The 211,166-nt window shown below is 38.8% G+C and overlaps 5 protein-coding genes, 1 non-coding gene and 1 pseudogene across 6 annotated transcripts; 4 read left to right on the forward strand and 3 right to left on the reverse strand.

The window, feature by feature from the left end:
• Positions 1-10,126: 10,126 nt before the first annotated feature.
• Positions 10,127-10,233, reverse strand: LOC139718109 (U6 spliceosomal RNA). Its single transcript, XR_011710023.1, has one exon. It is a non-coding gene; the product is annotated as a U6 spliceosomal RNA (small nuclear RNA).
• A 2,153-nt stretch (positions 10,234-12,386) lies between these two features.
• LOC139718088 (dual specificity protein phosphatase 23-like) lies at positions 12,387-13,592 on the forward strand. Its single transcript, XM_071629580.1, has 2 exons — positions 12,387-12,656; positions 13,395-13,592. Exons 1-2 carry the CDS (start codon positions 12,387-12,389, stop codon positions 13,590-13,592), a joined length of 468 nt encoding a protein of 155 aa, XP_071485681.1.
• A 13,270-nt stretch (positions 13,593-26,862) lies between these two features.
• Positions 26,863-86,928, reverse strand: LOC139718102 (protein FAM135A-like). Its single transcript, XM_071629593.1, has 18 exons — positions 86,723-86,928; positions 85,705-85,930; positions 70,363-70,442; positions 53,154-53,296; positions 49,160-49,230; positions 48,133-48,306; positions 47,447-47,579; positions 46,035-46,188; positions 44,852-44,901; positions 43,576-43,731; positions 40,365-40,599; positions 34,082-35,747; positions 33,276-33,549; positions 32,782-32,879; positions 32,057-32,208; positions 29,927-30,037; positions 29,062-29,178; positions 26,863-27,592 (listed from the first exon to the last, which is right to left on the reverse strand). The coding sequence occupies exons 2-18, from the start codon at positions 85,779-85,781 to the stop codon at positions 27,387-27,389; spliced, it is 3,897 nt and encodes a 1,298-aa protein (XP_071485694.1). The 5' UTR covers positions 85,782-85,930; positions 86,723-86,928; the 3' UTR covers positions 26,863-27,386.
• A 5,448-nt stretch (positions 86,929-92,376) lies between these two features.
• On the forward strand, positions 92,377-107,489 carry LOC139718089 (uncharacterized). The gene is made up of 12 exons (XM_071629581.1): positions 92,377-92,536; positions 93,026-93,214; positions 97,155-97,204; positions 98,324-98,462; positions 99,030-99,804; positions 100,698-100,841; positions 101,626-101,839; positions 102,858-103,044; positions 104,155-104,237; positions 104,943-105,144; positions 105,780-105,946; positions 106,455-107,489. Exons 1-12 carry the CDS (start codon positions 92,377-92,379, stop codon positions 107,487-107,489), a joined length of 3,345 nt encoding a protein of 1,114 aa, XP_071485682.1.
• A 3,615-nt stretch (positions 107,490-111,104) lies between these two features.
• Positions 111,105-129,836, reverse strand: LOC139718090 (uncharacterized). The gene is made up of 20 exons (XM_071629582.1): positions 129,587-129,836; positions 126,718-126,917; positions 125,496-125,646; positions 124,922-125,083; positions 123,812-123,921; positions 123,132-123,254; positions 122,393-122,484; positions 121,054-121,180; positions 120,385-120,462; positions 119,407-119,546; positions 118,451-118,626; positions 117,490-117,573; positions 116,726-116,853; positions 116,052-116,167; positions 115,012-115,213; positions 114,249-114,546; positions 113,368-113,512; positions 113,116-113,196; positions 112,414-112,531; positions 111,105-111,158 (listed from the first exon to the last, which is right to left on the reverse strand). The coding sequence occupies exons 1-20, from the start codon at positions 129,834-129,836 to the stop codon at positions 111,105-111,107; spliced, it is 2,835 nt and encodes a 944-aa protein (XP_071485683.1).
• Positions 129,837-135,415: 5,579 nt separating this feature from the next.
• LOC139718091 (regulator of G-protein signaling 22-like) lies at positions 135,416-178,479 on the forward strand (annotated as a pseudogene).
• A 26,965-nt stretch (positions 178,480-205,444) lies between these two features.
• LOC139718092 (sialate:O-sulfotransferase 2-like) lies at positions 205,445-210,093 on the forward strand. Its single transcript, XM_071629583.1, has 2 exons — positions 205,445-205,526; positions 209,795-210,093. The coding sequence occupies exons 1-2, from the start codon at positions 205,445-205,447 to the stop codon at positions 210,091-210,093; spliced, it is 381 nt and encodes a 126-aa protein (XP_071485684.1).
• Positions 210,094-211,166: the final 1,073 nt, after the last annotated feature.

Here is a 211,166-nt window from a genome sequence, read left to right on the forward strand (position 1 = left end):
AAGGCAGTTTATTGGGACCTATTTTGTTTATAATGTATATAAATGATATGATAAATGTTTCTCATGTTTTATCCTTTCTGTTGTTCGCAGACGATTCAAATGTATTTTTTTTTTTCACATCCGGATCCTCACATTTTGGTGGATACCTTAAATTCAGAACTTAAAGAGTTGCTTTATTGGATAAAATCCAACAAATTGTCTTTGAACCTTCTCAAAAACGAATGTATGTTGTTTAGCAATTCTTTGGATAGTCTTCCTAATAAAATTGTATTAGATGATACTGTTATAGATTTAGTTCAATCAATGAAGTGTCTAGGATTGACAATTGCTAATAAACTTTCATGGAAGACACATATTAATAATATTTGTCATTATATACAATTTCTTGTAGTATTAGTGTTATAAACAAAGTAAAGTTTTATTTTCCCATTCCCACCCTCCTTATGTTATACTCAACTTTGATTCTGCCCTATCTTAATTACGGTATTTTAGCTTGTGGAATCACTCTTTTAATGCATCTTGATCTAGGCTGCTACGTCTCCAGAAAACAAACAAACAAACAAACAAACCTTCGTATAATTTGCAATGTATCTTGGAGATCCCATCCTAACGTTTTATTTTTTTTTGAAAATAAGATTTTAAAAGTTATCACCATGGGCAATTTATGTATAAATTTAGTAATACTTACCTCCCATCTTTACTGGGACGTTTGTGAAGAATAGTTCTTTCCACAGATACCCAACTCGTCATTCTAATGAATCTCATTTGCCTTTAACGAGGACTATATTCACTCAATCCACATTTACTTTTGTTGAACCAAAATTTTGGAATAACCTTAAAAACGGCCACAAGTTTTAATTGTTTTAAAGTTAAGTTTAAGAATATATTTCTAGACAATTATAAGAATTCATTCGAAGGGCATCATTAAATATATATATATATATATATATATATATATATATATATATATATATATACTTTGTGATTCTATCCTTCTATGAAGAGTGCTCGATATCTTCAAAGGAAGAGCTTTAGACAGAAGTATTGGAACAAGTTCACGCGGTTGACTGTAGGTTCATACGTATTTATTGCTACTCGGAGTTTCATGCAACCTCCATGAGGCGCAATCATCCGACCTGATGATTGCGCCTCATGGAGGTTGCATGAAACTCTGAGTAGCAATAAATACGGATGAACCTACAGTCAACCGTGTGAACTTGTTCCAATACTTCTTCTATATGTATGTATATATATATATATATATATTTATATATATACTGAAATTCTATAGTATAGGATAACATTTTCTTGATTTCTTATTGAATGTAAAAGTACAGTAATACAGTATTTATTTTCACTTTATGCGTATGAGTTAGCGGCTCCGTTCACTCGTCACTTTTCGTCTTCTCAATGTTCTCAATCGACATTGTTTTTTTTTCTTTCTATTTTCCAACCATGTTATCAGTTCTTCTTCATCTTTCTGTCTTACATTTTATGTTCTATTTTCTGCATGACAGCGACTTGGTTTGTGGATTTGTCTGAGTGTTTGTCTCATAGGGCTAGTTAGGTTTTTATCTGTAGTTTGTGTAATTCTTTTTGTAAATTTAGTCTCATGTGCTAAGTAGAAGATCAATGATATAAGATGTTACTATATGTTTGGGGGGAATGCACCCTACAAGCTTTGCTTCTTCAGTATTCCTCCCCATCTCCTGCATTTTTTTTGTGCTTTTTCTTTTTCACCTTATCATTTGTATATCTATAAATTTCATTTATCATGTTTTGTAATATTCACATATATGTATATATGTATCTATATTTTATGTGGAAGGAAAAATGTATTTACAAGTTCTGATGGAGATGGAAAAAACTAAATGAAGTGGAAAAAAAATATAACGATTTTTGCTAAAAACAGACTTATTTATGTAGGCCCATATTATTGGAATTCTTTGAATCATGACATAAAAAAACGCTCCATCCATATACTCTTTCAAGAGAAGACTGAAGTCCTTTCTATTGCAATCGTATGACTCTACAGTACTGAACTAGCCATTTGGCCTTCTTTCTTGTACATACTGACCTGCTCACTTTGTCCCCTCTTCGAAGAATTAATGGTATTTTTTCCTGGATGTTTGTTGTCATCAATGCCATTTTGCCCAAAGCGTCTAGGAGTTGAATTTCCGTATGTTACTCCTGTTCATACGTCCCTCTATTTTCTTGTCGGGGTCATCCCACGAGACCGACACCCACGAGTCATACGGTCCACGAGACCGACATCAATAAAAGGTCCATGAGTCATACAGCCCATGAGTTATACGGCTCAGGAGTCATACAGCCCATGAGTTCGACACTAAGTACAAAAGGCTCATGAGACCGACACTAAGCAAACACAGCCCACGAGACCGACACTAAGCAAAGAAAGCCCACGAGGGAAAAGAAGGCCCACGAGACCGACACTAAGCAAAAAAGGCTAACGAGACCGACACTAAGCAAAGAAAGCCCACGAGACCGACAGGAGGCAAAGGAGGCCCACGAGACCGACAAGATAAACAGCGCCATCTACATGTCAATTACCTGTACAGGGTGTTACATGAACGGAAAAATAACATACTGGCGGGTGCAATTTCGTCACGCTATCAAGTGAAAGATGGTAACCATCTACATTATGAACGACATCAAATATGTATTTGCACATACTTCCAGGGGGCAGGTCTGTCAGGGAGCGACATTGTTATCAATCAGAAAAATAGAATTGCATTCTTCATGCCCTTCCCCCTCCCCCCCCCAAAAAAAAAAAATGGAGAAGACAAAAAAAACACACGGTCAAATGAATTGATAAAAGAGGACAAGAACGATGTATGGATTCATTTTAGAGCTTTGATAATGCCACCGTGCTACTTTTAATAGGCTTTCCTAGTTTTTAGCTAGAAGATGGACAGGATGTACTTTTTACCTCCTCTCTTTCTCTATTCACTATTTTCTTAGGCTATATTAGATATCCCACCCCCGTGCTTAGACGTTTTGGAGAAAGATCTATTTGTAATTTTCTCTGTAACTATAATGTATGTAATTCAACTGATTAAAACGTTTTATATCGCAGGGAGTCACCTCGATTTGTGGCTTGTGTTATTCTCCTCCAAAACAGTACATTTTTCGTGAAATACAATAGCTGTTTTCATGGATGCATCTTTTTATTTCCGAATCCGAATCGAATATGTATATATGATATAGGACCTATATGAGAAATTGTCATGTTTTAATCATTTACTGCCATCACATTTTGTGATATTTTTTTCCTTGATAATCTGATTCGTCGAGCCAATGCAGATTAACATCATAGTACAACAGTATCTCATAAGATCCCAAAATTCGTGAAGTATAGCTAAAACCACTTATCTCTCATCAATTCAATGTATTGTATTTGCATTAAAAAAAATGTATATGCTTTATTTTCTTACTAATTCGTTGACTTGTATTAAATTCTTGTCTGCAGCTCCACCTCTCATCATGTAATTTAAGTGATGTTAATTTGCCAGTTCTGTGACGAGTTTTCCACAAGCAACCACCTACAAGAATAAAAACGTAATGATTTTGGTAGCCACTTTGTTTATACAGATTACATTGAATTGCACTAACAATTTTTCTTGCAAGCCGTTTTTTCTCTATTCAACCCATACGCATACTCGAATCATGCCGATTTTTACTCTATAAAATGCCTCCCACTAGAATATAATAACTTAAAATCACCAAAGGCAGATCTCTTTCTCTCTCTCTCTCTCTCTTTATTTGGGGGGGGGGGGGGGGTGCCGGGAGTAGGAATATATAAAAGAGGTCAAAGGGTTAACATGCAAACAAGGGTGTCTTGGCATCTTTAGTTAATGTGGAAAGATCTGTTGCACACTTTTACTGAATTTTGTTCACTTTTTTTTTCACAAACACACACCCACGCAAACACAACTAAAGATCCTGATCATTTCGGGGGGGGGGGGGGGCAACTGATGGGGTAACACCCCGGCAACTCTTCTTTTCTATCTCTCAGATCTTCCTTATGCCATTATCAGGACACCCTATACAATGTATTGGTCTATAGGTGGCGCTGTTCATCCTGTCGGTCTCGTGGGCCTTCTTTGCTTAGTGTCGGTCTCGTGAACCTCTTTTGCGTAATGTCGGTCTCGTGAGCCTTGTAAGCGTAGCGTCGGTCTCGTGGGCCTTTTAAGTGTAGCGTCGGTCTCGTGGGCTTTGTTTGCCTATATAGTGTCGGTCTCATGAGCCTTTTGTGCGTAGTGTCGGTCTCGTGAGCCGTATAACTCCTGGGCTTATTTCATTCATTCATTCATTTATTTTTCATTTCCAACAAAAACATATAAACATATTACAAAAATTGAATACAGTGCATAAATTTCATCATACAAAGTAAAGGATAAATTTACAGAAAACTTGTAGGTATAGGAAAATGTTGGAAATGGGGAGGAATGCTAAAAAGCTGAGCTTGTAGGCTGCATTCCCCCACACGTAATACAAGAAATTATATGATCGATAGACTGATAAGCATTGAAAATGAATGAAACAAAGAAACTAAGACAAAAAGACCTATAACCTAACTTATCCGAAACAAAAACCCTGAACAAATCCCTACACTAAGTCGCTGTCATGCCGGAAAAGAGAGGAGAGAAACAAAGTAGTATGTGTGTGTGTGTGTGTGTGTGTGTGTGTGTGTGTGTGAGTGTGTGTGTGTGTGTGTGTGTGTGTATGAGAGAGAGGGGGGGGGGGGAGAAAGCAGCTTAATGCGTGGAGTGAAGATAAAAGACAAAAAAAAAATAGAAGGACACGAGTGGAAGTGGATGGATGGAGCCGCTTAGCTGTAATTTCAATAGAATACAGGGTTGGATTTTACACTTCTTTGCAACCAATAAAGAATCAACAATTCTTATAACTATTCAAAATATTTTTCTTCAGATTACTCTTAAAAGAACTTAAACTTGGAGATGTCCTCAAACTGTTAGAAAGGTTGTTCCAATATTTAGGTCCAGCAAATGTAAATATAGATTGTGTAAACATTGTTCTAGTTAAAGGCAGATGGAATTCATCTGAGTGACGAGTTGGATATTATTATGGAACGAGCGGTTTCTCGCAAACATGCTTGTGAAGACAGACGGCAACAAATTATTAGAAAGTTTATACATAAATTGGCCAAGACAATAATAATAAATATCAGTTATCTTTAAAATTTTGTTTTCAGAAAATAAAACATCGGTGTGGGCTCTCCAAGAAACATGACAAATTATTTTACTTGATGACAAATTATTTTACTTGATGTCGAACTCGCGGGCTTTATTTACTCAGTGTCGAACTCGTGGGCTGTATAACTGGTGGGCTGTATGACTTGTGGGCTGTATGACTCGTGGGCTGTATAACTTGTGGGCTGTATGACTCGTGGGTGTCGGTCTCGTGACGTGCACCCTTTCTTGTCTTTTTTTTCAGGCGTAATAAAATATTATTTTCCCCCACAACTATCATCTGTTTCTCTTGGCATGCTACTGCCTAACATCGCTGTCTCCGTTGTGCGTTTTTGTCTGCTATTTTGTCTTCTGTTTTTCAGCCTTGTAGATCCCATTTATCCCGTACAGTATTTTCTTCAGTAGTTGTTTTGTTGTCTAGACCTTGAGTGAGTTGGCTCAGTCGGTAGCGCGTCTGTCTCACGATCACGCGGCCCGGGTTCGAACCCGAGTCTGGACTGAGCAATGTTATGTGTAAACATACCGTCCCCTCTAGCAAGAGGCAAAACACTCTGTCCCTCGGATAGGACATAAAATGGAGGTCCCGTGTATGAGAGAGTCACAGCTCATGCATGTAAAAGATCCCGCTTCATTCATTCATCGCAAAGAGCAGGGTGTCTAACCCGGTGAAGTGGTCCCACCCCACATCCAACTGGACCCCATGGAAGACCAGCTTATTGTAGCTGAATATGGGCTATCCAGCCATCTTCACAGATGGAAAATGAGCAGCAGCAGCAGCAACAACAACAACAACAACAACAACAACAACAACAACAACAACAACAACAACAACAACAACAACAACAACAACAACAACAACAACAACAACAACAACAACAACAACAACAACAACAACAACAACAACAACCTTGTTTCATGGTTTGTTTGTTTTTATTTCGCGTCTATGAAAGTGTATTTATCTGTGAATCTTTCCATCGATGTTCTTTTCCAGAGAAGCCCACATTCTATACAAGCTCTGTCTTTTTAGTGGGTCCCTCCATTTTTCCCACTTTAAACAACGACATACATGCACTTCATTTCGATCACTTCAGTTTCTTTTTTTAATATACAAAGTATAATTACTATAGGTCCTCAATTGTTGTACAGTCTTTTCATTTCACAATGTTCTGTTTACATTTTTCTCTGTTATCAAAGGAAGTGAAACATATATGTTTTGTCGAAAAATGAAATAAACTTTGAAATTGAAATTGAAAAATTGTTGTTCAGAAGGTTCATTTTTTCCAAAGTTTCGTCAATCCGATATTGAAAAAGGGTACATTATTCCGAAGATTACATCAGTTATACAAACAATTGGGGTTCTAATTTAAAGGGTTTGTATACGCACCTTCTTGTAATTTTCGGATTAACGAACCTTCGAAATTAACTAACCAAATTTTCCTATTACAGGGAATTTGTGTATTTCAAAACAACGGACCTTATACTTCATTTCGAATTATGAGCAATAACGAACACCACCACCGCATTTAGGGCCTACAGGTTATGATATTAGCATGAATAATCATGACTGGGTATACATGACCTGAGCACTAACGAAAAAATTGTGTTGAGCCTGTTGAAAGTACTCTTTGCTAAAATACTTTAGTAGACCTGTATATCGCAAATTTTGGTTCGAACTTGAGGGATGATAATAATGAAGTAATTATTGCCCATTGTGATGGATATTTCTGAATTTCTGCGGCGAAATGCATGTTTTCCAGTGCTAAGAAAGTTTAAATGTCATTAAATTTTTACCACATATACGTTTAGATAATGATTTCTGTATGAAATAATAGTACAGTGTATAATTATCAATAAGCAAAGTTATCAGAGGAGAGTTCTCATTTCACACTTAGCACGTATATACTAGTATTGTAGAAACTTGTATTTGTTCCCTTTCTTTTTTCTTTTTTTCATTAGTATAATTCACGTCAACTTGTATGTTCTGGAGTGAAAGAGACAGCATCCATTGAGGGGGTTAAAGAAAGAGTTTAAGGGGTTATCGCCGGTGGACTCGCGGGGGTGATGGGGGAAATTTTACTGGAAAAGCTTGGAGTTGATCCACGGTAAGAGGGACGCCCACATCATACAAGCTTATATTCTTTTCAGCGGGTACCTCCACTTTTTTATTTCGCAGAGTGTATGAATACGAGTGTAGTCTCTTTTTGTTGTTACTAAACTTAATGATCAAGTAGACATCATTAGAACATCCGCTATCTCTTGCCATGCAGGTTATGTATATTTCTAACGATACGCATGTCAAATTTCATATATTTCTTATAAGGCCTACACTATGTTAAAAAGTGAAAATAGCAAAAGTTTGAAAAGGCGTATAGACAGTGCTCTCAAAGTGATCTCTGTTATACTGTGCATGAAATTTGCTGATAACACTTCACTATCACACACAATAGGCCCAGTAGACATCATAATGTGCACATATTATTCAGGAAAGGATTTTAAGAGAGCGACGAAAAAAAGACACACGTCACAATTGAGTATATGAATATATTGTAAGAACGACCCAAGTCCATGGAAGACCATGTCGAGTAAACTGAAAGAAAAACTTCATATCTTTTTTATTTGTCCAATAATATTCTATTTAACTGTGATGGGAAGGCAACATTGTATATGCAAATTAGAACATATATCATTATGACAATTCGGATTAATTGTGGACAGGCCATTTTGTGTGGTGGACTTGGGTCGTTCTTTGATGCATATGGACTTGGGTCGTTCTTTGATTCATATACATAATATAGAGATGAGAGAACGATGAGAGAGGGCGCTATAATATGAATGTAAGAATGGCCCAAGTCCTTCATTCTTACATTAATATAAGATTTAACTCATTCATTTCAGGCACTTCCGGGGGTACCCAACACAAGATGAGTCCATGCATAAGCTACAATTTCCCATTTCAAACTGAATTTGGCCAAAAATTGGACTTGGGTCGTTCTTATATTCAGGTCTTCAATTCTCCGAGACAATGACGAGAGAGGAAAATCAAAACAGTTTTGTTTTGTGACATGCTGTTATACGCTCCAGCTAGCATTGCGTATTATCCTTTCCCGCTTTATTTGATGAATGAACTTTGCCTTTGTTCACAAGCAATTAAAAACAGCGTGAGGAACACTGTCACGTATGCATGTGTATACATGACCATGAAAGCGAGTGATCATTTAAAGACGTTGAAGGAGTAAAACTTTCCTGGTTTGTTTCTGTATTCGCTTTCCGATTTAATTTGTTTTTTTTTTATAGGCCTTTTAATCCTTTCTATACCAATGAGCCTAATGTGCACAAATTTCACAAATTATCATATGGAGAGGAATTAAGGTGGCACGTACACAAAGATTGAAAGAGTTGATGTTCTGTATCTTGATTAACAGTGTATAGTCATTACAGAAACAGAATGTAGAGAGGGAGACTAGTGTCGGTCGTACTAATTAAAAGTGGCAAAGAAAGTGAAAGTTAGTTATTTTAGGACAATAAGAGATTACTTCATTGGCAGGGGACCGATCGATGGACAGGCCCTGTCCTATACGTAACGTAATCTCACCATCGTTCTGGATCCTGAAAATTAAGGAAAGTAACGATTTTACTTGGAAGCAAAGTGAAACAGTGCCAATCGACTTCTCGCCTGAGTGCAATATCTTGTAACTTATAAGAAACAAGCAGCCCCACCCCCAAAGAAAAAAACAAAACAAAAAGAAACAAACCAACTGCGTGTACGTGACCCCCCCCCCCCCCCCCCCCTTTCCTAGAGCTGTGACCCTGCTTGAATGCACTAACAGGTCAAAGGTGATAATTGAGCAAAGTGGGTCAAGGTTATAAACCACGGATATTATTGTCAACGTGTGTGTTATGTGATGCCCCCATGACCCACTCTGGACTTCACACAAAACTTCAGTGGCCCAAGCCACTACTAGTATGTACCAATCTAAGCGCGCGAGACGTCGACGTGCATCTGCATCCCTCTTGTGCAGTGTATCATTTATGACGCAATTTGGGATCTAGAGCATACAAGTATCCATAACGAGACAAGAGCTCAGAGGCGTACGTCAAGGCCAGATGTGAAAGTGAGAACTTGGTGAAGAGAAAGGCGACTTTTCAACTTAATTGCATCATTCCATAGATGGGAAAACGATCAGCCAAGTTCGTCGTCATCGATCTCCTATCGTTACGTGAAGGGACTACGTTACGATGTCAAAGTTATTGAACTTCGTCAGAGATGCGAAGTTTTTATCGAGCCCTGCTATCCATATCCAGCAAGTGCCAGTTCAACGCACGGATGATCATTGACACGTACGTGTACGTGATCAGTACCACAGTGCTGATACTCCAGGCAGGCCCAGCCCAGCTGCTTTTGTTGGGGGTTTCCCCGATTCAGGTACCGTATGTGGCTTGCTATGCTGTGCCCCTGTGGTATAGATTGTACGAAATTAGAGTAGATCTACTTGTTATGATAGGTAGTTCCAAAACATTTTTGTAGTTATTTAGCTCTATCAGTAGTAATAGTGCGCCCCTCTTTTGTCTGAACCATGTTTTGTTCTGCACTGGTGGAGAGTAGCCAAAATTATAACTGTAAATTGTGATACATCACTGAGCTGTGAGCATTGTGTGACTGCGAGTACCCATGTATGGCCATTTGGGCCTCAAAAGTTTTGGCTATAAGCTAGCTGTGGTCCTTGGACGTAATTACTTGTGTGCATTTTTATTGTAATAATCATTTCTTTCAAAGCTTTTTGACTAAAACTTGAGTTTGGAAAATGCAATTTTAAACTACTTTTGTGTAGTCAGTTAATGTGGTTGCAAGATGTGCGCAACAATCAAATTTTGAGTTCATGTGTAAAAAACGTAAAAATATGGAACGCTTCACGATTTTGCGTGTCATCCTTGCGCAGGGGCCATGCTAATCTTCTCTGTATCGTTCCAATTTTAATAGATGTGCTGCCGGAGCGAGCACGACTGAGCACTGAAATCATACCATTATATACCCCAGAGCAGACATCAACACTCTAGGTCAGGTTGCTGCGCACAGAAGACCAGGGAAGTATCGTTTGCCATGAATAGTCATTAAATCATTGTTGAAGTGCGCACTAGCGGATCGGATAAAAGAACTCACGTAAATTATGCCCCGTCCCGTGCCTGGTGCTGTGTGTGTGTGTCCCTGTGTGTGTGTGGTATTCAAATGCAAACTTCCTTTGTCCGTGTGCGTTGAGAGCTATGCTGTTATACTGCAGCAGGAAACCAGCATGTGTTCAGGTTTGCCGGAGGCTTTGTATGTGAGAGACAGGTCAAAATGGGAAGTTATTCTGTAGTCTGCATATTCAGCCTGTCCGCTGCTTTCATTCACATGGCAACAGCAAAGAGTGCCGTAACTAACATCGTCTGTGTTACGAAAACCTTTGCAATCAGTATTCAGACAAGATGTAACGCTGAAAACAAAGTGTAATTGCAGATTTCATTATCTATGTGGGGCAAGAAACTTCATGAGGGTCTAGATTACTTACATGCAAAGGTCACCTGCACTTTGTAGTCTGGTAGAGGGAACACTTTTATGCTATAATTCTTGTCCCACAAGGGTAGCTTTCATGCACCAAAGAACTCCTCTTTTTTAGTTAAACAGAAAATGGAATACATAGTCCGCTGTTCTATTGGGAATATATGAGTTGCGAGGAGAGTATAAAAGTACATGTAAGTCAATGAATTATACCACTCGGAAGCTCTATGGATATCAGTGAGCTGTACCACGTCACTTGTCTACCTTGAAGGTTTGCGAGGCAGTAACAAAAATTAAAGGGTTAGATGTTCAACAGGTGAAACGTTCATAGACAGGGGCGTGTGAGCTATGCAGTAGTATGCATAATAGTTTTTTGTGTGTGGTGCTATCCTTCATGTTTTATAGCTCAAAAGCAACCAGTGGTGCTCTAGTGTCTGTTATGATAAGCTGATATCAGTGTGGAGTGCCTAGCTGTTGGTGAGTTAACATATAATGTGTAACTGTGTGTTAGATGACTATATTCATCGGTCAGTTAAGTGGCAGTGCATTATACAGAACACTGATATCACTAATATGGGCAATCAGTTTGATATAAGGTGCTTGGGTGGTATATCTTCCAAAGGTAAATTCCAACCAATTTGATGGTGTTTTCTGTATTGCGTGTTTTGTAATTAATGTGTCCAGTATGCAGTACCTACTGTACTGATGTGAACCTACAATGTATGTGATTGTGATTGGTAGTTTGAAGTCGTGCTGAATACAAGCTATCTTGTCAATCTCATTCATTTTACTTTGCATTGCTCCTGGCCATATAGTCATATTTATAGAAAGGGTTGTACGTGTATGTTGGTACATGTTTATCAGAGGGAATTGTTATTTCATATTATAAGAAGCTGTGTACACAGAACTTCAATTCACTTCCCTGTGAAAGAGAGTGTTACCGTTTGCAGTTGAAGTGTATCACCTACATTGTCTACAACAAACTGCAGTTTGACGTACCAATTTCTCTTCGTATTCAGCTTCTTACTCTTATTGTACAATGTATGTAACACAAATTCATAATTGTTTTCTCTTCTGGACTTTGCATTTTAAATGTACCACATGATGCTACAGCTGTATTCATGTTTAACTTTCTCTCTGTGAGTGACAACCCAGACTGGAATCAGATATTTATTCCCACCAAACCTACTCTGGATTTGTTTTCACAGCCCCAACCATATTAATAGCATCCCCAACCATATTAATAGACTGCATGTCAAATTTAGGGGCAAATTTTCAAGTTCCTCTGAAAGGCACTCATGACATTTTCAGGAATGATTTCCCTTCTCCAAATTGAATTGCAATTTTAGTCGGTGGGCATACATTTTGAACAAAATGGTGTACAATGAAATTGCCACATAAATGACATTATATATAGCAGTCATATCAAAAATACATGATGAATTGCTGTGTGATACCAGGAAAATTATTCCCTGATTTTCTGTTCCATGGCAAAGATGAAGATACAAATGGCAGTGTTTTAAAAGCTGTTCTTATGTGTGGGATTTATTGCATGCTATGAGTTCAGTGTATTAAATGCTATGTTATACTTTCTCTTACAGCCTGTGCGTGTTGTAATGAGTTCGGTCACGCCTCCGCCTTTCTTCACCTGGGTGACTGACTTTCTTGCTGCCCATGGCATGCCCTCTGAAGTGGGCCACCTGCAGTTTCTGCGGGAGAACAACATCCGGTATCTGGTCTCCCTGACGACGGAGAGCCGCCCGCCCGTGGAAGCCATGCAAGACATCACCTGGGTGCCCATCGGCATCGACGACTTCCATCCGCCCACTCTGGAGCAGGTGGCAGAGTTCGTTCGGGTCGTTGAAGAGGCGGAGAGCAAGAAAGAGGTGGGGTAATGATGGATTTAAGATGTGTACAAGTGCATTTGAATTGTAAGTCAGAGAATATTTGTAGTGGTGCAGTGAAAATTTACTTGTAGTTTGAAAAAGATCTTCGAGACAATGAAGATACATAGATGAAGGAAGTGAGGAGAAAAATTGGTTTATTGCCACTTGGTCTAATATCAGATTAACTACTTTCCAGTTCATCTAACACCACTATGGCTAAACTCATTTCGTCTACTATCAATTTCATCTAATGTCTGTTTGGTCTAATCCACACTTGGTCTAATGGCCAGTTTGGCTAAAGTTTATCATTTCATCTAATGAGCAGATGGTCTCATTGCAATTTTGACTCCTTGGATTATTTCCCATTTTGTCTAGTAAACTGTGGGTATTAGACAAAATGAGCATAGCCCATCTAGAAGTAGACCAACTGGTAATAAGGCTAAGTGGCAATTGGAATAAATGGCATTAGTTGAATTAGTTGTAGATGAATGGGATTCGACCATGTGGGTTGAGACTAAATGGCCATAAGATGAAGTGGGAGTAGACCAAGTGATAGATCACCAAAAAATCATCAAATATCTCAGACTAGGATGTTCCCTGGTTTAAGAAGTGTAAACTAGATTTTGTTGCTTGTTAGAAAAATAGACTCTCCGTTTAAATCTTGTACAGTAATTAGTTTCAGGTTGTAGTCATTGAAAATGAAAATAACATAAGGGCTCTTGTCTCATGATTCAAAAGGCTGTCTCGGTGCACTGTATGCGCGGACGAGGGAGGACGGGAACCATGGTGGCGTGCTATCTTGTCAAGCACCTCAAGATATCGGCAGCCGAGGCCATTGCGGAGGTGCGGCACAAACGGCCAGGCTCTGTCGAGACAGCCGAGCAGGAGAGTCTGGTGCACGACTACTTCGCCCTCCTCCAGATGCAGTCCACATGAATTATTTGTGAGATTTGATTCTTGCCATAGCTTTTTCTCTTTTTTTTTTCAGACTCTTGGAGGTATGATGTAAGTAGCCATCCTTCATAAAGTCATTTTGAAATCTGCCTTGTGCTTCTCTTTAATCTCTGGTAATTGGTGTTCTACAATTGTACCAGTATGTTGAATTTCAGATTGTTTTAGACAATGTTGCAGACTGAGTAGCTTTCATATGTATAGATTTGGCTTTGGTAGTTTGACTGCCACTCAGAATTTGTCTCTTGATTGTAACATCGGATGTGAAATGACTTCAGTGTTTTTAGAATAAAAATCTTAATTGTCTCCTTTTTATTTTGTACAGAAAGCTATCTGAGAAACTTACTATAACTTTATCATTTTCTTTAAATGTATGGATGTAGAACTAACAGCTGTTATTTTCTTTCCTCTTGTTAACAGCAATAAAACTGTTCTGTCAGTGGTTATATGGTTTACACATAGATCAATGTCACTCATCCATGTCATCAGGTGATAGTTTCATATGTGTTGATAGCCTGACTTCTGACGAAAAAGCGTAGCAACTTTCCTATGTGTACGTTGGAAAAAAGTGTGTGATTTATAACCCGAGAAAGATGAAAAATATCTTATAATTGCTTGACACATCACTTCTATCATTATCACTGTTACTACTTTCAGCATATGTCATTGTCTGTTAACAACCCTGTACAAGAATATCCTGTTAAAAGGAGATCATCAGGTCTGGCTAATTCACTTTCTTACTGTATTACCGGACTCTCGTATCCAAACACATGGAACATACCCACAAATGTACACTGTATGAACATGTTCTGCTACCCAATGATAGAAGTAATACATAATATGACACAATAGGTACGATGGGCAAATGCTAGGAGTATTCTCACGAAAAGTCTGATTTTTGTTAGATGTCTTAGATTTGACAACTATGGCGCAGACAGGACCTGCCTTTTCATCACATCCTTGTCCAGTAAGCCAGTAGGAGCTCATTTGATATGGATCATACATTTACAATTGTAAGTGGTGCTGGTCATTGGGGTAGTCACTGTTAGCACGCAGCGATAATGAAGACCTGTTTTCCTTGTTATCATATTCACACAAAGTTAATTGCCTTTGTTTTTTGCTTGCTTGTTTGTTTGTTTAGTTTTGTTTTGCCTGAATTTTATTTTGCAAGAAAAGAAACTTTGAATTTAGGTCAAAATGTAATGTTCTAAAAGTTGAGAATCAATGATTTACCTCAGTAAAAATGGATTTTGGTTGTACAGTATGTGACGTCACCATACCAGGACTCTGTGGTACTTTGATTTTTGAACGGAAAAATCTTACCCGAAGCCACAAGGCCACTTGCTGCATTCTGCAGTCAAAAATTGGATGTATTCACAGTTGTGATTCTATTAAAAAGGCAGCGGTTTGGTTTGAAGTGCAAATCAACAAGGAACCTTGGAATATACAGCATACATGTACTGTATGTTTTGACAAATGGAATGTAAATATGATGACAAACAGACAAGATGACAAACGGGTACTTACAAACTCCTCTATCGCTGTGATTGCAGAAAGGCATGACAATGAATATGTGTACACAGAGTGGAATCAGTGTGATTTCAAGGGTGAAGGTACTCTACAAAGCTGTCGTCATGGAGCACAAAAAAAAAGAAGAAGAGAAAGATGCAATGAACTCATTCCATCATTTGCCAAGTATGAAACATTTCTTCTGTCATGCGCACAACTCGGTGTTTATACCTCTATTCTCCTCACAAAATGTGTGTGTTATGATATCATTTTATCATTTTGAGTTGTATATAAATACATGTAGTATACTGGTATTTTTGGATGGCTGAAAGTCATTTTTTTAAAATGTCTTGGGTTGATTTTGAAAACTTGATAAACTACATAAGTTTAATACATGTAAAAATTGTAGTTGGCACCTGGCTTGTTGTTGAGATGATAGTGTACCAAAAGGAGAAGTGTATGATGCTGGAGAGATTTGAGAACAGAAGATTTAAAAAGTTGTATTTTCATGGTTTAAAAGATGTGTACTTTCTCATGAAATCCTTTTCATACACAAAATTGGGTCAAAATGTTGATTCTTTAACTGTGCTATAGGACATTATACAGTAAAAACAACCTTTTTTGGGACACCATAAGTGTGACATGCATTTGGTGTTCATATATAGCAAGAAAGAAGCTTGTAAACTTTCTTCAAATGCAAGTGTACATACTGAATAAATATAATAGGTTATTTTAGATTTGATTTTCGCAAAGTGAATGCAACTTGCAATCTTGCAGTGAATATCAAAAAAATCCCACAGAAAATGTTTGTTTGAGTTCCTCATCTAGCTAGTTTCCCATGAGTGTGACGCGCATTACCCTTGGCATCCAAAACATTCTGTATTTCGATCCTTACAGATGAGATGAATGTGGGGATTGAAATTTCTGGTTTGAAGAGCTGAATGCAGAATAACAACACACCAAAATGTAACCAGAACAGCAGTGTCATTAACTTAGTTAAGCTGCAGGGTACTAAGATTGAAATACTGTGCATGCATGTGGTTGGTGACCAAAATAATGCACTTTTCAGCTGGATTGATTTATTGCCTTCACCAAGCATTTCTATCATCTTTAGGAGAACTTGATGCTTCAGAACTCTGGCACACTTCATTCACCAATAGGTCTACATGTACTGTAAAAGTAATGGGTACTTATATATTTTGAATGAACATGGAGAAGTAGAATAAACAAATTAGAAAACGTGGGCAAAGTTGCACAAATACTAATTTGATGCAGTTATGGCTAAGCGAATATCATTCATCAATTATTGTACCTCTGAGTTGCCACTTTAGCCCTGTCACTTCAACAGTGCTTGTACATTCCGAAATACTTAAGTTATGCTTATTATTAATAAGGATTGTGATCCTGTTATTTAACTCTCATGATTTCATAGTCCAAGTTTTTAGACTTTTCTTGTGATTTGACTAATATGATATACTCAAAACTATGTCTCCTTCATTCACATTCTTCTGGAATGACACACATTAAAGGGATGTCTCGCTTCCTTAAGTACACCATTCACATCAATAACTCCCCATTTAAAGTGCAATGAGAGACACACTTTTGAGGGAGAGAAGGTTGTATTTGTATTTCCTGTAAACTATCAAAGTCATTTCCCTTGCTAGCACTCAGCAGAAGAATCAAAAGATCATTCACATCACCAATCTATGATTTCATATTTGTATGTTATTGTGTCTTGAGAGTTGTTTAGGTGTAATCTTTTGACCTTGTCATGAGTTGATTTGCTGAGTAATAAGATTATTTACAGGATGTGCTTTGCCAAAAGAAACCATCAAGTTTTATGTATTCCATTTTTTTTTTTGTTGTTTTTTAACTGCAGAAATTATCATCTCATTAATTTGGCAACTCTGAATTTTGCTGTATAATACTTTATCAGAGAATGTTTTGGTTGAACTGGTCAAAGTCTGTGTGAGTGCATAAAATCTGAAAATTTGTGAGAAATATACTTACAATACTGTATATAAGCTGCTGTTTTCACAAGGGTTTAATTTTTGTGGATTTCGCAAATCATATTTGGATTGCCAATTTAACACCATGCAAAAATATCTTGAACTGACAGGCATTAGTGCACTTATTTCTGGTAGCTTGCCTTGTCAAAATTGTGAAAATGTCCGTAACCTCATTTGTGACAATATCAGCATTCTGTATACAAGAGTAACAGCTTATTCAGTTCTGAATGGATGAATGTTTCCTCTTAATCGAAGCTTGAACTCTAGGGTGATGGTCATTGGATTTGAAAACTGGCAAAGTTTGGGTGAAAATTGCCCAGGAACTGTACCAAATTCCCCCAGAAACTTAGCACCAAATCTTACAAGTCAGAGTGCAGAATTTTTAACATCACATAAAACTTTGCAAGTTGTTTTGTAATGACAATTATGCATACAGTGGGAAAGTCATTAATTTAGTTATATATGTATATTCTGCAGCCACAAGGCATGTTATCATCATGAGTAAACTGGGCATTTGCAGTTCTTCCAGAAACTTTGCACATTTTTCATCAGAGCCAACACTGAGAGTTTTCGGAGTAATGAGGACACACGGTGTAAAATGTGGCAAGTTTTCACGTCACTTTTAAAAAAAAAATGAGAATGGCCCTTCTGTATAACTTTGCTATAGTGAAGGAGAAACAGTGTATACATGTATCAAGGATAATTATGTATGATTCTAGTGCTGTCTGTAAAACCTAATATCTCGATGCCTCTATGTCTTCGTATGGACCATCCATCTCAGACTTGCCAATTGAAAAGTTGAGATTCTTTGCCTGATGCACACTTTGTGATAGAGTTTAAATGTATTGAGACAATCTTTGCAAAGTAAATCAATTTGAATGAATCGAGTGAAATCTATCCATCTGTAAGTGGCAAGTGATTTTCCCATGATGTTTTCAAAATCACTTTTTCTTGAGTATTTGCAATGTAATAAGAAAATGCCTCTTTTACATGGATCTTTATATTGATTTTCAACAACATGTATCTAATTGTTTGATGGTACATATTATGTAAGCTGGTACCATATACAAAGTAGACAGGTTGACTCCATTTATTTTGTCACCTCTTTTGACCAGGTATGAGTTATAGAGTGTACAGCAATACTAATCGCACAAAGTACATGTACTGTAACTTGTAGTCACACTGCCCTATGAGGTAGTACATGTAAAAATAATACATTATTCATTTTCAATACTCCTATGACTTACCAGTCATAATGTACATGTTGGTGTGTGATGATGTTGAAAAAGGAATGGAACATGGTATATATTGCATTCCCATTGTCTTTCAGAAAAAGTACATCTTCCTAGACATATGTGACTGTGCAGCACAAAATCAACAAAAAGTCGCACCCCTTGATTTTATGTGAGGACTCGAAAAAGGTAAAACGCGTCAACCAATCAATCTTGAGTTTTTCATGTTTTATGAAAGAACTATTCTTCTTCTACATGATTTGTAAGTTTAGGATCATAAAATGGAGCGGGAATTCAGTATGTTTTCAGCAGTTTTTCTAAAACCCCTTTTTTGTAGATATGTGTGATCAGGTAATGTAAGTCTTAGAGGCCCCTTTTCATTTAATGAAAATCCTTTGCACTCTTCACTTTCAACTCTGATAACTTGAAAGCAAAATGCTACTGCCTTGAAAGCTGGCATAATCATGGAGAGAATGTGTTGATAGAGCCTGCTCAATTTCTGCTTAATCTGGTAATCCCTTCATTGTTGTTGCTCTGGTGGTTTACATCCTCCTTTTGTCCAATTCAACACACAGCTTGCACGGCTTGGTAAAGATTATAGTGCTTTAAATAGACCTTGTACTTTAGAGCCTCTTTTCTCAGTTCTAACTAAAAATCTGTGTCTGGCAACAATTTGTTGGTTTTGTGATGCAGGGTCATATATTGTATAGATGAGTTAGCAATTTGTACTTCACAGTGCAGTTGTACATCATTTCAGGGACCAGGGCAAGAAAATTTGCAGACCGTTTATACTCACTAGAACTTGGTCCTCATTTCGATCAAGTGTTTTGATGTTTGGGTGATGATATCGTGGGTTTCTACGTAGGAAAACAGTTGTATTATAACCTTGCCTTGTAACCAACTCTGCTTTCATCTGATGTCTTCTTGCCATCACAGTGCACAAAACTTCTTTGCTTGTAGGAAAATGGTACTAATGAATTTATATATATTACAATAAAATGGTATATTGTCCTAACAAAATGATGTCTCCAGTCAGAATGTATTATTGTGTGAAAATGAGCTGATGGTGCTGACTTTGTATGAGGAGATTTACCTGTTTGTGTGTTCCTTTTGCTACGCTGAAAATTAGATTTCTTCTCTATTCAAAGCTGGTACAGTTCTACTAGCATTATAATGAACACTGATAATGAAATTCTCGTTCCAATGAACTGAAAATTCAGATCCCCAAATTATCATCCGTATGCTCTACTACTCGGCCATGAAAAAATAAAAAAAAAGTTCCATGTCTCCCACCTTCAGTCTCTGCTTTCATACACTGATTATGTATCACACACATACCACATAGTACGCTCACAGACAGAATTATGATGTGTTTCTGTCAAGATTTCCTCACTTCTCTTTTCAACACACACTTACACTTCTCACCTGTGTACAGTAAAGAAAATAACAGTGTACAGCCCCACAAATTATTCAACCACAAACTTGCAAATTGAGTGTCAATTTTTTTTTTCTTTCTTTTTAATTCTGAATTCAAGATTCCATCATCTGATATAAAACAAGTACAGTGTATCTGAATTTGTATCTTCACAATCATTCACACAATTATACATATCATATCAATTATGAACATGCCCAAAAGGTTTGGAGCACTCGTCCTAATATTAATTGAACTCTATATACATATTAAGTATACCATCAAAACATGTAGTACATAGACCTGAATATATTACTCTCAATAGGTTTTAAAAATACACCTGCCACAGGAATGAGACGTAAGTGCTTCCAGTCGATGAGGAAGTTTGCGAGAATCCCAATGGAACACGATACTTGGTACTGAGCTATCATCATGGGTGGTAGGAGGAGTAGGTCCCTCACAAAAGACACACAAAATACTGATGTATTCTGAGGGGGATGCATTTCAGAGTTTTAGAACATTTCTGGTAGCATTTCATGAACCGCCTAGCCCCACGGTGCCTCTTTTTCGTCATCACCAATTACCAGTAAACTGAATGTCTTGCACAATGATATTTCGATTTTTTTTTCCAGAACAAAAAAAGTGTGTCTTATCCATGAGTATTTACTGTGTATAGTAATAGCCTGCAAATCCAATCATAACGAAAAGGGGTAATACACAATTTCATTAGAACAAGAGGATTTGTGCAGTAAAACTTTTATTTCCCCCATTTACTCTGTCTGTTCCAGCAAGATTTTTTTTTCCCCCAAGAAAAATTTTTGCGGTCCTACCACAATATAACAGGATTTGCCAGTATTCACACCCAAAAGAAAACCAAAACTACCCCCCCCCCAAAAAAAAAAGTTGATCTAGGACACTGAAGAACAGAGTTTCTATTTTGTTGCTTTGCTATCCCTTCATTCCTAATCTACAGCATTAACAAAATTTAGACTGGCTTATGCAAAACAATCCTATGATGTCCTTAAATTCCAAGAAACTGAACCAACATCACAGAAGTGAATACTCTCTTTTTTCTTGCCATCAAGACATGCACCTTGAATTGAGATTGATCAGTACATCTACTTCTACAAGATGCTACATTACAAATGGCATTCCATCTCTCATTCAAAAAGAGCTACGTATATGAAAATTATTCTCAAATAGAGGAGTATTTATATGCACTTAATATGACATACACCACTGCATAGTTGTAATTCAATGTTGCACCTGTGACAAAAGTGCATACCATGGTAGTGCCTTTATTTGATATGCAATAATATCATCCAAATCAATCCATACAAGTCAGCCTGTTTTCTGGAAATCAATGTAATGTTCTGGTCAGCATCCATCTGCTGTTCTAATGAAATACATGTGCATAGCTCTTGGGGCAGTGCTCTGGCGGACATCATAATGAATCGTGACAGATGGGCAGCGAAAATGAAGAAGGATCAAGCTCGGCCAACCTTCTAATAAACGTTGCTCTTTAACTCTCTGGTGATGTCACATTTGAAATCAATTTCCCCCCCAATATTACAAATTCTTTCAAATACAAAAATTACTACAAATCAATGTAATACAAACTATATAAACATACATTTGATAAGTAAGTACAGTGATTATTTTCCACTTTTTTTCCAATTTTCAAATTCTATGTGTGTATGATTTGTTATGACTGTTGTATTTGGAAGAATTTGTGATATTGGAAATAAAATCAAATTTGATTTGATTTGCTTCTATAGAAGCTGATTGTCACCTACAGATAAATGACTTTTGGCCTAGCAGAGTTTTTTAGCTCATATCATGTCAGTTTAATTCTATTCTATTCTGCATAATTATGATATAAGTTCTGAACCATATCTAACACGGTGAATAAACTAAATTGTATGGCCTGCCAACCTCTGGATACTAAAAAAAAATTGACTGGTGTTAAAAAAAAATCAAACACCAAAATATACTTATGTTAAAAATGGGAAAATATCACATTAACTACATACTCTAAATCAAAATTTTGGGATTTTCTTTCATAGCTGCACAGTCATATTTGAAATGACAAAAAACTATATATATATTTCTGCCTATACAGGTTGACTCTGGCACATTGCTGCATATAGAGAATGACTCATATAGGATGAGGGCAACGCCATAATACACTGGATACATAATGAATGAATATTCTGTTAAGCCTCTGTTTTCACCTGGTGCAATAAACATGTGCACACATCCTTTTAACTGGCAGTTGGCAGGTTACTGAAGAATACAGGGAAATGTTCCCAAAGGAAAAATGCTTCAGGCAAATGCAATGAAAGGAATGGAACTGATAAATATTGAGCAAAGAATTACCAGTGTGAGTAAAGGAAATATTGGAAAAGAAGTTACCATGGTGAAATATCAAAACCCATGTCCTGAAGATCAAAGCACAGATGCCCACTCAAATCACCATATATTGTATTATTGCTTCTTTAACCCCTACTCTGTCTTGTTTGCCAATTGGCAAGCATACTGGAGAACTTTCTTCGCCAATTGGCACCAATGCCCATAAACAAAATGTCAATGAATACTGTATACACCATATATTAGGGATTCTGGTGCAATTCGCAAATTTAACAATGCGGGAAAATACCAACTCTGATCCCGACCATAATGCGACATGCATGCATACATTTCTCTGTTCATACACTGTAGCTGAACTCCCCGTTTGCGAAATTTGACTAACTCGCATAATTGTCGGAAAGTCCCGATTCATGAAAAATTAGACTTGCTATCTAAAATATATGGCGTACTATACAGTTGGTATCACCTAGTTCCCCTAATCCCAATTGTCTCAACGCCGCCATTCTGCTGGACTGAGGCACACTGCTACACCTTAGTGGGCTTACTAATCTGCAAATGTGACTGTGCATCACAAAACGAACAAAAAGTCGCACGCACTGAATTTGTGTGACGACTGAAAATAGGTGAACTGGGTCAACCTAGCCAATCTTGACTTTTTCATATTTTCTGAAAGAGCATGTCTTTTTCTACATTATACTAAAATTTGGGTTCATAAAACAAATGGGAAAGCGTGTTTTTGGCAGATTATCTCGAACACTTTTTAAAGAATAGTGTGATTAGGTGTGTCCTGAGAGTCCCCTTTTCATTTCTTAAAAAAACCCTGTACACACTCTTCACTTTCAACTCCCAATAACATTAGAAAGGATGATGCTACTGCTTTGAAAGTTGACATCATGGACAGAATGGGTTAATGGAGCGTGCTAAATTTCAGCTTCATCTGATAATCCCTTCATTGTTGTTACTCTGGTGGTTTACATCCTGTTTTTTGTCCCATTCATCGCACAGCTAGCACAGCTTGGTAAAGATTAAGCGCCTGAATAAACCCCATGCTTCAGAGCCTCTTTTCTCATTCCGGAATGTGTGCCTTCTTTCCAATATTATTATTTTTATATTAATAATATTATATGATAATATATAATAATATTATATTAATATTATTTGAGTTATGCATCAATCTCAAACTGTGTTTCATAAACAACTTTGTGATTGATCGCAAGTAACACTCAATCTACTGAAAGTTACGCTTGATTTTTCTTGAATTGAAGCATAAGTGTCTTTATGAAATGGGACTTACGCTCAATGTTAAACTTATGCTCATTTCAAAGAGTTACGTTCAATAAATTGAGTGCAAGATCAATCGCAACTCTTTATGAAACAGGCCCTAGGATGGATTACTGAGAAAACTGATCAAAGAGCTTGACAAGTTGAGCTAATTAGTGTCTGGGCACATGAAAGGTTGAAAAGAGCCTCTTATGTCATGTTCATTTATTGTGACCAAGTCTGAGCTTTTTTCGAGACAAAGTCAGCTTCTTCCGCGCTATAAAATCCTACCCACAGCCTGTGGAAGAAAATCACATTCTCACACATCAATCAAAATATGGGACATTGAGCTCTCTGTGACGAATGGAGAGAAATCAAATTCTAATGTCACTGTTTACAAAGCAAATATATATTTGTAGTACTATGCATACAGTGTCACAGTCAGCAAACCAAGACAGCAATTGTTTTTATGTGGTCATACTAAGGTAGTGTATGATCGGTCACTTTGGTACGTGTCACGACCCGTTCACAAAATTACAATCTCCCTTGAGGTAATTTTTCTAGCCACTCTAAAATTCTCCTTCAATAACTTTTAGATTAATTTCCACATATTCCACATCTGTTTCTAATTGCACCAATTACTTTTCGTACAGTTGGCAGCAGAGACAAAAGAATGCCCACCAAGTTTCCCATAGATGCATACTATATGAATGTATCTTCTGTAGGCAGCATGGCTTTTGGCAGGTGCTGATGTTGAATTACCAGTATGCCCACTGCTCCACTACGTACATAACCTTCCCCATCAACCCTTGGCTTATTTTCTAGTCATTTCAAACTTCTTGAAGGTCAAATGTGATCCGCTGCTTTTTCCTTAACATCATTCACCCTTCCACTCTATTTTCAGCATCTAAACTTCATAGATAAGACCAGCTTTGACAAATGCTTTTGCTCAGTCCCACACAATCAATATGATGTTTGCTTAACTCAAAGAGGATGCATAGGCTACTGTGCTGGCAGTGCATATTCCTCACCAGAATACTTTTTGGCAATGCTCAATCTTCTGTATAGGTCTCGACTTCACACACTGGATAAACAAAAGGCCTTATCAGCACTAAATTTATGAATCTGCTCTAATCTTTGCATGTCCGCACCATTTCTTTTTGTTGCTCTACAAACCAACCTAGCACACACTATGAGTGAAGCTATACGGGCATAAGGACGTTGCAATGCTGTACAGATAAAAACATGGTGATAGTCTCACTGTGGCGATAAAAGGTGTTTAGTGCTGTTACGTATGTGTAATACTATAAATATATCAGCCATTAGTAATTCATAGTACATAACATCTTTGCAGAATGATGCCTTAAAGTGAAAAAATAAAATGGAGAAATAAATAAATAAACCAGCCTCCCAACATTCTGTCAGCACCACAGGTATTCATGCTTTACATGCTATCAATGGTACTTCCTAGCACTTAGTCTGCGGAGGGTAACGGAGTGGGGCAAATAAACACCCATGACATATTTGACTGTGAGCGCAAATGTTGAAGAGCTACCAATGATGAGAAGATTTAACACAAGTATGATGGCAGCGGTGCAGAGACGATGATAAATATGCAAGTTGTGGAGCGAAACACGTGAGAGAACATTAAAAAAAATAATAATGATCACACCGATGCTCAAGACTGCAACACCAGACTGACAAAGGCACTATAAACCAACAGGGTGGATCCTCATCCACATTGGACCTTCTACAACATGTAGGCCCAGTGAAAGTATCGTAATACTGTAATAGTAAGCAAATGAGTGCTGACACAAATCCTTACACACAATAATTACATTTCGTGATCAGAATGTAGTTATATAAAAAAATAAATAAATAAAAGCGAAAGTTGGGCCAATGGTCTCCATGCAAATGCCTGAATTAGGGTATGTACCTCTTGCAGTGAATTACCAATAAATTTTAGGAATGGCCAGAAACTCAGAAAAGAAACTACTGTAAAAGTGGATATTTTCACGCGAGTAATTTTTCGCGCTTGGCCCGTTGAGAAGTGTTTCGCGTGTTTTTAATTCCGCGGAATCAAGACACCAAGTGCAGTAACATACGGCAAGCAAAAATATTTGCGTGCTTTTATTTTCGCGCTAGTTTCTGGTTGCACAAAATGGCACGAAAATTTCCACTTTTACAGTATTTCACTGGTATGTTTTGCAGAGTTTATTTCTTTCCATCATTTCATTTTCCTTTTCTCGGTTGTCTTCTTTATAGTTGCACAGGATGGTGAGAGTTCTTATTATAAAGGCAAATTTCACCCACTGTCAAATCTGCAGACCTCCCACTCTTTCTGACTGAAAAATAGGAATGATTTGACGCAAAAGCAGGAAAGAAAGAGCAGTTCCCATCGGAGTGTGTAGCAAAATTATCCAGAAAGAAATAGGAAACTCCAGTTGAAACAAGAGCTGGGAATGGTCAAAATTCAGATTCTTTCCTTCAAATTCAGAATGGTTTGGAGGTCTGACTTTGTCTTACTCGTCCACATTAGTCAAACATTAGAGCACTTGTGAAATATATGCCGCATGAAGCAAAGGGGAAAAGATATCTCACACCCATGTTCCACCCGACCTCAAGCTTTCCAGTCAATTCATACTCTTTCACCCATGCAACATATTGCACTGTGCGCTTGCATGACCTGAGGTCCGTTTCATGAAGGTCTTACAAGAGACTTTTCACTCATAAGACACACTAGTATGAGGGACTTAATGAAATGGATTTTGTTCCTCTTTGAAAGTCTCTCATAGCTACATATCAGCGACTTTAGCCATTCTGAGACTTACTGTATATGCCATATATTTAGCGAGTCTAAACTTTCGTGAATCGGGAATTCCCGATGATTTTGCGAGTGGTTGAATTCGCGATCATGGAGTACTGCACTGAACGGAGAAATGTATACATATGCGTCTCATTGAATATCGGGATCAGAGTCATTATTTTCACGAGTCTATAATTTTGTGAATAGCATCCAACTCACAAAATTCGTGCAAATAAAAACCTTGCGAAATATTTGGCGTATACAGTACGTAAAGACTGTTTGATGATTTCATGACACGGACCCCTATGTTGTTGCATTTCCATCCATGCATGTTTTGCATAATTCTGCGTAAGATTCTGTCTCTGTCATGGCACCATTAGGCTTTAGTTGGGTGGCCAAGGAGTTTTAATGCTGGGTGTACACTTTTTCAGAACCAGAAGTGAATATTTCCAATTTATCATTCATAACAGATGTACATTAATATTGATTGTCTTTAACGTGGAATGAACATCCCATGTCTTAACCCTTTCTGCCTAAGAGACTTTGGACAGAGTTTAGATGCTATGAGGTTTTTTGATGCCAATTGACACTTGAGGCAGACAAAAGGGAAAATGAACAAGAATATAATTTCAGCAAAAATAAGTTTTGTCTAGCAATAAATAAACGCAAGAGAGAAACAATGTTGAAATGCAGGTCGGTAAGGTAAAGTATGTATTATAAGAATGATGAGTGAAGAGGGTGTCCCATTACAACGAACAATGCTGTAACAAAATTTCAGTTCAACAGAGTAAAAATTCAGGTCCCAAAATCACTATTATGAAAGTCTACAGTACAGTGCAAAAATTCCCTTTGGTTATAACAAAATTTTGCTATAATGAAAGAAAACTGCTGGTTCCCAAAGCTTTGTTATAACAGGAGTTGTCCTCACTTAGTTTGATATTCCTTGTGACATCCTTGGAAGGTTTACAGCAACAGAGGAAAAAAACCCACTCCCTTTAATGTACAGACTGGTCCCAATACCAAAATGTAGTTCCATAATAGTAAGACCTCCACCTCAGAGTCAAGAATATAAATACCCCATAGAGTAATTTCAAAAATTGTGTATTCGTTTTTCACGGTACTTCCACAGTAACATAGGGAGTACCATTTCAGAAAAGGATGTAGAAAGTGTCTGTCTATCTATTTGAAGAAGGTCAGTCCTGCAACCATCATGAACTTCTCGATGAAGAGCTCGGAGTCGAGCACGGCTATGTGGGCGGCGCGACCGATGATGGAGTTTGCCGACGTCTGGAGGGTGTGGTGGACGTCATAGCGTACGACGGAAACGTCCGGGTTGATGACCAGGGGATGTAGGATGTTGTGCAGCATCTCTGTGTAAACGGAACCTGCCACAGGAGAAAAGCGTAAAAGACAAGAGTAATAACCTCCCCCCTGAAATAATAGGAAATTTGATCATATAACTCCCATTCTTCGTAGTCTTCATTGGTTGCCCATAAGAGCTCGTATCAGGTTTAACATTTTGACCCGTGTATTCAAATGTTTTCATGGAAATGCCCCTGTATATCTCAGTGAACTCATCAAGCCATATCATCCTGGTCGTAATCTGCGCTCAAAATCAAAAAATCTCCTCTCTGAAATAAGTGTCAAATCGAAGACATAATTATGGTGATAGGTCTTTTGGAAAAATGGCACCCTCATTATGGAATAATCTCCCTCTCAGTGTTAGATGCATTACAGATTTTGATAAATTCAAATCTGTGTTAAAAACTCAGTACCTTTTTGACAATTGTTGATTATATGTTTGAATAGAGAAATATGTGATAGATTTTGTTTCATTAATTTTGTACACGCATAGAGACTATCTTTTGGTATTATGCGTTTCTAAGAACTGACTATTATTATTATTATTATTATATGGTCAATCGCATCCAATTTCAAATCATTGAAGGGGAAGAGGTGAGATACACCTGTATCCACTGGTACATTTGTCATATCTTTTCCTTTTTTTCTGTATCTACCATATTGCTCTCTCTCTCTCTCTCTATTTTGACCGTTTATCAGCTGAAGTTTCAATAATATAGCACGTTATTATGAGGTTAGGAAATTAGCCCGATGTCAAATTAACTCGCTCTTTGTGCTATGGAGATGAAAATAGTGCGCTAATTGACTGGGAAAACTTCCCCTAAAATCTTACTCTAGTTTGTGGAAGAGCAAAGCATGCTAATCTGTGAATTAGCGCATGATTTGGGTTGCATCTTCATCTGTCCAAAATTTTCTTGATCCCATCATACTGGGGAAACCACTTTCGAACCTTGGGCTGCGCTGAGCAGAGTAATGATACCAAGTACGCATGCATCAATTTCAGGCTAATTTCCAAAGCTGGCTGTTTTCGAGCTTAATGAAGACGCACATCCATAATATCAGGTTATCATCCTAAACTGCAAAATAGCTCCCTAGTTAAAACTTCGGTCTGACGAAGACACACTTATTCTCTTCATTAATCTTTCATTGATCATTCTTCAGAGGGTGACAAGCCCCTATTAAAGAGCAGTTTTAAGCTGTAAGAAGAACTGCATTTGAGCGTAACCACTTGACTAGACTGGATGGACTAATGTTTGCTCTTTTGTTACGGAGCTCAACAATCTTGGCCAATTCATCAAACATTTAAGGGCACAAAATGAGTCTGACATGACAAAACACACACACATACGCACACAAAAAAATCTCTCTCACTATCTATCTCTGTCATTCCCTCTCTCCCTAAAAAAAAAAAAACCATGAGAGTCAGATCCTATATATTATGATATCAACACCCCTACATTTGACCAGGATGATGCCCTGAGGATGAACTCACCATAGAGTGACCGGTCCTTCAGGGCTGCCCGACAGAGTTCTATTCGTGCAGAGTGGATGGGAACGTATCGGTCCTGAAGTGACCCTACTAAAACCACATGCTTAAAGTTGGTGAGGCCTGCAGAGAAAGATAAAAAATACTGTGTAAATCCTAAATAGCTCTTGTAACAGATGTGTACAATATTCTTCGCCAAAATTGCAATACATTAAATCCATCAAGGTATTTGGTATATTGGCAACAAGTAAACAAACAAAAACAAATTTCCACTAATTAAAACGTTTCAAAGAAGTTGAAATCACACTAGAATAACAGAGATGAAGAATTCATTCCATATCAAACTTTGCCATATACATGCTGTACCTACATGAAAAATATGTTACACAATGACTTCTAAAACCATCATGGCAGTTCAACAGGTGAACTTTCTGATGTCGCCTTTCACACAGAAATTGGTAAAAATGTATTCTTCCTCTGGTTTTATGCAAATGGCATTCATTAATTCATTCAAACATATAGCACAATGTGTCTGGTTGATACCATTTGCTGACTATAATTGCTAGTCACCTGGGGAAAACCACATGAGGTCGGCATCTAAGTTTTGGACATCATCACTTTCCTGAGCTGAAAGGAGATCTATGCTTTGGACATTGTCACTTTTGTGAGCAGTCTTGCAAATGGGTGTTTAGAGGACATCTATGTTCTGGACATTGCTACTTTCATGAGCGGTCTCGCAAACAGGTGTTGAGAGGACTTTTAAGTTTCGGACATTGTCACTTTTAAGAGCGGTAACACAAACAGTCGTGAGCAGGTGCAGCTTTTCGGATGTGAGGGAGAAGAGGAAGAGGGAAGAGGGTGTGGTACTCACCGGGGGCCTTGCTGAGTTTGTAGAGGAATGTTTGTCGGAGGTCAGTGTGGTCCCTCAGTGCCAGCTGGAGGAGAGAGTTCGACTTCTTCCACTTCTGCATCAGCCACATGCCTGGAAACAAAACAAATCAACAAACAAAATACAGGTGACTCCTGTTATAAAGAAACCCTTGGGACCGGCAGTTTTCTTTCATTTTACTAACATTTTGTTATAACCAAAGAGAATTTGGCACCATAAACTTGGTGTAACGATGTTGGGAACTGGAATTTTACTTCTTTGTTACTAACTTTTGTTATAACAGTGTTTGTTGTTTACAACAAGAGCATTCTATTATCCACACAAATTTCTGCAACCCAACTGGCCGCTTAAGAGACTGGTATCAAAAATTGTTTTTCATATGTTAAGCTTTTGTTGGTGTTATCCTCACACATTACTGCTGGTTGCATGGTAAAGAAACTACAGCTGGATGACAATCTGTTGGGATATACTATAATATGCCATACACATGTGGCACTAAATAATAACATGCCACAATGTTCTTTGCCATTACACGGAATAAAGTGCATAATTTATGTGACCGTGCACCTCAAAACTTTCATAAAGTCGCACACACTGATTCTGCGTGAGGACTGAAAATGAGTGAAATAGGTAAACCTAGCCGAACTTGACTTTTTCATATTTTCTGAAAGAGCGGGTTTTCTTTCACATAATGCTAAAATTTGGTATCATAAAACGGGCAGGAAAGTGTGTTTTTTAGCAGTTTATCTCGAACATTTTTGGTAGAATAGTGTGATTAGGTGTGTCTTTAGAATCCCTTTTTCATTTCTGAAAAACCTTGTCCACACTCTTCACTTTCAACTCTAATAACTTTTGAAAGGATAGTGCTACTGCTTTGAAGGTTGGCATTAATTATGGACAGAATATGTTAATGAGGCATGCTTAATTTCAGTTTAATCTGATAATCCCTTCATTGTTGTTACTCTGGTGGTTTACTTCCTGTTTTTTGTCCCATTCATCGCACAGCCAGCACGGTTTGGTAAAGATTAAGCGCTTGAATAGACACTGTACTTCAGAGCCTCTTCTCTCAGTTCACACTTTTCCTGAGTTTGTGCTTTCTTTCCAATATTTAGATAGGTTAGGAGAGTCCATTTGATTTGAGTTATACATCATTTTAAAGCTTAAAGTCTGCTCTTTCAGAATATGGTCTTAACTAAAAAATTCATGTCTGGCGACTTTTTGTTTGTTTTGAGGTGCAGGGTCACATTATCGTCCCTGATGTGGGAAATAGTAACTTTGCTGCTTGAAAGGGGATGACGGATACATATTTGTCATTCCTTGACAATGGATCCCGACTGTGAATTCAACCACTCATGAAATTGTCTGACAAGGCCAGACTCCTGTAAACATGCTCATGAAATAAACAGGGATGCCAGTTAGAATGAAGAGAGGGCCCGAAATACACCTACATGAAGCTACTTTGTAAACAAAAGGGTTTGAATTGTGATACTACCACGGCCTAATTTCAGGCTTCTACCTGGGAACTGGCATCCCTGAATAAATGCTGCATGGACTTCCATACAATTTGGCGAGTGGTTAGAAGGGAGAAATGTCCGTGTGCTTATCGCATTCATGTAATGATCAGAGCTGATATTTTTGCATGTTGTTAAAGGGATGGTATAGTTTTGTTTGAGACCTGGCTTTGGGTTTCTAACTTTTTTGATGACATAATGAGAAATCTCTTATGAAATATGAAAGAGCACATAATTCCAAGAGGAATTCATGGTTTATGTGATGAAAATTGGTTTTGAAATGGCTGAGATATCCCAAATGAAGTCATCCCAATAACAGGTGGGACAAACCTTTTATTAGGATCACTTTGTTTTACTTTGTGTTTTGGATATCTCAGTCATTTCACAACCAACTTTCATCAAATGAAATTTGAATTCCTCACAGAACTGTATGCTCTTTAATATTTCATTTCATAGTGGTTTCTAAGTATTTCGCAAAAAATTCAAAGCAGAATTCCTCATCGCAATAAAAAATATACCACCCTGTTGACCTCCTCCTTCCTTGGCGGAGGTAATTATGCCGCGTATACGACATGGAATTTACTGGAGCAAGCCGTCTCACCTGTATTCACGATGGTACTACTGTTGTAGAGCTGACCGAGATGGGGGCCAGAAAGGGAGAGAAATGTATGCAGCTTGTCCTGGAATGGCTGCAGCTCTGGCCTGGTCAGGGCTGACCGGATGATGATGTTACCCAGAGAGTGACCGATGAAGCTACCGGAGACAAAAGAAACTAGACTCTAATCGTTTGCTAGATCATGTGGTTGGATTTATTAAACTAGCCACCAAGGAAGTATGGGGAAAACTCTTTATGAGCTTGCTTACAATGAGGTACCCCTTTTGATAAGGCAAATTCAGCTGTTCTTGATTTTCCATCAGTGTATCTAGCTGGTCTCATTATCTATTGTGTCTGCAACGAGGGATGGATTATAACAAGGTAAAGTCTGCAGTCACAGCAACGAAAGTTTAATGGGGGGATGTTTATGGGCAATCGACGATGGGACCTTTTGTATGGTCTACTCTGACGGACTACGCAATGAGAATAAAGTGCCTTGGATGGGGCCACAACTATTGCTGTCAGGACTTGAACTAGGGACCTCACAATTGAGAGTCCCTTGCCTAATCCACTGAGCCATGATGTCTTCAAACATTCCCACATTCTGAATACATAGAGCTAAAACCACAAATGTAGGCATTCTATACATTTATTCATTTCGTTCATTGGCCTTTGCTTTGGACATGGCAGAGAAAATGTAAAGGCATTAGGCACAGGAGGGGAAAACTTACCTGACTCTGTTGGGTTTGATGCGAAAGACTTCAGTGTAGTACACAATCTCACGGACCAGTCGGTCTGTCATTGTCTCAAAGTTAGCGAATGTGTCGCCCTGGATCGGACCAAAAATATCAGTTTAAGATTTGTAAGAACAACTCCTTTTCTTCTCTTTGCACTGACAAATCTCAAACTTCCTGGGAAAGAAACTCTAAAGTTGTTTTCTCCATAATACAATCTATGATGCCCCAACTGCCTAAATCCTCCCACTTTCCACTCCTGACCTCTAACCACAGATTCGATTGGTAAGGACAGCAGAAATGGAAAAATATCTACATTGTGTAATTATTCATTTATTTCATTTCATTTCAATCATTTATTGTCCATATCATAGATATTTGTTTTGTCTGCATTCAGCAACTCTTTCACAGTGACACATATAACCCATTTGACCTTAACCCATAGAAGACTAGTCCCAAGTATAATTGGGTTAAGGTCAAGGGTGACTGACCTGGTTGCTCTCCGACATGAGGAAGTCCAGTTTCTCTCCCGGCAGGCCGAGTTCCAGGTACGTCCTAAGCAGCCGGAGATCGGCCCGGTTACCGTCCAGGCCGTGGACACATATGACCAGGTGGACCTCGATGCCCTGCTCCTCATCCTCAGGGTGAGGGGTCAAAGGTGCGACGCTGAAGTAAGGTACCTGGGACGCCCTCTGTGGCAGGTCACAGTACATGCGGCCGGGATAGTGCAGCTTCTGCTTGAACACGTTTCTGGCATGCACATAGCTGTTGTTCGTTGACAACAATCGAGAAGATGGAGAGACAGTAGTAAAATGAACACCATTCGGGCAAGATAGGCACTTGATCTCAGAGCTTCTGTAATATTTCTTTCAGGGATGGTATTGTTTTGGTTGAGACGGGGATTAAGATTTGAACTTTTTGTGAGATAATAATAGAAACCACTTATATGAAGTATCCAACAGCATACAATTCTAAGAGGAATCAAACATATTTCATGAAAATCAGTTTTCAAATGGCTGAGATATCCATTTGGTTCTAAAAAAAGGTGGGTCCCATCTTTTATCAGGACCCATTCAAATTCTCCAACATGCTATCTTGTGGGAGACTGCCTCCTTCCAAAGAAAAACAAAGAATTGGTAGGTTGGGAGAAGGCAACTGATCCACACTGAAGACACATGCAATTCCTAAAACCAAACAATACGTGCAGTCTGTGGAGGGAGATACACTTCATACGCTACATACGCTACAATCAACTAAAATGAAAGTGATCAATAGTGTGAGGGGTTAATGAAGTTACCTCTGCCCATCGGTCGGTTTGGGGTTGTCGCCTTCCGTGCCACCGTCTTGGGAGCCTGAACTGGACGCACCGTTGCTCTGGCCTATGGCATTGACGCTGGAGGATGAGGTACTGGTGGAGGACTCCAGGGGCAGGACCGGTTTCACCAGGCACGGCTCGGTGAAGGAGTTTGATGGCGAAGCCGAGGAATGGATGAAGGAGAAGCAGCCGGCGCAGTTGCCGACCCCGCCCGAGGGCTTGTGCTCGTGTTTCTTGCTCTTCTGGCCCTTTGGCTTCTTGGACTTGGCGCTGGGCTCGATGTCCGTGATGACCGCGGGGGCTTCCACGCTTTCTCGGCTCGGCTGCCTGACTACGAGTTCGCCCTCGGAAGTGGTGTCTGCGGGCGCATCAGTACGGATCACATCGATATCCAAAGTCAGTTCCGCAGCTCCCTCCATTGATGAGGTGGGTGCAGGCCAAGAGCCAACGACCTCCTCTAATCGATCTTTAGTTCTGTCATCGCTATCATCATTACCTTGCTCACCCACACCTCCTATATGCATGTTATTCCTGTTTGAATGCACCCCATTTGTGATTGCATTTGTCAATTGCACATTTCCACTTGTACCTATTGCAGCATTTTCCTCTTCCTCACTGTCAAGCGTCATGCCGTTCACCGCTAAGTCATCAAACTCCTCATCCTCCTTCTCTGGCGTTTCAATACCATTTTCCATTTCACCATGGTTACGAGACACACCTTGTTCCTCTTGCTGATGCTGGGAGGAGTCGGCATTCTCGTTCTCCCTCTGCCGCGCAGCTGCATCAGCCTGTTGCAGGTTCGCCTCCGACATGGTCATCTGCTTCTGGAGATACTTGGAGAGGCTGTTCAGGATCTGGTCCTCGCTGGGATCACCGCTCTGCAGGAAGCTCAGACGGACGCTCCTCCGCTGATCACTGCCGTCCGAGAGCCCCGTGTGGTCCAGAAGACTGATGTCGATGTCGTCAGCCTCGAGCATGGCGATGCTCTCGCTGGTCAGCACGTCCAGTGGGCCATCGGGATTCAGGACAGCATCCAGGAGAGGATTGCCTTCCTCCTGAACATCGCCCGTAATACTGCTCAAACTGGTTCCATTGCTCTGCTCGCCCAACTTCCCATTGAGGATGTCCTCGGCGGACATGGCATTCCGTACTGGTCTCACTGAGCACCCGTTTCCCACAGTGTCATAGAGACTGCCCTCAGCCAAGAGATCAAGATCTGCAGCAGCAGATCCCACGCTTGGAGACAGGATTGGCATTGATATGGAGTTGGGGACGGCTCCAGACAGCATAGGAGACGTCGCTTTACCACCCTCCTTCAAGGAGGATCGCTTCTGCAGACCAGAACAAGTCCCCTCGTTGATCTCATAGCACTTCACATCCCGAGGTATGGCACCTCCGCGCGATGACGGTGAACCCAGAGTCTTGCGCAAGAACTCGGGCTTTATGTGTCTGATGGATTTCACCATCCCTCTCTTGGCTTTACTCTTCACCGTTGGACTCTTCTCTCCGCCTCTGCCATCGGCCACTAAATCTCTGTGAGTCCTTCTCTCCGCAAATGGAGATCTACTCTTGATGCTCTTGAAAGGAGATGAGGGCTTGGTCAGATTCTTGAGGCTTAGCGTAACCTCCTCCAAGTTTAGCCTCCGTCCTGGGGAGAAAAAGTACAAATGATTTGTGTCTGCACTTTTCAAGCTCCCAACACCAATGAAACACATACACATACAAACACTCTACTATCTCACATTCCATCATTTAACTGTATTTTACAGGTTGCTATATTTCATGGAATAATGGCATAATCATGATCACCAGTAGCATTTGAAATTTTCATGACACTTTGCTGCATTTTGAGACAGTCAAAACAGGGTAGTATTTTGCAGGTTACATTTAACAAATTTGGGCACTTATAGGCTTGCTAAAATAAGCACTAACTTTCACAAGGAACTGCTTCTGTCAACTACAACCTTCCCATAGATGGAACTCCGCAGAAGTGAAATCATTTCTGAGAGAGAAACTGGCATCAAGAAGTCCATTAAAATGATAAAAAACTAGAAATATGCCTCCGCCATAATGCATTCATTCTCCCAACAGGTGTATAGTACAATGTCTTCACAATGTGTGACGACAGTTTGACATAACTGGCAACATATTGAAAGGACAGGTTTGTCAGAAATGTCTTCAATGTTCACTTTCCTTGAACTAGGTTTGCTATATTTGTCTAAGAGTGCAGGTACATGTACATATGTATTTGGGGAATTGAGGAGTTTTACTTTCAATCGACTTTTGACCAACTCTTTCATAAGTTTATGCATTGAGTAATTTTCAAGGTATAAAGAAAAACTGTAATTACAGTATAAAATAGATTTTTTTTTGCACTTTAGCCTGGCCTTTGACCCTTAACCTTTGACCTTTGAAGTTCTGGCAGGAAATCTCCTAGAGAATCTCCATTAGGTAATATATACATGTATAAGTTTTAAAAATAATCCTGCAAGCATTGCATATACTAGTATATGAGGAAAATAGTGAAATCTTGAGGAGTTGACCTTGACCTCTGACCCCCCTGACTATTGACCCATGACCCCTAAATTCCCTAGATAATTCCTGCCAGTCAGTACATGCGTATGTACCAAGTTCCAGGAAGATACATCGAACCATTTGTGAGCAAAATTAAATTGTATCATTTTCACCTGACCTTTGACCTTGTGACATAAAACTCTCTCTGAAGAATCTTTACGCAGTAGTACATGTCTACACTAAGTTTCAAGAAAATACCTTTGTGCATTGCATAGATATGGGGGAAATAGCAACTTTTTAGCATTTGACCTTGACCTTTTGACCTTTGACCTCTTTCCGATTTCACTTAAAAACTACTCAAGTAATTGCCCCATCATACGTCATCCTTGGACCAAGTTTGGTGAAAGTAGCTTCATCTAGTTTTGAGTTATCACGTAAACAGATAAATTTTAGAATTTGACCTTGATCTTTGACCTTTGACCTCTGTCCAATTTCACTCAAAAACTAATCAAGTTATTGTCCTATCATACATCATCCTCGGACAAAGTTTAGTGAAATTTGCTTGATCCAGTCTTGAGTTATCGCGTAAACGGATACAATTTCATGATTTGACCTTGACCTTTGACCTTTGGCCTTTAGCCGATTTCACCCAAAATCTGATCAAGTAACTGCCTCATCATACTTTATACCTGGACCAAGTTTGGTAAAATTCCAGTCAATATTACTCAAGTTATTGCGTGAACGAATGCGGACGGACGTACGGATGGACGGACAACCCGAAAACATATCGGCCGTAATCTGGCAGAACTCCCTAAGTCGATTTTGGTCGATTTTCAGGTTTTGAGTGTTTTGTGTGTTTTTTCTCATGCTCTTTCAAGTGGGCCAAAAAATAAGTTGTGAATCGGTACAGAAAGTTATTTTTAGAAAGTGATTTTGGCAAAATTCCTGAGGAGAGAGGGCGATTAATCTGGCAGAACTGCGTAAGTCGAGATTCGAAATGAATTTTCCGATGTTAATCAGGCAGAACTGCGTAAGTCGACTTACGACAACGCTTGGACCAAGGTGTTCCTGCATCCCGCACGGATATGGTATATCTTAACACGCGCGTGCGCGACCTTGGTAGTGACGAACGCGCTGCGCGTTCAGGTTAGCAGTGCCTAGCTAGCTAGCTAGCTAGCTAGACACGTCGTGCGGCTACGTGTATTGTACACGACGACAGTCACGCTAAAGCAATAACCCTCGTTACTCTTGGGGGAAATTGCCACTTTCTTTCCCTTCATAGACTGGCAGGCTTCAAAACAGGTCAATATGCGGTATGCCTTACTATTAAGTTTTGCTACAATCTAGTGTTTTTTAAGCCTAGAGCATTTCTAGATCTAACAAACGTTATAGTTTGCATCTTGTCTGACATCACGCTCCAGTCAACTTTAGGCCTACTTGGTACTGCTGCAGCACTTGTCCATTGTTAGTGTACGTGAAATCAATGTACTGTGCGGTAGCGTAGGTCACGCGAACAACAATATCTGTAATCCATTGACCATAGCTTCTTATTTTATTTTTCATTGTAATAAGCGGTTAGTGGGCTTGGATCTATGGGATTGATCTCGAGAAGTTTAATGAATATCTAGGATACCGTCTATAACGATGGCATTTTCGATCCAATCCTACAGACGTCCGAAATTGACCAATACTAACACTTTTACAGTTTACTTTTTAATACCGGTACCGTACCGGTACTCCCAGTAAATTGTGCAGTAGGGGCCTACTACTAGTAGACTACTGGGGCCTACCGTTACTTAACTTAGGCTGAATCGCCGGTTATTCTGTCTTTACTCAGTTTTCTATTTTTCTAGATTTGATTCGGCCAGACATTCTTGAAGTCTGTAATATGAAGAATCTAGAATCTACAGGTTAAACGCTAAATTATAAACATTTAGCCCTAGAAATAGATCTGAAACTTAGATTTAGATCTGTGTTCTATACATTACTACTAGTACTAGGGGCCTACTACTAGACATTATAGGCTATAGACTTTATAGACTTACCGTTAGTCATTATAGATAGGCATGTTAGGCTTTATGTTGTTCTTAGATCTACAACATTAGTACCTTCTAGGCCTAGATCCCCAATAAACAGTCTAGCTGTAACGCTAGATTTAGCCCCTACCTGGATATAGAGTCTAGCGTTAGATCTAGAGTCTAGACTAGAAAATCTAGAAACTAATTTTCATTGATCTACTAGTCTGTTATAATGACGCCCCAAAATAGACGTCTGGATGTTACATAGACCTAGACAATCGAGTAGACAGAGTTCGAGAGTTCTCGTACGTTTTTAATAGGCCTGCGTAGAAATAGATAGTAACGGTTAGAACACTACTACCCTAACGTTAGTACTGTAAGTAGTTAGTGACAATAAGGCCTACAGTAGGACTAGGAGTCGACACAAACGAGAACTAGGGTCTATTTTTTTATTTTCTAATAAAGCTGTGAATAAACTTTTAGTCAGGCCTAGCTCCTCGTATTCTTTAGTTTAAATAGAGTTTAGGCCTTCAGCCAAAAGGGTCTAGGCTTACTCTTACTTTGGGCATAGAGTAGGAATACTAGGATAATGATGAGATCAGTAGGCCTATCGTATGCAGATTCCTACGTACCGCTCTACTAGTACTAGTCTCTAGATGTCTAGTGTATCGTTAGGCCTGAATAGACTACGGTCTAGACGGTCTACAGTGTAGTACCTGTAGTCTTGATGAACAATATAGCTTAACATCTAGAACCTAGTCTAATATTATTCTTAGTCCAAATGTAATGCTTCATGAGATCGACAATAACCCAAGCAGCAGCCAGGCTTTTGATGTAGCAGTACTTCTTGTGCCGCTAAATAATACTGAAACATGAACACAGACTGACAACATTTGGGGAAAGCAAGTTATTTTCCATATACAAATGAATGGATAAAATGAAATTAAATGTGAATCAATAATGATGACTTTATACAATACAAATATTTCAAAAAAATTGTATTCGATCTAAAATATTCATTGTTTTGACACTGCATCCGCTGAATAGTAAGAGGGTGGATGGTAAAATACGATAGACAACCCGCAGAAAATAGACCGAGATACGTAGTTCTGGTTGATAAACCACGTGTTTATCAGCCAGAACTGCGTATCTCTAGGAGATACGCAGTTCTGGCTGATAAGCACGTGGTTGACGACAAAAAGAGATACGTAGTTCTGCCTGATGAAACACGTGCTTATCAGGCAGAACTGCGTATCTCCTAGAGATACGCAGTTCTGCCTGAAAAACCCCCCGCATGGCCAAAAACTTACGCAGTTCTGGCTGATCAACCCGGGCACGTGACCAGAGATACGCAGTTATGCCAGATTACGATCGCAAAAATTTGGCGACGATTAATCTGGCAGAACTGCGTAAGTTTTTTAAATTGGTAATTTTTACTACTTAAAAAGGTCAAATTGTCATTTTTTTGCTGGAAATAAATTCTTTAGACCAATTATGACCGAGAAAAGAGGAAAAATGCAACTCATCGTATCTCAGTTTAGAAAGGTGTAACATTGAATCTTTAAACCCGATTTCTGGCGTAATGTGTTAAAGGAGATACGCAGTTCTGCCAGATTACGGCCGATATTTGCCTCTGGCACCACTTCGTGGTGGAGGCATAAAAAAAACTATTCTGATACAGAAGGAAAATCTGATATTCATTGGTCCTGAAGGGAAGTGGAGATTTAGTTTACCAGGACTCTTTGTGACCTCTGCCAGATAGCGATCTTCAAACACCACTGGCACTGAGTTGGCATCGCCATCCAGCTCCGAACATTCGATGGCCAGCGGGGGTAGGGTGGAACCGTATGCTGACCCACGCAGGGTCTGGACGATGGACGGATAGCCCGAGCAGCTGAGCTCAGAGAAGGCCAGGCAGTCAGACTTGGGGTGATCCAGGGTGAAGAATGACTCAGAGAATCGCTGGACCTGCACCAAAAATGATGGGACGGGACTATGGTGATAAAATGGAATAAAAACAATGACGACAAAGAAACTACAAGACTCAAATGTTTTCTCACAGTCTTCATAAATATCTTTCTTCTCAGTGCACTCATCAACACTCATCAACAATCACTCTGGTACTATCCTTTGTGTTCTGAAGCCCAAAGGCAAATTGCTTCAGGCTCTCTTTCATTCCCAACGCAATTCATCTCATCAATAACAATGTCACAGGATAACTAGTTTTCTCTTACCCAGAGCAATCTTCCTCAGTCCATGTACACACACATACCTTGAATACCATGAATGGCTTTACCTGCAATAAGGGAGTTCACGGTTGTGATTTGCGCACGTGCAGAACAAAAGTCAAATGAGAATGTCTTTGTATTTGCTACTGACTTTAAAACGTAAAGAAGTCTCAAGCAACTATGAGAATCTGAATTATGTTAGTACAATATGTGTTTAAGACTAAATTAGAACGTACAGGTGTAAGGTCATTCATCAACACTGTTTAGCAAAATCTCTCCATGCATTTTCTCAACATTGATAATACAAGATGACATGCTTCAAGAAGGAATTCTTGATCACAACACATGTCCATGTTATTTCAAAGTCTGTGGTGTAGGGGTCAAATGAGACATGCACTAACCATGAACTCCCTTATTGTCTCATTTGGTTTCCGAGTTCCCTCTCTTGAATTTCCTCTATTACACACCCTATTCTTTTCTAGTTTCCTACTTCCTAATTTATTCGTGATTCTAGCTTCTCATATTGACTGCGAATTAGTTCAAGAAGTTGGAAATTTGTTCTCTTAACTTTTTTTTTTTAAATTTTTAATGTATGAAACATGTATTTGTGTAACACATGCACAGTTTCTCTTCTTCAATATGCCTCATTATTTGACATGTTCTTGCATGAAATTTATCATGAATTTATTATTTTTCTGAACTTTTATTTAGCCAGTGGAAGTTAATTTTCTATGTATTTCTTATTATGGATGAATGAATGTAATAAATGAGTGAAATGAACCATTTATAACAGGTTGACTCTCTCTAACCTTCTAGTCCTAGAATCCAGGTTTCTGTGGTTTAGTGCTGCATGTTCTCTAATTCTGATCTTTTCTGATCTTTTCTGTTTATTGTTGATCTTTTATAGAACAAAACATAACTTCTACCTCCTTTGAGCCCTATTTCACTCTGGCACCATTGTTCATCTTTGTTTCAGAATTATCAAAAGCCTCTAAATCTCTCAATTCATAAATGATGCTTACTTTGGCAATGCATTTTCGATGATCAAAGTTTCTATTTCAAATCAGCATTCCCCCCCCCCCCCCAAATGTTGTGCATACTTACTGAATTAGAATAGTTCCATCTAATCTTTCTAATATGTCTGAAAACAAAAAAAAATCTGAGTTAATAATTCCATAAGGGCAAGATGATAATTCTGCAGCAAAAGTACTCCCGGGGATTGAAGGGTTAAATAAAGTCATTCTGTAGCAGGAAGTCCATTGTCAATCTGCCTTCTACCACGGATTAGTGGCCCACTGGGAGTGCTACGGGGACTGTGGTGGTTTTGCGTCTCCAGCACTAATCCCTGTTTGCGGTTGCCATGGCGACACACAGGAACAAAGGGATGACATGATGGCTGTAGGTAAATCTCTCTCTCACTCTCACTATCCCTCTCCCTTTCTAGATGAGAATTAGATGTGTATTTCTCTTCCATGTGTGAATGTTTACACGTGCACGTACAATAGCTTTCGTCCTTTCTAAGAGTGTCTCTCTCTCTTCTTTTTGTTTTTTTTTTCTCTTTTGCTCGACAATCATTTCGTTTCACTGTCAATGATGTGCAACATGAGGGAAAACTGGCCCATCAGACAGTCTCACAACAAATCTGCTCAATGACATGTGTCTGAACTACGGTGCAGGACAAACTAGCATTATAGAAGTGTGGAGACGCTATAGGAAAATCACATTACTTCTCATCTTCTTGTCTAATAATCATGGTCACTGGGAAAGTCAACAGCTACCTTGTCCATTATGTTTTCAACAAAGAGTTTCTCTCCTTGCGCAAATAAGTTCGCTAAGTTTGCATGGAGAAACAAACTTTTCCTCTTTTTTTTGTCATCATATGAAAAAACAGTAAGCCTGCATATATATCATAACAATAAGCAGAGTCAACATCTACATACAACAGTGTTACTTCAATGACATTCCATGCACAAAGAAATGGAGAGCTCTGTGCAAAGGAGAGTTTCACTACAGAGTTCTATGTGCTAACAAGATGTCATGGTTGTTGAATGATCGACATTTAGGTGGTCTGCAGTCTTTTTCAGTACTTGGCTTACCATTGCAGATATCTCATTTTCTTCTCCATCGTTTTTCAGACTTTCATCGATAATTGCTCTTTCCCAGGGTTAATTCTTCTAGTAGATGTTCACACAATCACATGATATCCCATAAATAGATCATGAAATTCCCAAAGAAATCCAGATAATCATTCTTAACAACCAAAATCTCTGCTTCCAGTCTGAGCAATTCACTGTGGAACCTGTGAGTAATGGCCCCCTGTCAATAAAGGTCAATTAACAAGATATACATACTGCATGTAAACACACACATATACAGTATATTTCCATTACACTGCAGAACTAAAGAAGTGGAGAAATTTATATGGCAGGATTGCTATTTTATAGGACAATATCAATACCCAGCATCCAACTTCTTACGAGGTACCTATTCATTTCTACACTTGAGTAAAGAGAGGCATTGCACATTATCATATCAAGTGATTTGCTCATGACCCAAAGTATTATTGCAGGGTTTGAACCCTGACTTCTCACTCAAAGCACACTGCATAATCCACAGGGCCTTAAAACAGGACATCACCCAGTAAGGAGGGGGAGGGGGAGGGGGAGTAAGGTTTATGAGAAGCCAGGCCAGCTTGGGATGAGGTACACCTACTCACCCTTGCTTGGTGGTACTTGTCTCGGAGGTGCGTCCTCACCCTCTCCTGGCCCACGATGACCTCCATGTATTGGGTCCAGACCAGACAGATCTCCCCGGAGAGCTGGGCGAGGGAGGTATTCACCGCCTCCACGATCTCCTCTTCGCTGTTCAGGTTCTGTCCCCATTCAGACCCAGACACATAAAATTTACACATGAACGACAAGGCCCCTTTCAAAACCTTTTGCACTGAAATACAAGTACAACCCAATTCACAGGTTCTTCATTATGAAAAAAACTGCCATTCATGCATAGGTCACAGAAAAAGAGTTAGCTTACATTGTAACTTAAAAGTTAGCGTCTCAAGATGAATTGCCCATTTTTGACTCATCTCTTTTCCCAAATAAACAAACTTTGTCTGGAGGCTATTCAAAAACACAATTTTACTCTAAACAAGCCATTGTTTACACAGTTCCAAACTTGATCCATTGCTGTTGTATGCCATCTATGAGACTAAGAACAGTCACAGTGATCTTTTGAGACATGTGAGCTGATATTTCCCAACCTTTTATCTTTAAAAAGCTATGTAATACCAAAGACAACAAGTGAATTTATCTTAAACAACACTTTGCAAAAAATAGCAAAAGAAAAAAATCAGGAATACACATACTGTTCCACATTTAGCACCTGATTTATCTATGATAAGGTTTTTACTTTCATACTCACCAAAAAATTAGCATATGACAGAACACTTATGATCAAGAAACAGGTATCCAGGCAGCAATTCATATCCCCTGTGTAAAGACTGCACCATTGTCACAGAGGGAGTGCTATTGAATTCTGTCATATTTACATTAAAATATCTTTGATCCCATTAACTGTAGGCGGAAACTTTCGGTAGGAGTTTTCCAAACTCAGTCAGGTAAAATGAGTTTCACATGGTTTTCATTCCATAATATATTCCCACTCTTATTTTTGTGCTACTTTCATGTTGCGCAACATGTGTGACAATTTCCTCGCCGCAACCATTTCTACTTTTGCAGTAGTTTCAGGTATAAAGTTTGATTGCCTACACTAACAAACCAATGCAGCATTTAAAATGTGACTACAGGTCATTTCTGACTCTATAATGACCTTTGACCGAATGACCTCTGTCTTAGTGGCAGTGCAACAAACAAAACTGTCTCCCATGGTTACTTCTGCTTTCTTTCTTTTTTAATATTCATACATTATTTCCCCATGAAAAACAACAACAATAAACAAGCTGTATTTGAAAAGAGCACTGAAGTGGAACTTACCCTTATGACCTCACACATGACCTCTAACCTCTCCTTGTCGTTGAAGGGCTCTGAAACCAAAAAAAAAAAAAGAAATGAAAACTTACATCAGTATTCCAAGGCAGATCAACTACTGCTCATGCTATAAGATTTAAACAAAACCTGAAATGCACAGAAGGAAAACCTGATTTCTTATCTTACATCGTTGTCACATCTGAAGAGTGGAGTTTAATGGCCAAAGGATGTCTATCACTATAAAAGCTCTGATGTAAAATGCATTATTACATTAACAAGATAGTTTACTGAGCTCTTTTTATCATTTCTCTCTTTCAATAATCTGACGAGACGGAAGACACTTTGGTTTTGACAACAAATCTATATCACAATATAAAATCTACTTTGGTCAACAGGCTGACACCCAAAATGGCTGAAAGTGGTATGACATGAGTGCAAGGAAAGAAACCACTGGTACGTCTCACTAGATGCCAAAAATTGTTTTACAAGGAACAATGATGGTGGTCCTTGTGAGGGCTGGAGCCATGAAGCTCCCCCCCCCCCCCTCAAAAAAAAGAAGAAGAAGAAAAAAAAAAGCCGACGATGAAATTCCTAAATACTAACCCTAAGAAAAGACACTTTAAAAGCTTGGCACGGAAGAAGACTGGATGATAAAGAAAAGTAGGGTAAAGAGAGAGATGCGAAGGTTGAAGATGATCAAGGGGATGAGGAAGAAGATAAGGAGGAATAGCATGAGGACTGAAAGAAGAGATGGGGAAATATGAGAGGGTGACAACAGGAAACAAGAAGGTAAGGACAAAGACAGGGGGTAAAAGAAGGATTTAGAAAAGGCAGAGGAGGAGGAGATAAAAAAACAACTTGGAGATAGATGACAGGGGGGAGGGGAAAGGAGGGAGAAGGGGGAAGGAAGGAAGGGGGAAGAGGAGAAGGGGGAGGGGGAGGAGAACATGAAAAAAAAAAACACTTGGAGGTAGAGGGCAGGGATGAGGAGTAAAAGACTTGTGAGTGATGTAAGAAGAGGAAGAAGAGGAAAAAGAGATGAGGGAAGAAAACACGTTGGTTAACCCATTGAAGATGAGCTGATTTCACTATAACAAGCATTTCCCATTGACACCTTCCCGGGTAATAGTCTTCAATAGGTTAAGATGAGAAAGACAGGAGCGCAAAAGGTCCTTGATGCCATACTCACCCATACAGAATTGTTGATTCGGTGGCAGTAGCACGATGAACTCATTGAAGCTGTTACAGAGGCCTGTCCGAAGTCGCAGCAACGTTGTGCAGATGCTGCGGTATATGTGGTAGGCATGCGCAAGTATGCTGGCTGCCACAGTATACTTTTCAACCTGGGCATCAGGAGAGAAAAGGCTTGGAAGTGTGTTCCTGCTTCAAAATATGAATATGGTGCATGCCATATTTTTTTTTATTTTTTTATTTTTTTAATTTTATTTATTTATTTATTTATTTATTTATTTATTTATTTATTTTTTTTTTTGGGGGGGGGGGGAATTTTGCACGTTGACTGTTCTTTGCAAAATGACCAATTTGCAAAGATATGGCCTAAAGTTTTGGTGTTGAATTGCACTGTGGCTTCTCCATGGAAGTGTTGGAAAGTTGTTGAAATAAAATAAATGTTTGTTGCATCATCGAACAATCATCTTGGGGCTTCTGTACGGTTGGCTTAGTGGGTTTGAAGGGGGACAAGTGAAAAAGGTGGCTCTAAAACTATTTGGTTGCTTAATTCAGGAAAAGATTTGTTTCTCATTGTTCCAAAACGCTTACCCAACTTTGATTTCCACTTGCCAAGGGCAATCGGGCAAGCACTACAATATGTAGCACCTTGCTTACATACAGAGGATACAGTATGATAGGCATAAGTTCACTCACTGTCTGAAACAAGCTGGTGGGCAAGCAGAAAAAAATTAGAATTTCAGAATCTTGTGAGGAAAGCGTTGATTATACCAGTCCATCTACAGACTACTGGTATAAGACATGAACAGGTGGATGAATAACCATGCGGCAATTTTCCCTGGTGATAGCAATGCAAATATTTGTACAAGGATCAGTGTGTGCAGGTGCTTGTGGTGTGTGATCCAAAGCCTGCAAACTGAAGGTAGGTTCACACGCTGTTCCTAAACTTTAAGTTTAGGTAGAAAATTAACTCTCGATGATTAGCTTGTAGTTTAGCGCCGTGTGGACGCACTCAAAAGTTAGCAATCTTAACGTTTAGTCAATGGTTAGAACCACAAGATACTTTACGGTTTACACTCTATCTGTGAGCCACGGAGGGTCCCCACTCGTAGTTTCATTCCGTGTGGACACAATAATCAACAAGCTTGTGAGTTAGCGCGCCCCTCGCTTCTCGTTCACTTCTGGGTCAACCTCCAGCTGTGCTTTTGTTTGTATGGGCATAAGGTCATAGCGAAGACTCTGCACTTACGGTATAATCATCGAGCGGGATTCGCTCGTAAGTTGTATCTTAAAGCTTAGGTGTGCATGTGGACCCACATCATGAATTCACGAGTGGAGCTAATCATTGACAGTTAAGTTTTCGACCTAAACTTCAAGTTTGGCAACTGCGTGTGAATGTAACTTGAGACTCACATTGGCGCTGACAGGTGGGCGTGTCTGGTTTCCGAACAGCACACATTCCAGGGTTGGAATGGGGGCCTGGCGGGCTGGAGAGTTGCTCCCTGAAATTTTGTTTAACCATCCAGCTTTGGGCGCTCTTGGTACACTGCATGAAAAATAAAAAATTGCATCTTGGATCTTTTTAACAAACTCTTTTCAAACTGAATGTAATAGACAGAAAGATAGATGGCTAGATAGATAAAATATAAATAGGGAAACAGATTCTGAAAGGAAGAAGAAAGAGAGCTTAATTAAAATGTCTTCAGTTTGACAGATGTACGGACAAGTACATGTTTGTAAGTTAATAGACGGATGAAATAAGAGACAAATATAAAGTAAATTGGCACACAGGAGAAGACAGATAGATGTAGAAAGATAGATAGATCATAGATAGATAAAGAGATAGATAGATAGATACGACAGATAGATAAAAGGTAGTACATTGTAGATGCTGAACTCTACAATGATAATTACACGTAAGTTGTTTTAGTCACAATGTCACTGAATATGGCCACATATTAAATTAATTATATGTAGAGCAGTACTAATTAGCAAAGTGTCCCATATCACTTCTACTATGTAATGAGTTACAGGCATTACTAGACAAAACAAAGACAAGCAAAAAAAAAAATTACACAAAGACTGGCTTTGAGCATCACCTAAATGTGGCTTGATGTAGACTCGTGATGGTGCCATGTATCGTCATGGAAACAGCGGACAGATGGAAGTAGTCGAAGAGGACCGGGATGTGGCTGTGCAGACCGGTGGGCAGGCCCAGATGCAGCTGCAGCGTCCGGCTACTGACAAGTTCCAAGGCTGCAGGAACCACGGGCCTAGGCAATGAAGAAATGATAATTTCAGACTTCTTGCCTTTTACAAGTACTTGCATACTATGCATTTGTAGAAAATGCAAGTCGCAACTACAACAATGTATCTGGAACACAAAACAGCTTGAACACAGGACATATGATAGCTTGTACATGTACTGTATCATCACCATTAACATGTTTGGAGTCATGTTTTTTTTTGGGGGGGGGGGGGCGATTGAGAAGTGGTCTGCTATTCAACATGGATCTTAAAATGTCCTTGGACAAAGACTGGTCTGTAGATACTTCCTATGAAATGTAAATAGAATTGTACTACTGCATATAAACAATTGTACTATTTAAATGCATATGAAATCAAATAGGGTATGGAAAAAACTTCTATGGCTTATAAGCTGCCTACAGTATCAACACTATTTGTACTGCACATCCACAGTGACTGAAGTACCTTGCTTTAATGGGAAATTGGGCACTTGGTTTGGTACAACTGTAGATTTCTTGCATTTTGGTTGCACAGTCTGGAGTGAAAAATGTGAACTATATCTTGTGTGTTTCAAAGCCATGTTAAATTGTGCTTTTAAATGTGAGTGTGCAAGTGTTTCTAACATATAGGGAGTTCGCAAGTTTGCATGTGATTGTACAGTGAATACACTTGGCATACAGTTGTATGTGTGTGTTTGTATTTCAAAGTGTGTGTGTGTGTGGGGGGGGGGGATAGTGTACATACTCTCATTGGAAAGAGATTTCTTGAAGACCCATTCTCTGGGAAATCAAGTCAGTTTCTTGCACAAACTGATTCCCTTTTCGGCTCCAATCCACAACACACATCCACACAAACACTTTGTGCAGTGGCTATACTCACGGCTGTTCGCTGGTCCCATAGTGGAGTTCTATGCCCAGCTGTATGTTGGCATTTCTTATGCAGTCCTCGATCTGAAACAGCCAAAAGATGGCCAAAGGTAAAGAGAATACAAATCGATCGTGTCTTCTACAACTGTATTTAAACCAGCACTATATCATAGACCATCTTCTAAGACACTATTTATAAACACTTCTGCTTTATCACACTATTCATTTCCAGTCTTATTCCATCACTCTTTATGAACAAACCAATCTGGTTTATACATTCTCTTTCAACAATTTCAACAATCAGTATAATTGCATTACAGGTGCAGATATTCTAGCGGACACAATTATCTATTATACAATATTATTTGGTTTTGGATCTATATGTCATTGGATACATATGATTTTATGGGAGGAGCTTATAAGACCCTTGGTAGCATTTCATATTATTTGGACTGATTAGTATTTCTATATGTTCCCTGCCATGCCTAAAATCCTAATAATGTAATTCGTAACCAAAAATATTCTCAGTGTGAAATTTGTGAGAACTTGACCCAATGGCTTTGTTTTTGTTTGTTTTTGTTTTTGTTTTTTCGCGGCATGAAATTTTAGCGAGTTGACACTGCCATTCAATACATAAATGTACAGATAAGAACTTTTGTGTGCAATTTTAATTTCGTGAATCTTGGCTCCTTGCCTGAATTCATGTAACTTCCATGTTCTATGCTCAGCCAATAATTGGGTATGGCTACAACGGAAGCATTGCTTTAACCAGGGAGGTGGACTTCCCACCTCCCTGCTTCAACCCTAACTACATTGTAGGCTGGGCTATTTAGGTAGATGGTAGAGCCGGGGGGGGGGGATCTCGGCCGTCGACCACGTGATCGCGATGAAAATTGGTACACACATTGCCAATGACGTAACCAAAAGTACAATTGTACCATGAGGTTAAATTTTTCAAAAAAGTATCATTTATGCTATTAGAAACTTAAGCTAATTCATGCATAATGATGCAAGAAATCAGACAATTTGGTATACATCACTAGATAAAGCTCAAAACAAGCACATTTTTTGTGTAAATATTCTTTTTAGTGTTCTTACAAAATGTAAGAGAAAAAAAAATTGTGGCATCAGAAAAATTTCTTAAAGTATTTCATTGTTCTTTGAATTTCTTATGTATTTCTGTTTTTCGACTTTGTTTTTCATTGTTTTTTCGATGAAATTTGTCCATGACATTGTTCTGAACAAGAAAATATGTTATTAATTGATTTTAATCAATAAAACCCAAACATAACTGCTTCTACGAAATTTGCCTGTAAGCACAGTTTGCGTTGAAATTGTACACAAATTCACGTTTTTGAGCAATTTTTGGTCTGACGTGCATGTACATATTCATGCGCAACTTCGGAACCGCACGCCCGGGCATTGCAAATTTGTTGTCAAAAGGTGCAGGAGACTCGAAAGAAAAAAGTCATGAAACGTCGCGGCGATAGCTTTTCGCGATAGCGGCCTAGATAGGGTTAAGTGCAACAAAATTCACTGTCATAAAGTTTTTATGAGTTATTTCCCTACTTAGTCTTAACCAAAACCCATTCAAGTGGGAGATATTGTGGCCGAAACACTTCTAATTTAATGTCCCTCAGTAATGTCTGCAAGCATGCTGACTGAAAATCCAGAGGAATAATTACAGGGATTTCCTTTCCTTGCAATAAATGTTCTTTTCTAACCAATCCCTGATAGACTCTGCCGATTACCAGTAATTTGTTGGACTACACAACAGACAGGGTGACGTTGTGCTGGCGGTCACACGTTCCCAACATCCGATCATTTGCACCATTCCAGCAGGAGCCTTGCTTAAATGGGAGGGAAAAAAAGTTTGCTTCCCAACCCCTCCAAATGAAGCTGGGGGCCACCGTACCCCAATACCAGAAATAGAGAAAATGAGCAATGGTGAAGATCGAATAAATTGGGGGTGGGGCCACAGATGGGACATTGAGGACCACAGCCTATCAAGATCAAGGCAATGAGCTTTGGATGATGAGCATGTACTAGTCTGTGAATACAGACCCCCAATCTCATACTCTATACCAAATCACTGCATAGAAAATATTGACTGATGGATGAAAGTACCCACAACATCAACTGCCCCATCAGAAGAGATCCCCGGCGAGGTCAAGTCACAAACGGGGACAACCAAGTATCGTTCACAGCCAGTGGAAATGATCACTCTGCTCACATCATACAGGGAAAGCCTGAATAAAGACTAAACCTTTGAGTTACACAACTTTCCCTACGGGAGCAAAGACTGCTATGGCTTTAGGCATATAATAAAGAAAACATGAGTCATATCCTCACACACACACCCATCACCCAGGAGTACACATGGCCTCCAGTCGTTGATGGTAATTACTCTCTTGTTGTTGTTGTTGTTTTCCTTTCTTCTCTATCTTCAACACTGGCTTCATCTCTCATCAATACGAGAAGAGGCCAAGAACGATGTGTTCTCATCACAAATTGCACCTCCGACCGAAAAGCATTTAATGGTAATTAAACTTGCCCGTACACAGGCCATGTCAAGCCGAGCTTTACTATCGGACGTTGCATGATGCCAGTGCCGTGTAAAAGTGGATGCTGAAGGAGACCCTGGCATAAATTATAATTTGACTGATTTACCTGTGGAAATGACTGGATTAAAGATTGATCATGCAGAATAAATCTCCGTCCTTGTTTAAGAACTTGGGCACCTGGACATACAATTGTAATATCTAAAACAACTATTCATTTTTTATTTCACTTTGTAGCACAAATTACCATGTAACCTCTCTCTCCCTGAAAACAAACGGAATGGAGAATGACTAAAGAAACTAAACCTCAAGAGGGACACAACTGACTGAGCTTTTCTTTAATAGAAATACTGATCTCCACAAAAAAAAGTAAGCGAATTTTCATGTGGGACTCGAGTTGCTCAAGATTGGGACACACTGCTGAGCTTGGTCTAGTAATCCATCTGAAAAATTATGCAAAACACATCATTCTTTCACAACCTCCAGAGGTTGTGCTGTGTTTATCACAGACACCTGGGACTCCAAACGGACATGGCACAAAAGGAAAAGCACGAGTCTGAGGTAAATGTCATGCTAGACGGTCTCCAGAGCACAAGCCTGAGGTAACCTCTGGAGGCTACCTCAGACAAGGGAACTCATGGGCCCGAATTCACGATGGTTAGTACAAATGAAACCATGGTTTAAACCATGGAGCGCCAAGTGTCACATGGAATGTTTCGTTACGAAATCAGTCATTTCGTCGATGAAATGTTTATTTTGTAACAAAATGACAACATTTTGTAACTTATAATGAACATTTCGTCCACGAAATGATAATTTCATTAACGAAAGGTAATTTTGTCGACGAAATGACCAATTTCGCAACGAAATATTCCGTGCGACACTTGGCGCTCCATGGTTTTTGTCCATGGTTTAAACCATGGTTTCATTTGTACCACCTTCGTGCATTCGGGCCATACAGTCATGGGGTAGACACGATACACACTTACAGTGACCTGCATTGTCCACTGCACTAGTATGCATTGTACATGTGTGCACTAAACCTGCCCACCTCTCTCAAGGAGACATGCATGGCCACTGATTTCCATAGAAAAATATTGCCATACTCTGACTTCATGCTAGATGACCAAGAACTATAGAAGGGGGTCGCTCTTAACCCCCTGCTGGGTTACCCCAGTTCTACTGCCCGTTGACATCTGGCATGCCCTCTAGAGGTCCTCTGGGTAAAGGGGATTCAAAACAGGGTACAAGAGACCTACTTGATTCTTTCCAAGGGAGACAGTATTTTTTACCTTTTGGGATAGGGGACAGCATGATGTGAGACACAACACCTCCCCTCCCCCCCCCCCAAAAAAAAAAATACACGTCACTACCGACCCCCAAAATTCACCCACTACCACCCCATAAAATTCACCCACTAAGAGCCCTAAAAATTCACCCACGTACCTTGGTGCTGTCGACCAGGAGGGACACCTTGAAGAGAATGAGGTCGTCAAGCTGAACCTCTTCCTTCTTGTACAGGATCTGGAAGGTGGTGGAGACAGCCGTGTTGTCCTGGGCGATGCAGGGCGGAGCCACCAGCTCCACGGCTAAAGAAGGGAGGAGGAGGAGAAACAAGAGGATGGGGAGAGAAGGTAATGAACAAACTTTTTGGTGGATATTATCACATAATTATGATATAGAAAAATTTCGCACAGCCTCTACATGTGCTGTGTGCACGTATCACGATTATTGTGCAGTTATAGCAAAATTATTGTTTAAATATTCAGATTACCCTGTCTAAGTTAATCTCACACATGTCATAACTGTGGCTATGATGATGCTGTTAAAAAGACAGTGTAAATTCCTCAATGAATAATTATCATTAATTGAAAAAAAGTCATATAAATATACTGTACTGAGATACAGTCTCCAGTACAACATATCATATAGTCTAATGCCCTACTTCTCAACCAGTGGGCTGCAAAGCTCTTGAAGGTGCCCACACTGTCAATTAAAAAAAATGAACTACAAAAAATTCACATTTGATAGATCTATTATACTGTGGGCCTCCAAATAATTTGTAGAAGCCAATGTGGGCCTTGGGCTGAAAAAAAAAGGTTGAGAAACATGGGTTTAATCCATGAAATAGACCGGCTTTACTAGTGGTTGAAAACACACATACAAACAAACAAACACATTATACACAGATTAAAAAGTGAAGAAGAGAAGGATAAACACATCAATGAAACCCATTCTATTGCGTAATACTCGTTAGATATTACGTCAGGAGAGAGCCCGCCATGTGTGCATGCGCAGTAGAACCAATACGTCATCGTGCATGCTGAGATTCGGACGTAGGATTTTATCCCTCCGTTTTTCTGGCTTTTTTCTTTCGGATTTTGCCTATCTAGTGAATGTGTTTTGGGGTAAAATTGCTTCAAGACACTAGAACTGTACCCTGCAATCGGGCAGACAAACAGTTTCGAGTATCAAATCATGGATTCATCGGTTCCGCCGATCTCGATGAAAGAAAAATTTCGCGCTGCCGCTCCACGTGAGCCCACGGCAGCTTCACACGCCGCCACGGGCGGACAACCAGCCGCCGTACAGGGGAAGCTCACAGAGCTGTGTGCCCCTATGGCTACACAAGATGGCGGGAAATCGAAACCTGCTCAGCGCACAGCACAAGTAAAGAAGAGCAAACCTACAAATCCCGCAAAAACCCAGTCATCGACAAGCTCCGATGTGAACACTAGACTGAGTAAATTGGAAGACTTGCTGGAGTCGGTTATTCAGCGATTACCGGCCGAAAATCGTACTGCAAACTCTACAGGAGTATTGCATCCGTCTGCAGTTACACCGCAGCCACGGGCTGCACACACTACCGATGATATGTATACACATACGAGTACACAGCAGCCATACAGTGGCGAACATTGTGAATACACGGGCGGCGGTATGGGGCAAACGCATTCAATCGCGGATGACGAGGAACGCTACCCAATCATGCCAGACGAAGTGCCACATATTGCGGCGAAGTTCGCAGTGAACGCAGATATCGGGGAACCGATAGAAGAAGAAATTGCTCAGTCAGCTACATATTTGCTCACACATCAACTGGAAAACAAAGCACTAGAGGAGACAGCAGCTAAATATGCTCTGCCCAGTAACTGCCAAGCTATGGATTCCCCAAAAGTGAATCCCTTCATTTGGGACAATCTTCCGACACATACAAAGTCAAGAGACTTGAAACTACAAAAAATTCAGAAATCGATGACAAAGGGCATTAATGCCTTTGTCCGTTCGCTTCCATCGGGCAACATCACGGACCCACAACAAGATGCGCTGGCCCTACTTTGCAGTTCTTCTTTTGAGTTGAATTGCTTACGACGTGAGCTAATCAAACCAGACCTAGACTCGAGATGTGCCAGGCTGTGCAAGCCAGAGAATATGGTTGGTACTACCAACAAACTACTGTTTGGCGACAACCTCAGCAAGAAGGTTAAGGACCTTATGGAAGAACAGAAAGTTACGGCAGGGGTGATGAAGGGACAAAGAAAGAGCTACTCAAGCCCACATCCCTACAGGGGATTCAGGCCCTCGCCGGGGTTCGCTAGTGCTACCCACCGAAGCTACAAGGAAGCAGGCTGGTCCAGATCTCGTGCCCCTGCCACTGCGACTCGGCCTTTTTCTGGTACTGGTGACCGGCCTTTTTTAGAGCGGAACCCGAGGCAGTACCGCCAGAGCCAACCACAAGGCAACAAGAAGCCACTGCCTCCAGCGCCTCACACACAACGGAAACGCTAAGCCTTACAGAGGTGAGAGATGAAATAACTCTAGAAACCCCTCATGATTCTCCCAAAGTTGGAGGTCGACTGTATGCCTTTCAGGATAATTGGCGAGCTGTTACATCTGACCCATCTATTTTAGAGGTCATAAATGGTTACAAACTAGAATTTGCGGCCACGTTGCCACCATCCAGAAACAAACCCCCAAGAAGCTACAGGCTTTCTGAAACTGATAGAAGAGCTCTATCCATTGAGATTAATAAACTGTCTGAAAAAGGGGTCATTGAAAAATGCTCCAGAGAAACAGGAGACTTTGTCTCTAATATTTTCTCTAGACCTAAGAAAAATGGAGGTACACGCCTCATACTAGATTTAACAGATCTGAATAAGTATTTACCTTACCAACATTTCAAAATGGAAAATATCCATACTGCCTCACAGCTCTTGTCAAGAAATGCCTACATGGCATCAGTCGACCTCCAGGATGCATATTATGCAGTCCCCATCCACCCATCTCACAGAAAATTCTTCAAATTTGTTTGGGAAGGCCAGTATTGGCAATATAAGGCCCTGCCTAATGGCTTGAGCACTGCTCCTCGATTATTCACGAAATTGTTGAAACCTCTCTTGGCAATGTTAAGGCAGCAAGGCCACACTGTGGTTTGTTATCTAGATGATACACTCATTATTGGGGACACAGTAGAACAGACAAAGAACTCTGTTAAAGCAGTCACTCAGGGCTTAGAAAGCCTAGGATTTCTAGTACACCCAGACAAGTCTGTACTACAGCCACAAAAAGTGATCCAATTTTTGGGCTTTATCTTGAACTCGGAAGACATGACTCTTCGATTGCCAGAGGCAAAAATGCATGAAATTAAGACGCTCTGCTCAGAGCTCAGATTGTCCCCAAGCACTACAATTAGGCAAGTTGCCAAAGTGATCGGAAAGCTGGTGGCAGCCACGCCAGCAGTCCAGTATGGGCCTTTGTTTTATAGGGCCACAGAGAAAGAGAAAGTTGTTGCCTTAAGATTGCACAGAGGTCACTTTGACAGGAGAATGTCATTATCACATGAATCTAAACAAGAACTCATTTGGTGGGTTTCCAATGTCCAGTCGGCATTCATGCCACTAAGAAGACCCAATCCGTCTGTTGAAATTCGTACAGACGCAAGTGGTAGTGGTTGGGGTGCCACTAACCTACACAATTCCACAGGGGTTAGGTGGAATGAAGAGGAGTTAAGATATGTCAAAGACAGTAAGATAAATTATCTTGAACTGCTAGCCGTAAAATTTGGGCTGCAATCACTATGTAGTAGAGCTTACGATGAGCACATTCTCATCCGCACAGATAACACCACTGCAGTTTCCTACATAAACAATATGGGAGGAATGAAATCAGTGGAATGTAATAACATTGCGAGAGACATTTGGATGTGGTGTATTGATCACAATGTGTGGGTAACGGCATCACATTTGCCAGGCAAACTAAACGAAGAAGCAGATCGCTTGTCTAGAAAGTTTGATGACCGGACAGAATGGATGCTTGACAGGGACATTTTTCAATCCATCACTGCTAGATTTGGAGAACCTGAAATAATTGATTTATTCGCATCTAGACTGAATAAGCAAGTACAGAATTATGTTTCATGGTTGCCTGACCCAGAAGCAGTGTCAGTCGATGCATTCACTCTCAATTGGAATGGATTGAAATTCTATGCATTTCCCCCATTTTGTCTGATTGCAAAATGCCTGCAAAAAATAAGGGAGGATAATGCAGATGGATTAATCATTGTACCCAACTGGCCCAGTCAAGCATGGTTTCCCCTCTTGCGAGAAATGACAATTGGGAAACCTATGTTGCTTCATAGGAGCAAGACACTCCTAACACTCCCAAATTCGAACACACCTCATCCCTTACATGCAACTCTTGATCTTCTTTGTTGCAGGCTTTGTGCACACCACTAGAGCACCAAGGAATTTCGAGGGACATCATTAACATCATGGCCGCTTCTTGGAGAGATTCCACCAAGGCGCAATACAATATCTACATTAAAAAATGGTACCAGTTTTGCCGTGAGAACAATATCAACTGCTACTATGCGGATGTTACGGATGTCCTCAAATTCCTCAGTAAACTCTATCATGTGGAAAATGCAGCTTACAGCACCATAAACCAAGCTCGCAGTGCTTTATCATCTTTCTTGACACTAAATGACGCTTCGTGTACAGTTGGTACACATCCCTTAGTCTGTCGGTTCCTGAAAGGAGTTTTTCACCTACGGACTCCCTTGCCCAGATACAAAGAAATCTGGGATGTTGGTCCTGTTTTTAGATTGTTGCGTATTATGTCACCAGCAAAGTCGCTGTCTATGAAGAAATTAACATTAAAACTGTGCATGATCATTGCTTTGACTTCAGCGCAAAGGATTCAGTCTCTGAAATTCATGGATCTTGATCATTTGCAATTGAGAAACAATTCAATTACCTTTCACTTTGAAAAACTGATCAAGCAGAACCGACCAGGGAATGTTGGGTTTTCGGTTACCCTGGAATCTTATCCTCCAGACAGACGCCTATGCGTAGTAAGGTACCTCAGAGAGTATATTGAGAGAACAAGTATGCTCAGGGGGGATGAACGACAGCTATTCATCAGCTACAAGAAACCCCACAAAAGGGTATCATCACAAACTATTGCTCGTTGGCTGAAGGAAGTGCTTACATCAGCAGGTATCAACACTGATAAGTACAAAGCGCATAGCACTCGAGCAGCATCAACTTCAGCCGCAACCAGGGGTGATGTACCAGTGACTGCAGTACTTGAACAGGCTGGATGGTCAAACGAACGAACGTTTCGACGTTTCTACAATAAACCAAAAGACGCCAAAATGAGCTTTTCGCAGGCTGTCACTCGTGTAGCAGAAAACTAATGACCTCTTGGTAGGTGCTTCAATTATTCACATAACATTTATGTTACGTCTGGGGGAAAAATGTATCGTCACAGGCTTTAAAGTCTCCTGACGTAATATCTAACGAGTATTACGCAATAGAATAGAAAGATTAAACGAGAACTTACCTGTTCGAAGCTTTAATCTCGATTCTATTAAGCTATAGGAGGGTGATATTACGTCCCCTCCACACCCACCCTGCTGTTCTAACAGGAGTGTAAGTCGGCTTTGTTTCGAACAGGATTGCAAGTTCCCGTTATCTTTCATCTAGTGACAATCCATTTTTCACTCTTCGAAAATTGGTTCTACTGCGCATGCACACATGGCGGGCTCTCTCCTGACGTAATATCACCCTCCTATTACTTAATAGAATCGAGATTAAAGCTTCGAACAGGTAAGTTCTCGTTTAATCTTTCTATTATAGAGATTATCAATCCATTGATTCTTCCTGACTCAGACACTATGCAGTGTATTGGTGGCAATTCTATACTACAATCGGTCATTCACTGCTGCATGAGTATAGCATGAATGCTTGATGGGTTATCATGATACTTGCGCCATTCAACCTGAATTTTTTATGAACTTATTAGAGCTAACTGCAAAAAAGCTTTTATACTCTGATTGCTTTTGTCAGTAGAAGACCCAAACATAGAGTCGGACACAATTTAAACACCAATGAAAAAAAAAAAACCCACACATTTCCCTTCCCAGTAGGAAAAAATAACAGACTTGCAAAATCCTGGCCTCGGGCAGTTTCAAAAACATCTTGTCAACATTCAAGAGTTTGTAATCAAAGTCGCAGTGAAAAAAATCCCCCATGAATTCACAGTATTGAATTTCCCACGAGAGATGGAGCAGAAAAAGAATGAGAGACCGGAAAGGAATAAGACACAAACAGATATTTTAAGCCACTGAAAACTAGTCTTGTGTATACTCGGCAAATATGTCCATGGGAAATGCCTGTTATAGCAAAATCAGCTTGTCCTCATACTGACATAGGGAACAGAACAGGTATGTGAAGAGGTATGAGAACATAATATGTTCTCTATAGTACTCAAAAGTACTTTATCAAATGGCGCGTCTAATTTTTCACGAATCGGGAATTCGCAATAATTTTGCGAGTGGTTAGATTTGCACTTGTGGGGCACAGCACTGAATGCAGAAAAGTATACAGGCATGTCACATGTCCAGATGAGAAGTTCAATATTTTTGTGTTTTTAAATTTGCGAATATCATCTGACTCGCGAAAGTCACACAAATATAAACCTCGCGAAATATTTGGCGTATACAGTACTAAAAGGAGGTAGATATACATGTTTATCTCTGAGATGACTTCGGAGAGGGGGGGGGGGGGGGTTCAAACAGGGAAAGGAGAAATTTCTTTGAATACCAGAGGTGGATGAAAAAGGAATAGAAATAAGCATAGACTGCCCATGAGCAGAGATGAAAATGGAAAGACTTGGAATTTTTTATATGAAAGGGGAAGGAAAGAAAGAAAGAAAGAAAGAAAGAAAGTGTGAGAGAGAGAGAGAGAGAGAGAGAGAGAAAGACAGAGAATGCATAGAAAGAGCATGCAACATATTGATATACACGTATTTTCTGTGTTATATAAAGTCAGCACCATTTTTTTTTTTTCAGTCGAAATTTGTACCGTAATGTGCAAGAGAAGGATTACAATAGGAGGTGGACCAAAAGGGAGAGGGAGAGAGAGAAGATAGAAAGGTCTATTTTATCTGTGAGTGAGCCAAATATAGTCCATCCGGGGGAGAAGAGCTTGTCGAAGCGGTAGCACAAATTCTCTGAGAGCTCTCTCCCAGAATCCTTGATGCATTTACACTTTTTTTTTTTCTCTCTTTTTTTTTGAATACCGAGTATATTACATCAAGAGTAAATGAGATTCACTGCGCTGGGTCAGGAAAAAGAGACCAGTGCGTACTTGACAGAGACACAATGCAACCCATAACAGCCAGAGTGATAGTGCAATTTGCAAAGAATGGCATCCTATACATATACAGTCAAACCTGCCTTAGCGGCCACCTCTCTATAGCGGCCACCTGTCTATAGCGGCCACTGAAAAATCCCCCCGAGAGAAAAGCCATGTTAAAGACCCTGTGTATAGCGGCCACCTGTCTAACGCGGCCAGCGGCCACAAATTTTGTTTCCCGCGGTAGATTTTAACCTGTCTATAGCGGCCAAAAACCCGATGGAGCCGTAGCCGAGCTGATAATTCAGCGTGTTTTTCTGCTTTTTAGCCGTGCCAGTCATTTCTGGGCAACATTCAGTGATCGCCACCGTTGCATTCATCACTTATTCAGTCACAATAATGCACTAATTCATGACTGTGCACATGCTACATCTAGTGTACTGTGCAACAATTTCATAAACACCGGCATTGTTCTACGCATGATACACACGTGTGCATACGTACACACATAAATACAACAATGATACATGTACATGTAGGCAATGCACACAAAGTTGGATTACCTGTCTATAGCGGCCACCTGTCTATAACGGCCACTTTTTCCGTATCCCTTGGGTGGCCGCTATAGACAGGTTTGACTGTAAATGAAAATTCACTTCAACAGAGGGTGGGAAGATATCCCTTTGGACATTTTATAATTTCCATACCATATCACTTCTGTATATATACAGCGTATGCTGGCAATATTACCCTCAGTCTGGTGAAATAACCTGACGAAATGAAATGCTTTGACATGAGTACCACTTTTATGAGGGACAACCGGCTCTAGAGTTGACCCTTTTTCTTACCGTAAATAAATTTAAAACATATGCCCTAATACGGAAATCATTAGTTAATCCTTTTTACTTCTTGTACATTGTTATATCTTCTTTCATTTACTTGTGATAATATGTGTTAAGACTTCTGTTGATCACATCCTAAAACTTACTGTAAAATGAGGAATGTTCACGTGCATTTTTATTTCGCAAATTTTGTGAGAGCCAAGATTTACAAAATTAAAATATGATGTGAAAGTTCTTGTCTACACTATACGCATTGAATGTTAGTGGTAACTCAAGAAAATTTCATGCCGCAAAAAAGGCAGTCGGCTCCAATTCGCGAAAATATTGTATTAAACAATATATTTGGTAATTACACTTTCAAGGACAATACACATGTTGTGTATTGTTCACATCATTTCCAAAATTGAAAGTGCTAGCAGAATATCTACATGACCAAACAATAGACTATACGAGCATTTGCTTAAGAATTTAAATAAACTAAAATGAATAAACAAATGAAAGAAAGGAAATGCTTCTTTGAATGTGGAGTGGAGGAAAGATACAGCTGTACATCTGGAATAAATAGACTAAAATAAAGAGATGCATACTAGATAGAGAGAAAGAAACTTACATGGACCAATGCAGACCTCCCAACCTTTATGAATGAAAAAACAGTGGATGATTTGGTTCAAAAAATAGGAAAGAAAGGGCAGTCCCCATTCATAGAGTATGTTAGTAAATTTAACAAGAAAACTTGGGAAGTCCTATTGAAACAAGAAGTGGGAACCGTGAAAATTAAAATTCTTTCCTCCAGTTTCAGAATGGTTGAGAGGTCTGCCAATGGAAAGATACAGTTGGATGGAGTGAAAGAAATTTTAAAGGACAAGTTGACCTTCATTTACATGTGGATTGAGTGAATGCAGCAATTATAGTAGAACACTTCAGTGAAAGTTTGGGGAAAATCGGACAATCCGTTCAAAAGTTACGAATTTTTTGAAGTATCTGCACAGTCACTGCTGGAAGAGAAGACTACAGTACTACAGCGTACGATGTCACATGCGTACAACACTATAAGGAAAATATAAAGAGAATTTCACAAAATCTTACTTTTTGAAAAAAGTGCACATTTCCTCGACTCGTCACTGACATAGTATGTATTACATATGTTAAGGGTAATATTATTACCCCTTACCTTCTGAAAGAGGGAAGTCAAGTGTTCTTTTTTTACGTGAGAAAAGTGAAAATTAATGTAGAATTTTCTTCATATTTTCTTTATATCATTGTACACATGTGACATCACAAGCTGTAGTAGTCTTCTCATCCAGCAGTTACTGAGCAGAAACTTCAAAAATTCATAACTTTTAAACGGATTGTCCGATTTTCCTCAAACTCTTGCCGATGTGTTCTATTAATATTGCTGCATTCTTTCCATCCACATGTCTATGAAGGTGAACTTGTCCTTTAAATACGGAAGACTGACTGAAGGGAAGTTCTAATGGATGGACAGATGGAAAGATACAAAGCAGATTGATTAAAGGAAAGATACAAAGTCGATGGACTGGTATTAAAGAAGATATCAAGTAGATGGATTAAACAAAAAAGTAGATGGACCGACGGAGAGCTACAAAGTAACATGGAACAAAGGAAGATACCATAGTAGATGGACTGAAAGAAAGTAAGACACGAAGGCTACATTCTAACCAGGGCCCCATTTTATCAAAAGATAAAATCGATTTTAAATTTCCTTACTACACAGGCTGCCATAGACTTACTGTTGAAATCAACTATACAATTAATTTTAACTCTTTATAAAACAGGGCCCAGGGAGGATAGAAGGAAAGTTTTCTTCTCATCCCCTTTTCCAACTTTCAGTTTATATCATAGACTATACTGATTATGCTTCAATAGAGAGATATAGGTGTTGGGAACTTTACAATTTAATATGAATATCTTTATAGCCAACTTCAGGCATTGGCACATTTGAAAATTATATCAAATTACTTTCATCTGTACTGCCCCAGTAAAAGCTGATTGGTTTGACCTATTTACTGAGATGAATGAAATACTGATTTCTTGGTAGTCATGAATAGATATTGGCAGCAGGGTGGTACTGTGTACCACACAATACCAACTGGGAAAATAGAATATCAATGATTCTGATGTATTTGGGTCATCAAATTTTCTGTGACAGAAAGACAGATAATTATATGACAATCAACTCTGGCAATTTCAGAAATTGCTCAATCAACTGACCTGTGACTGTGTTTAATACAATATGCAAAAGAGGATTTTCTGATATTGTTACGCTACATTGTAGTCTGATCTAGAAAGGAACAGTTTTTAAAGAAAATGTACCTTGATATGTAATACATTGTATGTGCATGTAGCAGTATCTTAATATTACTTTGCATGGGGATATACGTACACACGGTATGTACGCAATGAAAGGGTTGATGAAAACTTTAATAGTTGCATGGATTTTAGCTTTGATTGCTGTATGTTCATCAGGTTGGGTGAGGCTTTTGTGTTGCTTCAGGCCCCTTGGGCAACTCCCTCCTAATGTGGAGTACTGTAAAACATGATATATATTCGCGGCATGAAATTTTTGCGAATTGGAGCCGACGGCCTTTTTAGCGGCATGAAATTTTCACGAATTGCCACTGGCATTCAATGCATGTTATAGTGTAGACAAGAACTTTCGCGTTCATTTTAATTTCGCGAATTTTGGCGCTCGCGAAATTCGCGAAATTAAAATGCAAACGAACATTCCTCATTTTACAGTATGTGGGCTAGTCCTCAACCCCCTCCCCCAACCCCAGCCAGCCCCAGTGGCAATCAACACTACTTGTTCAAACTATAATTCCCTTCCTCCTGTGATGATTTCTGCTATTTAAAGTTTGGTCAAAATTCATTCCCCCCTTTTTTGTCAAGAAATTATGAATTTGTTTTGGGTGGTGTTTTGACCTAGCCCTAACAGCCCCCGAGGGAAGCATCACCATCATTTGCTCAAACTATGATCTTCTCCCCCATGGATAATTCCTGCTAAGTTTGCTCAAATTTGAGAAGCTTGTTTTCAAAAAGAAGATGACGCACACTGCATGATAGACGCCAGACGCCAGCTAGCAAATGACTGCAATACATACTACATTGTATAGGCCTATAGCTCACTTGAGTCATTTGGCTCAGGTGAGCTTAAAAAGAAATTAAACGAGATCAGCGGGTCTCGTGCTCACCTGAGTAATGCAAGTTCACCTTCTACACATGTTTACAGACTTTTAAATTACAGTGTATAGCAACTTTACTCTATCGCTTCTATTTCTGTAGAAGATTTTTAAAGATTCCATAATTTTGAGGGGTTTGGGTCCCCATGGGGAGCATGATGCCCATTTGAACAAATTGAGATCCTATCCCCCTAGGGATGCTACATCTGTCAAGTTTGGTGAAAATCCGTCATGGGGTTTTCAAGAAGATAAAAAAATGTAAAATTTAGGGTCCAACTTGGACCCCCCCCCCTTCATATCTGCCATGAAACTTGAAACTACAGACATCAATATGTACTTACCCATAGTATTTAAACTTTGATCTAGTTCTGGTTCTAGAGAAGAAGATAACTAGAAATGTCGCTACAGCGACTGGTTATACCCCCGCCAAACAACATTTCATAAGCTTTGGTCAAAACAACATTTCATAAGCTTTGGTCAAAAAACTGAGGAAGTAGTTGAATCCGCAAGATCTTTCCTTGATCTTCTGCCATTAATATGCCGTTACCATGGCAACGTACTTTCGGGTACTGTCAAAAAATGCGTCTTGCACATCTACAACCAAAGGCACACATCTGTACCAAGTTTCATGGAAATTGGGCAAAAACTGAGGAAGTAGTTTGCAACACAAAATTTTCCATCATTTTGGCTCATAATATGTGAGCTGTTACCATGGCAACATACTTTTTGTCACTGTCAAGAAATGTGTCATGCTGACCTATATTCGAAGACAAACATTCAATATGAATTCCATGAGAATTGGAAGAACACTGATGAAGCAGTTTTGCCATGAAGCATTTTGCCCTATATTTTACCAATAACATGCCGTTACCATGGCAACGCACTTTTTGCCACTGCGGAAATATGTGTCTTGCACATTAACATATTCAGATGAACATCTGTACCTAATTTCATAAAAATTGATCAACAAGGAAAAGTAGAAATTACGCGGTGCGTAACATATGTCCCCGCCGGAAGTAGCATTTTGTAACAAAATGTGCAATATAGGTAAAAAATCAAGGTCAAAGGTCAAAGAAGTCAAAGGTCAAAATTCTGTGTAGAAGTTTTGAAGCCCTCACCTAGTGCCATCACATAAAGCAAATGGAATCGAAATTGGGTTAGAAATGGCGAAGGAGTAGCATTTTGTAGCCAATGTACAATATAGGTCAAAAATCAAGGTCAAAGGTCAAAGAAGACAAAGGTCAAAATTCTGTGTACAAGTTTTGAAGCCCTCACCTAGTGCTATCACATAAAGCAAACGGAATCGAAATCGGGTTAGAAATGGCGAAGGAGTAGCATTCTGTAGCAAAATGCACAATATAGGTCAAAAATCAAGGTCAAAGGTCAAAGAAGTCAAAGGTCAAAATTCTGTGTAGAAGTTTTGAAGCCCTCACCTAGTGCCATCATATAAAGCAAACGGAATCGAAATCGGGTTAAAAATGGCGAAGGAGTAGCATTTCGTAGCAAAATGTACAATATAGGTCAAAAATCAAGGTCAAAGGTCAAAGAAGTCAAAGGTCAAAATTCTGTGTAGAAGTTTTGAAGCCCTCACCTAGTGCCATCACATAAAGCAAACGGAATCGAAATCGGGTTAGAAATGGCGGAGTAGCATTTTGTAGCAAAATGTACAATATAGGTCAAAAAATCAAGGTCAAAGGTCAAAGAAGTCAAAGGTCAAAATTCTGTGTAGAAGTTTTGAAGCCCTCACCTAGTGCCATCACATAAAGCAAACGGAATCGAAATCGGGTTAGAAATGGCGAAGGAGTAGCATTTTGTAGCAAAATGTACAATACAGGTCAAAAATCAAGGTCAAAGGTCAAAGAAGTCAAAGGTCAAAATTCTGTGTACAAGTTTTGAAGCCCTCACCTAGTGCCATCACATAAAGCAAACGGAATCGAAATCGGGTTAGAAATGGCGAAGGAGTAGCATTTTGTAGCAAAATGTACAATATAGGTCAAAGGTCAAGGTCAAAGGTCACTACTGAAATTCTGTGTAGAAGTTTCAAAGCTCCCATGTAGTGCTATCATATAAAGCAAACAGAATCAAAATTGGCTCATAAATGACAGAGAAGTAGCAAATTGAAGATTTTGATCACACACGGACGCACACACGGACACACGGACACACGGACGGACGGACACACGGACACACACACGTACGGAGCCTGTTTCATAGTCCCCTGCTCGAACTCGTTCGGCGGGGACAAAAAACTGTGGGAGGAGTTCGCGACGCAAGATTTGTACCCATTTTTGCCCATAATATGCCGTTACCATGGCAACGTACTTTTGGGTACTGTCAAAAAATACGTCTTGCACATCTACAACCCAAGGCACACATCTGTGCCAAGTTTTATGGGAATCGGTTGAAAACTGAGGAAGTAGTTCGCGACGCAAGATTTGCAACGGACCGACCGCCCGACCGACCGCCCGCCCGACCGACCGCCCGACCGACCGTCCGCCCGACCGTCCGCTGATTCCTATATACCCCCTTCAAACTTCGTTTGGCGGGGGTATAAATATTCCTCAATGTGGGCGGGGGGGGGGGGGGGGCATGGTGCCCACTTGACCAAATCAAGATCCTATCTCCCTCGGAGGGATACTAAAAGTTGTACCTGTCAAGTTTGGTGAAAATCCGTCTGGGGTTTTTAAGAAGAAGATGAAAATGTAAAAAGCAAATTAAAATAGCAATAGTTACAAAGGCGCTCACTCTGCTATGTTGACAGTACTGACAGTTGTGAGTAGAAAGCTAGAGAGCCGAGCGCACATTGGTGCAAGGGCCTTTTGAGAGCTGTGATTGTGATTATTAATATTATTCATGATATGGACAGACTGTATGCACCACTCCTACTGAATAATTCACTTAGTCACTTTGACTAATGAAATTACTTGGTGTGACCATTGACCCTGAGTGCAAAATATGTACATGTATGAATGAAAGAGCTTCTTCAGATGGCACTCTGTTGACTGGTTGTGGTTTTTGTTTTGTCACAAATGTACACACTAGTAGTTATGTACACGTACATGTATGATGTACTGTATGCCTGGCTGTTTTAATGTGTATGTACACAGGTGGACCAGATTAATGGAGAACATTCTATGTGGTATAGATATAGTACATACAGGCTGACCAGATCAGTGGAGAATTTTCTAGGTGGTATACAATGTAACTACACAGTACATGCATGTAAGAGGAAATACATTATAACTCACTCAATCTAGAATGATTTCACCCTTTCCAGAATTTTCTGGGAAGTGCTTACATATTTGGCTGAGTGAGGCACTGTCCCTGTAGCCCAATGTGATTGGTAGTTATTCTTGGTAATGATGTTTTGTACATAGTTAGGCAGTGAGTCATCCAGGTTTCCTGGAACTTGGACTGGCTAGTAGGTTGGAGAGAGTTATAGAATGTGCTAGAAGGGGGTGAATGGATAGTATATAAGCCAGAGGAATTCTGCAGTAGGCAGAGTACCCAACACCTCTGCTCTGAGAGTTACGTCACTTCTGGCTCTGAAGCGACTTGTTATAGTCAGTCCTGTGTTACCTGCTGACCTGTTATGTTTGTGAAGATACTTGGCCTGGGAGACATTTTGCCTGCAGATGATTAATTTGCCTTCATTGGGGATAGACACCATTTTTGTGTCAACGGACATTACTACGGAAAAGCTGTGACGGGCTGGATTCCTAGCTGGACAATATTAAGTGAATCATTATTCAACGCATCAACTGGACGTGGTCGTCACATCGTTTGGAATCTGCACGTTTCGCCGTGGACATATATCGTGGATTTTACCCCGGATCTATACCGTGGACTATCGTAACCTGCGCCTCTGGAGTTACGTCGGAGGAATCATTCATCAGTGCGTCAAGGATCATTCGTCTGTGCATCGAACATCGTATTTGGACACTTTCAAAGGATTATTTAATACGTGTAAGTGATTCCACTACCGATTTATAACTGTTTCTTTTGATCATTGTTGTACTGATGTGATGCTGATTACCAGTCTGTACCCACAATATCACTGTTAATAAACCGCCTGAACATCAGTTGATTGTTTCTTTTGTGCGATCATTCTCAGAGTGATTTTGGTCGTAACAGTTTAATCCAATGCCGTAGGCAAGTTTGGTAATAATTTAAATTCAGTAGTGTAGAAATTTGGACGTACAGTTATCTCTGGCCGGTGGCTTGACTAGTTTTGCGTAACGACCTTCTCCTTACTCCACTTGCGCTCACTGTAGCGGGACAACCTTTGACAAAGGCTGACAGGGATCTTGCCCTAATTACCATCAGGGCAAGTCTATGGAAGTGTTTGGTATTACAGGGCTGCCAACTCTGGAAACTAGTTGAGAGTGAGACTCCCATAGGCCAATGCTATAATTTAGGAGTCAAAATGGGTGAGATCAATAGAATCAAAAAATGTGTGAGTCTCACGCTCAATGCGTGAGTCTCACGCTCAATGCGTGAGAGTTGGCAGCCTTGTATTACCGGTAACCCAGCAAACTGTGCAATCAGTTGTTGCTACATATTTGTAAGTCTGACAAGGCTAATACTACAACAGATGGTTCCTTGCTTTGAAAAATGTGCACAGAATGATTATGCACTGACTGAACCCCCCCCCCCACAAAAAAAAAAAAAACCAGCCCTTTTTACAGCACTTCCGGTTTTCAATCAATTACACAATAGATTTGACATGCACTATGAGGGCAGTGTAACATACATGTACACCTGTGTACAATGCAGCAAATGGGGGAAGTCCCCAAGTCAGACAAACTCTGAGGATTACGTAATTATCAACACACTGTATAAGTTTGGAAGTCAGCTTTTAAAACTCATGCGCAGACATCTCAAAGTACACACTGGTCACATGACCATAATCTCTTTTGATCGCTGCAAGTATACAATTGTACCTTACTCTCAAGAAGGTGTACAATAAGTTTGTATTCACAGTCACAGTGAAATACGCACTGTATTTTGCAATGTGAATGCAAATACAACCATAAAATAAAGGCAACTCCTGTTTTTATCAAAGTCCTCGGGACGGGCGGTTTTCTGTTGATGTATTGAAATTTCATCAAACCTAAATAGCAAACCCTAATTTCAGGATATGAATCTTACTTCATCGTAACAAAAATTCTGCTGTAACCATGTTTGTTGTTTCAACAGGAGTGCACTGTACAGTACCAGAGGGTGTTAATTCACACTTCGAATGAAATAAATGCTCATGAGATTTGAATGTGAATTATGTCATGAAAGAGCAATTACAGCATCTTGTTGTTCTCACGTGACCAGCAAATCTGATGACAAATTTCTTGTGATGATATGTGCGTGAACGATGCTTTATACCAGAAATATCATGGCATTACATAAATGAGTTTAAATTACCACAGTATCTGTTACGTACTGTAAAACACGATATATTCGCGGCATGAAAATTTCGCGAATTGGAGCCGACAGCCTTTCTCGCAGCACGACATTTTCACGAATTGCCACTGGCATCCAATGCATATTGTGTAGGGAAAAACTTTCACGTGTATTTTAATTTCGCGAATGTTGGCGCTCGCGAAATTCGTGATATTAAAATGCATGTTAACATTTCTCGTTTTACAGTACCCTGGTATTTTTGCCAATAAAAACGATGTCCAAAAATTACTGTCATGGTATTTACAACGTAATACTCCTACCTTAATTTTAATGCGAATGCACCTTCTGTCTATAGATACTACAGTTGTAGATACAGAAATGCCAAACTAAGTCTTTTTTTTGTTGTTGTGAAAGTCTCATTTGACATTTCATATTCTATTCCATTGCCACCAATTACTGCATCGCTTCATTTCATGCTCATAAATACTAGATGAGCTTTCAGACAAGACTAGGTCTGTACAACAAACACCTCCCCACATCTTTATTCACACTCTCATCTTCATTTTGATAGCCTCACCTGGTTGCCGCGGCAGCGAGACCTCACATCTTAGCGGTGCTTTTGGCGGTACCTTGATGTACGTCTGCAAGTTGTAGAATCTGCACGAGAGACACAACCAGAGACAAGAAAGGTCAAAAGTGAAAATGGTATTAACAGTGAATGCACTTAGTGATTCTGGATCTTGAATGCGCTTGTGGAGTAAAATCAACATTTATCATCTTGCATTTTCTACTCTGGCTGGCAGAAAAATCTTTTACAATAATTCCCATTTTAGAAATGGTCTCACAGGGAAGAAATGCATTTCTTTTCATCACAATTCTCTCGAGTTGAAATGAATGAAGGAGCTACAGTCTGCAAAAACCACTGAACACAAAAATGATTGCTGAAATATTTTTACCAAAAGAGACAGAAATGATGCATGAGTTGTAAGGCAACGATGCTATTACATGTATAACCTGATCTGTAAAAACACACTGTGACACATACATTGTAGGCCTATATATGGAAAGTGATTGCAAAGTTTGATTATTGCTTTGAAAAAACAAAATGATATTATACAAAACTTTATATTCCCTGTACTGTACTTTTATTCAAACGTGATTTGCTATTAGAGTGGACTTTCTCTTGTATAGGAATAATTTGATTACCATCGGCACATAAATGTACCGGTACGACGTCAAAGCTGAATTAGGCACAAATTATTCCAACTGATGTAATAGCCTGGAATTTACTCTCAGCAATCTCAGTCATGCCGGTTAGGTGGCCTAGAATTTTAATTAGTCTAACAGATTTTATCTTATAAATGCTTTCACGTCAGTTGTATGTGTACCAGTACTTGCTCAGTGCATAATACCCCTGGGTCTGATCCAAAAATCAAGGGAGCGTGACGGGACGGAAATTGAATGGGTTTTTTATTTAAAACAAAAAAAGTTTAAGTGTTAGCAGCCATTTATTACTACAAATGTGTTAAGCTTACATGAAGACATCACACTGCACGATGGACAAGATCAGCATCTGTTTTGTTTCCATGGCAACAACAAATTTTAGTAGCGCGACGGGACGGACAGAAAAAATCACTGGTTTTTGTGAAGAAAATTCAAAGGAGAATTAATTCAAAGTTCATGAGCAATACAGACCATGTCATGTGGTGTTTGTTTGTCAATGTTCCAAACTTTACTTGCACAAATAGAGAAACATCTAGATCTAATAGATTTTATTTTTCAGTAATTTTCTCAAAAGCTGTTGAAGTCCGTCCCGTCGCGCGACGGGACGGACAAAAATGAACTATGTACAAAACGAATGGGAAATTCTAGAGAATCAGCTAATTTTCATCAAAATGTATCTAAACTTTGGAAAACACAGTTTTATAACATCCTAGTGTAGATTAAGCACACCAAGATTCAAACTACTAATGAGTGCTGAAAAATTTGATCAACAATTATTATAAGGCCAAAAATTCTCATTTTACAAGAATTCTTACACTTTTGGTACGGAAATCCTTGATTTTCTTTCTGGAGGAAAATTACTTTTAATGAATGATAATGTTGCAATGGCATTTCATTTGCCCAAAGATTGAATCTTTCCACCAAGATTTGATTACCAATGCAAAGGCTGTCTTTAATGACGATCTTGGCAACTGTGGATACTCTTCTTATTCTCTGCCATTTTTTGTTTCCAATTTCCAGCGAGAAAAACGAAAATGTGCCTCTGAGTCTGATCCAAAAAATCAAGGGACAGCGATGAGATGGAATTTAAGAGAATTTTTTTGCTCACAAAAAAAAAAAAAATGTTAGCATGATAGCAGCCATATGTATCAAGCTTACGTGAATGCATGAAAGTGCACTATAAACAAGGCAGACATTTGTTTTGTTTACATGGAAACAAATTTTACTGGCGTGATGGGACAGAATTGAAAAAATCACTGTTTTTTTAAAACAAAATTCAAAGGAGAATTGTATCAACGTTGATGAGCAAGACTTGCCATGCTATGTGGCATTGTTTGCTACCATTCCATACATTACTTCAATAAAAGAGCATTATAGTTTTTAAGTAATTTCCTCGAAAGGTGTTGAATTCCATCCTATAGAGCAACGGGACAAAACTATATGCCCTATGTACAAAACGAATGGGAAATTTTCAACACTGACTAATTTTCATCAAAATGCGTTCAAGCCTGTGGTTAACACAGTTTTACATGTATAACATTTTAGTGTAGAGTACCAAGATTTAAACTACTGAGAAATGATGGAAAACTTCAGTAACATTTATCACTATTATAGTTAAAGATTTTCATTACACAAAAATCCTTGCACTTATGGTATAGTGATCCTTGATTATATTTTTCCCAGGATCATACAGTATTTATTATCATTTTTTTTTCATGAGAGAAAATGAGACTCATTACGTTGCACGTCATTTGCACAAGCTTTGATTCTACCTCCACGATTTGACTGACTGTGCTATAAAGTCTATACAAGTTTTCAGCAGCAACAACGCCACTCAGAGTAGTGGCATATCATTTTGGGGAAGTAATTTTGTGATAATCTTAGTATCCAGATGCTGTGTTTTTTTTTTCAATTTCCATCCACAAGGGGTTGAGCATCATGATTAGGATCACAGTTTTTGACAACCATGCTGTAGTTTTTCAGTTTTAAAACTTCACCTCTTTTTTGAGTTGCAGTAATATTGTTGACATTTCTTTTGTTTATATAAATTGCATTTTTAAACTTGTATGCCAGAAGTGTCTAAGAATTGAAACAGGTTTATGTATTTTTAGATGAAGAATTTTGAATTGTCAATTCCCCATGTGCATCCCAACATGGGGATGCTCAAAATCAGTGTTTCAGTATTGAAATTCAAACAACTGTCTAAGAATGCTTTTTTCCCCCATTTTTCTCATAAACTTTTTGTGGCAATTTTTCTTCCCTATTTCTCAGACAGGGTAGGAATCTGCATGTTGATAAATATCAATCTCAATTTAAAAAAAGAATACAGTTCGAACACATGGACAAGAGAATCAGGTTTATCTAATGCAGTATTGACTACCAGAGTAGACTGTGCATTTGTAATTTACAATTAATTTTTTTTTTAATAAGATGTCTAATTGGGAATTGCCTTGCTAAAAATAAGTTGGTGAATTACATCATGGACAAACTGAAACAAAAAGTAAGCATAGATCTTAGTACAGCTGTACATTACTCCAAACAGTAAAAGGCTATTCATGTACATGTAAAATGAATGCAACTACAAATCAGCAGAACATCAAACTTTAAGGGAGAGTACAGTATTGGTTGAGCTTTTACATTGATACCTTCTTTTCTTTTTTTCAAGATACTAAGAAACCACTATATGAAATAATACAGAGCATACAATTCTAAGAGGAATTTAAAGTTTATTAAACGAAAATCAGTTTTGAAATGGCTGACATATCTCAAACAAAGTAAAACAAATAGTATCCATTGCCGAAAAAGGTGGAACCCACCTGGCTTTGTTTTACTTTGTTTTGCATATATCAGCCATTTCAAAACCAATTTTCATCAAATAAACTTTAAATCCCTCCAAGAGTTACATGCTGTTTTATATTTCATAAAAGGTTTCTCATTACCTCACAAAAATAGATGAAAACGATGTCCCATCTTGACCAAAACTATACCATCTCTTTAACTTCAATCAACCTCACTAGTCAATCAGATCATGGGATGGGGGTAGAGATACATATAATAATTTAAGAACTGAAGGGAAGATGAAGGATCCATAAAACCCCTTGACCACATACAATGGTTACTCTTTTCACAAGTTTGCCAATTACATTGTAGTCTTTTTATTCTGTTCAAGTTAGGGACACTCTTTTACTAGCCCATTGTGGTAAAAAAATTCCGTCCCGTCGCACCTACCATTGTTTACATGTGCAGTCCGTCCCGTCGCGCCTACCATTATGTACAGTCCGTCCCGTCACGCGACGGGACGGACATTATGTTGGACAATTATAATTTTCTTATGAATAGAGAATTATTTAATTTAGTGTCATGGATATAGAGCCTCACTAATTCATTGATACATTATGGAATATGAGTGACCAAACTCAAGTCTATCATACAGAAAAAATAATAATTTTGTGTCAAAGTACTGAAAAACATGTTTTTTTCAAGAAAAAATGAAGATTTTGACCCAAAATTCAACTATAATGAGAAAAATGAATACCAGATATGAATTGCTCCTAGGAAGGGTACTCTATGATAAGAATTGATGTTTCCCCTACTTTTGTAGTTTTTGTGCAAATTACTTAAAAACGTAAAGTCCGTCCCGTCGCGCAAAGAGGGCGCTTTTCACGTTTTATCGGTAATTTACGGAAAAGTCTGACGTCAAATATATTAGACACGTACTTTTCTGAAAACTGCAGATTCTCAGCTTTTATATGATATATAACATGAAATACAAGTATCAATATGAAAATTTAGTCCAAGTGAACACTATTTTTGGATCAGACCCCCCCTGTACTTTATCACACTCGACCAGGCATGTGTGACACACACAGGATATTTTGTGGACGCATTTGAAGTGTATGCACAAACACATGCATATCACATTTGTACACATTTACACATAAAACAGGAACACAGACAACCACACACACACACACACACACACACACACATTTGGATTTGCTTCACTATGTACATTGTACACAATAATTATACACTTGTGTGGCGGACTAAAGAAGGTCAAGTTCCATACTGTATGTTCTTGATATAATCAAATAGGTCAGAGTATTAATACCCTGGTATCAGAGTGGATATTACATTTGGGAAACTAGTTTGGAGAAACATTGTGAAGCTAAGCTTTAATCCTATAAAAGCATACGGCTTTCAAGAATGTAGTTTACTGAGATTAAGATGCTTACTTTCATAAGCCGTCTATAGTTCAAGGTCAAGCTCATCAAACTGGAAATGCAGAATCGGTCTGATGAATCATATGATGGAAATGCAATATTTGCATCAATCATTTTAGCATATTACCCTGCTCTCATTAAAGTATGGAACCTTCCATGGCGATATGGCTGTAGCATCTGAGATGTTACCTCAAGGCCAATTGCTACCAATATGCAGGTGGCTACATTGTACATAGAGTGGATTGAAACATATTGAATTTTTTGAGATTTAATACTCATTCCAAAAAGGCATCCTTAATTCTCTCACAGGAGAATTCATCTCGAGTACAAGTCTTTTAAATCAGATAAAAGTAAAAGTGCAGCAATAGATCTACAGTTTGAGCAAATAAATTCATAAGACTATTATGATGTAAGGAGTCAACTATGGTACAGTGTATCTCAAAGAAACTATAAAAGCATCCTGTTGAAAACAAAACTTGTACTGTTTTTCGTAAAGATTACTTCAATATCCAATTTATTTTGTAGGCATTTAGCAGCAGCAAAATAAAGCGACGTTTTGAATTTTGAGAACAAACTGGATCAAATTCTAAGTGGTGTGCGCATTTAAAATTAAAGCAATGACAAAAAGTCCTTGAATAATTCAAAGGTCTTTAATAGGATAAAGGCATTAAACTTTTTTAGAAGTTGTACAACCTAAGTACTGTACATGTATGTAAGACCCTGAGCTCTAAAACAGCAAAATTGTGCACATCAGTCCGGCTACTACAATGCATATTTATGAAATGAAATGAAAGGACTGAAATTGTTGTATTTTGCACTGAAAATGTACAGATAATCGAGAGCCAATCCATGTCTGGATAACAGAGTGATCCAGAAAAGAGATGGCCTGATAACCAAGGTCGGAATGTATACATGCAAGTGTTTGGAGAAACTTTCCCTTTAAAGGAGCACACTAGCTCCTGCAAACTGGGAATGACACTGGGCAGGGTAATACGATCCCTGAGTCATGCCCAGAATATATTTGCTTCTTTGGGGGATGGGATGGGAGGGGAGGGGAATTGGGGTGTCCCATCACATGAAATCATATGGTGTCTTAAATGCCACGCACTACTGGGGCCACATCAACAGATACAGTCATAGAACAACAGTACGACTTTGATACACCATGTGTATGGGATATCATATGCGACACACAAGCTGGTGCGTGTATGGGCTGAATGAGTCACTGGGTATCACTGATAATGCTGTATAGCCCCCTCCCCACCCCCAACCCTGAATTCTTTTCACGTCCAAGGTTCGTCCACTCCATCTACATAGAACCCATTCTAGACAGATCAACAGTATGATCAGGCTGCTGGTTTATATCATAAATTTGCTTTGCCTATGATGGAACCACTGGGAGGAATGCCGTCCAAACATACATCTAGTAGCAGTTGCAGCCCTCATTGGAACTTGAAACCATACATACAAATGTACAAATGTACAATGTAATTTAGTCTTAAATTGTGGACTAAATGTAGCCAAACTTGTATACATATGTACATTGTATATGAAGTGGTGAACAAATAAACATGAGCTACTACATTGTAATTGTAAACAGACAATCAAAGATTATGATACGAATGTCTAAATGCTTGGAATACTGATACACAGTAAAGATGAAGTGATGCCCGTTGTCAAAACCGTACATTTGTACAGTACATGCTACTTCATTGCGAGTAAATATCTAGAGCACAAAAATAGTTTGTAAGATGACAAATGACTACCGTGGCAGTCCACAGATAATGACCTTGAAAAATACAATTTATCCTATCAGGGGTATCTTGCTACTTGTATGCCTGGATTGACAGTCTCAGCCAATTTTCAATAGTCCATTTGATGCAACGGACCAAAATATGATTTCTTTGAATATGCCTGTAAAGGCATCAACTTCCCTTTCTACAGTGAAGGATGAGCATACAATGTGCATTTATATCAGGGATGCCAACTTTAACACCAATGCAGTATTTTGTAGGCCTGAAAAGGCATGTTTGGTGGAAAACCAGAGATTTTACCATTCCAGAATTAAACATGCATAGTAATACAATTTTGGGAAAATGGTACTCCCAACTAAACCTGCAGTATTTTTGGCACCCCCTCCCCCCAAACCAGTACAAAATGCTGCAAAAAGAAAAGTAACATTTATCAAAGCATCTCTGCATGTTGTAAATGATATAAAAAATCAGTTGGTCAAACCTGCAAACAGTGACCACTCAAGGGAAACAAAATGCACTTTGTGTAAAGTGGAAAAAGGCACTGTACATGAATATTACTGAACTTGTTTTATTATCAATGTGACCTTTAACAGTGGCGGATCCAGAGGGGGTGCACTGGGGGCGCGCGCCCCCTCTTTATTTTTTATTAAGCAAAAGAAAGAAAAGGCAAAAATGGGGGCGTGTGCACCCCACGCCCCCTTTTAATTTTGTAAAGGCGCCTCCCCTTTACAGAATACCTGGATCCACCCCTATTTAAGGACATGTGACCACTTGAACAGTTGATAGTTTCTGTAATCTAATTCCATCAAGTCATAAAATACACACCACATGCACATAATCCCATTCAAACATTGGGTACAGCAGAAGGTTAGAATTTTACTATGCAAAGCTACAGAAGTTGTAATTGTTGTGCTCAGAAATGAATGAGCGCAGAAAAGTCCCCTGTTGTTAGTTTCTTTTACTCTCAGGAAACAAATTGGTTATCCCCCCCAAAAAATAAAAAAATAAAAAAATAAAAAAAGACAAGCTGTTGTGTGAGACATAGAAAGTATAGTGCACATGTATGTAGCTTTTGAATAAGCATACAAACAGAATTTTAGCTCACCCTGAAGTTTGTAACTGTTGTACAATCACAGCAAATTATTGTCCACCTACAAGTAAGTATTGTATTAGAACTGCATGATACACGTACACTGTAAATCAAAGTGGCTACAACAGGCAAAGGGTCACTACAACTGTATCTGGGGATTAAAGTATATTCACAGTAGACTAAAGAAGAAAACAGAAATACAAAAACTCCCACCATTCCATACATATCTACAAAACACACAAAGAGATACATGTACAATTTTGTACATCCTGTAGAACTACAGTGTACCCATACTACAATGTGTATGCCAGCAGCAGTCTTTTTTTTCTCTCCCTCTCTCTCAAAAGGATAAACTGATGCACTTTTTCAATACCAGATTTGATGAATTTTCTGCATGTATTCAAATAGTTGTAAGTTTTGTTGGTTTGTCGATGTCGATTTGTTGATGTCACTGAAATGCTCTGATTTTTATGAGTGGCTTTAAAAGTTGAATGCAAAAGTACTTCCTGGAACTGTGTATTTACACTGTACTGCCTAATAGGCTGGACAGAATGGTCTGTTTCAGATGCCTAATGATGCTGATCAAATGGAGAACATGGTGGCAACTGTCAATGCCTACATGTGTACTTTGACAGGTAATGCTCATTACACAGGGGAATAATGAATACACTGCAATTGCAGCAGTGTAATCATAATTATTAAAGGTTCATTGTTCTGTGTGATAGTGAACACAGCATGCACAATACAATTTGTACACGTTGAGTACTGCTGTATGATATGTATGTACAATGTATGTAATCATGGTGAGCAAACATATTACTGAAGGTCGAATTTTTCTGTGCCATCATGAGAAAAGTATCTGCAAAAGAGGCTGAAGTTCAATTAATCATTCAACTTGATCAAAGACATTTCAGCTGACAGAAATCCATGTTTAAAAAGATACAACTTAAAAATTGTTAACTTTGCTCACTGAGCTACTGTACATCCTATAGATGTATGTGAAGTGTTCAAATCTTCAGATCAGAAGTTTGTCATTTATGCTGTCAATATACACTGTAGTATGATGTTATGAACAACTTGTACACTGTATCACTGTGCTCATAAATGCCGAACTGAATGATTTAAAAAATAAGGGCCTGCCCAGTGGGATGTACATTCCAGCACTACTGTTTATGAGCAATACTGAAGATGTATTGTACATTTCTTACATCTGGGCATCAAAACATTTAGGGCTTTTTTGATACATTTAATATCAGCATCAATTTTCAACAACAATTTGACATAGCTTCAAATAAAGGAAACTTAGGTAGCAGGTACGACCAAACTTCAGTTTGTTTACATACAATGTATGTACAGTATTTAGAACTTTTTTCTTTTCTACTGGCTACAGCGCCAAACAATTACAGCAATAAAGAAAGGTGAACTCTAAACTGAACACAAAGTACATTGTAGTTTTGTACAATCTGTATGCACTGCAGTTTCCTCTACCAAGAAGTCTTTAATACTGAAATGAATTTCAGAAAAAAAAGGCTGTCCCTTAGGATCACCTCTTCAACAAATAAGTTGCTTCCCCCCTAAAATCTCTCCTTCTCCCCACCACAACAGAATATTTCGGTCGTTTCAGGGTTACCGTGGCAATAGAGGAAATCCAATTCCCACTCAGTGGGTAGCATATATCCAAATCAATCTACAGAGCAATCAATCATTCTATCCATCCTTCTATCTATGTGGATCCATCTACATTGTACACTGTATTTCATCTCACAGTCTACTACAAACATATAGACAACATATCAGCAGGATATACAGTACAATTTGTCCCTGGTACACATTGATTTCTTACTCAAATGTAGTTCTAGAGGACTTCACACCTCAAATCTGATAGAATACATTATATGGCTAATTTATCATTTGACTTTTTTTTTTTTGTCTTTTTTTTTTCTCCAGGAGCAAGAACTTAACACTTTGTTAGCATCTGGAATTCATCTACAGTGTAGTGCCGGACACCATACAGGTTTGTACTTTTATAACAGCTGTACATTTTTAATTACATGTGATGGTACTCAGTACCAAGGTTATGTATCACACTTCGTGACTTTCACTGTGTAGTGTTGCATATGGGTGTCTTCAATTACAATTGTAACTTAAAGGAGACCTCCAGATGACTTTTAGATTTTTTAACTTGAATATGGGTCTACACACTGTACACATTGGTTATCCCTGGCATGTACTTTGTAAAGACATTCAGAATTTTAAAGGGCTCGGGATGACGAATAAGAATGTTTTCCAAATTGATAACAAATCACAATGAACGAGGATGATGACATGCAGCAGCTTTACAAATTACATAAAAAATGCATAACTGGGTGCTCAAGGAAGCAGAACAAAAGGAGAAAGCATGCATACCGTACAAACTCTAAACAATGTTCCAACTTGTTAAAGCAAGTAGAATTTCTACTTGTAGAAAATCTCGTAGTGGGTTACAGTGAGCACTACAATACAGTACGGTACTGTGAGCCTTTCAAGTGTACACAAATGCGTACAATATTTTATGTCACCATCCTTCTTCAGTGCAACTGGGGTTTTTCAGAGTACTGGTTTGTAAATTCACTATTGCTTATAGGGGCCACAATGAATCCCACAAATCTATAGTACCAGATAGCACTACTAAACAATTTCTAATGTACTTTCTGATACATGATGTAAAAAATTGTCTGGAATGCCCAGAAAATGGCCCATCTTGATGTCACAATGCGATGTGTATTACTCCTCCTCATACAAATAGGCAACACAATACAATGCACTCCTGTTACACAAATTCAGGTCCCCAAATTATTTTCCCTGATGTCTATGGTACAAAATTTGCTTTAACAAACAAGGTCAGAGCAAAATTTTCGTTATCACGAAGTCATTTCTGAGCGCCATTGACAAAGAAAAACATGCACAAGACATGGTACTCTATTGCTGTCCTGCATTATAATGAAATGCAGATGCTTGCAAAAAAAAAAAAAAAAAAAAAAATAGAACACATTGATAGTGGTCTGCATCTACAATGTAGGCAAATGCTTCACATTTTAGTGACACAGCTTTATATCGCTTTACAGTATATTCCACTTCTTGTAAAAAAATGCACTGTTACCACGAACTTTTGTCGATACAATCTAATGAAATGAGGTTCGTTTGTGTATACGAACATTCATGGCATCATTCCGAAAGTTCATTAATCCAATAATGATAAGAATCATCATTATTCTGTTCAGTTTTAATAGTCGGAATATGATACACCATAATGGTTTCGTAATCCAAACAATAAAAAAAAAGGTGAGTGTACACTAACAGAACTAACTAGATATATCGCTACGGCGACTGATATGCCTCCGCCATAATGCATGGTTCTCCTAATAGGTCTATAGTACAATGTCTTGACAATGTGTGATGACAGTTTCAAACAACTGGCAAAACATTAAAATGACAGGTTTGACACAAATGTGCTGAATGTTCACTTTCCTAGATAACTAGGTTCAATTGGATGAATGATTTGTCAGAGTGCAGGTATTTGGGGAACTGATGATTTTTACTTGACTTTTGACCCTTTTATAAGTTTATGCATTGAGTAATTTTTCAAGGTATTGAGAAAAAGTATAATTTCATTATCAAATGGGAAAATAGCATTTAACCTGGCCTTTGACCTTTGACCTCACAGTTCCAAAGAGAATCACTGTTAGGTTGAACATGCATAATGTAAGTTTCATGATGATACCTTGAGTTACTTTTGAGATATGGAGGAAAAAGTGCAATTCAGCACTTTCACTTGACCTTTGACCTTTTGACCTTTTGGCAAGAAACCTCCCACAGAATATATATTGGGTAATCAAGTTAAAAAAAACTTCATTCATTGCATAAATATAAGGAAAGTAGTGATATTTTGAGAAGTTGACCTTGACCTTTGACCCCCTGACCTTTGACCCATGACCCCCAACTTCCCTAGATAATCACTGCCCATCGGTACAAGCATATATACTAAGTTCCATGAAGATACCTCGAACCATTTGCGAGATATGGAGAAAAACATGAAATTTCAAATTTTTTTTTCACAAAATAATGTGTGACCCTAAAATCCACACAAAGTATTATCCCCCAAGGATTTACCCTCATACCAAGTTTGATGTAAAACCACCACACGGTTCTTGAGATATCGACAAAAACAAAACGGGACGGATGGACGGACGGACGACCCGAAAACATAATGCCTCCGGCCACTTCGTTGCGGAGGCATAAAAATTACACTCCTTATCGTCTTCAGATTAAATGAACCTTCGGGATAGCAAACTTTTTTATTATTAGATTACGAAACCTTCAGAATACTGAAACTTTTTTCATTTTCGAATTTACAAACCTTTGGGACAATGACATTTCTAACTTAAATTGGAATTATGAACTTTTGAAATAATGAATTTTTGGAAGAACAAAGGGCAAGTCCAAGATAACATGCGCGTTACGTATGGGACATTCAGAGACTTTTATGACCTGAAAAATAGTGTTAATGGCTTTTGATGATATTAAACTTTATCATGGTGATTGATATCTAGGAGAAGTATAATCATGCAAAAAATGGAGAAAAATGACCTTCACAATTATACTCTAGAAGAGAAAATATGTGCCGTTACGTATGGGACCAGAAAAATTTTGTTTTTTTGAACATTTTTTTCAACCTCAAAACTCTCTGAAAGTATTTCATTCTACAACTTGTAACTCACTGTGATGAAAGTCACAACACTCAAGATTATCACAGGTAAGTTTCGTGTCATTAGGTAAAAAGCTCTAATTACAGGTTCTAATTAAAGACAGACATGACATATTACGTATGGGACAGTTACGTATGGGACAGTTTGTCCCCCATTCATTTAGTGTGTGAAGAACCATGTTTATGGGTATTTTGCATACAATTGAAGTAAAATCAGTTGAAACTACTCAAATACTGATCCAGATTGTCAAGGAAACAATATTCCCCAAATATTCACCATCCTAATCATATTCAATCATATTTTTATATTTTTATGACCAACCTGAGTGTGCATGCCCTTTATCCCCCATTCGTTTAGTGTGTGGAGAGACATGTTTATGGGTATTTTGCAAAATAATTTTGAAAAATACCCATAAACAAATTTTTCCATAATATTGAAATGGAATCAGTTGAAACTACTCAAATACTGATCCAGATTGACAAGGGAACAATATTCCCCAAATATTTACCATCATAATCATATTTAATCATACATGTATTCTATATTTTTATGACCAACCTGAGTATGTATGCCCTATTTTTATCAGGATAGTTACTACGGAAAAATTGAATAGTTTAAAGTGTTAACTTCCATTGATGAAGGGCAGTTTGCCATTTCGTTTCAATAAAAAACAACTTGACACAAGAGATATTAATTTTTATAAATTTTAATAAGCAATACCTGCTGCGTGGAACCCAAGTGATCGCGTAGATATATGTCTGTCTAGCAGTCAGGTCATTGATTCGAGTCACACCTCAGTATGTATACCCATGAATTTTGTCGTGGCTATCATTGAAACCTGAATAAGGACAATTACTGTATCACTTGCAATGAAAAAAAAATTCATTTTTCTATATTTTTTTTTTAATATTTATATCACAACCATTTCAAATTGGATCTCAATCACTAAACTTTGAATTCCTCTAGTCTTAAGATTGTATGCTCTTTAGTAATTCATATAATTGGTTTCCAATCATCTCATTAAATGTTGAAAACTGAATCCCCATTTCTACAAAAAACTATACCATCCCTTTAATGCTGATTTTTCATTGTGTACTTTGCCATTTTCCCCTCCCCCTTTCTGAAAATTGTTCAGTCAAGTACATGTATTGTTTAAAGTGTCTATAACTCAAAAAGTAGCTACAATGTTGGGATGCTTTCTTCAGGATGATTGACCATTTGTGTACTGAGAGACCTTCCCAGCTAGCTACATGCATTCACATGCATTATGTATGAGGATGTCCCATACGTAACGCATTTGTCCCATACGTAACATTATTTCAATGCCTAATAAAAAATATTCCTTTTACTGTTTTTTCTTTTTTCTATGGTATTTAATTTCTCTAAACAATAAATTAGAACTTTCCAAAAGGGCATTAATATAACCTTAGCAATTTCAGAATAAACCTAAAAAAATGACCTCAATTTGTTATGTACAAATTATGGGACATCTCATGATAGGACACGAGCTAATTTGCATAATCATTTACATAATCCCTAAATTTTCAGACCAAGTTAAACTATTTGATGAACTTCTTATGTCCACATATTAATCAAATATCATTTGCTTTCCTTTGAATTAATATGAATTTTTATAAATGTCCCATACGTAACGCTGTGTTTCACATTTATGCAAATGAAGCCCTTGAAATTTGCATAAATTTACGTAATATAATTTTTTTGTCCATGGAAATCAAAACTTCAACTCATAAGCTTCAAAATGATACCAAACATGTCAATATTGAGCAAAGATGAAATTTTGCCTTCTGAGGGGACCTTATCTTGGACTTGCCCCAAAGCTTCGGAATAATGATGCCTATTTCATGGACAATTAAAAAACCTTAGAATAGTGAATCCTAGGTTTAACATAACTTTGTACATTGAGTGAGCCTTTTTAGAATAGAGTAACCAGCCTTCACGATAATGAAACTAAACCTTTGGAATGACAAACTATACAAATAGTCAAATCCTAAATTATGACTTTTTATACCTAGAGTATAGCATGTGTTTTCAAACTAAAGCGTGAAAATGGAAACAAGTACAGTATACACTGTATGTTCTCCATGATTTCGATGAAAATCATGAGATACAATGTTCTAGCATCCCATTTGGCATTGCTTTTTAGCATTATAGACTTCTATGTGTATTCAAAATACATATGCATGGTTTCTGTGTTTCCTTTATTTGCATGTATTTTACTTGTATTTGTTACGATGAAAGACAACTGCTGTTCCTGAGGACTTCACCATAATCCTGGGAGTGCGTTGTAGTTGGCCACACGAAGACAAAGTACAACTACAACAAGGTATGTTGTGTAGAATTTACTTGTACACTGTACAAGTTGCAGCTAAATTTTAGTAAAGACTAAACAACAAAGCATACAACCAGTCATCATGACATTCACACACACAAAAAGATTGAGAACCATTAAAATAGGTGTTGAATTATGTGCACTCCATTGTTCACAATGAAAACAAAGTGGGAAAGATAAATTACCAGTAAATGCTACATGTAGTCCAACATGTCCACATTACTAATATTACTGCTTTTGAAAACAGAGCATGGCTTTATGCACATATGTACAATGTACATGATGTAGCTTTTGCTTCTTTTGTCACGGAATATTTTCATGAGATACATGTAGCCAATTTATGCTTCCTGGCTGAATCTCATGCTTTATTTTATTTAATTTTTTTTTTTTTCATAGCAAGAGTTTAATATTTAAGAGCGGGTTTCAAACGGTCAGCACAAGTATATATCGTCTACAACCAGTGGCAGTACAAGAATGTGGATATGTGGAACTGATAAGGTTATTATTTGTTTATCATACTGTGTATAGCTCACCCTCTCTGGAACAGGTCTATGTTGTGAAAGCGTTCCAATTCCACAGAGAACTCTATGGTTGCCTGTAAATCCAACATTCTGCTGTTCTTGCCGTTTCACTGCTACAGAAGAAGTCCTCCTAGGGGATTGTTATTCCATGTTTGCGTTGCAAATTTTCACTAGGATTAGCCAAACATATTTCTGCAGATACTCAGCATGCCATCACTGCCAACTGAAGACCATGTTCCTGAATGAGAAAGTGTACAATTTGTAAAAGGATACAGAGCCACTAATACCGGTAAATAAATCAGAATACAGTACTATACCTAACTAGTTAATGTAGTAAGGCTACAACAACTTCATTTGATTAGACCTTACAACAAAGGAAAAATATGACTAACAGTTAGATTTCTAACGTTAGACCTCTTAGTCTATTAAATCAAGGTTAGGACCTAGACCAGCTAGCTATGAACTACTTAACATGGCCTGGCTACATGTACCAAGAAAAGGGGTTTTCTATAGATCTATAGGCCTAGATTCTAGATTTAGTTCTACTTTGTTTAATGGAGGAAGAAGAAGAGGAGGAGAAGGATCGAGGTAGACGAGGAGGAGGATTGAGGAAGTAAAGGAGGAGGATGATGGAGGAGGAGGATCGAGGATCGAGGATCGAAGATCAAGCCCAAGCCAAGGGCAAGGAGGAGGAAGAGGAGGAAGAGGATGGAGGAAGAGGAGGATCGAGGAGGAGGAGGAGGAGGAGGAGAAGGAGGAGGATGTAGACTAGGAGTAGGAGGAAGAGGAGGATCGAGGAGGAGGAGGAGGAGGAGGAAGAAGAAGAAGACACCTCCTCCTCACCTTGTATCAAAGTTGTAAGTTGTAAGGCACGGACTGGACTATGATGGACTACCCTGCCGTGTGAGGAGGCAGTTTTAGCGGTACGACAGGCTAGGCGATGTCCCGAGCTAAGCAGGGTCTCGAAGACGCTCCAGTGCATAAAACCAGGCAGGTACGAGTGCAAGAGTGAACGTAAACACTGACTTACCGATAGCAATATGGCAATACAAGGCTGTATGTAATCGGGAAGGCTTCCCCCAAAAGTGTGAAACCATCGGTTGAATCAATACTGATCACCGACGAACGAACAACAACAGAATTTTGCACACACGTTTACTCCCTAAATATCGGCGGATTGTTCATGTGTGTTGGTCATATTCAAGACCAACACCGTATGTATCCGAAGTTTGATCAATCAGTAGTCCAACGAGCAGTATTTAGAAAATTGGTAGCAGCTCACAATTCTCGTGATATACGTACCGCGGATACCGGTACCGGTACGTGTGTACTTGTGTATGCGATCGACGATCACTAGTCGAGTATTGGTATCATATCGTGTACGTTGTATTGAATGCACGCACTTACTACGTACATGTACAGTCGTATGGCAGGCATGCAGTTTACAGCAATCATCAATCCATTGAAGTTCGCTCGCTCTCATCTAGCTCGCCGCCGGTAAAGCGGACGTGCGGCCAAGAGAGCCCAATAGATTTTAGCTCGTCCAATGCTAGTTTCGCCCAAAGATTGGCCAGTTCAACTCGGCGGCTCCGTCAAATTCCCACGCATTTTGTTTTCCATGCAAATGAAGAGTTTGTTTGCTAAAACCGATAAGTCCATTTTTGAGGATTTTGAAGTATGGTTTCTGTCATAAAGTACAAAATAATGCCTTTTAAATGATACATTGCTCACTACATAAAGAGGTAAATTTTTGAAGCTATGGTCAAAAGAAGCAAAAATTTCCTTATTATTCTCTTTATTTTTCTTGACCTTTAATCGCAAATATCTCCATTTGGCAAATATGGACTTATCGGTTTTTGCGAACAAACTCTTCAAATATCGTTTTCTTTTGTTTTTTATATATTCTGATGTGTGTTTAATTTTCTTAAAATAAAAAAAAAACGTATCAAAAGAAAAGAAAATGATAGGAGGTGCTTGCGCTTGTCAGCAAATGAAACCCGGAAGTGGCCGAGGAGCCCTTTTTCTTTTTTTTTTTCTTTTTTTTTCTTTTTTTTTTTGCTTATCAGGTGATCGGGGACTGTACAGTGCTGGTTGAGGTGGTAATTCATGTTTTGAACGTTCCTAAGTGAGATAATGAGAAACCCTCTTATGAAATATGAAAGAGCATGTAATTTTAAGAAGGATTCAACGTTTATTTGATGAAAATTGGTTTTCAAATGGCTGAGATATCCAAAGAGTGATAATAATAAAAGGCAACAGGCCACGCCTTTTATTAGGGTCTCTTTGTTTCACCTTGTTTTGGGATATCTCAGAAATTTCAAAACTGATTTTCATCAAAGAATTGCAGGCTCTTTGACATCTCATAGAGTGGTCTCTGAATATTTCGCAAAATGTTAAATGCTAAATCCTCACCTCAACCAGAACTGTGACACACCCTTTAAACCGGTTAACTTTTGTAGCACAGAAATTATTGTCCCCTCCCCTTTACAAATTTCTGGATCCGCCCCTGAATTAATCATGTGAACTAGTGTGCATTTTCCCATACTTCAGTGATTATCAAAGTTCATTCCAACCATTATTTTGTTGTTGTTAACTTTGCTGTGTATACACTGTATCTTGTTTGTCTGTACTCTCCTTTCGTTGCATCTGTCAAAACCTCTGGCATTGGTTTGCTTTCAGCATTGCCTTCAGTTAAAGGGATGGTATAGTATTGGTGGAGATAAGGATTTGGCTTTAGTGCGAGATACCAAGTAACCCCTTACGAAATATACAGAGCATATCATTCTACGAGGAATTCAAATTTTATTTGATGAAATTTGGAATGGCCGAGACATCCAGAAACAAACTAAAACAAAGCATAAACTGATAAAATGTGGGTCCCACCTTTTATTATAGGATCACGATGTATCTCTCAGGTGCCAGGTAAAACTTTATCAGAGGTAAAAATGTCAGAGGTAAAAATTTCAGAGGTAAAAATGTCAGAGGTAAAAATGTCAGACGTATAATGAGGTAAAATGACAGAAGTAAAACATTTTTACTTCTGACTTTTTACTTCTGACGTTTCACTTCTGACGTTTTTACCTCTGACATTTTTACCTCTGAAATTTTCACCTCTAACATTTTACCTGTGACATTATTACCTCTGATATTTTTACTTCTGACATTTTTACCTCTGATATTTTTTTTTTACCTCTGACATTATTAAACCCAACCATATCTCAGCCATTTCAAAACCAATTTACCTCAAATAAAATGTTGAATCCATTCTTGGAATTACATGTTCTTTCATATTTCATATAGGTTTCTCATTACCTCACCAAAAATGTTAGTAACCTTCTAGGTCCCGGCCAAAACCATACGACTCCCTTTAAGTTAAATTAAGTTGTCACCCCATCACTATTGCTTTAGATACTTTTCCTCTTATTCAGTTTTGTCACCTTCACTCTTTATTTCATCTAAAGATATCAACAGAGCTCATCGCCAACCTGATTCGTATTTGTGGCCCTGAGACTGCTCCTATGATGATTCTACTCCATCTCGATCTATACACTGAATGACCTTCTTCACTTATGCATTTGGTCTATTTACTATAAACAACTCCACCTTTAGATGCCCTCCATTCCTTATTTCTCTTGGTTATTGAAAATGATTTGAATACTTTGTGTATTTCTTGTATAGTCATTTTTTTCATTTGTTGTTGTTTTTCTACTACTCTCCCCTACTGAATGTTTTGTGTGTTGTTATGTTGTTTTTACTTTGGTTGGACCCCTTCGAAAAACCGCAATTTGCTGAAAGGGCTATCCATCCTTCAAGTGGTAAATAAAGAAATACAAAATACTATTGTTTATAATGTAGATTACGGTCATTTGTAAATTTGTTGAGGGCGAGTACTTTAGAAGCCTCAGAAAAAAAAAAATCTGCACACCACCAAACTTCTTCCAGATTAGCATATTCATTTGCGTTTTCTGCACTGTTAGATATCAGTGGTCTTCAGTAAAAGGTCGCACTATATATCAAGTTATCTCCCTTTTTAAATACACAATGAGTTCGAAGTTTTATTCAACTCTATCACAACATTTACTTTGACACGCTATACACGGTCAGCATTACCAAGGGAGTAGCCTATCATTTACAGGGGGAGTACCCCATGCGGGCGCCCCTTCCTTTTATGTTTTTGTTAAAACAAAAGAAATAAAGAGAAAAAAAAATGCTCCCTCCTTTAGGTTATAAAGGCGCCCCGCCCCCTTTATGGATTTCCTGGATGCGTCCCTGATTCATATTATGAGATAAATTAGGTTTTAATAGGTCCTGCGAGTAGTATTAAATTGGTGGGTATCAGGAGCCTTTTTTAGTGGTAAGTAGTATGTGGGGGGTTTTTTTTATAACCCCCCCCCCCCAAAAAAAAAAAGGAAGAAGAAGAAGAAGAAATAATAATAATAAATAAATAGATAAATAAATAAAAAAGAAATAAGGGCCGATTGGGCTGTGTTTGGTTCGAGTGAGATACAGTGGTCGTGCGCCAATACCGAATTTTCATTGGACGAGTTGGTCAGTGCCCTTCGAAAGAAAGTCTGCTCCGGTCTCACTCTCTGTGTGTTTGATTGTTAAATAAGAGGTAAAATTTCTTCAATTTCTCTTATACTTCTTATGTCACAATCTGTGAATGAATATGACTGTCTTTGTGTTACAGGATCCTGAGTTTGTAGATCATAGAAACGTTGGTTGCTAAAAATTTGATAAAATGATGGATTACGCGCAGTTTGATGTAGTCCCATACGTGATGAAATGTGTATCTGTTTGTGCTTGGTAAACTGTAGATAAATTGTAACTGCGATCATCAGCAGCCCCAAACGCATAGCGTTATAATACGCTACGCGCTGGATGGGGCTGGTGGCAGCTAGATAAATTGTGACCGTGCATCACAAAACAAACAAAAAGTTGCACACAGTCATTTTGTGTGAGGACTGAAAATAATTGAAATGGGTTAACCTAACCAATCTTGAGTTTTTCATATTTTCTGAAAAACAAATCTTTTTGAAGTTTTTCTAGACCTAGTGTAGTACACAGTCAGTAGAGTCTAGTCTATCAATGGTTATTATCAGTCCGGGAAACCCGCTCATGAGGACTGCTCCCCCGTACGAGGACTGCCCCGCCTCATGAGGACCCCCCGTACACCTCATGAGGCCCCCGGGGGAGGTCCTCAAGAGGACCCCTATTCACTTCTTATTAATCTCACATCTGACGTATAAATTGTCGCAACTTTGTACGGTGATTTTTTGTTACACACACATGTCCACTATCCATGAGGAAAAGAAGAAAAATCCTGTCTGTTTTTTTCTTTAAAAATCGAGTTTTAATCAACCGATGCAGAGCGCCCATCAAAACATGGGCGCCAGCGTGTTCGCACAATGCAAGACTGCCGCACCTAGCGGCCTGATCCGACTGAATATTTTCGGTGCTTTTTTCTGCGGTTCTCACCTCTCCGCGCGTGAATCAGCCTCGTGAAGCTGAAGTCTGACATCTTTTGACACAAATTCGTAACGAGAAAAATAAAATCAGTACTAACCTGATCTTGTGCATATATTCCAAATTACTATTCCACACTGATAGAGTAAGTGGGTACCTGGTACTCCGGTTTGTTAGCAAACTAATCACTTTGTAGGTATGATGGGTTCACATTCTTCGTCAATTCCGCCGTCCGCTAAACTTTGGGCGCTTTTTCTGGAATCCCGCGACGAGACGTCACATCACATCACGCATCCCCATACCCATTAGCATATACAGACAGCGCGCAAGCTGAGATATTTTCAGAGCGAGGATGCAGTACCAGGTATCCTTCGGTGCGTGCGCAAGCTCGCTCTGAAAATCTTACAGCTTGCGCGCTGTCTGTGCTAATAGGTAGGGGATGCTTGATGTGATGTGACGTCTCGTCGCGAGATTCCAGAAAAAGCGCCCAAACTAAAAATCCATGTCTGGCGACTTTTTGTTTGTTTTGTGATGCAGGGTCACAATTGCCGAATGTTCCTCTTTACGTTAGCTCTTTGTTGGCTTGATACTGTTAAATTACAAAGATCAAACTGCCATGGATACGATGTTTATTGAATGTGATGTCGGCAGGCCATCAGTCGAGACCTGACCCCTGGGTAAGACTAAGAGTTGAGTATGTTTAACCCTAACATTAGACTTTCCGTATTGCCATTTTTTTAAATTTAAACTTAATTTTACTAGACTCTAAGTGGTTTAACACGGTTAGACACCGTCACTAGATTTAACATAATTTTCATTATAATTATTGTCAGTAGGGGCCTAAACTTTTACACATTTCATGAAGTGGTTTCTAAGTACCGGTACCTATCTTGCAAAAAGTTAAAAGCTAGCTGAATTCTCACCTTAACCAATACTAAATTTTATACCATCCCTTTAAAGCCAGCATTTAATTTGCCAGCCAGCAAGGCAAGTATCAAAATGATATAGGTCTAGACTCTAGTTTCTTTAGCAACAACAACAAGAAACAACAACAACACCAACATCAACAAGAGCTAGTACTTGTCTTCACATACCATTCTCAGGTGAATACTGCATACCGATTATTGAGATGTTGCAGCATCTAACAGCAATCACAATTACCGGTATATCACTCTCAGTCCTAGCCTTGATCACCATCTGAGTCTTCAAAGCACTGATATGGAGCAACACTCTGCGGTGCATGCTGCCGGCACGCAGGAGTTCCTGGAACATCTCTCCCTTGTCCTGGACATCCTGGGCAACTCTGAGAAATCTGTCATAGACGATACTAGTCTTCAGAGATTGCTTGAATACTGCAAGGATGTTTTTAATGCAGAAGGTAAGTCTTTTTGTAATCATCTTTCTTTCCTAAAATTGTTAAAAATTTTGAGTACATGTTTTGTAGCATACACAGTTTTACTTAAGAAAGTAGACTGCAAATAAACAGTTGATCAAAATGCTTTGCTGACAGTGATAATTATAATCTATTTCATTGTCTGTCATAAAAATCCTGTCAATAGTTATAGGGCCTACATTAATTTTCCCTTCATTTGATAACTGTACTGGAAATTATGATTGTATGATAAATTGTGTTCTAATCTTTAACTAAACTAACATGAAAATTATATGTAGATTGTGAATATATTTGCAAATCTAAGATTAAGAAGTCAATCATAACTTCACATTTTTATGACAGTTTTTTTTTTTTCGGGGGGGGGGGGGGGAGGAGGTGGTGGAGCATTATGTTTCCAAGTGTAAATAACTTTGTGATTTATGAATTTTCATTACTTGTGAAAATCATATTCTCATTTATCTATGTAAACTGAAGATATCGTGGCTAACAAGGATGGCTTGCAGCTAGTCTTCAACTTCTTGGAGAATGCCATTGCAGTGGATGTTGATTCATTTGAACCCTCAACTCTGACCTTTGCCCTTCGTCTCACCGCTGTCATGTCTTCCAATCACAAGCTCTTTGGGCAACTCATGATGAGCACAAAGGATTCCATGTCATCATCAGGTACAGGGTGGTCCACAACTTGAAATTTTAGCATGTTGCAGGGGGAAAAAAGTGATATTGCGCATGAAAGTATGTGCGCGAAGCGCACATCACGAGCGCGAAGCGCGAAGTCCCTTGCGGCCGGGGTCCAGGGCCCGCTTAAGGGCCCTGGAAGCTCTGGGGTTCTAGATGCTCTCTGGTGCTATCTTAGCCTTATTTTGAACACTTTGATCACCATGATCACTCTGCAATGCCAGGATAAAAATCATTAATATTTGAAAAATTATGTTTAATTGTTTGATTATGACATAAGATTTTAAATTGTTCTTGAAATGTTAATATATCGTCCTACTCCTTACTCATAAGACCTTTTGAATATATCTTGAATAGATATACTCCTCAATGGGGATGCTATGATAAATGACAAGGACATCTTGAACTTGTACTACAGTACAGCACACTGACTGTCTTTAATATTATTTACTTTCAGTTTCACCAGGGAGGAGCCACCTCCCTGGTTTCACATTGAAATGCCAAGATAACTGTGTACTCACAAAGTAGATGAGATGAGTGTAGAAAAGTGAGAACTGCACTTTTGCAGCCTACTGGTAAACAGACGTTTAGTTAACTTGAATGACATTTAACAAAAACTCAGATCTAGATAATTCTATCCACAATAAGCCTTTCCAGAGAGAAATTAGATTTCCAAAGTACAGAGCTGCCAACCTTTGGAAGCAAAAATTAGTACTCAGCAGCTGCAAAATTCGTATTTTCCCACCAGAATTCATATTTTTTCAATCTCCTTTTTTTTTCTTTTTTGCTATTTTGAATTAAACTTGTCAACTTATGAGGCCTACAGGCTCTAAACATAACGTTATGACACATGCCGAAGGATCGAGCTGGTCACCAGCACGATAAAGATGCCAAACTACGCAATGTTCAGCGTTGATTGATTGCTTTCTCGCAATGAATGTGTACAAGTGCAAGTACAACTGTATGTACCTCCAAAAACTTGCTGGGCTGATTATGGAAGCTTCCACTATCTAGCAGGGGACGGGGAATGCTTTCATCTTCTCAAGAGAGCTTCTGTGTGAGCGGATGCAAAACTCTGTTCTGTGTTTCCAATTATTGTTTACTATTTAAACATAATCATGCGTTGTTTTCAGGCTTTTTTATTTTATTGGATTTTAAATATCAGTATTTTCAGAAGTATTCCAATTCCTTTTCCCCTGACTGGAATCGGAAATTCTGCTATAACGATGATCGCAAAATGCCGCGCTGTGTGTGGAAGCGCCGATGCAAACACGTGGCTTCACGTTCAAAATGAAATGGTGCTAGACGGGTTCTCCAGCACTTACCGAAACTTAGTTTTCACTTTAAAGGAATGCGCCATGTGCTCGATCCTGCCTGTAAGAGGTTACTGCAAGTTCGATGGATCGAATGCGCCATAGCTGAGCTGAGCTGAATGGCTTGTTTACGGTAAACATGCAGTTTACGTTCGATACGAAGAAATCATTACGCCTTTCACGAGAGAAAAACACACAAAACAAACAAACAAACAAACAAACAAACAAAATACACCCACGAACGAATGTTGATAGCCAAAACTTTGAAAAGTAATAAGCAGTTTTGATGAGCGTGAACTGGAATTAATTGTCATTACACGTTGTATTAAACCAGGTGATGACTGCATCTCACTGGACCTACAATTGTACTCGTAGTGAATTTGTCTGGTCATACGAGACCTTTAATTCATGTATTTCTGTGATTGCATTTTTAATTGACTGAATAATCAATCCTTTTTTTATTGTTCAGGGAACATTAGATATTCGATCAAGTACACTATAATCGACTGTTCGATGTTTCCTACTATGCGCCAAAAGAAAGGCTATAGAAATAGAATCATGATATCTTTGCAATGATTCCTTTAATTCAACTAATGAGCTGGTTCTTCGATCGATATTTCCAGGATATTTACACGCTGTTTATTCCAGTGCGCGCATTCTTTCGTCTGGCACGCACCTGGGTGTGGCACCTGCTTTTGTGGAAATTTCCACAAGGGAGAGGGGTGGGGTGTCAAGTTTCTTCTAGCCGAAGAGACTGCATACACGATCTCTTCGCTTTTATTTATTGTCATTCGTGCTTTCCCCTTATTCTTTGCTGATATTGAACATTTAGATTGAACTTTACGAAGGTTGCTATAGCACGTGGTTCTTTTTGTTGTGAGGTGTATGTAATTTCTTTTTTTATCATTCTTGAGAGGGGAAAGGAGAGTAAGGGGGAAAGAAGAGTAAGAGGGAAAGGGAAATAAACAAACGTCACGTACGCTCAGCATTCACAGGAATCCGTCTTTTTACACCAGTCACCAGCATAGTTATCATCATCACCATCAGACATCACTCAAGATCATTTTAGCCTTTTCCTATCAACATTAAGAAACACGCATAGGCCCTAATCCCTCGAGATAAATACCTAGGAAAATAAATAACAAATACAAAGTATCAACACCTCCCAACAACACAAACATTTTTATTTAGAAAATACAACAAACAGCACATCGAAGCGGCTGCTGGGATCAAACTCCGAGCTCCGTCGCTTCGATTCGAAAAAGTATTGCAGCGAAGCGGAGAAATCGCCGTTACAAAAATAACAGTGCGAGACACGGAATTACGTTTAATTACTTCAAAGTATAAAGGGAACGGATAAAGTGATATAAAAGGGAAGAAATCGTACCAAACGAGGTGCGAGAAACGACAGAAATTAGTTTAGTAGTAAACTTAGGCCCTAGCAAAATTTTGCAGCACCGAAAGCTACGCGAAAATGAATACACATTGGAAACTCGGTATTGCGACGAGATCCTTGGGATAAATTCAACTTCGGCGCTCGAGTAAAATCTAACTTACTAAAGGTTAAAATGGAACGCATGGCTTTTTAGAGAAAAACTAACCCGCTGAATCTACCAAAAAAAAAAAGATTAAACAATTTGCATTTGCTTACTCCATCGTTCGTTTTTGTTTTTGATTTTTTTTTAACGAAAGATGGAGGTAATTTTCTCTCTGCGGCAATGCTTTGAACGCATCTAATTTTGCGTAATTGCTATTGCCGATGGCAAGCTTCCTATAGAATTGATACGAATCCTTTCAAATATACGAAACAAAGTCTAAGAAAAAATCCTGGATATCCTGACGTTGAATTCCAGTGGTATCATAAATCCTTCTCACTACCAAAATTTAATCATCTGTTCCTTGCGCCATTTTACCAACCAACCGTTCCTGAAATTTCATCCTAATCTGTTCCCAACTTTTGACCTATTTTGCGAATAGAGAGACAGACAGGCAGACAAACGAACAGACAAACCAAAGCAGCAAAAAAAAAAAAATATATATATATAAAATACAACCTTTGGCGAAGGGGGGCATGCATTTCATATCGTTTGTTTTTGCGTAACCCGACAACAAGCGTGACAACAAGCGAGCACTTGTCAGCCTTCCTCAGCCTCCCTCGGCCTCCGACCCTCTCTTTCCGTCCTCTCTCTCCCTCTCACATGCATACAGGCGGCTGTCTGTGCCGCTGCATAGGTGTTACTTCACACAAATTGCTGTGTGTGTGGATCCCGAATCAGAGCGCAATCCCATAGCATACACATGTGAGCAGGGAGGTGAGGGAGATAGTGAGCAAGTGTATGATGTGGTGTTGTGCGAGACTGTTGTACTGATAGCTTGTTGTTGAGCCGTGTTGTGTCGTGATTGGTGCGGTGACTGTGGATAAACTTTTGGCGCTTGTAAACTGCTGCTCCTTTCAACAAGGAGCACTCTCGTAAGTCATTTGCGAGTTAGTTACTTTTAGCATGTCGCAGTTTTATTGGCATGGCGCTTAGAATGTCGCAAGTTTTGAAGGATGTCGCGCAAAAATTTTAGCATGTCGCAGCGACATGCTAAAACCCCTCGTGGACCTCACTGAGGTATATTGTACAGCACCCACAAGATGAAAAGGAAGCTTTTATTTATCAATGTCCATCTGATTTAATTCATTTCATAAGAAGGGTTGTAGTTTATTTTCAATTGTTAGCCTAACGCATGTAATAGGGGTCATTGGCAGTGATGAAAGTTAAAAGTAGGACTTCTGTGGCACTAATGCAGCATGCCTTTAGAATCATTTTATTACCTCCGCCAAGGGGGGAGGTTATGTTTTCGTTACCTTTGATTTGTTTGTAAGTTCGTTCGTTCGTTCGTTCGTGTGCAAAATAACACAAAAAATAGTGGACGGATTGGGATGAAACTTGCAGGAAAGGTTGAGAATGACACAAGTAACAAACGATTAACTTTTGGTAGTGATCCAAGAATTTTTGGGGAATTTATGAAGGATTTTTGATATTTTGGCAGGTAGGGTCAATGAACTTGGGAGTTCAGGCTGCGCGTATTTGAGGTTTGCATGCGCGCACTAAAGCGCGTGCTCTAGTTTCTGCTAGGGAGAGGCGTGCTGCGCAGCTGAGGGTTTATGACGTAACAAAGGCTTCTATATTGGGAAATTGGGCGGCTTTCAGCACACAATGCAGTACGTATAGGTGGAAATCACTGATCTCTGTGGAAGAACAAGATCAGTGCGGTTGGAAATGGGCTGCATGCTTGGCGGAGGTCTGTGCTCTCGGAGTGCTTCTCTAGTTGATATCTTCTTTGGTTTTAGACACGGGACTGACATAAAATAAAGAAGTCCTTGAGATCAGCAGTGTACTTTCATTGTATCAAAGTTTTATTATAAGCGAACAAATAAACAATAAAAAACATAGAGAGGATAATGTTGCGGCTTTATTTCATGGTAACTGTAATTTCGTTACAACCATATTCGTTTAAAATACACTGTATAACAGTTATTGCACATGGGCCAGGTACAAAGTTTTGACCCAAAAAAGTGTAAATGAAAAGTGCTGTGAGTATAACAATAAGAGTATGTTTCCTGCAGTGAATGTGAAATGTTAACACTTGGCAGTTTATGGGATTAAGAAAGGGCATTGTTTTTAAAATGTGGAGAAATCATGTGTAAGGAAGCAAACCTCTGAAGTAAATTTGAAACTCTGTGTGTCACTCAGCACTAACATGGGTTTGTTTCTTCTCCCTCCTCATAGATATCCAGAATACAGTGCTTGTGAGATTGCTCACTAGAGGGCGCTGCAAGGAAGCCATCAGAGAGCCATCCGTGCAAGGGGCGTGGCTCAAGCTGCTGCATGCCATCAGCAGATTCGATGAATTTCTGGCGTTGTGTCGCTGCACGGGTGCGTTCATTTCTCCGGTTGATTCCCTGTGAGGCCTGTTTACAACAGGTTTTATGTCTTGGTAGTAGTTCAAAAAATATTCTGAAACAGTAAGATTGCATAATCCCATTAATCTATACTACATCAAAATGTCCCTTGTGTGAGACTGTGGTATTGTAACGCCTGCATATTTCTCTTAACTTCCATTGCTAATTCAGTGTTTTTGTTTGTTGTTATTTTCTGGGGATTGTGTGTAGTACAGGAAATCATAATCTGCTCAGTGCCACCAAGATATTTCAGTAGGAAATGGTTAACTGAGAGGACACATTACAGACTGAAGCAGGAGTTCCTGGGACCAATGTATTAAAGATAAAACAATAAAACATTTGATATACATTTACATTCTGCGATCTCCTGTGCATTATCTATTTGATTATGCTGATGTTTGTTGTTAGTCAAAATGAGAATATATTGTATTCAAGCTCAAACACCCTGTAGCAAAATCTTTCTCTCTGTTTGAATATTGTGGCTTGAATTGTGTGACTCCAAAATCTGTCATAAATCACATTGTTTTATATCATATTTCAGATGCATTCAACACCGCCCTCACCCTCCTTGGAGATACCAGCATGTTTGTTGTCACAGCTGCCCAACAGCTTCTCGCCAAAATCCTCATTAAGCAGTACCAGAGAAAGGGGACGATTATGCATACATCCTCCAGGCTGTCACAGGGGAATGGTTCTTTAATTGCTGGAGGGACATTTGTTGCAGCAAGTGATGATGATGAGTTACCCATCAAGAGGCTGATCAGAAGTGAGGATGATGGCTCACCTGGAAAGATGGGGCAGCAAGGGTTACCATGGGAAACCAGCGGTGGTGGTAGGAAGAGAGAGCTGGATGATGCGGACCAGGCCGGGGGCGACCCCAGAGGAAAGGGTGAGGCTGTGGATACTGGAGGGATTCCAAAGAGGGCAAAGGTGGGGGAGGAGAGTGATGATGCAGTCTTGGAGGCAGAGGAGGAGGAAAACATCCAGGGCTTGATGATGAGCGAGGATGCTGCAAAGGTCTTGGAACATTTGCTGATGGATTTAGATCCTCTTCCGCAGCAGGGACACCCTCACATTTACCCTCTTCCAGTAAATCGTCCGATGGGGGAAAAGAGAATGCTCTCAAGTATCGGTGTCTTCAGAGTGCTCCTTGAGTCACAAGATGAGATGGCGGACCTCGCCATTGCACTGGCTCTGATGGATGACATTGCCATGGAAACGAGATGCCAGAGGCTGCTAGGCAAAGATGGCTCCACATCGCAAACTGTGTGTGAGAGGGTGGCTGAAGTCTTGGCACTCATTATACGCTTGAAGTGGTAAGTTCAGATTTCGGGTGTGAGTTTCTTCAGTTTGTCTCCATCTACAAATTAGATTTGTTACGATCGCAACTGCTTATCTGTAGATTAACAAACATGTCGGAAAAAAGGAACCAGTGGGACTCCAACCTGTCATCTACTGCTTTCCGGGCAGCGACACAACCACCAGGCTGTCCGTGGTTACTGGCAGTGACACGATGAACATGGAACAAATACCCGAGCTCCGAAATTCTGACAGTGTTATGTTAAGTAGTCCAAGGTGGACAAGGCATGGGATAAATGAAAGAAAGAAAGTTCGAGTCCCACTAGTTCCTTTTTTTTTTGGACATGTTTGTTAATTGACAGATCAGCAGTTGCAATCTTAACAAATTTAATTTGTAGAAGGAGACAAACTGAAGAAACTCACATCTGAACCTTCACCCCTCTGAATAATATCTTTCTTTCAAGTTCAGATTTTATGTCTAAATTTCCTTTGTCTATCTTTGATGTTTATCTTCGATCTGGAACATCCTTAGCAACCCTTATGAAATGTTTGCCTAGATACGTAGCTGTAAGTCACTGTGCTTTTTCATTAGCACTTAGAAACTTCCTCCATACTTAAGAGACTTGTAAGTTAGCCAGCCAACTTAGGTGTAACAATGTGCTATGGTCCAACAGGAGGGCCATAGTGACATGGTATTTAGGTGATGTGGTATTTTCTGTTAATGAGCAATAGATAGTTTCCAAACACCTCTGCCAATAGGCAAAGAGAGCACTCTAGCTTTAATACGTAGGGCCTACCAATCAGCTGACAAAGAATAGCTAGCAATGATGAGACAATATCTTTGGCCGAAAGTAGACCAAAATGCAGATTTTGAGTGCAACCGTTCGATATCACATGTTTTATTCAACAGTGAGCGATGCAACCTGGCTGCAGTACAAGATTGCTTCTCCGATGTTTGCACCTTGCCCAGAGATCTCCTCGGGAGAGGGTTTGTAAGACCAGCAGGCTATCTAGCTTCAGAGGTCTTAAAGTGCATTGACACTGTCAAGGAGAGGTAAGTGTGAATTAACCCATTTAGGATGGGCTGATTTTATTGTAACACACTTTTCCAATATTTAGACACCTGCCAGAGTGTACTCGAGACTAGTCTCAAATGGGTTAAAGAGTAATATACTAAATGAGAATACATTTCTCTCAGCAAGTCCTGGTGTAATGTTTCAAGTTATTGGTGATGATAATTGCAATGTGCAGTAAGCCAGTTATATCTTGTTTTAACTCAGTTGCATTCTCTTCAGTGTTTGGGCATTTATTGCTATCATTGATGAGATGAGGTAAAACAATGAGGTGCAATTTTACAAATGTAGTCCTTCCATGATACTCCTAAGTTTCATATCATCACCATGTTATCTTCATAATCATTATGGTAGTCATATTAACAATATAGAGATGGTCATAAGCATGATGATTATAGTAAGGTGATGATATTTGAAGTGCATGAATTGTGGGATGCACAAGTATAGAAAATCCTCTGAAAACGTGAAAAAGTGTAATATATGTCTAATATGCCTAAAGTTGATTTAGCCAAGTATTTGCATTTTCATACACATTGATTGTCAAAAGAAAATTGGACAAAGCATTTTTGCTAACAAGATATTCTTATTGCCATATTTAAAAAAAGAAATATGGAATGATGGCAAGAGATTATCAAGCAGAGGGATGAAGATTGAGTTATGAGTTTTTCTTACCCTTCTAGAGAGAGACAAATTGAAGAAAACTCCTACCTTAAAACGAGGTATATTAGCTTAACACACATTATGTGCATTTCTGATAATGTTTAGGTTTCCACAGAGCAGGAATACTGACACCCAACGTGCTATGCTGTCTGTACTGCTCTGTCCATTACGCCTTACCCTCTCCCGCGGACCGGATGGTGCTGAGTATTTTGGTGATGAGAGATTAGATGACCTCTCCTCAGAGATGCTGCTGGATGAAAAGACAGCATCAACACTCATCCCAACATCCCTCTCTGCTCTCGAGAGCCTTCTCACAAAGGTAAGAGTGATTAAATTAGGGCAGCGAGATGTTGATACTCAAGAGCATTTTCTTCTCCTTCTGAGTCAGTTTTAATGATCATTTTAGATAAAAGGCAAAGTCCTGATAACTCTTTTTCAGAGTATGTTTCACCATAATCTGTTTGTATGTTTTCATTTTCATTGCCTATGGAGGAAAGCTTCTTATGGTAGGGTCTAATTTGTATTGGTAGTCCTCAGGCACTTCTTTGAGAATGTTATCTTTCTTTTATTTTTATTTTTTAATAAATACATTAAATTTCATACTTCTACTTAATACTGTTACCTTTTACCTTAACTTAAAGAATATAGAAAAGAAAAGGTAGCAAATGTAAGATTTTTGGATATGGCTTACATGCCACCCTGCCCTGTGCAAGCAGTGACGAGCAATGTACTTTCTGACTAGCTTCTTTGAATACTAGAGATATCTTCTCCTCACATCAGATAAGATATTTTGATTCAATCTTTATAGTAATCGGTATAGTAAGTTTTAAAGTAAGTTTTAAATCATTATCCAGCATGGATCCTCTGATACATGTCTTCACATATCAAGCATCAGTGAACAAGTTTTGGCCATCTTTTTTTTAAAGATACCGCCAGCGTCTCTCAAATGAGGACAAGAAAATCCCCCATCTCCCAAACTCCTCATTATTTCTCACCTTGTTCAGTTCCCCCTCCCCCCAACTAGGCCCTGCATTAAAAACTAAACTTGCTGTAACTGTATGGGGTAATGTAGCAGTAAAACATACAGAACAACCCCAGCTATCCCATTTTTATTGCTTCTTCTGTTTCACTGAAATTTATGTGCCTGCTTTGGAAGAAAAGCAAGTCCCAAAAGAGTGGGGGAAAACAAGGTATTGTTTTAGGTTTGTTTAGAATATCATGTTTTACCACTCAGAGATTTAAAGTACACTTATGACTGGAGAACTTTGTAGAGAGAATCGATGAGAAACCAAATGATAACAAATCTGTCATTGCATTTCTAAATTTGTTTTCTTCAGAATCCATCGTCATTATGTCCGTTTGTGCCGCAAATCCTGAGACTGACCATCGAGCTACTCTCTGGCGTGACCCCAGACACGGACACAGCCAAACAATCCACAACCCTCTTACTGAAGTACCGCTCTCTGACTGGATCGCGGAAGGTCACTCTTGCTGCGATTGCAGTGCTGAAGGGCGCCCTCAGTTGTGAGTGAGACACCGTGCATAAAATTCTATGGTGGACAGCCTTGTGGCAGAAGAATATCACTACATACAGCTAGTTACAAGCGAGATATTAGATGAGAATTGATTTTAGCGTCAAGGTATATGGTAACATGATTTTCGACTTTCCTCAGGATGTGTAACAAACATGCAGCTTTTCTCCTGCCCCCAAGGATAAAAGACTTTCAGTCCATCATAGATGATTGTGATAAATTATTTTTTCTTTGCTGGTTACATCAAAAAGCGATTTGATACAAGTGACATTATGAACATATGCCAGGGATAGCTTGCTACACATTCTCAGAGGGTGCCATGGTACAATTCTTGGTATCGCCAATACCTAGGTGCCATGCGGAGAGTAGCTTTTAAGATGCATTATGGGATAGCTCACGGGACAAACTTACCCCGGTTTAGGCTGCACATGCACTCAGATCATGCTCTGTCTTTAAGCAGAGGTATTTTTGTTGAGGATTTCTTCGCTTTCCATCATGTGACCAGCACATTGAAGCCTTGCAGTAGTGAACCATGGCTCTAGTGACCACAAATAAGTAAAACTTAGAAACTTTCACCTCTTTTAAGCTGAATTATAGCCAAGAAAAAATGGGGTAACAATGGAAAAGCAGACAAATAACTCCATTAAATCCTATGGGAACTGCGACTTGTGTGAGACAACCGGAAGTGAACAAGGGCACCAAGGAATCCCACAGTGCATCTGTGACAGAGCTCCTCAGCATATGCAGAAATTTTCTGCGCATTAGCTATACCGAGAATTTTAGATGCCACAGTAACTTTCAGAGTGTGTTTAGCTGCCTTTTGATCTAATCTAATTCACACAAACTTTTGTTGATTTCTTTCAAAACAACCTTCTCTGATAGATAACATACTCTTCAAAGAATAAGATACAAAATGAAAAAAAGAGAAAATTGCGTTGTTGGGTCGCTATTCCTTCAAAATATTGTCTCTATAGGTGTTTGTAGTGTCGAAAGCAAAACCAGGAAGCAGCAAGAATCCCTTTGACTGTTATTCTGTCACCTCTCAGATACGCTCCTTTTCAAGTTTGTGACTCTCCTCTGCTTTTTCTCTCTCTTATGGCAGCAACAACACCGTCACAGTCTGACGCAGAGGAGCTTGCCGAGATCCTCACGAGGATACTGACAAACCCTGATGCAGACTATATGGTGAGCTGAGCATAGTTGCCATGGTTACTCCTGTGATATCATGTGACTCATGAAAGTCTATTGCCATAGTGATGAGAGCGCATGGACTGCCTTCTCTTCTCTTTTGCTGCTACTGGACCAAACATCCCTCAAACATCATGCTGTTTTTGCCCCTCTGTTTGTCTGTGGATATACTGCTGTGTTAATGATACAGTCATACAGAAGCCATTAGATGCTTGTTTATCTAGATAATGATCATTCACACTGTAATCCTGAGATTCTTGGAAATTTCTTGTCTGAAATTCTTTTGCCGGGCTTTCTTCGTCACCCTGCAATCATAGAAATCGGTTGTTGTTTTTCCCTCTCTTTATGGGTTTGGGAGTGTCATCATACTGTTTTAGTCCTCCTTATAGCCTAAGACTGATAATTCATCATATGGCCTGTAAAAGTTGGTATACATGACAATTGTGGATAATGACTGGAAACGGAATTTTCTGATACTCACAGGGATCAAAATGAAGGCCATTCACATCAAAATAGTCTTGTTTAAAAGAGGAGGAATTGTTTGCAAATCCTTTAAATGTTCTCATTTAAATTGATTTTTGGTGATTATATGAGCTATTTATACCAGGCATGACTTTGTTTTCCCTTTAGTAAATAAGATTTATTTTATCCAATTCATCAATGGTTTGAAATAGCAAAATTGTTCTTTTTCTCTTTTCACAGGTAGTGTTAAAAGGTCTTAGTTTCCTTCCAGATGTTGTCTCTGTTGCCATGCCAACCAAGGAGTCCGGGGTAGACCCAGACCCACCTGTTAATCGCTTCGTCGAACTGGGGTACTCACTGCAGAAGAAGATGTGTGACATTGAGTGGGAGATCCGAGACTCGGCCATAGTTTGCGTGAAGCAGCTCCTACATCTTAAGTCTGGTCAGTGTGATTAGATTCTTGTCTGGGTGTGGTCAAATTCTTGAGGAATAGTGATCCTCATCTGTACACATCCTGCCCCCCCCCCCCATCCTTTGTTAGATATAGTAGATTCATCCACATGGGAAGGACTCATTGTCTTCAGTGTTTAAAGTCATCATGTTCCTATAAGAAGGCAGTGCTGTAGCAATAATTATGATTTGAGAAAAGAAAAGAAATTAAGAAACACCAAAGTTGCTCGTGATGTAGAATTGGTGAAATGATATCAACCCTCAAAGTTTATGAATTGGTTGAATGATACTCCACGAGGTTCAGTGCATAACTTCTAACTAGTCTGTTTCTAAGATGTATAGTATGTCTTGCATGTTCGTTCTATAAAAAAATTGATTGAATGAGCTCTCTATATGACATTTTTAGATTCTTTTAACCAAAATGATATTTTTCCTTCAATATCTGTGTGTGTGTGTTTGTATCTTTGTTTGGTTGTGTGGTTGTTTGTTTGTTTTACTGTGCATAAGTACTATGTTTGATGTTTGTTTACAGATGTTGGCAACCCTATTCATGTTGCATATCTCTACATGTGATCATTCTTTTGGACCGTTGACCAAACATCACTCTGATTTGTTTTCCCCAAACAGGAGCAGTCACTGAATGGATCAGGGGAAATAATCTTCATAGGAGGCTGTGGGAGAGTTTAGTGGATGGAGAGAGCTACGTGAGGGCCTCAAGTGTGACTGCCCTGCCTGCACTGGTGGCCTGCCCAGAGCTCTGGCTGGATGTGTGCTCAGTGACTGGTGTCACCCAGGTGAGCAGCATGGGAAACACCAATGGTGGAGAATAAAACGAGGAATTGAGGGATCTTTTAATTGTCAAGATTTGTAGGAATAGGTTCTGTAAGAGAGGTAATGATTCAAATCAATCGATTTTATGTGCAGTTGATCTAACTAGTTGATGATGGAGTGATATAAGTTAATCAAATCAATTGATTAAGCAAGAATGTGATCAATAAGATATTTATGAAACTGCTTATAACCTTGATAGCTGATTACTCAATAGATTGTTTGATTGACTGAGAACTGACCAAAAGACTGATCACTTGATGAATAAGGAGAAAGATAAAAAAGAAAAGACAACAAAAATATTGATGATTCGATTGAGTTATTGATTGATGGATCAGTTGCATTGATTTGCTGTTTAGCGGTTGGTTACTTTGTTGGCTTGTAAGCTGATTAGCTTATTGATTGGTTGGTTGAAGAAAAAAATGACCTAGAAGATAAAGTTATGGGTCACCCTATGTGCCAACTCTCTTGTAGGCGGATATGATCAACACGCTTACTGGTATCATCAAGACTGACAGTGAGGCTTTTGCAAGAAGAGCTGCCCTGGACTGCCTGGTGCTGTGGCTCCAAGAGGAGAAATGGATGCGGGACAGCATCAATGCCAGCATCTCCAAGGCAACCAGACATGGGACACCAGGGGAGACGTGTGATGCCCGAACAGCTGCCGAAGAAAGTCTTGCGAAGAATGATTCCATTATCAGCCAGTTGGGGACAGACTGTCTTACAGTCCAAGCTGAATCACAGAATATGGGATCAGATGGGAATGATGTCCAAAATCAACCCACAAGGAGTGAGAGTCATGCTGGCTGCAGTCCAGAGACAACGGGAGATGTGGTGCTGGATGCGGTTGCCATAGCAGCAAGGGACCTGGATTGGGAAATGAAACTGGAGGCCCTCAAATTCTACGAACATCTTTTGACCCTAAACATTCCTGGACTCATCTTCCCAAGTGCATCTCCCAGAGGAGGTGAATTAGTGGCATCGGGAACGTCAACATCTAGAGAGAAACTGAAAGAAGCTTCCGGAGACAGGTTGGATGATAGAGGAGATGTGAGAATAAAGGAGCATGAGAAGTTTTTATCGTCATCAGGTATCCTAAAGATGTTGATCGGGATCAGCAAGGATGAGGATGTGAGTGTCAGCTCCAGGGCGTGTGTGATGCTCCACCACCTTAAGGAAACACTAATGGCTCCGGTCCCAGGAGGAGAAAAACCGGGCGTGGCATGTGGAAACGTGGAGACTGGTGGCAGCTCAGGTAGTCAATCTGTGACTAGGGAAGATGGCAGCTGTAACGGTGGAACCTGCCAAACTCGAGATGGTGAAGACAGTAGAGGATGCGTAGATGAAGAAGCGCAAGACACGGATCCGATTGGACAACTTTTCGACAGTGACTGGACTGCTCTGCTAGAGCACAGGGAGGCGGAAACCGTTGAGGGACCGGTGTCGCTGATGTTGGATATCATCTCTGCAGCGGAGGACAGGGATGAAAACCTGTTGGACTGCTACTAAAGTAGAGATTCCTCCTTGTGGGAGTCTTAATCCTGCCGTGAGCATGCCAATATGGTGTGTGAATTTAAGCTGAAGCCGCAAATACATCTTTGGAATGGCTGACTTGGTCAGTACAGATCTATGAATACGGTGCTTGTCCATTATAATGACCATGGTTATAACAAAAGTTTGTCAGAACAAAGTAAAATTTCAGGTCCCAAAATCATTTTCCATACATATTTATATTTTTTGTTGTCCGTCTGTAACAAAATATTGATATAAAGAAAGAAAACTGCCTGTCCCGAGGGCTTCATTGTAACCGTAGTCATCTGTGTGGGTAAACTATCAAATCTTCTCTGGGAAACTGATACACTGTAACGGCATGTGATTCCAATGTCAGAGAAATGTTTGTGGCCTTTGACAGTTTACTGGCGTCTTCAAATTAATGCACCATATTCCCTGTTAGACCTTATAACAAGTCATTTCACTTCATGTGACCTTTGCAATTTATTTCTCTGCTTGGAATCCACTTTGCATGTATAAGTTGTTGCTATGCAAGAGCACACCATAATCATTTAATACAGTACCATATGCTTCTGTAATAAGGAACACGGTTCTTATGTAGTAAGAATTAAGGTCCCCAAATCATTATCTGTACATAACTGTGAAGCAAGATATTTTCGTGGCTTGGAATTTTCACGAATTGGAGCCGACAGCCTTTTTCACAGTATGAAATTTTTGCAAATTGCCACTGGCATTCAATGCATGTAGTGTAGACAAGAACTTGTGCATCCATTTTAATTCTGGCTTAATTTTAAGTTTTGGCTTTCGCGAAATTCACAAATTAAAATGCACACAAACATTTCTTGTTTTGCAGTATATGTGATTTGTTTGGCTGTAACACAATTTTGATGTATCAAAAGAAAACTGCTGGTCCCAAGGACTTTGTTATGATGGGAGTTACCTGTATGTTCTATCTCCAACTTGCGCAAGGACGCCATAGAGTTAGCAAATAACACTCGGTCATGTTGTGTACTTGTGGGCAAGTTGGTCCATAGTACCTTGCTATGTTTGGAAAACCTCTAGCAAGTTCATGTTAGTAGCACACAGCCTTTCATGTAAAAGTTTGCATATGAATTGAATGTTTTAATGAACTGTGATACTGGTCAATTCATTGCAGATTGAATGAAATCAATATGCATTTGGGTTCAGTGGCTGTATTAAATAAGGTGTTTGTAATCATAAAAAACGAAAGTGTCTGCCCCAATTTCACAGGCTTCTTTATTCTTTTTACTATTTTTGATATCAAAGACATTTCAGTATAACAACATGACTTCACAGGTCCAAAGGAGTCTTGTTATAGCAAGAGTCCACCATGTGATAGTTGAATAGCCTGTCTGCCTTGTCAGTAAATTAGTCCAAACATAGCAAGTGAACTTCAAAAACTCACTTTGGTGTTATATTGACTCATTTACATGTACATACATGTACATCAAATACATATTCCTTCACTATTACACAGTGACTTCTCAAAGTATGCTATATCATACTCTGACCTGGTTCACTCTTTAGTATTTTGCAGTATATTGAGAGTATGACCGGCATGAAGTTGTTATACATTGTATAGTGGTGTGTGTGTGTGTGTGTAAATATGGGTCTTATAAACCTTCATTGAGTACACACGTCACCCCAAATCCTGGCAACTGCTGGACATAGAGACTCTCTCTCTCATGGGTGTCTATCAGGAGGCTGATTGGTTTCGTAGTCTTGTGTAGGATTGTACACCTACTGCCTCTACTTACCGGTACAGCCCCTCCCCCCCCCCCCCCCCACACACACACAACAGCAATTCTTGCAATGATTGTCATCTTACGACATAACTGAAACACGGATCTGATTATGTTGATGATGATGATGACATATATTATTTCTTTGCCTCAACTGCATCAAACACAAGCCTTAAAGAAAAAATACTACTGAGCAAACTTTCTCATTAATGTAAATACATAAAGTTGGCAACTGATATACTGAAGGAGAATTAAAAGCACAACACCACGACCTATTGAATATCAATTCAAAAAAGTAAAAACAAACATTTAAACAGAATGAAAATATATTCACAGAATCGGACATTGGATATTATACTGTAAATTGAGACTTTAGATTGACTAAAAAAAGAACAGGCAATCTTACAGAGTGTGCACAGGTCAGTGAAAGAATTATTATTAGGTGAGAGCATCACTATATCCCCTGATTAGCATATACATTGTAAGCCTGTGACCAACATCACTGATTGTGTTTGACAATAAATATAATGTTAAGGTCTTGTAGTTTCTCATCTTATGTCTGAGTGGTCGTAGAGAAACTTCTACCAGTCAATTATCTGATTTTACTCATTTTTTCCCACAAGAATACTACAGGGTAAGTCAAAATTTGATGGTATTGCACTCTGTCTTTGTGAATGGCATTTTCCTACAAACTGATTAATTATGAAATACATTGTAGCTACTTATCATAAACTTTACACATAACTACAGTACAATGAACCTGTACTAAAAAAGGCCAACATACATTGCATCAATGTTTTACTCTTCACGTATTCAAATTGCAGCATTACGACTTTATGATCCCGTCACATACTATTAGAGTGAATTAAAATCATTGCAGAATGTGTCTTAACAAGCACCATTACGATTACAGGATTAACAGTTTTTGTGGTGATTACTATCATGTCACGTCACAATAGCGACCCCTTTTAGATCTGCGACGCTAATAGTTAATACGACGCGCCTCGTCCCGGATTGGACAATGCATTGGGAACAGCTGTCTCGTGCTTATGTAGACAACCTTTGCTTAATACATGTAATATAGCGTCGTAGGATGAGCGTCGTTGGTCTAAAGCTCGCTATGCACATGTATTCAGTTAATGGACCAAGCACCTACATGTACTAATAGAGAGCACTCGCAAGTTGGCTTTTGTTGTGCCGAATTGTAGCTAAGGCCCCATTTCATAAAAGATGTTAGGATAGCAACACTTGCTGGAATGGCAACTTTCCATAGCAACAGTCAATCGGGAAACTGGCTTTGTGTCGTTACCATGACAATTGTCATTTCAACAAGAGAACTGTCATATCAACATTTTATGAAACGGGACCCAAGAGTTGCAACGCACTAAACTGATTTGTTAAAATGAAGCTTAAATTTAGTAATAAACTGAATCTCGTCCATACATAATTTGATTGACAAATGTTTCATGTATGTCCCTACATGTACACGTACATAGGCCTAGTTCTAAAGCGTATCTACGCTGAAATAAATCTGCCTATTGCATCCGTATCTTGTTTCCATTCAAATACATAGAATTAACCATTTCAAGCGGCTTGGCAGAAAAAGTCGAATCTTTCGAGTAAGACATGAACATGTACAGCACCATTTGTTTCAATGCACACATGGCATACACCAGCTGTGATTGAATAGTGTTTCCGCGATAGGCCTACAGCATTTACGAGGAGTTTGCTACAGAAAATCATTTACAAATTTTTACATTAATTTATCAAGTCATCGTCTACGGCAAATTAATATTATGTTTCCGTACTCGAAACTTTCTCGTTATTCTTCAGATCCAATGAATATTCCTCAGGAGAGAGCGTTCTTGATTCCTTTGTGTTGTATGATTTTCCCGGCATCACTCTGTAGAGGAGATGAAAAGTGATTACGGAAGAAGAAGGTGAAATCCCTGATTTGGTCAAACACAAAAAACGGTTGATATCTTCAACAAGAGTTTTCAGGATTGAAGGAGGACGATTCACTCCCAGAACATGACGTAGAAGAAAAAGAAGAAGAGAAAAAGAAGAAGAAGAAGAAGGAGGAGAAAAAAAAGGAGGAGGAGAAGCGGAAGAAGAAAAGATGAAGGAGGAATTTCGAGAGGAGAAGGATCGAAATTGGAGGAAGAAGATCCAATCATACCCGTTTCATGTGTGCCTATACACATTCCACGTAATAATCCTTTGCATACATATGATATGTTACTACATTGTATATGGTGCCATGATTACTAGTATTATACGTTATTGTATTATGATTCAGAGGTATATTTCTCTATAGGAATCATTCCATCAACAATTGACAGCAATTAATGAATAGAGATAAGGATAATTGTAGTTACCGTAACGACATGCGGAAAAGCTAGCTCAAAGGCACTTGATTATTGTCCCACTGTCGCTATTGTGAGTGAAATTATCATGAGTTTATTTTTTTGTTTCATGAGTGAGCTGGGCCCCTGACGGATCCCATTTTCTGCTTGAGAAAGTTCGCGAAGATTTTCAGTATAAAATTTCACATAGATATATCGGTGTTGATAAATTACTTTTTGCAATGGGACTATCTGACACAAACCTCTGTACGTTTTGTTTGAGCTCCACAGAAACAATTGCACATTTGGTGGGGAATGTGATGTTACCCAATTGTTTATTGCTCAAATACAGGAAATTATGTTACAGAATCAAACTCAAATTACTAGAAATGCTATACTTGGTTCTGCAGAAAACCCAAAGTGTTACAACGTGGTTTATTTGTAAGCAAAATACATGTACTTTATACTGTATTTTCTGTAAGAAACAAAAAAAGAATCATGACATTTTAGCCAATTCTTTCAATTTTTAAAGCAAGCGAAGAAAGTAGACGAATAATTATGTCTGAAAAAAACTGAAGGTTTTGTATCTAATATCAATTGCAATCGTATTTACATTGATAGACGTTTTGTAGCTGCCTGTCAATTTTGTATTATTTGTCTTTATGTATACTGTATGTGACATTTGTTTTCTACCTGAATGTTTAAATGAATAAAATTTCTTTGTGAAAAAAAAAGTTCACGAAGATACCCACCGTGTGAAGCCGATTGCCGTATCCGAATAATGTCCGCCAAGGGTTCCTCGTGAGGGCGTACGTTGGCAAAGCTCGTTTCGTCATCAGCGATCGATCTGTTCAGTTTTTGTTGGAGGTACTCCTCGCGTTGTCTCCGGAGTTTGCGATCTTTCTTACTGTCGCTTCGACGCAGTCTCGTTCTGCAGTGAGATTATTGAAGAAATATTTGTACAATTTTAATATAGCAACTAATGAGTAGGCCTATTTTAGCACTTGATGTGAAAAAAAAAGTTTGATAAAAACCGTAAAGTGGAAACAAGATTTGTATAACTTAAACTCATGAATCATTATGGCGAAGTGTTTGATTTTATTGATCCTTTGGGAAAAGTTCCTGTTCACTTGAAAAACCGTGCTGACTTGTAGGCCTCACCCGTTTCCCTTTCTGGCATATCCAATTCTGTTCGTGGTTCAATTTTGACATCATTTAATGAACTTATATTATTCGATTGTTTTAGAATTATACAGTTTGAATCTATCATGACGTCACGCAATTAGGATTTATCGACAACTATATCCGACAAATTACTGTGGTGATGGGTGCTGGCGATTGACCATATAGTGAGTGTATTGTACTGCAAAGAATGCATGTTGCATGATGTTAAATGTATCGTCACGTGAACGGAATACATGTTCACCATTGGCTACATTGTTTGAACCTGTCATATATACAGTGATATAAAACACCTTTTCCGACAAAATATATCCCCATGCAAATATATCTCACTCTGAGGGGGTCGTATCGTACCTGTAAGCGTCCTCAACCTCCTCCATCTCCGGTGCTATTGGTGGAAGCAGTGTACCAGGCCTGCATAAAAGAATGGTAGTAATTAGATAATAAGTACCTTAAATATTAGATAATCGTATAGATGTGACTTGGTGAGCAGAAATTAATATTGACGGTGGCTATAATGGGTTCTTAGCTCTTTTCACAAAGGGCAGTTAGGGGAGTTGTCATTGTGGTTAAAATGAAACTTACCCTAATCGCTGAAAGGCTAATGCACTATCAAAGAGAGAACTTCTCCTCCCTGTTGTTCGCCGTCGTAGGAACCTCGGGGAGGTCATCTCGGGCTCCTCGTCGTCATCGATATCGATGTCCCAGGTCCGCGATAGATGCAATGTTCCTGGCGTCAGAAAAGTTTGAAATCGTGAAGTAGACATCATATACACATTTTTTCAAAATTCCACGGAAATTTCGGAGAAGTTCAGTTGACCTCACACGAATGTCAACAGGTGAGCTTGTTAATTTTTATTTGAAGGCGTCCTTTTTGTTAAGTAGTCGATAGTCTGTTTAGTTTATGCAAGGCTGCAAACTTCATGCGAATTCCGTCAGATTAGAATTATGTAACACTTGGAGCTCGTATTGATCATAATTTTCTCTTCACTGTCATTGAAAAACACACGAGCACACGACGTCAGGCACAAAATACTTACTGACATAAAGACACACGCACAATGAGAAGACAGAAGCACTTTAAAGTAGGCCTGTGTATGTCAGCCTTCACAATTAAATGTTGCACTTACTATTTCGCGAATCTGAGCGTTGGTCGTCTCCCCCTGTGTAGTTGCTCCTACTCCTGTTCCTGCTTAACTCTTCCCTCTTCCTCCTCCCTCGCCTTCCACTCCTTCTGACGTCACTGCCGTAATCATCATCATCATCATCACTCCGTCTATCTTGCCTTCGCCGTCCTCTTCTTGTGCCACCTCGTTCTCCTCCTCCTCTTCCTCCTTTTTGTTCGCTCTTTCTATCACCTCTTCCTCCGTTATCACTACCATCGTTTGATCCTCCTCCCCTTCCTCCTCCTCTTCCTCTTCCTCCTCCTCCTCCCTTTCTATCGTCTCCTCCGTCGTCATCGCCACCATCTCCTAATTCTCCTCCTCCATTTTCTCTTCCACCTCCTCTTCCCTCTCCATCACTCTGTTCTCCATTCCCGCCTTTCCCACCATCGTTCCCTCTCCCCTGTGCCACCTGTTGCTGTTGTTCGATAAGAGTCTTCAGGAGTTCTTGCATGGTCTCCATATCGGCTTGCATCTTTGCGAACATGACGTTGTTCTTCTCGGTCAGCATGTCGACTTTTCTATTCAGGCGTGCTATGCCCTCCACGTGGGCTGGATTCCTTTGCTCCTTCAAAAATTCTTCCAACTCGATCATCGAATCCTGCTCAAAGGAGGCAAGAAAAAAAAACTCAGTCAAAAATGATGTGGTATTACAATACGTCTCGATGGAAACACATCTATATAGCTGTTGCTGATTTACTGCTTGAAGTATATACCACATATTCATTCATTTATATATCTATTTATCTGTCTATCTATCTATCATATCTATCTATCTATCTATCTATGTATCTATCATATCTATCCATCTATCTATCTATCTATCTATCTGTATAATAGAGAGAGAGAGAGAGAGAGAGAGAGAGAGAGAGGGAGGGAGATGGGGATGCTTAACATACTAACACAGATGCATAAACAAGCCTAATTATCTCGCACTCATGACAAGTTTTATAGCTCCTGACAATTACATCAGATATGAGCGATTCTACATGTATTTCCGAGCCACCACTCCCCCACCATTCATCCCAATTTATTTCGTTCTTCTTCTTTCGTCTCGTTTTTATACCTGGATGCGGAAAGTAGCCTTCTTGAGATCCTCTCCTTCTTCCGACACGACATCGTCGTCGTAGTAGACGCTGAGCGGGCTGCAGTGTTCCCGGATGTACTCGGCGTAGTTTTTCCTCGTCATCTGGAAAAGTCCGTCCTCGATGGCTAGCGTGATCTTTGCCTGCTGGATGAGGGCAATGGCGGTGGCGTTGTCGTAGATCCTGACGGCAGAGGGCGACAAACATGGGCAGAGTCAACAATACACGTTAGTAGCAGGTTGTCATCTTACGTAGATGATAACAAAGGTATAGGTAGATGAACAATATTAACTATTCGAAAGCAGCATAGTTGATTGCTTCTACGCACTTCATACTTCGATCCATAGCGGTCAAGTTAAAAACAACAATAACAACAACAACAACAGCAACAACAACAAAAACATCAATTCACTTCAAGTCAAAGTAGGTGATGACAAAATGGTGTTAGTATACATGTAGTGAAAGGGAACGTATAGCTTTGGTTGAGGCCTAACTTCAGGTTTCTAACATTTTTTGGTAAGATCATGAGAAACCGAAAATGAAATGTGAAAGAGCATGTAATTTCAAGAGGAATTCAACATTTATTTGATGAAAATTAGTTTTGAAATGGCTGAGATACCCATAAAACAGAGCGATCCTGGACCCACCTTTTACTAAGATCGCTTTGTTTTACTTTTTTTTTTTTGATCCCAGCCATTCCAAAACTGATCTTTATCAAGTAAACTCTTAATTCCTCTTAGAATGGTATGTTCAATACATACTCTTTCATAAGTGGTTTCTTGGTATCTCACACAAACTTAAAAGCCCAATCCTCATCTCCACCAATACTATATCGCCCCTTTAATATACCAAGCATCATATCTCTATCAGATGGCGATACGTCAAGAAACCAGAGGGATCATGGAGGAATTGGAAGCAGGGCTGGATTGAGGAGGAGAGAGACTCCTGAGAGATAAGGAATACATAAAGGAGAAGAAAACTTTTGCTGGTTATACTACAGTCATATTTCCATACAGCATACCTTTGGAAGGTGTTAGAGAGCATGGCAATGAGCACGTTGAGGCAGAGGACGGCGGAGATCGTTAGGAATGACACGAGCAGGATGTACGCCATGATCGCGTCTTCCTCACGCATCAGCTACTAGGTGGAAGCAAGAACGAAAAATACATTGCCGATATGACGTCGAAAGGATCGAATTGTCGAAAAATAGTGTCAGTCATGGGATACAAAATAGAACAGAACGATTTCTTTTTCATTGCATGTGTTAGGACGACGACAATGATAACAAGAACAACACAGTCAACTACTACTGCTACTACTACTACTGCTGCTGCTGCTGGCACTACTACTACTACTACTACTATTACTACTACTACTACTACTATTACTACTACTACTACTACTACTACTACTACCACTTCTATACACCACTGCTTCTTTAATTATTATGATGTAATCAATAATCATGATATTACGTCATATAACAATCATTCATATTCATCATCAATATCATCATAATATTAAGCATCACCGCTTCATAAGTGAATACAATAGTATGATTATTACCATTTTTAAAGGACTTAAAAACCTCAAAATGGAAAACATCTGGGAAAATATGACTAAATAAAAAAACATGCAGCAATTAAAATGTATTAAGTTTTGATTTAAAAAGTCTACACATAAAAATAGACCCACGTCAAACTCGTATTCGTCGACGAGAGTAATCCGGAAGAGACTGTACATCATTTGGTCTACGCTTGCCATACTAGGAATGGTTCCGTTAGCAACACGCATTCCGCCGAAGTTCATCCAGAACGAACAAGCTGGAAAAAACAAAAAATAAAACAAAACATGAAACCACATCAGGAGTATAAACAGCATGTCTTGTATTACGTACTCTCGTGTGAATAAGCTTTGAGAAATAAAGCGGTAGTGTGTACTTCGACATAAAAGTCAAGAAGCCAGTAATTGGAGTGACAATTATCATAAATACGACCTGACACACATTAAGGTAAATTCATTTTTTAGATTTACAAAGATCCAACCCGATCTAACCCATGTTGTACACTGCAGTGAAGGTGTAACATTTCATGACAATGTGAACAGAACGACATTTTATTGAATGTTGGTTACATAATGTGTAGTTTCCTCTTCTTCAGGTCGCTTCTGCTAGAAATTCGTGCCTGAAAAATGAAAAGAAAAACGAATCAAAAGCAAACTATCGTAATGTTTTCTTGCTATTTGGGACCTTCTTTTCCCTTTCCCCAATCGTGAGATACCGCTATGTGATGTACGTTCGGAAGGTATACAGTATGCAGTAGGACAAAGACATGAACAAATACCTCGGTATAGTGAATTTCTGGAGTTGTGTATTCAGAGGGAAGCATCAACAAATTTAAGAAGACGATTACGTCTTCTGTTTTCACCAGCATTCATGGACACATTATGAAGGGGCTCACCGTATGGAATGTAGAAGTTGGCGTACAGAAATATGAAGACAGCGAAGTCGTTCAGCACCAAACCAAGCATAACAATGAAGGGCCCTAGGAGATAAAATACATAAGATATCAGCATATTAAACATAAACCGTCAAGGTCAGGTTAACAATATATACATATATGGTTTTGTTTTTCTTGACCAAGCACAGGTATGATAACAAGCACATAGGGCCTATTAAAAAAAAAATCATTTTTGTGTCAGCACTACGTAGGGACCTACCGTACCTATAGACATTGAAGCGCTTACAGTTCTGCAAAATACCTTGAATGAGAAGAATATGGAGCAGTTGAACGGTATATAGAGATAATTATGTAAGCAAACAAAAACAACATTTCAAAATCACCGTTGTCTTCATGGATTTCAAGAATTGCAGGGAATATACTTAACACCACGTGCTTAAAACGAAAAAGTGAGTGAGTGAGAGATAGAGGAGAGAGAGAGAGAGAGGGAGAGAGGGAGAGAGTGTGTGTGTGTGTGACATCTATTATGAACAACCCCCTCAAAAACAAACAAAAAAACAAACAAACAAGCAAACAAACTTCCAATGCAGAGGAGCCTTTACAGGTATCACATAGCGAGCTTTAGATATTCGTGACGCGGACGTTCAGAAAAAAAAAAAAAAACTATTCTGAGTATGCGCAAAATTGCTTATCAAAATCGATCTATTTATAACTCGCGTCGTCTGAGTGTTCACTTTTAAAGCTGGGCTATACTTTTACGTCCGCTCAGTTCACGACGACGCAGAGAGCTACTCGTACTTGATGCACCATTCAAAACGGGGGCGCCAATTTACTTTTAATAGGTTGCGTCCTCGCGTAATCTGAAGCTACACTTTTCGACACGACGCAGGGAGAGAGGAGAACGCCCAACGCAATCGTCGTATTAAACGTCTGCGTCGCAAATCTAAAGCTCCCTAATTACCGAGGGAGCGGAACGCTCGCACGCTCTTCATCAGTCTGATCCAGACCAGGATGATGACGACCGAGAAGACGTCCTTGGTGGTGTGGCTCACTCGGTCCGAGTCGATGAAGATGTCGACTCCGTGGAGGACGCTGACGGCGAGCAGGGAGAGGTAGACGAACCAGTCGAATCCATTCCTGATGGCACCGAGATAATACGAGACGATGGCGATTAGATAGAGACAATAAGTTAGACATGGAGGAAGACGTGCAAACAATAAGGTAAAACAAAATAAGAACGTAAAAATGGCAAAGAGGCAGTCAGACACACAGACACTTTTTGTTTTGTCAATCTTTTATTTTTCTTTCCTTTTCATATAAACAATGATAGAATAGAAATTGGTTAACTATAAAATGATATAGATATTATTAAGACAACATAAATTCCACATGGCCAATATTACGAATGAAAACGAAAGAATTTTGTATATCAAAAATAAAAAAGGATAACATACACACAAACAAACGAGCAAAAAAAAAAAAAAAAAAAGAGACAATCTCAACGTGTTATGTCATACGAGCACACGGGTATAAGTTTTCGAATTTGAAATTTCTGTAGCCCGAAATGAAAGGAAGTATATAAACATTCATCTATTTTTTTTTTTTTTTTTAATTCAGCTGCCGGAGCAGACACGAAAGTATAATTTGGAAAAGGTAATTTGGCTGCCGACATCAACAATTCTTGTGACCCGGGCCAAGGGGCCACCGCTATTAATGTCGAACCCTGTGTATTTAGATATCCTTTACTCTATGTCATTACCATTTTCCTTCTTTTATCTCTTTCTACAAGGCTATTACAGCGTCGCATAAAAAGAGATGCCCACATGTATGATTAATAATTGTAACGTTGCTCGAATGGAGGCACCTCCATCTGCCAGCTGTCTGCAAAGGATCTATTCTGAGAGTCACGAGGCTTACCATGCCTCGGCGAAGTACGATGGGGACTTGTCTTGGATCCCTTCAATCTGTTGGTCCAGGTACTGCTTTTCTTGCGGCCATCTTGGATGGGCGTACTCGTAGTCTCGTTCGATGTCACTGATCTTCCATTTCTTCCATTTCTATTTTAAGTATGACAAATGAGAGAAAAATATAGTGAATACTATGCGATAATATCTATAAATTCAGTCAGTGGAATGTACCATTTCAATCCTGTATGACATGTTTGAGGATGAATAAATTCAATCGATAAAAGAAATCTAATTTGATTTATTGTTATCATTACACATTCATTATCATTTGACATGGTCACCACTTATCATTCAAGTCAACACACACCAATTTTCCTCCTCTTTAATTACCCACACTCACGCATTTGTGCCATTAGTGAGAAGCATTGAGTCACCGTGCAATTTCACTGGTGTATTCGTATTGGATGGAACTGGTTTAATTCACGAATCCTGCGCTCAATCATGAAGTCATTCTAAGTAAGAATCAGTATAGTAAGTTATGAGTTCAGAGGCTTTTGAAAGATCCTCAACTGAAATAAACAATTACATGTGAATGATATAGTTCAAATAAATTACATTCTACCCTATGAAACACCCAAAATAACAATTCACAGTTATTATACAGTACCAAACAACTTTTACAAAAATGCTGGGACTTGGTGAGCATAGCTCAGTTCCCCGCTCTGGAGCAATGCCCTTGCATTAACGTTCAGTGGCGGATCCAGAGGGGGTGCACCGGGCGCGCTCCTCCTCTTTATTTGTTGTTAAAACAAAAGGAATAAAAAAAAAAATTAGATGAAACCCGGAAGTAGCACCAGAAATATTGTTTGCGCCCCCCCCCCTTTTTTTTTTTTTTTTTTTTTTTTTTTACGGGATTCCTGGATCCGCCCCTGAACGTTTACATTCAAAATATCTCAAGGGAATACGAGGATAGACGAAGAAGACTTACCATGAAGGCTGCCTTGGAATCAAAAAATTCCTTCAACTCAAGGAAAATCTGGAATAGTGTCAAGAGTACGCCAGACAGCTGTAGAGCAGGAATATGGAAGATAACGAATTATCTAAATGACATAATTATTGAATCATATACCGATCATAATTGATATCGAAGGAAATGAGTTATATTAGAGACGCATTACTCACTACCAATGATCTCCATCAACACACACAAACACATACAGTGTACCAATGGGTACGGAATTTATTCCTTTGTGGAGCAAGATCTCCGTATTCATACAGGCCTGAGAGAAGATTATAATTAGCCACGCACAGAACAACATGGCTGTGCTCTGTAAAGAGCTATTTTTTATAAAATTTGTTTAAATTTACCGTAAGAATATAGTAAAAATATCAAGAGATGATGACTATAATGATGATGATGACAATGACGACCATGAGAATTCTGATAGAGCTGAATACAGACAGATAATGATGATAATCGATGATGATGATGATGATGTCGATTGTGAACTTTTTCACACTCATCGTCTCTTATATAACTGCATTCGTCGCTATCATCACAGCGATGATTATGACTACCATCATCGCCGTCGCTGCTAGAATAAATACTGAGTCAGTGCAATATCAAACCAAGCCACTGGAGGTACACGACCATTACCTTTAAGATCGGACGCCAGAGATCAATGGGTAGGGTGAACTTGAATGGTGCGTCCAGCGTCAGGGCCAGAACGGTCCAAACCATAATGAAAAGCAAATTGAATGCCAGCTGTTTGTAGGCTCCAAATCTGAAAACAGCAGCAACAACAACACCTAAAACTACTGATTATTATCGCTATCACTGCAACTTGATAAGATAAGCAAAATCGTGGAAATGAAAGTCCTAGGCTTTTGGCGAAATTTTTCATTCGGAAAAAAAAGAGCTCTATGACGCAACTGAATAGAATATACATTTATATTAACACAATAACAACAAATAACAACTCCGAAATTTTGCTTTCTATATTATGCTAACACGTTCATCGTCTGATCGACAACACTTCAGACAAACACAGGGACATTGTATCTAGGCATGGAAAGTAATGAAAGCGAAAAAAGTAGTAAGTCTAGTAAGAGGAAAACCACTGTCCATTGGATTGGACATAAACTGGATGTTCTGTGTCTGGAAAAGTCACAACCAACTCTTGTCAGTCTCTTCGCAAAGAGCATGACGCACGGTATAACTGGGAAAGAGGTCCGTCAAAAACCACGGTCACACATATGGCAAAATATCGCGGTCACACATATGGCAAAATATCGCGAAGTTTTAGATCGCGAAGTTGTCTTCGCGATCTTTTGCGATCAGAGTAGGCGCGGTCACACTGGCAAAAAAAAAATCGAGAAGTTCGGAGGGGGGGGGGGGGGATATCCCTAGTTTGAGAAGGGAAGTTTCGCGAATAGTCTTGCGAGAAGTTTGGGTCACACTGGCAAAACTTCGATATCTTAATTAAAAGATCGCGATCTTGAACTTCTCGACCTTTTACCGGTATGACCGCGACTTTTATGACCGCGGGTAAAGTCGTCAAACTAAAATGCCGGGAAGATGGCTGAACGATACTGACCCATCGCGGCTGTCCCTCCGCCGGTTGCTAGTAATGATGAACAAGGTGGTTTTAGCAGACGCATCATGCTACAAAAAACTTAACAAGACTTTTATGAACTTCACTTTTAACGGATGGTATAGTTTTTTAGTTGAGATGGGGGATTAAGATTTTAACTATCTGCGAGATATAGAAACCACTTATGAGATATTAAAGAGCATACCATTCAAAGAGGTATTAAAAGTTTATTTGACGAAAATCGGGTTTGAAATGGCATTGAAAAAAGTAAAACAGAGTGGTCCTATATAAAATGTGGGCCCCACCTTTAAATGAGACATCATTATCTCACAAAATAAGTTGGAAACTAGCTGCAGCCACATCTCAAACAAAACTATAATCATTTCTCCTACGTTGCTTTACCTGCCAAACTGCGTCCATTTCACATCCAAGAGTTTTCTGATCACGGGATGCACGATCAATTCCAGTTGGTTGAAGTCTACAATGGACTGCAACTGTATGTAAATAGAACGAATGTTTAACACAATGATAATAACGAACATTAATTAAGAAAATAGATATTCAAGTTCGTGGAAGAGTAATTAAAGCAGTCGAAGTTGTAGAACTACCCGAAGTGGCCTTGACAATGCTGGCAAAGACCATAACTGCTAGGAAGCATAATGATACTACAATTTAAAAGCTAGAATGACAATTAACGTATTTTCCAAATGCGGAAAAGTGATTATTTAAACATTTTTCGTTTGTGCCCAAAGAACAATCTTAACTTATGAGTGTGATGAGACTAGAAAGCGAAATATCGTAATCAGGGCACTGATTTACAGAAATTTCTGTACCTACCAAAGTTGAATAATGATATTACCAGATTCGGATTCTTTATTTCATACAATCCTGAGCGTCTATTTCGTCTAAGGAAATTAGTTACTTCGTTCTTGAATTGTTTTGTCGAACATACCACGTCTGTTCCGAAAAAAAAAAACTGCGAGGAGAAATAATTATCGAATTAATTTAGGTGCAATTTGATGTCGACAGTTAAAAAAAAGAAAAGAAAGCTACAACAATGTGATCAACCGCTATACAATCCATATCCTTAATTCGAAAAATCATTATTGACGAGTGCGTGATGGGAAAACAAATTTCTTACCACCGTCCGAGCATATACAATATTGTCCGATTTGTCTTGCTGAGGTTCAAGTAGATGGAGGTCAAAGTATTGCTTCCGGCTGGGTCGGTCACACCTGAAGAACTGATCCATACCTTTCATGGCCTATGGATAAGCAACGTAATGTAAACAAAAAACGAATTAAAAGCAAGCAAAAGTTATAGAGTGAATATTATAGTAGTAGTGCTATGAGCCCTAATAGTTTGTAATGTATTTGGTAAAAGTGGGAGCAGAAGTGTAGCATCCTAATTGAAGATCATATCAAAAATTATGACTTTCATCGTAAATACATGTATTTTATATAGAAGGTTGCCCCCAAGTTACAAGATGCGAAAGCGGAAGATAATTAACATAAGTTTCAAAACTAAGGAAATTACAATAATCCAATTAATATAGGAATTTTGACGACTACATAATCTGAACTTAACAATTCACGAAACCCTAGATGCTGCGCAAACTTTTAATTGACTTACATCAATGTACATGTTACATTGGGATACTTGTTTATTTGTTGCTATCTAAACCGACGTACTTCTATTTGCCTTGTTTCCCTATAACTCCTTGTCCATGTATATGACAACTCCACACATAGTAATTGTTCTAGAGACAGCATAAGCTATCAACGTGTACCATAGACAATTTGTCAAAGGTCGAAAACCTACTACGTGGGGCATCTTGGTGACCATCAGCTGCATGGCCGAGTGGCCGGAGTTGTCCGTGTCCGATGCCGTGCCTCCCGACTCGAGTAGCAGTCTAGCCGTCTCGCTACGATCTACGGGGATGGCAGAAGAAAGTGATTGTCGTTATCTTTCGGAAAAGTAGTATTTATCTTTCAGAAAAGTTGCAATATATACTCGTCAGTGGCGGATCCAGATGGGGCGCACCGGACGTGCCGCCCCCTTTTTATTTCTCGTACAAACAAAATAAATAAAAAGAAAAAATGGGAGTGGGGTGCGTGCGCCCCCTTTAATTTTGAAAAGGCGCCTCCCCTCACCATGCTTACAGAATTCCTGGACCCGCCCCTGCTCGTGCTGCTCACGATACTTGACGAAGTAATCAAAGAGAATGATTAGAGAAAAACATCATCAGAAAAAAAAAATCATTATCACAGACATTTTACTTCTATCATACTACATGTACACTACTACTACTTATGTAACTGTTACTATACTACACCTACTACTGTAATACTATTATAACTACTCTTTGTATTACTGCGGATGCTTTCATCACTATTTCTAGTAGTAGTAATGATCTCGAGGAAAAAATCAAGAAGCAGAAAGCGGAACAAGGTAAAATAAATCGAAAGAGGCGACAGAGAGATGAATAAGAAGACGAAAGCTATAATTATGTATAATCCTATGTAATATCTTTGGGAGCTATGTCCATGACATTATATTGTATAGTTTTTGGACATGAACGAGCTGTACATTATCATCGTCTTTCAAAAGAGCCCCCATTTGATGGAACAATGAGTGCGTATACTAGTTTATTGCTTAAACAAACTAAGACATTAAAAAATTAAAAAATATATAGATATACAAGCATCCTGTGACGAAATTATATTATGTTGAAAGTATAAAGAGAAAATTAACTTTTGAAATATATATTCGGAATAATATCAAAGTTATTGGTATTGAAGTTACCTTGTTAACCCTAGGAATTAGCCATAAAGTTATCGGTCGTGTAATGCATTGTAATTACGCAGACTATACTTTTTTTTTTTGATAATTAATTAATTGAATAATTGCGACGTCACAATCGATTCAGACCTAACTCTGCGGCGACCTGTAGCGGCGTCCTTCCCTTGTAATCTCTGGACCGCAAGGTGGCGCCCCTCTTGATGAGAGCGCGCAGCGTTTTGCAGGCGTCATTCCGCGCTGCGTAGTGAAGCGGAGTTTGATTTTCGCCCTTTGTTGCGTACTCTATGTCCGCTGCAGAAAGTCAACACAAAGGGGGAAAGAAAATAGAAATAAAATTTTTCTAATTAAAGAGTCAACACCATGTGGTATTGTTCTAAGAGGACTGCAAGAGATGAGAGAAGGGTGAGTGGACACTCGTGAGGAGAGAGTTATAGTTTTCTTTTGACCTGCAATTAAAGTACTGTACTTCGTCTTTACTATTTCACTCATAATCACTTTGTAGGCACTATGGAGTTTAGTTACTCTCATATAAAACTCCTACAATTTAACCTTTTTGTGCCAGGAACTTTGGACAGTGGGTGTAACTTTATGGAATATTTTTTGTGTCAATCAACACTCAGAATAATTGCAGAGCGCAAAAAGGGTTAACCATAACAATAATCTGCAAAGTAATATTAGCACACGACTGCATCATCCGTATTACCTCCGTAATCGAGCAGGATTTCGACCATCTCGGGGAAGTTGACGGCAGCGGCGACGTGTAGCGGTGTCCTGCCGAAGGAGTCGGCCTGGTCCACCCCGCTACCCCTCTCAATGAGAAACACCGCCACGTCTGGGTCCCAGGTGCGAGCAACCTGTTTCAAAACCACAGCATTTGATATATTGACGATATATGACTTTTTGATATACTGTTCTATGTTCAACTTGATTTCTGTCATATTTTCACAAATAATACGTTATCAGCTACTTATTCCATCTATTATTTGTCGTTAGAATAACTTTAGTCATGATTTTTCGAAATCAACAATGATAACTTCATTATCATTATCATTATTTTGATTATGATGATAGGAATTCGTATCATTAATAATTTCGTGCGTAATCATTATCATTACTATCATTTTTACAGTAATTGTTATAATCTTTGTCAGCATCATCATCGTCGTCATTAGGAATGTCGGAAGGGGAATTCAGATACAGAATACATGAATACAGGAACGGGATTATTCTTTCTCCACCAAGGTTAGTCCTCTTTGCATAGAAACAGTATAACCACGGTAACGATAATCGTAGTCCTCAACAGTTAGGTGTGATGATGAGACGCTACTATGAAGGTCCCATCATAAGAATGATACCAATTAATATCTAGTTCCTCCTTCTCTTCCTCCTGTTACTTCTTCTTCTTCTTCTTCTTCTTCTTGATCTTCTACTGTATCTTCATTGTCTTTCACATTCTCTAGTTTCTTTCCCGTCTATACGAGTCCTTTTGTTGTTCTGCCTTAAAGAGAAATGTTTTCTTCAATGCGTTTAAAAGTCTGTGATACAGTTTTCTCTTCGTTTGTCTTGAAACAATTTTTTTTCTCTTTCTCTTGAATGTTAGGTAAATGTGTGTACATAAATAAACGCATAGATTTACGGTCTAAAATTGGAGGATTATTGTAAAATATGGAAGTACAAAATGTGAAATAAGGGTTTTAGAAACTCTTGTATCGCCATTTTCTAGTGAATTCTTTTCACGTCATATCCAAGCGAAACCTCTGGAATGTTAATCTGAGACCCCCTAACGAAACATCTGTTGGAGGTATGCGCCTGTAAATGACTATACTTTCTCTTCCCCTCAATTAACAAACTCATAGATTTTTTTACTGACGTCAAGATATGAGATAGTAACTCTGTTTCTCTTTCTGTTTTGAAGTCCAACCCACCTCGTGAAGTACCGTTTGGCCGTAGCTGTCGGTGCAGTTGATGTCGGCTCCCCGCCGAAGGATCAGCTCCAGGTACTCCAAGTCGATGGCGATGTTGGGGTCAGCCGACATCGCCAGATGACCGAAATAGCCGATGAGTTCGGCATTGGCCACGTTCGGGTTTCGTGGCCCAGAAATAATGTTTGCATCAATGCCGACATCTGAGATTTCCACAGTTTACCTTCACGGGGTTGATAATGATAATGATGATGATGATGATGATGATAATAATGATAATAATAATTATGATAACAATAATGATTTTGAAAAAAAAAATTAAGTAATCACCTATCTTCTCGCACCGCACAGAAATATATCTGTATATAATATATGCGATGATGAGTGAGTGAGTTTTTTGCTTTTACTTCAATATGCGTCACTGAATAATTACTCCTTATTCGGGCGTTTCTTTTTTATGAAAGCCTTACTATTTCCTTTTACTTATCATCAGACGAATCCTATCAATTTAAAGGGCATCTGTATATAGTACTTTTTCAGAATCTTGAAATTTTTAGAATTGCGTTACATGTAGCTTGATTAAAATTACTCATGAATTACACAAATTGTTTAGAATGAGTGTTTAACACCTGGTCTTGTGTTTCTATTTAGTCGTTTTTACACCAGTAAGTGGAAATTAAGATGAATAATCATTGTGGGGTTAAAGTGCCCGATGCACCAAAAGACATACCAGTGTGCTATGATCAGACAATAAACGATTCAATATCAAGTGCAACCGATACGAGTATCGATACCAAGATTGGAATGAAGGACCATTCCATCACTAATATCACATCACAAACATCATTAGTATGACTGCCGCGTTAATGGCTTTTGTAATGGAAGTTATTCGATATAATGGAAGGCAATAGTCATTGCCAAGAATCTGCAGAAGTAAAGGAGGCTGATTAAGAAAAAGAAGAAGAAGAAGAAGAAGAAGAAGAAGAAGAAGAGTCAAATGCTTTGCGTATTAGAACAAGACATCTAATTTCCATAATATCACTATAATTATTTCCGCTGCCAGTAGATACCGATATACCAATTTCAGAGTGCTCCTTTTGAGATGGGCGCACAAAATTGAAAGATATAGCATGCGATCAAATTATATGCAAAAAGCATAATTTCTTAAAGAAGTCTGGAATCCATGACACAAGTTACTGAAGCTGCTAATGTGCATTCTGAAGAGTATTGTCTTCGTGTGTTTGTTCAAAGCTAACTGTCGTAACCAGTCCTGTGATAATGTAGGCTTAGAGGCATATTGGTCAGGTAATTTGTTAAGAAATCTTTTTTTTTCTATAGTTTGTAAGCATTTACTTAGGATAGAAATTTATACGCATTCTACTACCGTTAAGTCACAATTATGATCTGAAAGGACAAGTTAGAATGGTAGCACACCGAAATGTTCATCGCAACAGAAATACTAAGATTATAGTATATAGGGAAATGTAAATCTCAATAGGAATAGCTAGAATTAGAGCTTAGAGAAATGTTCAGCTCTAAAGGTCAGTATAGTTAGAATTACAACGCAGCAAAATGTAATCCTTTAGTATAGGTGACAAGTTCCTTTTAATTTCTGCATGATGAGTGTTATATAGTGTCCTTGACTACAAGGTCCCAAAACAAAGTTAGAATCGTGAAGTCACTCATAATTCTCAAAGATTATGTGAACATAATTATGAAGTGCATGTAATGTAATAGAAAACATAATGTGTGCTGGGAGAAAATACAATCTTTATTTCAAGGTATTATACTTACGACGAATTTCCGATGTCACACACACAAAAAAAATCAATGAAATAGAAAAAATAGGTTTTTGTGTTAATGAACATGAGCCAACTTGTCTTGAGGAATGTAAGCATGTAACTTGATTAACAAAAAAATACACACAACTAATAAAGATAACAAAAATGTATAAAAAGGAGAATGCCTTCGTAAAAGAAAAAAAAAACACTGCGTATAGTACCCTATGTGTCATAGCATTGTGGTAAATTAACATGATCAAATCAAGTAAAAATAGTGAGCAAGGTATATGTCACATTAAAAGTGTTGTGCAAGGAAAAGAAATAGCAGATGAGGAATACGAATTATTATTTTGTTTCGTGTTACTTTGTCGCCACAGTGTACGTGTGTGTGTGTGCTTTGCGAAGGGGGGGGGGGGGGGGGCTGCAGCCCCCTACTACTCCCCTACCTTCTCTATGGCCATTGAGATGACGCTTGCGATTTATAAACCCACCTATTCAAGAGAGTCACAATAAAGGCACTGGTGGATTCTTGGCCGTTGTATATCGGGTACATATTCTTCTCACTTCCCTGGTAGGATACATTGATAGCGGGGTACAGCATGTGCATCTAAAGTTGACTACATTTTGTGTTTGTCTTCACTGTATACTTGGAAGACCGTCTCAGATACGCACATGAAATTTGGTAAATGTTTGACATCTCCTTATGTCTGAGATTTCAAAGAGTTACATGTTACCGAAAAGTGACGGGTCGCAACGACACAAATGCACTTTTTACATGTCATGTACACCTATCGAAGAAAAAAGCAACTTGAAATATATGCATGACGACTTGTCCACTAATTGCCTATACTTAAATTTGTTATAAAGTTCCTTTACTTTCCAGCACTTTGCGACTATCATCTTGGTTAATACTAAAAAAGAAATACCATTTCAAATCCGGATAAATTATGGAAATATTAAATACAGTTAAACAATTCATAAGACGTGGAAAAAAAAATCATTGGTAGTAATTTTTGTATTTAACAATATAAAACATGCGATGAGCCATGAGCAATGCCTGTAATAACTTAAAATAACTGTACCGACATTACCTGTAACGCCAGCGCTGTCTGGCCGCTTGTTTCGTTTGACATCCTTGAATTTGTCGACGACTTCGCTACTCCTTCGTGGGAGTTCTTCTGTAAGATCAGTTCCGTTCTCGACGTCGATGTCCGTTCCGTTGCCGATTAAATGCTTCCTGTCTGTCTTTTTCGCGATAGTATTGAGTGGGAACACTTTGCCTACTTTTCCAAATATTGCAGTTCTCCTTTTGTTCTTCTCGTTCTTCTCCGCGAGGCTCATGGCGGCAAGAACAAGGGTTGTCGTCTGCGGAAAGAGTCTGGGGCATCCAACGTGCGCGGGCCAAAACAAGCTGTCTCCACTCTAATCTGCGTGATTATAATTACATAATTTAAAGATTACTCATCGACAACATCAACGAAGGATAACGACACTCGTGTAGTCTTATTGATATGGAACTGGACCCCATGGAAGAACAGCAGCTGAAAATGGGTTATCCACTTTGTCTTGTACAGATGGAAAATCAAAAACAAGCAAACAAACAAACAAAAACAGCAACATTTTAGTGTATACCTAAATTACAGGAAGCTTCAAGATTATTGTCTAAGCAAGTAATGGATGTTTAACGCGCAGTTCAAACACACATCACACATGTACACATAATGATGTGATATTATACCGACTGGTACTTTTACATGTTGTACCATACTTGTGAATTCCGATTTCACACTACCGGGAGATGTTTCTTTATACGAAACTTTGGCTTTCGTCCGTGATATTTGCTCCTATAGTAAAGGTAAATATCCAATTGCTTGTCTACGTGGAACACTGGAAGCAATGTAATCAAGACTACACGCATAAATAAGAAAAGCGGTTCAAAACTATAAGGGGCATAATATGGATTTCCTATGTAATAATGTCAAGGTTAAAAATCTGGAGAGACCGATTTCATACGAACTAAGTCAATACCAAGTAATGTACGTACCAACAATTACCAGTACATTTCCAAGGAGAGAATTGGTGCACAATCGCCGATGCTATAATTCTTCCAGCTCGCTTTGAGATGACCCTCCACGCAGATAGTGAAAGTGGTGTATGTGAAAGCAGAAACTCGTGTATTATCCATGTACCATGGATTCGTCACGTTCTGTGTCGACGGGCTGACCTGATAACATGGTCGAGGCCAATGAGTAATTCCCCATACATTGTTTGCCGGTGATCATCGTCAATGGTAATGTATTGTTTTTGTACTACCTACAGCTTCCTCTTTGTCCTGCTGAGGATTCCCTTCCCTCCTTGCTCCAGAGGCGATATGTTTGAAGCGTCCTTCTCATCAGCAAAACGTTACCTACAGTTTTGCTGAAGCGATGCTTCTCTCATTTCGAGCATTGGCCAGAGCTTTTCTAGCCAGAGCTTTTCTGGCTAAAGCTTTTCGGACAAATAGCAGTTGCCTTTTAAGGCGAACTCAAGGTCCAGGCCTTAGACTGTCGTGATGCAAAATCTGCTTATTGTGTTCTCCAGCGAGAGCAATTAGCGCACCTATAGTCTGGGACACATAGTTAAACGCTCCGCCCACAATGCGTGCTCGAGCAAAGGAGATCTGATGTCATGACAGCGAAGAATAGGAGATTTGGAAGGCGAATGAGCATCCCTCACCACCTTTCATTAGGATTTCAATTGATCTCCGAACTCATCAAGCGCCTTGGATGGAAAGCTGTCCTGTATGGACAGAAAAGAAGGAGCCATGGTATGATAGGGTGTATGACATTCGTGGCTCCTAGCTGCGAGAAGACATTGCTCCGGTGTTATTTTCTCCAACGACGTCGGGTTAGGGTTAGGGTTGTGATAGAGCTTTAGGTTTATATAGTTTGATGTGAGGTCGAATCGGGTTCATTTAGGGCTACGTTTATTGGTAGAATTTATGTATGGCTTATATATAGCGTTAACCGGGTGCTGATATTTCGTGAAAAGAATTGTCGAAGGAACAAAATTTAATGTAACGTCAATGGTGGAACCGGCGTATAGACCTACAGGCATGGAATCGGAAGTGAATTTTGTTTACCTTTATTGATATCGCGTGGGAAGCTCATACATATCCAACAAGACAATGAGATGGAGAAGGGGCGGAGGAGGGCAGACGATTGTAATTTGATGTCTTGTATTTTTGCATTTTCACTTCTACATATCTACCTTTTAACATCTTATAGGGTGTACATCGATTAAGGAAAAAGTAGTAGTTCCACATGAGAATAGTATTGAAAATGCTTAATTAAAAACATGTTCAATAAGACAGTGAAGCCTTAGTTTGCATGTGACAACAAATCTGTGAAAATGCATTATGATCGAAAGAATACATCCCATTGTAGAATAGTTTTGAATAAGAATAACTTAGAAATTTAAAATGAAGTACACATGTATAATTAAAATACAATGGCCAATCTATTTCTCCTTCTTTTGTAACTAGGTGGAAGTTGTTTGCCGATGTGGAAAAAACAAACAAACCACAAACCTGCAAACAATGGGAACATTCTTTGCCCTCCCTATACTTCTTGCGGTGTCACGAAACAATTTTCAACACATTCGACACCCAAATGTCTTTGAATAACTCTACATGACAGCAGGGAAGTGGTTCCACCTCCATCGTGACAGTGACACCGGAACCCCCATCCATCCTTGTCGCCTGATTGGTGTGCCCTGATTACGTATTTTTTTAAGTAGATGAATATTGAAAGAGTTATCAAAGACTCGAGGTTCTATATACGAGCTGCTCGCTGCTCGCACAGTCAACTTGTTTATAGCGGCCACCCAAGGGAGACGAAAAATGGCCTATATAGACAGGTGGCCACTATGGACAGGGTGTATAATATAGCTTTTTTTTATAGTGTTAGTGGCCGCATACGACAGGTGGCCACTCTAGACAGGTGGCCGCTAAGGCAGGTTTCACTATACCTCCTTGGCGAGACAGTCTAATCGAGTTATTCGGTTGCGTGCGCTCCACAATCATGACGTTGGTCGAGTGAGTCTAGCCCCCTCAACGTTAATCCACTTCGCAGCTTCGTGCTCTTGCCAAGATTTTGTCCTTCCACTGTACTCATGGACATACTACACATGGACTATGAACGGAGGTCTTTCTTTGATCCCATCATCACCACCGCCACCTGATTATGTGCATCTTAATACGTACATTCAGGTGTCTTGGCAATAACGATTGTAACATGTGATCATGTATCGTCACTAACAAAAGAATCGTTGTTCGCATTTCAGTCTTGTTTCGCTGATGTGCCTTTTTCAGACCGAAATGTCTTTGAATAAATACAGATGATGAGGAGCAACAAAACCTGAGAACATGACAAATTTTGTGTCAAGAGATGGGTAATTGCTGATTCGCACATTTTCGCACATGCATAAGACCTTGCCTATAATGGCAACATATACCTGTTCTCAATTACCATCCCTTTTTGCTCTGGAATAAGTTGCGGAAAAGTGCAATATTGAGAACACAAATGACAATCATTCTGCCAAATTGTTAGCTTTCTTTTAAAAACTGCATGCCTCTCCCAAGCGAAATAATCGTTTGAGGCATGATTTCCTAACATACACCTCACTTGCACATTCACTTTACTTGATATTTGTGAGTTATTTTCTTCTGCGCATATAATGTTTTAGATTTCTCGAATCTCCGTCTTGTTCTTCTCCCGGCTTGCTGGCTGGTGACGATGATGAGATCAAAGAAGTGAAGCATGTTAAAAATGTCTTTATGGGGCTTTTGAGATGTACAGGTGCATGAATTAATTAACGATACGATGAATGTCCTCGTATGTTAGGTCCATGGTGTCATCAAGGAGTGTGTCATATTATAAATGAGCAAACTTTTGTATTGAACAGTATGTCGCAATGATCAACACCTGCTGCTTTTGCAAAGACTTATAGTATTGGCTGAGGTAAGGTGCCAGCTTAATCCACAAAATTTATGGTGTAACTTTGAATGACTTAATGTCACATGACGTTGTAATGACGTATGATATCACACTATATTCGGGCGTAGTTACTAGTGGTAGCCCGGTGTCCCGGGGCCACCAGAAATATACCGCCGGGCCACAACTTTTTAAGGAATGATTTATATTGGTGGCCAAATCGGGCCACCAAATTTTATAGTCGGGCCACCAAAAGAAAAAGTTTGTCTTGAGCCTTGCTACAAATATTATGATGCGAGCATACTGAGGAATGCTCTTTTACAGCGAACTCGCTTGACTTCTTCAAGACGGCAGTTACAACTGGTATGTTCCACCAACTTGACTAGCGCCAGCTACTGATTCTGCTCTCAAAAAGAATTGAAAAAGCCCCCCCCCCCCCCCCCTTCATTTTAGTCTTCAAAACAGGTCTGAGTGAGTTTAAATAGTTTGATGATTCTTGCTCTAGACTTTTTACTCACAGTATAACTTATACAGTAAAAGTTACTGGCATTTAATTTCTGCTGAAAACTGCTACAGTGCATTGCTGATCTCTGCTGATATTTTAGACCAGGACCTTACAGTTCCCCATATTTTGTAGGACATACAGTTAAATCTCACCGCTTTGAGTCTGCAATCAGAGACTAGCCATTGTGTTGGAGAAGATTAGCCAAGCGAATGTTCCTTTGATTGGAGTTCGACTGGGGCAAACTCCCTCGCTTGCGCACTATGGGGCCCGTAGCAACCCGCTCGAGCGTCTAGTGGTTACGGTGTATTTACACGAAAAAGTTTTGGATTATGCTGCTGCGAAATTGATCGGACTTTCACTCAATGACGGTAAGTAATTTAATAACCAAAGTAATAATTGTACTTTGAATGGGACATTGAATGAATTTCATACTCATTTCCTGTGTTCACGCTTTGAATTTGTCTGAAAATAGTCGGTTAGCCGATGAAAAATTGATGAAACTGTGGGCGGTATCATACCGGAATGTATGCACCTCACGTGTAATTCGAGAGTTCGCTGGACAGGTGCAGCGGGACTGGGAGGCGATGTATCTAGTACAAGGGGGTTACAGCGATTGCAACGGGTAAAACATCCGCGATGTCGGGGGTACTGTGCTGAACGCTTGAGAAGCAAGCGTTCGCTCGCGCAGCAGGCTGTGTGGTACAAAAACTAGTGTGATTCCATAGAATGGTTTTACCCGTCAGCACCTTTTGAGTTTTGGTGTTGTCTGGATATTTTTCTGTATATTTCTTTCTGCTTCCATGTCATACAGCCCAGGTCCTTACCTTTGAATATGTTTATGTCTATATTAAGTACAGGCCAAAATAAGAAGCAGTGATTGGGAGTTACAGGCCAGCACCTTCCTGTACCAGATGATGATGGTGATGATGATGATGATGGGATAATCATATTTTGGAATACACCATCTCACAATCTGGAGATAGCAGTTCCAATACCAATGGCACTGGATACCAATTATTGTTGTCCAACTGAGGAATACTGTAGTTACTTTAACACAATTCTGTAGGCCCTATGCTATAGCTTCAATATCACATTGATCAGTTTGAGGAGTGATATTATAATTGCAAAGTATGTACCATCTCTTTCATCATATATCTCACATTCATATTCTATATTTAATATACATTAATATGTGTGTGATCATAAGAACAAGAAAGATTTTCAAATATTGTACAAGTTTGTTTCCATGTTAAACTATCTCAAATGTCCCAGAAATCAAGAGGATCTAGCAACTGTTTGACTCACTCATTAATACAGTACTTTCTTATTTCAAGGTTGTAGGCTGTGTCAATCGCAAAGATGCATCCACAGAACCCATCTTGACTGGGCCTTGATCGGCTTGATCCATCTTCCTTGGGGCAAACTGAAAAAGGCAGCTCAAGATGCCTGAAAAACGGCTCTCAGTTGGTAAGCAGGCAGTGGCCTCTGTGAATATTCATGTTTATCGAGAACAATCAATTTGAGTAACTGTGCTCATGACTGTGTGATTGATGAATGCTCATGCCTAAATTCATATTGTAGTCAGCTATGTATAGGTGAATTGTTCGATGCATATTCATAAGGCTGCTATATTGTGTGAAGCTGTGGCATGAATAGATGGGACGGTTTTTATGTGAATGCGTGTTCGTGGGTGGTTGGATGTCAATTGCCAATTAATTTGATATATGCTGTAGATTTCATGGGCTAGGGTAATGAAAAATAGCATGGATGCAGTATGAAAACACAATATATTGGCTCCAATATTGTTGCATGGGAGATCAAATTATGGCGGTCATGTACAATACGGTAACTGTAGTTGTAGCCATTATATACATGTCACAAGCATTTGCTGAAGTGTAATACAAATTAACATCAAGTGCGGTAAACAAGCACTGTAGTTGGCATGTATCAAGAGAGAACAGAAAAAAAGAACAAATGCTATAAAGTATTTTTTGACACAGGTTTACATTTCAGGAGCCTGCATCTAGTTGCACAGGAAGAATTGTTGATTATAGAGTCAAGTTTTGTTTATGAATGATCATGGTAAAAATGTCAACATAATGAGCATTGTAATAACTTTCTGGATGTGTCAACAACCGTGGACATGGCAATGAGTCATATGTTTTCAAATTGTGTGTGTTTGACATACACAGGTTTACATTTCAGGAGCCTGCATCTAGTTGCACAGGAAGAATTGTTGATTATAGAGTCAAATTTTGTTTATGAATGATCATGGTAAAAATGTCAACATGATGAGCAATGTAATAACTTTCTGGATGTGTCAACAACCGTGGACATGGCAATGAGTCATATGTATTCAAATTGTGTGTGTTTGACATACAAGCATTGTCCCAAATATATTCATAGATATACACACTGGCAACATTTTTGCCTTTATAATTCTCCAAATCCTTTGACTTTGCTTTTAATGGATATTTGTACTAAATGTGATTAATTTCTTTTCCCAAACATTTCATTCCTCACAGTTCCCCCGGAAGTGACATCAGAAGATCTGGTAAGATATGAAATGAGGTATTTTCATTTTATCACGGAAGCAGGCATATCTGGCTTTGTTGCCACCTGTTTGTAGTGTCCACCTGCTTTATGCAGCCACTTTATATTCCCTTGGAGATGAATCAAACATGAAAGAACTTTTCATTAACCCATTCCATACTGATTCATAAAAACCCCATATAGACTTACTACACAGGGCACCCGGTTCCCGTATGGAATGGGTTAATAGCAACTCTTTGTCTTACATGGCCAGCAGCTACCTAATGTATTGTTTGTCTAACCTAGTGGATATTTCACTACAGGTGCAAAGCAGCCACAAACTCCAGGCTTAGTGCAGTAATAGATTGCTCTCCTTTCTGCTGTAAGAGGATTTAAATTTCACATAGTGGCTATTTTGACGGGCAATCAAATTAGTAAATGTTGAAAAATATCTTAATAGCCGAATATTATTTCTGCACTAATTTTGCCACTAGATGTACTTACTAAGTATCAAAGTTAGTAGTGATTTATGACTGTTTGTGTAAGGACAACAAGCGTGTAAGGTCGTTAGCTGGTATCGTATGATATATCAGTACTTTTGGTCACTAACCTGCTCATAGAGGCTATATCTGCTGATAAAGGCCACCTTTGACCTTTCCATTCAGTGGTAACAGAAAGTAAGTTAGACTGAGTCAAAGAGACTTCCACTCTTATTAAGTGCTAGCGGTTGTCAACTATCCATCAAATTTTAGCAGAAGAAAGCATATGAAAAACTCCCAAAACATTTGTTGACAGTTTGACGCGAAAGTTTTCTGGAATATAATGTCCATGTGTGTCTGCTTTTGCATTATTATTCTCAAAGAAAAGAAAAAAAGGGGTTTATTTTCTAGATACAAACTTAACATGGGTGGCTTACTTAGTATCATTGCTATACTTTGTCCAGCACATTACAAGTACATGCTACTAGCTGCCGTACCAGGCTACAGTTAAAAAAATATATATACATCATATATATAGATATATTAATATTCTCCCCCCTCTTCAAATTCAGTAGTTGTCTTATGGTTATTCTAACAAGCCACAAAGTTGCTGTACCTTCAATTGCGTAGCAAAAAACCTTGTGCTCCCTGAGACTAAGAAGCTTTTTTCAGCAACATTCAGTTATATCCATCCAAATTTGAACTAGTGGTAGATTAGCAAACCCACTCATGTGCAGCAATGCCATGTCCCTCACTCCAACAGCAAGACCGTGGCCGTGCACAATTAGGGATAAAGATTGGGGGGGGGGGGGGCGGAGGGGATTTGGTAATCTTCATTCATCTATAGTTAGCTTCCAGTGATCTGAGTGAAGAAAGAAGAAAGAAAGCAGCACTCCATCTTGTGTCTCATTTGGTGAACAAACATAATGAGGGTTACACTCTAAATTCTTTGGATTAAAAATTAATCTAATAGACCATGAGGAGGGACAAATCCAAATAAGATTTTTGATTTCAAATCTAATGGATTTAATTTCTAAATCAATTAGACTACAAATTGTAATCTTATGTGGATTTGTCCCTCCTCATGGTCATTTATTAGATTACTTTTTAATCCAACAATTTTAGAGTGTAGTAGTGCAAGAGGCTATATATTTTGCTGTATACCGTGTAGGTAACCTATTAAAGCAGGTGCTTGTACAGTGTGGATGACATTTCAGAGTGTCCAACTGAACATTTTTAAGTATCCATAGATCAACATCCTATTCACAAAATTGGTCCAGCTGCGCATCTAATATATACTGCAAATTTGAATTGGGTGGCGGATGGACAATGATTAGATAATGCTAGCACTGTAGAAAGCGTGAATATGGCCAATAAGGCTGTCAAAAACAACAACTTGCAAATAAATCCAGAGCTGATATCAGTCATCGATCCACCCCCATCAAACATCCTGGTTGGACTCATATTTGTTCATTTACCGCCACCAAAATACTATTTGCATTTACGTCACCTTGTCCTGTGGGGTTCAACGCACTCAGTGTGGACACACATCGCCTACACTGTACATTACGCTGTGTGACAGACACGATTTCACCTCAAAATGCAATTGTATTTTTTTTTTCATATGTGCGAGACAGTTTGTGTGGTATTTAGTTTTACTGTTCTTTCTCATTACTGTGTGGCAATTCTTAGCCATATATGCAAACAGTATTTTAATAGGGTATTTTAGTTTAAGGTGTGATCTTGATTTCTGTCAGAACCACTCTGTTCACTGTCCTTACTCTCCTTCTTTCTCCCAAATAACTGATCAAATCATGGGCATCACATTTTCATGGTTTTGGCGCTAGTGTCTATTTAGTGTATGAATGGTTTTTACTGTACACCGTTAGTATTTCATAAGGTATAAAACTTAAAACCTTCTTGTCCATTTTAGCCTATGTTGTGCGTACATAATTATTTGTGTTGATGGTAGAATTTTCAAAACCCTCTCAGTCGCTGAATTCATGGCTGAATTAATAAGTTGCATAACATTGCACAGCTTAATGTTGTTCTTTCTTCTTCATTTTTTTTTAAACATTTTCCTGAATTTGTTGTCAAGTACGCTATACAGTTGTAGTTAGTTCCATCTGATCATCTAGCTATTTGTGTGACACTAGGTTTTCTTCAGATACAGCAAAAAACAACAACAAACAAAAAAAAAAAAAAAAAAAAAAAAAAAACAATTCAGCTAGAAATTGAATTTGTCCTCAGGTACAGTAGTTGTTTCACAGAATTGTGTCTGCATTGTGGGTTGTGAAATAATTGGCAAATATCTGACACATTCACATGTATCATGTTGGAAACAAATAAGGGATGCCCATACATAACAAGTATCTCATTTAATTTTTTTGGCACTTTTTTTTTGGGGGGGGGGGGGGTGGGGGTAGTGAAGCTATGGTTCTAAGTATTATCTCAGTTGAAGTAGTTCATGTGCAATTTATGCATGAAGATTATTAAATGGTGTTCATGTTATAAAAAGGTTTGTAAGTAAAGTCTAGCTGACTGTGAGGTTCAGTATTTTTAAGTGGTAATCTTTAGGGTAAATACGAGGTATCCTTGGAGCTGTGGCTATAGGATCAGATCTGTAAACTTTAGCACCTGGGTTAAGTCATTAGGCACATCAGCCTGGCTCTTGATGGTCAGTTTTTCAGGGTCAATTTATCGCTTAGTCCTATGTTTAGATTTATAATATATGCAAGGCAAAGGGCTTTCCCCCTTTTTAAAAGTTTAATACTTGAACATTTTGCAGCGAAGTTGGAATAATCCCTTTATGGAATCTGACCGGAAACTGAATCAATTCATATGGCGTTAGACTGTGATAATTTCTTTAACGTAACTAAGTGTTGATTGTTTAACTCAACAGTGCATATATTGGCAAAAGTTCATGAGAGAATGGAACAGAGAGATATATAGGCCTACTTTAAAATGCTGTTTTTTGTCACATACCATTGTTTTTATGAGTGACATTTCAACATTTTTGCAAGATGTTTTTTTTTCACGATTCGACTCCAGGCTATTGTAAATGCACTAATTACGGCTGTCTGTTTGCGATATTTTTGCATGTTGGCGACCCAACAGTGATTCCCAACATTCGTGAAAATTAAACCCTCACGAGAACAACAGCTTTTACAGTAGAGTAATAGATAGATTTTTTTTTGCTTAGTTTTATATCAATGTTCCAATATTATGTTCAATTTGCATATCCATCCGTCAACAGAAAAACAAAATCAAATACAGAAGCTGCGAATACATGTAGCAATCTCACACGTCTCATTTGCTGCATACTGTTACAATTGTATGTGCACATCTGTATAGTGTATATCTGTATAGTGTTTAAGGATGGAATATTAACCCATTGAGGACGATTTGATTTTGCTATCCAACACATATTTCCCGTAGACACTTGCCCGAGTATCGGACTCGTCCTCAAAAGTTTAATATGAAAGTTCTGTTTGTAAATCTTGGTTCCATCACTTCATGTGTGCCATACCATTGGAGTATGCAGGTGTAATGTCCCCTCCTCCCCCCCCCCCCCCCCCCCCCCCCACCCATACATGGTTCCACTGGGACTAATTGCCCTCAAGAGTGCCTCCAATATGTCATACACTGTAGATGCACTTTCACCCACACTCCATATATTAATAGCTGCATGAAGCGGGAATCCAATTTACATGCAAATCCCTTTTGTCTTCCTATTGATGTTGCAATTCTTTGTTTGCTGTACATACAACATAGTGCTCTTTTGGGAAATCGTTATTACGAAGCATCTAGAGTATGGCCACACACAATGTGCGATCATTAATGCTGCCATGTAAGCAATGCGAAAGCTTTATCTGACCCCATCACGAATATTCGTCACACATGAAATGCATCCCTTTCATCGAGCAAATTGTAACCTTGAAACTAAGCCTGTCATTTGAAAAGACTTCTGTGCTAGAGAAAGGTGGCGGGGGGGGGGGAGGGGGGGGAGGATAGGGGGTTATTTATGTTGAATGAATGCAGATCAATAGCAGGTTCTCTCGCTGTCATACTGAACATGGAACTTAGAACATGGAGAGGGGGTAACTAATGCACTACAGGCTAAACGATGATAGAGGGACCCTGGAAGCTTACCGTAAACCTTTAATATTGTAGCTCCCTTGATTTGCACTTTTGGAAGCTCAACAGGAGCTGATCCGCAGGTTGATAGCCTTAAATCTGCACCAAATGAAACAAAAGGCACACAAAAGGAGCTCTGATGCACTCCAATTATCTTATACATGTAGAAAGCCCTCCTAGCTTCTTCTCTCAATTGTTCTTCACACATTTTTAGTCTTGTTTTGTTTTTTTCTTCTTTGCAAAAAGTAATTTGTCATAGTCTGTAAATACTTTGATGGAGAGAGGTTTGCGGTAACACTAGGTGAGTACATCATGCATCGACTGTTGCTTGGCAGAAGAGAATCTAGAAAGAGGAGACTGAGTTGAGGAGGAAAGTGACATATAGGGAGGGTGTAAGGAAGGCAAATAGTGAAATTTCTCTCAGTTAATTGAGGGGCAGCAGTGAGCTGCAAGTTTTTACGTAATCTGAATGTATCTTAATCTTCTCAGTGTTGTTATAATAGTTTTACATAATGTTCTTTCATATTGCAACATGAAACCTGTTTTCAGTGATTTTCTCTTTCTCAGACATGCCAAAAAGCCGTGCTGATCGAAAAGTGTGCCTTTGAACTCTTAAGTCTTGGAATCAAACACTACATAGTATGGAGTGTTTGCATTGTCTGTTGATATTGCCCTGTAATTCTGCTATGATACAAACCACTTATTGATCACTGATAAGATAAGGGTGTATATTGTATGCTTGGTGTTTGTCACGTACTTCCTCTTACTTCCAATACATAGTGATATAGGATTATGATTATTAAGTGCTTTTATCATCATCATTATTGTTGTCATTATCATAATTGCTATCATATCATAAGAGTGTGCTAACCTGATAATCAGGAATCACTTTCTGGAAAGCCTGTTTTATTAGATTCTATTTAAAATGGATGCCAAATTACAGCTTTATCATCATGGGGTAATCTGACCCCCTGCATGTGCTACACCCTGATTTATATGTTGCTGCTTTTTGATGTATTACATTTTCAAAGAATATAATCAGTTGGCTAAATGAGAGGTCAAAGGTCAGTACCATAACATAGTTTAGATTGCTTGGTGCTTCTTCTTTCAACTCCTACTCTCTAAAAAAAATTGAGTGAAAATGTTCACTCTTAAAGGAGTGAATAACAGAAAAGAGTGAATTTAGAGTGAAATTGGAGTGAATTTTGAGTGAAAATGTTCATTTTCACTCATTTTAGAGTGGGATCACTCCAACATCTTCTAGTGATCCCTGAGGTCACTCCAAAATTAGTGAAAATGAACATTTTCACTCGAAATTCACTCCAATTTCACCCTAAATTCACTTTTTTTTCTGTTATTTACTTCTTCAAGAGTGATTATTTTCACTCAAATTTTTGTAGAGAGTATAAAATATTAAAGTAACATGTACACATCTTTGTATCTTACTTTTTAGATTGAAAATATCCCAAATATTCCAGGGCAAGTCCAAGATATCGCGCACCTTACGTATGGGACATTCAGAGATTTCGAACCTCTGAAAAGTAATGAAGGAGCACTTGGATTTTACTGTTTATCACCAGGAGGACTGTTAGCCCTGAGAAGAATATTGTGTTTCAGTTTGATGTCATTTGACCTTGGGTTAATTATTTTATTAAGAAAAATATGGCAACTTATGTATGGGACCAGAGAAAAACTGGATTTTTCAAAATAAAGTTTGAATTGAAAATTCTCTGAAAGTACCTTACTGATCAAGTTCTGTTTAGAAGTGAAGAAAGGTACAATACTGAAGTACCTTTCAGCAAAGTTTCACTGCAAAAGAATAAAGCATATTTTCATGAAGTTGGTTTAATTAATGAAAGTACACCTTACGTATGGGACATGGCTCAACTTACGTATGGGACATTTGTCTTTAGTGCACAAGTGTATTCATGGGAATGACTTTAAATTTCCCCAGTGTCATATTCAGTTCCACAAATCATGCTTCAACATGTAACAAATGAAATAGACTTCTAAGTGGGTACTTTCCCGGTTCAGGTACCTAACAAAAGCTAAAATAAGACAAATAAAAGTAATTACCAATTTACAATTAAATGTCTTTGTGTGGATTCTGTCATGCATTAACACTGTCCTCATGATGTCTACACATACAGATACAGTATATACTGACACTCTATTTCTAGCCCATTTGTAATACTCTGGTCAATATTTTTTATTAAATGAAAAATGTGCGAATTCTAGATCGCGACCTTGATATAGCATACATGCACATTTACCATGACTAATTTGTAGTCTTAATCATTTCAACTGTAAAATCAAATGTCATGTACAGTGTAATTTGCAAATACAGTTTGAAGCGGGCACTTTCAGTAGTTCTAGGCTTACCTTGCAAGTTTTCTAAGTTTTTATAGAGCTTTATAATTGTTTGAAATGCAGCACAAAACACAACAACATCAAGAGTAACTCCTTTTGCTCTGTAATCATCATGTTTTGCCATGTGAATTTTAGCTTCTGCAAAATCAATCAAATTTTAATGAAGCTTTTAGATTTTAAAAGCTGTGGTAGAACAAAGAGACAGAAGAATGTGTACCAATGCTGGCTTTTTTTTTTAATTGCTTGGCTTCAGGTGAAACCAAAGACAACAAAATTTGTGTTTATACACTTGTACTTTGTACATGCTTGTGTAGTGATACAGGAAATATTATCATTAATTGTACATTAAAATCTTAAGAGAAAATGTAATTCTAGATTTGAAACACATAAGTAACTCACTGATCTGAAACTTACAATTTTGATAAATTCTAATAACCTCATTTGATCATACACTACCAGATTGGAATGCATGTTGATAATTGTGTAGATGTGGGGACCGTATAAAGTATACTCTGTAAGTATGAGTTGATGAAGGTGTCTCAGAGCACATCTGTCTCTTCAAACACAAAATAGAAAAGAAAATTGAATTCCCTATTTGTTTGTGTAAATTGTGTTTTTAGCACTCCAACCACAGAACCAGTATTGATATTGTGGTTCATGGCAATGTAAACTACAAAAGTCTTCATTTTACAGGATTTTCAGAAATCATGTTCATGACCTTGATAAGTCATGATGTATTCTGAGGGTGTGTAGTTGAAATATTAAACATCATATCAAAATAAAAAGTATTCTCATAGGGTTTTTCCTTTGCTATCAACTCTAGTAATGACAAAGTTACCTGCTGTCACCTCAAGTGATTTCTCTTTTCAGTAAGATCAGTACTGTTGTCATTGATGAGCGCTACAAGCACAATTGTTTTGATTTTCCTTTTGAGGCTGTACAGCCTGTAGTACATGCTGAACAGTGTACTGCACCTAAAATGACACTCAGAGAATCCCATTCTCTTGGACAAAGTCATTTTGTAGAGAGGTAAAGTTGAAAATGATGACTGAATTAAGAAAATGTCCAATATCAATATTTTAGAAGGAGGAATGTTAATTGAAGGCCAGCTGCACAGCCTGTAATGAAAATAAGAAAATACATGTATAGATGAATATTTTTTATTTTCCTTTCTTAATCATAGAATGACTCAATAATGCTGTTCTTACACTCTCTTTGAGGTCAACTGAGTAGGAGAGGCAGATATATAGACATATCCTTCAGAGTAGGTGCAAAGATAACCATTAACCAGACAAATGTAAGGACATATAGCATCCATGTCAAAAGGCGGTTTTCCCATTCACTTTGCATGTAATGTCCCATACGTAAGGCATTTGTCCCATACGTAAGCAAACTTTAATTAGTTATAAGATGAAGGACTAATTAAATTTCGACATTTAGTTTCGCTAATCTGGAGTTAAAATGAATAAATTAGAAGTTCCTGAAGTATGATTGGTCAATGTTAGAAATCTTTAGAAAAAACTTAAAAAAACATACTCAAATCCTTACGTATGGGACACTTCGTTCTGGGAAAGTGCATAATTTGCATAATTAATGTGCTGACCTTGTCTTACCAATTGGAAATTTTACTAGCTCATACAGGGGTCATGTCCATGAAGGAACTAGGTCAAGGACAAATTCAGCTGATTTTAGATGAATATTTTTAATTTGTCCCATACGTAAGGTTTGTTTTTGATTTATGCAAATTAAGGCCATATTTCTTGCATAAATTTGCATAATTCAATATTTTCTTTGCTGGAAATATATAATTTAACTCTTTGGCTACAACATGATATCAATAACTTTTTGATTAAATCAAGATGAATTTTGAGCATCTGAGGGGACATTATCTTGGACTTGCCCTCCACCAAAAGGGCACATCCGTAATCAATGAATTTCAAATCTAAAAGTGCAAAAGCCCCCTCGTGTGGGTAAGGGGATGTATGCAATGTAATATATACTGGATAATATGTGTGTATATTTATATAGTGTCAGTTTCTGTCCCAGTTATTTCATCACTATATTGGACCCAGTCACTTGTTTGTAAATAAAATTAAGGTTATCCACAAAGTGGGCTAAGTGCCATATTTACAATTCTGTATACACTTTAAAGTTGTTCCATCATCAGATAGAGCAAAATTAAATCTTTACACTGACACCTCACTTGTAATATAATGGAGAATATCCTTGAAGTTATGATGAAAAATACCCACATTTTCCTGTTATTTTCTTTGTTTTTATATGATGGCAGATTTAGTTGCAAATATCTCAACTTAGTGAGTATAGAGTTAACTCATTTTGTGATCGAACTCTGTTTGATCACTCCTTAGACTGCACATCTGAGATTTGTTTAAAAAGCCATATGAGCTCAATGTAAGATCTGTTTAATGTCGCACTGGAAGTTTAAAAGTCTCTATTCTATTTACATATAGATGAAACAGGGCAATCTTGTATCAATGTAAACATATTATGAACATTGTAACTGGGTAGGAGGCTATGTCAATTGCCCTCATTTACAGCAGAACACACAATACCGTGCAGCCTTAGTTGTCATCAAACATTCATATGAGTAGCACATGTGATGACTGTAAATGTCTGTACACACAAGAGCATAGTACAATTATTGTTTGCAAATAATATCTTGGCCTTTGTAGATATCAAAATTCAAAGTACAGACATTTGGTACAATATTGGGCGCATGCAATAAATGCACTAATAGTGATTATAGAATGGGTAGCGAGAATCCTGCGATCTGATTGGTCGAGAGCTATGTGTTGATTTTTACTGGCCGCACGCTACGTACGCTGAGTCACAGTGGTAAACATGTTATCGCGCACTTGTAGCAAGAGTACGCGTACTTGTAACAAAGGTTTGCGCACTAAGCAAGCGTTCGCGCACTCAGGTTGGCCATGCATCCAGTATACAAATATACCAGGCCTGAGAGGCTCTGGTTGAAACTATGCGCATGAGGTGACTTCAGTAGCACTATTTTCTGAGGGGCTGCGCCCCTCAGAAAATAGTGCTACTGAAGTCACCGAAGGCACATAGTTTCAACCGGTGCCTCGAAAAATTGGCCTGGTATATTTGTTTTATATCCCTCCCAATGAATTTAAGAGTATTCGACTGCTGGTATTCTGTAATTTACCTCTTTTTTAAGGGCATCTTGCTTTACTTTTCAAGAAGATTGACTAGTCACTTACGCTCGGGAAAGCAGCTCAGCAGGAGGGCAGCGCGTACGCGTACTATGAAGAGACAACTGCGCGCTCAGCCGCTGAAGTGTACTCGGTGCATTGATGTACAACGTACTGGTAAACATGCGCAAACTGCAAACTCACTACGCGCTTCACTATCCGATCTGTCAACAAGTACGTTCAGTTGCCAGTACAGTGCGGTGATGTGCGTGCTCGAGCTGATCAACGATGTGACTGTGAGCTGCAGTTGATTGTGTTTTCTGTCGTCTTTCTACCTAGCTAGCTGTCTGTACATGAATATGGACTATCACTTCCTGTTAAAATGCAAGTATACATTGTAAATTTGGCTAGCATTCAGTAACAGCGTATAAGGTTAGATTAGGCACTGGAAAAATTCTAGCGATTGAAGCATCGAGTGCCACTGTAAATTTGTGTGATTCGTACGGTTCGTACGGTAACTGACTCGTTAGACACTCTAAAAAATAATTATTAGGAATGAGATTACGGGAAATAGGGCCTACTGTTAGACAGGTAGAACTAACGTTAGGCTTAACTAGCGCTAACGTTAAAGCAGGCCTACTATCTACTGCAGTTTCGTTTGTCAACATCTTTTGGGTGGGTCGCTCGAGTTAGTGAACTGCGAGACCAACTTTAAAACGGCGAAGCATGAACTCCCCAAAGGCCTACGGTACGTCGAAGAACCCTAACGCTATCTTGCTTATTGTTGTCTAATTATAGATCTACGATATCGCCTACTCTGTTGTAACGTAATACAATTTTTTCTTTTTAGGTAGAATGAGGGCTTTATAAGAGTCTTTCTGAGTTTCTCTAACGTAACCCGTGTCGCATTGAGTGTATGCGTGCCTTGTGGTTCTCGAGAAGCGCAGTGATCTAAGGCGCCGCGATACCCATTCATTTGTACATGAAATCTGTCGCGAAGCAAAGGTGCTGCGATACCCATTCATTTACACGTGAAATATTTCGCGTCGCGACGCGAAGCAAAAAAGGCGCGAAAATCACCAGCGTGGTATAGTTTTTACCATTTCCCTAGGGAGTATAGTCTTTTTCGCGCACTTGTATGGTAGAATTATGTTTTGTTGTTTACAGTGCTCTCGACCAATCAGAGGACGAGATGCATTTTGTGAGGGATATAATAAATACTGATGCATGGCTGGCCGTGCATCCAGTAAAAACTGATGCATGCTCGTCTATGCCAAGCCAAAAGGAAATGCATCCAGTAATTTTGTCATCAGGTAACACGATAGAAAAATGGGTTTTTGACGAGAAAATTACCCATTCTATAAATCAGATGATGCACATGTCTTTTCGTGCGTCAGTCGGAATATAGTGTGCATGCGGTAACTATGGAATTTAGCCTAAACCCACTCGGCTTCGCCTCGTGGGTTAAGCATTCCATAGTTACCTTATGCACACAATTCCGACTGACGCACTCAGACCTGTGCGTCATTTGTATACTAGTGTATACCATTTGTATACCAAAAGAAGTCAATTGTTCAAAAGGAAGAGCTCAGTTGTCTTTGGGAAGAAGTACAACACACTTTATGTCAAACCAGTATTGGGAAAAGGGAAGAATTATGTCCAGTAAACAAACAAGTGATAACCACTGTACTAAAGTGAAAGGAATATATGTTTAAGAGATCACTGCCCCAAATATTTAGCATGGCATTCCATTTCCTGAAAAAGAGAAAGTTGAAACATAATGAATTCTTTGTACACTGTATGGGAAGTGATTGTAATGGCCCTTTGTATGTTATGATGTTCCACATAAAAAACAACAACAACATCAACAAAGTCTGAAGGAAAAGAAACCCATAAAGCAATACAATCAAATTAAAAGAAACAAAGAAAGTTCTCACAAATAAAGCATTGTGTCTCAGGCTCATTTATCTTTTGATTGCATACATTTTGGCTTCCAGAAGCAAATTGTGGATTATATTCAACCTGCAGTAGAACTTGTGTCAAATTGATGATGTCACAGTCTTTTTTCAGTAGCTTGGGTTGGAACCATTTGTGAGCATGGTTAGCAACAATACTGTTCACAGACCAGGCCACGTGAGGTTGCCGAGAACCAGTTTTCATGACGATGAATGGCTAAACATCATCCTTTGATACTTCATTCAATCTGTCAGCGATGTGTACAAACATATTTTGGATATGAGATAATATTCACACCTAATTCTCTGTCACTTCATTCATTAATTTTCCATTTCCAACAGAAACATATACATGTACACTGTACATACATTTCTATGGAAATAGAGTGCACAAATTACATTACATTATCATCATCTTTTGTACATTACTATGCTTGTAATCCACATCAGTTTTTCTATTAACCTACATAATGCTAGTGTATGTATCCATCATGTGCATGCATTGCATGTATTTTTGTTTAAACAAATATTAAAGATGTTTATGTTTGTAATAACCAGCATTGCTCGAGTAAAAGTCTTAAGGTTGAGATATTTTGGCCAATCAGATATATTTACTCCTGAAGGGTTCTTTGAAAAATTGATTTAGCAAGATTAGGAAATATAGGATGCTATAGGAGACGGTGGAGACCAGGCAAAATTCCAGTAGTCAGGACAAAGTTTCACCGTGGCAACACCAGAAGTGTGATGTCCTGTCATCCACTCTTCCCGGGAGTGGATGAGCAAACACAGACCCTGCTGGCAGTATTTGATGACCACTCTGTGATGTATTGTCAATGCCATTATTGCTACCTCTTGCCCTCCCTGTGTGAATAAACCCTCTCAGAATGGATCTTCTATTACTACTTTACTAGGGACAATAGTTTGAGATTGCATGGGGGAGATCCGAGGGGTGGGGAGGAGGAGGGGGAGGGGGGAGGGGAGGGGAAAGAGGGGGAGTGAGGTAGAGAAATAAAGGGAGAGAGAAAGAGATGGGTTGATGGGAGAGGTTTATAAAAGGGGGAGGGGGATTGATACTATAGGGATTGCATAGTTTTGGTTAAGACCTTACTTCAAGTTTCTAACATTTTTTGGTGAGATAATGACAAACCTCACATGAAATAAGAAAGAGCATGTAATTCCAAGAGGAATTCACTGTTTATTTGATGAAAATTGGTTTTGAAATTGCTGAGATATCCAAAACAGAGCAATCCTAATAAGGTGGGACCCACATTTTATTACCATTGCTTTGTTTTACTTTGCTTTTTACAGATGTCTCAGCCACTCCAAAACCAATCTTCGTCTAGTAAACTTTGAATTCATCTTAGAATGGTATATTATGTACTATTTCATAAGTGGTTTCTTGGTATCTCGCAAAAAGTTAAAAGGCCAATCCTCATCTCCACAAATACAATACTATCCCTTTAAGCCGGTACTTCATGCATTTTCCTCGGTCAGTGGGTTAATGCATCTATTCCCCTCAAAGTGTATGTCAAGATTGAAATTGTATAGCACACATGTATGTGCACCAAAAAATTTGGGTTTAGTCTATTTTCTGTTGCCATGGCAAATTTGTCATTAATTGCAATAGATAAAGAGATAAATACTGTAAGTCTCTTGCATAGCAGGTCCCACACCTTCAACATTATTTTTGATTAAGCCCTGATATTTGTTTTTACCTGAAGGCAAGGCAAAGACATTATCTGAATATGCAGAAGGTATAATTATTTGATTTGCCCATTGTTACATAATATTGCAAGCAAACATTATTAACCACACATATTCTTGATGTGACTCCATCAGCATCCAGTAGGGAAATAGACCTTTGGTTGTGTCCGTTGACATCTTTTTGAAAATCAAATGACTCATTCATTCAACCCAAAAAGTCTTCCCCAAGTGCTGCACTTAATCTTGCCAACTTCCATGATATACTCTATCTTTATTGAAGTTTATACAATAAGACATCTTTTTTTCTGGTGTTACTTGAATGGTCCTCATTGTAACATATGATACACCTGTAGAGCACCCATTACAGTGGAAGCCATTTATTTCTCTTTACTCGTAGAGTTTCACGCTAAGAAAATATATTTACAACAACTATTCTGAAATTGCAATACTGACATACATACGCTTCTTTTCATTAAGCTGCATACACGTAGAATATTGTCGTGCCATTAAAACACTGTACATGTAAGTACGTGTGTACACACTATTGTACTGTACGTACAATGCAAGAAAAACAAACAAACTCATAATCCTAGCCTCAACACAATGTCATCTTCTTTCTTGAACCAAAATGAATGTAATCTGATTAATAATGAAACTAGTATTGCACAATGAGTACAATTGAATACAATATGCAGATCTAGACACTTTGTGAGCTACAATGACCCATGCTGTTTTTACAATTCATATGGCGTTCCAATCTCCCACCTAACCTGTTGGTATTTGGACGCTTACTCAACACTTGGGTGCTAGCTCCATTGTTTGCCGTCACTCTGTTTGATTTTCCAATTTGGAGAACTCGTACTCCGATTTTCCTTTGGCAAGGACAGTCTGTCCCATCTCTCTGCTGAGTGCGAGGTACCGGTAATTAAACTCTGTGCGTGTTTGATGGATTATCAATGAACATTGCGTGTGTTGCATGGCTGGCGTAAGTACATGTGCACATACTGTACACACGCTCTAGGTATACAGTGCAGTGACTTTAAGTGATTGAAAAAAATATATAGATAGCTTTAGGTGAGACGAATTTTTTTCTTCTTTTTATTGTACTTGTTCTAGTAGTGGAGTATCAGTTATTCTATCAGAAAATATGGTTCTAGTTTAAAGGCATAATTTACCATTTGCAGATGAAACAAAAACCCAGCATTAGTGCTTTAAAATAGTTCTAAAATGTGAGTTAGGGATAGAAACAACCACTGTAAAAATTTGAATCCGTATAATCGATGTTAAGTACTGTTAAATACACAAAATGTGAACAATAGTTATAATTAAGAATATTTCCAGACTAAACCGTCTACAGTTATAGTTTATTGAGAAAAACACTGATATCTCCTTATATTTTAGGCTTTATTGCAAAAATTTTATATGGTAGGATATTTTGTGATACAACAGACCTACACATATGCATCAAATGTGATATTTTGAACATTTTTAAAATCACTGCTCCCAAAGGTAAACAGGACTTTTAAACATTCACTAAAGCATCAAAGTGAATGAACATTTCTACTCTGCATTTTTTGTATGGATTACAGTAGATAGAGTGATGATTTACCACTATAATAAGGGCTTGCATAATTTGTGAAATCATAAATGTGCATACAGCCATCCATGATGCATGGCACAGATGTTTGCTGATTATTTTACACCTGTAAAGCCCTTTTTACACTTGTGTTTCTTAACCCCGGACTTTCTCTGACCCAGGACTATCGTTAGTCCCGTACCAATTTTTTCAGCTTTTCACACACGCCAATTAGTCCCGTACTATCTCTTGTCAGGGGCTAAGGAGAAAACTGACCTTTTTACACTCGTATTTCTTAGCCCCGGACTTTCCAAACCACATGAATATTCGTGATTACGCTGTGTACTGTACACGTACACGCACGCACCGGCAGCACTTGATTATACCTTGTTTCTGATTGGTCAGTGAGGGTCGGACTTCGTCTCCGTTGCTTAGCCCAGGATTATTTTTTCGTTCTGTTTACACTCACTTGCTTGGTACCGCAATTGCGGTGCTAACCCTGCTATTTTGCACGGCCAGATAGTACGGGATTATCGGTGGGGCTAGCCCACTTTGGCAAAAACGAGTGTAAACAGAAAGTGGGCTAAGGATAGTCCCATACCAACGGTTGGGCTAAGGCCCCCTCCCCCCCAGCCCCACCGTTGGTACGGGACTAAGCAAAGATTTACAAGTGTAAAAAGCCCTTATGAGTGCAAGAATTGACCTCAATTTCTCGCAAATGACCTGGTGTCAAGAAAGGCATCCATTTTCAGAGATGGAATGAGATCTCAAATTCCTGCTTATGAATAACAAAGCCCCCCCCCCCCCCTCATTGCATTCAAGTGTATAAGGTCATTCCCCCCTCCACCAATCACCAATCACCAAACCTCAAACTTAGTATCTCCAGTCTTTGTACTCCATTTGGAGTCTCTTCTTAGATTTCAGAATGCCTTTCATGACCCGAGAGGTCAAATTTTACACGACTGCATCAGTCCCGACATGGTATTTTGCTCAGACTGTCAAGCAGAGGAATGGGAGAATGGAATATAGTGACAGTCGAATACAGTGCCCCCTCTGTTCCTCGAAATTTGCCTTAATTCTCTTTCTCAACTTGAAGTTAGCAGTCACAGCTTATGTTTCCCTATTGTATACATCTCCTCCCCCCCCCCCCCCCCATTCGCCATTCTTTCTTTTGCTGGTCTCAAAAGTTATTACTCTCTTGAATTAATGTATCCAGAAGTCAGTATCATGTGACACACTCTTTTTATATTAACCTGATTAGGATGCACTGATTTTGCTGCAACACACATTTCCCATAGACACTAGCTGGCCGAGTATACTCCTAACTCGTCCTCAGCCGGTTAAACAATTAATGTTTCTCATTCTCCTGATGGCTGTCCTCATCTGAAATGCTGTTTTTCTATATTCATTCATTATTTCTATCATTATAATGACATCCTTTGTCTGCAACTTTTTTTTCTTGGTCTCTTTTCCTCCAGTGTTGGAGGTTTTCTTCTCTCACAAAACATTATGCATAATCTGGCAAAATGTACCTAACATCTAGTTGGGGATTTGTGCTCGGATAGCTGACCTCATGTCACGTATGCAGCACTTAACATTATTTGTAAACCTTCACCCTGGTGAAGATATAGGTAAACTTTTTTTTTTAAGAGAGAGAGAACACCTGTCTATAAAGTCCACCTGCCCATCAAGGTCAATGGGTCATCTTCCCTCCAGTGAGCATGTGGCATATCATATAGAAACCACCTGTCCTTCCCATTAAAGGGATAGGTATAGTTTTGGTTGAGATGGGGCTTCAGGTTTCCATCCTATGGATTTTGAGAAGTAATGAAAAACCTCTTATGAAACCTCTTATAAAATACAAAAGAGCATACAATTCTATAAAAAATTAAATGTTTGAATTAATGAAAATTGGTTTTGAAATGGCTAAACATATCCAAAAAGTAAAGAGGTCCTCATAAAAGGCGCGACCTGCCTTTTACGCCACTTTGTTTTATTTTTGTTTTGAGATATCTCAGCCATTTCTAAACCAATTTTCATCAAATAAACTCTGAATTCCTCCAAGAATTGTACCTCTTTAATATTTCATATGTGGTTTCTAATTATCTTGGAAAAAGTAAACATCTGAATCCCCCATTTCAACCAAAACTATACCAATTACCATCCTTTTAAGACCACTGAATATGTTTCCCCCAGGGAGAATTTGGTGTTTCCTACCAAGCCAGAGGACATCATCAATGTTTTCACTATATTCATGTGACTTTCTTTGCAGGATGACTTCCTGGCGACAGATGAGCTGTTTATCGATTACTTCAATTCCTTTCTACAACTCTCGGTAAGATATGTAGGACCTACATCTAGCCAGCCAATATCCTTGAAACATTAGTATGTACAAGTTAGTGTGCTCTTGCTATAATTGTTAAAAGGAAATGGAACCCAAGTGTGTGAATTGAGATAATGCAGCAATATTTGTAGGTCACATCAATGAAGTTTTGAGGAAAATTGGGACAATCCATTCAAATGCGATATGATTTTAAAAAGTTTTTGTGTTGTCATTGCTGGATGAGAAGACTGCAACAGTTTGTGACATTACAGCACGACAGTGACATAAAGAAAATACAAATAGAATTCAACATATTTTCATCGTTGTAGCATATGAATAAGTGCTTGACTTACCTCTTTCAGAAAGCAGGGAGAATTATATTAAACATTTAACATATGTCAACAACAAGTTGAGGGAATGTGTACTTTTCATTAAAGATGTAATTAAAAGAAAATGTTACAAATGTATGAATGTTCATGAAAGGTTGTAACCCTATACAGTTTTGTAACCCTGTACTGTTTTCTATTTCAACAATAGAATAAGAAATTTACTGAGAGCATTCATATGTGTGCAGCTGTAGGCGAGTGTACAATGATTGAAGGAATGTATGATTCAAACCCACAGACATTTTCGGAGCCCATCATCTTCAACAAGGAAACTGGAGGCTTCGAAGTGGTTAGCAATGAAAAGCAGAGCCTCAAGAACCGCCTCCGCTCCTTGGTCCGCTCCCAGCAGAAGCCCAACCCCATCTACAAGGCAGCGGTTGCCGTGGCAACGGCCAAGAAGCCTCCAAAGATGCCTTGGCACTATGCGGAAGAACTGGAAGAGGAGGTGGACATCAAGACCAGCTTTAAAGTTCAGGTGTGTAGAGTTGTGATGATTACCAGAACTACAGGTACTTGTCATGATAACCAATGCATTACTTCCCTCCAGCAAGTATCAGTGGGGGATCCAGAGAGGGGCGCACAGGGGGCGTGCTCCAAACAAAACAAAAGAAATAAAAAGAGAACAAATGGTGGAAGGGGCGCATGCACCCCCATTTAATTTTGTGAAGGCACCTCCCCTTTATGGAATTCCTGGATCTGTCCCTGAGTATTGATGTCTTAAAATAAAATGATAATTTCCTCTGAGCAATTGTTTTTGCAAATCATTTGTAAGGATTTGGATTGAAATCTGCAGCATAGTTGCAAAGGCTCCTTTTGATATTTTTGTAGTATATAATACTTTTTTATTTATTTGATTTTGAACAGTTCAAATGCATTGGAATTTCTATTCCTGAAATCCTGTTGAACAATTTTAGTCTAAGTGATTCTGTTGCTGTTGTTGTTGAAAAAAGCACTGTAATGTGAAAATTTCTATGCAGTTTGATTGACAAGAAACCAGTAAAAAAATAAAAGCCAATTTATTTGCTTCTTATCTATAATACTATTTTATATTTTGGTTCTGCCGAATTAAAAATACACAAAGTTCATCTTACCTGACCAAGCACGAAAATTTACTCACACTAAAATTTCCAGTGTGACGGTATATAAAACACTTGAACAAAATGGATTTACACCTGTTCTTTATATTTATTATCTCGTTGCAGTGTCTGAACAAAGAGCAAGGCATCCGTTGGGTCAGGGCGGAGAGACTCCCGGCATTCATCCAGAGTGACTGCTACCTGGAATACAGGCTGGCCAAACTCATCTCACAGACAGAGGTAAGGACCAGACATCATTGCATTAAGATGCTAGCTTTCCTAGTACTGCATATTGTATAACTCCAGTGATGGGAAACAGGATTAAACAGCATCATAGCAACAAGATGATTGCATCAATCCCATACAGCTTACTATAATTCTTTTTTTCTCTTTGAGTGTAGTTGTTCAAGTGATCTGTAAAACTTCATATTTGCACCCATTTGCACACATTATATAAGTGCAACATGTTCCCTTTTCCTGGGGACTTTAAGGTAAATGGTGCACATTTTGCCTTTTCAGGTCTTTTCATATCAGTAAAGTGATATTGTCTGAATTTGCAACAAGGTTGAAAGAATACTCCCCAGAAAACAAAAAATGCCCTGATGTCATATGTACAAATGTTTTGTCAGATATATACACGTACATATAAATTGCATGTATTTCCTGTGAATTGGTCCTTGTATTCTGCCCTGGACATACATCCACCTTTTAGTACAGCTATTTCTGCATTTTGATGAAAAATAAAACAAATGGAAACAATATAGAAGGAACAACAAAAGGAATATTATAGTACCAATGTAGACATGGACACAGAGGAATAATAGGAGGCAAAACTACTTTGATATAATAGGCAGAACAAGAGAGAGAAAAAAATTGCTAAATAATTCCAAGTCCAAGGTATAATATGATACACGCAAAACAATATATTCATTAAATATATTTATGACATATACAATATAAATGAAATATCTTATGTGATATACATGTAATTGTCAAACTAATTCTGTTTAAATGCATTCTATTTGTTTTTTTCTTTTAGGTTGCAGACAGGGCAACAGATACTCCTTTGAATTTGTACATTGACCCAAAGTATGAACCATTTGCAATTGAGAAGCCCCCGCCCATTGAGCCGCCAAAGATTGACGAACAGGCCGTCGCTATCCGCGACATGTTTGTGTGCATGGGGTCTGCCTCAACCACACAAACCAAGGAGTGGTTCTCCTCTGTGAAGATATCATCGTCGACGGCCACGACGAGCTCCCTCCAGAGGCGCCCCTCCAGCTCCGTGGGGCCGCCGGGGACCCAGTTCGGAAGTTCGCGGCCCTGCAGCGTCATGAGCGGCCAGGCGACGACGGTCGACAGCGGGTTCGCGAGTCCCTCTAGGTTCGATCCCTTGAGCATGTCGCACGGCAGCAGCTTTCAGGACTTGACGATGGACAGTGTGTCTGATTTGCCAAACAGGGAGCGACTGTTCGACAGTCCGCCAAAACTGCGAGAGTGGAGGCCCCCCATTGGTGATAGTGCGTGCATGGTTGCTGACACTGAGAAAAGAGGGCGTGGCTATGGGGGTGCCTTTCACTTGGACATCCACCGGCAGCCGGAACCAGTCATGGAGGATGACGAGGAGAATGGTGAAGCCGACGAAAAGGCGTCTGTGGAGAGCGGGGAGAGTGGATGTGAAACAGAAAGCCAACAACTTGACGAGACGGAATCCGTTGACCTGACAGAGATCAATAACAATGCCGAACCAAATGAGACACCTGCGGGTGAAGCGGATGGCAAGATCCAGGATGACCCTGCTGTTGCATCCCCACCTGCTCCCAAAGTGATCCGGATCAGAAACATTGATGATGCTGCAAGTCTGGTGGTGTGCGTCTCTCTCAAGAAGGCCATCATGGTGGCGGCGGAGAGTCCGAAGGAGGAGGAGGTGGACAAATTCATCGAAGATCACTTCCTCCAACTGGAAGGTGTCAAGATGGCCGACTTGACGGAGAACTGGGAAGAACAGATGGAGTTGGAGCTGCCTCCTCAAAGTCCAATGACCTCACGAACTTTGACCCTGCAGGTCAGTACAATGCTTATTATGTACATGTACATTGTTCTGGAATTTGTGATGCCTCAAAGTCCAATGCAACATCTCATTTGCACTTCAGCAGCATACAGCCAAAGCTAACTGCATCAGACTTTGTATTTCCTGAAGACAGGTTTAGTGCAAGCACTGCATCGTACTATCAAGCAATACAGTTTGAGAGTTAAGATGTTGCAAAACTATAGCCAAACAAATTATTTCTCCTGTTTTCCCCTGCTTTTTTAGATGTGTAGGCCCCTATATGTCTTTGCACATGAGCTGGGTAGCACAAATGTACATGAAGAGTTTGTTTGCAAAAACCGATAAGTCCATATTTGCCAAACGGAGATATTTGCAATCAAAGGTCAAGAAAAATAAAGAGAATAATAAGAAAATTTTTGCTTCTTTTGACCACAACTTCAGAAATATACCTTTATATGTAGTGACCAATATATCATTTAAAAGGTATTATTTTGTACTTTATGACAGAGATCGTACTTTAAAATCTTCAAAAATGGACTTATCGGTTTTTGCAAACAAACCCTTCACATACTGTTTAAGATTCTGACAAGGTTTAAATCACTAGTGGTATATACAGACTGCATGCCCCATTTTATCACTGCTATCTCTTTTCCTTCAGGTTCCTGACGAACTTGACCGCTCGGCAAGTCGCCTCTCCACCACCCTCTCCTCCGCCAGGGATGCAGGGAGCGGCGAGGCCGACTCCCTTTTTGACAGCGACCAGGAGGAGGATGAGGACCAGGAGGAGGATGAGAGGGATGCCTTCTTTGCCAAGCCACGCCCGACCTTGGACTTCACCAACAAGAAGGGGCTGGACGCCTTCAAGAAGTTCCTCTGGGGCACGGAGGGGGAGAAGTACTGGAACTTCTGGCTGGACATCGACAGAGGGGCCATGATAGAGGACCAGGATGTCAAGAAAGCGTGAGTCAGAAAGGAAAATTTTTGATGGAGAAGAGGACAGGTGGTTGTTTAAAGGGTGTGTACAATTCTGGTCGAGGTGAGGATTTAACTTTTTACGTTTTGCGAGATATTCAGAAACCACTCTATGAGATGTCAAAGAGCATGCGATTCTAAGGGGTATCAAAAGTTTATTTGATGAAAATCACTTTTGAAATGGCTGGGATATCTGAAAACAAGGTGAAACAAAGAGATCCTAATAAAGTTGTGGCATGTCGCCTTTTATTATTATCACTTTTTTGGATATCTCAGCCATTTGAAAACCAATTTTCATCAAATAAATGTTGAATCCTTCTTAAAATTACATGCTCTTTCATATTTCATAAGAGGTTTCTCATTATCTCACTTAAGAATGCTCAAAACATGAATCCCCACCTCAACCAGTACTGTACAGTCCCTTTAAAGTCAGTCTGATGGTAAACAATCTCTCGGGTGCTGCAGTGAGTGTTAAATGTCCATCCTAACTTTTCAAGGATGGCAAAAGAGTAATAACTTATGATTTCTGTATTTGTTTCATCGTTTTTATTGCTGAATCATATCATCATCAAAATCAATAAAGGTTACAAAGAGAATGTAGGTGTGAATGCAAAATTGAACAGGGATTTCCCATTTTTCTGTAGTAGTAATAAAACACAGCTGTCTCCCATGGGGTTCTGTAGTTATAAGGTTGTAGTATTCATTGTAAAGTGATAGGTGTGGAACAGAAGTTTTGCTTATATATTTTTTTATGCTATATCATTGAAGCTGTGTCTGTTTTGCATTATGGAAGCGATAAGTACCCATTGAAGATATTATAGTCCTGAGTATACTTAGGCATTTGTCTACGGGAAATGCATGTTGTGGCAAAATCAGCCCATCCTCAACGGGTTAAAACCAATAGCAACTGGAAGCAATAAAGCAACTGCCAAATTCAGACAAATTTACTAATATATGGACATCATTTTCTGTCTTTACTTTTTGTTTAGCTGCACTTCTCTTTCCAGTTATCATCTGTGTGTATTAATGTTGTTTTAATAGGTTTCCAGTCTTAGTCATTAAATTCTGTTAGGGAATCTGCATAAGATATTCCAAGAACTAACCCTCTCTGTCTCACTGTCTTCCATTATTTCTTTTGAAGCACTGATAGTGATACATCATGCCTTGCTATTTGTCTTTTTTGCTAGTATACTGACAGTTCTTATCTCTAAGAGTCTTTTGCTGATTATGAATCAAGTAAAACCAGAAATGTTTGCTTGTGTTTCAATATAGTAAATTTTGTGAGAGCCAAGGTTTGCAAAATATTAAAATGCGTGCAGAAGTAATAGTCTACCACTCTATGTATTGAATACCAGTAGCAATTCTTGAAAATTTTATGCCGCGAACTACATAGGCTGATAGGCTGTTGACTCCAGTTCCTGAAAAATGTTATTCCCCAAAAATACCTTGCTTTACAGTATTTTTGTCTTTCCATCATTTTGTCACAATAGCAAAGGATGAACAAACATCTTATTTCTACTCTTCTTTTTTTTAAAGGTTCCTCTCCCAACTGCGAGACAAGTACCTCAAGGCAGGGGGCGACTGTGAGCTTCCGGCCGAAATGCGCGATCGCCTTGGCCTGCGGAACCCGTCACACTGGTCATCGATGTCCAAGCTGGTTCAACTGAAGCAGGCTATCATTGAACCCCTTTTGCTCTACTGGTGAGTTTGCACAGATCAACTTTTTTTTTTTTAATTTTAAAGGGGCTAATCAGTGTTATGGAGTAACATACTCCCAGAATGAAATGCCCAAAGCCATAATCAGAATGTGCACATAAGTTTGTGAATGGGGACACTGTTGCTTTGTTTTGTTGCTTTACCAAACAGTATGTGATCATAATTTCCTTTTTCTGTATATAGTTTGGGTCTCATAGGATTGGTATGGGTGGCCCCTTGTTAGCTCTAGGAAGTCCAGGTTGCCAGTTTCATTGCCTGATGATTAGCTGTTATTGTTCATTCTCTGATTTATTTTTTCATATTCTTCCTCTTTGCATTGGAAGCTTGAAAGTATAAGAGGTAAACAAGAGGTGTGGCATTAACCCGTTGAGGACGGTTTGATTTTGCTACAACATGCATTTCCCAAAGACACCTGACCGAGTATACTCAGGACTCGTCCTCAACAGGTTAAGTACACCATGCACATAGATATATATGTGGGACTAACTTACTTCCAAATGATATGAACATGCATGACAGAAGGCCATAGTGACCCTTTTTTGTTTCACTTTCTTTCTTTCTAATTGTAAATGATAGCAACAGTCTTTATGACAACTTTTTGATGTATCGTATCATTTTAATGTTTTCATGTTGAGTGGATACTAAATGACTGCTGCATCACATGCATAAACTGAATATTAACAACATGATTTAAATAAAAAAATAAATCAATCTGTACCATAGGGCTCCAAGATTCTTGATGCAAGAAACCTATCAGGCAACCACACCCGACAACTACATCTACACCCGGCAACAGCTCCTGACCCGACCAGCCCCCGTACCGCACCCCGAGCCAACAACGGTCACCCTGCTACCCCTGCGCCCCAAGACATGCTGGCCACGGCTGAGATCTCATTCTGTCGGCCCTGAGGTTTGTGGTCCAAATTAAGATTAATCATGAAATTGTCTTCTCTTCAATATGACATTGTTGAGTTCATTTCAAGAAATCTCTAGGCAAAGTAAGTAATTTCTTGAAAAAACAAAATCCTTCCAAAGTTTTCCTCAGCATTTGTCAGGCAGAGAGAGATGTATCTTAGAGACTGAACAATTTTAGATTGATGTTGATGTAGCAAACCATTTACCACATGCACATAGAAATGAATTGTTTTTTTCATGGACGAATATATTGATATCATCACATGTAGATGATACAAGAAGACTATACATATTTACATATATGTATTATTTTCAACAAACTTGAACCCCACCCAGAATTTTCAGAAGTGATTCCAGAAGATTCATGCACATATGGTACAAGACATGCACACACACACATTTTTTTTAAATAAATAAATCAATATTTGTATTTGTAGACAATGCTCTTTTTATAACCCCTCAAACTCTATTGCATCAAGCACTTGAATGTCATGTCCCATTTTGCCTCTCCCTGTAGCTGCCGACAAGAGTGCATGTCAATCAACATCTGCACGAACCTCCCCCTCCACCACCTGATCCCAAGCTCCGCCCACAACAGACCACTTCCACCACCACCACCACCATCACCCCTCTTGGAGCGGGCAAGAAGAGCGACCAGAAGGGCCAAAACCACCAGAGAAGCAAGACACTCCCCATCATCCCTCTCACCAGCGCCATGACGACCATCACCCCCAAGCAAGTCCCCTCCCTCGGTCGGCTGTCGGCTCCCAACCCTGCCCAAAAGTGCAATGTGGAGACGATCAACTACGGCTCGCCCGTCGGGCCGGGCGTGATCAGTCTCAAACCAGTCCCGCCCAAATCGGCGCCCCCTTCCCTGGGAGCCCGCAGGAGACGGGCGGAGGAGATAGGCTCGCCGAGAGGATCGGAAGAGTCAAAGATGAAGGCAGGGGAAAAAGCAGAGGAGAAGGAACAAGATGAAACTAAAGGAGATGATGAAGCAGAGGAGGATGAAGAAGAGGAGGACAGAAGATCAAACAGTGAGGCGTCAGATGATGAGAGTGGATCCCAAGTGAGCAAGAAAGAGGCAGACAGGTGAGAACAGTATAACTATATTTTATTTACTATTGTTTGTATAATATCTATCTGTTATCAAACTTCAAAGAGCAATGTGCTACTGCATGTGACATATTACTATTAGAAGTTTGCTCAAATATGAATAATAGTAGTTTTGATATCAGATCACATGTGTGGATATGAAAGATGTCACTGACTAAATATTCCAAATTCTTCACTTTAAATGTGAATGTTTTTATTGTGAATTTATGAAGAAATCTTTTAGCCCTCACAAGAAAGTTAGAGATAATTCGTTGAACATGTTCTCATGACCTGAGCCAGGATTACACTCATGCTGCTGATCTGTCATTTGTCACACACTACAATCAAACCTGTCTTACTGACCACCTGCGTATAGCAGCAACTTGCCATGTGGCCCATTCTCAGTAAAAGCGTTCAAATGCGGAATTTTGGTGTCGCCGACATTCCATGACAGTTTGCGGTTCCCTGAAACCTATTAGATACTATTTAAATGTTTATAATATATCACGAGGACTTTATTTGTTAAAAATAAACACGATCAAATGCAGTTGTCTGCCTTTTTGTGTAGAATTTTGCTGTTAAACTTCGTTAAGACCCCTAAAACGCAGTGTCGCCGGCTATTTCAGAATTATGTTTTATTGCTCCTCTCCGTCCACAAACACATTTTCCAAATATCATTTTCATGGACGATGAGCATATCATATGTGCTAATCACAATACTCAAAAAGTTCCAAAATTTTTATTGACTTCTTTTTTATAGCCTTTTGAAACCTGTCGCCAAATTCACCGCCAGATACGTTACCAGTTTCTTTAGTGTTACAACATTGCGAAAATAACAAGACTATGCAATGACCCTGTGTATATGAAACCCTGAGGATATACTTCATACATTGCAAGTACTTAGATTTTTTGTGCAACAGCTCTTTATTGAGAATACGGTACAATGTTTGAAATATCGATTTTCTACACTTTTATTTGGACAGATACGTTACATACTTTTCACGCCACCCACTGCGACAGATATTGCAATGTCAGACAAATTGCATATTATACATTACTCCTCGGAATGACGCATCGATTCAACATTAAAGTTTAGTACAAGTGAGAAATATTTGGTAGATATCGCTCTCATAATAATATGATCGACCATATACGTTACCACAGATACGTTACCCCAGATACGTGACCGAATTTTGCTCATTGGTCTTGTGCTTTCTGGGGATCAAATCTGGTCAAAATTCATCCCTACACATTACATGCTTCGTTTTGTTGGACCTCAGGATTATATTCTTACACCAAAAGGACAGAGAGGTGAAAAAGAGCAACACTTCCACATGATTTTTCTTTCTGCGTCAGTGTATCACAACTTAATGCCATGTTTTCCGACAGATACGTTACCACATAATCAAAATGCTGAAAAGAAATTGTAAATGTTATTACAAACAAATCGTTGTGTGCTCATAAACTCCAAAGTTCTATTCTATAAAACCCAGCCACTTTCATATTCTATGCAACAACTTTGAACGTTTATTTTACAAGACGAAGCTAAGATTCAGCATATCAGTTTTTTGCTTTTCAGATTTAGCAGATACGTTACGTATAATTCAGGGCACCCACGGTGACAAATAATGTTATGTAAAACAAAGTGTTCATAAAACAATTCTGCATAGAATGACGCTTCCATAAAAAAATTAAAGTTATGTTCAAATGAAGAATATTCAGTAGAAATTGCTCTGTAACTTCACCGACAGATTCATTTACGGTACGCCAGATACGTTACCAAACTTTGAAAGAGTAAAAAGTAGTTTATGAAACGCTTCCGAGAAAAGTTTCAGTGTTCTGTTGCATATTTATTCTAGTGTTTTTCAACATATGAAGAACTACTCAAGATTCATTGATAAGTTGAACAATTATTTATTCATTTTCATTAAAAGGGATGAGCCAAATACGTTACCATAGGTCAAACAACTGTTTAGCATATCGAGTTCATAGAGACTGTACCTACTTCCTTCTAAGTGCCTGCAAAAATATATTTTTAAACCTTGCTTGCATTATCCATCAAAACTTAATGAATATTTATAGTCAGATGGATAAATACATTCAGACGTAAGATGCGAATACTCTGTGAATGAAGAACTCAGCTTTCACATTTAGGGCTCTTTTCCACTACATTTCATAGTTAAAATATTACGTTCAATGTTTAAAATGGTTAATTTGGGCTTACATCATTCGTTTTTACATCAATTCATGAGGTAAATAATTAAACAGGTGATATTTATTAATTCATACACAACTAAAATTATTACTTATATTTTACCAGATACGTTACCAAAGGTGATTCGATGTTTTTCAATAGTTATTTCCCCAGGAAAGCAATTCATATTTGTTTCCTGTGGAAATTGCAGATCGGATCGTTCTCTTTGCATGATTTGTGGGATTCGAAATTTTATTTGTAAGCGAAATTTGCTAAAAATGCAAAGTGAATCTTAAGGTTATATTTCATTTCAGCAAAAAGCATATTTCAACCTACCACACAGAAATAATTTCTACCAATTAGCAAGAGATGACAACATCTTTACCTCTTGAAAACCCCCAATATCTTTAGGGGGGACAGATGTCTTTTCCTGAACAGAAATTGGATCAAAACAATCAATTTAATTCAGAGTTAGGAGTCCATTACAACATGTAAATTTGCGGTAACGTATCTGATTGGTGATCAAAAATCATATATGATGCTCTATTTCAATTCATTTTTACTCAATGAATGGCCATCATTTAGAATGTTCCACGTTTTGTTTCGTATTTGACCGGTTTTGAAGTTTCCGAAAACACATCTTTGAATGTATTACTTTGTGGTTGATTTTTCGGTTTTACTCACATGGAATTGAACACTTAATCTGAGAATGGCCCATATATACGACCACTAAAAACATTTCCCTCCCGGAGAAAGAAACATGTTAACGAACCTGTCTATAGTGGCCACTTGTCTATAATGACCACTTTTTTCATCCCCGTTGGGTGGCCACTATAAACAGGTTTGACTGTATTATGAGATCATCTACCATTAGCAGATGGAGATGCTGTCTTCCAGTGGGATTGCACAGGATAAGGCTTTTGGCTGTGAAGTCTTTTCTATCCATCTGAAAGTGTGTTATTCTTACAAGTAAATTTCACTGGCCATGAATTACAACTGTCACTTATTGCAATTATCCTCCAACCCAGGCCGGCATCTGGCACCAAGAAAGAGAGACCCTCGTCAGCTGCCAGCAGCAAGGCGTCGTCGGTAGAGAGCGAGTTCCTTGGAGGGGTGAGGATGGAGGGACTCCTCCGGGACCTGTACCAGGAGAAAAAGGCCGGAGGATTCATCCGCAGCTTCCTGGAGAGCAGACAGGATGAGGTATGCAGCCAGTATTTTCTTAATTGGAAGAATAATGATTATGACAAAGACAGTGATGGTGATGATGTTAATCGTAGTGATAATGATAATGACAAAAAGAACAGCAACAGTAATGGACAAGAAGAAGGAAAGAATATATGAATGTTAAAGAGAAGAAATGGAAGAAGATGGAATAGAAGATGCAGAAGACAAGAAGATGAAAAAGATGGAAGCAGAAGAAAGAAAGATGGAAGAAATAGAGGAGAGAAGTAGAGGTAGAAGAAGAAAAAAAAAGATGAAGAAAGAAACTGAAAGAAGAATTAAAAAAGGAGAAAGAAGAAAGGAAAGAAAAAGAAAGGAGAATAAGAAGTGGAAAGAAGTTTTCTTGAGATTTGTGTTTAAATCTTCTCTTGCAGAGTTCAGAGTATTGCATTGACTGATGTGTTTTTTACCAGCAAAGAATTGAACATAACCATATTTACAACCTGTGGTGGGAGTCTACAATATTGGGTTATTGTCTCTTGTAAAACTCTATTTTCTTTTGTCTTGTCTTCTCAGACTGCTCTAAACTGCCTTGGCTGCTGGCATGAGCTCCAAGAATACCATGCCCTCTTTTATGCAGAGGTGTTTAACCCCTACCATCTTGCCAGAAAAGCCCAGGTAAGTACACTCTTAAGGAGCATATTGCTGCCATCAGAGCGCACCTTCTAATTTGTGGCAGCTGAAGTAAATTCTGAGAAATTTTCTTGTTATATCCCTCTGGATACTTTAAGCAGCTATTCAGTGTCACAAATGTAAAAGTTGCCATTTAATCATCTGACCGCTAAAACACATCCTTGTTTAATTGTTTCGTATTTACTGGTATATGGATGAGTCTCTGTTAATGTGTCTACCGGTAAAGATAGATTAGCTGGTTATGAACACCAAACAGCGAAATAGAGTGAAATAAAGTTTGGAACTATAAGCTGGTAGGCCTGATTGTGAAACATTTCATAGGTGATGTGTGGAATAATTTCTAAAATTGTATGATACTATGCAGACTCATTTCATGTGGATAATTCATTGTTCACAGTCAATCCAGTCCAAGTATGTGGTGGAGGGGTGCTTCTTCGACATCAGTTGCCCCCCTGCCCTGAGATACCAGGTCTACCGACAGCTGGACCCGCCCTATGAGGAGCTCTTTGATGGCGTGGAGGAACACATCTTGGACTGTCTCCTCGTGCCCTGGCTGGACATGAAGGACAGTGACCGGTCACTCTACAACAAGGTCAGTCAGTGGTATTTTTTTTGGTATCATCCTTGGTCTTTTCTATATCTTTGCATTATGAAGCATGGTCAAAGTAAAACATCTGCATTCTGATTGTTACCAACAGTTGTAATGAGAATACTTTATACTCCTTCCTCGTAAATCCTGAGCACACTGATGAGATTTAACCTATACTGTACCCATTGAGTTTCAAGCCTATACCAAAGTGCTATTCGTCCACTTTGAGATACAGTCATAGACTAAGGATGAGTAGCAGTGGTTCACTCCAGCAAAAGATTTATTCATCCACAAGCAGGAACTGAGACCCTGCGGCTGTCAGATGGTAAAACAGTCTATCTCGAAAATGGCTGTTCTGAGAAAAATGACTTTAAAGTTTAGAGGTTTGAGCTTTTTTAGGAGATGGGTATAATGCATTTTTAGCAATGGGACAAGAAGAAGCATATTAAACACTGATAACTGAAGAATTTTGTGCTTATTTGGGGTTTTAATTATAAAATAAATGAGATTTTTGTGCAGATAGACTGTTTAACCACAGCACATGTATACACTCCCGCTACACATCATAAGATGGTAAAATGATCTATCTTCTAGATAGACCACAAACACTATGTAAACTGGTCTTACTCAAAGATAGACCATTTTACCATCTGACAGCGATGATTTAAAAGATCTCAGTTAAGAAGGTTATGTGGTTTATGTAAAAGATAGCTCGTTTTACCTCCAAAAGATATTACCGACAATGGGCTAACTCAAAGATAGACTGTTTTACCATCAAATCTGAAGGAAAAATACAAAAAAGTACCAAGATAGCGGAAATTATCTCAAAAACAAGACATGATGGGATTTTCTCGATAGCACCATTGGAAAGAGCACCCTCACATGTCCCGGAAAGTGAATTTACCTCAAAAAGTCAAATTTTCGAGTTAGACCGTTTTACCATCTGACGGCAGCTTTGTAATGGAATCAGTAATGCAACCGCTATATTCTTTGATGATCTGTCAGCATAGCTAATGATTGCGTGCTGATTGCTTGAACATGTCTCGTCACCCATTTATAGTAATGTGAACGCGGCAGTCCAGTTGGGATGATAAACCTTAAACATGGAATATTATACATTTAGGATATTGATATCAACAGGTGTTTGATTACAATTTTTCATGTCCTTTTATTATTTCCTCTGCTGGGATGGGGAGGTCATTATATTTCTATGGAAGTTCTGTTTTCACAAAACTTACAACTATAGAATGTCATTTGTTGCCAGCCGATATTTGACTGTTGTATCATAATGGAAGCGTTATATATCCAATTATTACCTGTACAAGGTAGTTTTGCGAGGCAATTGCAGTTGGTATTTTGCAGGGTCGTAGAGTTCAGCAGGCGACATTAGAGCATATCACGAGCACCAGGGGTTTTACATATACAGCGGACTCCTGTTATAACGAAGGCCTCGAGACCGGCAGTTTTCTTTCGTTATATCAGAATTTCGTTATAACCGAACAAATAAACAATAGAAATACATAGAGTGGATGACATTGCAGCCCAAATTTTTACTTCGTTATAACCAGAATTTCGTTATAACCGTGTTCGTTATTACGGGAGTGCACTGTAAACATTCCAGTCTCGCCAATCACCTTAAATGTAAACATTCCGGTCTCGCCAATCACTTTAAATGTAAACATTCTGGTCGACCACAAAGCGAAGACATTCAAGGACGTTGCTGCGTGTCGGTTACACACACCGCAGAAGAACGCCGATAAATCAACTCATACAAGGTTGACCACTTCCAGCAGCACTACACGTCAAACAATGAATAGTCCATTTGTGCTCAATAACTGCACAGTGACAATCAGTTATTGCAACTCTCCAAATTGAAACAGAAGCAAAATTAAAGTGTAAAAACGTTCAGATGTTTGAAGTTCGCCTGTTACAACTACATATATCTTGGAAGTTGGAGTTGAATGGTATACATTGATGAACAATTTTCAATTATTCGACATGTTGGTGATGATCTACAGGTTGTCAAATGTGGCTTGATCTATATCATAGTGTATAGCCGTATTCACATATTTTCCTAATTTATCTTGGGGATTGGTAATAATTATGATTTTGACTGGCCTTGAGGGAGATACCAGATAAATATTGCCCGCACTGAAAGAATATTGCCCTCGTCTTCGACTCGGGCAATATTCTTTCAGTTTGGGCAATATTTTCTGGTATCTCCCTCGAGGCCAGTCAATATTATATACAGTAGTTATTAATCATTCTGTCTCTCTGCGTATTATCTGTCCATCTGTCTATCTATCTATCTATCTATCTATCTATCTTTCTGTCTATCTATCTATCTATCAATCTATCTATCGATCTCTTTCTTCCTCTCTGCCATTCTGCCTTGTCATCCAGATTGAACTGTTTGAGGAAGAGAGGCAGCTAGAGAACATGAAATCCAAGCATCTGCAGAAACTCCAGAGAAGGCTGATGAGAGAGGTAAATATTTAACCAGAAGTCTGGTGAATTGAACACTGAGAGAGACAATGACTTTGAAGGGTGTGTCTACTGTAGATGCAGAGCCCATCTTGCTGTTGTCGGTGATTATTTAAACTCTTGAGATATTCCTGACATATTGTTAATGTTTGGGAATGAAACATGTTGTCACTTTTAGCTCGAGTTATGCTTTGACATTATATCCCTGGGCTGTCTTTGCCAATATTTCTGCAAAAATCCCTTCCATAACTATTTAAGACATTTAGTATAAGATTTACATAACTTCAATTGTGGACAATATTTTTGCCTCTCTCCTCTTAACAATTTTTTGATGTCATATCATTTTCCCCTCTCCCCCCCCCCCCCAAAAAAAAAAAAAAACAAACAAAGCAGTGAAATAGGCCATTGCCCTCACAGACTGAACAATTTGATTACCAAGATCTCTAGATGAATGTGCGGAGCAGTCCTGGCTGATGAGTCAAGCAGTTCAGACCATGGCAATCTGATAAGCAGCATGTATGATGTTCAAATCCCAGCGTGGCAGTGGTGCCCTATGCATGTAAAAGAACCCATGGTGAAGAAGTCAACCGTGCACAAAAAAATGGCTGATAATTGCAGGAATCTTCACGATTAAAGGAGACAGATTTACCCCAGAAAAAGAAGAAGAATGTTTGAGCCCTATTTGCTCCTGAAGCAGGGTTAATCATGTACCCCTGTTGCTCACTTTGTGCCTCTGTTTCCCTTCTCCTACCAGAGAATGGCTACCCCAGATTTCACCATAGAGGGCGAGGATGAGGAGACAAAGAGAGAGTCATACTATGAGACCCTCGCCGAGAAGGTCCCCCAAGAGTTCCGGGATTACGACTTCGACAAGCTCATTCGCAACAGGATGGAGGTGGAGAACTTCAGGCAATTTTTGGGTCAGTTTCAAAAGGAATATATATATATCTATATATTTTCATCTCTCTGTCTTTGTGTTCGTATATCTTTCTCTATCTCTTTCTCTCTCATATATAAGTTTCTATCTCTATTTGTATTTCTATCTATTTCTGTAAGTGTACCTCAGGCAGTTTTTTTCGGTCATTTTTGAATGGAATACGCCATAAATTCTCTCCTTGATTGGGTAGAAGTATATATCTCTATATTTGTATATTCATCTCTCTGTCTGTGTGTTTGCATATATCTTTTGCTCTCTCTCTCTCTCATCTATATGTTTCTATCTCTATGTATCTGTATTTCTATCTATCTATTTACATCTGATTGCTTGTCTACCTACCTGTCTAATTGACTTGCCTATTTTCTTTTCTGTTCATTCATTTGTTGTTGTTTAGATCTGTCTACTGTTTTTTCTCTATATACCCTTTATCCGTTTTTTGTCAAACTTTGTGTTTCTTCCAGAGGATAACTATGCCCTCATGGACCTCATGTGCTGGCTGGACATAGAATCCTTCCGCCGCACTCCTCATTTGGACACGAAAAAGCGCGACGCCAAGGCAACAGAAATCAAGACCAAGTATCTGAACAAGAAGTACTTCTTTGGACCTAACAGCCCGGCAACCAGAATGCAGCAGCATGAGGTTAGGAAGAAAGTTCATAAGTTTTCGAAACTACTCTTATTAAATTATTATTTCAGGAACAGATTTCATAGATTTTAGGAACAGATTTTGTAAGTTTTAGGAACAAAGTTCATAAGTTTCATTAACAATTTCATTACTTTTAGGACCAATTGTCAAGTGTTTTGGAAGGAGTTGCTTTTTCAAACTTTGTCCAAGGAGTGCATTTCATGTCAAGATGATGGATGGAAGTAAATTTGTATTATACTTCTGCCTCTATGCCAGAAAATGTAATAGTTTGGTTTTAGTAGACGTGTCTCTTTGACATCATTTAAATAGTCACTGAAGTATATCCTGTATGACATTTTCACTTGTCAGTAAACTATTGTTTCCTCCTTCAATCTAAACCCATGTTATGTTTTCTAGCAAAGAAATTTGGAATTATAGTAGTGTCTTATTCTTGGAAAAGTACACAAACAAGACAAAAAATAGAGGGTTCGTGGAAAGAGAAGTCATTCAACTCTGCACTCTGGAAGAACGGTTAGAGTATATGAGACCTTTGATGCCCTCTTATTTCACCCTCCTGTCTCCTAGGTGATGATGGCAGGCGGTGGGTGGGGCAAGCTGCTCCTTGACCGACCCCCCAACCCCATCATCCTGGAGGCACAGAAGTACGTCCGCGAGCGACTGGCCCGGAAGTGGCTCCCGCTCTTCATCATGACGGATGCCTTCCAGGAGAGACAGCGCCCTAACATCCGCATGGAGGACGTCGTGGATGACGTCATGGCCAACAAGCGGAAACGGTACATGGCCATCTACAAGGTGAGATGTGGGTTTGCAGTGATTGCCAATCATCTGAAGCATGCATATATTCCAACACACACTCATCAGGCATTATGTATGTGAAAATGACCTTGTACTCTTATTTTTTTTTTTGTAAGATTGAAAAATGTGTCCTCAGTTGCTTGATCCTGAAAGAGTAAAGAATAACTTTTTAGAATAAATCCAAAGGGAGTTTCTTGTGAAACACTGCTGCATTGTCTAGACTGTCCACTTAGATTTATGCTTTCATGACATGGTGATATCATCTTTTACAGACACAAATATAATCATAATCACACTCACAATGGGAGGATTTTATGCATTACAAGTTCCTTTATTGCCCATCACTTAAAGGAATCTCCCAAAAATTCCATATTTTGAATTAACTCAGAAGAAGTCTTATACTTTCCATCACATCATATTAGAATTGCAATGACTTTAGAAAGCTATTTTACAATTAACTTTATGTAGTTAAAGGAAGTTTTGACTTCACAACTATTGCCAGGCAATTACCCCTAGAGGGCAATTACCCCCCCCCCCCCCCCCCCCCGGCTAAATACTGGTTAGTGGTAAGGTTAGAGTAAAGATTAGGGTTAGGTTTAGGGTCAGGAGTTTGGGTTAGGGTTAGGTTTAAGGTCAGGAGTTTGGGTTAGGGTTAGGATTAGGGCCAGGGGAAGGGTCTGGGGTAATTGCCCAGGGGGTTATTGCCCTAGACCTGTCTACAAACATATCATTCAAACTCTACTCTCAACATAGATGTTCAACTTGACTGTTGAGTGTCTTGTCACTTGATAACTGTCTGTTAACCCATTGTGTCTCACTTGTCTCTCTGTCCTCACCCTGTCCAGCTGCTGGAGAGCAGGTTTGTATCCTCCTCCCATGAGATCATCGCCCTGAGGCAGGCCCTCATGAATCCCATCACGTGCCAGCACTTCCGCAAGTTTGTCAGCGTCAAGGGCGACAACCTGGAGAACGACGTCCTATTCTGGATGGAAGTCCAGAAATTCAAGGTATAGGTTGTTTGTGATGAATATGTCTTTTTAGCCCTTTTGGCCCTCCCTCCCCCCCCAAAAAAAAAAAAAAAAAATAAAAAATAAAAAATTCAGTACCACTATTCACAAAGTCCTGGAGAGGCATTCTTCACCTCTATTGTATACGTGTATATGAAGATGTTTGCAAAACGGGTTAAGCACTATTTTGAAACATTTCAAATTAAATCCATCATCAGATACTAGCAAAGCAAAATAAAACCTTTCCAGTGATATCTCACTCATTGAATAACAAAGAATATTTCTTGTAGCTATGATAAAATAAAGTATATCCAATATTTTCTTATCATTTCATTTGTTTTTAGCAGCTGTATTTGCAAATGTCTCAAATTGACATAAATGGAGTTCATTTGTTTTGTGGTCAAACTATTCATATGATATATGAGCATATTCTTATATATTACAATCTGCTCCACCTATCTATATCCACTTGCAGGAGATGTATCATGCCCACACAGAGGAATCCCTCATCCATCAGAAGATCCAGGCCATCCTGCGCTGCTTCATCAATTCGGAGATCGGTTCCAGCCTCCAGATCGACATCACACCAGAGCAGGCCGACAAAATCCTAGACAAGAGACTTAGGGAGATGGGGCCATACGTTTTCAGGGATGCACAGGTGAGACTGTAGATTAACCCTATTCTAACTGGGGGGGGGGGGGGGGGGGGGGGTCAAATTGACCCCCTCGTCATTTCGCGCCACGATTCCGCAATGCGCAAAGATTTTGTCGCATCGTTTTATGACTTTTTTCATTGAAGTCTCCTGCATATTTTGAGACCAAATTTGCGACGACCGGGTACACTGTTCTGAAGTTACGTAATGTTTAGCATATGCAACCCGAAAACAGCTCAAACTCATGATATCGTGTGCAAATCCAATGCAAATTGTGTTTTTTTGTTTAATTGATATAAATTCGATTATTTCAACTTTTGACCATTGAAATTAATCAATTCTGATGTAGATAAGCTTGAAAAAGTGCCTGCAAGAAATTTTGGCAAAAAACAACAGAAAACAAAAGGTCGAAAAAACAATAAAATACATAAGAAATAATAAAACAACAAAAAACAATAGAAACTGATTTTGATTGCGCTATTTTTTTACAAGAAAATTGTTTGATGTGTCTTGAGGAACTCAGACACAAAAATTCAGCCATCCTTCAGTCTTTTTAATGGAGTTATGGGTGAAAATATGATTTCATTCATATATTTGCATAATTAATTTACTAGAAATAGAAAGCCAATAGTTTTCTGTTGTATGACCATGTAATCTTGTAGTTGACATCTGGCTCTATCTTCAGGCGAAATTTTACAGCAATCGCGCGATCGGCGGCCGAGATCTGAAGGGGGGCTCAAATTGACACCCCCGTAAGATCTTGGTCTCAAATAGCCCAGTTAAAATAGGGTTGAGCACACCCTTTGGGTTTTCTACCCCCATTCTTCATATCTTCTGGGGTTGTGGGGTGTGTGTGTGTGTGTGGGGGGGGGGGGGGGGATTGGGAGCAGCACCTGATTAATGTCCTGGTCTCATGTAAGGTTGTTGCAGCAGTCAAGTGCAGACTTATGATTCATGTTGCTCAGGTGGAATCCTGATCCTGCATTTAAAGCTTGTGTGGCTTTGTTGTATCCAGCCATATAGTTTCTTAGCAAGAAGGTTCACTGCAGTGTTCTATGTTTTGAACAATTATTCAACCTTGCAGTTGCTCTCGAATTTGTTCAAAATACCATTAGCCTTTAGGTTTTTACTGTTACAATAGATATCTATCATACAGCCGATGGTGACCTGCAATAAGTTACTGTACGAATGCAGGGCGTAGATCTGGAATGTTTTTAAGCCAACAATGATTTGTATGCATGAAGTACCAACACAAGGTATGAGGGTTTCCAGAATTATGAAATAGTCATGTACATAATGACAAGATAAATCCAGGGTCTGTCTAATATCTTGGTAGCTTATTTCCGGGCTGAACACAAGAACCTCACAAATGCTGTGCCACAGCAGGATCTCATAGAGTAAAATGTTCTGGGGACTCCACCCATCCTCCTGCCCAACCAGAAGTTAGGCAGCCCCTGGATGCTCTAGCCCTCTCTCTTACAACACTTGAAAAAGATAGAAATCTGCAGCCCTTGTATGTTTTCCAACCACCGCAACTTCTACCACCATACCCACTGCTACCACTACTACCACCACCTGCCACTGCCCCACCCACACCCCCACCACCAACACCAAGAGAAATCTGAAGCCTTGTGGCTTAATCTATCAATTTCCTCTCTCATACCACTCCCTTCCCAGCTGACGGTGTTCCGAGTGCTGTCAAGCCACTGGAAGGACTTTCAGAAGTACCGGACGAGCCTCTCGGAGGAGAAGATGCTGGAGGAGCTGGACCGGAAGAGGAGGAAGATGAGGAAGAAGGAGATGGAGCGGGCCAGGATTGAGGATGAGAAGGTGAGGGTTTTGAGGTCCAGAGCTAGGCAAAGTCTGTGGCCTTCCATTATAGTGTTTTTTCTCTCCTGTGATTTTATAGCCGATAAGTACTTCCACAGGCATGCTTCTGTTTTCTGATATAGGATATAGAAGGTCTGCCAACATTCCGACATCCAAATCAGGGAGATTCCACACCGCAATCAGGGAGATATCTGTGTGTTGCATGCATTTCAATGGGCGAAAATAATTCCCAAATCAGGGAGATTTTATTATTTTCTTATTCACACATGAACAGATTTTGACATTTTCATGGAGACTCCTGCAGAATCAGGGAGACTTGGCAGCTCTGATATAGGTATCTGAAAAGTAGATGCAGATAAATAAGGATTACAGAATTATATTAAAGCATGTTGTATGAGAGTGACATTCTTGTGTAATTACATTTTGCCCCTAGATATGTGTCCATCTACCTCACATTATATTCAAGTGTATTTTGGAATCATTCATGGCCAGTTGTATGGCATGCTGCGTGGACACATTAAGGATTTTAGTGGCAATCCATGGCATGTTCAATTAGACTTTACAATATAGGCTCAAGTGCACAAACAGAACACAGAAAGTTTTGGTGATAAGTTCTGATATAAAAAAGTAAGATTATGGCATTCTTGTTTTCCATTTCAGAGAGTGAAAAATGTCACAGTGTCATTTGCAAATATTGGTGTAGATATGGTGATGATACCACCTAGTAGTATTTCAAGTCACACACATGCAGATCGTCATTGATATAATTGTTAATTGAAATCAAGAAGGAAATAGTGTCAATTCTTGTTAGAATGGTGTTCAATCTGCAATGATAGCTTTTTTAAAAAGCAGAGGGCTATAGATTTGAAGTTATTGTTAGAATGTCACTCTTGATATTCCTTGTATATTCACTCTTCTGGAAAGTATTCAGACGTTTTCCTGTTTGTTTGTTTGTTTGTTTGTTTTTTGTTTTGTTTTGTTTTGTTTTGTTTTGTTTTTTTTTTTGGGGGGGGGAATTGGAGGTAGATTGTTAAAGATTACAGAAGAGAAGATAAGTGTCATGCAAGAGATACCCTAACAACCTGGTGAAGCATCCTAGCTCATCAGCATTCAATTCAATACTACAAACACTAACTATGAAATGCAACCCGGCCCTGACTTTTGCTCCCAGGAATTTGCCAAGCAGACTGCGGCTGCCGCCAAGAACGAGGACGACCGCAGCTCTGGCATGGGCAGCAGCATGAGCATGAGGCGGATGTCCTCCCGCCTCTCGGGCATCATTCCCGGTTTCCTCGACGACGAGGAAGAGGAGGAGGAGGAGAAGGTGCAGTGGAAGTACTCGGACTACATGGAGGGGATCGAGCGGGAGAAGCAGCTCCTGAATGGTGATGACAGAGCCTCGAGTTTGATGTCAAGTGAGTAGTACTTTTCTTTGTTTTTATTCCCTGCTCCCCATTGTTCCTGACCCCACCCCCACCCCCTGTTGCCTGGCAACATCGAGGATGATGCTACGTTGGAAGAGATGTAGATGATGAGTGTGTTTTTGTGCTCATGATCATTTCAGAACAGGAGAGGAGAGAAGACTGCATTCCATGTGGTGGCATGATTATTTCTATGGCACTTAAAATCACTATAGATGAGAATAGGCAAAATAATCAGTCTCTTTTCTTCGGTTGTAATCAATCGTTGATAAATCAAGAAGTGATATGGGGTTTCAAAGTCCGTGTTTATTGCAAATCTTTTCTGAAATGTGACCATTCATTTCAAATCAGAGACGCATACCAATGGTCCACGTAGAGTTTACTTATGGAAGTTCATTGACATTTTTGTGTTTTTTCTGTGATTTTTACAGCAATTGAAAGCCTTGCAGAGGATCAGGATTCGGCAAGATGTGAGAAGGCAGCAAAAAATGGAGCCAACGAATCAGAAAAGCAAGGTTGGTATACTTTGAGTCAACTCTTTACTTGGAGCATGGTTGTCATCACTGGGTAGAAATTTACAGTAATATTATGTACTGAGTTGACATTTAGCTTCGATGAAACATTCTCATAACTGAAGTTGTTGGCAACTGAGAAAGATTTCCAGGGTACTTTATCGCTTGTTCCGAATCAGATCTTTTGAATGTAATGTCAAGCTTTCAGTTCCTTTAATACTTAAAAAGAGTGTATATTGACCTATGTTGAGGGAAGGATTTCAAAACAACTATACACAAAGAAATTGTGTTGAGGTTATATTACATGTATGTAGTCAGATTCCCAGTAAAAGTTGCTCCTGGAAATTTTTTGATTTTTTACACTGACTGCCTGATAAATAGATTTCAAAACTCTGTCTTCCATATTAGCTTGTAGTCTGCTGTGAGCAAGATACTGGAAAGATTTGTTTCTGTAAGGTGTGCGAATTGGTAGAAGTTATATTTTAGATTTTAAGAATATGATTCATATTTAAAAGAATTTTTTTTTAATGACATGATTAAAATGATAACTTTATTATGCCTAATGTTCTTTCCTCATTTGTACAACTATGAACTAGTTGCCAACAGCTATGTACACTCAGTGCTGTTTTGCTAAATTACACAAATAATATTTTGTGATGTAACTGTTTTTCACAAATATTATATTGTGATGTAATTATACATACAATTAAGTACTGCTCTCAATAATCTGTACAGGCAAAACATGAAATTGATTTTTTGTTTGCCATCAAGGCATTGAGGCATGTAATACAAAAATGCGACCAGGCAAAGTAAGACCAGTTTTTACCACAATCTTTTGAAAATGCCAGGTAAAGGGAAGCTGAAGTCAAAGGTCAAACCCTCGGATGGCAAAAACGGGCGGAGCCCCGCATCCAGCCTCAAGGACCAACCGTTGCCTGGCAACAACACTGCCAGAGGGAATGGGAAGAAGAGAGTGACCCTCGTTGAGCCTCCCAAGTCCATGCTGCGTGGGACCAGGTCATCTATCGGGCCAAGGGGTGATGCAGGAACAAAGGTCAGAGGTCAAGGTCGTCCGGTATCACCAGGCCAACCCAAGCAGCCGGTTCCACCAAAGAAGAAGAAGTGATTTTGTCTTCACATGTACTGCATGAGGTTCAAGTACAGGGTCCTTGTATGTTAATCTATCTATGCTCTTTATATCATTTATGGGACTAAAGAAGCACCAGTTTTATTCTTGAATTGGCAGACAATACTGACCAGAGCTTGTAATAATCCAGATTGTCTTTTCCCTTTTGCGCCCTGGTAGGTGATTACATCATTATGTTTTAATTGTGGAAAAAAAAATGGCTGAAAAATATAGAAAGAACAAGACATATGGCTGATTTTTTTTTTGATCACCTACATTGTATATCAAAATATGCAAAACTTTGCAGTTGTGTATAATTGTCACTCATATATGTTCAACGAAAAGGCTGCACTTTTATCGTAAAATCAATTACAAGTGATATTATCTATGCAATTATTCAATGGATTGGAAAACCTGGCGTGATTGTTCTAATGAAATGAGATCATCTATTCCATAGATTTGTATAGCAATATTGATATCATGCAAGGGTTTGTATTTCAGATTTATATTTTTCTCAAATGCTGAAAAAAATGCAAGACATGTGTATATATTACACAGACATGAAGTGTATTTATTTGTATGTGCGTTGTGGACTAAGATTTGTGTATATATTTATGTTAGTGATGAAAACTATGTACACTGAAGAGTAAATGTATAATATACATGTATTACCCTCTGAGCATTCCATTTCCATGTATATAATTTCTTTCAGGATTACAGATCCCTACCACAATCTACAATCTAAAACACCAATTTGTTCTTGTCAAGTGGGTACCGGTTGGAATGTAGATTGGACTTTGTTTAGAATTGTATTGAATTGTTTTCCTAACATTTCCTACTGCTTTTATGTGTACAGTGTACAGTTTATTGTGTAAATTGTACAGCACATTGTGTTTAGTGTTTGAATATGGTCTGCTTGCCACGTGTAGAAAGAATTCCCCATGTGTATCAGAGTGTGTAAGTTGGTGGTGATGTATATGCTTTGACACAACAGAAGTTGAGACTCAAATGGAATAAGCTAGGGTGAGGGTTTGTTGTAGTTTTTAAAGGAAAAGTCCCCCTTCATATGCACATGGATTGAGTGAATGCAACAATATTAATAGAACACATCAGTAGCAATTTGGTGAAAATCAGACAATCAGTTCAAAAGCTATGAATTTTTAAAATATCTAGTGTGCAGTCATTAGCTGCTGGATGAGAAGACTACTGCAGTGTATGATGTCACATACATATATAAGAACAATATAAGGAAAATATAAAAAGAATTTCACAAAATGTTACTTTTTGAAAAATATGCACATTTCCTCCACTTGTCATTGATGTATGTTAAGGGTAATATTATTCCCCCTGTCTTCAGGAAGAGCCAAGTCAAGTGTTCCTTTATGCGAGAAAAGTGAAAATATGTTGAACTTTCTTTATTCTGTATTTTCTTTATATTGTTCTACACATGTGACATCACAAGCTGTAGTAGTCATCTCATCCAGCATTGACTTTAAACATTCCTAGTTTTTGAAGAGATTATCAAATTTTTCCTCAAACTCTCACTACTAATATTGCTGCATTCACTTAATCCACATGTCTATGGACTGAAGGTGAAGTTATTCTTTAATAGTGTGCATGCTTTTATTTTGAGGGGGAGGGGAGGGGACTTTATCCTTAAATAGTATGCCACTTTGTAATCGGAGCCTCCTAAAATTCCCCAAATTTCCTTTTCAACAGACCTTTGATATCACGAGCAAGTGCATGTCAGTGTCATTTGTTAGGCCAATATTCCAGTGATCTCAGCACTGATAACAGGGAATTACAAGTGGTCCCATCAGCTCGAGTTCAGGGAGAATGCAGACATGAACCACAGGACAGTGCCTGAGAAAATTCTTATTTTGTGTTTGTGTAATTACAGAAGTACCCTAGCTGGTAAATGAGCTGTAGCTCAGCTTAGGCCAAGCTTGTGTCATAACACTGATCCTGTATCCAGATGCCCAGTTACTATACTGCCTGTAATGTGAATGTACTGTATTTACAAATTGATATCAAAATTGGACTTCATTGCAAAGAGCTGCAGTTTGTTTGTCAGACAGACTACAACTGCACAGGACAATTGAATTAGATAACATAGTGCAACAAAAGACTTGAGAAGAGTATGCCTTGATGTGGAACAAAAAAACACACACATTAGACCAAACCTTAGATCATTTGTGTAACATATACAACTGTAGATCATTATTTAAAATGGGTGATACCTCCTTTATCTTGTGAAGTTGCGGCAATCAACAGTATGCAAAACAGTGGACAACAGACTCAAGGAGAGTTAACTTAGATGTGATTGATTTGCACATTCAAATTCTCATAATTTTCTTTCATATTTGTCTCAGTACCATATTTTGAATCAGTAAGGTTGAGGAGTTTTGATATTAAATGCACCTAAAATTTTGCATCAGTGAATTTTCTTGAGTCATTAAAAATAACTTGCTCATTTTATTGTAAGAATGTGAAATCTGGCAACAAAACCTTGCATTTATTTAATTTCCGTTGAGAGAAACACATAACATAATCATGACATGAGTCATTTTTAACTTTTTTTTTAAACTACAGGAAAATAGCAGTGAAAGAGGCTGAAAAGTAAATCAAAAGATGGTGACCTCAAGGGGTCAAATATATGACGTCATTGTGGTAATGGATACACACAGTGACATCCCTCCATGAGTGTAAATTAAGTAAATACCGTAATGTGTGCTGTGTAGCAAATTTTTCAGTACATTGCACTGACGAAATTTGATTTTTCAATAATTGAATGATGCAATATGAACAAATATTCCTCTTCATCTAGGGATGCAATTTTTTTTTTACAAATATTCCATTTGTTAGACATGAAATTTGTAGAAAAAACACCTTCACACAATAAATGTGATAATAAATGGAATAAAAAGAGTTTTCATTCACTGTGTTTGTGTCCTAAATGGTTGTGTGTTTGTGTTGAAACATGATACATGTGATGTATATCCCTTCACAAAATAATGTCATGTTATTCTCCCTATCATCCAAATAAAGGGTGATGCGGACAATTCAGTAAAGATTGCATTCACTAACACCTTCCCCCCACCCCAAAAAAAAAAAATAATAATAATAATCACAAAACAAAGATTATCATCTTGGTAAATGCACACGCCTATGAAGAATGCTGGAAAAAAACGCACTTTGCAAAGAATCCACATTACAGTGAACTCTCGTTGTAACGAAGTCCTCCGGACCGGCAGATTTCTTTCGTTATATCGAAGTTTCGTTATAACTGAACAAATAAACAATGCAAAAACATTGAGCCAATAATTTTGCGACCTGGATTTTTATTTCGTTGTAACCGGAATTTTGTTAAAACCGTGTTCATTGTATCGGAAGTGCACTGTATTTTGGAATTGAGTTCACCAACTCCCAAGTCTAGTCGTGATGCGAATATTATGCAGATAACAGCAGTGACGAAATAATGTGAATTTTCAATTACTCTGGTCCCGCAATGATATAACGAAGTCATGCGGGTAATACATGTATCCTCATAATTGAATTTATGAAAGGGTTTAAATGAAGAAATGGACGTGCTCTAACCTATAAAAGATGTCTTTTCTTTCCGTTTGCCCTCTGTGTTATGTGCACAAGAATGATGTTAGAGTTGTGTCTAGCTGAACCGCATTCATGATACATTTACATAACGCATGCACTTATCACTATGATTGCAATCTGGACATTATGTGTAGATTAAAACAAACCATGACTAAGTCATTTAGAAAGCACATACTGCCTTGTTGACATCACTGTCTCTATAATTCTCTTGGCCGAGACTAAACCAACTGACAGCTGGCAGTATTCAAGACCGAAGATAGAGGTATACGCACATCCTATTTCCTTAGCACACAGATTGACTCATTGAACTGTGATTTGAATCATTGTCATTTTGATGTGCAATTCTAACAACGGATAAGCCGCTGTTTTAGGCTCACATGATAGTATCATCCCCATAACACGATATTACTGAGAACGGGCATGTTAGTCCAGCTCAGTTGGATTTCTCAGAAACATCCCGAATTTCTCATCACTGTCGTCTTCTTGTATGTTTTGGCGCCAACTTTTTGCGATACTGCCAACCGATACAGTTATCACTGCCGATCTTATTAATTGACCCGTCGAATCTACACGCTGTGGTTTATTTGGAATTCACATATTTTGTTTGATATTTTTTATTTGTGAGTAATATTGTTTTGCTTTTAGTCAGCCACCTTTGTGGGTCAGCTGCCTCGTCCTCTGGTTTCAGGTCGTCTGACCTTAGTCGGAACTGTCGATCAGTCCGTGTTTCCCTCCACATTGTGACGTCATACCAGTTACCTTCCTTGTTGCCTTGTCGGTAGTTCCCTTTTTATCTGTTAGCGGAGTTTCAGTGCATAATATAGTTGGCAAGCACATCACACAAACAGGTACAAGAAGTACCAAAGTTCCCTCTTAGAACTGCAGGCGTTGACGATTTACGTGTTAATCCACCTAGGTGACTTCGCGTTCAAGATACAGTGGTTTCTCCCCGGGAAAAAAGTATTGCTTGAAGAACATGTCAGTCGTTGTCATGGATACCATGTAGTCAGCAATCTTAGGTCAGACTGCATGAATGATCATTCACTTTGACAACCACAGTGAATGTGGAGTGGAAATGCATGCACTGCCATTTGATTTGGAGGAAGAGAACTTCAATTCCCAGACTGGATCCTGAAGTCGTCTCCCAGTGAACGAAAAGTCCACGATTGGTTCAAGACGTCTCGAGGTTGATTAAGCCTATCTACCGAAAGGACATGTTCACCGCATCCTCCTGAAGTCGGGATAATATTCTTCGTGAGAAACATGCTCAAGTTTGGCCATAGCAGAGTAGGATGTGTGGCAGTGACGCTGTTGGTTGCCTTGGTGTCATGCATCGACAGTGAGTATTTTGACGTTTGGTTGCAAATCGGCGGCTGTCTCTTTCTGAAAGTACATTATTTCCCGTAAGGTCAGTGAAAATGATTCTCTCGAGTCAAGAAAAACACAAAGATGTAGCATAAAACACAAGATTCCAATACAACTGTATTTCACCATTAGTTAAGTCCACACACATTCCTACATTTGTGCCTGAATGACGTTTCTTTGTTTTGTTCTATTTTGCATATTGATTTTGATTTGGCTTTAGACCGTACCAGAATTCAAATTGAGTAGACAATAATCAGGTATTTGTTAACAGGATTGCATATCTCTCTCTCATTATGCTTTCAACTTAATTTCTTTTTTTTAATGGATAATTAGTATTTGGGAATAGTCATCATGTAATCGGATACGACGGTCTTATTTCTTATCCACTACTATACCTGGTCCAATTTAGGGACATAGAACCACGCGAACTTCTCAAATGGAAAGTTATCGCTCGTTTGTATGCAGACGATCCGATGTTGTGACTGATTATTTATGTTAAAGGGATCATATAGTTTTGGTTGAGACCGAACTTCAGGCTTCTAACATTTTTTTTTTTTTTGTGGGATAATGAGAAATCTCCTATGAAATATGAAAGAGCATGTGATTTCAAGATTTGATAAAAATTGGTTTCGAAATGGCTGAGATATCAAAAACAAAGCAATCCTAATGAAAGATGGGAGCCACCTTTTATTACGATTACTTCGTTTTACTTTGTTTTGGAACTTTGCATTTTTCCTAGAATGGTATGTTCTGTACTATTTCATAAATCATAAATGGTTTCTTGGTATCTCGCAAAAAGCTCAGTTAAAAGCTCAATCCTCATGTACACCAATACCATCCCATTTAAACATATTTTGTTTTCATTTTATTTCGTACATCTGCCGGTGTCACTTTCATAGCAACGTGCCTTATGTTGTCGTGTTGTAATCAAAGAGTGAAGTATATGGTCAACACCGTGGAAGTTGTCATGCACTGTGCCAACCCGAGCGAGCCGAATAAAAACAAGAATGAAATACATCGCAGAGACAAAACACAAAGATATTTCTACAATACCTATCTTCCTTCCTTCACTGCAAGGGGAAACTACATGTTTCCAAATGCCGCAAACAACAAAGATACGAGACATCGTGACTTTTGTTACCCCAATAATTTGCTTCTCTTGATGTGTGATCGTACTATTGTGACTCTTACACAGATACACACATGTTTAGATGAAAAGTGCACATGCCATAATCAATATACAACATATGAGTATAAAATATACGCAAATATTATGTATACCTACTATATAGCACTACTCTCTCCCTTGTTATTCTTGCAAATGGGACACATATGACCTGTAAAACTGAGATATCACGTTTGTGATCTTTCCGGAAGTCCTTCACCCTCCCGGTTTAACTTCCGTTGGGTTGGTCAAAGTACGGTGCATGCCGTGAAAACTTCACAAAAGCATATAATATCAAAGCAAATACATGAAGTCCACACGCACACATAAGACTTTGTATTTATTGGTTCTTGTCAATTTCTTGGTCTTGAACAAAATTGCGGAAATTCTTCTGACAGTTGTTTTAACGGTCACCTTGAATGACGTCAAACGACATCATGGTCATATGATTAATGCTGCTAGTCTGAAATAGGCCTACTTATTGGTTACATGATCGTTCAAACGTATCATATTTGAACCTTATTTTTGTCTTCACGCGTCTTAATGAAGTTCGGGCTGCATTAACTAGGTGCTTCCGTTTTAAGTCATGTCGATATAACTTCTTTTGAGGATAAGATCTCCCCTAAAACACGTGCATGGATCGAGAATTATCAAATCAAATTTACGTCTCTCTTAATAAAATGAATTGTAGTCACATACAGTGAACATAACTCTCAAAGACCATGAAGTAAACTCATCAATCTTTTTAGAAAATAAATTATCTTCGTTCAACAAAGTAATATCAAATGAGGAGAATATGTGTTGTTTTTTATAATTCCGTCATCCAAATAAAAATAATGTGGCATTTCACAGTTTCACGTTTCAAAGGCCACAATGTTACAGATCACAACCACGGATCTGAATCAGCAGAAGAAAAAAATGCTCACATCAAGCGTTGATATTCAAAACAATTTAAATTTGTAATGACATGAAAACTCTTTTAAATGAATGATTAATGACGATTTGTCATTGGCTTTCCCATCTGTTTTTTTTTTCCGCAATACATATTATGCACTAACGCACGAGCGTCTAATATTCACTTCACACTCCGTACTGCTGACGCATACCTGTAGTGTAACACGCTGATCCCATGAAATATGATATTTTGAATATTACTCCTCACTTTACAGGCTTCTGTAGACGAATTTGCTTCAAGTGTAACTTCTAGGGGACAAAACAACCCCTCAGACTGACACCGTGATTGCATTCGAATTTGCATCTCGTTGCTATACAAATGATGCACAGGATAGAGTGCGTTAGTGTAGGCGTATAGTGCACTCGAGGGTATTTACAATTGTGAAACATGCACGAGGCGAATCCGAGTGCATGTTGCACTACATTGTAAATACCCGAGAGTGAGCTACGCCTCCACTAACGCCACGAAATAATCCTGTGCATCATTTGTTTTATAAAATGAGTCGAAAATTCGAAAACTAACAGCATTTTTCAGCGTTTTTCACGTACCTTTGTGGGTCAAGACGTCCGAAGATGTTCGTCCCAAACATTTACGCACGTCGCACTCGGAAATCCCGCACATACAGTAAAAGTATAATGGGGGTTGGGTTTCCGGACACTTAAGTTCCCGCATGAAAACTTACTTATTTTACATAGAATATGCACCCTTTACCTTAATGCTTGATATAGACTCCTCATATAGGCCTACTAGACAACATACTCTGAAAACGGCGTGAGAATTAACCTGCTAAATCGTTGGATTTGCCCTTCAAAGTGACTCCATGTACCCGTCCGGTCCCACAACGCTTGGTCTACTGTTACTGTACAAAGTGTACGTAAAGTAGAGTATACGTACGACACACATGTAATGCACAAGGGAAGAAAGGCCGGCCGGCCGGCAGCCCGAACTAGAAGTTGTTTGCAGGATTGACAGCGCGTATGCATGCAATTCAAAGGAGCCGCCGCGCGCACAGACGATCGGCAATAGGATTTAACACGCAGTGCAATGGGACTAGAATAAAGGAAGACACGTGACTCATTTCAGCGCTTCCTATTGGCTACATTCTTGAACCCATTTTATAAAATACGATATACCAATGGAATAACGTTTCGTCGAATAGTCAAATTATGTAATACATGTATGAATGTGATACTGGCATCAATTACAGTCAAGTACATTTCTACCATGGTATTAGTTTGGGATTTTGCTAAAGGCATTATCTAAAAATTTGCAGATGAAACAAAAAAAAAACATCTGCTTTACTCCTTGAAAATAGTTCTAAACTGTAATAGGGATAGAAACAACCAATGCAAAAAATGTTTATCAAAATGATCAATGTTAAATATGGTTAAATATACAAAATATGAACAATAGTTATCGTAAAATTGTTTCTAGAATAAACCGTCTACAGTAGTGGTTTATTTAGGAAAATAGTCATATTTCCTTATATTTTAGGCATTATTACGAAATTTAATATGGTCGGGATGATTTGTGATATAAGAACTGACCTATACACGTATGCATCAAAACTCGAACATTTTTAAATCACTGCTCCCAATGGTAAACATTACCTTTAAGAGTGTTGGTGAGTGTTTTGGTGAATGTTGGTCAAAAGAGAAAGCTCGCATAAGAGCGGGGAATATCGTAGGATGAGGAGTGTCAAGGTATTGGATTGTTTCACACCCATTCCGCTGTTTGTGTAACAGGTCTCGAAAATGTGTGCAACCCGCCACGGTCTTACCCGAACGCGGACGCGCAATGGAGCGACCGGACGTTGGGGGCGTACGTCACGTACACCTGCCGAGATGGTTACCAGATGGCTGGTCCCGCTGAAGCCGTGGTGAAGTATTGCGACCAGAACGGAAGGTGGCGCAGCAAAATCAGACCAGAGTGCACACGTAAGCCAGTAAAAGAAATCATGGACTGTCAAATTGTTTCGGGTCAGGATTCGAGTCCCAGGCAGTGAACAGCAGTTGTGCCCCTAGCCAAGGCATTTTATCCTTCTTCAATAAGTGAATCGTTGTAAGGAAAGTTTAAGCCTCGGATACCTGCTTACAAATAGTTGCTTATACTTAGCAGTCGCATTTAATAAAAGTTAGAAGAGATTATGATTAGGCAAGATTCACATTGTTGGTTGACGTAGCTTTAAGATATTCAAGCACACCACATTGAGTACAACAACGTGAACTCATTCATTGCTATCGAGTGTAAACACAGATACATGTATGTCACTGATAGTTAATTAAATATATTACATCCATGATCAAATCTTATGGGAAAGAATTCAAAGGACGTGAGTATGATGGCGTGTACCTATGCATAATATATACAATAATGTTTCAAGTATGTATGCAAACAATCTGATTATAGTTGATAATCAACAGTTACTCATACACGCATCTAGCTGTGTATTGCTATTAGTGGAAATCTTCTTCACCGACATTGTGGCATTGAAATAAATCAATATAATGATATCAATACACGTAATATTTGCAGCCATCCAGTGCACAAATCCAAAGACGCCTCTGTACGGCAACGTTACCTATGCCGTGGGCAGTGGCGAGTACGGCTCGGTGGTCGCTTTCAGCTGTGACGAGCACTTCGAACCCGTGGTGACGTCATCGGGACTCTACGCGCAGTGCCAGGCAAACGGAACGTGGTCCAGCGAGGGACCGGTTTGCCATTGTACGTACTAGTTACATGGACGAGATCAGTCGATTGCTATGTTTGTATGTGTGGGTGTTTATGGGTCGATTTGCGCGTATCATTCGTAAAGGTATTATAATAGTTCAATTTCATCATTTTTGCTAACAAAATTATCATTTTCTGTCGTATTTTCGGAATGAAAATAACCAGAAAACAATGTCTGAAGCACCAATACCCAATCCCAAACCCTTGATTGATCGCCATAAAGATATGATATCTTTTGGTTCCTATAAAAAGAAAAAAAAATCGAAAAAAAAAAAGCGAAATGACACATATCTCTTCATTTCGATAATGATAATAATTTGAGGTATAATTCTCTTGACGTCATAATCGTCATGATAAAGTAACATGAGTTATCTTATTCTATTTATTTATTTGTTAATTTATTTGAGGGGAAAGGTTAAAATGCTCTGAGACGTTATGAATTATCATGTCTTTGCCATTCACAGTGAACTGCGACGCACCGGAAGACTTGCACGGCACGGTCATCCACATCAACGACCACGTCTGTCTCTACTACAGCGGGGCGGACGACGAGCCCCTGAACTGGACGGCATCGCAGCAGGTGTGCGCCGACCACGGCGGATCCCTCGTCAAGGTGAGCGACGGCGAAATACAGGCCCTCATCGTCGAGCATCTCGAAGAAATCAACGATAACGTCAATTACTGGATCGGAGCATCCGAACTACAGACCTTGACACAATCCAACAGGTTATGGGGCTGGCAGGATGGTATGTGCTTTAAAGGCTTATAATAATGTACGTCTATTTAGACATACTCATATAATCTATCTATCTATCTATCTATCTTTCTATCTATCTATCTATCTATCTACCTGTCTTTCTATCTATATGTATCGATATCAGAGATGGATAAAGATATTCAATATAAGTGATTATTAATGTGTTAGGGCAATAATGTTGTTTATTTTAATATAATAAGCAACATTTTTTTTTTTGCCCTATAACACGTTAATATCAATTAAACATTTAAAAGGCCGGTACGCAAACAATGCATTTTAGACATAAAGGCGCGTTAGGGAGAATATCCCGATAACAACTTTGAAACAGTCGGATACACAAAGCAGGTTGTGCCATGGAATTTTCAAAAGTTATAGTTTTGCTAACGTCCGACCAGGGAATGTCCGTTATTTGTTTTATGAAATGGTGGCATGATTTTCATTCTGCGGATGCCACGATATCGCGAGATTCTCAAGGCCAGCACCAGCTCCCGGCTAACTGAACTGCACATACAGCTAGCAAGCAGCTGCTGAGAGCAGATGAGCGATCGCTATTGTCGTTGTTAGCGTACTAACGTCCGGTGAGAAATGAAGTTGAGCCTTGAGGTAAAATAAACCACTATATAGTCAAGTCGTAACTTTCCGCCAATCATGTGATTAGAATCAATGTCATCATTTTATGAGTATCCTTTACTGCTTAGGTTTAAGATACGGGTCAAAAGGAATATTTGGTATATCATTTCTTTTTTTCTCAGGCATTCGTACACACTATCAACCTTCCATAGAGATTCTCACATTGAAATGAGAACATTAATGAAATGACCGCCAAAATACAGCCATGACTATTCAAAACTGGCTGCATTCACAGAAATGATTAATATGACCAAACTGTCATAAGAGGAAGAGGAGTGGCTAGTATTTTCATTTGTTTGTTTGTTTATTGATATGTTCAGCCCTATAAGTTCGCCACAAACGCTACTCGCTCAGTTCGTCAAATTACGTAATAGTCTTGCTGTGACCGGATTGGTTCTCCTGAAACGATAGGTTCGCCTGTCCAGGAAACGTTTTGGGGGAATGACGAGCCTACGTCGGATGCAAATGCCGGTAACTCCACGGGGCAATGTGTGGCAGTCGACCCGGCACTCGGCTACGAGTGGAACGACCTGGACTGTTCTCTCAAACACGGCTTCATCTGCCAGTTCGGTGAGATTTTGATCTATGGTGCTGCCTGGTTCAATCATAATCAAATCGTCCACCAGAACGTATGTCATCGTATGTAGTAGGTATCTCGCTTAGCGAGGTACAATCATGAAGGCCCGTCCGAGGAAGCTCGAGGAATTAAATGTTTGTTTTCTTTTCCTAAATGCAAGTCACGTGGTGCAACTTTGTTGTCGTACCCATTGCATACTTCAGTCTGTTTGTTTGTTTGTTTCTTGTGTTTCTTCATTTTCCCGCAAAAATAATTATATACAATACAATGTAACGATAAAATGACAAACAAATTAATGTTGTAAGCAAACATAGTCATAAGCAGTTATTTCATCGTCAATCAGAATCACTTTGGAACTTAATAATGACATCCTTGGATCCACCTTTGATAAGATCATTGTACCTTCTTTAACCATTTTTGTGCCAATGATCCAAATCTGCACAATTTTCACACACTAACATTAAGGACAAGATTTTAGAATGTGGCATGCAGAGAGTTCATGATCTCAAATGCTCACATTTCTCAGAGGAAACATTTATAAAATATTGACTGGCCTCGAGGGAGATACCAGAAAATATTGCCCAAACTGAAAGAATATTGCCCGATTCGAAGTCGAGGGCAATATTCTTTCAGTGGGGGCAATATTTGTCTGGTATCTCCCTCAATGCCAGTCAATATCATAATTATTACCTATCCCCTAGGTAAATTAGGAAAATATGTGAATACGGCTATACACTATGATACAGATCAAGCCACATTTTGACTACCTGTAGAATCATCACCAACATGTCGAATAATTGAAAAATTGTTCATCAATGTATATCATTCAACTCCAACTTAAAAGATACATATGTAGTTGTAACAGGCCAACTTCAAACATCTGAACCCTTTTACACTTTATTTTTACTTCTGTTTCAATTTGGAGAGTTGTAATAACTGATGGTCACTGTGCAGTTATTGAGCACAAATGGACTAGTCATTGTTTGACTCGTAGTACTGCTGGAAGTGGTCGACCTTGTATGAATTGATTTCTCGGCGATCTTCTGCGGTGAGGGTGTAATCGACACGCAGCAACCTCCTTGAATGTTTTCTCTTCGTGGTCGATCGGAATGTTTACATGTAAAGCAGGGAGATTAGATTCCACTTCTCTTCCCACCTCAATGTTTTACAGTGCACTCCCGTTATAACGAACACGGTTATAACAAAATTCCTGTTATAACGAAGTGCAAATTTGGGCTGCAATGTCATCCACTCTATGTATTTGTTTATTTGCTCGGTTATAACAAAATTCTGATATAAGGAAAGAAAACTGCCGGTCCCGATGATTTCGTTACAACGGGAGTCCACTGTATATGTAAAAACCTGGATGCTCGTGATATGCTCTAATGTCGCCTGCTGAACTCCACGACCCTGCAAAATACCAACTGTAATTGCCTCGGAAAACTACCTCGTATAGGTAATAATTGTGGTAATCGCCTCAGACCTACCGTAGGTATTAGGCGTTAGGCGTGACGAGACTCATGAGTAAGGGGTCTTTCTCACGCTCTTACACCATCACACACACACACACACACACACACACACACATTTTCCAAAACATTGATTTCTAACCACCAAAAAGTCACATTTTGTCCATACAGAAAATGCTGAAGCTCCTTACCATGGACAAATTAAATGAGACATCCCGTTTACGTGTGTTTTTCGAACTGATCCGCGTACCATTTCAGGCCAAATTGGCGTATGCAGTGATCCGGGGGTACCACTCCACGGTAGCCGCACGGAACTAGCCTGCCAAAGAGAAGGCGGTGGATTTATTTCCGGCTGTCTGGTCACGTTCTCCTGCGACCCTGGTTACAGGCTCGCTGGTCCGAGCTCATCCACGTGCGATTCCCTCGGAAGTTGGACAGAGGAGCTACCTACATGCAAGCGTAAGCACGTGCTTAATATTCTTTCGGGTTATTCCTGGGTATATAATTATGATAATGATGATAACGACGACGATGATGATGATGATAATGATGATGATGATAATAATAATGATAATAATAATAATAGTAATAACAATAATAATGATAACAACAATGGTAATAATAATAGTAATAATAACAATGATACAATAATAATAATAATAATAATAATAGTGCAATCCACATTTGTAAGGCGCATAAAATCAATCATGCCATGCCTGTAATCACCAATGATTATAGGTCCTGTTTACGTTTTGGAGCAGTGATTGAAAAAAGTGTTCAAGATATCACTTTTAACGCATAACATGTGTAGGTCAGTCGTATCACAAAACATTCTACCTTATAAAATTAAGCCTAAAATATACGGAAGTATCACTTTTTTCCCAATTAAACCATAAATGTAAACGGTTTAGTCTGGAAACATTTTTATTATATTTTTTCACAATTTCTATACAATTAACAAAACTTGATATTGATTACACTGGTTCAAATTTTTTTCATTGGTTGTCTCTATCAACTCACATTTAAGAACTATTTTGAAGCACTAATGCTGGGTTTTTTGTGTTATTTTGGTAAATCATGCCTTTAAAGGTCCAATTTACCTTTGGGAGAAGTGATTTCAAAAAATGTTCAAGATATCACATTTGATGCATAGTATCACAAAACATCCTACCATATACGATTTTCGCAATAAAGCCTGAAATACAAGGAGATATCAGTGTTTTTCTCAATAAACCGTAACTGTATACGGTTTAGTCTGGAAACATTTTTATTATAACTATTGTTCACATTTTGTGTATTCAACAATACTTAACATCGATTATACGGATTCAAATTTTTACAGTGGTTGTTTCTATCCCTAACTCACATTCTAGAATTATTTTAAAGCACTAATGCTGGGTTTTTGTTTCATCTGCAAATGGTAAATTATGCCTTTAAACAAGTAAGTTTTCGTGCTTTCTTGAAAGAATCAAGGGAAGATAAAAAGGGGTAAGGAACATGTATATAAACATTTTGAGTTTGTCTTTGTGCATGTGTGTGTTAGATTAGTGTATTAGTGTGTCTTTGTGAGTATAATTGAGTCTGTGTATGTCTGTGTGTGTTCATGTGTGTGTACAAGTACAAGAGGGTTATAATTTTATATATCTTGAAAGTCATGTTCTCTAGGAGCAGGCGGATCAATATAGTGATGCCTGACTCCAGCTCTGAGCACTATCTACTTTGCCTACTCCTATTCACTATTCAACATAGAAAGATAAACAAAAAACAAACTTAGACAACCCTGCCGGAAAGAACACACTGTGTCACACATCGTCTTCACACTGTGCTCACATATTCGACTATGTAAAAACGCTCAAATTTAACAGTGTGCAGATTATTTCACACTGTGGTGTGATTTTTCGCAGGGCATTTACATAGTTATATTCTGTTTCACACTGTGAATGGATGATTCACACTGTTAATTGATGATTCACAATGTGTAAACATTATTAAAACGCTCGAATTTAACAGTGTGAAGTGATTTCACACACTGTGTTTATAATGTTTTCACACTGTGTTTCACATTGTGTTTCACGTTGTGGGACACTGTGTTCTCCCTCTAACTCACATTGGTGTCAAAATTGCAAAAATTTCAAAGAAAGAGGTCAAACGTTTTACTTGCCGACAAAGAGCCAGAACACTAATTGTAGTACCCACGCAGGATCACGCTCTTGAAAGAAAAAAATCTCTGTGGTGTAATTGAAGTAGAAGGAGCTAAGTCAGTTAAGTAGTCACTACCATACCAAAAAGTACCTTTTTTTGCCTAAGTTGACTTGGCCAATCGAACCTAATCGTAAAACAATAAATGATATCATGAAACTTGTGACGTTTCAGAATAAAAGTAGAAGCTTTTACCTATGCCTACTGAGGCTTTCTACTTTAGTAATATACTAGAGTCGGAGAACCAAACTGTTACTGACATTTTATCACCCTGCTGCATGTTTTCATTTCAGCGAGACGATGTGGAGTGCCACCACCAAAGCGGGACATGGCCAATGTCCAGTCGGATGAGTATCGGGGCATAGCCGTCTACCAGTGCGCCAACGAATCCCATCCAACCGGGGGAGACGTCTTCGTCTACTGCAAACAGGACGGAGCATGGAGTCAGAGTGCCGTGCAGTGCCAGGGTATGTACGGTGGAGCTGCCCGGTGGAGATCTCATGCGGGGGGAGCTCACTTCATAATATCACGATGTAGAATTTGAGAATGCACCATCAGGATGTTAACATACAGAGAAGTGTCCAAAGCTTGCGATACGAAATCTACAACAGATCTGCACGGAACCGTCCAACTATTCTATAAGTAGCTTATTATAAGTATAATAAAACACCTGTTCTGATACCATAAGAGTTCACGAAACAAAGGACATCGGCGACGAAATTGTGATCTTACTGAACCCTTGTTGTTTTTTTTTTACGCGAACTTTTACTGATTCCAACCTTTCTACGAATTGTTGTTTCTACTTAGTTTTGTTTTGTCCTCTTTTTTTTGATCTTCCCGGCTGCCAATGACCAATGAATATTTACGTAAAAGATAGTGATCTATATGCATTAAGAGTGTAAAGATTTTTGATCCATATTGCCGTGAAGGATTAATTAGAATAAAACACCGTAGGGGGTTTTCAACCTATTTACCTAGCTATACCTTCAATATTATGTTGTATTTCTCTGCGGGGACATCCTGAACAATTTGAAATAAGCTGTGAACTATTTCCTCTCTTTCTTCTCAATCGATGATAGCTCTCTCAGCTGATTCAGCGACGCCGGAACCTACAACGCTTCCACCACTTGGTAACTGAGAAAAATCCACACTCACATTATGATAATATTCATCTATCTATCTATCTATCTATCTATCTATCCATCTATCTATCTATCTATCTATCTATCTGTCTGTCTATCTACAGTATCTAACCAATATGAATATTATCTATCTGCCTATCTATCTATCTATCTATCTATCTATGTATCTTATGTATGTATCTGTCTATCTGATCTATTTATTTAATCGATATTTCTAGTCTATACACGTAACTGTTCACCCATCAATCTGTATAACATGATTTGTGTGTGTGTGTGTGTGTGTGTGTGTGTGGGGGGGGGGGGTGTACTACTCTATGTGCCTTTCTTGTAAAGATATGTTTTCGCATTATTCTTTCACCGAACGAATGCGATTAAAAAACCCAACAACAACAAATGGTAGGGTTGATTTGAGAAAATTGATAGGATAAACAAAGACATCTCATACAATTACTGAAAAGAATCTTGATTTATGTATGAAATTGTGTTAGAAGAAAAATAAATCAAACAAATCAAACAAATATAAGGCATGTAAAGTGTCCTCAGTATAAGGCGCTAATAACCATTTTTTCTCAGACTGATCCTTCGTACTCTGTTTTACTTCGATCTCAGACTGGACATTTATTGGCGTAGTCGGCTCTCTCGGGATACTTCTTCTAGTCTCCTTAATCGTCATCTTCATCTTGGCCGCCGTCCGTGGACGCAACATCAGAGCAGCGACGAGCGACCGACCTTTAATCCACGCGAGAGGGCAAAAGCAAAAGACTGACCGTGACCCTACGTACTATTCTATTCGCTACCCAGCCACTCCTTTCTCGCAGCCGGAAGGTAGCCATCTTGAGTTTCTGAAGAGGAAATTAAGTGACGTGGATAAGGGCGAGCGCAGACGCGAATTTACCCAAAACGTCGTAACTTACAACGTGCAAAATGTACCTCAGGACGACGGCAACTATCTCGAACCTATAAAACCAGCTGCCGTTGAGGGAGCTAAACTGGATCGGCTAGATAGCGGGGAATATGAAAATCCCCTTAGTCCTAAGAGTTGCGAGTCCAGGCGGGTTGGTGACAAAGCCAAGGACACACCCTTTCCTCAACAGGAGGAGGAGGAATCGAAGAACAGTATGCTGAACGATTACATTATCGTGCTTCCCGATCCGCCAGCGGAATCTAGCGGAGCAGTGAAAAACTCTGCCAGTGTGGCGGTCAGTGTCGAAGGGACAGCAGCGAACGACGAAGTAAAGGGTGAAGCTGCCGACCAGTCAAGTGATGAAGCTAGTGAAGAGAAGAAAAACTCGCCAGAGAGTCCCGAAGGTTGGAAAGACGTAATACCATTGTCCCAGAATGGTCTGCAAGTTCCTTCCTTGAACTATGATAAAAACAACTTTGGGTCGACCGTTGAATTGTAGAGTAATGTGCATATACTATTCGGTTATTAAGATAGAAAAAACCCAACAGAAAAATGATATAAAGAGAAAGGAAAACGAAACTGATATTGGGAAAGGTTCTTGAATATGGCAACGTGAACATAAGAATGGTAAAGGAAATATACAATTAGTAGCTAGGTAGGGCCTTAATATTAGCCAAAAGCCATTTCGTGTTCTTCTACAAAACTTTATCGTGTGTCAAATTGTCGCTTCCAAGTATATCCCCTATATAGAACCGAATTAATCATCAATTCCCGGCAGAATCTTTCGCACCGCATTCAGGGACACCAGACTATCTCCCTTCCTCCTGGCTTCATTCACTGTCCTGTTCTACCACTGAGACAACCAGTCTGCCCACAGTGTTATGAGCTTTGGCTTCCATCCCTCTCTCCATGATTCACTCCATGAGAAGACCGCACTCTTTACTGCCCATTTTTCTCGATATTATACCCCATTTAGACCTCCCGATTTTTTTTTCTTCTGGTTTTGCGCAGTTCTCGGTGGAGATGAGAATTGGGCTTTTCACTTTTTGCGAGATACCAAGAAAACACTTGTGATATATAGTACAGAGCATACCATTTTAAGAGGAATTCAAAGTTTATTTGATGAAAATCAGGTTTGGAATGACTGAAACATCCAAAAACAAAGTAAAACAAAGCGATCGTAATAAAGTGTGGGTCCCACACTTTATTAGAATCGCTCTTTTTTTTGGGATATCTCAGCCATTTCCAAACCTATTTTCATCAAATAAATGTTGAATACCTCATTAAATTACATGCTCTTTCATATTTTATTAGAGGTTTCTCATTATCTCACCAAAAAATGTTAGAAACCTGAAATTAGGTCTCAACCAAGACTGTACGATCCCTTTAACCAAATGTGTCACATCTTTTCCATCAAACAATATGCATGGAAATTCACAGGCGGTAAATTAAACAGTGGCGGATCAAGAAGGGGGCGCAAGAGGCGCAAGCCCCCCTTTATTTATCGTTAAAAACAAAAGAAATAAAAAGAAAAAAAATGAAATGAAGCCCGGAAGTGGCACCAAAAATAATAGTTACGCCCCCCCCCCCCCCCTTTACAGAATTCCTGGATCCGCCCCTGTTAAAGATGACAGGATGATAATCTATGCAGCTTAATTCCTCTCGGGTTGTAAGGATAATTATTTTCAGGGAGAAGAAAATACTAGCGGTCATAATTGCAAATCGTACTTGACTGTATGGACGTCATATGTGATGCTCCATGTTTTTCTGTTAAAGATATGTTACAGACACCCTATTGCTTGAAAAAAATAAATCTTCAAATCATTTTATATCATCCGATTGAATGTACTCTTTCCCGTGGTAAACTTAATTGCAGCATTTTATTTTATAGTTTAAACATCGATCATGCAAGTTGCATGTCAAACATACCAATAACTGAATTTACTATCCTTACTCAGCTTTCAGTAATCGTAACTTAAATCAAATATTATAGACAAATGAATGTACATATATTTATCTTTACATCAAGTACATGTCCACTCAGGATAATTATCATTTATTTTTCGTTTTGCATTGTATCAAGAAATTCCTCACTATCTACAGCTAATGTAATATGCCAGTATAATAATGTTCATATATATTTGTCACTATCGTCTTTGATAAGAATGTTTTCTTTTTCATTTCCGTGATTATCATACCACATTGCATTTATTATATTACATTATATTGTACCTGCACTGCAAAAAGTCCGGTGTTAAATAGTGAACACCGAGCTGGTGTTAAATTTTCGGCGCTCATTATGGTGTTAAATTAACATCTCCGGGTGTCATTTCCAAATTTTAAACTGTTTTTTTGAAGAGTTTCTTAGTAACTGCACTTCTTGTTGATTTTTAATTTAAGCAAGACGATCAAGAATTTCAAATTAAAATACTAGATTTTTGAAAAAATGTGAAAATAAATTTACACCAAAGTAACACCAGCTGGTGTGGTCTCTTATTGAAGCTGGACGGATGTTAAACCATTGATATTAACACCAACAAATATCAAATCAACGCCATGTGGTGTCATTTTAGAATTAACACCAGTACAGTGTCAAAATAACACCAGGTACAGTGTCAAATTAACACCACGAAGTGTCAGGTGAACACTTTTCAACACCATCACAGTGCATTTTTAACACCTGTGGGTGTGGTCCTCTATTGAAGCTTGATCGGTGTTAGATTTAACACCCGTGGTGTTAAATCTAACACCGATGTTTTTACAGTGTAATGATTCTTATTGATAATATATTTCCTCCAAAGTGAATTGTGATTTTCTTGCCTTGTTGTCTGCATTTTGTGACAAGACAATAATGTTATCACATAGTGGGCAATAAAGAGTTTTGGCGAAAGAATACATAACACATTGTCAACGGTGGTGTGCAAATAATTCCTGTCCTTGAGTGTTCTCCGCTAAAAACATGTTAAGGCGTGATTCAAATTTCATATTGCCATTTCATATCTCATTAAAACATAAACAAGTTCTCGCCTTAGAGTAGATTATATTCTTTTTCTTCATACATTTTCGAAAAATCACTCAAACAGAAAATAATCAGCAAAATATACAGCCATGCAAGTTGTGTCGTTTGTTACTACTGTGGCAATCTGTACCTCCCGGAAACTGAAACTAGACTATATATCAGATTCTAACTGCAGTCAATCGATAGCTCGACACACTGATATCGATAGCATGATATGAACGTATCCGGTTTTTGGTGCAGTGTTTCGAGGGGATGCCCCCTCACGTCAGCTGGGAGGAGGAGTTTCTTCCTAAAATGCATCTTAAGAGCTAGCTAGTGCTTCGACAGTGTACGGGGAGGGGTAAAACAACAATGTGAGCTTGGATATATATATATGAAATATGAAATGAATGAAATGAATGAAATGAATGAACGAATATTAAAACTCTCTTGATAACAACATAAAAGGCGTTTTAGTACTCTTACTCTAAAGATATGAATATATTTTCCCCCCAAATAAATTCCCTTCGGCCTACCTATCAGAAATTTTACACCCTGTAAGCTCTGATTTCAAGTCTGTATTTCCTTGTCATTATCTCAAAAGACAATCCCCTGTCTACACTTTGCTGAACTTATGTACTGTTACATTTATAAATTCCATTTATAACGTTTGCAGACGACTCCTGCGTTTCCCCTTCGCACTCAGAATAGGACATTTTGTCTTCGTACGTTAGTCTCTAAACTAACAATTTACAGTCAAACCTGTCTATAGCGGCCACCCAAGGGATACGGGAAAAGTGGCCGTTATAGACAGGTGGCCGCTATAGACAGGTAATCCAACTTTGTTTGCATTGCCTACATGTACATGTATCATCGTTGTATACATATACATGTATATGTATGTGTGATCATGCATAGAACAATGCCGGTGCACAGTCATGAAGAAAGCTTAACACTAGTGCATTATTGTGACTGAATAAGTGATGAATGCAACGGTGGCGATCACTGAACGTTGCCCAGAAATGACTGGCACGGCTAAAAAGCAGAAAAAACACCCTGAATTATCGGCTCGGCTACGGCTGCATCGGGTTTTTGGCCGCTATAGACAGGTTAAAATCTACCGCGGAAAACAAAATTTGTGGCCGCTGGCCGCGTTAGACAGGTGGCCGCTATACACAGGGTCTTTAACACGGCTTTTCTCTCGGGGGGATTTTTCAGTGGCCGCTATAGACAGGTGGCCGCTATAGAGAGGTGGCCGCTAAGGCAGGTTTGACTGTACTTTCTTGGATTCGCGCAAATATATTTTCATTGAACCTTCAGAAAACAAAATTTATGATTTTTAGCAATTCATTCAATAGTCTACCCACAGATATTTCCATTAGATGACACAATCCTGGAAATCGTGCTCACTACCAGGTAACTACATTAAAAAAAAAAGAGAATCAACCATTGATATAAAACATTCCTGGAAGCCTCATGTTGGCTGTGTTTGTTGTACTATATTATAAAACTTAGGAGTCATCAATAAAGTAATATGTGATTTTCCATCATCCTCACGTGTACAATGTTACATTCTACATAGATTTCATCCTACATAAATTATGGTGTTTTGGCATGGAGTAACACGCCTTCAATATTATCTTAATAGACTATAATTTCTCCTTCAGACAAAACAAAACAAAACAAAACAAAACAAAACAAAACAAAACAAAACAAAACAAAACAAAACTCTGCGAATAATTTGTCACACTTCTTGAAGAGCTCATACAGATGTTATTTTCTGAATATAAGACACTAAATATTATTGATCTATTCCGTCATTACTTACAAGACCTAGGTCAATTTATGTACAAGCTATAGAATATCAAACTCTGTCTCTTTTTTTTTCCGACATGTTCCAAAAACATAAGTCAAATCATGAGTATCCAAAGCGTCATTAGAACGAATTTCAGTTGTCATGGGGGAAAGCCATTCTCACTCATTCTATTTTTAAATCTGCTTGCCCTAAATTTTGAAATCTCCTTATTGACTATACTGAATTTGCATCAAGTATTACTAGTACGTCATTAAGAATTAATTTAGACTGAAATGATTATTGTTTCCGTGAAATTCCTGTACCGGATCTTGAGCAAAATTGAGAGAATCATTAACAGCTTTAAAATCTTCAATCATCCAAAACTTTTTAGTTTATTACCTCTCGACTTTAATATTAGTTTGATCATGGACCCTAAGTAGGGTCCATGGTTTGATTAATACAATTCGTCCAACTCAGTTCTAATGCCAGCCAGTGCGCATAATTATTCTCTCTCCGAATTGCAGAGTTCTGTGCGAAGATTTGTTACTTTTCATCTGCAATTTTCTTTCAACGTCCAGAAGGGTCTGTTTCAAACTTAATCAACTCATGACTCCTTCTCACCCCCCCCCCCACCCCTTGCTGCAAGAAGGTGACCATAATAAATGCTTTGTAGGGTGTTCAGTTTTGTCGTCAATTATAATGTCCGATATGTTGTCACTTTATATGTTATGTGTTTCTGTCCTCATACACGGTAACACTTTTTTTTTTGGGACCTTATAAGTTATGATTTTGAGGGGTATTACGCGCTCTGCTTCTTAGCTTCCCTTCATTTTTTATATTTTCAAAATCATTTAGTAAATGTCATGCATCGAGGTTTCAGAATTTTTGGTGTGTTTATCTTTCGATATTTACGTAGAATATGTACATTGCTTTTTGCATGATATGATTTACTCTTACATTCTTCGTTGGAAATGAAAATGAAATAAATGAAATGAAATGAAATGAGATGAAATGGAATGAAATGGAATGGAATGGAATGGAATGAAATGAAATCTTGTACCTGCCATTCTTTGGTAGTGACCCTTTAATTTCTCTTCCTTTACCCTCTTTTCTGTCCTCTTCAGTATCTTCCTGTTATTCTTTCCACGCCATCCTGTTATTTTTAAGAGAGATGCCTCGTTTACGCGTTTTTGAATGCGTTTTTGTCTATCTTTTCTTGCTGTTTTTATTCAATGCAATTTTCTTCAGTTTTATTAGTTCATTAATCAATCGTTGATTAATTGGGACTGCAAATTACAAACCCTATTTCTCAGCAGTCCCCTCAATTTCCAACAACTTAGTTTGTGGTACGGTCACAGGAGTCGCAGCATTGTAATTCCGTTAGCAGTACTTCCCCTACTTACTACAAGGCTGTACTGATTTTGCAATGTGTGTAATGCATAGAGAACTATTTTTTTTTCTTATAAAAATGACGTTTTGGTTAGGTATAGTAACCTATGATTATGTGTTTACATACTTTGATTAATGACAAAATGAAGTTTTCATTATACCAAAATATATCAAAAAATGAAATGAAATGAATGAAAACCTAATGGTGACCAGCCTGCATAAAGCACATAATTTGACAATGTCGGAGGTTCCTTTCATCTGTAATAGAACCATTATATACAAACAGAACACACATAGATCAATCACTCAGACAAACACACATACGCACAAGCTTTACAAACCCAGCATCGCACTTCTTCAAGAACAACAGACAGAAAGTACTAAAACTCTCTCGTGCCTATACGAACCACGTAATAAAAGGCAAAAAAAGGTCTGAGACACGTGAGATAAAAGCAAATAATTCATTCTTTGCAAAAGGGGTTACAATTCGTTAATCCCAAGGCTCATTCATCCTGAAATGAAATAAGGTTCCAAATTCCGAACGTTCGCGGTTTATCCGAAAATTGTAAAAAACAAGTATATGTATGTGTGTGCGTGTGTGTGTGTGGGGGGGGGGGGGTCGTTAATCCGCAGTTGAAATAAGGTTCCTAATTCCTACAAGGTTCGTTAATGCGCACCTTCATAAACCTCCCTTTCATTGACTTTTTACAAGGCCAATTTTGTTATAAATTAGTGGAAGTTATAGAAATCTATACAGTTGCGTGTCTGGGCCAAAACAAACAAACAAACAAACAAACAAACAAACAAACAAACAAAAATGAAAATTGACAAAGCAAAAAACTTACTTCTCATCCTTCTTATTATTTTCTTGTCAAGATATCTATCAATTGATTTTATCATGTATTTGGTCTTTGGTCACTTCTATCGTATCAGTCATTATCGTTAAAATATCAATTACGCCCACATCATATCCTGCAAGGTGCTATCAGCTTACAACGTAGAACCAAGGGTCTCTATGTAGAGTCTTGATATTATTGTCCGTCACATTTGAACGCTAGGAATCAACGGATATCAGTAGAACAATAAGAACAATTAAAATACAAAATAACATCAACAAAATACTATGCAATCGAAAGAATAGTACCTTGACTCCGTATTACCGTCATGATTTCCGGCACAAGACTCATTATGTTATTTGATAACGATTCAATTGCCACAATGAAAGATAGTACCTGATCTTTTGCTTTGATTTGTGTTGCGTGCAAGGGACCTTGTGTACAGCATGCCGTATGGGTTCCAAGTTCCGTCGGGTATTTGACCTGGGGTTAGAGGAAGTCATATATAGATTGCGAATGAGACAAGCAGAAAGACATCAATGATTGGACGAAATCAGTAAGTCAGAATCACAAGAACTAAGAGCTTGATGATTCCAAGCTTGATATGATCGGGATCCTAAATTCCCATAGACATTGTATGTAAGTGTGTTGGGGCTGACAGAGTTAAGGAGCAGCCTCAGTAATCCGGGCAAAACAATTGAACGCGTTGCATCACACCAGTTTTATCTGTCACATAGATAAAGCATGGCTCGACACTAACTTTTTTGTTTGGTCGTCTCGGGCCACCAAATTTTTTTGAAAAGTATGTCAATAAATTCGTAACTTTTTGCGCCGGAAATTAGCAGTTAAATTTGTTTAAAGGATGGATGAAAAGGACTGAATGAGTGCCTGAGAGTGAGTGTTGCAAGTTTGTTGAAGTTTATTTATGAGTAGATATGTCCACCTTCTAATTCTTACTATCATAAAACTTAAATATTTGACTCATTAAAAAAGAAAGGACTTTTAATGTTTTTTATTATTCTTTTCGGGACACCAAATTTTTCTCTCGGGCCACCAAAATCCTAAATTTCTAATTTGAGCGCTTTCTGAGAGGATAGCTGTAGAAATGCAATATAACACAACAGGGACACATTAATTCTGTGGTTTTCGAAGTAAACTTCTTAATCAGCCCTACCTTACTTAAAGTGACATTCCAGACGATTTGTATAATCCAACATCACGTAGTACATAAATCAATAGTACCATGTATGGATTCATGGAATCTATTGTGGTCCCCGAGCAGATAAACCAACACTCTAATAACCAAAAACATAATACACTGAACAAGGATGATGACGTAAGATACTTACATATTCCAGCAAATAAATGTAGCAATGGGTAGAATTTATGAATGCTTTCTTCTTTTGTTCTGCTTCCTTGAGCACCCAATCATGCATTCTTATGCGAAGCTTGTACATCAACCTTGTTGACTGTGATTTGTTATTGATTTTTAAAGCATTCTCATTCCTTATCGCAATGACTATAGATTATTTAACTCTGTACCCAGTATAACTAATATCAAATGTTAGGTGTTCAAACGTATGGCATTCTAAATGATAAGTCTGAAAATCATCCGGAGGTCTTCTTTAGATAAGAAAAAAATAGGCCTAAATACATCACCATTTAAGGCATAATTTACCATTTGCAGATGAAACAAAAACCCAGCATTAGCATGAGACTTTTATTGCAAAAATGTTATATGATAAGATGTCTTTTGGTACAACAGACCTATACACATATGCATTAAATGTCATATCTTGAAAATTTTTAATACCACTGTTCCCAAAGGTGAATAGGACCTTTAAAGCGAGGCTACCTAGATCTGCCAATACAAAACCCTCACATGCACACACATGCACAAATTGGCATTCTTGTTTGCATACCGTGTAATTGTTTGTCTTGCTTTGTTTTCTCTCTGCGCACTTAAGGTTAGGATACCAATTCTGAATACCGGGCAATCTTAGGGCATAATAGAGAAAATACCAAGTGATAAAACGGGGGTATGCATAAACACGACATAAGCTTCCACCAAACCTTGCCCCTTTCAAAACAAAACAAAACAAAACAAACAATCCTTTATTATCTGTCTGGTTAAAGAAGACAGAGGAAGTGAGAGAGAGAGAGAGAGAGAGAGAGAGGGAGAGAGAGAGAGAGGGGGGGAGGGGAGGGAGAGAGAGAGAGAGAGAGAGAAGGTGAGAGCGAGAGAGGGGAGGGGAGGGGAGGAGAGGCGAGGATTTAAATCCGCCATTTATAATGTCTCCGTCAATAATGTGCACCAGTGGTTAGCCTTACCTACACTATAGTACATTGTGCTTCTTCGGGGCCAAACAATCTCCCCAACAGGTTTGCTTTTTCACCCGCCCACAGTCTCCGCTTAATTGTTCGATGTCATTTCAGTTAGACATGGCTGTCCTCTCCCGAGCTGCCGCCAACTCGCTGGGACTCTTGATGGTTTTATTCATCGTCTGCGATGCACAGTCTGTCGGTGAGTGACCCTAAACTTTCCCCTTTCCATCCATTCTATATCGATCAAGGAATTAATTAATGGGATGGCATTTTATTTTGATTTTTTTCCAGCGGCGCAGAGGTGTGTTCATGATACATCATGCATGGGTTGATTATGAACCCCGGGTGAAGGTCTCTCGGTGTGAAAATACACATTCGCACTATCCTGCATATATTCGCAAGTTGAGCATGAATTTGGATATAAATATGTACATTTTTTTCATGTCACCATACGAATAAACGTGATGGCACATGTCTGCATACTTAAAAATAAGAGACGTCGATATAGACTTGCGTACAGAGGAATAGATATTTAGATATTCATATCTACACGCAAGAAATCTGATCGGTAGGATTACAGGTAGAATCTCCATAATTATATGACTGGTAGTGCAGTGCTAATGCCAATTATGTTTCCGTCTACGTATCATCTATAATAATTAGGCCTACTTGTATGCACGTTGGCTATGTGCCAAATGTGTATAATAGGCCCTATTTATGTACGCATAAGACAAGGTTGCGTTTGTAGTGATTTCATTCCTTTATTATCGTTATTAACACCATTACTATTCATTTGTCCATACATAACATACCTGCAACATAACATAGTCGTACAGACGATGTATCAATACATGTTCAAATAATAAGATGTACACTGTATAGGTATAACACATTATAGTAGTATTGATAATGATGCTCAGCAGTCCATGCTGGAACATCTAACTTATGGCACTAGTAAAACTACCCTCTATAACTTCCTAGACAATTACTCCAGATCCTGACCCTGACCCTTAAAGTAGTCTAAATTCTAACCCTAACCCTAACCCTTAGCCTGACTCCAATCTTTAAACTCTAACCCCACCACTAACCCGTATTTAACCGGGAGTATACTGTCCTCGAGCTATAAAACTGTTCTGATGCCCAAGGTTATAATAATTCATAACGCGACAACCTAAAAGCCTTCCTGCTTAAAGAATGTTCTCTCATAGAAGAAAAACAAAAACAAATCAACAACAACATTTTATCATGAGGAAAGATCTGCATGCCGGATAAAAGTAACTCCGGTCGGGCGTAGAATTGAGAAGGGAGTTGTGTGTCATCCAATGCGGAATCAATTTTAAATGACGACACATAACACATTCACATGCACAAACTCGTCTATTAGATTCCTGGAATATTAGAACATGTCATATAGATGAGCGAACCGGACGTTTTACAGCTACTTCGACTTTGTATCAACAAAAATGTGCCGTTGGAAATAAAATCTCACTTGAACTGAATTGAACTGAATTGAATAAATGACACAATGCAAAACTTCTCGGGGTTATCATCTTTTTTTTTTTTCGTAAAGCGAATAAACTCTACCCAAATCATAATGTGTCGTAGAATGACAATCAATTAACAACACCGAATCATAGTCCTACATTCTTTTTTCTGTGAACTTATAATAATCTGCTCATGGCATTTTTGGAGCGAATTCCATTTTGTGAACGGAAAACTGAACTCCCGGCTTGCAGTAAAAGTAACTGCAAGTATTCCACGACCGAAATGCCAGATACTATTTGAAACAGTTTCTCCTGTTGAGAAAACATCTCCTGTAAAAGAAATCCATTTGCACAGCTTTATCATGTCATTAGTTTGAACGCCTGTCGTCTGAACAGTAAACGAAAACGGTATCGATCGACCGATTCAATGTTGATAAGCGTATCGATTTTAGCCGTCAATGAACAGAGTTGTTTTGTTGCGTCTTCCTTGAACATCGACACTGAATTCAAAACAACATTACTTTTGCGGAGGCAAGACTTTCTTGTAACATTCCCGCTGTAGTAATAAACATACTGATAATTCTGGTTAATTTCCCGGCTGAAGCTGATAAAAATATACCAGATTCTTTGTTGGAAAGGAAAAAAGATACCAACAAGTTAGATGTGTGTGGCTATAGGGGGGTAACAGGACATCTCCAGTTTTCACTGCTACGTCATGTGCAAATGGTGACTTACGTCTTCCAGATATACTTTCGCCATTTTTGTCATTTGTATTTCTTTTTATCTAATTTTCTCGCCAGGAACGAATAAGATATAAAATAACTGCCTAGATATTATCAGCGATAGATTTGAATTTTATCTCCGACGTCGTATATCTCAGCCAACTTTGACAAATTTTTTGATTTATGGATCTATTCCAAAATATATATATACTACAGACAAAGTACTGCAGAGAGCCAATTTATATGACAATGATAACTAGGAAATGATATTCTGCTGTATCAAAAGCTCTTCTCTACTTACAAGATATTATATAAATAGAGTGTCATTAATCACGAGGAACATAAAACTTCACTGAAAGCGTATGAGTCCAGTGGTTTTGGAGATAGATAGATTGATTGTTGCTTCTGATGTACACTTGCAGTCTCAATGCTTTACTGCACAACTGAATCGTCTGTAACTTGAGAGGCCTCGGACCTTCTAATATTATTGGACTATTATTATAGTATCGGAGTGATGATGTCACAGTCTTTTATTACAGCTTTTAGCTCTGGAACCAGGTGCGAGCTTGGTGAGCAGAAATCGTTTTCGCAAAATACGATATTTCGGGCCAGGTGAGGATGTTTAGAACTAATTTCCATGGCGATGAATGGCTACAATGTGTATCTGACATTACAATTTAGTACTGTATTCACCTTGTTTTTATAGAAAAAAAAATATAGAAAAAAAAACCTCCCTGTCTATTCCGCTCAGAACAAGTTTTCAAAGGGAAATGAACTCCCCGTCCTCCGCCCACTGTTCGGCAATTGCGCCGTGCAGTGTAGATTGTATGTGCTGTTTACAATCATGTATTATTACATAGTGCTATTCAAAGTCAAGAGTGGGTAGCCATGCATAATAAAGCGTTGTGCGTTCACTGCAACGTGGGAAACTAAACAACTACAGCATTCCCAAGCACTGCATCCATACAAATGACTTGATGCCAACATTCGTATACGCAGGCCTCACAACCACTGAAAACATACGACCACTCGTCATACATTCAATAAAGAGTGTTTCATCAAGAGGATAGCTGTTCTCACCCGTTGTATCCTACACTGTGTCGCATTGTCTTTGACATTGCTCATCAAATTTATGCAGAATATACATGTAGGCCTGTAGCAAATATTTTGTCATGATATTAAAAGACTTCATTCCGAAATAGGAGCCCAATAATCATAATGACATACAGAGTTATTCGAGATTGCATGTCTCCATGTGAATTCAATGAAAATTGAACATAAATTTGTGACTAGTTGATTTGTAATGCAGAATTGTTGCGTTTAGAAACACCAGTTTACGTGACGGATAAAGTATCAATTTCATGGTACATTAGCAAAGTGATTTTACACGAGGAGATTCACCTTGACGAGTTACACACAAAACAATTAAAACTCTCCAGTATCCTCGAAACATGAAAAAATATCTAATAGTGCAAAATATAAGCCTTAATGCCCATTATATAATTGTGTACCTTGCGTCCTTTTCTTTCTATGCTTGTTATCATGTCTACGATTTAACAATATGCCACGCTCTCAAATGCTACAGTCGAAGGAGACGTTGAACGTCAAATGTGCGTGCGTGTGTATGTGTACGTGTGTATGTGTGTGCGTGTGTGTGTGTGTGTGTGTGTGTGTGTGTGTGTGTGTGTAAGGGGGGGGGGGGGGCGGTCGGTTGGGGACCCGGGGGTGTTGGTTGTTCAAGGGTAGTGCACGAAGCAGAACTTTCGGAAAGTCCTGTTTTGTTTTGTTTTGTTTTGTTTTGTTTTGTTTTGTTTTTAATAGTAATTTCCCCCTCGACGTCGAAACCGTGATGCCAGCCCGTTATAAACGTATAGGCCTACTACTTATCTAAATGAAATATTCGAATCAAATAATGTAATCACTAGGTCTGCACGCAAAGCTGGAATCTGCTTGAATAATAATTAATTTTGATGTGAGCAGGGAGGCGTTATAGTACTTCCCTTGCGTCATTTTTTTTTCAAGAACCTTTGATCTGCACTAAGTACGTAATACTACATGGAATCTTTTTGCTTCCTTTCTCACAGAATATAGAAAACTGAGAAGAAGGTGAAGTAAACAGCTAGCCTCATCTGACGAAAGATGACGGTTTAAAAAAAGAGAGAGTAGGAGTACGTGTCTTTAATAGAGACAGCATTTCCTTGCTATTCATGCCACAAAAAGTTTGTAAAAGTTACCAGACATGATTTTTGTTTCTCTCACAGAAAACTATTACCTAGGATGTTACGTGGCAAGGAGCGATACCAGAGTTCCAGCTCTAAGCGGACCGCTTTCCGCATCGAAAAGCATGACGGCGGTTCGATGTGTGAGCCGGTGCAACACACAAGGATACAGGTATGCGGGACTAGCGCATGGTAGCCAATGCTACTGCGGACCAGCAACGGACGACTACGCCAGCTTCGGGCGTCTCGAAGAGAGCAGCTGTCGATACCCGTGTCCCGGGGACAGGTCGGTGATCTGTGGGGGCTCAAACGCCATGTCCACCTACCAGAGTGAGTTCTAGAGCTTGGAACAACATGAACTGCCGTGGCAGTGCAATAGTTTGGTTTTGCTTGGGTTATTTCTGCATTCCAGCAGATACAAATTCAACACAAATTCCGAAGATGCAAACGACAGACAAATGCAATGAGAAATATTATTAGGCTATGACAAATTAATGCACACGTACGGAGACATATAGCCTACTAAACATAGGCAATGTAATTATTGTACAAGAAACATATACAAATCATTAGAATAAGATGACAATACAGTAAATATTTCTCCAGTAAATGAGAGAGATAACTGAAAGCAGGAAACGACCATCTTTAGCGATTATGTTAAAAATGGATGGGGTCCAGCCCTCAAAAAAAAGAAAGAAAGAAAAGAATTATTGGACGTTAAGTGGCATACATTTTCTCTCTATGAAGTGGCCATTTGAATATCACTGGAATGAACGACATGATTCACAGAGAACGCTTACATACAAATGGTTATCACATTGCAGTTAGAAAAAGAATGAAAATACAGTATGAAAGTATTTGAGACAAATATCGTATCACTAACTTGTCTAATATAACCCTTGTCCAACAAATAGCTTTGGCTCTTGCGCCTGAAAAAACAAACAAACAACCAACCAACCAAACAAACAAACAATCAAACAAATGTTCACAATGTCATGCACTACGAGCGTTTTAGAGGTTATCATTAATCATAATCTACATGATCTATGCTGGAAGTTATTACGATATTTCGGCAATCGTATAGTTCCTGTTAGCCTTCACGTATTGTTTGTTTGTTTGTTTGATAGATACTTCATTTTCTGCAAATCAATATACATAAGTTACATAATCATGAAGATGCAGGAAATATACAAAGTAAATTCAACGCAGAGTCGTTTGACTTGCATAAACCACGAATATATAAGTACATAATCATGAACATGTAGGAAATATATAAAATAAATTTAACACATTCTTTTGACTTGCATAAACAACGATATGAAAGAAATATAATAGACAGTATGCATGTCTATACAGCAGTGATAAGAATAACATTTATAGTTAAGAAACGATTATGCAGAGGGCCGCCATTATA

This window comes from Diadema antillarum, unplaced genomic scaffold (genome assembly GCF_040938485.1).
Source record: "Diadema antillarum isolate AM-2024a unplaced genomic scaffold, OU_Dant_1.0 scf00000088, whole genome shotgun sequence".
Classification (NCBI taxonomy): domain Eukaryota; kingdom Metazoa; phylum Echinodermata; class Echinoidea; order Diadematoida; family Diadematidae; genus Diadema; species Diadema antillarum.

What these genes read in the sequence shown, in the direction of transcription:
- LOC139718088 (XM_071629580.1), top strand. Translation starts at nt 12,387, where the DNA reads ATGAGTTCGGTCACGCCTCCGCCTTTCTTCACCTGGGTGACTGACTTT. An exon ending in AGGCGGAGAGCAAGAAAGAG is followed by an intron (nt 12,657 to 13,394) that starts GTGGGGTAATGA and finishes ATGATTCAAAAG; the next exon opens with GCTGTCTCGGTGCACTGTAT.
- LOC139718102 (XM_071629593.1), bottom strand. Translation starts at nt 85,781, where the DNA reads ATGTTGGATTTACAGGCAACCATAGAGTTCTCTGTGGAATTGGAACGC. An exon ending in CTACATCAAGCCACATTTAG is followed by an intron (nt 47,580 to 48,132) that starts GTGATGCTCAAA and finishes TTTTTCATGCAG; the next exon opens with TGTACCAAGAGCGCCCAAAG. An exon ending in ACAAGTACCACCAAGCAAGG is followed by an intron (nt 40,600 to 43,575) that starts GTGAGTAGGTGT and finishes TTTTTGGTGCAG; the next exon opens with GTCCAGCGATTCTCTGAGTC.
- LOC139718089 (XM_071629581.1), top strand. Translation starts at nt 92,377, where the DNA reads ATGGAGCAACACTCTGCGGTGCATGCTGCCGGCACGCAGGAGTTCCTG. An exon ending in CTCATTATACGCTTGAAGTG is followed by an intron (nt 99,805 to 100,697) that starts GTAAGTTCAGAT and finishes TTTATTCAACAG; the next exon opens with TGAGCGATGCAACCTGGCTG. An exon ending in TCGAGAGCCTTCTCACAAAG is followed by an intron (nt 101,840 to 102,857) that starts GTAAGAGTGATT and finishes TGTTTTCTTCAG; the next exon opens with AATCCATCGTCATTATGTCC.
- LOC139718090 (XM_071629582.1), bottom strand. Translation starts at nt 129,836, where the DNA reads ATGAGCCTCGCGGAGAAGAACGAGAAGAACAAAAGGAGAACTGCAATA. An exon ending in GCCAAACGGTACTTCACGAG is followed by an intron (nt 125,647 to 126,717) that starts GTGGGTTGGACT and finishes GTTTTGAAACAG; the next exon opens with GTTGCTCGCACCTGGGACCC. An exon ending in TCGACGAATACGAGTTTGAC is followed by an intron (nt 116,168 to 116,725) that starts GTGGGTCTATTT and finishes TCCACCTAGTAG; the next exon opens with CTGATGCGTGAGGAAGACGC.
- LOC139718092 (XM_071629583.1), top strand. Translation starts at nt 205,445, where the DNA reads ATGGCTGTCCTCTCCCGAGCTGCCGCCAACTCGCTGGGACTCTTGATG. An exon ending in CTGCGATGCACAGTCTGTCG is followed by an intron (nt 205,527 to 209,794) that starts GTGAGTGACCCT and finishes TTTCTCTCACAG; the next exon opens with AAAACTATTACCTAGGATGT.